General features: G+C 59.3%; 14 protein-coding genes and 1 long non-coding RNA gene across 45 annotated transcripts in view; 8 read left to right on the top strand and 7 right to left on the bottom strand.

The window, feature by feature from the left end:
• Positions 1 to 3,022, bottom strand: part of LOC140662128 (uncharacterized) — a 3,945-nt gene extending 923 nt beyond the window's left edge. Inside the window, exons 1-3 of the long non-coding RNA XR_012045983.1 lie at positions 2,495 to 3,022; positions 1,759 to 1,824; positions 1 to 199 (exon numbers count right to left, since the gene is read on the bottom strand). The exon at positions 1 to 199 is cut by the window's left edge and continues 923 nt beyond it. This is a non-coding gene — a long non-coding RNA (uncharacterized lncRNA). The remainder of the gene's footprint in view (positions 200 to 1,758; positions 1,825 to 2,494) is intronic.
• Positions 3,023 to 3,309: 287 nt separating this feature from the next.
• On the top strand, positions 3,310 to 28,623 carry WDTC1 (WD and tetratricopeptide repeats 1). The gene is made up of 16 exons (XM_072885174.1): positions 3,310 to 3,542; positions 10,955 to 11,102; positions 13,315 to 13,398; positions 14,323 to 14,369; positions 15,568 to 15,679; positions 16,131 to 16,318; positions 16,981 to 17,163; positions 17,475 to 17,569; positions 18,640 to 18,755; positions 19,898 to 19,973; positions 21,740 to 21,836; positions 23,053 to 23,226; positions 26,467 to 26,702; positions 27,070 to 27,238; positions 27,661 to 27,853; positions 28,007 to 28,623. The coding sequence occupies exons 2-16, from the start codon at positions 10,995 to 10,997 to the stop codon at positions 28,202 to 28,204; spliced, it is 2,076 nt and encodes a 691-aa protein (XP_072741275.1). The 5' UTR covers positions 3,310 to 3,542; positions 10,955 to 10,994; the 3' UTR covers positions 28,205 to 28,623.
• Positions 28,624 to 36,468: 7,845 nt separating this feature from the next.
• TMEM222 (transmembrane protein 222) lies at positions 36,469 to 45,423 on the top strand. 5 transcript variants are annotated; one of them, XM_072885176.1, is made up of 7 exons: positions 36,489 to 36,623; positions 37,719 to 37,994; positions 39,072 to 39,156; positions 39,927 to 39,958; positions 40,650 to 40,746; positions 40,914 to 41,044; positions 44,600 to 45,423. In XM_072885176.1, exons 3-7 carry the CDS (start codon positions 39,097 to 39,099, stop codon positions 44,943 to 44,945), a joined length of 666 nt encoding a protein of 221 aa, XP_072741277.1. In that variant the 5' UTR covers positions 36,489 to 36,623; positions 37,719 to 37,994; positions 39,072 to 39,096; the 3' UTR covers positions 44,946 to 45,423. The 5 variants fall into 5 exon arrangements, with proteins under 5 accessions (XP_072741276.1, XP_072741280.1, XP_072741277.1 ...); XM_072885178.1 differs by having other exon boundaries at positions 38,966 to 39,156; XM_072885175.1 differs by lacking the exon at positions 37,719 to 37,994 and having other exon boundaries at positions 36,469 to 36,623.
• Positions 45,424 to 50,507: 5,084 nt separating this feature from the next.
• Positions 50,508 to 57,160, top strand: SYTL1 (synaptotagmin like 1). Of its 5 annotated transcripts, none has more exons than XM_072885281.1 (15): positions 50,508 to 50,618; positions 52,615 to 52,862; positions 53,207 to 53,352; positions 53,427 to 53,535; positions 53,882 to 53,921; positions 54,281 to 54,380; positions 54,540 to 54,688; positions 55,333 to 55,455; positions 55,543 to 55,709; positions 55,794 to 55,896; positions 56,005 to 56,166; positions 56,241 to 56,319; positions 56,392 to 56,491; positions 56,576 to 56,781; positions 56,884 to 57,160. In XM_072885281.1, exons 2-15 carry the CDS (start codon positions 52,615 to 52,617, stop codon positions 57,021 to 57,023), a joined length of 1,872 nt encoding a protein of 623 aa, XP_072741382.1. In that variant the 5' UTR covers positions 50,508 to 50,618; the 3' UTR covers positions 57,024 to 57,160. The 5 variants fall into 5 exon arrangements, with proteins under 5 accessions (XP_072741382.1, XP_072741386.1, XP_072741385.1 ...); XM_072885285.1 differs by having other exon boundaries at positions 50,554 to 50,618; positions 52,566 to 52,862; positions 54,606 to 54,688; XM_072885284.1 differs by having other exon boundaries at positions 50,554 to 50,618; positions 52,566 to 52,862; positions 54,603 to 54,688.
• A 25-nt stretch (positions 57,161 to 57,185) lies between these two features.
• Positions 57,186 to 66,666, bottom strand: MAP3K6 (mitogen-activated protein kinase kinase kinase 6). 6 transcript variants are annotated; one of them, XM_072885274.1, is made up of 28 exons: positions 66,239 to 66,666; positions 65,604 to 65,743; positions 64,899 to 64,922; positions 64,284 to 64,471; positions 63,998 to 64,166; positions 63,697 to 63,803; positions 63,403 to 63,573; positions 62,976 to 63,088; positions 62,664 to 62,823; positions 62,379 to 62,529; positions 62,083 to 62,190; positions 61,963 to 62,012; positions 61,715 to 61,810; positions 61,316 to 61,403; positions 61,113 to 61,246; positions 60,907 to 61,034; positions 60,669 to 60,805; positions 60,374 to 60,479; positions 60,060 to 60,217; positions 59,772 to 59,952; positions 59,538 to 59,691; positions 59,086 to 59,251; positions 58,804 to 58,989; positions 58,611 to 58,716; positions 58,113 to 58,359; positions 57,770 to 58,025; positions 57,566 to 57,642; positions 57,186 to 57,444 (listed from the first exon to the last, which is right to left on the bottom strand). In XM_072885274.1, the coding sequence occupies exons 1-28, from the start codon at positions 66,516 to 66,518 to the stop codon at positions 57,348 to 57,350; spliced, it is 3,978 nt and encodes a 1,325-aa protein (XP_072741375.1). In that variant the 5' UTR covers positions 66,519 to 66,666; the 3' UTR covers positions 57,186 to 57,347. The 6 variants fall into 6 exon arrangements, with proteins under 6 accessions (XP_072741375.1, XP_072741377.1, XP_072741378.1 ...); XM_072885276.1 differs by having other exon boundaries at positions 60,917 to 61,034; positions 61,113 to 61,241; XM_072885277.1 differs by having other exon boundaries at positions 60,917 to 61,034; positions 61,113 to 61,199.
• Positions 66,667 to 68,342: 1,676 nt separating this feature from the next.
• On the bottom strand, positions 68,343 to 74,413 carry CD164L2 (CD164 molecule like 2). 2 transcript variants are annotated; one of them, XM_072885448.1, is made up of 6 exons: positions 74,185 to 74,413; positions 72,275 to 72,379; positions 71,596 to 71,673; positions 71,340 to 71,408; positions 70,474 to 70,639; positions 68,343 to 68,903 (listed from the first exon to the last, which is right to left on the bottom strand). In XM_072885448.1, the coding sequence occupies exons 1-6, from the start codon at positions 74,267 to 74,269 to the stop codon at positions 68,897 to 68,899; spliced, it is 510 nt and encodes a 169-aa protein (XP_072741549.1). In that variant the 5' UTR covers positions 74,270 to 74,413; the 3' UTR covers positions 68,343 to 68,896. The 2 variants fall into 2 exon arrangements, with proteins under 2 accessions (XP_072741549.1, XP_072741550.1); XM_072885449.1 differs by having other exon boundaries at positions 71,340 to 71,405.
• A 4,221-nt stretch (positions 74,414 to 78,634) lies between these two features.
• GPR3 (G protein-coupled receptor 3) lies at positions 78,635 to 80,469 on the top strand. The gene is made up of 2 exons (XM_072885447.1): positions 78,635 to 78,715; positions 79,407 to 80,469. Exon 2 carries the CDS (start codon positions 79,423 to 79,425, stop codon positions 80,407 to 80,409), a length of 987 nt encoding a protein of 328 aa, XP_072741548.1. The 5' UTR covers positions 78,635 to 78,715; positions 79,407 to 79,422; the 3' UTR covers positions 80,410 to 80,469.
• LOC140662227 (uncharacterized) lies at positions 79,843 to 86,933 on the bottom strand. 3 transcript variants are annotated; one of them, XR_012046019.1, is made up of 4 exons: positions 83,104 to 83,119; positions 81,906 to 82,648; positions 80,451 to 80,600; positions 79,843 to 80,051 (listed from the first exon to the last, which is right to left on the bottom strand). XR_012046019.1 is itself a non-coding variant. In XM_072885444.1 (4 exons), exons 2-3 carry the CDS (start codon positions 84,084 to 84,086, stop codon positions 82,079 to 82,081), a joined length of 1,524 nt encoding a protein of 507 aa, XP_072741545.1. In that variant the 5' UTR covers positions 84,087 to 85,383; positions 86,696 to 86,933; the 3' UTR covers positions 80,468 to 80,600; positions 81,906 to 82,078. The 3 variants fall into 3 exon arrangements, 2 of the variants coding, with proteins under 2 accessions (XP_072741545.1, XP_072741543.1); XM_072885444.1 differs by lacking the exon at positions 79,843 to 80,051 and adding an exon at positions 86,696 to 86,933 and having other exon boundaries at positions 80,468 to 80,600; positions 81,906 to 82,619; positions 83,104 to 85,383; XM_072885442.1 differs by lacking the exon at positions 79,843 to 80,051 and having other exon boundaries at positions 80,468 to 80,600; positions 81,906 to 82,619; positions 83,104 to 86,933.
• Positions 86,934 to 87,141: 208 nt separating this feature from the next.
• WASF2 (WASP family member 2) lies at positions 87,142 to 120,292 on the bottom strand. 2 transcript variants are annotated; one of them, XM_072885446.1, is made up of 9 exons: positions 116,894 to 117,010; positions 103,391 to 103,544; positions 99,325 to 99,459; positions 98,646 to 98,799; positions 97,407 to 97,524; positions 96,137 to 96,267; positions 94,434 to 94,589; positions 92,151 to 92,671; positions 87,142 to 91,664 (listed from the first exon to the last, which is right to left on the bottom strand). In XM_072885446.1, exons 2-9 carry the CDS (start codon positions 103,518 to 103,520, stop codon positions 91,507 to 91,509), a joined length of 1,503 nt encoding a protein of 500 aa, XP_072741547.1. In that variant the 5' UTR covers positions 103,521 to 103,544; positions 116,894 to 117,010; the 3' UTR covers positions 87,142 to 91,506. The 2 variants fall into 2 exon arrangements, with proteins under 2 accessions (XP_072741547.1, XP_072741546.1); XM_072885445.1 differs by lacking the exon at positions 116,894 to 117,010 and adding an exon at positions 120,183 to 120,292 and having other exon boundaries at positions 87,143 to 91,664.
• A 12,595-nt stretch (positions 120,293 to 132,887) lies between these two features.
• Positions 132,888 to 186,529, bottom strand: AHDC1 (AT-hook DNA binding motif containing 1). 6 transcript variants are annotated; one of them, XM_072885059.1, is made up of 7 exons: positions 186,339 to 186,529; positions 185,713 to 185,833; positions 141,727 to 141,889; positions 140,695 to 140,735; positions 135,179 to 140,260; positions 134,445 to 135,067; positions 132,888 to 133,184 (listed from the first exon to the last, which is right to left on the bottom strand). In XM_072885059.1, the coding sequence occupies exon 5, from the start codon at positions 140,181 to 140,183 to the stop codon at positions 135,222 to 135,224; it is 4,962 nt and encodes a 1,653-aa protein (XP_072741160.1). In that variant the 5' UTR covers positions 140,184 to 140,260; positions 140,695 to 140,735; positions 141,727 to 141,889; positions 185,713 to 185,833; positions 186,339 to 186,529; the 3' UTR covers positions 132,888 to 133,184; positions 134,445 to 135,067; positions 135,179 to 135,221. The 6 variants fall into 6 exon arrangements, with proteins under 6 accessions (XP_072741160.1, XP_072741163.1, XP_072741164.1 ...); XM_072885062.1 differs by lacking the exon at positions 186,339 to 186,529 and adding an exon at positions 186,141 to 186,223; XM_072885063.1 differs by lacking the exon at positions 186,339 to 186,529 and adding an exon at positions 186,103 to 186,177.
• A 7,565-nt stretch (positions 186,530 to 194,094) lies between these two features.
• Positions 194,095 to 205,948, bottom strand: FGR (FGR proto-oncogene, Src family tyrosine kinase). 2 transcript variants are annotated; one of them, XM_072885247.1, is made up of 13 exons: positions 205,741 to 205,948; positions 199,929 to 199,989; positions 199,352 to 199,604; positions 199,142 to 199,244; positions 198,753 to 198,851; positions 198,468 to 198,571; positions 198,238 to 198,387; positions 197,602 to 197,766; positions 196,405 to 196,584; positions 196,137 to 196,213; positions 195,903 to 196,056; positions 195,200 to 195,331; positions 194,095 to 194,944 (listed from the first exon to the last, which is right to left on the bottom strand). In XM_072885247.1, the coding sequence occupies exons 3-13, from the start codon at positions 199,590 to 199,592 to the stop codon at positions 194,736 to 194,738; spliced, it is 1,614 nt and encodes a 537-aa protein (XP_072741348.1). In that variant the 5' UTR covers positions 199,593 to 199,604; positions 199,929 to 199,989; positions 205,741 to 205,948; the 3' UTR covers positions 194,095 to 194,735. The 2 variants fall into 2 exon arrangements, with proteins under 2 accessions (XP_072741348.1, XP_072741349.1); XM_072885248.1 differs by lacking the exon at positions 197,602 to 197,766 and adding an exon at positions 197,065 to 197,220.
• Positions 205,949 to 207,237: 1,289 nt separating this feature from the next.
• LOC140662147 (digestive cysteine proteinase 1-like) lies at positions 207,238 to 214,890 on the top strand. Its single transcript, XM_072885246.1, has 12 exons — positions 207,238 to 207,353; positions 208,830 to 209,073; positions 210,321 to 210,410; positions 210,671 to 210,763; positions 210,885 to 211,057; positions 211,816 to 212,059; positions 212,131 to 212,326; positions 212,450 to 212,643; positions 213,195 to 213,286; positions 213,372 to 213,533; positions 214,163 to 214,352; positions 214,572 to 214,890. The coding sequence occupies exons 2-12, from the start codon at positions 209,022 to 209,024 to the stop codon at positions 214,757 to 214,759; spliced, it is 1,674 nt and encodes a 557-aa protein (XP_072741347.1). The 5' UTR covers positions 207,238 to 207,353; positions 208,830 to 209,021; the 3' UTR covers positions 214,760 to 214,890.
• Positions 214,891 to 216,553: 1,663 nt separating this feature from the next.
• Positions 216,554 to 220,826, top strand: LOC140662149 (digestive cysteine proteinase 1-like). Its single transcript, XM_072885249.1, has 11 exons — positions 216,554 to 216,602; positions 217,226 to 217,285; positions 217,624 to 217,716; positions 217,868 to 218,040; positions 218,362 to 218,602; positions 219,038 to 219,239; positions 219,336 to 219,529; positions 219,673 to 219,764; positions 219,850 to 220,011; positions 220,251 to 220,440; positions 220,639 to 220,826. The coding sequence occupies exons 1-11, from the start codon at positions 216,554 to 216,556 to the stop codon at positions 220,824 to 220,826; spliced, it is 1,644 nt and encodes a 547-aa protein (XP_072741350.1).
• A 6,201-nt stretch (positions 220,827 to 227,027) lies between these two features.
• Positions 227,028 to 245,373, top strand: FAM76A (family with sequence similarity 76 member A). 5 transcript variants are annotated; one of them, XM_072884936.1, is made up of 10 exons: positions 227,028 to 227,139; positions 228,330 to 228,394; positions 229,223 to 229,277; positions 229,850 to 230,002; positions 230,895 to 231,052; positions 231,602 to 231,688; positions 232,350 to 232,481; positions 237,490 to 237,625; positions 238,092 to 238,193; positions 245,190 to 245,373. In XM_072884936.1, exons 1-10 carry the CDS (start codon positions 227,059 to 227,061, stop codon positions 245,214 to 245,216), a joined length of 996 nt encoding a protein of 331 aa, XP_072741037.1. In that variant the 5' UTR covers positions 227,028 to 227,058; the 3' UTR covers positions 245,217 to 245,373. The 5 variants fall into 5 exon arrangements, with proteins under 5 accessions (XP_072741037.1, XP_072741034.1, XP_072741038.1 ...); XM_072884933.1 differs by lacking the exon at positions 245,190 to 245,373 and adding an exon at positions 240,796 to 242,887; XM_072884937.1 differs by lacking the exon at positions 245,190 to 245,373 and adding an exon at positions 238,514 to 240,781.
• Positions 245,374 to 249,166: 3,793 nt separating this feature from the next.
• SESN2 (sestrin 2) lies at positions 249,167 to 260,271 on the top strand. 4 transcript variants are annotated; one of them, XM_072884929.1, is made up of 10 exons: positions 249,167 to 249,386; positions 254,787 to 254,852; positions 255,746 to 255,943; positions 256,317 to 256,499; positions 256,867 to 257,076; positions 257,442 to 257,592; positions 257,762 to 257,877; positions 258,167 to 258,357; positions 258,584 to 258,728; positions 258,812 to 260,271. In XM_072884929.1, exons 1-10 carry the CDS (start codon positions 249,309 to 249,311, stop codon positions 258,896 to 258,898), a joined length of 1,425 nt encoding a protein of 474 aa, XP_072741030.1. In that variant the 5' UTR covers positions 249,167 to 249,308; the 3' UTR covers positions 258,899 to 260,271. The 4 variants fall into 4 exon arrangements, with proteins under 4 accessions (XP_072741030.1, XP_072741032.1, XP_072741029.1 ...); XM_072884931.1 differs by lacking the exon at positions 249,167 to 249,386 and adding an exon at positions 252,264 to 252,290; XM_072884928.1 differs by lacking the exon at positions 249,167 to 249,386 and adding an exon at positions 254,493 to 254,591.
• The last annotated feature ends 9,795 nt before the right edge of the window (positions 260,272 to 270,066 follow it).

Here is a 270,066-nt window from a genome sequence, read left to right as displayed (position 1 = left end):
CAGTGGCAAATATCCCCATCAGGGCCTTGGGGCTTGAGCTGCCTTGAGGCTTTTTTCAGCTATTTGTGTCTCCTGTGTTAGGAGAGTAGTTCAGTCACCTCCAGCTTTTCATGGCCCAGCCGAGATGCTCACCGTGATTCTTGGAACTTGCACCACCCTTGCACCGGGAGGGAGCGTAATTAGGATTAAGCTTCTTAGCCTGCAAAGGGAGAGCAATACAACCGCATGAACGGGCAGATGGAGCTTTAAAAATGTCCCATCAAGCAAATTACCTAAGTTATATTACACCAGAGCTTATCCTGTTGTATCTTGGAGAGCAAAATCAGACACCGTGTATATACCTAAGTTCGTAACTGTCTTCCTTGGCTCCTGGAAATACTTCACACCTCCTGCCTTTGAGCAGCCGTGCAGCTGGGCACCTTCTCTCACCCTGACACACGCGTTTCCCCTGCTCCTCCAGGCCATGCAAGCGCACGGAGCTTCATAACCCAGCACACGCTAATACAGTACCCAGCAAATGCCCGGAGTTGTGTTCACATGTAAATCATGCAGAACGCAGCCGTCGTATTGAGAGAATCCTCCGCAAAGCTTAGCTATTTCGTACTAGCTTTGATCAGAGGGTCTAAATATTTTCCAGCAGATGTTAATCATCAAAAGGTAAACATCATTTACATTGCACAGGGAGGTAAACCCCGGCAGACACCAAAATAGAAGTGTTTTCTGAAGTCGTGCAAGGAATCAGCAGTACCAGGAGTGCAGACCTTGCTGTACATACTGGCTGCAGCCCATGCTGGCTGCAAGAATGTTTCTATACGTTTATAGTCCATTTTTATATTAGACCCATCTCTTTCTTTCTCATCCTCTGTGCATTTATTTGATAAAGATGAACTCGGCACCACTACCTCTCTCTCTGTTTACACTTTGCCCCTGTTCCCCCATCCCCACTTGCAACTCACAATTGCCTGAGGAAAGTGGGTGCAGGTCAGGCTTTCTCTTTCAGTCAAGTAATTTTCTTTTTCTCTGGTCTGCCCCAATAAACACACGGGGAAGTGGAAAGTACAGGATGCATGACTCTTGAATTTTATTTCAGCTGCTCTAGCCTAACCATTCCAACCTGCAAACAAATACTAGTCCAGCTCCAGCGCTCACTGGCCAAGTGTCTGCAGGACAAACCGTGTTGCTTCTCTCTCACAGAGTAAGACCTATGTTGATGAACCTGTGTACATGTGCGCTGTGACTTCCTAGCTATGGCACGGGGTGTAAAATTTAACTTTTATGTGCATGTTGTGGGGTTTTTTACACTGAATTGTCTTTTTTTTCTGTGTATACCATAGATTGAGGACAGACTAGGAGACAGATATTTACTGAAAGCATTAAAAAATGCCTTCTGTATGGCTTGTTTTCCTTCAGATGTTGTAAGAAGGGCAAGTCCAGCTCCCAGGCAGTTTTATTCCTTGCTCCCTGTACCTTTCTTTGTACTGCAAACCCCACAGCCCTGTTTCACGAGGCTACTCTCCAAGGTGGAGTTTATCCTGCAGGGGGTCAGGTGCTGGGAGGAGAACACCTTGTTGACGTTCCCCAACGTGCCTCCAGTTCCCCTTGAGACTGCAGTGGGAAACTTCAGCTCCGACAGTCAGAACCAGCAAGTACCCCTGGTCCTCCTTGGCTTCAGACACTGTTATGTCTGTCTGTCACCAGCTCGGGAAAAAATCAAGCTCCTGTGCCCCAATTTTCTCTCTGTCAGCAAGTAAAACTTACATGTCAAGGGCATCTGAAGCCTGCCTGGTTTCTGTGTAGAGCTTTAGATCCCCATGAGGACGGCATCTGAGAAAAGAAGATAAAACCCTGTTGTAAGGATGATAGTGATGGATCCCGGTTATTGTTTAATTAAGAGTCTGGACAGATACAGAGGCAACAATTAACAATTATTTTCAGTAAAGAACTTTGACAACAGCTGAATAAGTTAATGGGTTATGAGATGAAGACAAATCATTACAGCTTATGGTTGGTCTGTCATTTATAAGTCTGAAGGTGTATGGGAGAGTCCCCACGCTTCCATGTAATGTCTGATTTAAGGGGCTTTTTGCTCCTTCTGTTAACACAGAATAGGCAAGTAGCAATTTTCTTCTGTTGTGCAGCTGGGATTATCTAGGAGCCATGGAATTAAGTTCTAAATGAAAATTTAAACTATTCATTACACTTTATTAATAGACTTTGGAATGTTTAATTGTGGAAATAAATTATAGAGAGATGAATTCGTAACTTTGAATTTACACCCCCCTCGCCCCTTGTCGGGAGGGTGCGTTAGGATAATTAGGACTAGCAGAGATCCCAGCCTTGCCTTCGCCCCGAGGCCTGGCAGAGCGTCCCCAGGGCCAGCAGCCGGGTGCGTGGGGCAGCTGGAAGGACAAGGCGAAGGGAAGGTTCTTGCCAACACTGCCACCCCCTGGCTCTTTCCACAGTTATTTTTTTTCCCCCCACAAAAAAAACTAACTTTCTGCTGCCTGGGGGAGCTGTGCGCTTCACATCTACGAATTGCTGGTGGAAAGACGAAACGTTGGCGGGCAGGGATTAGCCTTTGCGCTGGGGCTCGGTCACAACCCGCTGCCTGCGGAGAGTTCAGGCCATGAGCTGCTTGCAGAGGCACCGGCCTGGCGGCTGCCCCTGCCATGGGGCAAGCCGTGCGGGATGGCCCCCGGCCGCAGCGAGGGGAGGACCGCAGGGTCATGGAAAGGGGGCCGTGAAGCCCAAGCCCCCCCATCGAGGCCGTGCTTGAGGGCCGGTGCGGCGCGGCCCGGGCACCCTCTGGGGCGAGTGCGTGAGGCAGCTGCGGCCCAGGCCTCGCTGCGGCCTGCGAGCTGAGGGGATCCCGGCCCAGCGAGGCCTGGCTTTAAGCAGCCCCCGGGTTTGGTGAAGGAGGAAGGGAAGCCGCGGAGAGGCCTGGCGGGAGGGGCAGAGGGATGTGGCCGGGCCCTCAGGCTCCAGCGCCGCGGGCGGAGGCCCCCAGGACGGCGGCCATCCCTCCTTCCGCCGACTACAACTCCCAGCAGCCCCTTCGCGGCTCCGCGCTCCCGCCCCCCTCCGCGCCGATTGCCCGAGCCCGCACGAAGCCGCTCTGCCCTCTCCGTTGGCTCAGAGAGCTGTCAATCACGAGGTGGCGGCGGCCAGGAGGGCAGGACGGGGACGTATTCTCGAAAGCCACTTACGCCGTTTGCGCGGGTTTGGGGTTGCTGCGGGTGCGAAGGGGGTGGTGGCGCAGTTGGCGTGGCGCATGCGCAGAGCTGCGCGGGGAGAGCGGCGGCGGGGGGTGCTGCTGAGCCCCGGACAGCTGGAGGGGGTAAACAGGGGAGGGGGCGGGGGGGCACGGCCGGGGCCTAGGCCGGGCCGCGCCTGAGGGCCCTCCCCGCGCCCCGGGGACGGCGCCCGGCGCCTGCGGGGCCCTTCTGGGCTTCCCCCTCCGCTCGGTCCCGCTCTCCCCCCCGCATGGATGGAGCCTCGCAACTTCCAGTACCCGCTGCGCTCGCACCCGGGAGGCCTGACAGGTAACGGTCCCGCGGGCCGGCCGGGCCCCGCCTGCCCCCACAGCCCCTCCTCCCTGGCAGCTAACCCCCGTGCACCCCCTTCTCTGGCAGCTAACCCTCCCCGCCCCTTACCTCTCTTTCCTGACAGTTCCCACACACACCCCCTGCTATCCCCCTCTTTCCTGTCAGTTCCCCCCACCCCAGGCCCTGTCAGGTGACCCCCCGTGTCCCTGCCAGGCATTCCCCCCCACCTCTTTGCCAGGAGCCTGACCCCATCCCTCTTAAGAAGCCCTCCTTTATCCAGCCCCAGCCCCTCATCCCCCATTTTCCCCATCCCTTCTGCCTGCCCTCCCCCCTAACCAAGCACCTCTTTCCCCCCAGCCCTCTCCATACCTGCGTCCTCTGGCTGGTACCTACGCCCCTGCCAGGTTCAGCCCCTGCTTTTTGACTTCTCTTTCCCCCTCCCACAGCTGGCGCTGCCCTGTCCTCATTTTCTTCTCCCCTTTCCTAAGGGCTGACTCTGCCCTGCTCCCTCCCCTGCTCACTTTTCCCTTGCTAAAGCCTTCACGTGAAACTTTCCTCTGCTCTGGTGGGTGTCCTGCAGCCCCTTTCCTTGGAGAGGAGATCGGCCTTTCCTCCTCTGCCAGTGTCTGCTGCCTAAACTCCTTCCTGGAGCTACTGGGCCATGTGGGTCTTGGCATCAGGCTGTTACTTGTGCTGGGCTGAGGTGTTGTCTTGCATCTTCCCTTTCTTCCTGTGGATGGCCGTGTCAGCTGGAGGATGAAGGGTGGAGGTAGGATGCCAGCTTAGAGCGCTGCTACCTGAGCTACAACCACCGAGTGGGCCAGTGTCTCTGGGCATATCAAAGTTTCCCTGACGCTACCGTCCTCTTGTGCTGGGTCTGTCAGGTCTCAGATCCTACCTCTTCTCCTGTCCACCCCTGTTGTAAGCAACTCCTTCCTCTGTTATTGGGTGGCTCCGTGTTTTGAGCCATCTGTCCTGGGGAGCAACTGCCGCTCCTGGCAATTCCTTCAGCTGTAGCAAAACCTTCTTTTTACGAGGTGTCTGCTGCTAACCAGGTCATTTCCTCTTGTTTCTCTAGGTTTGTTAAAAAAATCTACCTATTTATATGTCTATATTTTAATTTAATCGGTGACCTCTTGGAAAGTCAAGGTAAAGAGGATAGGGAAAATAAGTTGTGAAGCTAAAGAAGCCTGCTGAGTTGGGTCCCAGGTGGTGTTTGGATGGGTGAAGTAATTTATAGAAGCTTAAGGGAAGGGTCATAGGAATCTTTCTTTGGGATGAGTCGCGTATCCGCGAGGCTTGCAGTGTGCTGCTTTTTTCAATGACCTTGAGTTTGGAGACTGAGAAACTTGGGCGCATCCAAACAGTTAGGAATTGTATTGCTCATTTAAGATTGCTAATTCGAGAATGAGTCCTGCTGCTTTGTGGGGTCTCTTAGTGTCAATGGAGCTTTTCCGAAGGGCAGTGGTCCCCAGGTTTGAACTTTGAAGCCCACATCTGCAGGGCACTTCTCTGTGTCAATGCATTGCTGTGTGTGTAGGTGAGGTAGGGGGATGTGCATAGGTAGTTCTGTGAGGGAAAATACATTCAAGCAAAGGAACAACCTCCCAAATCCTAGCTGCATTGGGACCGTTCGATATTCAAGCTGCTAAATTGTTTGCATTATCAATGTCGAGGCTTTGTTTCCCGACTTAGAGCAAGTGTTTCAGGAAAATTAGAAGAGCTAGTTGGGGAAAGCCAGAGAATTTTGTTACTCTTCTTCCTCCCCGTACCCTGAAGCACCCTTTGAAAGCATGCTTTTCCAGGAGCTTAAGAGGCTCTTAAGTTACTGTCAGTGTAAATACAGCCTAGTAGATTTTGAGCCTACAGCCTGCAGAAATCTGTGGCTTGTTAATTTTTGACTGCAGATTTAAAGGCCAAGTGTTGCGAAAGTGCTTTTTCTGCCTCTGGAGCTTTGCTTTGCAGGCGCAGAAGAGTCCAACGAGCGAACTACAGCTAACTGCAGGTGGGGTGGTCCTCTTTATGTGTCAGGTTGTAGTTTGAGAAGAGGCTGTTACTGTGGATGAGGTGACAGCTTTAACTGGATCCCAGGTTTTTAGTCCTGTCTGGGGTATTCCAGGCAGGTTTGGAACAGTGAGGGACAAGGGAAGGTTGTCTTTGCTTGGAATTTAGCACAGAGATGCTCTTGAAGGTTGATGGAGAACTGTGTTCCAGTGTCATCTAATAAATGACCAAAAAAAGGTCATGATGATCTCTTACGTGTAGCCAAAATGAAGCTACTTGTGGGGTCATCACTGGTAGCAATAGTGCAGATTTATCCTAAATTGTTCCTTGTCACTGGGACTTAATCCTCTCATTTAATCATGAGTTGGTTGTGCATGTTTAGTTAAAAGCCAGAGAACTACATCAATGGTTTAGGAAACAATATATCTAAAAGTGAACAGAATTTGTACAGTGGTTTTGCTGAAACAAAAAACCAGAAGTTTTGCTGAAAGAGGAACATCCTGTACCAATTTACGTGCCTTTAGCAGTAACAAATGGACAGACTCTTTGAAGGGGCTTCATGATTCGAAGCCTTTACATCTCTAAGAAATCAGAGGTGCAGTTTATTATTCTCTGATTATTGATTTTTTTTTTTTTTTTTTTCCAGGAGACCTACAAAGCTTAGGGATTTTATGCTTTATGCCAGGGTCAGTTTCTAATGTAATTGGAGGCTGTTGATCTACATGCGCAATGGTGCGGTCAATATAGTCTTTAGCGTTAAGAGCACTTAATGCTTCTTTCATAGTAGGAGCTCTACACATATTAACTTGAGAACTAGGCAACTATCCTATTCATGGTGAATGTGAGTCTGGGATTGTGACTAGTTGTGGCTAATGGACAAAGTCTGACCTGGAATGAGAATTTGGGACTTCTTAACTCTTCGTCTGTGATTCCACGATAATTTAAGGTTGCCAAAGCCTTTGCAGCTGTGGAATACCTGTTGAGCAACAAAAAATAGCATTGTGAAAGTAAGAAAGGCTCTTAGAGTCTTCTTGGCCGAGCATATACACATATTCTGGGAGACCTTTAAGCATTTTGCAACATTCAGTTGCCAAGCCAAGCCCTGTCTAGGCAAGAGAGACATCTTAGACTCGTGCATTCCCGTTTGACTGTTTTGTTTCTGGTTTGTTTTTTTTTTTTTCCCCAAGCCTGTCCTTTTTTTTAATGGTCAAAAGCTAAAAAGCATACATCAGCATCTCAGGCATACTAGACACTGAACAATTTGCTGGCATAGCCTTGGATGCTGGTATTAGTATGTTTAAAGTCAGTTTTGCATTGGGTGTTTTGTTTTAAACTCTGGCTTATTCTGCTTTGTCAACCAAAGGGATGATTTCATGATTTTCATGGATTATTTTCTTGACCTGTATCTTTTAAGAAATAAAGTTAAGATGTGTTGATCTCTTGTTGAGACCTGCTGAGCGACAATCTGTTGAGAACACCTCTGAGTTACCGCAGCTGACAATGATCTATCCAGAGAGTTGGGAAGCTCCACAACACATCTGTAATCCTAAAAACACTCGCAGAAATAGCAAGCTCCTGTGTATTGCTGCGCTCCCCCGGCCAGTGTGTGGTTCAGAGTTCCAGAAGGTATAAAATGCTGTGGCAGAGGAGACTTTGAAGAGCAAGGGAATTTGAGTCTCTCTTAAGCAGTGGTAGGTTTGGGGGGGTTTGGATGTTCGTTCCCTCTGAGCATCTTGTTCATACAGTCAAAGAGTGGATTTATACTGTATTAGTGGTTTTGCAGCAACTTATTTAGCAGTAAATTGGCTTTTTGCTACGGGTTATTTATGTCTGTAGAGTATGGGAGATCTGTATCTTTCCATGAACATGCATTTCTCTGTGTGTGTCCTTCAGGTCATTTGGTGCCATTTCTTGCTAGATAGGAGTGGAATAAAAAGGAGCTGTTTAGAAATTAGCCATGACTAGAGGTAGGAAATCTGACAAAAACACTTCCAGGGGTCTTAAGAGACCAGTGGGGCATTTGTCAGTTGGGAGGTGACTGCTTGCTTGGCTCTGGCATGGTGTTAGGCTTATTTGGGGTCCTAAGATCAAAAGAAAACTAGACTGCTCTTAAAGAGGAAGACAAGCGGTCCCTGCCTGGCAGGGAAGAGGAAGAGTTAGCCGGATGCCGCTTGGAGAGGGGGGACTGCGGACAGAGTCTGGGAATGTTGTAGGGAAGCACTAAGAAGAGTGGAAAGCTTCAGGCAAGACTGTGGCACTGAGATCTGCTGGGATATTGTCCCTCATGTCTCTTGACGATGTACTTTGGGTTAACGGATCATTCACTTCTCTGGAAAAAGTTGGTTAACTGTCATCAGTCACTGGTCACAGGTTCCTGCAGAACAGGGCTGTGTGAGGTCGGGTGGCTGGCGTGTTTAATAGGGCTACACGGAGGAGGAGGAGGAGGAGGGCAGCCTCGGGGTATAATTTTAGAGGTAAGGAGATCTTGGGTTTTGTACCGTGAGTACCAGAGTCCCTTGCCTGAGGGGTGAGCTGCTGAGGCGTCGCAGAACGATGGAGGGTCTCTCTGCCCTGTTGCAGCTATGGATGGAGAAAACACTTGCGTATCCTGGAGGGTTTGTTTAAGGAGGCCAGTCTGTGAGGGTCCAGCCTAGGAGAAGGGCAGGTGGAGTCTTGTTAGCTGTAAGGGGTGTCTGGAGGAACTGGAGGACAGAGATCACATATAACCATGCATCCCTGCACGTTCAGTCTATCCAAACTTGAAGCTGCTTTTTGAGTTAGCAGTCCTCTCGCTTGCAGAACTTAGCAGAAAAGTGTATCTGGAAACCACATCCTCGTGGATGTCTCCAGCCATGTAGCTTATTTAGCCCAGCTGGCACTGGGCTAAATAGAGCTGGCCTTGGGCACAAGTAGTGATGGGTCTGTCCTGGTTTCCCGTGTTTACCTCTGAGCTGCAGAGTCAGCATGATCCACCTGCCCTTGTGCCGAGACGCTTTCCTGCAGGTGCCTGCTTCTTCTCCTTCCCATGCTTGTGAGCTGTTCCTAAGGGCGGTGGTTGTTGTCCCCTTGTAGACACCATCTCCATAAACAGGCAAAACACCACCTATGCTAAGCTCATGTGGAAAGCCAGAGGATAGGTATCAAAATCTGATAGCTTAATCATCCTACTACAAGAATTAGTGTGAAATATTGATGATCAAATGCAGTCACAGTGCTGCCTGTTGCTATTAAGCCTGGGAGTGAAGCAACTATTACTTAACATGAAAGTGAGTGAGGTTAAGGATGCTCAAAACATGATGTGTCTTCCTGGGCGTGCTAGCTAGCTTTCCTGGTGCTACTTCTGGAGTAAAAGGGATGTGGATTAAATACATACATGACAGACGCATGCATGCATGCATGCTAGCTCAGTTGCAGGCTGGCCAGTGGATTCTAGGGGAGCCCCAGTTTATGCACAAAAACAGATGACGGGGTCCAAAAAATCTCAGCTGATTGCTCCAACGTCTGGGGGTGCGAGTTGAGGCGGCTTCTGCCATGGTGAACTTGAGACGTGTGGCAGAGGACGTTGGCTTACTGGACACATCTGCTGCAGAAACTAGGCTTGGGCTGTAGTGAGTTTGGGCTGCTGTGTTTTCATCTGGGCTTTGAATCGGTCCTGGTGAAAGCACGGCCTCGTTAGCCCTCGCTGGGCACGGGCTGGGAGCAGGCTTGCCGTGCAAAGTCCCCCCGTTGTCCTGACTTGCCTTGCATTCAAGGCCTGCGCTCTGGCTGTGGGAATTTTATCAATTTTGTTCTCACCATAAGTACAAAACAGGCCTGGAATACAACCGTGAGGGCTGCTTGTCTTTTGCCGTCTGCAGTAGGGATGTTCAACTTCAGACCTACAAACAGGTGTGCTTTTTCTGTGCGTGTTGTATTGGAGAGGTCCCGTGGCTACCCTAAAAATCCTGCTTAGGAGCACACTGCAAGAAAATCCGATTTTCAGTGTGTTTGTATGGCTTTTCTTGCTATCTAATAGCAAGGTCTAATGATGTTTCCGTGCTCACCATGGAGCTGCATAGAGGAGCCAGCTGTGTTAGGAAAGCGATCTGAACTTCCACTTTGGATGAACTCTGCTTTCTGTGAGGAAACATGAATTCTTGGTACTTCCTACCCATGGGGAAATACCTGCGTATGCATGCAAACAGTTTTTTTGAAAGCAAATTGAAGCTGAAGCCCAGGGCTTTGGGGATCCTGGGGTGCAGGAGCCTCGTGGTTTTGCTGTGCAGTACGGCTGCACGGCCCTGACGTTGCTAATGGTGGAAGACCTCGCTTTGCAGCAACCCGACAGATGAACCGGTAGAGAATCAGGCAGGGTTTGTCAAAACTTCTGCCTGACCTCAGCGGAGTTATTTGTTGCTGCGTTTCTGTGAAATGTTCTTGTTTCAATGAATCAGCATTTCCTCATTCAAAAGAGGACTAATTTGTAAATTTTGGCTTGTTCTGCTGGTGAATGCTTTTAAGGAGAATTTAAAACTATTGGGTTACATAGGACAAAATGGGTGTTTAAATTTTTATTTTAATTTTTTTAAAGAGAACTGTAGAAATATCAGAATGGGACAGAATGTGGTATGTAAATGAGGTGAATTACATCATTTCTCAGAGACTGACTGGCCCTTTGCTAGGCAGCCTGTCTGGAGCAGGATTGTGACAATCACTCTGCAATTTGAATGTTTTCTAGCAGGTGTAGCTAATTTTATGGGGTTTAAATTATTTAGGTTAGTGCATTAAATATGGAACTCCATTAAGAGTGTGGAAAACTAATTTCTCCTGGAAATACAACTTTAAGTGATCGCGCCTTTTCTGTTGCTGATGTAATTGCGTGTTCAGATGATAGTGTCACCTGATAGTTGGCTGTTGTGATTTCTAAGGCACGCTTATGCTCTTTTGGTTTTGGTTTTTTTTTGGCTGATAATCAAATGTAGTAAATGAGAGAGAAGAGGTGGCCAAAAATATCGATGCTTTGTTTATTCACAATATAGTAAGTCTTGCTGGTTGTAGAGTTTGGGAAAAGTGAAATTGGACATGAGTGGACATGTAACGGTGGGAGGCAAGCTGTGAAACAGGATGCTACCCTGGACTTGCAGGGTCTTTGCTGGCATAGAAACATGGCTTTTCTAGGCTGATTTAGTCCAGGAGTTCTGCTCGTTTTCAATTTCTCTGAAAACTGAGGATGGCCTCTTAAGTCAGGTGTTCTTCAGTCTTACGTTGTTCCTTGCCAGCCTTGAGTTTCTTCAAGGAGCCTTTATACAAAACTTTTCAGTTCTTAGCCACCACTATTTTTTGACAATAAAGTACTTGACATTGTATATGAATGGCCTAATATGTTTGTATGCCTGCCTTTGTTCCCTCCCTGTTCTGTCCTGCAGGTAATTAAATGCCCTTAGTGTGGATCTTTGCTCTGTTGGCATGCTTGGATGCACAGCAGCTCTTCCGATAGCTTCTTTTCGTCTGCCCCATTGCAAGAAGATGGCAAAAGCAAACATTACCAGAGACATCATCCACAGACAGATCAAGGTATGTGTTAGCCAAGTGTTCGCTTGTGTTGGGTGGAGAGCAGATAGAGAATCAGTGTTCACACTGGATTGGGAAATACTCATGTTGTTGCCTTGAAGGAGATCTGAAAAGGTCCCTGCTACTTACGTATTGATAAGCTGTATAAGAAGCTTAAGAGAACAAACACATAGGACCTATTGCTGTCCTTAATGAAGAGCTGGGATGAAGTATGGCATAACAGGAATACAGTTCTCCCTAGCAGGAGCGCACCATGCTAGTTTGACATCAGCAGGTCTGTTCCTTTTGAGTACAACATTGAAGAGAGAAATCTGGCTACTTGTGGTTGGGCACCAGAAAGAACCCTTAGCTAGCTTCCCTCATGAGTTTTCTCTCTGCTTCTTTATGTGTTCTCTTCGTGTGATCTTGCCATCAAAGGTATTTTCTGACTGTAGTAAAGCTAATGATCTCTATCTCAGTCTCTCTGTCTCTTTTTCTTTAAAGAGTGGTGTGTTGCTCCCTTTGTGTAGGGAAAACCTCTGTGGTGGTCAGATCAGACATCTGATGGCTGCATTTGTGAAATATCTCTTAACGTGAAAGGACTAGCTACAGCAGACACAATAGGCAATTATTACTTGGACTCAGAGGCCTTAAATCATTTGCAGCTTTGCTGGTAATCAGCATTCACAAAAGTGGTCTGTTAGTGGCCAGAATAAGGAACTGGGAGCTTGAATGCTCACTTCACTTTGCAGTTTGGTACCAAACTTTGTATTAGAAGCTTGTAATTTAATGCATGTGCAAAGATTTATTTTCCTCCTCTAACAAGGAAGGGATGGTTCTGTGGTTAGAGCATTAGCCTGGCACTTTTTCACACTGTCTGCTCTGTTAGACTTTCATGTGTGACCTTGGGAAGGTTGCTAAGTCTGACAGTTCCTTGTAGGAGAAGCAATATCCTACTGCACAGACCTCACAAAGCCACTGAGGTTGCAATAGCAAGGCAATTATAACTGCAGCACCTTGCACTGGGCCTAGGAGTGTTTTGGGAATGCTATCTGTAAAATATGTCAAGGGGTTTGAAGTTTGTAATGAAAAGTTACTACAAAAAGCCTGTCTTGTTTTGTTTTTCCTCCAATCCCCTTATATTTGTCTCCATTTTGTTTTCAAATAGCTTTTGTTGTGTGGAGTTCATTACTTAACATTGGTCTGCAGAGCTGTAACGTGGTACACTAGTTCTTTGTGTCTGCTCTGTGACTACTAACGTGTTCCTAGTACCATAAGTATAATTTTTGACATTAGTGTTCCCATTTATAAATGGTGATAACGAAGGCTTAAGTTGTCTTCGCCTGACTATAGCATGGCATGGGACGGGACCGAGGCTGGATCAGGTCCTATGAAGGAATCTCCTCGGACATTAGATGTTCCACCCAAAATATGACTTGCATTCCCTTTTCTTCATGCCTGCCTCTGCAGTTGGCCTTCTTTCATTGAAGCCATCTGCTAATGCATCTGTGAACCCTGTGAGATCACAGGGGAAACAACTGTCCTGCTTTTCTTCACCTTCATTTGTACTGACGCAGTTCTGTGGCAGCTGTTCTCTTCCCTGTAGAACAGGCTGTGCTGTGGTACTGCAGCTACATGCTCCTACTCCATTTCTGATGAAATAAGCCATCTCTAAAGGATGCTGTCCAGTTACATTCCCCAACACTTTGCCCCTTGGCGGTGGTCCTTCGGGACAGATTCATAGAATCATAGAATCATTTAGGTTGGAAAAGACCTGTAAGATCATTGAATCCGACCGATTCTGTGTCATGGCAGACTTTGGAGCAGCTGTAGTCTAGTACTGCAGTCCTTGGGAGCAAGTTGCTTCTGAAATCCTTGCCAAGGGATAATGGCAGGCATTCCCAAGCTCTTCTGTATCTTCTGTTTCTGGCCCAAAGTAGGCAACTTATTCTGTCTTAGTGTGGGCCTCTCAAACCTTGTCTTGGCTACCCAGCTGGAGCCTGGCAGTTAGGTAAACATCGTTTTAAACCAATTCAGGGGCAAGGATTACAAACTGCCTACCTGGAGATGATGTAAATGATGTCTCCCTACTACAGGACAGGTACCTGATGCTATGGACACCCCAATACCTGGCAAGGTCCCTGCTTGATTTCGAAAGTTCTTGAATCTTCCCTTAAAGGGAAAAAGGAGTGTTTTGTTTGCTGTAGTCAGTGTGGCGCTTGTTTGCTTCATGCAGGAGAGGGGTGCGCTGGGCTTCGAACGACACTATCATGTCATCGACCCATTCATTCGACGCCTGGGCCTAGAAGCGGAATTGCAGGTAAGTGGGCAGTGTTCAAAGAGCAAACTGAGCTACTTGTTGTACAACTTACTGCAGAAGGGACAGCCCGCGGGAGTGTATGGCATTCTCTCTCTTGTATGGGATGGATACTGATTACTTAGTTCCCTAAACTGCATTAGAGCCACGAATAGCTCAGTGAGATCTTGGGTGAGCTTTCTGCATTACCTAATGCACCTACAAGAGAGCCTTTAACGGGTGTGTATCGGCTCATCCTAACAGTGGTGCCTGAAGAAGGCGACCGTCAACTGTTCAAGATACTCAGCTCTAATGCTGAAGAGTGTAATGTGTTGCCTAAAAAATAGGTGGTTGTATTGCAGTCTGACACAGCTTAAAAAGATCTTAAGATTGTCTTGGTTTGGGGGAAGAAAAGATTCTTTTGTCCCCCTTTTCAATCACATCTCCCATATCAAACGCTACTCAATGCTCTCTTAGTCTTTCCTGGTACAGTTGTTAGTTAATTTGGGTGAAGATGTATGATATAGTCACCCAGCAGCAAGGTGCTTCTAAAAGACTTACCAAAAGTGCATTTTCCCTGTGTTCCTGGAGAACCTGTACATGTAATTTGTCAGCCTAGCCAAGAGCTTTAGAAGCAAAGTCACCTTTCCACGTGTACAGCAGGATTTCATCTGTAGCCTCTGAGACTAAACTGCCATTTTATTCAACACTACTTTTTTTTTTTATTTGTTTCATTTTGCCTTTTCTACCCCAACTGCTATAGCACGTCTGTCTTTTCTTGAGGTGCTTATCTGCCACGTGGGTGGTTTTTTGCAGGGTTGGAATAAAAAAACTTGTATTGGAACAAGTTGTTATGTGTGGGGAGCTCGCTGTGTCCTTGTCTTAGAACAGCTCTGTTTGAGAAGTCTGCAGTTTGTGTAATACCATCTTCCCTTTTTTTTTGCTCAGGGTCACTCTGGGTGTGTCAACTGTCTAGAATGGAATGAAAAAGGAGAGTAAGTATGTGCCTTGATTCAGGGGATCAGCAAACTGATAACCCCAGGTTCTCCCAAGAGTAGGATGTAGGTCATCTTATCATAAGCAGCTGCTTCCCATTCCTAGTAAAGTGGAGCTCAGGCTCAAAGTTTTGAACTGTAGTAGAGCTCATGCTTCAAAAGAAGCTTTATTTTGTTAAATATATCTGGATATTCTTAGAAATGCCCCTTTAGCGAGTTCAGAAGGGAAATGGTCAGGCTAAGAAGTGGAGATTGAAGGCTGCTTCTCTTCTCTTAAGTGGTATTATGGATTATAATGGATCTTTAGGATTTGCCCAGCTGGTAGTGACATTTCCCCACCCCCTTCACCATGCTGTTAAAAGCTTCTGCTGGGGGACAAATATATAAGGGAGGGAGGTGGAGCATTTACCCCTCTCTGCAATTTTAGAGGGAAACTAAACATAAGAGCATTTCCATTAACCAAGTGGAATAATCTGCATGAGAAATGACTGGATGGAAGGAAGAGTGTATATTTCTTGACATGCCTTTTACAAGATCCAAAGTCTGCTGTCTGATACTCTTCAAAATTATTTACCAGTGAAAATTTCAGGTATTTGAAAGAGATGTGGCTCAAGGAAGTAAGTTTAAAACAGCTGATGGTTGCAGATGTCCAATTCTTTTGCTTCAAATGAAGATAGATGTACAAGGCAAACAGCGCCTTGCAATACTGCTGCCACACCCTGCACTTTAAAAGCAGTCTGTGAATCACTAAATGAGCCCTGGCTTGGGACTGCTTGGGCACATCCGAAGTTCAGGAATGAATGCCTTGGCTTGGGTTTGGGGATGATGTGGAGCAGTTAATGCAGGCAGGCTAATGAGGAAAATGGAGGCCCTGCATTTTGTTGTTGAGCAAATGCTCCTATTGTTTTCCCCTGTGCGTCTGAATCTGTGGTGAGCTGGTTCAATGAGCTAAACCAACGAAAAACACTCGCTTTATTTTCTGTGGAGTTGATATTTGGCTGATTTAGCTCCCTGAACTGGCTGAATGGATTGGCGCATGGGGAGTAACAAGAACACATAGCTGAGAAAAGAGAGAGGAAGTGGGCTTCTTAGAGCTGAATTAACTTAATGGCTGTCTGTGGTCAAACCACTCTAAGAAATTGGTCACAGCTTAGAACAGAAGAATACATGATGCATACTTCTCTTCTGTTTCTTTTAGCTTGTTGGCCTCTGGCTCTGATGACCAGCATACCATTGTCTGGGATCCTCTGCACCACAAGAAACTCCTTTCTATGCACACAGGACATACTGCAAACATCTTTTCTGTCAAGGTATATGGTTAGAAGGAATGAACGGCTAACAAAATCAGCAATCTAAGCAGCAAGAGAATAGATCCTTGCTGGGAAACATTTTTCTGCAAGCAATTCCACCACCCCACCCCCCCAATAGTGTAATATTTCTAACGTTAGGAAAAAATTGCATTAAATCTAATACCTGCACTTCTTAGTTTATGCAGCTCCCAGGCTTATCTCATTCTCTCTTTAAATTCAAAGGAAATGGTTGTAGCAAATTGGGATGTGTGGCGAAGAGACTATTTTGTGTGCTACTGTAGCTGGTGGCTCTTGAGTGTGCACACTGGCACACGTGTAATGTAGGTAATAACATGGGTCATCCAGTGTTCCTAAAGCAGGCTGCTCTGTCACCTGCCAGGACAGCTCGGCGATGTCTATGTGAACAGCCTCAGCACTTCTCAAGCTTCAATGTCAAATCTGTCTCCCACAGTTTTTGCCGCATTCAGGGGATCGGATCCTCATCACAGGAGCTGCAGATTCCAAGGTGCATGTCCATGACTTGACTGTCAAGGAGACCATCCACATGTTTGGAGATCACACCAACAGAGTTAAGCGGATTGCGACGGCTCCCATGTGGCCTAACACCTTCTGGAGTGCAGCAGAAGACGGGCTAATCAGGTACAGAACTCTAGTTGTTCTGCCCAAAATTAATTGGATTAAGATCCATTGCAGTATGTACTATGCGCAGATCTGAAGAGAGACTGTCTCTATACTAAAGAGCTTAAGCTAATCTCTTCTTTCCTGAAACTGGAAGGATTCATCTTAGATTCATTAGAGGTAGCCTCCTCTGATAAATACTCTCCTCAGCTCCTGTTCTCCTCCACTGAAAAGGGAGGCCAAGAAAGGAACAGCCGTGTCAAATGGAAGGGAGATACAACGCTGAGCGACATTTCCCTCCAGAGTCATTGAGACTCTTAAATGACTCTGTTCCACTTTTCATACAAGCTACTGTTTGTGAGGTCATGACTTGGAGTTTAATTTGGAATTTGAATAAATCTGTGCACGTTATGGAGCTGGTTTTAATGGTTATCCTGATATTGAGGCCTAGTGTATATTGAACTGAGATGCTTCCAGTAACCTATGGCACAAACGACTGTTAATGTCGTTAGTGTCATCTCTTCATGCACAAGCCAGATAATTAAGTGTAGGTCACTACTGAGCAGTATAAATGTGCTGCTTTGAGTCGTCTTCAGTTTGGTCACCATGGGAAGCTACCCTCTCTTATTGCTGCTTCTGTTATCTAGTGACACGGGTTGCCTGACTCTCTCTTCCCTTTGCAGACAGTACGATCTGCGAGAGAACAGCAAACGTTCAGAAGTCCTGATAGACCTGACGGAGTACTGCGGGCAGCTGGTGGAGGCCAAATGCCTGACGGTCAACCCTCAAGATAACAACTATTTAGCAGTAGGGGCAAGTGGACCCTTTGTGCGACTCTACGATATACGCATGATACACAACCACAGGTAACGGCAACTGGCCTTTCTGGGCAGACATGCGTGGTACAGAAATCTGTTCAGGGCTCTGGTGCGAAGGGGGAGTTGCAATGATCTGGCACTCGCCTGTCCCACTGTGCAGTTTTACTCAGTCTTTTCTATCACCCACAGTCTTTTCGATCTGTGTGAGTACATTGGGGTGCTGTGAGGCAGGCTTGTGACTTCGTAGCTGTATAGGCATGAGGCCGTGCCCTCGTGTGTGTGAACAAGAAGTGTCAGCGTAGATCAGGCTTCAAGCAGTCGAATGCTGTGATTATAAGACTGCTCTTCTTTCTGGCTAGAAAAAGCATGAAGCAGAGTCCTTCAGCTGGAGTACACACATTCTGTGACCGACAGAAACCCCTCCCGGACGGTGCGGCACAGTACTACGTGGCAGGTATTGGGACCTGTGCTGGGGGTGACTGATGGGACATTAAGTTAATGCCTGACGAAGCAGAGTTCTACCCATCACACAAGAAACCACTGCTTGGAAGAGCTCTTCTCTAATATACAGGGATGTTGCATGGAATTGCAGTTTATTTCACTTCCATGTTGTGAATTCTTGTTTATGTTACCTGCTCACTTTCCCTGATTTTTGGCAGTGGTGTGTGTTGGTGAGCTGGCCTTGCTTCTTCTTGTCTAGCATAAATGTCTGTTTGTCACTTCATTGGAAAGTCAAGGATTGGATAACCTGGGCGCTATAGGCTTTCTCCTGGAACTGGTCCCAGTAAGGCTGCTGTTCAGAATCTTTTTGGCACAGAAGAGAAGCGGCTTGTCTTCATCCTGCAGATGAAGAATCAGCGATGCCGTATCGGGGCAATCTAGATAACATTCTTTTCCAGTGCTCATTATTTACTATCTTTTTTTCCCCCAAATGTTTGGTGTTTTTAAAGTATCTTGGACCAGCATGTTCAGCAGACCAATTTTGACAGTCTTGCTTCTGATGAGTCCCACTAGAGGATTTATTAGGTCCCCTGAATTGGTCATGCAACGCATCTGCTGTCTGAAGCAAAAGAACCTGTGTGTGAGCTGAATATTTAGGAGCCTTGGTTTGGTTGTGCTAAGAGCTTTACTAAGGAAACCTGATTAGAGGGTTGAAGATGGAGGTATTTGTTTGCAGATGGCCACAAGTCACAGACACCAAATCCATAGTGAATCCCTAAAACTGAGATTTGCTGGGTTCTGCAGGCTTCATTGTTAGCAAGCTAGTTATAATCCAGTCTTCTCCTCATACGGAGATGGCCTTGCAGAATTGATATTTGTGAAAAGGCAGCTATGCACATCTGCGCGTTTTGGTGGCTGATGGAAGGATTCAATAAACAGCAGAAGGAAATGGAAAATCACTTAGGTGCGTGCGCTTCGTGACATTGCTCTCCTAACAGCCTCTTGTAAAAGGGAGCAGCTGGGGTAGGACAAAGGCAACGGTTACTAGTTACGCTAATATGTATGGACCTCTCCTCTCCACAGGGCACCTTCCAGTGAAGCTTCCGGACTACAACAACCGGCTGAGAGTTCTGGTGGCCACATACGTCACCTTCAGTCCTGATGGCACTGAGCTCTTAGTCAACATGGGAGGGGAGCAGGTAAGAAGACGGCTAAAGTCTGGCAGAAAGCTTCATGTTCAGTTGCGTTTGGGTCACCATACGTTGTTGTGCATTCTTGAAAACGGGTATAGCAACTTCTCTGTGGGTAATATGATTGATTTTTAAACTGCTTTGTGATTCATTCAGACTAAATGCTTGGTATGAGGGATTTGTTTGTTATGCTACCACTGATCAAACTTGAACCATGTTCTGTTCTGGTCTTCCAATTCACACTTCACTCTCTGGAAGAGGGAAAAAATCAGAGTTCTGGAACTGACCTTTGCTGACCTAGAAAAGATTTCATAACTCATTCTTGAAACATCAGACTGCTTCTGTAATAGAATCTAGTGAATAAGGAACTTACAGAAGCAAAGGCCTTCACCTGGAATATTGATCGCTTTAATTTTAAGCGCTGGGTGATATTAATGGATCTTTTGTAAAGCCTATCAGTGAAATAAGAAAATCCTCCTGACAGCATTAATCAGCGTGGATTAAGCAGGAACTTTGCTTGTGGGCAGGTTACTCTGTGGTTGTCCTCTACAGATCTCTTTCTCACACGTGCACTCACTCCTCTAAGAGGAGGTTCTGAGTTAGATGAATTGTAGGTCTGATCTGGGCTGCCCATTCCTATACCAGTACAGTTTTAAATTAGGGCTTCACAGGGCTGCTTTCAAAGTTTCTCAGGAAATCCTGGTTTCATTTTAGAGAGACTTTTACCTTGGTTTAGTGTACCACCTCTTTTCTGTCAATAAATGTTTGATTTCTTCATGATCACTGTGTTAATCAAGTAGTTAAAATATCTTATTGGAGTTGAAGCTTTTTGAGCAGGTTTGTTTGTGGTCAGGTCGTCTTTTAAGTTCTGTAGATGTGGAGAGGGCTTTCTTACCTCTTGAGTAAGACAAGGCTCCTATTTCTCAGTATTATTCTTTCTGAGCCCAGTGCTGGAATGGAACATGCCACTGGTACTGCTGTCATCCTGTGTCTACCTGTCAATAAACAAGATTCCCAGTTAGAAAATTGGAAATAGCAAAACACAAATGTGGCACCGTATACCTTTCTAGCCCTGTTTTATTTCTGGGACTTAAGCATCTATGTTTCACTGACTTTTTTTTTTTGTCTCATTCTCTTTCTTCATTCCTTAGGTCTATTTGTTTGATCTAACATACAAACAGCGACCATACACTTTTCTCCTCCCAAAGAAGTGCCATACTTCAGGGGGTAAGTATGATGCCGTCATGAGAGTGAGTGGAAGGCAGAGTGAAATCACGTACTGCACAACTCTTTTTCAGGGTGCAGCCCAGTCTGGGCAGGAACTAGGAAAATGAAGTAGGGCATGGCTGTTGCTGGGCTGTTTCTGCAGTACAGTTCATACCCCAAGTTCTAAAACCCTTCTACAGTGACAAAACATGTGTCTTGAGGGGAGAAGTGAGCTGTGGAGAGATGTATGCCTGTGTGAGTGAAGGAGAATGCCTAAAGCTGTACATAAAGGATAAAATAGACTTTGTGGAGTGGTTGAGGTCCTCGTATCCTGCCTTCAACTAAGGGGGAAAACTTTGTGGACAGGTGTGGAAATGGTATATTGTTTTTATTTTTTAAAACTTATTAATAAAACGTAGAATACATCTGTTATCTCCTTATACACCCATCAGGAAGAGACAGAACAATCTCTCCCCTAGTCTAAGAATCTGGCCTGGCACTAATATCCCTCCTGGTGGTGAGATAATTGAATCAAAAAGTCATTTATTTGACGAGTAAGTAAATCCAAAAGCCTTTGTATTTCTGGCCCTGTTTCTTACAGGGCCTGTTCGTACACAGATATTGCAGGCAGTACGCAGTGAATGGCTACAGCGTTGTTCCCCGGGCAGAAGCTGACTCTTCTGAGGGAGTGTTCCCTGCTCAGCCCCTTCCCTGTTCTCAGAGCGCTCTGGCAGAGTTTGATCTGTGTACTCAGCTCACCTTAGGCTTTAATCTGACACTCCCATCCTGGTAGCAAATACATGCCCTGCCTGCCTTTCTCTTCTGTCTTGAATGCGTGTGGGTGATCTCTACTGTGGTATCTGGTGAGGTCATACTTTAAATGGCAGGACAGCGTTTGAACGGGCTCACAGTGGTGCGGCTGCAGCAAACGCTCCACCCTGTTGGGCACAGAAAGTTCAGGCAAAGGCTGTGAAAAGGCATTATCAGTACAAAGGCTGAACTTCATGTGCACACGTGTCTCTGCACACTGAAATCTCTGAGCAGTTTGGTAGACTGGTTGGACAGTGTCCCCAGTTTCCCAAGCTGTGAAATGGCCGCAGGAGCACTTCTAGCTGCAACATACGTGCAGTTTGTAAAGCCTGAAGCTGAATATTTTCTCTAGAAGTGGCAGATGATGTGGCTGCATGACCTTCAGAGAATTACTTCAGCTTGTAACTGCTCCTTGAGCAGTCGGGTAAGAAAAGAAAGAAAGGAAAAAAGCCTTTGGAATTCCTTTACTGGATTCCTCCAGTGGTTCCCCTCATCCTCCTTGTTCTATTAAATGTTCAACAACTTAGCTCTATGATTCTTTATCTGAATGAATCTAAACTACAAAGTTACTAATGTTACTAAATGCTTCTGCAGTTTTAAATGTCAGGATTCTGGTGATCAGTCGGGTACTCTGATTGTGGCCTAGACTCAGTCTGAAGGCAGTTCAATTCAAGCTGCCCTCTCTTTCTGTGTGTATACTTAGTTCTATGCGTGTCTAGTTTTCTGTTCTAGAGTCGTATTGCGAAGGATACTGCAGAGATTTTGTAGTAAATGTGAGAGGGCAGATCAAATCCGGGTGGCTGGAGGAGGGGGGCGTGTGGAATCATGGAAGTTTTATTTCTGCTCTGAATGGGGCTGTGGCATTGGTGTGGGTCTACTGTAAAATAAAACCCTGAAGCTTCAGATATAGTTTGTGTAATCTACGTTGATACTTAGCATGGCTGTATATACATATATATTTTTTTTCTAACCTTCAGAAGTGCAGAATGGAAAAACCTCTACCAATGGAGTGTCGAATGGCATCCATCTCCACAGCAATGGCTTCCGCTTGTCTGAAGGAAGAGCACATGTGAGGTAAGGGGACAGATCTACCTCCATGAAAGCCCTACGGCTTTGTTCATGTCCTCTTCCTCTTGCCAGGGTTAGGTGCTGCTGAACGAGGTGTGAAGTGCAAATCCACTTGGTGTGTTGACTTGATTGTCAAGTGGCCTCTGTCCTAGGAGCTCTATTTGCTTCTGACGAGTGCGCTATGAACAAGAGTCAGATCAGGCAAGAGCGTCCTGGGAGAAATGTTGTCCATGAGGATTTTTCCCCTCTTATGATGAATTACTGCAGACAAAACTAAGAAATTACTTTTCAGGCCTGGAAGCAAGGTGTTCTTAGTTGTCCTGGTGGTTGTTACTTCCTGGCCTGCAGGAACTGTGTCTTGGTAAATGGGAGAGGCTGCCAGGTCGAAAGAGCCTTGCTTCCCTTCGTCATTTTTTTTGGGCACCTGCCTGCTGCAAACTGAACTGAAGTGACCAAAATTGCTGTACGACAATAACACTAGAGTAATTACTCCTGCGGTCTGCCTGTGAGCTAGCAACGGATGGAGAGCCCTCTTCCATTGTTCCTGCTGCTTGCTTTCCTTAAGAACAAAATGCAGTTGGGGTGAAGCAGAAGCAGACTTGAAGCACATCTTGCTGACTGTTTTTCCTCCAGCTGATGAGACATGGTTAAAAGTCAAGACACAGTTGCTTAATACCATATATGGGTAGTCTAGGTTCCACCAAAGTCACTTTGTTGAATGTTTTCAGCTTGTTTCCTCTAGATGGCCCCTCCACCACGGCAGCAGAGATGCGGCTGGAATTTTGAGTTGCTGAGCATGGGCCTTGTGCAGCCCAGTGAACTCAGCTGCTTGGTTTCCTTCTGAATTTGCATTCTGTTGCACATTGCTAAAAGAGGATTGGAAATGTTGTTTATGCAGTCAAAGCGATGATGTATTGGTGAAGTCTGAGGGATTAGATGCTGAAAATACCCACTGTTCAATTTTGAGTGGATGTCTGTATATAAAGTCTGTATAAACAGTCAAATTATGGTCAAAAAGAAATCTTCCTCCTAAAGTCAGGTTATTCAGGTACATTGCCTCTTCTGCCTTTTTCTGAAACTTTTGGTATTATGCTTTTGGTATTATGGTATAATGCTTGCTGGGATTTGCTAAGCTAGAACAAAACACTGCCGACATTTAACTGGAGTTAAGAGAGCGTTAGCCTGTGAGACTTACCTGTGCTCCTTTCTTCTTTCCCTTCAGTCCCCAAGTGGAGTTACCTCCGTATCTGGAGAGAATCAAGCAGCAAGCCAACGAGGCCTTTGCTTGCCAGCTGTGGACTCAAGCCATCCAGCTATACAGCAAAGCAGTCCAGAAAGCCCCCAACAATGCCATGCTGTATGGAAACAGAGCTGCTGCCTACATGAAGCGCAAGTGGTAAGGAAGCAGAGAATATCAGAGAGTTTAGTGTCACAGGCAGTGCTGGCGTCTGACTTCCGAGTACCACGGATGCCTTGTTGTCCACTGCGAAGCAAGCACCTGGCTTCCCTATGTGCGGAGCAGGGTTGGGGTTACTGGATCAAGCCGTAAGTGGGTCACCTCTGGCACAGAACAAGGGGATTGCACAGCAGCATGTGTTGGAGAAATTACAGCCACAGATACTGCACGGGCAAGCACAGCTGGTAGTAGCTCATCATTTTGTCTACTGGCATGCTGAGTAATGTTCTGTTCCTTTCCCGTTCAAAAAGAAACCAAAATCCACTTCTGAGTAACAGCATTATGAGCGTCTCCAAGGGTGTTTGTGTTTCTTTGGATAGTTCTGATCTGCATTAGAGTATGGCTCTAAATCTGCTGTCAACAGATGAGGTAATGGTTACTATGCTTTATAACTTCCTATCTCATGATACAAGATTGTTGTAGGACTGCCTGGAATTGCTTTGGTTGCTGCTTTATCCAAGTAACTAGTACTGCAGATAGTCAGACGTGCCTTGGTGGCTCCCGTGCTGCCCCAGCTAACCCACACTCCCCTTGACGGGAAACAAACCTCTCTGAGGGATCTGGGGAGGTGGCAACTGGTGCCTCAGTCTGAGGGAGGTTCTCTCTTGATGGTTGCAAAATATGCTGTTAGCCTCTGCAGTAGGTAATGTCTTCTCTGACCAATAGCCAGAGCTGCATCTGCAAGATACAGCTGAGTTATTTTAGTATCTGTCCCCTTGAGCAGAGTAAGGCTGAGTAGCATGACTTGCCATTAACATATTTAAAATAGCTGTGGTCCTTCATCTACATTTGCTTTGTGAGGATACCCTTCTCCTCTCCCTGCTGAAATCCCCAGTATGAATTCTCCCATCTTCTTGCCAAGATAAAGAGCAGCCAGCAGTTGTTGTGACTGTTGGTAACTGGCCTACTGGCTGTTTTGCAATAGGAGAGATTTGGGAGCTGCCTCAAAAAGACCTCAGTGTTCAGAGGGAGAAGAACAATAGGTTGGGATTAAGGAATGGAAGGCAGAAGCTGACTGCTGATCTCATAAATGACATTTTTTCTTATAGGAATCGTTTTTCCCGAAGGATGTTGGCAGATCTGAACCTTCCTGTGTGTCAGCTAGTGCTTTGCTACAGTTTTCAGTAGCAGGAAGATGTGAAAATATATGCACAGTGGGTTTCTGTGGCATGCAATGATTAGAATTTAAATAGTACTGAGCTGATATCTTCTCAGGTGCAGAAAAGACAGGGCACTTTTCTGCTGGGAACAGCTACTGGTGTATGGCAGAAGGTGGCTGGGATGTCACTGAGAAGGAGGGTGAAGCAGTGGGACAGTGACCCACACTGAACCACCAATGTGTCTCGGAGGTGTCCTTCACGTTCAGAGCAGGAACAGCTATAGGCCACCGCGCAGAATACTGCAGGTCTTGCTTTGGCCTCGTTCTCTGAATAACAGAGAGCTCTAGAAAAAAGGAAGGTCTGTCATTTCCTAACCTCCCCTTGCTTATCTCCCTTAAGATGCTACTCATACTCTGAAGCACTTCTAAGGCTGTCCTTTTAAAATTTGCTCATAAGAGCCAACTGCATCACTCTCCAGATTGCTTTTAGCAGTCTATGTTGACAGTACTTAGCTGATTTCTAGTTAGAGCTTTTTTGCACAAGCTGAGTCAAACCTGTAACAATGGGAGAAGTCAGTGCCTGCTTTCCATCTCAGCGTGTACATTTTTGCACCAGTCTGTTGGGCTGTCTGATACTGGTAGTTGAGGTTGAAGGATTTTTGAGGGTGGCAAAGCAGCTAATAGCCCAATCGGCTCTGAAAATGCGAGTCACCCGTCTGTCACTATAACAGGTAACTTGCATTCCCTTTCTTTGAATAAAAGTGGCCTGATGCTGTGCATCCAGCCTCCTGGATTAACACAGACACAGTGCTGCAAAGACAGCCCTCGAGAGCCGTGTTTCTTCTGCTCTGCTGCAGATCTCATGGACAAGGCACTCCACCTTCTGTGCTAGCAAGCGGTACTATGTGGCCAATATCCACCTAGACGGGAGGGAGCAATAGGATGAATGGCTTGCAGAACATGCTTGTGGCACTGAATAAGTGCTGCATAGCGTGTAACCCAAAGATTTGGAGCTCCCTTTAATGAGTAGAGACACAGGAACACCTCTTCCCTGACAAAGGGTCCACATGATCTAAAATTGTTGCCCTGTGGGAGGTAGAGGGCAATTCACCCCCTTCTCCTTGGGACTGTTTCAGACTTTGATAGGTGCAGTGCACGTAGGTTGCAGGTGTGAAACATGATGATGATTATTATTATTAGCCATCATATGGAGACTTGGCACTCTCTTAAGACAGACTGTGGTGCCTCTGAGCAGTTTAGGCTCGATACTGGTACACCAGGTGTGTCAGCCCTGGCTGATTTCTCAGCCTCTGTCAGTCTGAACTGAATACCAGCATGCAAGGCTCATCCAGTCTCTCCTGTTTCCAAAGCACAAGCAGAGGCATTCGTGTTCCCGCAGCCATGGAGCTTAGGGAAATCAAGTGTAGTCTCCAGTAACTGTAAAGTGGATATAAATATCCATTATGATACCAGTCTGCTATAACGCTTATTTCTAAAACTTTCAGGTTTTTGCTATAAAGGTGGGAAAAGACTGCTGCTTTAGACGTGTCCATCAGGGCTATGAAGTGTGGTGGTTCTGTAGCTCCTTCTTGAGGGCTACAAGTGGCTCTGACTGTGGGCAGGGAAACATGCTGCCACGCTGTGCGTCCACAAAGGGGCACGCGTGAGCTGCCGTGCTCTGACGAGGCCCTGCTCGCCTTGCAGGAGAGGCCTTGTGTCTGCTTGGCCAGAGGGCTTGTGCATCCTCCATCTTCAAAGGACTTCCCTAAATGTGTTCTATCAGTGAGCTCTGCTCTGTCGGATTTAAAATGGCAGGTCAAGACTTGCTGGGCTTCCCTGTGTGGTCACATTACAGGGCTGCCTCTATACGTGTGGAGGTGCATTCAAGAAGCTGGGCTTGGTCAGATGGTGCCCCTGGGAAACAGCAAACACTATTAGTACGTGAGCTTGTGGGGTGTCTGCTTGCATAGGGAGAGCTGGAAACAACAAGGTTTGGAGTGAAACGAGGGCTGGGAGATGGCACTGGAAAATGTATGCTGTTTCTGTTTGGGCTATCTGATCCACCCCTCCCTTTTCTTCAGGGATGGGGACCATTATGATGCTTTAAGAGACTGCTTGAAGGCCATATCCTTGAATCCATGCCACCTGAAGGCCCATTTCCGTCTTGCCCGCTGTCTCTTTGAACTCAAGTATGTGGCAGAAGCCCTGGAGTGTCTGGATGACTTTAAAGGGAAGTTCCCAGAACAAGCACATAGCAGTGCCTGCGATGCACTGGACAGAGACATCAATGCAGCCCTCTTCTCCAAGAGTGATAATGGTGAGTGCCAGTCTTCAGTGTGGTTCTTCAAGGTCACACTAAAATCTAATGATTGGACAAGGAATTTTCTCCTTAAACTGCCCCTGTGAAGTAAAGTTCCAACTTCTGAGAGAGATTGATTGTTACTGTGCACAAAAACTGGCCTGAGCCTGTTCTTTCCTTGCGCCTGGTCCTGGTTTGCTCTCGAGCGAGAGTATGATAAAAGGGGTCTGATGTAGCCAGGAGATAATCTGGAAGGAAGCTTGTGCTCTAAGCCCTGTGCCCTGCTGGAACTCTTCTCTAAAGCTGTTGGGGTCTCCTAGAGTGCTGTTTGCTTAGAACATGTTTCTCCCCAAATTGTGACGAGGGAAATCTGTTGTCTTTCCAGCTGAAGACAAGAAAGGGGGTGGCCCCATCCGGCTGCGAGCCACAGGCCGCAAGGATTCCATCTCAGAGGATGAGATGGTGCTGAGGGAGCGCAGCTACGACTACAAATTCCGATATTGTGGCCACTGTAACACTACTACAGACATCAAAGAGGCCAATTTCTTTGGCAGGTATGTTGGCAGAGCGTAATAGGGATGCAGGACAGGAGCGTGAGCAGCAGCAGAATGCTCTCTTCCATCGGATAAAGCCTCATGCGTAGCCCCGTGTGACTGTTCATAAAATGACGCTGACACTGGTTTGCAGGGTTGAAAAAGATGACAGAAAACCTCCTCCTTGTGTGGCTGCATGAATAGCTGGTTCAGTAGCAGATCCACAGAGGACCCGGTTGGGCTAGCGTTTCAGAAAAGCCATTTGGGATTGAAAACATGAATCCTGGGGATGGAGGGAGCCAACACAGAAAGCTTTATCTGGATCCATAAGCGTGAGGGGTGGCAGCCTGCTGATTATAGAAGCCAACTGAGATTCTCATGTCTGCTAGAGACTAGCTTTGGCTCTGAGCTGTGATCTCCAGTCTCTGCTCCTCTCACCCTAGCAATGCACAGTACATAGTCAGTGGGTCAGATGACGGCTCCTTCTTCATCTGGGAGAAAGAAACCACCAACCTTGTTAGAGTGCTGCAGGGAGACGAGTCGATTGTGAATTGTCTCCAGCCTCATCCCAGTTACTGCTTCCTGGCTACCAGCGGCATTGACCCAGTTGTACGACTGTGGAACCCTAGGCCAGAGGTAAGAGCTGCAGTAAAAGACTGTCTTGTTGTCAGGAGATGTAACACATACTGGTCTTTCCTACTGGGATCTCTTGATAGTCGCAGCAGCAGAAACAGCCCCTCTTTGGTCCTAGCGCTGCCTTGCTGAGTTCTCTCCCTTCTTGTCTTGCAGAGTGAAACCCTTAATGGCCGCGTCGTAGTAGACATGGAAGGTGCTTCCCAAGCTAACCAGAGACGAATGAATGCAGACCCGCTGGAGGTGATGTTGCTGAACATGGGGTACCGGATTACAGGACTGACCAGTGGTGGGGCTGGAGGCTCAGATGATGAAGACAGCTCAGAGGGGCAAGTCCAGTGCCGGCCCAGCTAAAACAGAACTGCCTCTCCTTCCTCTAATTGTTTGGCTGAAAGGGAACCTAGTTTCCTTGGTCCTGAACTTTCTCTGATGAATGACTGCACTGTTTCGCACTATGCACAGAGTAGGACAAGCTGGCAGGGGCAGGAGCGGCCGTCTCTTTAAACCATCGCCACCACCTCCTCCTTCTCCCGTCACGCTACTGAGCAGCATGGCAGTGCAGTCCGGGGTTTGCCTTTAGTGGAATTTAGTCCCAACAGGGGTCTTTGAGTTGTCTGTAAGCAGTGTAAGCTGGTGATTTTTTTTCCAGAGCTGCTGTGTGATCTGGTACAGGGGGATGTTGCCTGCATTCATGCGTTTGCAGAGGGGATGTTAAATTCCTGAATAAAATACAAACCTAGGGCAGGGGGTATGGAATGAATTTACTGCAGTGATCTTGGTCTTGAAAGCTTGACTCTGCTTTTGTGCTACCAGCCTGTCTAGAGGCCCCTGGTTTAGGGTTGTTGGCCATGAAAGACCTGTTTTGTCCCATAACATCCTTCTTCTGGCTTCCATCTCTAACACGTTGTCACCAGATGTAGCTGTGTTGTATTAAGGACTGGATATTGCCTGTCTTGTCCCTGGGCATCCGTCTTAGTTGATGAATCAGTGAAGGCACTGAGTATGTGCAGCTCAACAGGGCAGGATGTGCTTGCCCAGCTCTGATACATTCTTCTGTGGTCTATGAACCCGTGGAGAAAGGTAACAGCAATGGGAGCAGGTTTGAACAGAGGCCTGCGACTCACGTAGCTAAAGCTACTGAGGAAAAGGGCTGGTAACAGCACTCTTCCAGAGCTTCTCTCTCCGTTGCCCAAAATGTGTGTAGCTGTATTCACCTTCTCCTCTCCACGTCCCCTGTGCTGGAGCTGAGAATGTTGCCACCGTGTATATGTTGCAACTAAAGTTTTGAGCTTTTAGACAGCAGCATTTTTGTGCAGTCAGCTGCTCTGTCTTGGCCAAGGTGGGCCTTCTCCACCTCATTGTTGGTGTAGCATCTCTGATGGATTAGTGGTCCTCTCAGGAACCCTCCTTCCTCTTCCTGCTCTCCACACACTGACTCTGGCTGCAAAGCCAGGAGTACACCTAGAAATGCAGCACTGTACTTCCATTCCTTCCCCTCTCATGCAACATGCAGCTCTGTTTTTCCCTTCTTGCAGTTGCCAAACACTAAATATCAAATAGATCTTACACAGCTGTGCTACAACCGAATCCGAAGAGGTTGTTTTTTCTAGGACTATCAACTAAGACCAAAGAGCCCCTGGAGATCTTAACTGCTCTGCGCTGTCTCGTATCTCTTACTGCTGAAGGTCTGAACATGCTAGCCTTGGTCCCAGGGGTGTGAGATGTGTGTCTGGGAGTGTGTGCGCATGTGTGTATGCTGCATTAGGGTTGTTCTTCCATGTGGTGCAATCCCTGGTCTTCCTGTTCCTGCTGTGGAGAGATGAGAGGCCTCCCTTTCCTTCTCTGGCTGCTTCTGGCTGCCAGGCGTTGATGAGAGAGACTGCACAGTGCTGGCTGATCAAGGTAACTGGCTTCCTCTCCCTTCCAGAACAGTCTTTACGAGATGAGTGAGCCTTGCGCAGGAGGGAGAGAGGTCACAGGGGCTCGTAGCTGGCAGCGTCTCTCCAAGGACACTGTTCCCTGCATAGAGAGATCCCCCGTGCCTCCCCTGTAATCGCAGTGGAGCTAACTGGGACCTGATCTCTGCCCCTCGGACAAAGACGTCCATCCGCTCTTTCACGTGTGGATGAAACCGAGCCTTAGCGAACCCCGGTCTTGTGGGAGCATGCCCCTCGCCACCCAGAAATGACTGGCTGCCCTTGTGCTCTGCTGAGCTGTGATGGCAGACTCGTCCTCCATCTTCTCGTGCTGAAGCAGAGCTCTCCTGGGACAGATTGTCACTTGGCTGCTGAGGGCATGTTTGCTTGTTTTCACGCAGTACCAGCGTGGTAGATGTGACTGCTTGCTCAGTTTACCTGTTTGGTTGTGTACAAGCTCCCCCGCCCCAAGTATACCCTGGCACTCAATGCTCTTCAAAACCCAGACGCAACAGAAAATTCTTCTCACTTGGGTGGCTTTTTGACATGATCTGGCCTTTTTTTGCTTAAGGCTTTCCTACTAGACGCATCCTCTTTTTTTTTTTCCCCCCTTTTCCTCCCACTCAAACTTTTTTTTTTCAGCTTTCAGTAGACAATGTCTGCAGACTTTGATTTTTAAACTGAGAGACTGAGATGGAAAGCTCTGAAGAGAACAGACCTCTCCCTCCCCATTCACCTTTTGCTGTGGCAGCTATTTTTTGTTGTTTTTACCCTTGTGAGACAGTGCAGCTCTTTGACCTGCCAGTTGCAGTGTGAAAGCTACAAGATTCCCTGCCTCTGCAGTGGATTGCTTTTTTTTAATGGCTGCTTTGGTTAAAAAAGATAAATAATAATGGGAGAGAAGGGGAGAGAAGAATCTTTCTGCCTCTAGCCCCTTTTCCCCTTGTCATGGGCAGATTACCTGCTTTGTCGCTTGTTAATGAGGAATTTGTATTTATTGGTGAAGGAAAAAACATGCTGGGGAAGTAGGGAGACGTTGCTTTATTGACCTCTGCCGTTTACTTCAACGCCCTCTTTGGGAAAGCTTCTTCCTGCTCTTTCTGGTTAATTCTTTCTAGCCTGGGATATGCAGGGATGCCTCCTTTATTTTTGTATTCTAGCAATGGGCTCTCCGTTAGGAGACTCTAGGATTCTCTTAGTGTTGCAATGACCATTGCTTCTCGCTTTTTCAAGTACTAAAGATGATCATCTCGTAAACTTTGCCCCTGCAGTTGTAGAGGTAACACACAAGCCTTACTGCCCTCATTAGAAGGGGCAGAAAACTTGTTTCTCTGGTCCCTGGAAGAGAAAGGGTTAAGCAATTAAACGATTCTTTGTTCTAGTTCTTTCTTGGTGTCATTTTGTTTGGAGGATTGTTCTGGCTTTGTTCTACCTTTCTCCTCTATGGAGGTGGACAAGGGTGGGTGGAGGGTGGCCTGGTTGGGCTGTATGTTGTCTGTTCATCAGCGCTGCTTTCTGGAGAATAGCAGCCCCAGGAAACTTGAGCGGGAAGGGGGCTGGGTAGCCCGAAACATGGCTTGTAAGCTGTGTTGGCTACTGAGTTAGTGGTGACGTTAGTTTATCCAGGTGTGGGAGCTCAGATCTGTCAGTGGAGCAAGGGCTGGGGCTCTGTTGGGGAGCAGAGCCCACCTTCGGCTTGGTTTAGAGCTAAAGCTGCAAACGTTGGGGTGAGGATGAGAACAGCTGCCTGGGGCTTGCTGGGGAAGAGAGAGGCGACGCACGTGTCTTATGGAAAGGTGAATGGTGCTGTGATGGAGTTAGTTTCTCTGAATCATGTTTTGTCAGGGTGGGGGGTAAAATTGATAAAATCCTCTTTGAGTCCCTGCTGAACCCAAGAGTTAGAGGTGAGCGGGCGGGGGGGGGACAAAAAGCTGAGTAGGGAAACCAGCCCATCCTTGCCTTTTAGCTCTTCTTAAATAGCCTCCTGCCCTGAGAAGCAGAGCCCTGGTGACTTAGGCTGCGGGGCAGACCCAAGGTCACCTGCCCAAGTCGCCATGTTACTGACTGATCTTCTGAGATGTTTCCTCTGTCAGAAACAACGCACTTACTGCCTTAAAGTGTCTTGCACTCAGCGTGGTGTGTAGGACATCAACATTTAGACCCAGAGATGATCCCTTGCTAGAGGATATCACAAACTCACTTTCTCCTCTGGGCTCCTGCTGCAAAACCTCCCAAATACTTTCCTGCCCTCCAAGCTGCAGAATGCCAGGCCTTAAGTAAGAGTTAGAAAACCAGTCTGCTATTTTCAGAATCCATTTGAACTCTTCTCTTAAAAATTCCTGTTGGACACCTTTCAGCTGAAGGCCTTTTGAGGCCTCTTCATTTTGAATCCTGTCTGATACAAATTATTGCTTTAAAAGACAGCTCTGCTCTAAGAAAACAATGTGCATCCACAGCTGGAATTGGCAATCAGCTAATTAGGTCAGATCTTGGACTGAATGGTTGGACAAACAGGAAGCGTGGAAGGGGACATGGAGTGGTTGAATCGTGGGTGGAAATGGCTAGAAGGACCCAGAAAATGAGTTTTATTTGTAATGTGGGTAAGGGATTTGGGTTGAGGAGGGAGAGGAGCGCTGTGCTCTGGGATGTGGGGAGGGGAACAATCGCAGCCCTACTGATGAGTTCACTTTTCTCTGATGTAACGGTTTGCAGTGCCAGGAACGAGTCTGCAAAAGGCTCAAGATGGCTCCTGTCTCTGAGCAAAATGGGAGCAGGATGTCAGAAAACTGCCGGCTGTTGTTGCAGTGAGGAATTCAGTCCTCTGCCTGTTATGCTCCTTGTAGCTTGTTCAGGCCTTGCTGCTGCAGGAGGTGGGACTGATCGGGAACCCCTCCGGGGCTGGTGAGGAGAGGTGGGCCTTTTTGTGGATTTCGTAGCTGAGAAATCATCGTGACCTGCGCTTGGCTCTTTGAGCTCTTCCACCTTGTGCCCCTTGTCCCTGAGAAACCGGTGGCTTCCCTTTAAACATAAAAGTTGCCCTGTGGATTGACTCTGTCAATTGTAGAGGGAGAGAGGAGGAAATGCAGCTTTCAAGTGACAGGGAAGCAGAAAATACCTGAAGGTTAAAGCTGAGGGGCGAGATGGCTTAGGGGCATTGCTTTTGAGGTGGGTGGCTGAGCCCTGCATATGTTCTTGCGCTTGTGAGTAGCACCATCATCAATACAGATGAGAGTGACGTTTCTGGTTCACGCTGAGCGATTAGAGGCTGTCAGATTGCAGCAGGCACAGACCACAGGAAGGGAACAACAAAAACGCAAAGCAACCCACCCCAGCATCACCTCCAGGGCGGGGGAAGGACGCCTTGGTGTCCTCCATCAGCCTGTGCCTCGGTGACATTTTAAATAGACTCCTGCACGCGGTGTTGCCTGCTGCTGCCTCGGTTGTCAATGTCAGAAGGGGGAGGGGATCTCTTCCTTGAGTGGTTTGGTTCTGGCAGTCCCTGTAATGTTTGAGCTGTCACAACAGGGAAGGTTCCCAAGGAAGCCGCTTACTGAACAAGAGCTGGCTGGGTGCCTGCTTCTTTCAGGCTCAGAGATGAGCCGGGGTAGAAAGGGGAGGTAACCGAATCCCTTCCAGGCTGAGGTCCAGCTATAGCCATGGTGGCGTGCGCTTGGACAAACCCAAACCGGTGTGCGGTCTGGGCTGTTTTTTCCCGGAGCAGACAGGCTCTCCTCTCGGAAGGGCTCCGTATCTCCGGGATGCAAGCGATGCGCTGGCACCTGCGGTGAGCAGGCAGAGATCGTTGTCCTGAGGACGATTTGGGCCGATGGGAGGTAGAGCTGCTTCCTTGCTGCCAAGGGGAGAGAGGAGCCGTCAGTGGCGAGGCGCTGGCAGAAGCGGGAGTGAAACCTTTTGTTTCTCGTCAAATGAGAGATTGCAAAAACAATGATGGCAGCATTCCTGCTCTGTACATCGATCCAGTATTGTCGTCAGGCAAGATAACTGCAATAAAAAGCCCGGCCTTTAATTTTATGCATGGAGAACTTCTTACCTGCTCTCCCCCCGCCCTGGCTCCCCCCCCCGCAGTTTCTTTTCCAACTGCAGCTATTTTTCCCTGCTGACTTCAGGTGTTTTGTATTCTGCTTAGATCAATAGCAGTAGAACAGCAGCAGCTTTCCAGTTGTCACTAGGAAGACCCTGCTGTCAGCTACAGCTCACCCGTTTTCTGCCAGTGCGGTACTGGGGATGGAGAGCCCTTCTGCTTGCCTGACAAACACAAAAGAAAGCTGTGCAGTACAGGAGTGCTGTATTGATTTTTTCTTTTTTCTTTTTTTTTTTTAAATCCAGCTGGGGGAAAATGGTGTTCTTCCCATGTTCCAGCAGCTGGGTTTGCCTTCCTGCACTTGGTTTAAGAGGGAATAAAGTGGGCTGTCTGAAATGCCCCCTGCCCACGCGGGAGGGGAGGGTGTGAGGTGGCACTGTGGGGAATCGCGTCCTGCTGAGGCTGTTGGCGTCGTCCTTGCTGCGTGGCTTTGCCAAGGGAGCTGGTCCCTGGTGATACGCTGCTTAGCAGCCTCCGAGACGCAAGCAGGAAGAGCAAATCCATTGCCTAATCCGACAGACGCGCCAGGACGACATTAGCTGATGTGAACATTGGCCCCTATTCATAGATTTTAACAATCTCTGATATTTATGTTAGCCTGGAGCAAATCAATGCAAGTATTTTTCTTCATCAAACAAAAAGTGTTCACTGAAACACATACAACCTTTGTGTGCATCTTCCATCCAAAGTGCCAAAATAGGAAGTGTCTGTTAGAAACCAAAGCACCGGGCACGGCTTTGCTCTCCAGGGTGTCTGCATTTCCTCAGCTTTCTCTCTTTTGGAACCAGACTATTTTGTGAATTCCCTCACCATCAGATCCCGAGGAGCACGGTCTCAGGCTCTTGATCAACTCTGACGCAGTGACAGGTCATGCTGAGACGATGCCCACGCTACAGCTCGACGTGAGCCGCTCTGCGTGAGCGCCTCGGTGGATGGCTCTGCTTCCATCCAGATGCCTCTGAAGCCACTCTCCCTCTTGGAGGGGCTGTCCTAAAACATGGTCTAGACTAGAAAATAAGGCGGGATGTTAGATGATCTCCTGAGGGCTCGGTAGAGGCGAGGAAGTGTGTAGTCTGCAGTGCGTTACTAAGCTAGTTGAGTTGAAGCCCGAGTACTTATGTGTCAAGTTAGCGTGTATCGAGGGCGAGTAGGCCACCTCTACACTAGACTGTTAGCCAACGTTTTCTACTGTCGTACCGGCAGCTCCAAATTGGTGTCCCCTCTGACGTGCCTCTGCTGTGGGTAGAGGTTACCGATCTTCTGGGCTTTCAAGCTGGAAGCTTCACTAGTCTAAAATTCAGTGGGCGTGTAAGTGCTGTTCTGTCCCCAGCACAGGGAATACCTTGGTAAATGTGGAAGGCTGGACTCAGCTTAATTGTTGAGCGAAGTCAGGTAATGGAAAGCAGAACGCATAAAGTAGAGATAAGTCTTTGATGAAGGAGAGAAATTTCAGTAAAAAGTGGGGGCGTTATGTGGAAGTTTGTGATGACTGTTGGGAACGTGGCTCTGGCAATTAACAGGGTTTGCTAATAACAAAAGCCAGCACCTTCTGTGAGCAGAGCGCGTGCTCTGCATTGCCTCCGCTCGGCGTGCTGGAGCCACGAGGGAGGAGGAACCCAACGACCTGCAGGAAGGGGCCAAGACTGTTTTATTCACAAAACCCCTTGGTATCGTGCTGTGTGACACCGCAAACTGGGCCTTGAAGGAAAATGCAGCTCAAGGTCTCTGTGTGAGGAGGAGATGAACGGCTTCCAAGGAAAGTGTGGAAGGATGCAAAGAGGAGAGTGGGGGCTGGACGCTGGGCAGCTCTCCTGCACCCGCTGGGCAGAACATCCCCGTCCTGGGTCTGCTGGGCTGGGACAAGCGATGTCCTCCCTGTTCTTCCCACTAGTTCAGTGAGTTGTCACTCTGTATTTTGCCGAGTGTGTTGTGGTGGGTGGAAATCTGGAATAAACATATTTCTTCTTCAGCTTTCTCGTGTAGTTTGAATTAAACTTCCTAATAAAGCAATTGTTATTTTTCTAAGCTGATTCTCCATTTGTAAATGCGGTTCCACCCCTTGCAGTACCTCGACCATCTCCTCCCTCGCAGGAGGCTTGGCGCGATGGTGGTTTCCCGAGGAGATCTTCTCCCTGGCAGCTCCCGGGGCTGACTCCTCCAGCTTCTGCTCTTCGGAAGGGCAACAGGGGGAAGTTTGCTGCCGAGGTTCCTGTGGCGGATCTGCGCAAGGTAGGTGCGAGGGGTGAAGGTACCTGCCTGGAGGACCTTCACCAGAGCAGAAGGCCCCGCTGGGAGCCAAACCCTGGCCCTTCTGCGCCAGGCGAAGCCGCTGGAGCCCTGGGGGGAAGCGCGGAGCTGGGCTCTCCGTGGGCCTGCAGAGCAGCGAGCCAACGCTGCACCAAGAAGCAGCCGCGGGGCTGCGGGCTCTCCGCCCGGGCTGCCCTGCCAGCGGGGCGAGCCCCGGGGCCCGGACCCCCCCTCCCCAAAGCGGGGAGGGCCCAGAGGAGGGGGCGCTGGGCCCGGCGGGCCGGGGGCCAGCCTGCGCGCCCGCTTCCTGGTTACCGGCCGTGCCCGGAAGCGGGCGCGGTCTCCAGGAAGTGACGCAAACGCGCCGGGTAGGGGGGCGGGCCCCGGTGATGGCGGAAGCGGAGGCCAAGATGAAGCAGTTCAATGGCGGCGGCGGCGGGGCCGGGCTGGACGCCGAGCGCGGCCGCTTCCCCTACTGCGTGGTGTGGACCCCCATCCCCGTCCTGACGTGAGTGCGGGCCCTGCGCTCCCGGCCGGCCCCGCGGGCGGGCGGCCCGGCTGAGGCCTGGGCCCGCGCCTCGCTACCGCGGAAGGGCCCGGGCCGTTCCCCGCCTCCCCTCTCCCGGGACCGACCGCCCGGCCCGCTTCGGGGTGCTGGGTGCTCAGCCTGCTCCGGAGCTGGCAGGGGGCCCGGCCTGCTTTTGGGGTAACTGGGTGCTGGCCGGCTTTGGGGCAGGCAGACCGGGGTGACTGGCTGCCTGGCCTGCTCCGGGGCAGGCAGGGCGCCCGGCCCGCTTTGGGGTGCTCGGCCTGCTTTGGGGTGACGGGGTGCCAGCCTGCTTCGGGGCCAGGGCCCGGGTAGGATTCTGTCCTCGGGGTAGGGCTCTCCTCTCCCCGCAGCAAGGGCGTGTGTGGGGAAAGCTTTGCGGCGAGCGGGCTTGTTGCTACAGGAGCGGGAGTGGAGGGGATCCAGTGAAATGTGGGAAGTCTTTCATGTTTTTGGAGCAAAGGTTTGGCTACGGGGATCTTAGACCACCTCATGCCTTGAGGAGAGCCTCTGCGCTTCACTTCTAATGAGTTAGAAGTCGATTTGCCTTCCCAGTCTTGTCAGCCAAGTGTGAGCAGGCTCCAGGGAAGACTTCTGAGTTTTTCTCCAGTCGTGGGAAAACGAAAAGCTGTAAAATGTGGCTTTGGGGGTAGTCTGGGAACGCAAAGCCTTATTTTTATGCCTTCCTCTTCTCCTCCGGTTCAAATCAGGTGATAATGTTTACTGAGCCAGAGCTGAAAGTCAGGTAGAAGACGTGGTGTGGTTGGTGCCAGGATTGGGAACGGCACCGTAACTCTCCTCGGCGAGGAGAAGCTGCAACTTCCCTGTTGCTGTCTCGCGTACAGCTACAAACCAGCTTTGTTTTTTACCTCTTTTGATTGCTTAAAATTTTCACCTTAGTCTTTTCCTGGAGGATTTTCCAAAGCTTTTAACCTTCTTATTTGCTGCTGGGGCTAATGAAGAGAGCTGTCCTGCTGCCAAAGTTGCTGGGCATCTGTATTTGTGGGTTCATTCCCCGATGAACAGTGTCGTCTTCCTGTTGATTTTGTTTTGCAGCAGAAATTTCGGTGTTGTTATTTGGCAAAATCTCTCCTTAGATTGCATAATAGCTCCGTTTTCTCCCTCTGATGTTTCCCGTCATCCTTGGATTTGGAGGCTTGAAAGCTAGTCAGTGCTGAGAGGAGAATTAAAAAAAGGAAGAAGTGTCTAGACCTTTGAAGGTGGCAACGCTGTGACAGCGTTATATTCAGCCGTACCTTCTGGCTGGTAAAACGTTGCACAGGTTAGCCAAACTGGCTGCTTTGCATCGCACCAGATAGCAACACGCAGAGGGTAAGTGATGCAAGCGCAGAACGTCAAACTTTGCAGAGTCCTTTCTCTACGTCCTAGGGTTATGTCATCGACAGGAGCTATCTGCTGTTTATAACCTCAGCTGCACTTATGGCTTGTCTTTCCTCGTGCCATCCAACCGCCTCAGTCCCTTTTTATTTTGATAGTTTTAGGATCTCTAATTGAGCTGTGGCTTGTGAGTCTGTTTCTGTTTAGCATTGCTGGAACCTCTTCCGAAATATTAGTCGCTGCGTGCAGGCCCTCGGGGAGAGAGGATTGAGAAATCGGAGAGAGGTCAGCAAACCTGAGAATGCCAGAGGATGTGGGAGAGAGCTGTAACTTGGCCTGAAGTATTTACTTCTAAGTGATGATGATGGGAGGGGGTCGGGATATAGATCTGCTGCTCCCTGGGGCTGTAAATATCCAGCGGGGAGGAGAAGGTCTTTGAAACAATGGGATCGTTTAGGGGAGGGAATGCTTTTCCTGGAGCCAGGAGCCCCGCTTTCTGTCTGGGGTGCTTAAATCTAGTTTGCCGTGAAAAGCTGCAGTGTGGATGGGAAGATGGACAGGGTGACCTTATTTTCAGTTGCTGAAGTGGAAAGTCTGCTTTTATCTCAAGGCAGTTTCTCCTGGATCTAACCTTTTTACTGGGATAGACAAATGGGTTTGTTCTGGGAGATGGGGGCTCGCCCCTCCCTGGCCGGGGACGTGTGTAGTGCAGGCCTTCAGAGTTTTGCGCTCTCCGTAACTGCAGCCGCTCACGGTAAAATCCCAGAGCCTGACTGCTCCACAGACGAGCTGACTCTAGACCTGCTTGTCAGGAGAGCACAGCTTTGGGTGTTCCCTGCGTGTTTTTCTTTTGCTTGTACCTCTACTGCGTCTTTACCGGTCTTTGCCTGGCTTTGGCTCACCTGCTTTCATCTCTCGGCTGCGTATAACACATTAACTGTGCCTGTCTATCCCATGCTATGCAGTTGGTTGTACGGCCGCTCCAGCAGTCTCCTGGCAGCACGTTGCACGCACTCGGTGTGATCGGGGGGCAAATATCTCAGCCTGACGGTTCACTTGTTGCCTCGGTAGATGGCTCTTCCCGATCATTGGCCACATGGGTATCTGCACATCGACTGGAGTCATTCGGGACTTCGCGGGGCCATACTTTGTCTCAGTAAGTAGACGATGGATCGGGGTGCTTAAGCAGAATCTGTGCTTGGCCTGCTTCTCACCTTCGTTGGTGACTTTTGAGCCGTCCCCTGTCTTTTGCAGTTCAAAGTTTTGCAAAGTAATGGCTTAGATGTTTCTGAAGATCGTGGGTCTTTGCTGTTACTCTGTGGGCTGCTGTCCAGTGGGGCTCATTTGGGGGATGTGATAGATGGTTGCTAGTTTGGTTTGGTGAGCAAGAGGGAAGAAATCTTGTAGTCCAGGCTCTTAATTGGGAATTCTAGACCTAAATTCTCTTAGTTCCGAGTAACAGAAGCTGCCTTCCAACTTCCTCAGCATGCCTGTTACTGTCATGCTGCTTAGCATCAGGTATGTGCCAGTCTTCTAAACTGCTTTACAGTCTGGTGGATTTTGAAAGCAAGGGAGTTTTAAGGTGGGGTAATTAATACTCTTAATAGATTGGAATACTTACAACTTTGAGTTAACAAGATATTAACAGTTAAAAAAAAAAAAGGCGGGGGGAACAAGGTACATATGCCATATAACTAGATGATGTCACCCTGTATAGAGCATAAATATACTCATGCCCAGAACAGGAGTACGAAAACAATTGAAATCTAAATCCAGACACACAAATAAGATTGGTGTCTTGAGACTGCTGAGGCAATGTGACAGTTTTATCACTAAGCGATCGCGGGCTGTGAGACCTTCCAGCAAGAGGCATGTCACGAATATTGCACAGGGTTGTCCTCTTGAGACGTTTTTCTTTTTTCGTAGGAAGACAACATGGCATTTGGGAAGCCAGTGAAGTAAGTGCTCTTGTTAGCTTTTATTAAACTAACCAACTGACCTGCAGATGTCCTTTAATTTATGGAGACAGACATGCTATAATATTGCTTTTCTTGTTGTTCAGATGCCCTAATTCAAGTGGATGGCTACTGTGTCTCTGCTTTTCAAGAAACCATGTTAAATTAAATCTTTTTAGAAGCATGACAGCAATGTATAATGAGAGCTGTATGGAGCCTTTATTAGAAGGGGGGGAAAAAAAAAAAGAAAAGGCTAAAGCATTTTAAGATAATGTTAACAACGTGCTCCAAGTAAATACTGCCTGTGCTGTACTAATGAACTGTCATCACTCGCATCCTGTTAATGATTTTTTTGGGGGAGGAGGAGAGGTGCCTGGGTTTTGCTTATCTGTCAGATCAGGTTTACGTTTTGAATGGCCTGAAGGTTTCACATCACGGGATGTGAAAGCAGTTCAGAGTTTTGTCTGTGCCCCTGAGGTCTGCAGTTTCTCTCTCCGGGGTGCTGTCGGGCTGAGGGTGCTGAGCTTTAGTTTCTGCTGCCCTCTGCAGCATACGCTTGTCTTGAAGAGCTCGGCTCCATGGACTCGAGAGGTAGTGGATTTCTCTAAGTCCTTTAAGCATCTTCCCGCTGGGAAGAGCAAGGAGTTGTGAAGATGCAGCAGTAATGTGAAGGGATCTGTTCTCATCCTTCTAGGTACTGGAAACTGGATCCCAGCAAAGTATACTCCACAGGTCCCAATGCTTGGGACACAGCCGTACACGATGCCTCGGAGGAGTACAAGCACCGAATGGTACGGCTTCAATGCTGATGTCCTGTCTTGTGTGTGGAGGAATACCTCCCCAGTGTTTGGGTGCTTGCTGCAGGAGTGGGACCTGTGGGTCTGCACCAGCGCAGGGTACAGAACTGGGGAGCCTCAAGGACAGGATTTCTGATCCCATGCCCATTTTTCTGTTCCAGCACAACCTTTGCTGTGATAACTGCCATTCTCACGTGGCTCTGGCCTTAAACTTGATGAGATACGATAACAGCACCTCCTGGAACATGGTGAAACTCTGCTTCTTCTCACTCCTGTATGGGAAGTATGTAAGGTGAGCTGAGGAGAACTCTAGATTCAGCAGGCAATAGGCCTCTGTTTCTTTCTTCCTAGCCCTCCAAAGCTTCAGACTGTCCCATGGAGAAGGGAGAAACATCTCTCCCCCGCAAGATGTGGGTGTATGTTGCTGGTAGGTGGTACTGTCACTGCCTGCTGCCTCTTCTTAGGAAAAGAACCAAGAGTGCTTGCTGGGCTGCACTAGATGCTGTTCCTGAAATGCTATATCTGGCAGCTAATTTAGGGTGCCTGGAATTTGGGAAATGCTAGCTAAAGCAAATCTCACTCTGTGTTGTCTTTTGGCTGGGTTAGGTCAGAACATAAGGTCACAAAATGGCTTGTCTCCGAGGATTACTGGTTTCTCTTCCCTCTCTCGAGTCTTGTTTACATTAAAAACTAGTCAGATTTCCAACTGGCGTGGAGCTTCCAACTTGAGCAGAGAGGGAAACCCCGAGCTTTCCTTACTAGAAAGGGTACTTAATCTCCACTGCAGCTCCTTGTGCCTGAAGAGGAGATTCTGCAAGGACTGCCCTGCATAAAGCTTTTGAGTTGTTCCACTTCTGTTGGGTCTTCCCTGTTCTGGAAAAGCTTCTCTATCACCAGCTTTTAGGCAAGTGTCGTCCCTGCTGTCTTGGTTAAATACGCCAGCAGTCTGAATAAGGAGGCCTGCGGTAACGGGGTTTCATTTTTTGTGGTCTCCTGTCACCACTCCTGTCTGTGCAGATATGAATGTGCTAGTCTTCGACCTGAATTTAAGCTGGGAGGAGAGCCCAGCCCTATTGTTCATGATACAGTTATTTGTGGACCTGATTTAGTCTCAATTTTTAACACGGACTGAATCTTCAGGACTTGTATGGCAGTGCCACCAATGGATAAGAAAGTCAGAAGGGCATCTGTCCCCCTCTGATTTCTCCAGTTATTCTCACATCCTTCTCTCCCTCTTGTCTTTCTCTGCTGATTTCTTATGTTTAAACCCTCCCCCTTTTTCCCATCTTGCAGCATAGGGGGATTTGTGAAGACCTGGCTTCCCTTTGTCCTCTTCTTGGGGGTGATCGTGACCATTGTCCTGACGCTTCATTTGCGGTGATGGCAGCTGTGAACTCCCTATTCCGTGGGCACACGAAGGAAGAAACCGTGACTGATCCAGTGAGATGGAGGCATGGGACTCTGGGAGGCGTTTTCTGGGGAAGGTGGCAACTCCACTCCATTGTAACAGCTCGTCTTTTGTTTCTTGGAACTGGCTTCTTTTCCTTCTGTTTTTTTTTTTTTTCTGTCGATGGTGTCTCCCAATGTCAGGGGCCCTGAAGCCTCCTGCTCTCTCCCTGAATATGCTCCCTTTCTGCAATTTGATAGGTAGAAACGCAATCAGGAAAGGAGAGGCGCGGGCACCTTTGCTTTCAGTGCCAAGTAAAAAGCCTCAAGGCAAACCCTGCCTCCTGGTTCAGGAGCACAAGCAGATACACCTTGTAAGGTTCTCTCTGATCACCTGGTTTCTTCCTCTTGGCAGACTTCATCAGATGCTTCCTCAGATTTCCTGAGTCTCCGAGAAGGGGTTGTTGTTTCCCTGTTGCATGACTCTCCTGTAGCACATGTTTCAAAGTGGAGGTGTGGGGTTCCTCCTGGGGATGTAGGGTGCCACAGCACTCACTGATGGTCTCCCCAGTAGGGACAGAAAGGTGTTGACGGCGGGACGCTCCTCTGAGGAGACGTGCAGAGGAACGCTCTGTGGCAGGGCAAATACATCTGGTCCTGCTGGTGAGCCCAGAAAGGCAGGAAAGTCGATCATCTGGCTTGGGTATGGCTCATGGCAGTCTGCACACTTTCAATAGCCTGTTGCAGAGTTGGGAGTCTACTGCTAAGACCCTTTTAGCTTGTGTCAGAGAAAATATCGCTTCCCTGCTTCTCCTTGTGCTCTGAATATCTAAAATTGTAGTTACACTTCTCATGAGCCACTTACTTTCCTTTGATCCCGAGTGCTTTGTGTGTCACAGCATACCTGAGCCTGCAGAGGTGGCAGCAGCAGCAGGTACGTGTTTCTGGGACAGAAGGCTTAGCATAGGGTTTTGGAAGCATCCATGAGAGCGGCACCTGGGACTTGAGCTTAGTGAGGCCATCAGAGATTAAGAGAAAAGGTGAAGGGACTGGAAAGCATCCACGTTCAGGTTGAACTTTGCAGCAGCAAACTGGGGCACTGGCTTTCTTGCCGCAGGTTCCAGGATGGTGAACAAGAAGGTCTGTTTAATTCCTTGGCGTGCTTTGCAGGGCATACCTGCAATAAAAGCAGGACTGACTTTGATGCGAGAAATGCTGGTCTGGCAGAATTGGGGTCTGATGGCCCTTTTGAGCCCTGGGTCGGGCAGGATGGGTAGTAGGGGGTAGGTTGTTCTTGAGTGCTAGGCAGGAAGTGAATTTGGACATGACCCAGAGCCTCTTCCAAGGCGAGAGGTCCAGGTCTGTGTTTGCTGAGGCTCTGGCCCGCAGATGCTGCTTTCTGTGGGGCTCTGAGCCAATGTGGCTTCTTAAAAAAAAGTGTGGCTTGAAGGGTTATGTGCAGTTGAGCAGATCCCCTCTGACTGCAGAGGAAGGAGAATAGCTTTTCCACTCATGCCTTGAAAGGCCAGCTCTTTACTCCACTACCTGATGGATTGCAACTGCAAGGAGTGCTTGTGGCCAGCAAGAAAGCTCTTCTCCACTGCTTGCTGTCCCTGTGGCTTCCTCTGATGGGGAAGCCCATTCACCGTCACCCTGCTGGCTCTCAGACCCGTCCCCGTGTGCCTTTCCATCCGTTTCCATCTCCCCGACTCCTCTAGCCATATGGGAGGGTTGGGGACTCCTCTTGGGCCTCTCGATTTCTTCATTTTCTCCTTTTCCTCAGTCACTTTTAAACCTCTCCCTTCTCCCTAGCATCCAGTTGTCTCTCTGTCATCTGGTGCTGGCTTTTCTGGGGTGGGTGGAGGAGATGTGCAGACCTTGGCGCCTTTCACTGTCTACCTGGAGCTGAAATAGTCGTCGGTGTCTGCCCTGTACAGTCATTTCAAGCCTGCATGGAGAGCGGGCTGGAGGGTGCTGGGCCTGGGGCTGATCAGAAAGCCAAGATCTTGATCAAAGAGAACCTTACAATGAAAGGATGGTGTCTTACCGAGCTACCCTGTGTCGCTGCGGTCTCCACCCGGCGAGCCTGCTGGCTAACGTGCCCTGGGACAAGCCAGTTGAACAGGAGAGATTAGTCCTTTGTCTCTGTTTTTAATTTAAGTATGATTTCTCAGAGTGACCTGCCAAGGATGCGCTCGGAGTCCCCGGCCCCAGGGCTGAAGCCAACCTGTCTTACGCAGTAGCAATAACCTAGAGACTCTTAGGCCTGTCTCACACGTTGATTCAGTGTTTTATCGATAAGCTATACAAGCATTGCCAAAGCTGAGACTTTGAGTTGTCGGGGGAGGCCGGGAGCGGGGCTGCTGGCCACAGTCCCTGCTCCTGGGACTTCTGAAAACATGTTGAGTGCCATTCCCCACCGTGAAAATCCTTGTTGTTTGCTCCTAACGCTTTGTACCAGATCTGGGTTTCGAATGGAGATTTACCGAGCAGCAGCAAATGAGCCTCGTGGTCGGTTGGAGCGCTGGCTGCCCAGGAGGGAAAGCGGTGCTTTGCCCAAGTCCTGGCTGAACAGCCGACCCGCTTCCTCTGCCGGAGACGGAGGATGGCTCCGGGCATCCGAAAGAAACACGGCTAACAGGAGAGCAAGGCCCAAAGCTGAGGGTACCGCAGAGCCAGCCCGCACATCCGTGCTGGACACGCAAAGCCGTCTGCACTCGCACAATGAAGGATGGTGCCCGTGCAGGTCGGGTGCTGGGAGAGGCGGGTGGGCTGGTGGGATTTACTGTTTTCCTGCGCTGCGGTAGCCTCAGCCCAGCGCTGCGGGAGTGCGGAGGAACCCCAGCGGTGCTCGGCATGGCTTCCCAGCAGCGCTGCAGCCAGCGGCTGCGGTTGTGTGGGGAGTGGGCTGCTTCCTCTTGGCGTGGGAGGCAGCAGACGAGGGGGGCGAGTAAGGAACGTCCTCTCCTTGCAGCTTCCGTCATCTTGCTACCGGCTTCTTTGCAGTGCCCGCTTTGACTAGCCACATTAAAGGTTCACCCTGTCCTTCACCTTCCGGATGCCAGTTTTATGCTCCTCTCCTTTCCCCTTTGCACGTGCTCGTGCTGCAGAGCTCGCTGGCGTTGCCGTTGCTCTTCGGCGAGGGCGAGCCCTCTGTACCCTCATCCTTTGTTCTCTTGATCTCTGTGGGGCGCTGGATTACTTTGTAAATATTTAAACTCTGCTTCTGTGGTTTCATAATCCTGACGGTAGGGGAAATAAACTTATTTCTGTGGATGTCTCCAAGTGCCGCATCTCTTCTTGTCGAGACTCTTTCCTCCTTCCAGCCGTCAGCCGGGGGTTGGTATTCCTCCCTGCCCCGCTGAGCTCCAGCCCCTCTCCTGCCCCAAGGCAGCGTGTCTGGCTGCAAGCAGGAGCCAGTCCCCGAAGCTCCCGTGCCTTTTACTTTATGAACTTGCCCTTTGCTCTGCTCCGAGGCAAAACTCACAGCCCTGTTTTCAGACCTGCTGTTGGGAAGGGGGGGTTTGGGGGCAGGGGGACCCAGTTGCTGCAGTGTGGGAAGCGTTTGCAGGCTTTAATGTCGGGTCTTGAAGCTGGGGACCTGCCAAGGGTCTTTGTAACGTGTGGGAGGAGACGGGGCTCTGCCTGCTCTTGCCCTTTGCTGATCCCTAAGCCTGTGCCTGGTCAGCAGAGCCCTGCGTGGCCCTGGGCAGCGGGGAACTGAGCGCTCTGCGGAGGAGGATGCTTTTTTAGAAGATAAGCCCCCTCTTGCAGGTTGATCCCGTTGAGCTGTTCCCTTTCCATAGTCCGAAGTCTCTGGCACCTCTCTCTTCTTGGAGGCTGGGGCTCCTTTCCCCTGCCAGTGCAGAGCCCCCCGTCTTCCATTTCCCTGCAAGCTGTTGGGGAGGGGGTGCGTATGCGGGGCCTGGGGCTGCCAGGAGCTACGGCGGAGCGGAGAGCAGAGTGGGATGCGAAGAGCCGGCCTCGTTTTCCCCTCTCCCAGCAGGATACCGCTGCCTGAACTGGGAGCGAGGGAAGCTGGGCCTCCGAGTGCTGTAACGATTGCTAATGCAGCAGCTGATTTTCCGTTACATCTGATATCCAGAGGCCAAAGCTGTGCGGTGGGGGAAGTAGATCAGGCTTAAAATTAGGTTGTGTACAAGGCTCAGGGATTTAACGGCACAGCCATCTTACAAAACACCACCTGGATCCTCTCCTGCTCAGCCCCTCGATCCAAACCACGCTGCTCCTGCGGCTGCGTTAACTCCAGCCCCTGCTTCGGCTCGGGGGCTGCGAAACAGCAGTGGCGGGGATGGCAGGCAGCCTCCGAGGGGTTTATCCTGCACGCGTCTGTCGCTGGAGCACGAGGTGAGGATACAAAACCCCCCAGGAACGTGCTCTGCCCAGCGTGCACGGCTCTGTACTGCTGTAACCGTCCTGCTGGGTCCCTGCTCGCCTCCCAAGCGTGGCAGGATTTTTCTAACCCACTTCTGCTGCCCGGGGAGCTGCAGGGAATGTGGCTGGAGGTGTGTGGGAGCTGAGCCGCACGGTTCGGGTCATGGTATTTGGGGATTATATGGAAGCAGCCAGTCTGAATGTGCCAAGATAGTCACACTCGGGTACCCGGGGTGCTCACAGCTCTCTGGCTGTGGCTGGAGGCTGGACTGTGCAAGCCCTGCTCCTCTTTTTTTTTCTCCCACCTCTCAGCCTGGCCAGCCCAGCCCTGGAAGGGAGGGAGGCTGCTGGAGGCCAGGGAGGCTGCAAAGCAGAGTGGCAAGATCCGTCCCAACCTGCCAAGTGGCCTGAACCGAATCATCGGAGCGACCTTGCTGCCTCCCACCCCTCTGCCCTCGCTCGGGATGGCCGAGCGTGACCGATCCGCCCCGGCAGCCGCGGCGCGGAGGCTTCTTCAGTGCAGGGAGCGGGGCTGGGGGTCCCTGACCTCCCCACGGGGACAGGGGAGCGGATGCCCCATCACCGGCCGTGCCACCGCCGCGGGGCTGGCACGGAGCCGCCTTTGAAGCGGGGTCACTTTGCCGCAGCTGGCCGGAGGCGAGGGGCCCTCCGTTCCTCATCCCCTTAGCAGGAGGGGCGGGGGGGAGCATCAAAGCGCTCTCTGGGGAGCAATATCAACTTGCACTTCAGCATTTGCACGGTGGAAGCTTTTGAAAACGCCAGCGGTGGTGGCTGGGCTGCCTGCGGCCGTGGTGCCTCCGAGGCTGCAGCTCCCTCCTCATCCTCGGCCACCCCATCATCCGCGTTGTTTCCCAGGCAGGGGAGGGAAAGGGTGTGCAAGACCCAACGGTGCGGCTCCGGACGCTCGCCGCGTCTTGCCGGGCAGGCCTTGCACATCGTCCCCAGCCAGAGCCAAAGGTGGAAAAGCTGCGAGGTCCCTGCTCTATTGCGGGGATTAAAAATGAAAAATGAAGAGGGGGCTGCAAGCAAACAGCCCCCCAGCCCGTGGGAGCTGGGCTGTGTTCACACGGGAGCTGGGCTCGTCCCGCATGCCCGGGGAGCGCTCGAGCAGCGCATCAAAGGCACCGGGAGGGCAGAGGACACGGGGACCCCAGTCCCTGGGAGGGGGACGGGGCCAGATGACCCCATCGCTGGGGGGAGCGGGCCGGGGTGGTGTAAAAGCAACGGCAGAAAGGGAAGGGGAGGTCTGGGGCTGGGGGAGGCTGCTGGGGATGTGTGTCTGTGGGGTGAACCCCCCTGGTTTGCAGACATGTTTGTGTCCTGCAGCTGGTGCCTGGGGGGGGATTTAGCATCTCCGGCATCCGCCGCCTGCCCGGGCTCCCTGCGTCAGGACGGAGCCCTGCCCTCCCCTGCAGGGTCCCCGGGGGAGGGACCCCCATCCCTCCCGGCCTTCTCCCCACCACCGTGCTCCCCTCAGCACCTCCTGGCCGGGGGGACGTGGGCTGGGGCCGCTCCAGGGCCCCTGTCCCTCTGGCGATGCTCTTGGCAGCTGGTGGCCGTGGAGCCCAGCTCCTGCAGCAGCCTTAAAAGCCTCTTTCTCTCAATGCCCCCCGGCGCTGCCGCCCACCCTGGGTGCCCTCAGCTGGCGGTCTCACGGGTGCTGCCCACCCAGCCAGGGTGCTAATGCCGTGGGTGCTGCCCCAACTCCCCCACCTGCAAACCTGCCGGCAGGCGAGATGCTGCCAATGCTCCGGCACACGCTCCCTGCCTCAGTTTCCCCCCGCCGGGAGAGCCGGGCTTGCCTGCACCCTGTAGACCTGAAGAACGAGTCTGGGGGGGGAAGCAGGGCTGGGGAGCGGGACAGGACTTGCTCCTCACCCCCGGCTTCCTCCCCACTGCCCAAACACCCAGCACAGAAATGAGGCAGAACCTGTTCTGCGCACCCGTGGGGATGCTGCCAGCACCCAGCACCTGGCACCCAGGGGACAGAAGGGGGGTTTTCTCCCTCAGATGCTGCTTCGGGAGGTGGCTGGAGCGGGGCCGCAGGCCATCGCGGCTGCCTGGCTCGCTCCAGGGTGTCTGCAAGGAAAACTGTCCCCGAGGGATGGCCCAGCGCCTTGCTCGCCTGGTGCTGGTGGCCAGGGTGTTCCTGGGTGTCACCGGGCTGACGCAGCCTCCGGCCATGGCCGCCCCGAGCGGAGGGAGGCACGGAGGGAGGCTCTGCTCCCCAGGCACTACGGTGCCACAGCGGCTATGGCCGAGACCCAGCAAACTCACTACCCCTCTGGGTCACCGGGGATGGGGTGGGGACACACGGCGGGATGTGACCCGCTGCTCCCCCACGCCTCCAGCCACGGGGTTTGGCTCTGTCTGCGCTGTGCCGTGCACAAGGCTGCCCCGAGCCGCCTGCCCGTGGCCCGAGGAGGGGCACTGCCCCAGTGAGCAAGCCCATCACCGAGGTGTCAGGTACCATCCGTCTGTCCATCCACCCGTCTGTCCATCCACCTCCAGAGATCCAGGAGCAGGGGACGGATCCTGCCACGTCCTTTCCTGTTCCAGCCTCAGCCGATAAACATTTCTTGCTCTGGACGTTGCTGGTATGAAGGGTCCCAGGCCGGGATGCACAGAAAGGACTCGGTGCCCACCTTGGGTGACTCGGAGCAGAGCCACCAGCCCACGAGCAGAGCCACCAGCCCACGAGCAGCCCCCGTGGGGACATGACGGTCCCCGAGCCATCGCCCCCCGCAGAGATCTGGCCACGCTCGCCGCATTTCCAGAGCATCTATAGCAGGGACCTCGTCCGCCTGAGGCCTCTCCCCATCGGAGCTGAGCAGCAAGCGCCCTGCAAGGGGAGGAAGGGGAGGGCAGCTGACAGACAGACAGACAGACAGAGCCGTTGCTAAAGTCTCATTTCCTTAGAAACCACGCTAAAAATAATCCCCTTTTCTTGCGGGCCTGTGCTCGGCATGTGCTGCCAGGCTGCTGCCGCTGCGCCCCACCGCAATGCCTTCCCCAGCAGTGCTGCCATCTCGCTGTAGAGCTGGCTGGGTGACGGCTGGAGCCTGGCAGGGAGCCCGACCCCTCCCCAGCCAGCCGCCCTCCCCAGGTGATCGAGGGAAACTGAGGCACAGGCCCCCGCTGTGCCAGGGAAGGATGCTCCTGCCCTGGGCGCCGGGGTTTACCCCGCCAGGCATTGCTGGCCTGATCCTGCGTGGGGCTGAGCACCCAGGTTTGTCCTGGGTGGTCGGGAGCCCTGGCCCTTCGGAGCAAGACGGGATTGTGCCGGGCGGGATGGGAGCTGTGGGGCTGGGGGTACCCACGGGATAGGGGATGTGGGGCTGGGAGTACCCGTGGGATGAGGCTGGGGGGCTGGGGCTGCCCCATAGCTGGGGGCTGTCCCGTGGGATGGGAGCTATGGGGCTGGGGATACCCTGTGGGCTGGGGGCCCTGCAAAGCCCCAGGGACCCCGCGCTGCTCCACGCTGGGCTTTCAGGGTGGGGTGGGGGCTGCAGGGGGCTGCAGGGAGGGCAGATTTGCTGCCCCCCCGCCATGCCCAGCAGAGACCAGTCTGCCCAGTCTCCCCCAGTGCAGCCCGGGAGCTCTCCCAGAGCTGCTCCACATAAGGCACCCCGAGGCCGCATCCTGCCCTGTGCGCTCCCCCAAACCCCTGGGTGAGGATGGGGTGGCGGGGGGGGCGGGGGGCGGTGTCTCCCACCCCCTCCCTGTGCCCACACCCTTGGCTTCGAGCCTCCACTGGGCTGGGGGGGGGGGTGTCCCCCTAGCCTGGGGTGCTTCCTCTCCGCACCACCCCTTCCCAGGGTGCCTGACACCTCCCAGTTCAGCCCAGTTCAGCCCAGTTCAGTCCCGTCCCGGCTCCAGTCCCTGCTTTCGTGCTGCCGGGGCGAGGAGGCGCTTGCTCGCCTGCGGTTGACTCCGCTCCAGCACCCGGCCGAGGGTGGGGACCGGGGGCCACCTCCCGCCACGAGGGTCCCCGTGGGGTGCTGGGGGGGGAGGGGGGACGCGCACACGAGCCACCGCGACCCCCCACGCACAGTGCTGGGCAGGTAAGGGTGGCCATGGGGCTGACCCCACTGCTTGCCCCGTGGCGGGGCTGTGCCGGCACCGTGGGGTGGGGGGTGGGGGTCTGGCTCCTGTTTGGGGGCTGCAGCCCCCCGGCCCCGTCCCCAGTCTGCTCCCTACCAAGGAGGGATGGGGGCTCTGGGACCCAAATTTCTGCCGTGCCTTTTGTCCTCCCCACCCTGTGCTGGAGGCTTGGCCTGGCCGGTGGGGCTGGCCGGGGTCTGAGGCCACGGTGATGGGCTGCAGGGCCCCTGGTGCAGTGAGGAGGGTGGGGGAGCACTGAGGGGTGCAGCCCTGGGCTGGGGGTGCGGCTGGGGCCTGCCAGTCCCAGGGGGCTGCGGGGGGCACCGGGGGCCTGACACCGGGTGCATTTGGGGGTGCTTGGGGGGAGTGTTTCGCGCCGTCCATCGCCCCCCCATCGCGGTGGGCTGCTTGCAAAGAAACAAGGGAGATGCGCTCCTCCCCCCCCACAAGTTGTGGTTTACTGGGGAGGTTTAACTGGTTTGACTGGTCTCCCGTGCAGGATGGGGGGGCTGGGTGCCCAGCACCCCTCTGCACCCAGCGGGAGCGGGACGTGGGTGCTTGTTTACGCCCCGGCTGCACCCACCCGCCGGGGTCCCCGCGGGGGCCGGGGAACCGCAGCAGCGCCTGGGCCAGACCTGGGTGACTTTTTTGGGTGCCGGCTCTGTTCCGGGGTGGGGGGGACACCCCCGTGCACCGCCAGTAAACAGGATACGAGCGGGCTGCGGCGGGGAGGCAGCGGCAGCGTCGTCCCAGCCCCAGTGACAGCCGGTACGTGTGTGCCCCCCCCGAGACCCCCACCCGGCCCTGGTGCAGCCTGGCTGGGTGCAGGGTGCTGGTGGGTGTTGCAGGTTCTCCTGCCTAGCGTGGGGTGCTGGGGGGGACCCAGGTGGTGTGGGGGGGCCCCGCTGAGTGATGTGGGGGGGTCTCTGATGCTCACTTGGGGGGGGTCCATGGTGGGGTTGGCACCCAGCCTGCCCACCGGCACCCGTGTGCTCAGAACCTGGGCTGGGTCCTGGGCTGGGGTCCCCAATGCTGGGGGGTGTCTGAGACCCCCCGGGGTTGGGACAGGGGCACCCGTGGGGCTGGGGACAGGGCTGGGACAGGGCCACCTGTGGAGTAGGGACAGGGCAACCCATAGGGCTGGGATAAGGGCACCCATGGGGCTGCGACAGGACCCTCTGTGGAGCTGGGGACAGGGCCACCTGTGGGGCAGGGACAGTCACCTTCGGGGCTGGTGACAGGGCCACTGGTGTCCGAGCCCCACGGTGGAGGCGGGAGCCCCACAGCCGTGCCGGGGTGCAGCCGTGCCGGGTGGCGGGGGGCCGGGGGGCCGGCAGGACCGATCCTGCCCCGTTGCTGCTGCAATTTCCTGCCCTCGGCATCCTGCGCCGGGCAGCGCTTTCCCAACGCCGGGGCCAGAAAGGGCAGTGGTGAGGCAATGCCGGGCAGTGGGGCAAGAGCCCCTGCCGCACCCTCTGCCCTGGGACCTGTGATGAGCTGAGTATGGTCTCAGCCTGGTTCGGTCTCAGCCCATCGTGAGGGTAGCCGAGCCCCCTTTTGCCACCCGTCTCGGTGCCGTGGCACCCGATGAAACCCGTGGGAAAGCAGGCAGGGGCAGAGCCAGCCCTGAGCAAACACCCTTTGCAAACATGGGCTGCGGGCAGGATCCCGGCAGCAGGCAGGGCTGGCTCTGGCACGGGGCCGGCAGCAGGGCCTGGCAGCAGGAGGAGTGGCAGGGTTCCCTGAGCCTGCCTGCAGCCTGCCCGTGGGATTGCCCGTGGTCCTTGGCACCCTCAGCATCCTCCCACCCTTAGGTTTGTCCCTGTTGGGGGTCCCGGGGTGTTTTGGGGTGCAGTGTGGGGGGAGTGTGTGTGTGCATGCTGGGCTTCCACTCCATCTCTTTGCAGAGGGTCAGGATGGTTCCCACCCCAAAGCAGCCCTGTGGTCCCTCTCCAGATGCTGGCATCGCTGGTCCATGCCCGGCACGCTGAGCCCCCACCGCCGCAGCCCCCCGTTTCTCGGCACCCGCCTAGGCCAGCGCCCCGGGGTGCCCCTGCTGTGCCCCCCCACCCAGCCATGGCGCTGGAGGTGGGGGCCGAGGCGCTGCTGGACCTGAGCTTCCTGACGGAGGAGGAGCAGCGTGCCATCGTCGAGGTGCTGCGCCGCGACTGGCAGCTCCGCCAGCGCGAGGAGGGCCGCATCAGGTGAGGCTGGAGACCCCCTGCTCAGCGTCACCCTTGGGGACAGCGTGAACCCCCCAAGAGCAGCCAGCCTGGGGTCCATCCCCCGTGGGGACAGAGCAGCCAGGCTGGGGGTCCCATTTTCCCCTGAGGATGGGGGCACCCACTGAGCCCAGCCAGGGTGAAACCCTGTGGTGGGTGACACCGGCATCGGGGGTCCCAAACCCCCTGGGAGACGGTGGCTGGTGTCCCCAGGGCCAGTCACGGTGGCTCCATCAGCCGCTTGGGAAGGGTGATGGGGACAGTGGTGCCGGGGTCGATGGCAGCACCGGGGTGGGGGGGAGCCAACACCACCCTCCCGCCACCAGCAAGCTCCGCAAGTCAGTGTCGGACCCGGCACGGCTGAAGACCCTCACCGGGGACTGGTTCTGCGATGCCCGCGCCCAGCGCCACTGGCACCACCTGGGCTCCGACCTCGTCCGTGCCTCCATCCGCCGCAGGAGACGGCCCCGGGGTAAGCGAGCGACGGGGACGCCGGGGGACACTGGGGGCCGGGGCTCAGCCCGCTGATGTCTCCGATGTCCCCAGGAGCGGGGGACCCAGATCGTGGCCCCAGCCTGGAGGAGCTGGAGGCCATCAGCGAGCCGCTGGCGGAGGAGAAGGAGGATGAGGATGGTGCGGCAGAGCCGGAGGAGAGGTGAGGGGGGTGGCGGGGGGCTCCTGCCCCATGGGTACCCACGGACGGTGGCTTCTCTTATTGGTACCCCGCTGGGGATGGCACGGCCCCGGGATGCCCGGGGGGAGCTAGAGGTGGGGAAGTGGGAGCAGAGCCCGTGGCGGAGGGGGTGGCATGGCCAGAGCTGCGCCGTCCGGGTGTCTGTCCACAGTCCTGGGGTGTCTGTCTGTCCGCCAACCGGGGGGTTTTCTGCAGCCCTGCCGGACCCCAGCTCTATAAATAGCTGCAGGGACACGGGGGGGGGGGAGAAAGTGCTCGTTAGCCTGATGCCTTGTCAAGAGAAACTAATTATCGTCTTTTCTCGCAGTCCCCCTACGGAGGAGGCGAAGGCAGCCGCAGAGCCCCAGGTCGGTGCCTGGTGTGGGGGTTGAGCCGGCCCAGCAGAGCCTGCAGCCAGTACCCGATGCCCTGGTGATGGGCTCGGTCAGTGGGGGAGCACCCAGCAGCCTGGACCCCCCCAGGTTGCCGTGGCCCCGGAGGGGGGGAGCTGCGGTGTCACCCCAGGAGGGTGCTGCCATCAGGGCCAGCCCTGTGCGTGGTCTTGCAAAGTATGATCCTGAACCCCGTGGCATGGGGGGTGTCCCATGGGATGTCCCCCACCCTGTCCCCAGGGACCCAGAGGGGCTGGACCGAGGGGAGCAGGCGGGGGAGAGGAGGGTGCTCGGGGCACCCATGTTCACCCCTTCCCATATGTGCCACCTCACAGCCCAGCCCCACGGCCCCAGCTCTGGAGGAGACCCCGGTGTCACAGCCCCTGCAGCAGGGTGACATCCCGCCAAGGGAGCAGGACGTCCCGGCCCAGCCAGGTAACCGTGATGGGGGACCGGTGCTGTTGAGATCTGGGGGGCTGGAGCCCCCCCAGCACTGCTTACCAGCCTCCTACCTCCTCCCAGCCCCCCATCATGGCCCCCCCATCATGGCTCCCCATCCCTCCCTTGCCTGCTTGCTCCTCTTGCCGAAAAAAGGGAGTCTCCCCCCAGTCCATCCCTCCTGCATCGGGACCCCCCACCCACCCCACGCCCTTGCAGTAGGTGGGAACCCCTTCGGCACGTCCAGCGCGGAGGAAGACGAGGAGGAGCCCGACTCCGCACACAGCGGCCCCGACGCTGGGCAGGTGGGGTGGTGGGGCTGTATGGGGCTGTATGGGGTTGGGGGGGCTGGAGGGGGCTATATAGGGCTGTATGGGGCTGGGAGGGGCTGTATGGGGCTGGGAGGGCTGTATGGGGCTGTATGGGGTTGGGGGGCTGGAGGGGGCTCTATAGGGCTGTATGGGGCTGGGAGGGGCTGTATGGGGCTGGGAGGGGCTGTATGGGGCTGGGAGGGCTGTATGGGGCTGTATGGGGTTGGGGGGCTGGAGGGGGCTCTATAGGGCTGTATGGGGCTGGGAGGAGCTGTATGGGGCTGGGAGGGCTGTATGGGGCTGTATGGGGTGGGGGGGCTGGAGGGGGCTCTATAGGGCTGTATGGGGCTGGGAGGGGCTGTATGGGGTTGGGGGGCTGGAGGGGGCGATATAGGGCTGTATGGGGCTGGGAGGGGCTGTATGGGGCTGGGAGGGGCTGGGAGGGGCTGTATGGGGCTGGGAGGGGCTGTATGGGGCTGGGAGGGCTCTATGGGGCTGTCTGGGGAGTGCAAAGCCAGCACGGCACAGGCTGTGCCCAAGCACCGGGCACTTGCTGGGAGCTGGGTGCCCTCAGGAGCCCGCACTGGGGATGGGGGTCCGGGGGGGGGAGCTGACCCCTCTTTGCTTTGCATTTCCAGGGGCCAGGGACCCCCCAGATGGATCAGGCATCCCCAGGCTGGGTGTCCCCGCAAAACGGCCACGTGCCCCCGAGCAGCCTCCTGACCACCAGCTCCTCCGTGTCCAGCCTCAGCTCCTCCACGGTACGGGGCTGGGGGCTGCTGGGGGGGGTGGTCACCTCTTCAACCCCCCCATCTCCAGGGGCCTGACCCTGTCCCCCCACCCCGCAGCTGAGCGGCAGCCTGATGAGCCTGTACAGCGAGGGCGAGCTGGGCAGCGTGGCCGTGCGGGGCTGCGTCCAGTTCTCCCTCCACTACGACCCGGCCAAGAAGGAGCTGCAGGTCCACGTGCTGCGGTGCCGCGAGCTGGCCGAGGCCAAGAAGCAGCGGTCGGACCCGTGAGTGCCCCGGCCCCGAGCGGCGATGCTCGGGCGATGCCCACGGCGGTACCCATTGCATCCACCTCATTTTTTTGGCTCCAGGTACATCAAGACGTACCTGCTGCCGGATAAGTCCAACCGCAGCAAGCGTAAGACCTCGGTGCGGAAGAGGAGCTTGGATCCCATCTTCAATGAGACCCTCAAGGTTTCTAACCCTGCTTTGGGGTGGTTTTGGGGGGGTCCCCCTGGTTCAAGGGGGGATGGCTGGGTGGGGGCGGATAGCCTCACGCTGTCTGTGTCCCCTCCCCGCCAGTACAAGCTGGAGAAGAGGGACCTGCAGGGTCGGACGCTGAACCTCTCGGTGTGGCACCACGACAGCCTGGGCAGGAACCTCTTCCTCGGGGAGGTGGAGATCGCGCTGGGCACCTGGGACTGGGCCAACACACGCCCCGAGTGGTTCAGCCTCCAGCCCCGGGTGAGTCCCCAGCCCACCCAGCCCACTCCACCCCCCCATCCACAGCCCCCCATAACCCCCCCCATCCTCCCCAGATGCCCATCTCCTCGGACGGCCTCGCCAGCCGGGGCAACCTCAACTTGGCATTGAAGTTCATCCCCGCTGGCTCGGAAGGTGAGAGGTGCCCGTGGGCACCGGGGGGGGGGTCTGGCATGGCAGGGTGCCCCTGACCCCTCTCGCCTGCAGGCGGGGGGCTGCCACCCACGGGCGAGCTGCACATCTGGGTGAAGGATGCTCAGAGCCTCATCCCCCTGCAGAGCGGCACCGTGGACGCCTTTGTGCAGTGGTAAGAGGGGGGGGATAGCACCCTGGGGGGCACCCAGAGGGGCTGGTGTGTGTTCCCCCACCCTCACCCTGCTGTCACCCCCAGCTACGTGCTGCCGGACGACAGCAAGGCCAGCCGGCAGAAGACGCGGGTGGTGAAGCGGAGCCTCAACCCCCTCTTTAACCACACCATGGTGTATGACGGCTTCCAGGCCAAGGACCTGGCCGAGGCGTGCGCCGAATTCACCCTCTGGCACCACGAAGCCTTTTCCAAGCGCCAGCTGGGCGGCATCCGGCTCAGCCTGGGCACAGGTCGGGGCGGGGGGGGGGGGGGAAGCCCTGGGCACCCTGGGGTGCCCCCCGCGGCTTGCGGGGGGTGCAGCGGGGTGGGTGACGGCGGTGGTCTCTCTGCAGGGAGCAGCTACGGGCTGCCGGTGGGCTGGATGGACTCGACGGCGGAGGAGCGGGGGGTGTGGGAGCGCCTGCTCCAGCAGCCCGGGCAGTGGGTGGAAGCGCTGCTGCCCCTGCGGACCAACCTCATCCCCCGGGCATAGCCCCCGGCCCCCCATGGACCACCCCGTGCCAGTGGGACTGTGGGACCTGGCGGGGGACAGAGCTGAGCCCGGAGAATCACTGTGCGGGGCTGGGGGTCTGTGCCCCCCCCACTCCTTTCAGCAGCAATGAAGCGGCACCAGAGGGCACATTTGGCAGCTGTTTATTGCCGTGGGCACCGTACCCCGACTTCTCCCTCCAGCGCGGGGCTGGAGCCACTGCGTCCACCTGCGCCCGGTATGGGGGTGTCCCCTCCGCCGCCATCCTGCCAGCCCCCCGTGGTGGCAGCCCCGGGGCTCCGGTGGCTGGGTCCCCCCGGGGCTGTGTCACAGGGCTGGGGCCAGGGCTCGCTCCCCTTCCTGCTGGGTGAGGGTCTGCCGGTGCTCCAGGATGGCTGCCCAGAGGCGATACGCCGGCCCGCGCCTGCTGGGACATGGGGGCTGCTGGCGGGAGGGGACCAAGCTGTGTCCCCCCACCCAGCACTGCCCCCCCCTGCTCTCCCCACCCCGGCCAGGCCAGGAGGGGCAACGCAGGCTGGGGGTACCTGATGCCCACGTAGAAGAGGTCGTCACGGGTGGCACAGCCCAGCAGGTCCCGCAGCGTGAAGCCGTGGGAGAGGAGCTGCGGGAGGTTGGGAGGGGGGTGTTGGGGGGCAATGCTGGGGGGGGGGGGCTGCCCTGCTCACACTGGCAGGGCCCGACCCCCAGCCCCCACGTAGCTCCGCGTGCCAAGTGACCACGGGCCTCACCGTGGCCGTGGTGGCCGGGTCCGTGCCGTGCTGCCGCAGCCACTCGAGGAGGAGGGGGTCAGCCCGTCCCTGGTGGAGCCGAGGGCTTGGGGGTGAGCAACCCTGCCCCAGGGCAAAGCATCCTGGGGGGGCCTCCCCGTGCTCCCCGCTGCGCTGGGGCCAGCTGGGGACCGCGGTGTCATTGTCCCCAGAGCGAAGCACCTGCTGCATCAGCCGCTGCCACTCCTGCTCCTTCTCTGCCAGCTCCTGGAGCAGCCTGCGGGAGAGGGGGGCACGGACTGGCACCCGGGGGGCACGGATGGCAGCCAGGGAGATGGAAGCATAAGGACCGGTGAAGCCCTACCTGCTCGTCTCCGTGCGGAGGTGGCAGAGCTGTGCCACCAGCCCCGAGGGTGCCCGCAGGGAGGGCAGGGAGTCCGCCTGGGTGCCGGGGCCAGTGGCGAGCTCTGAATTGGTGCTGAGCCCCGAATTGGTGCTGTCCTGCTGGGGCTGGCTCCTGGGGATGGACAGCCTCGGCGGCATGAGGTTGTCATCGTCACTCGTGTCCTTGGTGCCGTCTCCCCCGAGGCAGCCAGCCTTCGGTCCCAGGTCTGCAGGGGCAGAGGTGGTGGTGGGTACAGAGAGGTGCCCGATGGCCTCAGACCCCAGAGCATGGGGGGCAAAACGGGGAGCTGGGCCCAGCCAAGGCTGCCCCAGTGCTGGCCCCCTCCCTCATATCCCTTTCCCAGCACCCCAAAAGTCCCCCAGCCCACCCCGGGCCAGCTGCCCTCTTCCTCCACCCACCCAGCCATGGTGGTGGGACCTGCACCCGCATCCTGGCCGTCCCCCAGTTGCCACCCACCTCTCACCAGCACGGTGAAAGCCGCCTGCACCGCCTGACTCACGGCATCGTCCAGCGCAAACATCCAGTGGGGTTTGATGTGATGCCGGCGCAGCGCCCGTCTCACCTGGAAGGGGCAGAGCCGTGCCAGGGCATCGCTGTGCCGGGGCATCACCCACTCAGCACCCTACCGCTCCCCACCCCGGGCACTCACTGCTGCCTGGAAGCTAAAGAGGGGAGCCTGGAGGTGGGGGAGGCTCAGCCCCTCCACCCGCAGCTGGTTCTGCAGTGCCAGGAGGTCCTGGTGTAGCTGGTGCTGGCTGGGGCACTGGATGTAGCTCCGCAGGCAGCTCAGCAGCTGGGCGAGATGCTCCGAGCCCAATTTCGCACCCGCCGTGCTCTGGGTGGGCAAAGGAGATGCTCAGGGACTTCCACCGTGCCCACCCTCCGCCCAGCTGCTGTGCAGACCCCCCCACCCCTGGCACCCAGCACCCACCTGGCTCTCTTCCAAGGCAGCGATGATGCCTGGTGCCTCGGCGGTGAGGACGCGGTGCAGTGTGGCCCGGCGCTTGCTGTCCTTCCGCATGAGGAACCCGTCCCCGCTCTCCTCGGGGGAGGACGAGCGCAGGCTGCGGTCGGAGCCGGCCGAGTCCTGGGCAGTGCTGGGGGGAGGTGGGCAGGGTCGGCACTGCACCCCCCCCGGCCTCGGGCATTTAGGAGTGTGGCCCCAGGGTGGGCACGGCCATTGGGCTTGGCAGAGGGCACGGGGGACCTCCTGCAAGCCCCCCCAAGCTGTAACGGGGAGGGATACAATGCTCTGGTACAACAAGGGGGCATCGCAGGGTGCAGTGCTGGAACATGGCGGGGGGAGTGGGTGTCATGGGAGGCAGAAAGCCAAACACCCCCGCCCGGGGTCCCTCCATCGCCCCCGTGTCCGGGATGCCCTACCCCAAGTAGCTGCAGCTGGAGGCTGCCTCGCCAGGGAGCGGGGGGCTGCCCGCTGTGCCCCTCACCGGGGCATCCTGCCTGGCTGAGGAACAGCCCCTGGTCCCATCGCTGCCCTCCACATCCCCATCCTGCTGCTCAGAGCGGGGGGGATCACCTGCCAGGGAGATGATGGAGATGGAGATGGTTATTTAGCAGCTCATGCCAGGTCCCCCCATCCTGTCCCCCCAGACTCACTCCCCGCCGGGGGCACGGGCCGGCTCCGGGCCCTCCCGGCGCTGGCGAGGAAGGGCTCCTGCAGCAGCGCCGCAGCCGTCGCCCGCTCGGCCGGGTCGGCCTGGAAGCAGCGCAGGATGAACGTCTTGGCTTTGTCCGACATGGACTCGGGCACCTCCGGGTGCATCTTGAACATGCCCACCTGGAGGGAAGGCACTCGTGGGGCTGCAAAGGGACCGGCCGCCTGGGGGGGGGGGGGCATTTCAGGGCTGGGGAACCCCCCCATCGCCTGCCCAACCCCATGGGTACCTTGAACATCGCAGCCTGGGGGCTGCCCAGCTCATAGAAGGGGGGCTTGCCCGTGGCCATCTCAATGATGGTGCAGCCCAAGGACCAAATATCTGCTGGCTTCCCATAGCCCCACGGCCCCCGGTCGATGATTTCCGGGGCCATGTACTGCAGGGTGCCTGGGGAGAGGATGAGGAGGGTCAAGAGGAGCTTGTATCCACCACCCAAACCCCCCCCTGGGTGGGTCCTCCTTCTTCCCGTAGCGGGTGCAAAGGATGCAGACCCCATCATTTGGTCCTCAGCAGCCCGCTGCCCCAGCCCTGGGCTGCCCCTACCCGTGAAGGTCTCAGTGCTGGGGCTGATGCCCGCCAGCCTCTTGGAGGTACCGAAGTCGGAGATCTTCAGCACCCCGCTGTACGTGTTGATGAGGACGTTGTCTCCCTGGTGTGAGAAGGGCACCCCAAAATAAAACCAAGCCACAAAAAGCTCCTGGAGCTTGAGCAGGGCCATCAGGCACCACCCCAGGGGCTTTGGGCATGGAGGGGCAGCTCCTGGCTCCCTGGTGCCCCTCGAGATGGGGGGGGTCAGGCCTCGTGCCCCCAGGATGGGTGATGCCCCCCAACCCCTCACCTTGATGTCACGGTGCACGATGTGGTTATCATGGAGGTAGCTGAGCCCGTTGAGGATCTGGCGGGTGTAGAAGACGATGGTGGGTTCGTTGTCCTTCAGGGGTCCCCACTTGGAGCGCAGCAGGGACGAGAGGCTCCCTGGAGAGGGGGCACGGAGGGGGGCAGCAACCCACTTTAGACCCCACATATGGCCAGGTGTCCCCCTTTGACCCCCAAATCCCGTCCCCAGCGCTGCCCACCTCCCGGCACCTCCTCCATGAAGATCTTGATGAAGCCATCCTGGCTGATGGAGCCCAGGTACCGCACGATGTTCCTGTGCCGCAGGCGCTTGTGCAAGGCAATCTCCTCGTGCAAGGGCTGCGAGTACCTGCGCGGTGGGACACCGGGGTGAGGGGCTGCCCAGGGTCCCCTGGGACCCCCCGGGACCCCCCAACATGGCACCTACCGGCTGTCCCGCTCCGGGATCTCCTTGATAGCGATGCGCACTTGGTTGCTGAGGCAGCGCCCGGCGTAGACGACCCCGTACGTCCCCCTGCCCAGGACCACCCGTTCGCCTGCCTCCGAGTACTCGTAGCTGTACTGCGGGCAGAGGTGCAGGCTGGCAGCCTGTGCCACCCGGTGCCCCACGTCACCGTGTCCCCATCTCACCTCCAGGATGGGCTGCGTGGGGCTGGGCACCTCCTCGCCGCCCGCCACCTGCTTGGCCAGGAGGGACTGGATCTGGTCGCAGAACCTGCTGGCGGGAGGACGATGGTCCTGAGCCCCAGTGAGGATGCTGGTGACCCAGCCACCGACCCCCCGGCACAGAGGGGCTTCTGCTCCCCCTCCCAGTCTGTCCCCCACCCGTGGCACGGGGGGGGAGGGGGCTGTGCCACCCCGCTTTGTGGAACGCAGCTGCAGGGGTTGGGTCCCTAGGACACCCCTTCCCCCCCAGAATTAAGGTAGGGAAGAAATAGCATGCTCCCATCCCTCCCTGCTCACCAGGGCAGTGATCAGGGGTCCCCCATGCAATGTGGGGGTCCCTGTGCCCCCCAACCCTCTGCTCACCACTGGCAGTGCTGCTGAGAGGGGAAGTAGAGCTGGAAATCCTCCTCCACGTGCATCACGTAGAGGAAGCAGCCCCGTTCGTCGCACTTGCAGATGCTGGAGGGAGAGGCCCCCCCGCCCCGTCAGCGCTGGGGCTGATGCTGCTCACAGGGCGGGCAGAGGGGCTGTGGGCACACGGGGGGGCATCCTCGGTCCTGCCGGCAAGGGGACCAGGGACCGAGGGACCCAGTGACCAGGGACACACTCACCTGACGCCCCGGATGGCCGTGGCCACAAAGGTCCAGCTCGATGCCGCTTTCTGCAGGAGAAGGGGCAGGTGAGGAGGGGGTCGGTGGGGACCCCCCCAGCCTCCCCAGCCCCATCCCCACCTCCTCCGTGGGGCAGACAAGGGCAATGGTCAGGGCAGGCTCCTCTGTGCCACCGTGCAGTGCCAGCCGGGCCGGCCGCAGGACCTTGCTGAGCTCCAGGACCAGGACCTGTGGCAGCGGGGGGCTGTGGGGTGAGCCCCCCCACCCACCAGGTCCCCAGCCCGCATCCCTGCACACCCATCCTCCCACCTGGGTTGGCACTGGTGGGCTGCTCGGTGCCTCCCCAAACCCCCTTGAGCCCAGACCGCTGGGTGGTCCCCAGGGCCAACCACCCCGGGCTCCGTGGGGTCCCTCACCGGGCAGTGCGGTGCAGCGACGAAGGGCTGGCACGCCTTGAGGAGGAAGCCCAGCCAGAAATCAGCCAGCTCCTGCCGGGCGGAGGGGACCTGTGGGCTCCTCTGGAAGTGTTTGTAGAGCAGGAAGGTCTCCATGACCGAGACCAGGTACCTGCAGGGACGTGGGGGGAGAGAGAGATGTCCCCAGCACCCCCTAAAAGCCCCTAAACCCCCTCCTGGGGCGCAGCCACGGGGGGCTGGAGACGTAGTCTCGCCTGGGTGGGTACGTGCTGTGCCGTCCCATACCAGCCCGGCGCGTTAAGCTTGTAGAGCTTCTCAGAGGCTTGGATGACTTTGCTGAGGTCGTTGGCCAAGATGCCGGCTCCGAGGCAAAATCCCACATCCCAATAGTAGTGCAGCTCCTCCAGGCTGCCCTTGCGACCCTGCAGGCAGCTCAGCTTCACCCCTGGATGCGGGAGCCGGAGCCCCATCAAGCCTCTACCGGCAACCCCGCACCCGGGCACGGCCACTGCGGGGGTGCCCCGATGCCAATGGACCCCCGCGCCTGGTCCCCGTCCCTGGAGGATCCTCGTCCAGGACCTGCGGGTGGGCACCCACCGATTTGCTGCAGCTGCACGGAGGTTTCAAACTGGTGCCCAGCGGCCACGAGGAGGACGGCAGCGTTGATGCCCGCATGGAGGCTCGGCTCCACCTTGAAGGCTTTGCTGTACCTGGGCAGAGATGCCGGGTGGAGGGCACTGGCACTGCCACCCCCCCTGCCAGCCAAAACGCGGCTGCCTCGGCATCTTGGAGCTGCCCCCTATGATGGGGGAGTGCTTCCAAATCAGAAAAAACCAAAAAAGAAGTAAAAATCCAGAAGCCCAGCAGGAATTAGCATCACCTGCCTCTGCGTTGCTGCTGGTGGGGTTTAAACATGGAGCTGCGCTGCCCGGAAAGCCCCCAGAGCCCCTGCAAACCCCCTGGATGGGGACATGGGCGGGCAGGCGGCTCCCAGCCCTGTCCCCAGCTGTGTCCCCAGCCTCACCAGTCGAAAGCCTGGTCCCTCATTTTGGTGTCGGTGAGGCCGGAGCTGATGAACATGTCCTTGTAGATGCGGCCGCACAAGCAGAGGAGGTCGGGCGCAGCCCCCTCCCCGTGTTTCACCACGGGCAGCAGCACCGACAGGGCCTTCTCCCGGTCCCCGGCACGGTTACGCCTGTGCACACGCGACCGGCGCTTGGCAAACAGCACAGTCGGCGCGGCCCCTTGGTCCCCCGACCCCCCGGCTCCGTGCCATCTGGATGCCCGGGGTGCGTGTCACCCCCCTGCCGCCGCTCACCGGCTGAGGGCAAAGGCATAGTGGAAGCGGACGTTGTGCTGCTCGGCCACGGCGCAGGTTGGCAGCGCCTGGAGGGTCTCCACCAGCGAGATGATGGCATCGTAATCCTGCGGGGACAGCGGCGGCGCTGAGCCGGTGGCCGCCGTGCTGCCCATCCCCGGCTCTGCGGGGCAACGCTCTCCCTGGAGCAGCCAAGCCCTGAGGGTTGCAAGCTCCTCCGACCAAGAGGAGGCTGTGGAGCACCCCCCCAAGATGCTGATGTGGCCCCCGGGACCTCCCCGGGACCCCCCCCAGCCCTCACCTGCGCGTCACGGTAGCAGAGGAGGAGGTTCACCACGATGTCCAGGCTGAGCAGCTCCATGCTGTCCAGGCGCTGCTGGATGCGGGCCAGCTCCTGGCTCAGCTGCTCCCCTCGGTACATCTCCCGTGCCCTCCGGATATCCCGCCGGATCGTCTCCCGAAAATACCCGCTGGGGACGGGGGGCAGAGACGTGGGGCTTTTGGGATGGTGGCAATTCTCCGCCAAGCCCTGCCAGCTCTCATGGGCATGGGAGTTTGCCCGCAGCCGGAGGGGTGGGCAGCAGTACCAGGAGTTGGTGGGGACCCCCTCCAGCAGTTGGACGAGCCGGGCTGCCAGCGGGGTGAAGACGGTCTCTGTCTCAAAGCTGGGCAGGGAAAGCTCCGTCAGGCACTTCATGGCCCCGGCATCGCAGCAGACAACCTTGTTCTGGGGGGTCACTGCGTAGGGGATGAAGGTGTAGCTGCTGCAGAGGTCCTGAGGGAGGGGAGAAGGGGTGAGCGGCTGTGCCAGCACAGCTGAGAACCCCTCTACTCGTGTCATGGACCAGCCCCTTTTCCCGAAGCCTGCCCACGCAGCCCAGCCCACACAGGCCATGCTAACACAACCACCTTCCGTAAGTCATTAGCAGGGAAAGACAAAGCAGCTTTATCTCTGACTGCCATCATTACGCTCCAGAGTGAACACTCCTGTTTCTTTTCAAAACCAGGTACCCCTCTCCATGCTGCTGTTCCTGGCGCTTGCCCTGAGCGAGTGACACCCTCCCCAACTCAGATTTGGGGAGAGGTCTCGCTCCCTGTCTGCAATGTCCACCCTCCCAGGCTGGGGAGAGGCAGCTTAGGGGAAGAGAGGGGCTTAAACCCCCCCGGCACGGCAGCAGCGAGCACGGGGACAAGAGACGCACCGAGTTCTTCTGGCAGATGTCCTCCTGGGGAGAGAGGGAAGGAGGAGGGATTTAATGAGCGTCCCCAGCAAAAGAAATCAGCAGATTTCAGGCTCGGGGATTGGAGTTACCTGGAAAACAGCCAGGGACAGCAAGGGACACCAGGGCCGAGCCGTGAGGGTGGCCGGTCGCCCCCACGCCACGAGCATTGTGTGTGGACCCCCCCCAACCCCAGGCAGGGCTGCAAACGCAGCCGGCTTCTCATCCGAACCCGGCACAGGGAAGGGGTCTCTGAGCGGGTGCTCCCCCGAGTCAGGGAGACGTTTGGGGACGACTTGGATGTGCTCCCATCCAACATTTTTTCCCCCGAGCGGTGAGAATCCCTCCCACCGTCCCCTTCCGTGCGGAGGGTTTTGCTTCCAAGGAATCGGCTTTTCCCAGGGAAAAGCACGTGTTCCCGAATTCCCGGCCGGTTGGGGCCAGGGGAGAGCCCAGCACCCCGCACCCGGCTCCGGGACTCACCGGGGTCCCCAGCCACCCCCTCCTCATCCCATCCGGGCACAGGAAAATTCTGCCAGAGCAGGATGCGACCGTGGGAACTCGGCTGGGCTCCGGGGAGGGATGGAGATCCCCCTCCTGCCGGCACGGATGCTCCAGGCACTCGGGGCTATTCCCGCCCTGGAGAAGCAGCACCCAGGGCGCGGGGGGGTCCCTGTCCCCGCTGACCTGCAGGGCCTGGAGGGGGGGCAGGTCGGCCTGGCAGCACAGCAGGACGTTGTGGGACATGTTGAAGCTCTCGCGGACGCCCAGGTGGTAGAAGAGGGAGGGCTGGCAGACGGAGTCGCTCAGATCCACCACGGCCACGTCTGCGGGCAGGACGGCGGGGATGCTCACGGGACCGACGCCAGACCCCGAATTCACGGGGCAAGGGGAACCAGCCACACCCAGGCTTGGGGGGTCCACATCCCCTAAGAGAGGGGATGGCCCCGGCCATCACAGCACCTGAGGCCACAGTGAGGGGCACCCACTTGCCCCCCAGCACAGAGTGGAACCCTGAGCAAACCCTCCACAAAAAACACCCTTTCCAAAATCACACCGCGTGTTTAATGCCAGGGAGGAAGATGTCCCAGCAAATGTCCAGTCACCCAGGAAAGTAAACAGGAGGAAGGGAGAAAAGCAAACAGCAAACCACCCGAGCGCACAGCCGGCAGAGCTCCGCCGGGAGCTGCACAGGGGCTAGGGAAAAATCTCGGCCGAGTTATTCCCAGACAGCTGGGATAACCAGGCAGAAGAGCAGGAAAAGGAGGGTGACAGAAACCCCACGCCGGGGATGCCGCCGGCGGAGCGGGTCGCGTCCTCACCTGCGTTGTAGAAGCTGTTGAGGGTGGCGGTGTCACCCAGTGCCAGGGTGCCGAAGGCCAAGGTGTGCAGGCGTGCCCGCAGGTCGTGGCAGGCGGCCCACAGGCTGCGCAGCGCGGGGCAGGCGGCCGGCTCCCGGCCCAGCACGCAGACGACGCTCAGCACCCGTCGCTCGTCCGCCTGTCCCCGCGTCCCGCACACCGGCCGGCCCGTCGTGCCCGCCACAGCCAGCGGGTCCTGCCAGCAGCTCCCGGAGAGCGGGGGGGCCCCCGGCACCTCCATGGCCGGGGCAGCCAGACCCACACCGAGCACCGGGAGAGCCCGTACCCTGCACCGAGCTGCCCTGGTCCTTACCGGGAGAGCCTTTACCTTGCACCGGGCTGCCCTGCACCACGGTGCCCTATTCCCCCCCCCGGGAGAGCCCGTAGTCTGCAGCGGGCTGCCCTAATTCCCCCCCCCCGGGAGAGCCTGTACCCTGTACCGGGCTGCCCCGTTCCCGCCCCGGGAGACCCCGCACCCCGCACCGCGCTGCCCCGTTCCCCTCCCGGGAGAGCGGGAGGGTCCGCCCCGCTCACCGGGCTCCTTCCCGGGCTGCTCCGCACCGGGGGGGCTCCGCTCCGCCCCGCTCCGCCCCGCTCCGCCCCGGGCACCGGGCACCGCTTCCGCCTGTCCCGGCCGTGAATCAGCGGCGGCCCCGCCCGCCCCCCGCGACGGGACGGACCCCCCCCCCCTCCGGCCGGATCCTGCCCCTGGACGGGCACCGGTTGCGAAGGGCCGGTTGCGAAACGGGGAACGAGGGGAAGGGGAAGTTGAGGGGAGCCGGGGGGGGCCCGGGGCCGGTTCCCCCTCCCTGCACGTGTCGCAGCCGAAATAACGGCCCCGAAGTGGCCTGGGCGGCGGGGACGGCGGCGAAGCGAAGCCGGGGTGCTCCGGGGGGCGAAGGGCCGGGCAGCCCCCCCCGCCCCCTATCCCCACGGCATCCCCCTGGCCGGGGCGAGGGGGGCCGGGGAGGGTCCCCGGGGGATGGAGACGGGATGGAAGCAGCCGGCGGGGGCCTGGCTGGGGGTGGGAGCCGAGCGGGCAGAGCTGCGGGCAGAGCTGCGGGCAGATGGGGGACAGGCTGGCACAGCACCCTGGCCTGGGCTGCTGTGCAGGCAGACGACACCGTACAGGCAGATGACACCGCGCAGGCAGACAACCACTGCGCAGACAGACAACCACCACGCAGACAGACAACCACCATACAGGCACACAACCACCGCGCAGACAGACAACCACTGCGCAGACAGACAACCACCAGGCAGACAGACAACCACCATACAGGCACACAACACCGCACAGGCAGACGACACCGCACAGGCAGACACCCATCCCAGCCTTGTCCCCATGACAGGGCCGGGCCAGCCCGGGGCAGAGGGAGGAGCGGGGATGTCGGGTGCCCAGGGACGGCAGGACACGGAGCCCTGCCTGCCCAGGCCTGCTGCTCAGCCCCACCGCCATTTCGGGGAAGGCAGAGCCCAGGGTGCAGTGGCTGCGGCACACGCCGTGCCCGGCCTCCTCCCCTGCTGCCACGGGAAGGAACGCGTCCCTCCTGCCCATCGCCATCCCTGGGGTGCCCAGTGTTAGCGGGGCTGGATGCGGCCGCAGAGGCGCGTTCCCTCTCGAGCCCTGGCCCGTGCTCATCTGGAGCCAGGGAGCCCAGCCCAGCAGTTCCCCCAGTTCCTGGCCACCGCTGCCTGCCCCTGGCCACCCCTCAGCCACCCCTGGCCACGTCTCAGCCCCTGGCCACCCCTGCCTGCTGCAGCCCCCCGGGGCCAGGCAAGGGGACGTGTCCCACAGAGGGGGACACCACAGGCTGAGATCCCCAGGACAGGAAGGGATGATGTCCTGTTGCTCCAGCCTCCCCTGGTTCCCCTCCCCTGGTCACTGGGAGGACTGGAGTCGCTCGGGACCCCCCACCAACACCAACCTGTGGGCAGGACGCAGCCACATCCCCAACTGAAGGCACGGAGTTTGCAACCAAAATCTCCCAGGGCAGCACCCGCCACTGGGGCTCTGGGGGCGATGGGTGATGGACGACGACGACTCGGACACCAGGAATAGGAGGAAAATCCTTTATTGGGTCTCTGCCCCCCCTGCACCGGCTCAGGCTCTGCCCGGCGTGGGGCTGGGGGCTCGGCCGGCAAAGGGCCATGCGTCCTCTGATCCCCTGGGGTGCCCTGGGTCACCCGGGTTCCCGGCAAGCACAGGGCAGGGGGTGGGGGGGAGCCCAAGGCTGGGATTCAGGGCTGGATGGGACCCCCGTGCCCGGCTGCACCCCTCTGCTCTGCCCTGCCCGCGCCGGGGGGTGGCCGGAGGGTGCGACTGTGGCCACGCCGGGTGCAAATCCCCCCGGAGCATCCCCAGCCGCGCTGGGGACAGGGGTCAGGCCTGGGTGACGTGGCCCACCCTGGTCCCCCCGGGGCAAGAGAGGGCACCTGGGGCAGAGCCAGCTTTGCATAGTTGTGATGTGGGCAGGGGCCCTGCGGCCAGCGGGGAACGGTCCGGCAGCGGGCAGGGATGCCGGCAGCGGGCAGGGATGCCGGCAGCGCTGGCCTCTTCTCTGCCTGCCCTGGGGAGGACGAGGGCAGCATCTCCCCAGCCTGGGGCGCACCGTGGCCTCAGATCCTGGTGCAGCGGACAGAGAAGAGCACGTAGCAGAAAGGGCCTGGGCAGCTTTGCCCTGGGGGGAGTCCAGCCCCCCGCGGCCCCCAGGGAGTGGGGTGCAGGGAGGGGTGGCCCAGTGCCCACCCCGCTGCACCCATGCGGGTGGCAATACCACGGGGAGGGGTTGGCCCCGCGCTTGGGAATTGGGGTGCACGGATAGGAGCTACCGCAGCGGAGGAATGGGGGGCACAAGCTTTCTGCAGCCGTGCCCCTCCCTGCACCCCCACCCCAGCTACACGAACCCCCCCGGACATGAGACAGACACCACCTCGCAGAGTTTAATTGGGGCAGCCCGAGCTACAAGTCTCACCCCACGGCACACAGCACGCACCCCCCTCCCCAAAACAACACACAGAAAGGGGGGGGGCTAGGGACCCCCCCACAGCAACACAGAGGCACAGCAAAAGCACACAGCAAGGCCCTGGCTCTGCTCCTCCGGTGGGCACCGAGGGGCTGGGGGGGCCGGGGTCGGAGCAGGGAGCTGGGTGCTCCAGCCAAAATGCTGAAGGAAAAAGCACCCAAAAGCCCGCCGGGGAAAGAGGGGACCCCAAGCTCCCCCCCCCCGGCAAGCCCCAAGGCTGTGGGGAGGCAATAGGGCAGGGGGTGCAGCAGGGGCGATCAGGGGGTGCCCAGGGTGGGGAGTGGGGCTGCTGGGTGCTCTCTAACTGGGGCCAAACTGGGCCCTGCAGCTCCCGTCCTGCCAAGGGTGCTCGGGGCAGGGAGGGGGGCTGCACCCTGCTGCCGCAGGGCCGTTGGGGCCGGGGACACCTCGCCCGGGTGGCAGAAGGGGCACGGACGTGCCAAGCAGCCGTGCATCGGCTGCATCCCGCCAGGACCTCCGTGCATGAAAAGGGGGCGAGGGGGGGACACCCCCTTCCCTTCCACCGCTAACAACTCCCAGGAAAACAGCAAACCAGCTGGGAAACCCCCTTCATGCAAACCAGGAGAGAGGGACCACGCCATCCCCCCCCGGGGAGGGGCGAAGGAAGGGTCAAGCTCTGGGGGTGCAGGGGGGCAGCCCCCTCCCCATCGCCACCGGCACCCAGCACCTACTGGTTGTCCTCTCTGGCAGCGTGCAAGGAAAGAGAGACAGGGCACAGCCCCACATGTTAGACACGGCGAGCCCCATGGCACCAGGTGAGGGGGGAGAAGAGCAACAGGCCCCCACTTGGCTCAATCCAGCAGGATGGATTTGGGGGCCCCGTGCTCCCCACGGGACTCGGAGCCAGGATCCGGCCAGGCAGCAACAGACAGAGGAGGCGGCAGGACAGCCGGACGCCGGCGAGGGGACAGGCAGGGGAGGATGAGCCCCTCCATCTCCCAGATCCTCCCCCCACCGGGTGATGACGGACCGGCACAAACAGCCATGGGAGACAACACTCAGCTGTGAGACAGGACACGGCCAGACGGGCCACGGAGCCCCACGCGCCGGGGCCGACCCCCATTTTTGGCTTCAAGGGTGGGCTTGGCCCAGCCTTGAGCTGGCACGGGTCCCCCCCCACCATCCCGGCCAGGGGTGTGGGAGCCTTACAGCGTTTGGTAGGTGCTGTCCTTCGACTTGATGAACTTGATGATGAAGAAGACCACGGCTTGGACGCTCAGCACCAGCACGATGCCACCGATGAAGCTGGCCGTGTCAAAGCCGGGCGGGTGAAATTCGGGGCTGCCCGTCAACGGGGCGCTGGTGGTGGTGGTCCCTAATGGCAGGGGAAAACGGGGTGGGGGGGGTTATGGGTGCTGTTGGCATCCCTGGGGTACTGATGCCCCTGCCAAGGAGAGGGGATGTGGGGTCCGCACAGACCCCACGGGGGTGGGATGTCCCCATCGACACACAGATGCAGGGATGGGCTCGGCCCCTTCCCATGCCAGAGCAGCCTGCACCGTGCGGGAGAGGAGCCAGCAGTGAAAGGATCCCAGCGGGATCAATAATTCAGAGGGCTCCGGGCTCCAGTTACCCGCTGTAATTAGCCTGATGCTCTCCAGTTCCCGCTTCCTGGAAGAGGCTCCTTCCCCGCTCCCAGCCCCTGCTCCAGCCCGGCTGGAGATGGCACTTCCCGGCAAGGATGGCAGCAGGGCTGGTTCTTGGAGTGGCTGCAGGGTGTTACGACCCCCCCAGCCCCATCCTGGCATCGCTGCAGCCCACAGCAGCATTGCTCGGGGCAGAGAGGGGGGACAGGGACCGAGCTGTGACCCCAGGGATGGCACTGGCACCTCCTGGGGCACAGCCAGGGTTGAAGCTCCATGGATGCAACCCCGAGGGCAGCTCTGCTCATCCCTCCCAAGGGCATGCGAAACACGGAGGGAAGCGGCTTGTCACACCCCACTGGCCACTGTCCCCTGGGGTACCCGGACCCCCCACCCCATCCCACCACCTCCCGCCCCCCCAGACCCGCTCACTTGGGGAGTGTGTTGCCGGCTCCTTGCTATGGGACCGTGGAGGCTCTTCGGTGGGGGGCTTCAGCGCTGCTGGAGGCAGTGACACAGGGAAGGGGGGAAAAAGGGTTGTCAAGGGACATCGCCGTGCACCCCCACCCCATGTCCCTGTCCCAGGGGTGGGATTTCATCCCCACAGCCCCGGCACCCGCGGCAGCACCTCCGTCCCGAAGGCTGCTGGGGCCGGGGGGACCCGCTCTCGCAGTGGGAGCGGGGTTACCTCGACACAGGGTGCTGGTGTTGTAGAGCGCACAGGTCTCCCGTGCTGCCGCCCCTCTCTGCACACAGCTCCCCGTCTCTGCAGGAAGAAGGAGCAGGGTTTTCCCAAGGGACCCCCCCAGCAAACCAGCCCGTGGGGGCACCCAGTGCAGCCGATGGCATTTGGGCCCAGGGCTGCCCTGGGCTCCCGAGGGTTTGGGATGGCAAGGACTCATTCCCAGGGGTGGGCATCCATCCGAGGGGCTGCAAGCTGGGGCTCGCATCTGCACCCCCACAAGGAAGAGCCCCAAACAAGGGCTGTATGAACAGCTGGCTTTCTCCCACCTCCGTCGCTTGGTGCTGCTCCATCCACGCCTCCATGGAGGGGGAGGTGGAGGGTTCCCAGCATTACCCCAAGCCCAGCATGGCTGGGAGCAGCACACACCGAAATCCCGCACCCCTGCCCGCTGGGCTGGCACGGATCCCCTGCGTCCCCCCAGGATGAGTCGGGTGAGATGGACCTTGGCCACGGAAAGCAGCTGGGACCAGGCACCCAAGGGTGCTGAGCTGCCGGCACCATCCCGGCACAGCCCCAGCCCGACGGCGGGGGCTGGGGAAGGCTGGTTGCAGGTGGGAGGCCCGGAGTAAGCTCTGGCTGTGGGAGCCCCTCGCTGTCCCCTCACACGGCTGAGCCCCCTCACCTGGCTCCTCGGGGGTCCCGCAGCCCACCCAGACGCAGCCAGTGGTGTTGTGCGAGGCGGTGCCGGCTGTGCATGTCTCGCAGGACCTCAGCTCGCCGCACTCTCCTGCCAAAGCCGGGGGAAAGTGGTGAGGGCAGGGCCAGCATCTGTCCCCCCGTCAGCCGGGGTCGGGGCTGGACCCTCTGCTCCACAGAGGAGGATTTCTCATGATGCAGCGGGAAGGATGAAGGCACCACTTGCAGCACCAAACCCACTAACAGACCCATCCTGGCCGGCTGCAGGTGTGTTTGTAGCATCACCAGCTCTCTGGAGAGGGGACATCCCGCACCCCACAGCTCCCAGCACCCACGGCCACCCGGGACACACGGGGCTCACTTCATCACCCACAGCCACGGTGGGCCGCAGCGCAGGGCAAGCCCACCCCAGCCCTGGATCTTTTGGTGGAGATTTAAAAGAGAGGAGGCAGCAGCACCAGCCCGGCTGCTCCCAGCAGCCCGGTCAGGGTTAGTCAAGCAGCATTGCCCCCCTGCCCCCCCCAGACCGTCCCGCAGGACCCCCCACTCCCCATCGCCCCAGCAATGGCAGTGAGTCACTTGGGCGTTCACGGAGCTGCTCTGCCACCAGCTCTTCCCCCCACACACACATACTCATCATTAATTTACAGCGATGACTGTCAGCGAGGGAGGCTGCAACGGGGAGCCGTGGCCGGGCCCTGCCTGCACCTTACTGCGTCCCACGCCCACGACCACGTTTGCACCATCCCGGGAAGGAGCCGGGAGCCCTTCCCCACCCTGGACATATTTCCAGGCTCTTGGGGGACAAACAAGTCCCCCAGGCCGCACAGGAGGGTGCTGGGGGCTGGCACCCCCCTGGGCAGGCTCCCCCGGGGTCCCTGCCACGCAGGGACCGACCCAGCCTCGTGCTTGGCTTTGCCACGCTGGCTGCACCCCATCCCCGCCAGCAGCGCTTTGCAGAGGGCTTCCCACCACACCACCTCCCTTTGGGGTGGGCAGCTCCAGCTCCCCAAGCTTTTAGGGTCCTCCTGGCCATGACTGGCCAGTACATGCCTCTCCCAGTGCCCCCCCCCAGCAAAAGCAAAGGGGGCAACTGGTGGCGGAAGGCACGAAGTGGGATGCTGCAGACCCATTGCCATGGCTACGGCGTGGTGGGCACGCCGCCGGGCCCCCCCTTCCAGCATTTAGAGACCTGCCAGGAACCAATGGGAAAGTAGGACTTTGTTCGCAAGGGTTTCAGGCAGGTTTATAATTTAAGTTATTTTTATCGCGGCAGGCACAGGAACAGACGTTTGAGCCCAACGTTGTCAACTCCCGCTCCTGCCGTCAGGTGTGGGGAGGGAGAGGGAAATAAAGGGGGGCAGCGGGGCCGGCTGAGGGCAGCCCCATCGCGTTGGGTGCCCTGGGAACACACGTGGGTCCCGGTGGGACAAGTCAGGGTGGAAATGTCTCCTGTGAGCAGCGGGGGGATGGGAGAAGGGGAGCAGAAGCAAGCCTGGGGTTTGCATAATTAATGCCCAGAGTTGCAGGCACCCCGGGCAGGAGGGTGACGGCTCCGCTCCCCGTTCCCCCACGGGAACCGCCACGAATGACGAGATTCCCCCGCTCTTCGGAAAGGAGGCCGGACCCCGCACCCCGCAGCGGCCCAGGGCACCCCTCCTGACCCTGGGGGTCCCAGTCCCACGGGTGGGAGCAGGAGCCCCTCTCCCCCCAGACCGGGGCCAGCCGAGGGCATGGGGCTCTCCCGCTCCCATCACGGGCGAGGGGGGCCGGTGGGGGCCGGGGGCGAGGGGAACCCCCGAAAAAAAAAAAGACACCCCCCCCAAAAAAAAAGTTCGGCTGCTCCAAAGCTGCAAACTCCCCTCGCCAACCCCCCCCCGCGCTCCCCGGCCGTACCTGCGCGGGTGGGAGCGGGCCCCTGCGCGCAAAGCAGCGCGCAGAGCAGCGCGCAGCGCAGCGCCCCGGCGCACGGCGGGGCCATGGCCCGGCCCGGCTACGCTCGGCTTCGCCAGGCTCGGCTCAGCCCGGCCCGGCTCGGCTCGGCCCGGTCCCGGCGGGGGCCGTCGGCTGCGGCGCGGCGGAGCTCCCGGGAGAGCGGAGCGCAGCCCGGGCACATGCGCGCCCGCGGGAGGCGGCCCCGGCGGCGGCGGGGGGCGGGCAGGGGCGGCCCCGCCTCGGCCCGCCCCGCCCCGGGGGGCCCGGCCCACGGGGGGCCCCGCTCCGGAGGTGCGCACCCCCCCCACGCCCCCGCCTGCAGCCTGCCGTGCCCGTGGGAAAGCGGGGTGCCCCGGGCTCGGGGGGCTGCGGAGCGCCGGGCGCGGGACCCCAGCGCGCACTGCGCACCCTGTGCACCGCGCTGCGCACGCTGCGCTCACCGCGTTCACCGCGCCCACTGCAGACGCTGTGCTCACTGCACACCCTGCACACACTGTACTCACTGCACACACTGCACTCACTGCACACGCTGTGCTCACTGCGCTCGCTGCAGACACCGCACACACTGCGCTCACTGCACACACTGCGCTCACCGCGCTCACTGCACACACTGCGCTCACTGCAGACACTGCGCTCGCTGCGCACACTGCGCACACCGCACACACTGTGCTCACTGCGCTCACTGTGCACACTGCACACTCTGTACTCACTGCACACACTGCGCTCACTGCACACACTGCACTCACTGTGCTCACCGCACACACTGCGCTCGCTGTGCTCACTGCACACACTGTGCTCACCGCGCTCACTGCGCCCACTGCAGACGCTGTGCTCACTGCACACCCTGCACACACTGTACTCACTGCACACACTGCACTCACTGCACACGCTGTGCTCACTGCGCTCACTGCAGACACCTCACACACTGCGCTCACTGCACACACTGCGCTCACCGCGCTCACTGCACACACTGCGCTCACTGCGCACACCGCACACACTGTGATCACTGCGCTCACTGTGCACACTGCACACACTGTACTCACTGCACACACTGCGCTCGCTGTGCTCACTGCACACACCGCGCTCACTGCAGACACTGCGCTCGCTGCGCACACTGCGCACACCGCACACACTGTGCTCACTGCGCTCACTGTGCACACTGCACACTCTGTACTCACTGCACACACTGCGCTCGCTGCGCTCACTGCACACACCGCGCTCACTGCGCTCACCGCACACACTGCGCTCACTGTGCTCACTGCACACACTGCGCTCACTGCGCTCACCGCGCTCACTGCAGACGCTGTGCTCACTGCACACCCTGCACACACTGCACACACTGCGCTCACTGCACACACTGCGCTCACTGCACATGCTGTGCTCACTGTGCTCACTGCGCTCACTGCACACACCGCACACACTGCGCTCACTGCCCACACTGCGCTCACCGCGCTCACTGTGCTCACTGCACATGCTGCGCTCACTGCACACACTGCATTCACTGCACACACTGCGCACGCTGCGCTCACTGTGCACCCTGCACACACTGCACACACCACGCACACTGCGCTCACCGCACACACTGCGCTCACTGTGGTCACTGCACACACTGCGCTCACCGCGCTCACTGCGCTCACTGCAGACGCTGTGCTCACTGCACACCCTGCACACACTGCACACACTGCGCTCACTGCACACACTGCGCTCACTGCACATGCTGTGCTCACTGTGCTCACTGCGCTCACTGCACACACCGCACACACTGCGCTCACTGCCCACACTGCGCTCACCGTGCTCACTGTGCTCACTGCACATGCTGCGCTCACTGCACACACTGCATTCACTGCACACACTGCGCACGCTGCGCTCACTGTGCACCCTGCACACACTGCACACACCACGCACACTGCGCTCACCGCACACACTGCGCTCACTGTGGTCACTGCACACACTGCGCTCACCGCGCTCACTGCGCTCACTGCAGACGCTGTGCTCACTGCACACCCTGCACACACTGCACACACTGCGCTCACTGCACACACTGCGCTCACTACACATGCTGTGCTCACTGTGCTCACTGCGCTCACTGCACACACCGCACACACTGCGCTCACTGCCCACACTGCGCTCACCGTGCTCACTGTGCTCACTGCACATGCTGCGCTCACTGCACACACTGCGCACGCTGCGCTCACTGTGCACCCTGCACACACTGCACACACCACGCACACTGCGCTCACTGCACACACTGCGCTCACTGCACACACTGCACACCCTGTGCTCACTGCGCTCACTGCACACCCTGCACACACTGCATACACCGCACAACTGCGCTCACTGCGCTCACTGTGCTCACTGCACACGCTGCACACACCGCACACACTGCGCTCACTGCACACACTGCACACACTGTGCTTACTGCGCTCACTGCACACCCTGCACACTCTGTACTCACTGCACACACTGCGCTCATTGCACACACTGTACTCACTACACACACTGCACACACCGTACTCACTGCACACAATGCACTCACTGCATACACTGTACTCACTGCACGCACTGCACACACTGCACACCCTGCATACACTGTACTCACTGCATACACTGTACCCACTGTACTCACTGCACACACTGCACACCCTGCGCACTGCACACACTGCACACACTGCACACACTGTACTCACTGCACACACTGCACACCCTGTGCACTGCACACGCTGTACTCACTGCACACACTGTACACTGCCTGTGCAGTGCATATCCTGTGCAGTGCACACACTGCACACACTGCACGCTCCCCTGCACACTGCACACCCTGTGCACGGCACACACTGCACACACTGTACGCACTGCACACACTGCACTCACTGCACACTGCCTGCATACTGCACGCCCTGTGCACTGCATCCACTGCACACCCTGCACACACTGTACTCACTGCACACCCTGTGCATGGCACACCCTGCACACACTGTACTCATTGCATACACCGTACTCACTGCACACCCTGCACACAGCTGTACTCACTGCACACACTGCACACTGTCTGCGCACTGCACACCATGTGCACTGCACACACTACACACACTGTACTCACTGCACGCACTGCACTCACTGCATACACTGTCCTCACTGCATACACTGTACACTGCCTGCGCACTGCATATCCCGTGCACTGCACACACTGCACACGCTACACACCCTGTACTCACTGCCCACTGCCTGCGCACTGCTCTCCCTGCAGGCTGCATGCACACAGCCCGCTGAACACCCTGCCCACGCACTGCCCACGCACTGCCCACGCACTGCCCACGCTGCCCGCCCGCCCGACGCCACTGCACACGCACCGCACGGCCGCAGCCCCCCAGCCCCGCGCCCGGGACACCGCCCCCCGCCCCGGGGCTGCGGGAGGTCCCTCCGCCGGTCCCGCCGTCCCGTCCCCCCCCCCGGGACGCGGCCGCAGCCGTCGGGGATGCGGGGGAGCCCCGCCGGGACCCGGGGCCGCGCCGTCGCGGCGGCGTTCAGCACCGCGAACAGCTCCCGCCGGGCCGGGCCGGGCCGGGCCGAGCCGAACCGAGCCGAGCCGGGCCGGGCCGAGCCCTCCCTGGCCCCTGGCCGGGCTCCGAGGGGGCGGCTGCAGCCGTGCCCAGGAGCACCGGGGGCTCCCGGCCCCAGCGGCGCAGCCCGGCCCGGGCACCCCGGGACCCGCCGCGCTTCGGCAGCGGGGCCGGGACTGGCCAAACCCGCCCGCCCCCCCGGCGGGGGCAGGTTGCTGGGGAAGGCCTGAAATGCACCGGGCTTCGAGGAACCGGCGTGGGGGAGAGTCCCGGCAGGGTCCCGGGGGTGCGCACGCCTTCTCCACCCTCCTCCTCCTCCTGCCCCGGGAGGAGGGCTCCCTGCCAGCCGCCCTTCCCGCAGCACCCCCGGCGGGCCAGGCCTTCCCGGTTCTCTCGGCGATGAATTATTCAGGCCCGCGTGGGAAAGCGGGGACCCGCTGGGGAGGCGGAGGGGGGCTGCGCACCCCCGGCTGTGCGGGGGCGGGGGAGGACCCTGCTTCACACACCCCCTTTTTCCCCCCGGGCCGCCCCCTCCTCTCCCCACGCCCAGCCCGCACAGCGGAGCCCCCAAACCTCTGCAATGGTGGGGGGGCGACCCGGCGCCCCCTCCTCTGCAGCACGGCCCCGCAAGGCCGTGGCGGGGGGAACCGGGCTGGGGGTCCTGGGGCGGGGGGCGGGGGGCTGTTTTTATGAATGGGCTGCTCCATCCCCGGCGCGATTACTATGCGGCGCGCGCGCGCCCGCGCTGCCTCGCGGGGCGCTGATTGGCTCCGGCGCGCCATTGACGTCACAGAGGGGAGAACGGGGCTGGGGGGGGGGCGGCGGTGAGTCACCCCCCACCCCCCACCCCCCGGCGGGGCTCGGGCACTATAACTCGGCGGCGCCCATGGCAGCGGGCCCCCAGCCCGGGCCGCGGCCGAGCATCCCGGCAGGTGAGTGCCCCGCACCGGGGGGGACACGGACACCGGGGGGCGACACGGACACCGCGGGGGGGGAACGACACGGACACCGGGAGGGGGTGTGAGCCCGCTTGGGCAAAGCGCAGCGCTATGGGAAGGAGGGCGAGGGGCAGCCGTGCTCCCCCCCCGGGGCTGTGCTGCCTGCCCGGGTGCCCCGGGAGGGGCAGACCCCCAAGGCAAAGGGGGGTCCCCGGGGCCGGGAGGGCTCCTTTCCCCCCCCGCCGGTGCCGGGTAAGCGGGGCCGCCCCCTCCACTTGCTGCTTGGGAGCCCCCAAGTGTTGCCCCAAAGCCCCGGCGGGGGCGGGGGGCTGAGCCGGGGCCGGTCCCGCTCCCCTGTATTTATCCACCAAAATCGTGCAGTGCACAATCCCCCCAGCAGCTAACGCAGGCAGGAGCGGGCTGGGAGGGGGTTCCCTCCCCCCCACCCCTTTATTCACATATTTATTTCTCTTTGCTTCGAAAAGAATTAAACCCAAAACACCTTGTCCAGAAAAATCCCCTCTGAGCAAACAGCTCAACACACGCCGCTCCGCCCCGCTCCTGGAGACAACTTTTTGGGGGAGGCAGGACTGTCCCTGGGTGGGTGGCACAGGGACAGCTCGGGTGGGTCCCCGCTGCGGGCAGCGGGTGCTGAGGGGGCTGCTCTTGCTTTCGGCTGCGGCAGGTCAGCTTCCGCCAGCATGATGGAGGAAGGGCCCCCCAACTCCAGCGAAGGCCAGCAAGGCTGGTTCACGGCCAGGAACGGCAGCAGCAGCTCCTTGGACCTGGAGTCTGTGGTGCAGCCCCTCGCCTTGAACCCGTGGGACGTCGTCCTCTGCATCTCCGGGACCATTATCTCCTGCGAGAATGCCATCGTGGTGGTGGTCATCTTCTACACCCCAGCTTTCCGGGCTCCTATGTTCCTCCTCATCGGCAGCTTGGCCACAGCCGACCTCCTGGCCGGTTTGGGGTTGATCCTGCATTTTGCCTTTGTCTACTTCATCCCATCGGAGGCGGTCAGCCTGCTCACGGTGGGGCTCCTGGTCACCTCCTTCACGGCCAGCGTCAGCAGCTTGCTGACCATCACCATCGACCGCTACCTGTCCCTCTACAACGCCCTGACCTACTACTCGGAGAAGACGGTCACCAGGACTTATATCATGTTGATCCTCACCTGGGGAGCCTCCATCTGCTACGGGCTCCTGCCCATCATGGGCTGGAACTGCCTGAAGGAGCCCTCCGCCTGCAGCATTGTCAAGCCCCTGACGAAGAACCACCTCATCATCCTCTCCGTCTCCTTCTTCATGGTCTTTGCGGTGATGCTCCAGCTCTACGTGCAGATCTGTAAGATCGTCTGCCGGCACGCCCACCAGATCGCCGTCCAGAGACATTTCCTGGCCAGTTCCCACTACGTCACCACCCGAAAAGGCATCGCCACCTTGGCCGTCATCCTGGGCACCTTCGCTTCGTGCTGGCTGCCCTTCGCCATTTACTGTCTCCTGGGGGATTACAGCTACCCGGCCCTCTACACCTACGTCACTCTCCTCCCCGCCACCTACAACTCCATGATCAACCCCGTCATTTACGCCTTCAGGAACCAGGAGATCCAGAAAGTGCTGTGGACCGTGTGCTGCGGGTGCTTCTCCTCCACCATGCCTTTCCGGTCCCGCTCCCCCAGTGACGTCTGACGCGTCCCCCCCTCCCCAGCCTCTCTGCACCTTTCACTTACCGATTGCGGTTGGGGGATTTTATTTTTTTTTCCCCTTTTCTCTTCATTCCCAGAGACACATCGCAGAAGCTCTCAGAATCAAGCAGCTCTTCCCAGCCCCGTCCTTTTGGGCACAACCCCTTCTCTTCCTCTATTTTTCCACTGTTTGAACTTACAGGAGAGAAAAACATATTTTTTATCCATAATATAATCTATATTTATGCGTGCGCGCGTGAGAGAGAGGGGGGAGATCCTCATATTTTCTTTAAAACTATTTATGATGCTTTATTTTTTTAAGGGGGGGCGATACCGGGAACGTTCGCTCCCCGCTTGCTTTTTTTACAGCCTCGTTATTTACCTCAGATAGTTAAAATATATTTTGTACGTTTGGGGAGGGGGGGGGAGACTCGCTTGCCGGAGGAGGAGGGATTCAAAACCACCCCCTTCTCCCAGCTGTCCATCCATTTATTTATTATTTTTAAATTATTATTTAATATGATTTCCATGCCCCTCCCGCCCGCCCAGCGCTGGGGCTTGCTGCCCTCTAGTGCTCACTGCCTTCGGGCAGAGGGTGCTGCCGGAGGCTCTGCACCCCCAAACCCAGCAGCTTCGGGGTCCCCTGGGTGCTTCCCCCCCCTCTCATGGCACCCAGGGCTGCCCCCCCCTCCACCAAAGCCTTTTTTTGCACTGGGACTGGATTTGCACATTTTGCGGGGGGAGGATGGATGCGAAGAGGCCCCTTGGGAAGGGGACCCCTCGGTGGGGTGCTGCAGAGAGGGGGTTAGGGTGGGGGGGGGCTGCTTCTTGTTTACAACCATGGGGGGGGGAAATAAAAGTAATTTGTGATACGAGGTGCGGCTGTTTGATGCTGGGGAGGGGATGGATTGGGATGGCGTCTCCCATGGCGAGGTGGGGGAGAGCAGGTTGAGGTCCCCACGTCGTCGCCCCGAGTCCAGGCAGGGCCTTCTCCCCGCTCCGTTTCCCCGTGCTCGGTTAAGAAATCCCAAGCGACAGCACTTCCCCCACCCATCACATCCTGTTAGCAGGAGCTGGCCCCGGGGGAGCAGCACCGAGGGCCTTGGCCATCCTCATCCTCACAGCGGTCCAGTGCCCGGCAGGCAGAGGGGCTGCATCCAGCCTCGTGCCGTTATTGCCACCCTGATCAGAGCAAGATCCCGGGCAGCTGCCTGCACCCCGGCCCCTGTCCCGGCGAGGGTGGCACAGGAGGGCTCGGGGCTCTGCCCAGGACCCCTGCACCGAGGCGCACGTGCTGCAAGAGCCACCACTCAAATAAGCTCAGGGACGCCCATCATTGCTGCCCACGCTGTTTGCATGCAGTGCTCATCACAGGGAAGGCAGGGTTAATGATGGCAAAGCTAATTAGGGCAGCTTGTCCCCTCCGGTAGCAGGGCTCTGCGCCCCGAGAGCCCCCCCGTGCCCCTGCCCACCCCGGTCAGGCAGCAGCAGGTTTCTTACAGGCATTTGTGCATCCGCAGACACGCCGGGATGTGGCAGAGCCCAGGGCTGAAGAGCAGCCGGAGCCCAGCCGGGTGCTGCGGCGTGGGCGGTGCAGGATGCGTGCCGGCCCCCGAGGCTTCGCTTCACCTTGGACTCGGGGACCTGGTGGCAGCCCGGAGGGTTGGTGCTGTTTATTGCAAAGGAAATAAAGTTTTCCGTCCGCTTCTCGGCCGAGCTGAGCGCTGGAGAGGGGTTAGAGCAGCAAGCGTCGAGGGGAGGTGGGGCTGGGGAGAGGCTGAAGGACCCGCAGACCACGTCTCCTGCTCTCCAGGGGCTGGGCTCAGCGCTGAGGACAGGATTGGGGAATTTGGGGCTCCCCTTGTCCCCACTGAGGTTAAGCCAGGGGGGAAAGGAGCAAAGCTCAAGGGTTGGAGACACCCATCGTACCCCGGGGCTGAGCTGAGGACCCTCCGTCCCTCAGCCAGGGGATAGTTCCCAAGCCCACCTCCCCCGGCAGCGAAAAATCCTCTAATTCCCAGCCCCGCTTTATGCACGGGCAGTTTGTACCTGGTTGTTCTTATGTCAACATTGTACGGCAGCTTAAATAGCTTTCCTCTCCCTCGCGCTTCCCCCGCTGATGTCTTCAGAGGGAGCAGCCACAGCCCCTTGGCTTCTCCACGGTGGGCAAGCCCGGCCAGTCCCTCGTGCTCCCTGGGGTCCCTGTCACCTGCCCTGGGGACAGGGTGACACGCTGGGGTTTGCTGCAGGATGTGCAAGCACGTGACACGAAGGCAGCACCGTGCAGGGCTGCTGGGACCCCCTCAGGCTCCCACCCACTGTGGCTGGCGGTGGGGTGGGCACAGGGCTGCAGCCCCCAGCTCCTGGCAGGGCTGCGCCGGAGCCGATGGGCTTCCCAAATTCATCCAGGGGGGATTCACAGGGCTCAGGAGCTGGGGTGAGCCCACAGCCACCGCCCGGCATCAAAAGCCACCGCGACCCAGCCGCATCGCACCACGTCAGGCCAAGGGGCCGCCTGTGCCCGGCTCCCCCCACGGCCGGCAATTCGGGAGCCCTTGTACCCACCACCATGGGTCCCCTGAGAACGTCACCCCTCGCAGCCCTGTCCCCTGCTGCCACCAGACACGACGGTGGCCGTCGCACAGCGCGTGGCTGCCCTGTGTGCCGCTTCCCGGCTGGGAAACCCTTCGGCTCCTACCTGTGTCCGATTCCCTCCTGCCAGGACGGACGAGGAAAGCTGAGGCTGAGCAGGGGGCTGGAGGAAGCCGGGACCCCGACCCTGCCGCCGTGCTGGTTGGTCTCCCGGCACGCTAGCCAGTGAGTCCGGCGATGATCCGAAGGAGCGAGATCCTTCAGGGGACGGAGCAGGCAGCACTGAGCGGGGAGATAAACAGCCCGCAGCAGGGCCCAGCCTGCTCCCTTTTTCGGTGGAGAAAGATGCAGAAAGCGGAGGTATAAAAAATAGTCAAATCCATCCGAGAAGGCGCCTGAGTGCCGAGCAGCCACCCCCACGCCACCAATGTGCAGGAGAGGCTCGGGGGGAACCAACGGCCCAGCTTTGGGGTTAAAATACGAGCTAAGAGGCTGTGAGCAGGATAAAGGCGTGGGCACGCCATCACCCCAGCTGTGCACGCACATCTGGCAGGCCCAGCCCTCCCCAGGCACCCTCTGCCCAGCACCACGGCTCCCTGCAGATGCCGTGAGCCACAGGCAGCCTCTCGCCTCCAAACCCTGCCTGTGCTGCAGCGAGGGCACGGGGCTCCGGGCGGGTTTTGCTCCCCTTCCCTGCTGCAGGCAGTCCCTGCCCCGTTGGCAGCAGTGGGGCTCGGCTACAGCTCCAAGCGCCTGCCCTTTGCCACCTTGCCGGGAGCAGGGACACCGGGCAAGAGCGCTGGCAGTAACCACGGCAAAGCCAGGGCGGGTTCCTGCCAGGCAAGAGCCCTCCCTCCCCTCATCCTGGTGCCAAAACCAGGGAGGCTTTGCCAGCTTGGAGGATGGAGGGAGGTCAATGCTACCCCAAAAACCTCCCACCAGTGCCCTGAACCCCAACTGACCTGTCCGGGGCAGAGCCGAGAGCTGTCCATCGCCCACACCGCATCCTGGGGATGGGTCTCTGCTCCCGGTGATGTACCAGGGTGCCTGTGGTGGGTGCGTCCCGGTGGGGAGCATGAGCCCCGACATCCCCTCTGCACCACGGTGGGCGGCCGGGCTGGGAATGCTGGGCCATGGGGAGGGCTGAGCAGCTCTGGTTATTGGTCTGGGTTACATTTAAATGAGAAACCTCAGCCCTGGCTTGGGGGATTTTGTTTCCTTGGAAGCGGGAGCAGGCAGGAAATGAAGAAAACGCGGCCCTGCTCGTAAGCGTTTTACCAAATGCCGAAGGCAGCGGGGCAGCGGGAGGCATTTCCCAGTGCAGCTCGGGCTGCGGAGCATTGTCCCCGGCCACCACCGGAGCCACGGCTCCGGGAGGCATTGGCCAGCGCTTCCCAGGGAAGAGAGCCTGGCCCAAAGCACTGCTCGGGGCGGGAGACAGCAAACAGCAGGGTGGACAGCAGGTCTCTCTCTAGCACCCAGCAGCCTCCCATTTTATTCCTGCAGCAACATGCGATGCAGAAGGCGGCTTCGTGCCACCAGCCCTTGGCTGCCTGGCCCGGGGTGCAGGGACCCAGGGGTGGCAGCACCCTCTGCTCCCCATCAGCAGCTCAGGGAGGACCAGGCACCCACGCTGGCTCGGGGCTGGGGCTTTGTCTAAATCGCCCTGGCCTGGAGACGGCGATGGGGAGCGCGATTTGGCCCTGGCCGCAGCCCCAGCTCCACGGCGGCTGCCTTAAGCCCTCCACATGCAGGCGCTGGCCTTTGCGGGAGCGGATGAGCCCAGCGCAGAGCTGCTGCCCTGCCAGACTGCAGAAACTTGAGCTCCAAATACATAATTCCTCTGGCACCCTGTGGTTATTTGTGAGCTGCTGTGAGCAGATGGAAGAGTTACAGATAAAGCCATCCGCAGCACGGGAGCCGATTGCCTTCCCCCCACAACCGCGTAGGCAACAGCAAAGGCAGGGAGGAGGGAAAAGAGGGGGAAAAAAAAAAAAAAAAGGCAGAAAGAGAGCGAGAGAAGAAGGAGTCAGCCATTTCTACAGGGGCTGAGCTGCCATCTCAGCACACCTACGTGCAAGAAACGGGGACTCTCAGCTGGCAGCGGGCCCTTCCCGGGGAGTTGGAAGAGGGTAGTGCTCTCCCACCACCCATGGATGCTTGGCTAACGAAGGCAGCGCGAGTCGGGGGTGACATTGGCAAGGCAGAGCGCTGCCACACACTGGGAGAGCAGGCTGTTAACGCTGATCAGAGCTGGCAGCGCCTGCACTCGCTTTGGTCCCAGAGGGGGAATTAAGGGAGAGAAGCTGACGTCAGTCGTGGAAAGGACACGCAGCCCACTCATCCAAGGCAGCCGGCAGCATCTTCTGGGTGTTGCTAACACCACCTTGAAGGAGAAAATTAAATAGGACTTTGGAGACAGGGGCTCCTGTGAAGCCAGAGCCCGGCCAGCTGTGATCCGGTGCCGAGCCCCTTGGAAGAGACAGACAGGCAAACACATCAAAGGCTGGGGCCAAGGCCAGAGTGCCAAGGCACAGCAGAGCCTGAGAGACTCTCCCCCAGCTGCAAGCAGCTCCTCCATAAGAAACTGCTGCTCACAAAAAGGGCTCGGGCTCCGAGAGCACCAGCACACGATTAATCTCGCTGCTGGGCTTCTCCTCCCTGCACGGAGCTGAACCCCGAGCCGAGGAGCAGCAGCGGAGGGGAGGCTCCTCAGCCTCCAGGAGCTCTCCCCGGCTCCGTGGGTTGCTTGCAGAGGCGGAGGGTGAAGCGTGGGGCCCTGTGATCTCCTGGCTGGGGGCAGGTGGGCTACCGGGGAAGGCGGATCAGGCAGCGAGATTTCCCCATCTGTCTTTTAGGGGGGTAAACCAGCACAACGCTCACTGATACATACCCCCACTTCCCAAAGATGACTTTCAAAGGTTGGTACCCCAAAAACACAGGGCTGTGTGCTAGCATGTACCCCCAAAAAGCAGAGGCAGCGAATTAGCACTGGCCACAGCTGCACCCATCCAGATAAGGGAGCCGAGGACGCTGGCTGCTCCTCCCGGATTCGAGATGGAGCCAAGAGCCAGGACAGGCAGCACCAGGGAGCATGGATGCCCAAGAGATCCCTCCTTCCCCTGCCCTCCGCGCCCCAGCACGACTAAAGGGCTTGCTTGTTCAGAAGCTGGCAAGGCCAATTAATCTAATGAGGTTTTGCAGCCAGGGACTATTGTCAGCCAAGAAAGGCACAGCGCTGCAGAGCGAGTGCACGGGTGTCTCCTGGAAGCCAAGGGAATTTGGCAGAGCAAAGCTCGCGGTAAAAGCAGGGACGGGGAGCAGCAGGGACGGATCCTTTTGTTGCTCTCCACCGACCGGCGAGAAAATACACCCGCACAAGAGGCTCACGTACCAAGCCCAGACAAGGCACCTGAAAACAGGGCCAGGAGCCATGGCTGCTGCGGCTGGGGCCAGGCAGATTAACTGCAGAAGGGACCTTGAGCAGCTGAAAGGGAGGCAAAAAAAAAAAAAAAGCAGAAGCAGCCCCCTCCCACCCCAGCTGCAGCAGCTCCGCTCTTGCAAGATGGAGCACAGGCTCATTTCGTATGGCAGGGAGCACACACGGGAGGCTGGTAGCTCCTCCTGGATCGCGCTTCCTTGGCGCCTTACCCATCGCAGGCAGCACTAACTACCACCATCGATAATCCTCAACCCACCTTGGCATGGCTGCATTTTGGTACTGGAAGAGGCTCCTGCGCGGATGGTGTTTGCAAGACAGCTTGGGTCCCGCTGGCCTTCTTCATGCCCAGGCACCTGCGGACAGGACACAGCCCGGGCGCCCTCGATGAAACGTCGAATGCAGGCAGGCTCCCCACATTACACCCCAGCAGCCCTGTGAGATGCACTACGGGACACAAGTCGTACAGGCACGAGCCGCTCGCGTGGCCCAGCACCTCCCTGTGCTCCTGGGCAGGAGAAGTCACACGCAGACAAGTCGCAGCAGCCCCTCTGCCCTGGACCAGCCACTGTCCACGTGCGAAGGACCACGCCGCAGCTCCCCAACACATGCCCGGAGTAACACACGCAGGCACCGATTGGATAGAAAGGTTTTATCAAGTTTACAGTTTTAAAAAAGGATCAAAAAAATTATTTTTTTTTTTTTACATGTAAATTACAAAAAAATTTGCTATTGGGATCTTCATCCAGGCATTACTGAGCTGATTATAAAAAAAAAAAAAAAGGCAGCGGGAAAGCCTGGCTTACACAGCAACCGACAGGGAAAAGCACAGACAGACGTTACAGGGGAAGACAGAAGGCAGCGAGTCTGCGCCGGGATGCACAGGTACGGACACGGACCGGGCTCCGCTCCCGCAGCAGCTCTACGCCCGCTGCATCCGTGCACGTGAGGCGGCAGAGTCTGGCCATCAGTGTTTATTTTGCAGGGGTAAGAAAACCAAACACGTCTACAGTATTTTGCTCATGAGGTTGTGTTTTTTTTTCTTTTTTCTAAGCGGAGTTTCACTGCTGAAACTCCTTTGGTCTGAAGTGAGGAACCCCCTGCACCCTGAGAGTAGCCGTCAAACATCGCCCTTCCGACCCCTGGCCTGGCTGGGTCCTTCGAGGGCACTTCCCATCTCTCCTCCCACCATATCTTCTGCTCAGCAATAAACCCCTAAGATACAAGTGGAATAATTACTCTTATAAATATATTTATATCATGTAGGAAAATAAGGCACTTGAGGAGGGTTACAGCTCGTCTAATTCTATGACATTCTAATCAGGAAGAAAAACGGGTTAGTTTCTGAAATGAATTAAAATTAATGTTAATACAGCAATAAAAACATCCGATCCACTTCCCACTTCAAGGCTTTGTTTAAAAAGGAAGAGAAGAAAGCACCCCAAGAAATCCAACAGCAATGAAACCTGACCCGGGGCAGCTGCATCTGCCCCACGCGAGGCCCTGCCAGCCAGCTCCTCGCCGGAGCCCGTCAAGGGCAGGTACTTTCAGAAGAGGCACATTAAATAAGTTCACGGACTGAAAATATATATCCTTTCCCTGAAACGACACTCCGCACAGTTTCTCGGCCATCTGGGACCTCCAGGAGCCCCTTCCCTCGGTCTGGTCTGGTGCTTTGGGTCTGATAAGGAGAGGAGAAAGCAGTGAAGGTCACCGACTGCGGATGAGGCTCCAGGCTGAGCCCAGGGAGCCGGGACGAGGCTTTCCCTGCGAGCATGGGAAGGGGGGCGGCGGGGGAAAGGCTGCCGGGAGCAGCAGCCAAGCACTGCGGGCGAGGACACCGGGAGAATGTTTAACCAGGAGCACGGCGCCGGGAAGGGGAAGGCAGCGGCGGCCTGCCCGAACTCGCCGTGCGTGGGGAGGGAGCGAGCACGCCCCGAGCGAACGGCTCCCGTGACGGGCGAAATGGCTGCTCCGGCTCTGCGTCTCCATATGGACGCAGGTCGGGCTGAAATGGAAAGATGGGGAGGACCCCAGCTGCCAGCTCTCGCTTTTGGCTTTGTGAAATGCTTGAGGTTCGCCCGCCGCGCCGTTCAACCCAGCCTTACGTGGAAAAAGGGGAGGAAGGAGCAAGTTAACTCGAAATGACAGAGATGGCAGGGGAGGCCAGCACAGGCCCTCGGTCTACATGGGGCAGCAGCCCTGCAGTTACAGCACAGCTGCTCTGTCCTGCAAAGGTTGTTTTTGGCACCTCTCCTCTTCCCCTACTGGTTTAAGAAACATTAAGCTTACTTGGTGGCCCAGCGCTCTGCGATTTTGCAACGATACTCAAAAGACGGTCACTTTACACCAGTTGTTTCTCAGGGATCTCCACGCTAGGCTCATACCACTCCTTTTTGCAATCAAAGATTTAAAAAAAACAACCAACCAACCTTCCCTACCTGTCCACAGCCCTTCTGTTTAGGCTCCAGCAGTTTTGATTCTCACCTCAGGATGCGAGTTTGAAAGCAGAAGGTGGTTACAGCAGGCTTGCACGGACAAAGCAGCGTCCCTCCTGCTGCCAGGAGGGCCTTGCAAGCAGGCGAGGCAGTCGGAGGAGCCGACTCCACCCGCAGCCATGCCAGATCGCCCACACAGCATCCTTGTGCAACAGGCAGCGCATGGGGCAACCGTGTCCCTGACACCCCGAGGCACGGCCCTGCCTGACAGACCATCCATCTGGGTCACAGAGAATATGGCACTTTTCTGTATTTCACACGACAAGAATACTCGCTCCCCTTTCCCAACAGGGGCCAAGTCTAGTTAAGGCAATTTAAAATTAACCCACGTTTGGCATTTGCGAGCTCCTCGCTTCCCTGGGTGATAATGCTGTCAGCCTGGGTTAGCTTAAAGGTCCGTTTTCCCCAGGAACCTGTCTCCGAGAGAAGCCAGAGGAGGATGCTTACAGAAAGAGCAGAAAAACAAGAGGCAGTGATTCTCCTCTAGCTCCCCTTACCCAGCTTGCAGCAATAATCAGTTTGCATTTCCAAGTCCTTCCACTGCACGATGGCTCACTGGCACTCGAGGGGTTTGTTCCCTCTTCCAGAACCTGGAACTAGCGCTGCTCAGATGTTCCCAGCCCATTGGGATGCCCTTTGCATCCTGCCTAGCAGCTGATTTGCAGACAAAAAAATCTGATGGTGTAGCAGTCCAGTAAATCTCTCCTGATTATGCTCAGGGTCGCACTGGATCTCAGCTTGATCCGCACACCAGAAAAGCCCATCCTCCAGGCCCTTATCTGCTCTTTCAAAGATTAAAAATGCACGCGCACACACACAAGAAATCAGTAAGAACTCAATGGCACAAACTGAAGCCATCAATCAAACTCCAAGAAGGATTTTCAGCAACCTGGCAGCCTCGGGCTGGGCCCGGCGTTCCAGGTATCAGCAACATCATTAAACGAGGCAAGCCAGAGAAGAACGAACAGGCACAGGCTGGCAAAATACTTAACAATAGGAAAGGCAAAGAGGTTGGAGAGTCGCTCTTAATGGGACATGCAGCTGGTCCCACCCCACAACAGCTGGACCCATGACCTCCAAAAGGCTTTGGAATTGCTTTCTTGCATGACCCTGACAGAGAGTCATGTCCAAATTAAAATACACATCTGTAGCATGGGGAGTATTTGTTTCTAGATTTCCAAGATATGCTTATATTCTATGTAAAGTAATATAAAACGGCAATAAAACCTAGGTCAGCTAGTTCAAGTTCACCATTTTCTCCCCCTGCCAGTACTGTGTCTGTAGTGAGCAGCCTGGGAATTCATAGGGTTAGTGAGGAGAAGAAACGTTTTCTTAAAATTAACTAACGAATTACAGTAACAAAATTATGGGAAAAGGCACAGGTTAGGTCTGATGTAACTGATGGGCAACTCAGTTCACACACAAGATGTTTTTAGGCACACAAACTCCCCTCCTTAGGTGGAAGGGAAGAGGAAGCAAAGGTAATACCAGCATTTTCTGCTACTCAAGTCCCTGTGTAAAAAGCATGGTCACCCTGCTAGAAAAAGCACCTCTTCAAACCGACTGCAGCATTGTCCTGAACAGGCCAAAGAGACCAAAGTGCCTGGTGTTCAGAGAACCCCTCCCCACATCATCTCTCTGCTCTAGGCACTTTTTTTTTTTTCTTTTTTAAACACACTCTCAGCATGAATTGGAGAAATCAGCAAAGCAGAGTTTCGCCACTGCTCAGTGCTGACCACACAGATGTGTCTCAGTGGGGCAGTGGCTCTGCTCTCCCAGAAGCAGGAAGCCGAGCAACTGTTCTGCGCCGGCTTTGCATCCCTTTGTGCAAGTCTCCTTTGCCAGACTTGGGGAAGCAGTCCAGGAGATTTGAGGAAGGTAAAGGCAGCTTTTAAAATAATAATTAAAAAAAAAAGTCCCTCCTCACATTGCACCCAATGCACTCCACAGCCCTGGAGCCAGGAAGCACACCCCACACAGGGTAGTCTGGAAATAACACTAGGGGGGTCAGAGGGGAAAGAATTGTGCACTATTGCCAAAACCTGATTATTTGACAGCGGGATGCAGCAGAGAACTGACATTTAAAGCCCATTTTCTTGCAGCGCTACCAGTATTCACTGGAAAGGAAGAGCCATCAGATCAACTGTCTGCTGTTGCAATGAGAAAACTAGCTGAAAATGTCCTTCATCTGAAAGGCCACGCGGCCGCAACAGGATCATCCATCCTTACTTTAAAAATCCCTCAGGATGGAGGGTTTATATGTGCTCTGCCTGGTGGCACCAAGAATCTGGAGGTTTAGCTCTCTTAAATAAGCAACCGTTACACCCCCTCCAGCTAAATCCCAACACCGCATCCTCAGTGTCCGTGAGGAGACCTTTTGGAAAGGCAGAGCACAAAGTCCTGCCAAAGCTGGAGGGGGACAGAGAGGGGAGATATGCTGCTGGTTGTCTGAAAACCCTTGGCACATCTTTGGTTATGGGATGAAAGAGGAAGTGGTGGAAGGTTTGGCCACCTGATTCTTTAAGAAGATGTTAACCCAGGAGAGAAGGGGAAGAAGGGGACAGGACCATGGTTAATCCGACCATTCGTCCTCATCAAACTCCGAAGAGTCATCCTCAGAGTCGCTGTACTCCACAGCGATGCGGCGTGACAGGATCGTTGCCACATCGTTGCCCACAACGTCCCGCTTCTCCTGTTCCCGCTGCTCCTCCACCTTGCGGAGCTGGAAGCCTGTTGGGAAGAAGGCAATGGAGGGGATCATGCAAAGGCTTTGGTCACCCTGAAATCTCCAAAGCAGCCATCCCTTTGACACAATCCTCCGAGCAAGGCAGCCTGTCTTCTGCCAGCAAGTACTGGACACGCTGTGGGATAACACTGACGGTGAATGACAGCCAAGACAGGCTGGGTGGGCAGGAGGAATGGGAAGCGAATTGTTTCTGTGCTCCTCTGAGGGGTTACACCACTGCTGTTCAGTCCACTCGCAAACTTGGACCACACCAATTCCAGCACTGCCGTCTCCAAAGGTGCAGGCGGAGGCATAAAACCTTGTGAGGCTGTCATCAGGGTGGGCAGACAAGGAGGGACCACAAGGGACAGGTCTCAAGCAGCGAGGCAGTCACACCACTGCTCACGAGATGGCTCCCAAGTGCTCGCACTGGGATACTCTGGGGTTTTCCAGAGGCAAAGGAGAAAGTTGGTATTGAAACAAAACCTTACCTTGACGAATAGCTGAAAGCAGATCACTCCTGGCATCGCTAACCGCAGGCAAGGATGACTTGGGCTTGGAGGCAGAGGCGTCTGAGGGGGGAGGAGGGGGGGGGGGACCAGCCAGGCCACTGGAAGACAGAGGCGGGGGGCCAGGAGGAGGCGGTGGTGGAGGGGGAGGCGGCACGCTCCCGCTGCCCGGCTGCGGCAGCGGAGGTGGGAGCACGCTGGCATATTCGACTGCTGGAGGGGGCGGTGGTGGCGGCGGGGCAGCAAACTCGGGGTGAGGAGGGAAAGAAGGGGGCGAGGGTGGTGGTGGGGTTCCCGGGGACGGGAAGCCCATGGGAGGTGGTGGAGGGGGGGTGCTTCCCACCAGTGGTGGTGGTGGAGGTGGTGCCGGAGGGGGAGCAAAGCCCGGCCGGGCTGCTGAGGGGGATCCGATCGGAGGAGCTGGTGGCGGGTGACTCGGGCTAACCAGGCTGGATCGTTTGGTCCCTCCAGAACCAGAACCTCTTTGGTTGTCTACAGGATAGCTGTTGCAACAGAAGGAGAGAAATAAATAAGGCTATTAGCTGCGAGGCCAGATTAGGCTGTACAATCTCAATGCTAACGCAAATCATGTGTGTTTGTTGCAGTCCTGACAAAAATCTAAGTTCCAGCTTCAACTGGTGTTTCCATGAGACCTCACTCTTTGGTTTTAGTTCCCTCACAGTGTTTCTTTTGGCCTACACCACCAGAACAAAGGCAAGCTTCTGGGGACTGGCAGAAATGCTATCATCCGTCCCATCTCCCAGGCTGACAAGAACATGAGCCACCTCACCTCTCCGCCAGAGGCCAGGCGTCACGTCTGAGCTCAGAGCAGCCTCCTGGCTTAAGCGCTCCTGCAGCAATGCAAGCCACTACCCCTCCATGCTGAGGTCAGACTTATGACACGCCAAGCAGGGATGTCTACCGTGATAAATCGCACAAGGACTGGTGGGTGTGCCAGGAAAGCATATGCTCTGAACACCTGCTAGGAACAGATCTCTTCACTGGATTCCACGGCTCAGAGCTGGAGTGCAGCAGCCATGTCTCATAGCTCGCCGTGGGGAGTGAAGAGGAAGACATGGAAACCCAACATACTTTTAAGGAAAACACCAATTCTTGAGTGACTGAATCTCCCGTTTATGGAAGCTGTGTTATACCAGAAAACATTACTGCCCATAAGATACTCTAATACCCTATGTACGTGTAAAGGAAGCCCTAAATTGCCATCTCCCTCCACAGCAAAACAGAAAAATAAGGTACATTTGCCACAAAACCAGCACAGTTTTTAACAGTGCACCATGCTGATCCAAGACAGACTACTGGAGATCAAACCTAGCTCCCAGGGTTCTTTAAAAACAACCACCAAAACAAAACCAGAGAGGGGAGATCTCTGTGGTTAGGCAGAGATCTAAGCAACTGCATAAGGCAGTGTAAGCTTCATCTGAAAGCTCGTTTCTGCTCTACCCTAGAGGAACATGCTGCAGAGTGGAGTGCTTGGTCTCTGTGACACATCAGAAGAGCCTTTCCTGCAGCATTGCTGCCTTTGGATAAGATGGAGACAAGTTAACACAGTCCCGTCTATCAGACATACTTCCTCCTATTACTCTTGACTCTGTTTTACTGCCTTTAAAAAAAAGCTGCTCTCTTGTTTCACCCTTTGTGTCTTGAGCCACTGCTGGACCGTAATTCTCATCTCTACAGATGACTGGAAGTCACCATTTCATCCGATACAAAGCAGCTGCCCTGAACTTGCACTGAAGTCTCGGGGAAGAAGTCAGCTGGTGTGCTCAAGTCCTTTAAATTTAACTACATCTACATCTTCAGCGCCCACGTCGTGCATTTATCAAAGATCACAGGGTAAACGGTAACAAAAAACAGAGGCGAAAGAAGCCGTCCTTTGTACAGCTGTATCAGGAACATAAGTCTACGTGCCCTGGAACAACTGCACTGGAAAACTCATGCAAAGGAGCCAGACCATTAATTGGGACCCCACTCTTCTAGAAAGTGAAATAAGCCCGCTCTAGTTCTCACCCAAGCCCATTCTCCTCTTCTGTACAGGAACAACGACGGTGGTTGGGATTTTATGGAGAGCTGTGCTGCCTGCGCCTCTGTCCCTGCCTGCAGTTGCACTTCCCCTCCAGACAGGAGCATTCTGGTTCCCATACAACACCCGTTAGGAAGTTATGCTGAACTATCTCAGCCTGTCTCATGTCATCCTTTTACACCACCTACTACTCCTTGGTGACAGAAGGGATCCCGTAGGCTTACCTAAATTCCACCGGGGGTGGAGGCAGGCTGTCATCTGGGAATGAAGGAGGTGGTGGCACAATAGAGTCAGTCTGCGGCGGTGGCGGGTAGCAGTTCACGTCCATGCTTTCGTTTGAACCGATGCTGCCATTCTGATACACCACGTTAGAGGGGTACCTGAGTGAACGCAAGACAAGCAATTTATTTAAAGAGTTCAAGGCAACATCTAAAGCTCATTTTCCCCCTCACTCACAAGAGCTTTGCCTCCTGGAAGGGTTAAAACAAACAACTGTGCAGCAGTTCAACCACTGAACAGCAGTGATGTTAACCATGTGGATGGAGCAACCTGCAAGATTTACAAATGAGGTTTTCTAGCAGAAATGGCTTTTCCCAGCACAGTGGGACCTGCCTTTAGGTGGGACCTTATCAACCACAACAGGACACACAAAACAAAACCTTAAAGCAACATTTAAAAAAGAAGTCTCTATTTCTCAAAGCATCCTATATGAAGAACCATGTACAGCTGTATTAGTTTGCTCTGCATAATTCTTTGGCTAGAATTTGCCCAGATGCTCTCATGTTTGTTTATTGCTACCACACACCAGAACAGCATGAGTATATATTTTAGTGAACAAGAAAACAACAAAATAAAAAAATATTTTTCTTAACATTTGATTACAGAAAAAACACTTATAAGAGTGTTTTGACCAACTTGGGCTTGAAGGACTCCCAGTTACATTGGGTATCATCAGTGGCAAAAAAAGAGGAGGTACGCAAAGATGCCAAAAAAATAAGCTTGAGAATAGAATCTCAAGAAGAATCCAAGAAACAGACATGCCATTAAAAGCAAGTATCCAAAGCTGAAATAGTACTGAAGGAAGAGACCACTCTCACGCTCAACTTTCAATAAGCTCATTTCACCATGGGGTGGTGGAACCACCCCATTCTTGGGGGCTCTGGACCTCAAGTGAATTCAAATGCATGAACATGCTTACACGAGAAAAGAGAGGAGCAAGAAAATGGTGCTGTTGTGCTGCTCGATTCCTCTGCTAGAAACCAAACCTGTTCTCCTATTAAACTAAAAGCAAGTTTTATTTTTAGCTGGAGAGTGTGATTTAAAGAGAGATTTTTCTTATATGAAAGGAAGCTGCAAGGAGCGAGCAAGCGAGAAGTGCATTGTGGGGAATTCGGTCTGCTTCCAGCCTTGCTAGTGTCAAAAGTTAAATGAATTCCCAAGCCAGAAGCGCTAAAGAGAGATCTGTAGCTTGAAATACTTGGATGGGGACAGCCCCCGCTTCAACTTCAGGGTGTGAAGAGCCATTTGTGAAATGTAACAAAGCAATCACACAATACCACCGAGATGCCACCCCGCTCCTCAGCGTAAGGCCCAGAGGCTAGGTGTGATGGGAAGGGCATCGCGATGGGTAGGGAGCCAAAGCTCTCAACACTTCTGTGCCCACAAGACAGGCAGCCGAGAGCAGACTTGCTACCGAAGCTGTTCCTGCCACCTTGTTCAAACCGTGTGGCTCCCTGATTTATTTAGCAAATTTTAAATCAGCAGACGGATTTACTTTGGAGAATCTGATTAGTGGCAGTATCGATCCGCACTGTGCAGCAGATCTGGAGAAGCTGCAGAGCAGGGTGAACTGCATTACAATCAACAACGCCCGCCCGCCCGCTCCCCCTTGCTGGGGAGCTGAACAGAGAGCCCCAGACTTGCTTACCCAGCAGGACCGTGTTTGTCCTTTGACTCAACAAATTCTTGTCCCATTTTCAGCTTCTCCCACTCTTCTTTCCGGGTTTTAATTTTCCGTGGATTCACATTTCCTCGGTTCGGATTCTCCTTTTTCTCTTTCTAAGGGAGGAGGAATGAAACAGAAGCCTTATTTTGCTTTAAACTCACTGGGAATAGGGAGGGATAGGACAGACCCGTAGCAGTTTCAAGAAGATACAGTCTCAAAGAGGGCTAGGATTTTTAATTTACTTTCCTGATTGCTGCAAGCTCCAAAGATCTCCCATACCAAGAAGGTGGAGCACAGATAGCATAAAAAAAGACAGACAGCATCAGATTTCCCCAGTGCAGCCCAGGCATGATGCCACTGTTACTCCCTGGCATGACCACCTTGAGGGCAGAGTGAAAGCTCAGTTTCCCACATCAATTCATTTTTTGGCCTCTGTGTCAAGACTGCCAAATCTCACCATCACCTTGCTGGTGTTAAGTGCTTTGGGGTGCAATATGGACACTTGCCCACAAAGAACTGGGCTTTAGCTAGCCTCACTCTCTGTATTCTAACAAGCCCTAAATCTCTCCTTTGTTTTTTTTGATTGAAAAATCATGATCCATCTTGATATTTAATACTCCAGTTGCTCAAAAGCTAAATAAAGTATGCTCAAACTGAATCTTTCATGGTGTAAGTTTCAGTGTTGGTAAACATGGGTCCAAATCCCCAGGCAACCACACCACGAAGTCTACCTGGTGTTTTCACGTAAATAGTTTTGTTAAGCCTCCCACTTGCCCCTAATTTAACATTAGGGCCTGGTTTTGCACTCCTGAAGGGACATTTTCTCCTTCCTTTATTCTTCCACAGCAGAATTTATTACACCACTCACACTGTGGTGCTGGGCCAGTGGGATTTGCACTGCTTCAACACTGAACAGATCCCTCTGCAACATCAGAAGTGCAGAAAAGACTCCAACACAACTTTCTCCCCTGCTGACTGCACCAGCACTATGTTTGAGGACTACAAATTAAGCCATTATAACCAAAGACGATGGCATTTGGAAAACAGATTAAGGGTATCTTTGTTTTCTTTTTTTAATTAACAAGGATGAGAGTAAACCAGATTAAAACTTCACTGAATTGATCCCTAAAGGGTTTAAGAGAGCAAACCTGAATTTTGGATAGCAATTTTGGAGTCCAAGATTCATTAACACTTCCCACCTCCTATTCTTCCCTGACATGCCTCTGTTGGCAGAGATCTCCCATTTCCTCACCCTATGTTTCCGCTTCTCTTTCATAATATCCTTGGTGTCCTGAAGCATTTTCTCTTTCCAAAGGTCAAAGAAATATGAAGGATCTGTGTAGAATTTAAGCGCCTCTTTGCCATCATCCCTAGAATAGGGAGGGGGGGGCGGGGGGGGGGGAAACAAACACACAAACAAGGACCAAGTCACACATTTGTTTGAAACCCAAAGAAAACACAAGGCACAACCCCAGATGACAGTTTAAAAGTCTGCAGTGAGAAGGTCAAACACGCTGCTCTTGCCTCTGTCCTCCATTTCAGACCAGGCAGCAGACCCACAGCCTCACTTGCCCCGGCTCTCCCACTTGCCATTGCTTTTGCCCTCACACAAACTCTCCATTACTCAGCACCTGAAGAGCTCAACTGCTCTGAACAATCACCAAAAGAGCAGCAGGTCTCTCACTTCAACTCCCACTTGTTTGTGTTGTATTTTAAGTGTGAAAAAAAACCTTCTCCAGCCCAGGAACCCTAAATCAGACCAGCAGCATCCTTGAAACTCATGAGTGAGCACACACACACACACACTCTCTCCTCCTACTTTGCAGTGCAGCCGCGTCTGGCAGAAGACAGCTGCCTCCAGCTATCTGTAATTACTTTTTACCTGTTCAAAAGATATTTATGGATGTGGGCTAAGTCTCTGTATTCTGACCCCCTTTACTTCTACTACCTACAAGATGAAATCAGAGCAGGACTGCTCAGGAGAACTGGTTACACAGCCAGTGTAGGTCACATTAGATGTCTCAGACCAGGCACGGAAGGCCACAGAAAGCATCTCCAGATCTACAGGAGTCTGCTGCACCCACCTGGGTGAGAGCCATTTACAGATGTACGCTCTGCAGTTTGCACTGCGGCTTTCTGGAAAGGAGCCACAGGGCTACAGAGAAGCACAAGAAAAATGCATCATCTGCACAACACCTAGCATGTTTATGCAGTGCCAGCCAAGCCTTGCCCCAAGGCAGTCACAAAAGTGACAGCAGGTAACCAAATATATAATTTTCTAGCTATGCTCATTTGTACAGCCCCAAAAGCAATGTTTCACATAATCCAGAGGACAGAGATTTCCTGGTGGATCTCAGTTTAGCAACTTGATTTCCCATTGGAAACGGCTACTTCAATACAGCACGGGATGGGAAATGACCTCCTTGGCAGGCTGGGAGGAAGAGGTACTCTGCAAGGGAACAAGGGGCCAAGAAGGTGTTGCCAGCCATACCTGTAGGGTGAGAGAATGTTGAGAGGTGGAGGAGTATTGCAGGTCCTGTAGGTTTCAAGGACAGGCACGGGGAGAGAATCTCTGTCAAAGAGCTTCTGGTCCTGAGTAGTGGAGCTTTTGAAGGCCTTCCTGGTGTTAATGCCTTGCAGGGAGACTGTAAGAAAGAGGAGAGAGCAAGTGAAGAACAGCTTGACCCAGGCCAATGACACTGAAGATCAAGTAGCGAACATCTGATTTCAGTTGGAGTTCTTGGCATGCTTAGCACTTCTTAAGGTCAGGTTCCTTTTCCCACAGATCTCTTGGGATACCCAGCAAATCTCAGATCATGCCGTGCCAAGATCCGCTGCTGTATAGACACAGCTCTCCCGAGACTTGCCGATGTGGTTTCAAACCCCCATGACCAAGGCTCAAGAAGCACACTGCTATCAAACTGCTGAAAAGCGAGTTTCCACATGGAGACTTGCTAACGAGAAAACCTAGACTTGGCCTGAAAGGCTATCCACATGAGCAGCGTGGTGCTTTTTCAGGAGGGGAGGAAACAGTCCCTCTTAGTCCAAGAGAAGACATTCCAACACCCATCGCAGCATCGTGCTCATTTTATGGCCATGAACCAACCACGCTGACTCAATAAGAATCTTTACCACGCTTGGTCTGCAAGGACTGTGCTCCACTCCATTACCTTCTTCCTCTTTGGGATCCAGCTGAGTGACTTTGACTTGCAAGCGGTCAACTCTCTCGACTAGAACGCTCACCCGAGAGGCAAAGGTGTTGGCTTGGGTAAACAACTCTCCAAATATGTCTTCTGCAAATTTACCTGGAATATTAAAGTGTCCACATTACCCTTGTGAGCCACATCAGACCATATTCAGTCTCCCAGCTTGTTTTCTTGAAGAAAGAAGAACGAAAGAAAGAACGAACCATGCTTCTTTTCAAGTTTGTCAGGGTTGAGTTTAACATCCGGGAAGAAAACGCTCTGTTCCACCAAAACCTGACATTTCCAAGGGATCTTCAAGCAATAAAGAAACAATTGAGACATACTTTCAAGTCATTATTAAAGTAACGAAATAAAGAGGGCTGACAACACTATACTGGTCTGAATCTGGACGGGTCTGTAAGTCCTTTAAGATTCTCTGCTGTTCTGTTTATTAGACAAGCAAATACAGTTAGATTTTTATTGCTCTGGAGAATCTCAAAGTCTCCCAGTCTCCAGCAGGCCTGCCTCCAGGGTAGGCACATATTTACAAGCTCAAAGTACTCTGGAACTAGAGAGCAGACCCAGTCCTTGATCCCAAAGCCTGATCTATAACCACAGACGAAAGCACTGACCCTTTTGTTCCTTCAGGTGGCACTGTCTGAAAAATTGATGCATTCACGTTTATTCTAAATCAAAACCAAAGGGGAACTTCTCAAACAGGGATATTCCCTCTGTAACAGCTTGGACTGCCCAGTGGGCTGCTATGACAAACATCATCCAGCATTTGGACTGCGAGAGTGCCTAAGGGCTTGGATCAGGAGCTCGCTGCACCACTTACAAGCGTAACAAAAAGATGTCCCCTGTCCTTAAGAGCTTAAAATCTACAAATACAACAAGAGATGACCACAGGTAGACAGAGGTGGGAGAACCAAAAGAAAACCAAGAACTTAGAATAAGTACTGTCTTTTTGTTCTGCTCGCAGGCATAACCCGAGACAGGGAGCCCTAACCACGCCGAGGACAACACTGATCAGAACAGACTTGGCACTGACAGCAGACATAGGCCCGTGGAGTTCCCACTGATGGGAAACATTTCCAGCCACGGCTGTTGAGTACAAGGCTGCTCCCAATAAGCAGTCTGGTTTTGAAGTGCATCATCATATGGTCAACAGTTTGTTCTGGAATCTGTTACTCCTGAAGATCCTCTCCGACATTCAGGAAAGGATAACCAGTTGGAAGCCTAACTTTAACAGCAATTTTGGAAAATCTGGTTGTCTGCAATGAGTCACACCAGAAAGACAAGCGTCCCTTCCACAAGGCAATGCGAGGGCATCCCCCAAAGCCCAGCTGCACAAATACTTTCAGCTATCTAAACTGACATATCAGCTACTTGTTCATACTCCCATGCAGCTCTCCTTACACTGCCAAGCACGGGGAACCAGCCAGGTTAAAAATCAACCTCCTCCACCCCTTTTGGTGGCAATGCCAGACTGAAGTGTTTATAGAAAGCAAATGCTGGACGTTAACTTCAGCTGACCTCCTCCTTCCACTCTCCTAGACAATACAGTCTCCACATACGCTCCATTAACAAGCCCAACCAGCTTTCCTCAAATCATGAGAGGGATTTTATTTCTGGAGACCTAAGGGCCAGGTAGCTCTTGCTATAGCCAGGTGTCATGAAGCACTCTCCGTGTCCAACATCAGCACCAGACCAGCTCTCCTATTTGACCAAAGAGGGTGAACATTTATCTATGGGATAATTTGATACCTCCCAGTAACAGTTCAAAAAAGAAAAGCTGTAATTTGGTTTCTACTTTAATGAGAACTGAAAATAACTTCTGAATTTCACAAGGAACTGCAACAAGCACTAGGGGAAAAAATAAAGTCTTTGGTTTGCAATGCTGAGTAGTATGTTTCAAGCATAAAATAACATATAAACAGCACTGGTCTTGACCGGTCTTGACCCTGGAGGGAGAAGGGATGGTCCGTATTCCCTTGCCTGTGTAAATGCACCTGTACAGAGTTATCATCCAGTATCTCGCATACCATTCTGTGTTTCATGTACACTTTTAGATGAGGTAAGGCAGAGATTAATTTTTTGGTTTAGTTACTTTGACTGCAAAAGTGCAGCTTACAATCAGAATTATCTTTGTCATGCACTGGCAGGAAGACAGACGGCATGATTTAATAGGTCTTTCCATCTTTAGCTTGTGGATTCTATAAAATCACACAGAAACGCGCAGTCGACTTATACAAAGTGCTACCAGCTGTGATAGTAACGAAGGGTAAACTCACTGGAATATGAAAGTTTGACAAGATTTATGTTTGCATCTTTGTAAAGAGACTGTGGTGCACTAGGCATGGCTGATTATTCACTTGACAGGGCTGTCACAGCCTACTGAACCTGCTTTACGTTCCCCTAATATTCACGTATGAGGAAGGAGTGGATTTATTTTTCAGAAGAGAAAAGGAGGGGGGGCAGGAGTTTGGTCATTTGGGTGCAAGCGTTCTGTAGCAGTTAGTCTAAATATTGCTTCATTTAAAATACTGCTGACCCTAGGGAAGCGGGGAAGAGACGGTGCTCAGCATTTCCTCCCCACCTGCCTCGCTCCCCTCTTACACAGACAAGCACGCAAGTGTCAGCAAGAGCCACCTCTCCCGAGTTTTCCCTCCAGCGCTCTCCTCGAGGTATCTGCGATTGGTCCAGCAGCACGCACCTCCCTCCCCACATTGCCGAGCGAGGCTCCCAGGGTACCTTCCCGATAAAGAAACCGGGCTGCAGTTTGGCTGCCAGCACTTCACCCTCTCTGACAAGGTAGAAGCAGAGAAGCTTTGAATATCTGAGCTGCACAAAGACGGTCTAAACCTGAAGGATCTCACCACGGCTCTGTCACACTAACCCACTGCATGGCTTTGGACTGGGATTAGCTTTCTCTGCAGCTGAGATTTGCACAGCTTTACTGCTTTCTTCCTCATCATTTCACATGCACGAGATGGATTTTACTCACACTCCACAACCATCTTGGCTACAAGACCTAACAAATGAACAACAAGGGCCAGTTGAATGCCGGCAGAGAGACTGGTCTTGCCTGTGCAGTGACATTTCTACAACCCAACAGAATGCGATACCAACTGGCAGCAAACACAGGCCCAGATTTTAGCAACAGCCATGGTTTTCACTGCTGGAAAGAGACTGCACCCAAACTTTCCCTGACACATTCACGATATGGCGGAAGACAAGGGGCTTGCTTTGCAGAGCAAGCAGAAATGCTTGCAGACACCACGGAGAAGCTGAACAATACAATAACTTGATTATCAAAGTCTTGCTTCAAGGGCAGAGGTGGCTAACCAGAATCCAGAGCATTTCAACAGACTAAGGAGTCATCCTGGAGGGACCACAATTAACTCTTTGGTTCTCCTATGGCACATAAGGCCGCATTTTCCCTTCAGCCTTTACGAGGCTATTGGTCAGCCCACTGGAGAGCTGAGCTAGGCATCGCTACCATCGTGCTGCCATTTGAGCGAGCAGCCCCAAACCCCCAAAACTCCAGAGGCAACGCTTGGCTCAGACTCGGGACTGTGGGTCTTGCAACACAACAAACAGCAGGGGCAAACAGGCAGCTTCTGCGTGTGCGCTTTAATTATCTTTCATTAAAAATAAGACTACTGACACACTGTAGATTCAACACAGTCAAGCTCCATTTAGTAGCGCGTGCAATTACAGGCACATTCTCTGACACAAGATCCTGGCTGCTCGGAGAGCCTCCCATTTTACAAGCCTGAGTTGTGCTCCATCCTTCCATCTGCAGTTTCGCTGCAGCCTCTCACACACGCACGCACACATACACCCCCCCCTCCCCATTTTCTCTTAGATGGGAAAGGCAGTGGGACCAGGGATATGAAATTAGCATCAGATTTCTTTAGGAAAACATTTTAGCATTACCCAGGGAAGGCAGATGGGGGAGAAATAGGAACATGAGAGTAGAAAGGGAGCTAAATAAAGAGCACTAGCGACTCCTGAGGGCAACGCGCAAGCTCGCCATGGTACTCACTCAGGCTGCCCAGCTGTCGAATGACATTTGCCAGGGTGATGTTGGTCATGCATTCCAGCTCGCTTTGAACGCTAGGCAACGTCTGACGGCACAGGTGCCTTGGCTCAATGTTCCTCGTTACTAACGGCATGGTGGACCTGCTTCAGGCACTGTTCTGAAAGATGAAAAACAACCCAAAAAAGAAACAGGAAAGGATTACTCAACCGCAAATTCCAGGCACACCAGAGCCATGGTGTTCGTTTTTCCTGCTCTCAAATGGCTTTATTTATAAGCCTTCTTTCCCCCCTCCCCACCCTTATAAAACTGGTTCATCAGAAATAAAGATCCTGCTGTTCTATGACTTGCAGTGACAGCAAAGCCCCACCAGCTCAGGTACAGAGGCAGAGATGGAAAACTATACATCTTCGCCCACATGCAAGGTGCTGCTGGCATTACCGCAGCCGTTATTCCCTTCCTACCCATCCGCCGCCTCTGAGCAGTCTCCTTCCTCCCGTGCTCGCGCACAGCGTCTTTGGCGAGTCTTACAAGCTCTTCTTCAGAAATATTTTAAGCTTGCAAGCAATAGGTTTGCTTAAACTGAGAGGATGAAGATGGGAGATGTTAAAAAAAAAAAAAACACCAAACCAAACCCAAACCAAACCCAGCTTCTTCCAGCACACCAAAGCATGCGTGGTGCCTCTCTCCTGGAACGGCATAGACAGGGCACTCCTGAAACAACAGGAAGCGCTTGCAGCTGACCAGGAAACTTTCTGGTGACTGTTCCTTATCCTGCAGGCTGCACCCCTCTTCCCTTGGGAAATCGCCTGGGGCCAAGGTTTACACTGGACCATTGTTTTCGTGCTACAGCAGTTTGATGATGAGGGAGCTCTAATCAGGATGCGGGACTAGAGCGTGCTCAGAAAGAAGTCAAGATTGATTGTACAACAGTCAGGACAAACTTCCAGTTCTTTCTTTAAAAAAAATTAAAAAATTAAAAAAAAAAAAAAGAAGAAAACATAAGTGTCCGGAAGTTATGCTTTTGACAGAAAACGCTTTTATGTGCAGGTCAGTGTCTTGAACTAACAAAAATCTCCTTTGCTAACAGGCCGAAACGTTGAAGCAACAAACAGCTCCCTCTCAGATCGTCCACCTCCAAGAGAGAGGAGGAAACTTGGGTAAACAGCTCAGAACAAGGAGCATGACACATGCCCGAAATCTTTAAGACTAAGGGAAAGCAAATACATCCCAACTTCTTGATTAATTTAGAAGGGGAAAGAATCACTTTTCTAGGTCAGCTGAGGAACAACCCAGGAGAAGCAGCCAGCTCCCATGTGATAGGCATGCTGATCTGCTTGGGCTGGGTGTAAAAATAAAACAGGAAGCTAACAGCTTGGGGAACATGGCTTCCTGTCACCAACAGCAAAAACCCAAGAACCATAAAAAATCAGCTGTTTGCTCTTGACTTTGAGCCACCCTTTGATAGTCTCTGTGGCAGCTGGCAGCTTATCTTTGAGGTCCAGGAGTCCTTCCTGGATGCTTTTCTATCAGGGTGTTAAGAGGAAGAAGTGGGCATTATCCCTCCTAATTACCTCACAAGCCAGATTTTGAATTGCTAAATTTGACCCATTAAGGCAGAGGAGTTCAAGAGCCTCAGCATACCGGGCGCCCAGCTATCTCCCAGACAAACAGATGTAGGTTGCCATTTTGCAACGCCTCTACGCAAGGGATTTTGTGTGCTTGTCCCTGTGCAAGGAAAGCGTCCCCAAAACCATACACCTTATAGAAACGGGGAGCGAGATCTGCTTCCAAATAAATAAAAGCAGAGCCTCTCCAAGGACTGAAGCCCATGTTGTTCTTCACCGTGTCCAAGCACTGCAGCAGCCATCAGGAACCGCTGGGATATTTAAAGAACAGGGTGAATGAAGGAAGGACTCTGACCTTCGCTTCTAAATACCCCGTGTTTTATCAATTACAGCCCAAGCCCTACAATCTTTTGTCAGCTTTAGCGCTTTATGCCAGACAAACTTTCCCAGCTCCCCCCAGACTGCAGTCTGCACCAACAAGCAGCTCTCATAAACAAGGCAGCATTTGCAGGCTGCCTGCATCGAGCTTCTCCCCCGTGCTTCCCCAGGGCTCGGCCAGGGAGCACAGGCGGGGGGATCTGCAGAGCCAGAGTGGACAGCCCGTCCACCAAACCCAGCTGGAAACCTTCCAAGGTGCAGGACAGACAGAAGGAAAACAGCAAGAAGAAAAATAAGCCTGTAAGGGGGAAGAGATGTGAGCATGCATGTATAAAAAGAGACCAAAAAACCCTAAAGATGATAGGTATGCTGGGTCAGATAGACACAGGTAGCACTAATCTCTGCAAGTACGGGGAGAACAGGGCAGAAAATGGAGTAGTGCCCCAAATACCCAGGAATAAACAAAGGTTCAGAATATGTTGTCTATACACAGGCCCCCCCCCAAAGTGTTTGCCTTCAAAGCATGTCTTGAAACTAAAAGCAAGGAGTAGTGGTGAAAGTCCCTTTTTTTTTTTTTTAATAACAATGGCACAGCACACGTACATTATGAATTTGCACCGGTGCAAGACAGCAGAGATAAGGGCTAAGAAAAACACTCCCTTTATAGCCTGGCTCATCCTGCCAGCCACCCCCACCCTCCCAGCACAGCCTGCCACACTCCACTGCAGAATCAAGAGTTTCGCCCTCGTGATCGCTACGACAGCCCTCCTCGCAAAGAGTACGGCAGCACCGCTTCTTCCCAAGGCGACGGGACGGCTCTGCGGCTGCTCCTAACACCAGGCAGGATCCAGCAAGCAGCAGTCAAACTAAAAGACGAGATTAACCCCGTGGAGCACCAGAGACGAGCAAGGCTGGGAGGACAGGATGGGCTGTGGACAACCACCCTTCTGCTCTCGCAGCAGCCAGCGGCCTCTGGCAGAAGAGGCATTTTTAAAGCAAAATTTCCTCTCCTCTGAGCGGAAGGACAAGGAACTTCAAGGTTTCAGATGTTTTTGTAGGGTGGAGGCAGACAGATAGGAAATCTGGGACCTACAACCAGAGCCTGGTGCCAACATTAGCGAAAAGAGCAGTCGATGCCCCCACAAGACGACACTTCACTGTTAGACCTTGGTTTTCCCCATGAGTCTTTGGAGGATAGGTAGAGAGATAACAGCTAATGGGCTCCTGTAAAACCTTCATGCCTCATGAGTAGGTGGGACAAAGATTAATAGTCTGGATTGGAAAATAAGTGGTGTATTTCGAAAGCAGCAGTCAGGAGGGGCAGAAAATCAAGTGTGGAGAAGGGACAAGGTATGAGAGCAGAGGGAGAAGGAGGAAGCAAAACACTGGAGACAGCACAAGGCATACAGCTGGGGGCAGGGAAGAGACACAGTAAATGAAACAAGGAAGGGACAGGCCTAAAAAAGCTTTCCAGGAGGCTCTTGCTTTTATTCTCCAAGAGAGTCATTAAGAAACCGATTGACAGCACGCTACCAGCAAGGGCCATCCAGAACCACTTTACTTTCAGTGGTCAGGGCATGACAGCACAGCAGTCTTCCACCCCAGCTAGTCAGACTGGTCATCAGGCATTAGTCACTGTCACGTAACTACCGCAGACCATGTATTATAACTAAATCCTACCATTCAGAAGCAAGTTAAATGAATTGCGAGGCCAAAAATCCTTATCTTTCAGGCAAAGATAAGTGTTTCCACTTGCTTATTAATGTTGAAGATTAGATTTGTTTCGGTACTAGAGCTTGGGGTGCATATGCTGTTTTTAAGAAGCTGCAAGAATGGCATGCTGTGGGCACAGAGGACCTGCCCTGATCCCACTGGAGCGGGAGAGGAGATCAAATATATTAAAAGAAAACTGCCTCTAAGAAACAGAAAACTGTCTGCAACAGATTTCTAATGAATATGAAAAAAAAGGCAGGCATCAAATTGAAACACAGTGCTAGCTATGTGAGGAAAGAAGTTAAGCGATCTTTGCTGGTTGCAGAGCACGCTGGTTGGGAGAGCCGTAAGGAAATGGGCCGACACTGAAGTCAGTCGTGTGCCAAATCCACAAACACTGCTGCATCAGTCGACATTCAAAATACTCATCCTCCCAACTGCCGTGCTTCACACCTTTCTAAAAACAAGAAGTAAGGGCTTTTCTTACGGTAACAAATGATTTTTCTCTCCCACTTGAATCAGAACCTTCCTACCTGCTCACGGCAAGCATTTCCTCTGAAGTCTCCAAGTCACGGCTTGAATCAAAGAAGGCTCCAAGCCTTGTTATGACGGCAGTGACTAAAAGCCAAACCATCCGAAAAGCCCAGCTTCGCCCCGTAGCTCTTTTCCCCTCGCCTCCCCGCAGCTGTACACTGCCCCACCTCCAGCCGGGCATTGCCAGAATTCCTCATAATTTCCCCTCTCCCAAAATGCTTACGCGCGTGTTGTCGAGCCCTGGCCCGCTCCACAGCCCCGTGCCGGCCCAGAAAAAGTTTGCTGAGCACGACAAAAGCCCTGGAAGCTGAGCTCACCGCTCCTACATTCCTACCGATCTTCCAGCCACAACTGGCACCTCGTTTCCAGGATTCACCGGACTTTTGCTCCCCATCACCCTTCCTATCAACTCCTGTGCTTTCTCACCGCACGCACCGTGGTCTTGGACGCCTTGTATTTCTCCAAGAAAGCGGGATCCATGTGTAGTGTTTCTTCGCATGGCTGCCGATCTGACACCCCGCTCCCTCCACAATAAGCTCTCCCCTTGAATGCCTTGCTTACCAGTTTTTAAGTGGGTTCTGACTTTGGCAATTATTTCTGTAAATACTCTTGAGGCACTGGGGAACAAGCGTGGTGCAACAGGCCCGTAAAGGGGGGAAAAAAACACGACCTGCGATTTTTGCCTTTCCAAATACAGTACTTTGAGCAAAGCACGAGGTAAATTCAAGGTGAGCGTGCTGCTCTAAGATTTCTTATCAGCAAGTCATCGACTGCTCTCCCCATGAGCTCTGCTATAGCAGATCACTCAGGAATCCCAGTTCTGGATTAGAATCAAGTACAATTGGTTTGTTTCAAACAAGAACTGCCAGTCTATAAACCCCTCGCACAAAGCTGCGTCTTATTGACTATTTTTAATAAACAGGGCTGGCACAGTAAAATTGGACCATTGTTACGAACAATAAAGGAGACAGACTTTGATTAAAAGTATTGAGAAGCAATACAGGGACATTTTAGGATTGAGTATTTGCTTTCCAACGTGAGTTCTGTCAACTGAAAACAGCAACTCGGAGCAAATACTCCTTAACAAGCAGTTTGGAGCAGAGCAGAAAACAGCACTGCACAGCAACAGAGGAACCAGCCTTTTTTTTTTTTGTACAGCAGGCAGATAGCACAGTCAACACCATGGTGCAGAGGAGAAGGCAGGCAGGACTACAAGGTGAGACGTGTGTATGCAATGCACACAAAGAGGTGTAAATAACAGCCAAGTTGGAGGGAGAGATCTGGCAAGGTTCTTCTCACTGGTATTTGACCAGCTAGCATAGCATTACTGGGAGTCACCTGGGTAATTCCCCACTCAATGTGACACACAACCTCTTAGATCAGGGACCATCTGCAAATAAATCTGGACCCCAGCAGTGAGATCATCTGTCATAGTGTCTGGTGTAGCACAAAGCACCTAAGGAGGACAGAGCTCATTTTTGGGGAAGGGGAGGGAAATTAGGCTTGATTTTCAAGTACATCAGGGTGACCAGTCACCCTGCTCTCAGCAGGGCTTATAAAATCCTCTGCCTGGGCACAAACAAGCACCATAGTCAAGGAGACCAAGCCTTCAGCTAAGCGCCTTGGAGAGCAGCGTTTAGGAGTACCCATCGGGGGATTAGACACACCAGCAGGTTTGGGAATGAGGGAGGAAGGAGATAATCAGATCTGAAATTCCCATCAGTATGAAATGAGACTTAACTCAGTAGCTTGCCAACGCAGACTGACTGTTCTTTCTAATGTCTGTGACAACTCTGCTTCAAATTTCAAGCTTCTCTCAGCAGTAACTACTCCCCCATGTAGCTGTAATGGCCAGAAAGAGACTGGCTTTTATGTAACCCCAAAAGACTAGCAGAAAGGGAAGCAGCAGCCACACACACTGAGAACTGGAAAAAAAAAAAAACTCAGCAGAAGGCTCTGCTGAGTGCTCAGGGCTATATCCAAGCTCACAATGCAGCCACAGAGAAGTGGGATGCAGCAATCAGAAATGCTACAGTTCCACACTCGGAGAGAGACCTAGCAATCAGTGCTGCATCCGAGCAATAGGGAGTGAAATTATAGAGCAAACTGCCATGTGATGCCACAAACTACTCCATCCCGCCAGCTGTAACAAGTATTCATTCCCAAAAACGCGTCACAGGCTCATCTGTCATTAACAGCCCAGCCTGCCAGCAGCTGAGCAGGAGTCAGCAGCAAAGGGCAGCTGCAGGGCTGCTTCTTTTCACAGTGGTCTATTCTCCCCAAAAGCCACGGGGGAGATGCACGGGTAAAACGTTGCCCACCATCTCTTACCAGCCGCTAAGATGGAAAGCGCAGGCTGCATTTTCACCCACCATCGCACAAAAGCTTTCCTGAAGCAGGATCTACTGAAAACACGAGGCCTTCAGGAGAACACAGTTAGCCGATCGCAAAAAACCATACATAACCCCTCTGTATATTAATAACCCACTTCAATCACCAACTCAAGAACTTTGCAGATACGATCTGCTGGCGTTACGAAAGAGGTGTTTCAGCAATAGAGTGGGGCAAGAGCAGCGCTGCACATTTCCACAGCGATGTTCTGACACTCGGAAACGTCGGCCCTGATCTCGCAGAATAACGAAGCATTGTACAGCGCACTGTGGAGTCCTTGAGACAACAAACATCCAGCCCGCCCAGTTCCCGGAGTAAAAGTACTCTTTTTTTTTTTTCCCCCCTCTCCAGTCTGCTGGCTCTGAAAAATGCAAAAGAGGCTCAGAAAGCCATTTTCTGTGTTTTTTTTGTCTGGCTCATGCATTATCGTCATCATTTACTGCCCTCAAGGGGATTGCACAGGTGTGACTGAAAATTTGGCTCTTCCTTTTAAACTTTTGTTATCAGCTTTACTGAAGATGATCTTGCTGGAATAAATGCCAGCCTGCTCTCCTGGAGAGGGACTCGCTTGAAGCTGCTGGCAGAAATCAAGCTGGGGGTGGAAGGATGGGGGTGTCACTAACGGGGAACATACAGATCCTCCTAGCTTCTGTTGGAGTGCAAATACAGCCAGCAGTTTGACCTAGACTTTTTTTTTTAATTCCTAAAAAACACACCATTGCCCTAATTAATGTTTCCATTCATTTAGCTGAAAACAAATTAAACAAAGAGGGTCACCTGGTGTTCCTAGGTGATACAGGCAGAACAAATGCATTAAAATAAAACTCTAGAAGGGATGTGACAAGAGAAAGGCAGTTTAGCTCAATTAAAGAGAGCTGTCACAGGGATTTGATTCTCAGAATACAGAACTATTGATTAAACAGGAATTAAAGCTCCAAAACAGAAAGGTTTCAAGGTCTTTGCTGTGAGGATATACATCAGGAGAGAGGCAGGGCTCCTTCAGCTCCAGAAGAGCTCTGGCTTTGTTGCTTCCTAGGAAACAGAAGCAGCAAAGGGAGCAGAATGCTTTCTGTTAAACCTATGAATAATTTTGACAAGGATACAAGGTCAGTGACAATACAGAGTAGTATGACAAGCTTCAATCAACAGGTAGCTTTGGCATACTCAGGTACAGAAAACCCACTATAGGTTCTCAAGTATTTTAGGAGTATGCAGGGAGAGGCCTGGTCACTGGGCAGGTTTCAGTCCATTGGCAGGAGGTCTCCAATGACACCAAACCATGGTCCAGAGTCGATGAGACTATTCAAGGAATCAGTCTCAACCTGTCCCAGGAGATCAGACCCCTCAGCAGGAACAACCACCGAGGTGAGCAGCCACAGCAACCCAAGAGAGAGATGTCTACTAAAATGGGATTGCCACTCTGCCCCAAAAGCCAGTCCTCAAAGGTCAAGGTTGAGGAGCTTTCATTGGCAAAGTCATCCCTTTGTTTCTGTCCCAATGCAGGCAAAATCAGCTCTGGATAAAATCACAAGATTTCATTTTCCAAGCCTCAAAGTCTGTAACAGCACTGACTGGGCTTCAAAAGGTCTTGACTAGGAGAGATGCAATCTAGGTGGCAACACCAGCAGCTTCATTTGGAGGTACTGCAGGTACCCGAGCCTCACGCTGTCGCTGCGGGGATGCCCGCGCAGAACCACAGGCCAACTTCTGAAAATGGTGCGCGGCTGCTAAAGCAAACACCGCTGAATCGCTCGTTCCCAGGCTGAATTACTGCTAATGAGGATAGCGTGTTTTCTTCCTCTCCTTCACAGCAGCCTCCTCCAGCAGCAAGAGGAAAGGCTTGTGCCTGTTAGCACTAACAAAGCGCTTGGTGCAAAGCGCAACTCTCACAATACATCAGCACATTTTCATTCTAGGGCAGCGCTCGGTAATTAATACGGAAAGAGAGGGTGTGGTTTTTTTTCTAAATGACTTATTCCTGAAGTCTGAGCATATTTTAACCTTCCTTTTCAGCAGATAAACTCTGTCTCATTTGCAGCTAAGCTCAGCCTCCCCTCCTTTAGCACACACTAAACTATTTTGATTAATGAAAGAGTAGGAACAAACCAATTCCAAGTGTTTTCTATACAGCTCAACTGCTCTTTCAGTTTCAACTCACGCCTAGATAATTATATCACAGCTCTGAGTGCCCCCACCCTTCTGCTGCACTTGGGGAATACTGGAAAGATAAGTCTTTTCTTAATTATTAAATGTAAATAGCTCATTAAATATAATCCAATTACTTTAATTGTAAGAAAAAGGAAGTAATTACAATATGTACATGTATTCTTGCCTGAACAGTTTTAATATCTTAAATGAATCTTTGCAGCATTAATATTTTAAGTTAACCTTTGACACAAGGAAAAAAAAAGACACTGAATCCCTGATATTTTCCAGAAGTGTTAGATCTGCTGGGATTTCTGTCACAAAAAAACAAGAGAACAGCCTTGAGCATCTAAATTTAAGTGGTTTATGAACAGCGTCTTAATAAAGTCAAAATAAGACATGGGTTTTCTATTGCAGAGCTAAAAAAAAAAAGATACACATGATGCCACACTAAGACCCTGAATATGCATTTTGGATCTCAAGAGTCAAGTGAGATGGGCACTAGCATGAACTCAGGAGAACAGGCAGGGCCCCACCCCACCAGTACTGAAAGCCACCACGTATCGGGGTTTTCCAGGCAGTTCTCCTTCCCCGTGCCTACGGTTTGTCCCGTCCGAGGGTGGGAAGAGGAACCAGGGCTGGGGGAGAAGGGGCCTGCCCCATGTCTGGGGTTACCCAGTTCTTCCATAGCGGTGCCCAGCAAGGCGACCCCACAGAAACACCAAATGTGGCACAAAGCCATCTGTGCAACGTACGGGCACGGCACACGATCCCAGGCTGCCATTTGGGATTTGCAGGCAGAGCTGCAGGAAGCTGTGAGTAGCAGTCTTCTGGTTTTGCTCACCAGCATGACAATCCTTGGACTCACTTTCTCCATCCGTGCAGCCAGCGGGACCAAACAACCTTCCAGGCAGACTTCAGCAAGGCCCCACTGTTTCAATCACCCCCCTGGTCTGACAGAGCAGGGTCAAATTTCAGCTTGGACGTGGTGACAGATGCCTGTGTAATCTCCTTGGGACAGTCAGAAAAATATTCTTTTTAAGCTGTAGTTGTTTCCATTTTGCATGTTCTGAGCCCAGCAGTGATCTCACCTTATGTAATCTACAGTGCAAACTCCAGGCTCTGGACCATCCAAAACTATTTCAAGAGTGTTTGAAACCATCACTTTATTGAAGCGATCTTTTTGGGAGAAGAGAGATTAGACCGTATTAGGGATGCTAAAGATGCAAGTCTTTATCAAAGCTCACCGCAAGGTCTATAATAAGCTGCTTTATGGAAACCTCTCATGTGAAGCCAGACCCTAGATGTAACCTCCTTGATACAATATTGAATTCTCAATAGCAACCAAAAGGCTATTTTGTATAAGTTAATTACACACGTTTTTGATTTAGCCTCCAAAAGGGAAGCGGCCAGTTATTTCATGCTGCCCTAGACAGAAGGTAAAGGTTTTACACAAGCTGTGTTTATAGCTATATGCCTTCCTCCAGCAAAGGATCAGCTCAGCAGCTGTTGGTATTGAAAGAACAGGATCTGGGTGTGTGCACGGTTCTCTCTCGCCTTTTTTTTTTTTTTTTGCAGCTGCAAGGCCAAAACCATAAGAGCGTGTGCTTTTTCTTATGGTGCACAAAAGCAGGGTGCCTGAAAGGGAACTCGCTTCCGCTCTGGCAAGCACTCAACGAACTATTTGCTGGACTAAGGGGTGGTCGGGGAACTTTCACCCATCCATTCAGCCAGGGCTGCTATTCCCCCTCCCTCCCAATTAAATCCCATTTTTTGCACTCCATGCATGAACCGCAGCTACACCAATACATCAGATATTGTGGCTGATAGCCTTCTCTGAATGCCACTTAAAGCCCTCCAGTGCAAAGCTGCCTGAAAGCAAAGCATCATTCATTCTTTGAGCAACAGAAAAAGACTTTTGCTATACAGAGACTTGAAGTAAGACTCTAAGAAGTAGGAAAAGGACATCCAGTGAAAGAGGAAATGAGAAATTAAAACCACATTCAGTCTTATTAGCTGTAATACAATAGGTCAACAAAGTACTTCGCAAAACTCCACAGCATGTGAACAATTTATGCAGAAGTCGCTCCCATGCGATCAGTGACACCAGCCCGTTTGGCTATTACGGAAAAAAGCAAAGATTGTCAGCGGCTATTTTAAACAGCCCAGCTGGGAGGGGAGATGGCTGGAGATGTTACCTCCATGCCTTGCAGGAGAGTACACTTACAAGATGAGAACGGGAGGAATATTCCCCCTCCTCCTTTTCCATCTGAAACATTTTCTCTCTCTAGGGATTTCCAGCTTCTTATAAGTGAAGCCTCTTTGAAGTACCGCAAAGTGGCATTGCTCATCATTTCAGTAATGACAGTAAATAAGCTCCAGTATTTTGTTGATCCTTTTCCTTTTCCTTTACAAACAAAAGGTCAGAGTCATTAGCCCAGTTTTATGAGCGGGGAGAAATGGAGGCTCGGAAGAGGCAGGTTGTTCTGTAACAGCATTGGAAACATCAGCGAACAAACAAGACCAGAAACCCTAAGCCACAGGACTTAAGAATAGCCTATGCTAGGTCATCCAGCCTCCAGATAAACCAGCATCCTCTGTCCATCGGTGGCCAGACAACAGATGCGTAAAGAAAAGAGCATGAGAACAAGGCAAACACAGAGCAACAGTTCTCCCTGCTGTCCTTCTCCACGTTGCAGCATCCCACCGCACCTTAAGACCACGCGGAAACAAACCATTTAATTGTCCTGTATGGATTTCACTTCCATAAACTGCTCTCATCAGTTTCTGAACTCATCTAAACAGTTGGCATCCATGAAATCCCAGGGCAGCAAGCCCCACGTTTATCATGCGCTAGGTGAAAAGACGCTTCATTTCATGTCCTTCACTTTACAATTAGGAGATTTTAATCTCAAATCTATGTGTGTGGCTGCTTCATAAACGATTTGTTCAAATAAATGCATCACCATTCATATTAAACAAGCGCCTTCCGAGAAGAAGGTTATCTGGCTGCATCAGACAACACAAGAGAAGCTCTCAATTCTTATTGAGCACTTTCAGCACAAACCAAAATAGTAAACTCATGGTTTGGGTTTGATTTACAGCAGCAGTAAGAACAAATTATTTTTAGTGGACAGCTCTTTGTGTGTCATCCATCCCATTCTCGACTGTGCACCACTTCTGATGGTAACGCAGGAGAATCAAAACCTCCAAGACAACAGGTCACTAGTCATCTCAGAGCAGCTCCTCTAAAGTGGTGGCACAGCAACAGCCTCCCATGCAGAAATTTAAGCCCTCAAGAACAAATGCTAACTGCTGCTGCTTCACAGGCGTCTCCCTTCTTCCTCTCTTGGCATCACAGCATCCTCGAAACAACCACTTCTCCCCAAAACAGGTTGGGATACTGCTCTATAAGAGGGATGACACAGAAGGCGTCGAAGGAACAGAGCAGGTTGCCACTGACCCCCTTTGTGGGAGACCAATTGAGATTCCTGGTCCTTTAAATTTTCTTCATCAAAGCCCCTGGCAGATGCATACTTGAGATATGTCTGTGCTCCACCACTTCTCCAGTAGCAACATAATACCAGAAAGCTTTACTGCGATTTCAAGAATTAGGGTAGGATCTAGAGGAACTATTTCCCAGGCCCATTACTGCAGCGAAGGTGAGCTCGGGAGGGAGAACGTGATTAACGCTTTGCACTGCTGCTGCGCTGCTTGCTCAACAAAAGAACGTGGAAGTTCATGTTTCAGTTCGTCTCGGAGGGGACCTCCCCCCTACTGCCTTCCAGGCAGGGGAAAAAAAAAAATCCTGCAGACCTTCAGATGGAAAAACAAATCTTACATAAATCAGAACCAGGCCTGAATCCGATAACCTTCTGTAGAAGCTCCTGTTAGCAAACACACCCTTTGCAGTGAAGCCTGATCAGCAGCACCGGTAGCCTCCCCTCCTCAAAAAGTAAAAACACGGTCTTTTTATTAGACAGAGTTGCAAAAATACAAAGGAAGTAAATGTCACCGGGGTGGTTCTGTTCTGAGCAGCCATTTGCTTATTACCCAGAAGCCATTTCCACATGCCTTTTTTTAAATCCAGTGTTTATAAATACCTGAAATATTTAAATACATGTTAATCTGCAGTAACCGGGGGCCCCATCTCACAAATCTTTACCCTTGCACAGGGAGAATAAATACTCAAATACACAATTTCTTACTACAGATCCCATTAGAAGCAAGAGTGCTGCTGGAAACAGTAACACACCATAAGAGAGGCTGGGAAAATAGTTGCGTTTTGCTCTCCTAGATTTCCGCACAGTGAAAGTGTTACTTTTGGTTTGCCTCCTGTGCATTTTGCATAGCATTACTTTAGAAACTATATAAAGGAGCAAGCCCAGCGCCAAGCCATCAGAGTGGCCTGTTCTGGCTGTTTTAAGCCTCAGATGACGCTTTTGGCGGTGCGTGTTTTTGCCGGGTGCTGGTGTCCCATTCTGTATGGGGACAGCAGGAACTTTATACACAACACATGCAAACACAATTGCTATTCAATCCTTTTCCTGGTTTGTGACTGACTCGTGCAGCGCACGCAGCAATGTATTTTGCTCAGCTGAATGACCAAGGGCTAAGTATTATCATCAAACCTAGCGGAGACAAAACAGAAACCTTACATTTAAAGTTATTAAACATTTGAGTCCAGAAAGCCCACAGAGAGAAACGATCTAGAAGGATTAAAGCCAAATCTTACACTTGTTGAAATCTTCCTTATTACAGTCTGTCAAAGAAAACTAACCTGATTTTGTGGAAACATTAATCCCAACCACCTTCTTTGTTCTTCTATCATCACAAAAAAAAAAAAAAAAACAGGAGATGGATTTGCAGCTGTAACTATATGCATATGAGGCAATCACTGAAGTTTTAACCCCTCCACCCACACTACGTGATTATCTAAGCTTTGTGAATGAAATCAACTTTTCCTAGACCAGCCCTGAAGAATGAGATATATTCAAAGCATGCTGAGAAACTGGGTTGGTAGTTATCTTAAAGGTTGTATTCTTTTTAATGAATCACTGCTCACAAATACCTTCTGAGCTGTAACTTAAAAATACACCATTTCTGTTTGGTGTGTCACATTATTCATAGGGAAACCAGTTTCATACTCTGCTTAAAAGAACTTTACTATTAACTCATTACTTCAAACCCCAGCAGTGATATCTCTAAAGACATGAGGGCTGCAGGTCCAGCCTCTACCCTTCTTCAGTAAGACACTCACTTCACGACACCACATTTCAAGTAAGTCTTGTACAAAATAAAGTAGCCAGAAACACCGTATTTCTTTCCCCCCGCCAGCCTTAGCTTTCATCCTCCTCCCCACCCCCCAGCATAGTTCTGTAAAACCAGAGCTTGAAAGATTTGTTAGGAATGTAGACAGGACAGACGCTGCTGCACTGCTGGTTTTTTGCAGGGCTGGGGACAGGGATATGGGAATGGTGAAATGAAGCAGGGGTCTTGCTAACGTCACCGTGCAGCGGCTTGGAAAAACCCGATCAGCAGCAGACAGCTTGGAAAGGCTTTATCTTCATAGCTGTGAAGAGGAAGGAGTCTGACAGGCGTGAGCCATCAGAAGGCTGGGGTTTTGTTTTTTTTTTAATTACAAAAAGTCAAATCTGGGGCATTTACTTTTTGAACTTGTTACCAGACAGATAAAAAAATCACATTTCTTTTTAAAAGCAGTGAAAATATGCAGTTTAGGGAAAAGTTTACATTCAGCTCACCCCTGGAAGTTTATCCTCTTACAATCCATACTTATTGAGTACAGCAAGGTTTCACCCTGTTTCAACTGGGCTACACAGTGAGCTGATAAACCTGCTCCCCTCCCCAAACAGAACGAGGCTTTTAACCAAGCAGAAATCGATGCTTTGGAAGGCAGAAGTCCTGGGTGTGATCCCCACCATCACCAACCTGCCCAGGGACAATACTGACAACCGTAGCTTGACCAACGATCAGAATTAGGTGGGCCTCTAAAGCTTAGGTCAAGCTCTCTCATTCAAACTTTATGTTTTCAAGCACAATCCTAAAAAAAAAAAAAAAAAAGAAAAAAAAGCACAGAACTGGAGTGCCTGGCCTGCTCCACCCCACTTCCTGGATAAAGCTTGTCCTTGGCTGTGAATGCCAGTGGATTTTCAAAGTCACTCTATCAACGTGCTGTCTGTGTTTTCAGTGGGGAGATGTTAGCTTTGGTTTGATTTTAACTAAGTTTTGCATTAAACCCTGTATCGGTTTCTATGACAAACACCCACTCAAGGTCAATAAGGGGCAAATCGGAATGAAAAGTGTCACAACACAGCATTTTAAATTCCTGCAGCATTTAGTACCAACTGATTCTGCAGATGCTTAAAATGGATGGAAAACATAACTATTCCCCTTCCTCATGTGACCAAGCATACAGACTTTAGTACTTCCCATAAAGTAACATTTTCCATCAGGTGTGTCACAGGGGAGCACACGCACACACCCCCGGCTGGCTTCTCACATCTTTTACTTTCAACTTTGCCATCTCACAAGTCTTTGGGAGGGACATGCAAGTGTGAGGGTTACAGAGGGCTCTATCCATTATTGCCCTGTCTGCAGCAGATGTGCTTAATTAAAGGGCTTTTTACCATTATTAATATAATTTCACATCCACCAACTTCTGCAGTGCTGAAAGACTTTCAGTGTTTTCTAGTGTCTTATCGAACAGGCCTACTCCTGGCATTAACGCATCGTACAGTCCCACCAGCGGTCTGATCTATGTAAAGGTGCCCAATTCTGCTGTTGTTACTAATGGAAGTAAAACAGTAATGCCAAATGTGAAACTTTTGGCAGGAAAAAAACATATCCTACCATGGGAAGGTCCTTGAGGTCAAATAATAGCTAAGAGGGAGGAGCTGCAATCTCTTACCTTTCTCCAAAGGACACATGCTGTTTGTATCCCAAAGGAGTAACCCCAGCACACACCTAAATGCTGGTGAGATACAACCCCAAGGACATTCCCTAACAACTTACTTCTTCTCTGGAAGAAATATGGTCTGAGGTCACCAGCAGGTCAGTGCGTTTGACCAAACTACCCGACCATATCCTGTTACACCCTTCAAAGCTTCCTTTCAGAGAGTGCCTAGGGATTTAATATTGGGGAAAACATTTTCCAAAGCATGCTACAGCACCCACGCAGTCTCACCCCAAGTAGTTTTACATTTTGTGTGCCCATAATTAATAGTCAAGGGGCTTACACACATCCTTAAAGTGTAGCCAGACATACGGAAGGGTGCACCCACTTGCGGGGCAGGAAGACAGCCAGGAGGGAGAAGTCGCTTTCACAGCAACACTGCATGAGCGCAATCACCAGAACTTGCACCGACGAGGGCAGACAGCTCACACCCAGACAGACAGACTTCGTACACAGACACGCACACGTTTGCACAAGCACTGATGTCAAACCCAGACAGCAAAGGCTGCAACCAGCCTGGAAAGGGAGGGACCCCCCTCTCCCAGCACAGCACCACTGCCTCTCCCTTAGAGGGGACCCTGCAGCACCCCCCCTTCTCCCCAGCTCCCCCAAGCCATTCCCTGCTAAGTCAGACCTCTGTAACAGCCCCGGGACAGCAGATACCAGCAAGGCTTCGGGAGAGCCCAGCAGACCGGCATTTCCTTAACCCAACACAGGGCCCTGTCCCCTCCCCGGCAAGGCCAGCCCTCTCCCTACACCCCTGCCCCTCCGGCCAGCCGCGGCCCAGGGCACACACCCTGCACTGAGCCATGGCCCCTGGGAGGGGCTGGGCAAGTGTCAGCCCAGGGATTAAGCTATTTCCTTCTCCTCGTCCCCAGGCCGGGCCCAGGCCCGCCCCAAACCCCCCAGCCCGGGGGCACCAGGGCCCACACCAGCCGGGGACTCACTATGTGGCAGGAAACAGTGCCCGGCTCAGCCCCATAGCTCACTATTTGGCAAGGGCCTAGCGGCCCACCCCAGCGCCTCCGCCTTTCTCCCCCGGGAAGAGGCGACCCGGGAGGCCCGGGGAGTCGCCGCTCGCCCCTCTCGTACTCACCCCTCTCCGCAGCTGTCCCCTCCAGCCCCCTCGGCTCGTTACCACCAGGGCGGGCCAGCCCGGCCGTCCGCCATTCCACAGCTCCCCCTCCCTGCCCTGACTGAGCCTCGCCCCGCCTCCTCCCGGCCGCCGGTCCGCTGCGCCATTGGCTAGCCAGCCAATAATCCTGCCAGTCTATTGGCTGCGCCTGGATGTCTATCAAAGCCGCCCTACGCCACTAGCGTACGAAACTAGAGCAGCAGCAGAACCCCACCCAAGCGGGCCGCGCAAAGAGAGTAAACAGGGAGGAACGTACCATCGGGGGGATTAGACGGGGGGATCCTCGCACGGCTTTGGGACAGATTCCCGGGGCAGAGAGGAGAACCGCGACACCACGCACAGCCACGACATTTCCAAAATATGCGTCTGGGTCTGTGAGTGCCTGAGCTCGATATTCTTCCAGGTGGCTTTGGAGGAAAGGGATCTCTGTCTCTTCCACCCCCACCCCCCCTCCGGCGAGCCTCCCTTTGGTGTTGCCTTTCGCCTCTATGGTCTCACGCCCTGCGAGGAAAGTTCCACCTGGGGGAGCGGGGGTGTCACTCCAGGGCGGGGCGGGGGGCAGAGCTGGGTCGGGGGGCAAGGCCGTGGGGTCAGGGCCGGCAGCTATGGGGCAGGCTATGGGGCAGGGAGTGGGGGCCAGGACTGTGGGGTGGGGGTTAGGGGACAGGGCTGGGGGGGGACAGGACTGGAGGGTGGAGGAATGGGGGGGCTTTGGGGAGAGGTGGCAGTGGGACAGGGCGCTGCAGGTGACGGGGACAGTGCTGGGCTGGCGAGCGGGACCGGGGCCTGGCAGCTGCCTGTGCTCCTGCCACGAACCCAGAGGGACCCCATCTGCCCCCAGCCCCCAAACCAAGGCGGGGGGTCCCCAGCATGGAGCTGGGGGGCACGGGGACGGCCAGCCACCCTCCTCGCTGGCCGTGCAGGGGCGATGGCTGCTGGAAGCCGCCGCGTGACGCTGATTTTGGCTCCCGCTTGGGTTTCTCCCCACGGCCTGACGAGGCGGGGAGCGGAGTCAAGGCGTGAACGAGCCCGGTTTAAGGAGCGGGGCTGGCAGCGTGCGTACGGCACGGGGACGCAGGATGGGTCCTGCTGAGCGGACACCGCCATGCGTCCACCGTGGTTGTGGCAGGTGGGGGTCACGCCGGGACAGCACGGCCGAGCACGCCGGGGCTCGGAAAAGCCCCGCTCCCTGCCTGGCCTTGAGCCTGGGTATGCATCCTGCGGCTCAGCCGGTCCTCGGCAGAGCCGGGGTGATGCTAATGCCCCCCTCAGAAACTGCGGGAGCAAAGACTCGATCAAAAATTACCAGCACGTGGCACGCCGCGTTTCTGCCTGCGCACCTGGATATTAAATCTTTCCTCCCCTGCCTGATTATCAACATTAAGCGCCGGGTTCGTTTATGCCTACAGAAGGGGGAAGAGGGAGTGGGCGCGAGCAGGACGAAGGGCGCCGGGTGCAGCCATCTATCTCTTCGGTGCTCAGACTGCTCGTGCTTTAAACCGAACCGCAGGGAGTAAATCACCGGCACTCTCGACGGGAAGCAAACAAATCCATGTCTGCGCTGCCGGGAGCTGTGGCGGCAGCCGGGGAGGGCACCCCATTGCCAACGGGCAGAGCCGGCGGCCCCGGCCAGAGCAGCCTGGGGGTTGCTTTGGTGTGTTCTCTGCCTGCCTGTTTTGCCCGCAGCTCCTGCCCCGTGGCACAGCCTTTGCCCGCTCCTGGGGTCTCTCTGCCACCACCGCCATCGCCTTTGGCTCCTCCTGGGCGAGGTGGGCACACGCACATGTTGCAAACAGCCGTTTCTTGCCTGTTTTGCACCACTCCCCTCCACGCACGGCCACCTCGAGAGCGATGCTCAGCACCTCCCGGTGCCCCCAGCACCCACCAGCCCCCCGCACCCCTCCGTCCCCCCCTGCGGGTGCAAAGCAAGGGCCGAGGTGCTGCTGGAGGCCGCTCGGCTCCAGGTTTTCCAGGCTGCCAACAAGCCATTCCCTTGAAGAAGATCTGCTTCTATCTCAAGGTGTCACAGCCTCAAGGGAACCACCTAATCTGTATCTGCACTGCAACCTTTATCTCTACCCGGCTGTGTGAGAGGCTCTGTTTATAGCTGCCGAATAATACCTGCTAAATTGCAGGATCCACACGCACACCCCATCCCCATCCCCGGTACCCCCTGACACTTGTTTCTCTGCAAGAGGGATGCTCTCACTTGCCAGCTCCCTCCCTGCATTTTGTTGGACGTAAATGATGCTCCGGGGGACAGGGAAGGGCAGCTGGGCTGCTCCTGCCTCCCGGGTGAGCTCCAGCCACATCCAGGCCCCTGATAACCCCAGACAGACCCTGGCACAAATTGCTGTCGCCACCGGCTTCATTCCAGCCCCGCTTCCCTCAGCCTGGGCTTTGCTTCTGCTAAAAACGAGATGGGATCCAGCAGGTCCAGCCTCATCCTTCCTCTGTCTGACCCAGGGATGGAGGGGCGGACATCCTCCGTGGGAGGGAGGAGATGGCAGCTTATCGCAGCTTATCGCAGCTTATCGCAGCCCATGTGCCGCCCCAGCCTCGCACAAGGCCACGGCCACGTCCTCGCCCAGGGCCGGTGGCCATGTGGCTCTGGAGCCACCCACCCTCCACCAGGGACCCTTGGGTGCCCCTTCCCCGGCTGACTGCCCCTGTCCCGGCCCCGCTGTCCTGCTCACCCGGCACCTCATAAAATGGTCGAGGAGACCCCGCAGTGTGCGGCAGCGGGGCACGAGGGCAGAGCGGCTCCGGCTGCATCCCTGCTCCCTGTGGGAATGGAGACGGGGCTGTAGGCACCGGAGCTGCGAGGATGCTGCAGAAATGTGCGCCCAACGACGTGCTCTGGGCTTCTCCTGATTCCCATGGACCGTGACACCCTGGCATCAATTTGGGCCGCAGCCGTGAGCCTGGGTGGTGCATGGGGCAGGTGGGATGCCCGAGGGTGCCTGGAGCCCCTGGATGTGCCCGGGGCATGTGGGATGTGTGGGGCAGGTGGGATGCCCAGGGTGCATGGGGTGCATGGTGCACACAGGATGCAATGGGGCACGTGCGATGGATGGGGTGCACAGGGTGCCCAGGATGCGCAGGACCCACGGAGTGCCCAGGGTGTGTGGGGATGCATGGGGCATGTGGGGTGCTCAGGGTGCACAGGGTACAGGGGATGCATGGGGTACCCGGGGTGCATGGGGCACGTGGGACGGACAGGGAGCATGGGGTGCCCGGAACGCACAGGACACATGGGGTAGCCAGGGTCCGCGGGATGCACAGGGCACCCGAGATGCACAGGACGCATGGAGTGCCCGGGGTGCATGGGATGCACGGGGTACCCGGGATGCAACGGGGCACACGGGATGGATGGGGTGCAGAGGGTGCCTCGAATGCACGGTGCACACGAGGTGCCCGGGATGCGTGGGGTGCCTGGGGCGCCCGCTGCCCGCCGGGTCCCCAAGCCAGCGTGGCAGCGGGCAGTTGCTGCGCCGCTGACATTTACTAATCAGCTCTAACCTCAGCTGCACACCCGCTCCGTCTCGCTTGCTGTCTTGTCTCCATGGAGACTCCGCAACCTTTGCTCACTCGTTAATGGTATCTCAGCAAACGAAACTCCAACGCCACCCAGCCTTCCCCTCCCGGCCCCGGGAGAAATCCTCGCCTCTCACCTCCATCCCCATCCCCTCCCGCCGATGGGGATAAAAGGGACGAGTCCTTGTTAACGAAGGACCCAGCCACGCTGGGCCGAGCCAGGGGCAAGTTCTGACGGCGGCGCGGGGAGGAGGGAGAGCCGCCATCCTCCTCGCCGCCAAAAAAACAAGGCCATGGGATTTTATTGCTGCGGCAGCAAGGACGGGCTCCGGCCATGCGGGATGCCGGCCAGCAGCCCCTTCCCGGCTGATTTATTGAGCCGCAAGGCTCGGCACAAGCTGTTGTGCCCAGGATTGTGTGTGCCCCCATCCCAAACCCACCCCTGCCCGGCAGCCAGCACCCGCCAAAGCCACCAGCACCCAAAAATCATCCGGAGGCAGCGGCGGCTGCCAGGAGCATGCTCCGTCCCTGGTGTCCTGCTCTCACCGATTCTGTTTTCAAATTAATATGGGAAAGATGCCCATTACCTGCTTCCAGATAATGACTATGATTAGGCAGAGCTCTGCTGCCAGCCGAGATCTGAAGGATTTCTGTGCACTCCAGCAGCGCTTGCCGGTGCAAAACCAAGAGCAATAAAGTGTAAATAAAAGACTAAAGAAAATAGCGCGGTCCATCAGCGGAAAGAGTGCGCGGAAGCAGCTCTAATGACGGGCTTTCTGCAGCGGTGGTGGTGGCTTCAGCCTCGCTACAGGCAAGGCAAAATTGGAGAGGGGCTGCCCCGTGCCTGCACCCCACGTTTGAACCTGGCTTGGCCTCCACTTGCTGGAAACTGGGGGTTTTGAAAGAAAAATTCAAGAAGTGCGCTTGTAAGCTGCAGTGTAATGAGTGAGGCTGTCCTTGGGGGACTCCCGGCCCAGCAGACAGAGCCAGGGGCTTAAGGAGGGGGAAAAAAAATAGCCTGATCTCCTGAGATGGCTGCACCGGCTCCTGGAGCACCCAGCGTGGCCCCCACACCTCCTCTGCCCCGTGGTGCGACTACCCTGCGCTGGCATCCGTGGAGCCATCGGGGACCAGGGCACCAGGGGACCAGCCGTCGGGGACCGGGGACCTCTGTGCTGGGTGTCCCCGGGCATCTCCATCCCCAGCCCACCGGAGCCCACCAGGCAGGCAGTGGATTCCCGCAGCCCCGCGGGGCTCAGGGCAGGCAGGGAGCAGCACAGGACCCGCAGTGCCCACATGCAGCACGGCCCTGATGGGCACACGAGGGGATAGAATGGGGCACACGACCCCGCTGCGAGGGGGGAACCCCAAAACTTTGCTGTTCATGGGTACCTGGCTCAGCTGGACCCTTCTCATCCTCCTACTCCCCTGCCAGCCCTTACCGGGGGCCGGTGCGGGGCTGGCAGAGCCCATGCTGACTTGCAGGGTCTCCCCTGCATCCTTGCATGCCCTGAAGCACTCTGGCTCAGCCCAGCCTCCATCCCCTGCACCCCCAGGGATGCCCCGCGGCACATTGCCCCATGGCATGTCACCGCATGACACATCGCCCCATGGAACGTCGCCCCACCAAGCCACCCGTCTTCCCCAGCAGCCCCAGCCGGGGCGGCCCCCGCTGAGTCGGAGCCAGGCAGGGCTGAGCTGGCAGCGGCATCACTCACCGCCTGCCACGCAACGGCTGCAGGAGGAGGGTGAAGGCAGCAGACGAGGGGGAGGAAGGGTGGCCGACACGTCCCAGTGCCGCGATGGGGAGAGATTCGCCTGGCAGGAGCCCTGGGGCTGCTCGGGCACCAGTCTTGGCTCTCCTGGGAGCTCCATTTCTCACCCTGCGGCTCAGGGCTGGGAGCTGGTTGCCTGGTGGGGTGCAAGAGCAGGGGACCACAGACAAGTTTGTCCCCATCCTCCGGGGATGCTGGGGTGTCGCTGGGGGCACTCACCCCCGTCCCGATGCCAGGGGAGGCACAAACCCCCTGCCTGTGCTGCCAAGCTGAGCTCCTGCTCCCCCCGAACCTGCCGAGATCCGTGGGGGAGACAGAAAACCATGGCCACGGCCATGAGCTCGCCCTCGCCAGCAGCCTTCGAGGCAGCTCTCGCCATCCCTGGGGCAGAGCAACACTCCCAGCTTGCCCTGTGCACGGTCCCCTCATGGGGTCCCCACAGTCCCCTCACGGTCCCCACGGGGCCGGTTCCCCCAGGGCCAGCGTGCCACCGCGCCCGGCCGAGGGTGACGGTCCCCATGGTCCCGGGGGAGGCTGGAAGAAGAGCCACCATTTCCTCTGCCAACCGCTCCGGGCAGTAACCGTCGCCTCCAAAATCTGGTCCCACACGTGGCTGGCAGGCGAGGTGGCTCCCCAGGGACCCGGCGGCCTTGTGTCACCCCACTGGGCTCCTGCTGCCGGACCCCCAGACCCCCCGGACCCCCATCCTGGGCAGGGCCACCTGCAGCCCCAGTGCCCGCAGGAGCTGTCCCAGCCTGGCCGGGCAGAGGCAGGCAGCTAATCTCTGCTCCGATTAGGCAGAGTTCCCAGCAATGGAGGTTTCTTCTTTTTTCTCCCCCCTCAGTGATAACAAATAATAATATAATCCCCTTAATCCCTCCCCGAGGAGCCGGCGCGCACACCCGGCCGGGAAGCACCGCGCTTCTGCCGCTGCTGATAACTCGCACAGCCGGGGCCCCTGGGAAAACAAACTCCGGGGCTTTGGCTCACGCTTTGCCCCCCAAAACCCTGTGTGCTGCCCCTTGGGTGCCTCCACCCCAGCACCCCCAGACCCCCCCCCCCCCAAGCCCCACTGCCAGCCTGGGGGGAACCGGCATCGCTCCCAGCTCCTTCCTGCAAGGCAAGGCCACCACGACCCCACAGAGCCCCCAGCCCCAGCCGGGGGGGCCCAGCTGCCCCCTCCCCAGGGGGGTCCCATCCAGGACCCCCGCGGGGATTCTGCTCCCCCAGGCTCCTGCTCCCTCTGCAGCAGGGACGTGGCGAAGCCCCTGGAGGCTGAGCCCCCCTGGGGATCCCTCCCCTCGCACCCTTCTAGTCCCCAGGGGGTTAAGGGGGGGGTCCCCTGGGTGCCCCCACCCCAGGGGGTCCGGGCCCCCCCCTCGACACACCCCAGCTGTGCCCCAGAGCTTTGGTTTAGGAGCGTCAGCGTGGAGAGCATCGCCTCTCGCCCCAGCCGGGGCCCCGCCGGCAGCTGCGTGAGACCCAGGAGTGCTGGCATGGGTCCTGCACCCCCACCCCATCCCTGGGTGCCAGGAAGGAGCCCCGGCGTCCGGCTGCCAAATCCCCCTCCCTTCATAGGAAGCCCAGCCTGCCCTTTCCCCACGGGGCGGGCATGCAGCCCACCCCCCCAGTGCCAGCTCCCCCCCCGCCATCATCAGCCAGCAAATATTAATAACAACCCCTGCAATAGCCTTTGCTTTTATTCCCTCACTTTCCTGGCCCCCGCTCTGCTGATCTCAGCTCCTCCGGCTCCAAAACGCCTTTTAAAATTACTGGAGAGTGGAGACCTCTGCAAACGCTCTGCCCCCGGCCGCCCCTGCCTCCCCCTCCGCGCCGGCACCCGCCTGGGGACGGCAGCACCCATGTGCCATGCGGGGAGCCGGGTGCCATCCGCCCCAGTTATTTAAAAGGCGCCAGGCTGGGCTTGATTAAAACCAGGTAAAAGCCAGAGCCAGGGCAGAGAGGGGGATTAGATCGCTCGGGGGAATGTTAATGGACTCCAGAGCTTTCTGCCTGGCCGGCGGCTGGGCCGAATCCAGCCCCAGGGTGGCTGGGGATGGGCAGCCCTGCGGTGGGTGCAACGAATGCGCCGGGGCTCAGCTGGACCCCGGCGAGGGGAGCGCATGGGGAGCCTGGGCTGCTTCTGGCGGAGCGGAAGGAGGATGGGGGGGACACGGGCGGGGGGGGGTGGAAATATCTTCCAAGGGCCTGGCCCTTCCTCTGGGAAAAGCAGGGGTGGTCTGGTCCTCCAGCTGGGCTCTGCGCCGCCTCCGCTGCCGGCGCAGAAGGCCGTTCCTGCGGCGGGGACGTGGCACGGCACAGGCTGCCTGTGGCGGGATGGTTCTGGGGAGCATCGCCATCGCCCCGTGCCCCCTCCATGGCTGATCCGGGGGGCCAGCAGCCATTGGGGACATGGGGGGGCTTCGAAAGGGCTAAATGGGCTGTTTGCCGGGCTGCTCCTGGCAGGAAGGGCCGGTGTGGCGGCAGGGGTGCCTGCACCGGGGCAGGGGTGCCGGTGGCCCCCGGCACGAGATGCTCCCCCCCCCGGCTGCCAGATGCACTGGATTGCAGGTCTGACGTGGGAAATCGCCTCCCTTCCTCGTTAGCTTGTGATTAGCATGTCAAGTGGTTGAAGTTGGTGGGTATAAAGGATGCGAGCTAAGAATAATGGCTTCAATTTTCTTCACGGCACAGCCATTAATTTGAAGGAGAAGGGGGTGTCCAAACCTCCCGGGCAGCTCCAGGCAGCTCTGCTGTCCCCGGCCCTGTGGGGCGAAGGCAGGGTCCCGCCGCTGCCCCCCGGGGCCAGACCCCAGGCCTGGAGTGGGCGACGCGGCCGTCACCCTGCTCTGGTGCCGGCGGGCAGCGTCTGAGCCGAGTGCCGGTACTGGGGTGAGCTCAGCACCGGCATGGGCATCCCATGTGCTTGCCAGTGCCAGGGTGACGGTGCAGCCGGGACTGGGTGTGCAACACGTGTGCATCTGCGCACACCATCCTCTGCCCCGGCACGTTGCCCCTCACCTCCCTGGGAACGGGGCATTTCCCCAGCCTTGCCCCCCCGGATCTGTCCCCATGCGATGGGCAGGAGGGGAGGGCAGGGGGACGAGGGCAAATTCCTGCCTTGTTTCCAAGGGGATGCAAAAAGTCGAAATGGCGGCAAAGCTGCCTTCCCCCCTGGCACATGCCAGATCCCGGCAGCAGCGCAACGAGCCTCCTTACAGCCACGCTCCCCATGGCACGTGCGGGCAAAGCCCCAGCTCGCTGCGGCGCAGCGGCTCCGGGGTCAGCCCTGCACCCCTCTGCCGGTGCCCGGGACGTGGAGCATCCCTTGTCCCGCTGTCCTGCAGCATCCCCGGGCTCCGAGCACCTTCACCTGCACCGGCATCGTTAGCACGACGAGAGGCCAGAAACCTCCGCCCAGCAAAGCTGCTTAATTAAAATAATCATTTCCATCCCGAGGACGCGGCGTGGCCGGGCCGGTACAGCCAGGCGCCAGGGGACCAGGCTTTCCTCTCCCCGTTCATCCCATGTCACCCCGGGCACTGCGTGGCACCGTGCCGGCCTCGCCCCGGGTGTCCCCCACAAGCAGCTCCCAGAAACCTTTGATAAACACATGCCATGCAAATAAAGAAGTAGCAAAACAACCGTTTCCCCACCAAATTTTGAAGTCTTTTCTCCTTCTCCCCCCCCGCCCTCCCCAAGCAGCCTCTGCTTGGCAAAACCCAGGCAGGATCCGGGTGCGGCGGCGGCGATGCTGGGCTGTGCTGATAAACCCCCAGCAATCAGCCCAATCACGAGGCTTTTCAGCCTCAGAAACGGCGCACGCTGCTTGATAGATTTAATTGAGTCTTAAAAAAATAAATAAATAAAAAAATTAAATAAATAAAATCAAGCTGTGCTCCAAGCAGCCGGCCGTGCCCAGCGAGGCTGTGGCCGTGCCAGGCGATGCCTCCCGGCAGGGTTTACCTCCTGGGGGGATTTCTCTCCCAGCTCGCCCTGGTGCTGTCTTTGGTCTCGCGTTCGTTTGCACCCACCTTACCGGGGTGTTAATCAGGCCACAACGGATTTCGTCCTCCTTCGCTGCTGCTTTTTGCGACCTGAAATGAAAGAGAGGAAAAATAAGGGGGAAAAGAGCAAATTTGATGCTCTTGGGAAGCATCGTGTTGGAGCCAAGGTGGGAATGGTCACGCACCCCCAAAAGACCCCCAGGAGTGGCCGTGTGGGAGCCAGCCGGGGGGTCTGGTGCCTGCGGGATGGGTGCAGGATGCAGGCGCAGCCACGGTGTGGGCAAAGCAGCCGGGAAGTCTGTTGTCCCCGCTGCGTCCCCGTGCCTCAGTTTCCCCACTGAGCAATGATTAGGGCTGTTTGGTGAGAGCACAGCATTGGGGTGCCCCCCCGAGGGGTCCCCTTTCATCCCAGCCACAGCACCCTGCCTGCGCCACGTGCGGGGCCCGGGGGAAGGGGTGCTCCAACCGCTGTCCCCTCCCCACCAGCAGCCTCCCAGTGCTGCGGCCACCCTGGGGTGGGGGTGCCGGGGTGGGGGGCTGTGCCAGGCGTGACCAGCACCCCCAAGGTCAGCACCAGCGGTGGGGTTCCTGCAGCAGCTCAGCCTGGATGAGGCCAGTGGGTGCCCAGCAGGGACCAGCCCACGGGGAGCGGATGGAGCTCGCCAGGTGAAGCTCCAGTGTGCGGCATTAGGGGTGCAAGTGCCCCCCCCCCCCAAACCACTCAGCACCAGGGTGCTCACAGCGAGCGTGGCCGCTCCCCAGGCACCCATGGGACCCCAGGGTGGAGAGGCAGCATCCTCTGCAAGGTCCCCCGTGCCGGCAGAGCCCCCCAGCCCTCCCCATCACCTCCACCCGCAGCATCTCCCCCAGCTTACCTGCGGGCTCTGCCCGATCTGGGGGGCACTCAGGGGGGGCCGCAGAGGAGCAATGACCCCCCCCAGTTTGGCCCCAGCAGAGATGCGGTTGCATCGCGGGGCCCATCTCGTCCCCAGCGGGGACACCCCATGCGCACACACGGCCACGCTGCCGAAGGCCCCCAGCCAGATTTGGGGAGGGTCCGTGACCCACCAGCACCCGCAGCCCCCCGAGCCCCTACCCAGCAGCGCTCGGGGGGGCACTTGCAGGGCCCTGGGGTGGGGAGGGATGGAAACACAGTCCCCTCCAAATGCCCAACCACCTTCACCTAGGGCACAGGGACTGGCAACCCCCCCCTTCTCCCTCCCGGCACCCCTGGGACATGGGGCGGGGGGGGGTGTCCAGCTCCACGCCCGGCCGGGGGCTCAGGGTGCCCCTCGCACCCTGAAATGTGGGGGGGCTGCACTGAACCAGGCTCCCTCAGTGCCCACCCAGCTGCGCGTCCGAGGGGGGGGCTTTGCTTGGTCTCCCAGCCCACTAAGGAGGGGGGGATCCCCCAGCATCTCCCCCCCCCAGCACACACACACACACTCTCCCCGCACAGCACCGACATCTTCCCGGGCTGCGGCGGTGCCGGCAGCCCTGCTCCCCCCGCTCCCGCCGCCACCAGTATGCACCGGGTGTTCTTCTCCATAGCAACCTCCCGCCTCCCCCCGGCCCCCCCAGCGCTGCACAAGCACCGCGCTGCAGCAGCCCTGACCCCGCCGGGACCGCTCACCTCTCCCACCCACAGGTAGCTGGGCCCCCCCATCCCCCGACCCCCCCACCCCCTCTCCTCGCCCGGAGGATGCTGCAGCCTTCATCTTCCCAGTCCTGGAAGTTGGTGGATTTTTTTTTTTTTTTTTTGCTTATTTTTCTCCCTTTTGCGCCTTTATGGTGTTGGCGCTTTTCCCATCCATCACCGTGAAGTTCCCTCCGGCCCCTGCGTGTCGTGTGTGTCCCCCCCCCCCGCTCCCTGGGTACAACCCAGGGTGCCCCATGGGTGCCAGGGAAGGGTGGGCACCCATCCTGCCCAGCCAAGGGAAGCCCCCCAGCAACAACTCCTGCACCCACAGCCCCGAGCACGAGGCGATCGGGGAGGGCAGGGGGTCCCCGGCGTGCTCCAGGTGCCACCGAGACCCCCCTTGGCACCCCATCCTGGGGGGGAGCAGCAGTGGGACCCCTCGTGCCGTTCCGCACCCCGATTTGCACCAAAATTCAGCTTTCTCACTGCAATTCCCACCTTAGGCCGGATCCTGGCATCCCCCCCAAATCCAGGCGGGGGTCAGCCTCCCTCCAGCCCCCCCCCAGCACAGCCAGGCCGTGCCACCCCCAAAGAGAAGCAAGAAAGCAGCGGGCATGGCTCAATATATAGGGGTTTTTTTAATATAAAAAAAGTGCCTATTAAAAATTCCTTCCTAAATAACACAAAAAGACCAGTCGAGGGGAAGAGCGGGGGCCGGGGGGCTCGCCGGGGGGGCCGCTCCGGCCAGGGCAGCACAAGCACTGCGCAGGTCAGCTGGGGAGGGGCAGCACAGGAGGGGTGGGGAAGGGGGGGCTATTTTGACCAGGTGGGGAGTTTTTTCCCTTTTTTTTTTTCTTTTTTTTTTGCATTTTTCCTTTTTTTTTTCATTTCAGGGTGTTGTTCTTTTTTTGTGGGTTTTTTTTTGTTTTTTTTTTTGCACAATCCACAAAGCTGTACAGAAGTTGTCGAACCCTGGGGGACACACACACACACACAGGGGACACGGCCTGGGGAGGGGGGGGGAGAGGAGCCCAAAGCCCCCCCTGGCACCCACGTGTGCACCCACACCCTGAGCTCATCGCCACCGCCGCACCGGGGGCCACGGCAAAGCCGGTGGCCCCCTCTTTGCCCCAGCCCGCGCCCTGGCCCCCCCGGCTCCCCTCCCCACCAAGAGGGTGTGTGATTGATTTCTCCTTCTTCTTTTTTTTTTTTTTTTAATTTTTTTGTTGGTTTTTTTAAACTCCTTTTTTTTTTTTTAATACAAATTTGGATCTTTGGGTGTGTACTGCCAAAAAAACCCCGCCTCGTTCTTCTTAATAATAATAAAAATAAAACTCAAATCATCGTCATCGTCATTAAAAAAAGGCAACGGAAACCCAAGGAACCCATGCGGAAGTTGCACACCACAAAACCACAGCAGATGTACAGAATGCAATATACAAGACACGATTTATAATAAAACATTATATACAATAAATAGGTTATTGTTACTTTTTTTTTTTTTTTTTGTCGATTGATCTGTAAATAAATTTTTCTCAGTGCATACTGGTGGGTTTTTGCTCTTCTCTCCTGCATATTTGCCTCTCGGTCGCTTCAGTTCTCTGTTCTCGGTCACTTTTTGATTCTCCCTCCGGTGCGTGGCTCTCTCTTCTTTTTTTTTTTTTTTTGTGTGAATTTTCAGCTTTTTAAAATTTTTTTTTCCTTAAACTTTTTTTTTTTTTTTTTTTTTACTTCTTTTCTTCAAAAGTATTTACAATTGCTGGTTTTGTGCAGAAAATGAAAATTAATAAAATAAAAAATAAAAATTAAAGAGTCCCTCTGCTTCTGGCCGGGAGGAGAGAGAACGCGGCGCCGGCGCCACGGCCGAGGCGGGGGCCGGCGGGCGAAGCGGGGGGTGACAGGGCCGGGGTACCCCGCTGGCGGCAGCCCCCTCCTCTCCTCTCTGCTCCGGTGGCCGGGACGGGTGGGGGGCGCGGGGCCGAGGGTGCTGTGGCCGGCAGGCAGGCTGGGGGGGAGAGGCGAGAGAGGGGTGAGTGTCCCACCGTCGCGGCACCTCATCCCGGCCGGGGGTGCCGGGCGTGAGGTTGGGGCTCGGCACTGTGCCAGGGCACCCACTCGGTGGGACTTGCGGCAACTGGGTGGCAGGGAGCCCTCCCTGCCCCGGCTCCCTGCAGCGGAGGGATGGAGCCGTGCCCCAGCGTCTGGGGTCCTGCTCGCCCCCCCATTGGCACCCACGTACCCAGGGGTCTGGGGTCCTGCACACCCCCATCTGGCACCCACGCACCCAGGGGTCTGGCACCCACATACCCAGGGGTTTGGGGTCCTGCTCACCCCCTGTCTGGCACCCACGAACCCAGGGGTCTGGCACCCACATACCCAGGGGTTTGGGGTCCTGCACACCCCCCCATCTGGCACCCACATACCCAGGGGTTTGGGGTCCTGCTCACCCCCCATCTGGCACCCACATACCCAGGGGTTTGGGGTCCTGCTCACCCCCCATCTGGCACCCACATACCCAGGGGTTTGGGGTCCTGCTCACCCCCTGTCTGGCACCCACGTACCCAGGGGTTTGGGGTCCTGCACCACCCCCCCATCTGGCACCCACATACCCAGGGGTTTGGGGTCCTGCTCACCCCCCATCTGGCACCCACGTACCCAGGGGTTTGGGGTCCTGCTCACCCCCCGTCTGGCACCCACGTACCCAGGGGTTTGGGATCCTGCTCACCACCCATGCACCCATCTGGCACCCACGTACCCAGGGGTTTGGGATCCTGCACACCCCCGTCTGGCACCCACGCACCCAGGGGTCTGGCACCCACGTACCCAGGGGTTTGGGGTCCTGCACACCCCCCCATCTGGCACCCATGTACCCAGGGGTCTGGGCTCCTGTGCACCCCCAGTCTGGTACCCACATACCCAGGGCTCTGGGGCACCCCACACACCCCCCCCCCCCAGCTCTGGCACACCTGGGGTCCAACACCTGGCACCCCACCACCCTGGGGTCCAGCACCCCGCACCCCAGGCTCCAGCCACCCACAGATGCTTGGCCATGGGGCAACACCTGGGGCAAGCGCTTGTGGCCCAAAAGGGGCTGGGGGCACCCAGTGGGTGAACCTCACTGGGTGCATTTGGGTTAGAAACCCCACCGGAAAGCGCAGAGCATCCAGCGCACCCCCGCTGCCCCCCCGGGCTCCTGGCCCCCAGCCCCTCACCACCCTCCCAGGGGACGGGCATCGGGCAGCGAGGGGGCTCGGGTGGCACTTACCGGGTGACGGTGGCATCTCCGAGCCCCGCTGGCGAAGCTGCCAGAGCCTGGTGGGGGTCAGCTCTTCCAAACACCCGTCAGCATCCGTCCGGCAAGAAAAACACCCCCGGCAAGCGAGCGGACGGGAGGGAAAAGAAAAAAAAAAACCAACCCCCAACCAGACCCCCCGGGGCGGCCGAGGGGGCTGCCCTCGCCCCCCGGCCGGGCTGCGGGCAGGGGGCACCCAGCTGCTGACCCCCAGGCCCCACGGCCGCCTCCTGCCCAGCCTGCCTGCCCTCCTGCCCTGGGCTCGGCGGGGGCCGGCGCCGTCCATCCGTCCGTCCGTCCGTCCGTCCGATTGTCCTGCTGCGGGGTGGGAGGTGGGGGCGGCAGTCCGGAAAGCAGAGCCAGGCGGTTGGCAGGCGGAGCGGGTTTGAGTGCGGAGGGGGAAAAAACGGGGTTTTCTCTCTTCGTCCGTTATTATTTTTTTTTCCTTTTGTTTTTTAACTTTTTTTCCTTTTTTTCCTTTTTTTTTCCTTTTTTTTTTTTTTTTTTTTTTTTTAGAAAACAAACAAACGGTTCCAATCCCAGTTAAATAGAGAACTTGAAAAGTGTTCCAGAAAAAAGTGCTGGCTAAATTACCTCTGAAAGAGAAACACAACATGGAAGGGGGGGACACGATGAGAAGGGCCCGGGGGTGCCCCGTCCCCCCCCTGCCGCCCCCCGCCCTCGCCCCGAGGGGCTCCCCCACCTACCCTGTAACAAAACCTCGTTGTCCGGTTGGCACGTCAGCAGACACTACAATGAGGTGACCGTAAAAGTGTCCTCGGGGTGTTGTTGCTCTACCATGGGTCCCAAAAACCCGCTCTTCTGGGTGGGGGCCATGACGGGGTGCCCTTGGGGTGCAAAACTGGGGTACCTGTAGTTGTCCTGCAGCTGCAGCATTGAGTCTCTCGGTACGGGGGAGATGTTCAAGTCATTGATCAAGGGACAAGCGTAGGGTCCTCGGTGGTGAGCCCGCGACATCTCCAAGGGCTCCTTCTCGCCCTTGGAGGGGTGGGTGCCGCTCGGGCTGCTCAAGTGGGGGTTGAGACACGGGGGGTCCGTCCTGCCCATGAAGTCTACCAGCATACCGGCCCCCGCTTTGCCGTCGTACGAGGGGCTACGGGTGCTGGCGTTGGGGGAATACCAGTACGGGGGGTTTTTGCAACTGGGGGAGTCGTAGTGCGGTTGAGGCATGGGGAGATCACGGCAGGCCAGGTGGGGGGCGTGCGGCAGGGCCCCCCCCTGCATGCTGTGCTTGAGCGAGTCGCAGGCGGGCAGCTTGCGGATGTCACCCGCCCGTAGGTCCTCCTTGAAGGCCAAGGTCGGGGAGCAGTTGGGCGAGAAGGCTTTCTGCAAGCCAGCCTCGAAAACAGTCTGCTGGCCAGGGGCTGCCAGCTGGTGCGGGAGGGCAGGGAAGTGCTTGCTCTCCAAATCCGGCTGCCCCAAACCGGGGGAGTCGCTCTGAAAGCCCTGGACGAAGGTCCCGTCCGAGGGGGTGGAGGGGTTCATGGAGTAGGGGCCGGCGTAGTCGCAGGGGTCCCGCTCGCCCACCCCGAAGCCCCGGGACTGGGAGGGCAGGGGGGACATGCTGCTGTCCCCGCTGTAGTAGTCCAAGCCCAGGTCCGTGCTCTCCTGGAAAAGGGGGTTGACCGCCTGCGACTTGGTGGGGAACTTGGCCTTGCCCGTCCCCCTCTCCTTCTTGGAGGCACAAGCCCCCCGGGACCCCCGGGGCTGCCGGGGTCCCGTGCTCCTCTTGGAGGGGTACACAGAGGAGGAGGAGGAAGAGGAGGAGAAGTTCAGGTGGGAGGTGTCGAACATGTCCACCTTCTTCCGTCGGCCCCGACCGGGCTTGGAGTTGCTCTGGAAGAGGACGCTCTGGTTCCAGTTGTAGCCCGGGGCGGAGGACGCCTCGTTCCAGTCCATCATCAGCTTCTCCAGGCTGGAGAGGCTGGACTGGCCCTCGCTGGAGGAGGCCTCGCTGTTGGCACGCCGGTAGCCGGCCGGCTGGTTGAACTGGGTGCTGTCGGAGGAGGACTCGGAGAAGGTCTCCGAGACCGTCTGCTGCTTGGCTTTCTGCGGGGTGTAGTTGGAGATGTCCAGGATGACGTTGGGCTCGTTGAGGTGGCACTCGAAGCCCGGGTTGTAGAGCTGGCTGAAGGCCTCCGAGCTCCAGTCCAACCCACCGTAGCCTTGCCGGAAAGCCCACGGCGCGGCGCTGGGGAACTGCCGGCAATTTTCAGGCGAGGGCTGGAAGGAGGCTGAACCCTTGGGCACCATGTAGCCGCCGGGCGAGACGGTGCTGGCCCGGCTGTCGCAGCGCAAGGGGGTGTGTGCCGCGCTGGAGAACTGCCCCCCTTGCTCGGCACTGTTGAAGAAGGCGGCTTTGCCCAGCGGCAGGCTGGGACCGGCCGTCTGCGGCGCGTACCCGGCGCTGTGGGCGCTGCTGGGGGAGGACGGGAGGCTGCTGCCGCTGCCGTAGGCGAAGCTGCAGTCCTTGCTGTTGGGGCAGTCCTGGGCCGACGGGTACTGCTTCCCCGGTGGGAAAACGCTGGCGGGTGCCACGCTCTGCCCGGCGCCGTAGCTGCCGTACGGGGAGTAGCCAGGGGTGCCGCTGGCCGCCGGGTGAGCCGTGGGCGACCGGGAGACGGCCGAGGGCGGTGCCAGCTTGGGGAAGGCCTCGGCCCCCCGGCACTCCGACGACCCTTGGGCCACGCCGTAGCCGGCAGTGGCAGCGGCAGCGCGGCCGGGCGGGAAGGCCGGCCGGCCCTGCATCGCCGCGTGGAAGGCGGCCTCGGCGCCGGGGGTTGCCGCAGCCACCTTGCCACCCCGGGCTGGGTAGGCGGCCAGGCCCCGCTGGCCCGGCAGGGCAGCCGGAGGGGCCGTGTAGGCGGCCGCCGACTTGCGGGACTCGGAGCGGGAGGCCGAGAGGGCGAAGTCCAGCAGGTCAGAGGAGTCGTCCGAGTCCAGCAAGGAGCGGAAATAGCCGGTGAAGAGGCTGTGCCTCTCCCCGCCGGCCTCCGTCTGCGAGGACGGCGTGCTCCCGGTGTAGAAGCCGGCCCGGCCGGAGGAGCCCGACTCCAGCCCGGCGGTGTGGAAGGGCCTCGCCTCGGCCCCTTGGTAGCCGCCATTGCGGCCGGCCTGGCCGCCGGGGTGGCCGTGGTGGGGGGCCCAGGGGCTGCCCTTCTCCCCCCCGGCCCACTCGGCGGGGCCGTCACCAAAGCTCTGCCCGGGGTTGGGCTCGGGGAAGAGTGCCCCGTTCTTGCGGGCCCGTCGCTTTCGCTTGGGTTTGCCCACGGGGTCGGGCTCCGGCCGGCCCCGCTTGCGCGGGTGCATGGTGTCGGCGTGGAGGGTGGCAGGGGCTTTCTTCTTCTTCCCGATGCCCTCGAAGAAATCGCTGAAGGAGCAACGGGCGGCGCGGGCAGCGTGGCCCCCCCCACGCCCGCCAAAGCCCCCCGCCTTGCCGCCGCGCCGGCGGAAGCCCTGGACGCGGTGCAAGAAGTGGGAGATGCTCTGGGTGTCGGGGGCTTGGTGGATGGACTCGGGCTCGCTGGGGGTCCAGCAGCGGGGCGGCGAGCAGCGCCCCGAGCACTGGCTCTGCCGGTTGAGGAAGGCCAGCTTGGCCAGCACGTCCGAGTAGTCGGCCTTGCTGTCGTTGGTGTCGGCAATGTAGGAGGGCTGGGGCGAGGCCAGCTTCTGCTTCCTCCTCCTCCTCTTCTTCACCTCTGGGGCGGGCTCCTTGGGCTTGGCTTGGCCCAGCAGCAGGTTCTTGGGAGGCCTGCCCCGCTTACGCTTCAGAATGATGGGCATCTCGCCGGGGGGGAAGACCACCACCACATTGCGCCCGTTGTTCTTCATCTTGAGCAGCGGCGTGGGCTCCATGGAGCTGCTGGCCGCCAGCTCCTTGCCCTCCAGGTTCAGGTTGCTGCTGAGCGATGACACCTTGTAGGTGGTCTTGTTCCTCCTCCCCAGGGACACGGGGATCTTGGCCATCTTCACCACCATCTTCCTCACCCCCCGGCACTTGCTCTTCTTCCCTGTCGCGGGGGCCTTGGGCACCTCGTCGGGGTCCAGCGTGGCGGGGGGCGGCGGCGGGGGGGCCAGGAGCGGGGTGCCGGGCTCCTCAGGCCCGGAGGGCACCTCAGCAGGCAGGGCGAGGGGGGACAAGACGCGGCTCTCAGGGGTGACGTCCGCCCGGCGCCCTCGTCCTGCCCTCCTCCGGCGGCACAGCATCTTTGGCTTGTCTGTCCGGCGCAGGGCGTACTTGCGGTGGTCCTCACCGCACCGCCCGCCCCCTCGGCCCCCGCAGGGGCCCCGCTTCACCACGCTGCCCAGGGGACACCCCCCCAGCCGGGGCTGCAGCCCGTGGGGCCGCAGCGGGTCCCCGGCACCTGGCTGCGCCTCCAGCAGCTCCGACACGGGCCCCAGCGGCTGCGCCTCCAGCAGCGAGGGCTCGGCGGGCAGCAGCGGGGCCCGCGCGTCCAGCAGCGGCGGCTCCAGGGCCCCCGGCAGCGGCTCCAGCGTCTGCAGCCCCAGCGGCTCCGCCAGCGGCTCCAGCGACTGCAGCTCCAGCGACTCGGAGAGCGGCTCCAGCGACTGCAGCTCCAGCGACTCGGAGAGCGGCTCCAGCGACTGCAACCCCAACGGCTCCAGGTTTTGCAGCTCCAGTGACTCTGGCAGCGGCTCCAGGCTCTGCGAATCGAGCAGCTGGGGCTGCGACTCGAGGGACTGGGAATCCAGCAGCCGGGATTGGGAGTCCAGCTCTTGGGCTGGCAGCAACTGGGGCTGCGGCTCCATCGCCTGCGACTCCAGCAGCTGCGTCCCCGGGCACGCCAGGGAGGCCAGTTCGTTTAGGATGTCCGCCTCGGCCAGGTCCGAGTAATCGCCGGCGTCAGGCTGGGAGCAACCGGCTTCCTCCGCCGGGGCTTTGGAGGCCCCCCCCAAGCCCCCGCTGTGGCCGGGGGGCTGTGGGACGTTCCCTCCACCGCTGTCGGCTTCTCCATCGCGGGCCGGGGCCCGGGGATGCCGCGGCGGCTCGGTTTTGCAGAGCACCCCCCGTTCCTCGGGGCTGCGGATGCTGTTGGCCAGGGAGGGCGAGGAGAAGAAGCTGTACTGGAGGTCGCGGTCGGCGGGCAGGAGGCGGCTGTCCTCATGGCCACCGCCGCCGCCACCGCGGAGGCTGCCGCAGTCCAGGTGCACCCCGCTGCTCTTGAGGTCCTCGGAGAGACGGTTGAGGTCCTTCATGATGTCGATGAGCTGCACCACGGGGTGGAGGTTGATGTGCCCGTTGCCGCACTTGCTCCGGAGCAAGGCGAGGATGCTGTCGACGTTGCAGCGGCCCGAGGCCAGCGTCACGTTGGGGAAGGTTTTAGGCGCCCGATCGCGGGCGGTTGCCTCCTCCGCGCTGCCCCCCAGGATCCGGGGCTCGCCGGCACAGCCCAGCAAGTCCTCCGCCGCCTTGGTGCCCCCGTGCACGCTCTGGCACCGGTCGGCCGGGTCGCCGTGCAGCAGCGAGCCCGCCTGGTGCTCCCGGCTGAGCGCAGGGCACGAGCCCTCAGGAAAGCTCAGCACGCTGCAGGATAAGGCCTTTTCCGCCGGGCAGGCTGGGGGCCGCTGCGCCGGGTGCCCCGGTGGGTAGAACTTGGGCTCTCGGACGTAGTCGGGCGAGCCACGCACAACGCTGGTCGTTACCACTGGGCCCGGGGGCTTCACGCGCATCCTGACCTCCTCCTCCCCCGCGTGCCGCTTGGCCGAGCAGTTGCTGACATGGGGGTCGGGGAAGGTGAGACCGGGACCTGCGTGGGGCAGAGAGGGGGGACAGTGAGGCTCCGAGGGCACCGCCGGCCGAAAGCAGCCGGCAGCGCCTTGCTCCATCCCCGCCACCCGCGGAGAGGGGACGCCCGCGTCCGCCCGCCCGGCTCATCCCTGCCACGTCACCAGCGAGGACCCGGCTGGCAACGTGGGAACCTGAACCCACCACCCCCCAGTCTCCTCCCTCGCCCACCGTAGCGGTGGGGAAATGGGGTCTGGCCCCCTCCCCCTGCTCGGGGGGGGGCTGGACGCCCGCCCCACGGCAGATCCACCCGTGCTAGCCCCCCGGCTCGCCCCGGCGCAGAGCCACCTCCAAGGGGAAGCGGGGTGGCTGGTGCCCGCGGGGGTCTGGGCTGCCCCGTCCCCCTCCGTGGGGCAGGGCCGGGGGGTCCGGGGGCGTCGCGGGGCTGGGACTTACCCTCGGCTTTGCTGCTGCTCCTGCTATTGCACTTGAGGTCTCTGCAAAGGAAGGGGTGCGGAGGGTTAGCCCCGAGCCGGGGGGGGGAACCTGGGTGCCCACCACGCCCACGGCTTCTTCGCAGCACCAGTCCCTACAAGGGACATACCAGGGGCCGATCCTCCCGAGCTCCCACAGCCGAGAGGGCAGCGCCCGCCCATCACCCTGGCGTCGGGGCTGCCAGCGGGGCGGGGCCGGGGAAGGGGAGGGGAGGCTGCCTCCGATCTGGGGGACAGAGGGGACAGGTTTACCCCCCCCCCTGCCCCCACCAACCCCTCCAGGGGGACCGGGGGGGGGGGGGGCGCGGCGGGGGCCCTGCGGCCGCCCTGCCACTAGGTGTCCGCGGCGCGCCCCGCCCCCGCCCGCCGCCGGCCCGGCCCCGCCGCCCCCCCGCCCAGCGCCCCGGCCCGGACGGACGGACGGACAGACAGAGCGGGGGGGGTGGGTGTGTGGGCAGAGCGGGGAGTCCTTTGCCCGCGGAGGTGGCTCAGCATGTTCCGCACCCCCCCGCCCCACCTCCTCCCCACCCACCCGTGGACACCCCACGCACAGCTGCTGCCCCCACCCGAGGGGACACCCCCCCGGGCCGGCAGCCCCTGGGGACACCCCCCCCGCCCCCTGCATCGCGTCTGCCTCAGTTTCCCCTCGCTGGCAATGGGGGCACAAGCGAAGTCTGCGCGGGGGTGTGTTGCACAAGCACCCACGGGTGGGCAGGGGTGTCCGGCATCTGGCACAGCACCCATGCACCCACTGCACAGCCCACCCTGCACCCCACGGGGGGCTGCAGGCACCCCTCTTTGCCCCCCACGCCCCCAGCCAAAGGCTTTGCAAAGCCCCGGAGCCCCCCCCCCCCCCCTCCCCCGGATGCTTTGCAACCCCCCCCACTCCGGCCAAGGCAGGGACGGGCAGAGCAGAGGCAGCAAGATTTGCTTCCACCCCCTCCCGGTGCAGCCCCCGCTCCCCATTCCCGGGGCGAGGGCCCCCCCGGGGTACCTGGGCCGCGGGTGCTTGCAGTGCAGGTTCACTTTGAAGCTCCTGCCGTCGCCGTCGCTGCCGGGCTGGCGGGGGCCGGAGCCCTGGGTGCGCGGGAACCACTCGGCTGGCGGGCTGGCACCGTTCTCCAGTGCGACGGGCTGGCAGGCGACCGAGCTCCCATCTGCTCGAGCAAGCACAGAGACCCCCCGCGTGTCAGCCCGGCGGCCCCCTCCCCAGGGAGCACCCCCTGCCCTGGGCCGGCGTGGGTGCCCGCGGGGCTGGGCACGCTGGGTGCCTCCCGTTCGCGCCTCCCCCTCGAAGCCGCTGCCCACGGGGACACCCAAGGGACCCACGCCGTCCCCTCCACCCCACAGGATGGGGTCCGTCACGGGATGGCCGGGCACAGGGTGGCATTTCGGGGCAGGATGCCCCTTTCCTCCCTGCCATGGCCATGCCTTGAGCTGGGGGCTGCCCATCCGAGGCCGGGCATCTCCCCGCCAGGCTGCAGGCCCACGCGTGCGTGCCTACGCGTGCGCACGGCCACACGGATGTGCGCGTTGCACACGCGTGTGCATGCAGGGCCCCCTGCTCCCCCCTGTGACACCGGCGTGCTGGGGGTCCAGGCACCCAAGGCAGCTGCCCATCCGGCACAGGGGTGCACAGCAGAGCCCCCCGACTCGTCGCGGTCCCCCGTCCCTGCGTGTCCGCCTGTTTTGCCCCCACCCAGAGCCGCGTGTGAATCCCTGCCTGTTGGCTCCCTCCCCCAGCACACACCCGCAGACACACACACGCAGCCGCTCGGCGTGATCCAGGCTCTTCCCGGTGTCTGGATTAGCGTGACAACTTATCAACAAGGCAGGGAAAGAGAATTCAAACCTGTCAGTCCATCCGCATCCCCCCCTCCCCGTCTCCCCGTCAGCCTTTGGGTGCAGTGCTGGCACGAAGGCGATGCGGGCACCTCTCCGGCAAACGCTGCCGTGTTGCCTGCACGGTGTAGAGTTACACCAAGGGCAATGTGGAGCAGGAAAATATGTGCTAGAAAGACCGGTCTAGTCTCTGATGAAGCTGCTAATGTGCTCGGAGAGCTGTTGGAGGGGAGGCAGGCAGGAAGGAAGCAAACGGGAGGTTTTCCAGAACAGCCGCTGGGAGCCGGTCCCTGCCGCACACGCTGCGCACGGCTCGACGGGGAGGACCGGGGTGTCGTGGGGCACGGGGCGCGGCCCCCCCGTCTCTGTGCCGGTGTCCCCCCGCATGGCCACGGCGCACGGAGCTGCGGATGCGCTGGCAAACCCGGTGGGATGCCCGTGGGGTCCCCAACGGGGTGCATGGCACCCACCGGCGTGCACCCATGGGTGCCAGAGGTGCTGGGCACGTCCCCCCTGCCCTGCCCTGCCCGTCCAGCCGGCTCTTACCCCACACTGGCCGGCGTCAGGCTCCTGCCCTCGGACCCGCTGCCGCCCCCGGCGAGGCCACGTGTCCGGTGACAAGGAGGGGGACGCTCCCCGCGCCATGCCAGCGCTCCTCCCTCACCCAGGCCGAACCGCCGCCATCCGGCTGCCCCCCACGGCGGGGACCACCTGCGCCCCCCACCCGCCACCCGCCACGCCACGCCACGGGGACGGGCAGCACCCGCCATCCCCACACCACCACCCCGCCACGCCACGGGGCGCAGGGCGGGAGCCTGGCCCCGGGTGGTGGGGAGGGGGCTGTGGGGGGGAGACGGGCACGCCGGGATGCTCGCCACGCCGCCGCGCTCACTTTCACCTCCCTGCTCAGCCCCAGGCAGCCGCCACATGTTTCACATTAGGCTCTCCGGACTTCGCCATTCCTGGCTTGCTCGCCAGGGGTAGGGCCTTTTTCCTTCTTTTTTTTTTTTTTTTCTTTCCCCCTTTTTTTTTTTTTAATTTTTTTTTTTCTCCTCACTGGTTACAAAACACCAGCCGAGACCACACAAGCGAAGAGGGATGGAGGGAACGAAGCAAGAGGGAGAGATAGATGGGCGCCGCGGGCGGGGGAGAGGCAGCGAGGCCGGGTGCTGCGGCGGGGCCGGGGGGGCTGAGGAGGGGGGAAGCGGGCGAGATTGCAGTCACCTCCGCTTCCCACCTCCTGACCCCGCAGCCCTGCAAAGATAACAGCCCCCGAAGACTGCTGACTCGCCTCGGAGAAATCCAATATCCTCGCCTGGTGAACTAATCGACTACCTGGGGCTCGCCACCTCCCCTGCCCGGGCTTAATCCTGCTGCTGCAAAGCTTTAATTAGTTTAACGGTTTCAGGCTTGACAGAGGTTGGCGGCGAGTGGCATGGCCCCCCCCCCCCAGCCTGGACAGACTCCCAGGGGGCTCCCGCTTGGGTGGCAGGGGTGCTGCAGGGTGGGAGAGGTGGTACCATGAGGGGGCGGGGGGCTGCTCTGTGTGTGTGTGTGTCCCCCCGGGTCCCCTGAGGCTGCTGGCACCCAGCCCCGACCCCCAGCACTGGTGGCGGGGGGCACGGAAGGGCTCGCTTGGCACCGGCATGGCGGCAGCTTGCGGCAGAGGAATGGCCCCGCAAGACACGGACGTGGTTTGGTGCCCGGCTCCGAGGCCACCCAGACATCAGGGTGGGGCCGGAGATGCCACCGGGAGACAGGCAGGCGGCAGGGACCCAGCCGCCACACAGATGGGGACACGACGGCCTGACGCCTCCCACCCCGCCGGGGCACCGAGCCGAGCTGCCCGCGGCAGCAGCGCCAGGGACGGGGGGTCCTCCCCATCGTCCCGACGCCTCCCAGGTCCCCGGGCACCGCAGGGCGCTGGGAGGGGTCGGGGTGGCCCTAAATACCCCCACGTGGGTGTGGTGGGGTGTCTGGACACCCTGTCACCCGCGTTCTGCGTGCACAGCTGGCACAGCTGTCCCCTGCGTGTGCACACACGCATCTGGGGCACTGCAGGGGTGCCCCCCCCTTGCACGCACACATGATGTGGCATCAGGGGTGTCCCACTCCCGCGCCCGCCTTTGCACAAGCCCGGGGACGCTGTGGCAGTGCCTCTCCCTTGCACGCTCACACACACACTCGCGCACGGCCGGGGCATGGCGGGGGGTTTCCCTCCCTTGCACACGCACATCTGGGGGCACAGTGGAGGTGCAGCTCCCTTGCACGCACGCACACAGGCCCCGGGGCACCGGGGAGGTGCCTCCCTTGTACACCCCCACCCCGCTGCTGACCCCTCCACACCCCGTCCCTCGCACGCTCCCGCACCCCCCCTTGCTCGCTGACACACACCCGGCCCCCCCCAGCCCCTGAGTCCCCCCGGCCCCATCCTGCGCCTGCTGACACCAATGGAAAATCCCCTCCAGTGACAGCTTCCTGGCAGGCGCTTTCCGAGGGTTTCCGTGCGCCCCAGCCAGCCCCCCCCGGCCACCTCCTCCCTGCGCCGCACAGGGGGTCGGGCAGGCAGGAGGACCCCCCGCCTTCGCCCCCCACCACCCCGACCTCCGCATCCCCCTTGCCTCGGCATCGCAGCCCCCACCCCCGAGCACGCAGGTCCTGCTCCCTCCTCTTCCTCCCCATGCCTCGTCACCCTGCCTCCACCTCACGCATCGGGCATCCCCTGCCACCGCCCTGCCCGCCTCCAGAACGGGGGCACCCATCAGCACCAGGGGTGCTTTGGGATCCCACCTAGAAACCCTCCCGGGGCACCCACCCGCCTTGGGGACCCACCGCCCCACGATGCTGCGGGCGCATGGGTTGGGAGCAGGGCAAGAGCCGGGGGTCCAGAGGGGTGGGCACGGATGGGTGCTGGGGCACAGGGTGCTTGCCGGCAGGGGCGCGGGGTGCTTGCAGGCAGCCCCGACCGCTCCTTCGGTTGTCACCCCGCTCCCTCCGCGGTTTGAACCTGTCCGTTGCCACGTCCCCCCGCCGCCTGCCCTCTCTGCCGCGCTGGTAATTAGGAGATGGAGCAGATGGCGCCTGGGTTTCATCTTAGGTAACGGGTCCAGCCGAGCTGCTCGGCTGCTGGTTCCCTTCACGGGGCTGTCGGTCACCAGAGCAGAGGTTTTTTGGGGTCCCCCCCCGAGGAGGGAGCTGGTGGGGGAACACGTCCCACCAAGGCGGTGCTGGGATGCGGTGCTGCTGCGGGAGGAGATGGTGCTGCCGGGAAGGGCTTTGGCTGGCACGTGGGGCAAATGCACCTGGGAGTCGTGGCCCCGAGGGAGAGCTGGGGCTGGGAGCCACCCTCCCATGGCACCCCGGGGTGCCACGTCCCTGGGGCAGGCTCAGGCACCTGCCCTGGCACCGGGGAGGGGGCTCTGGGACCGCTGGGCTATAAGCAGGGGGTGCCTGCAGGTCCTGGCACCCCCCCAACCACCCAGCGCTGCAGCAAGGCAGGGTGGGAAACTCATTGCCAAAACAGTTCCGAAATCCCGGCTGGCCCTGGAAGCGGGGACGCTGGGGACACCGATGCCCCCATGCTGCTGGGGACGATGCTAAGTCGGGGGACACAGCCCTTCTCTCGGGCCTGGCCCCAGGTGTGCTGCTGCCACTGGGGTCTCCTACAGCACAGTCCCCAGCCTGGCTGGTGGCATCCTCCAGGCCTGGTGGTCCCGGAGCTGGTGGGACCCTTGATGGGTTCAGCCCTGAGCCCCGTAACACGTCACGGTGCCCTCGAGGTGGGCAGGGATGGGGATGCCTGGTCAGGCCCCTATTCCTGCTGTTGCAGGAAACCATCTCCCCTGCAACGACAATCTCCCCTGCGAGGACCATCTCCCCTGCAACGACCATCTCCCCTGCGAGGACCATCTCCCCTGCGATGATCATCTCCCCTGCCATGACCATCTCCCCTGCGATGACCATGTCCCCTGCAAGAAACCATCTCCCCTGCAATGACCATCTCCCTGGCAACAACCATCTCCCCTGCAGCGACCATCTCCCCTGCAATGACCATTCTCCCCTGCGATGACCATGTCCCCCGCAAGAAACCATCTCCCCTGCAATGACCATCTCCCCTGCAACAACCATCTCCCCTGCAGTGACCATCTCCCTTGCAACAACCATCTCCCCTGCAGCGACCATCTCCCCTGCAATGACCATTCTCCCCTGCGATGACCATGTCCCCCGCAAGAAACCACCTCCCCTGTGACAACCATCTCCCCTGCGATGACCACGTCCCCCGCAAGAAACCATGTCCCCTGCAACGACCATCACCCCTGCAACAACCACCTCCGCTACAACAACCGTCACCCCTGCAACAACCATTTTCCCCTGCAATCATCTCCCTCTGCAAGAAACCATTTCCCTGTGCAAGGACCCTCTCCCCCCCACGTCACAGGCCCGGGTGGGCGCAGCCACCCGGGGACACGGATGCGGGGGGCACGCTCCCCTCCATGCCCAGGTGCCCCCAGCCCCAGTGGCATCGTCCAGCGAGGACGCAGCCCCCTCTCCTGCCCCAAACCCCTTGGCCCCGGCGGGACCTGACCCCCCTCCTGGCGGGGGGGGGACAGGAGGCGGCGGTGGGGCCGGGGGAGGTGGGGCGGTGAAACCGCTCGACAGATGGACTGCAGAGACGGTGGCACCTCGGCCGGCTGGAGCCCAGAGCCGCAGTTCAGAGCTAGCAGGGAAACGGGCTAAATTTAGCTGCTTTCCTCGTTGCCAGCTTTGTTCCCCCGCCCCGTCGAGCCAGCGCGGGAGGCGAGCAGCCAGCCTGGCCCCCTCCTCTGCCCTCTCCCTGCCGGGGGGACACACGCACACCCCAGCACCCATCCCTCGGGGTGCCAGGTCGGGGTGCCAGGGGCTCCTTGGGGTGCCGGGTATTTTTGCATGCACGTCTCCGTGCCATGGCCGTTCCCGGCGGTGCCATGGGGTGCTTCGCCCCAGCGTGGTGAGCATGACCCGGGGCCCCCCCTCAATGCGCTGGCAGGCCTGAGGCTGCGCAGACGGCCACGGCCCCCCTCTCCGGGCTCCCTGTTATAGCCACAGCATGAGTCACAGCCCCGGTGTGTCCCTGCCCAGTGCCGGCCACGCCGGGTCATGTAACACCCGCAGCCGCGTCGGCGCGCAGAGGGGCTCCGTCCCCTGCCCACACTACCCCCCGCCTGCAGCTTGCGGCACCCAGGGTGGCTCTGCAGCCCCCCGACACCCTGCTGGGGGACTCCCGGGGGGGGGCAGAGAGGCGATGCTCAGCTCCCCCCCATCCCTAGCTGGCTGCGAGGCCGCGGTGCGCTGCGGGTTAACGCCAAGCGGGGCTGGGATCCTGCGAGGCCAGTAACATTTGGAAGGCGCCAGATGGACGCGTGCCCGTGCCGAAGGCTCGCTCGGCACAGCCATGCTCCCCCGGCGCTGGGGCTGGGGGGCTGCCCAGGGCAGCAAAGGGGCGCCCACCGGGACGCGGGGATGCTGACCACGTGCCCACCGGGGTCCTGGGCCACCCAGCACCCACCCACGCCCCCACGCCGGGCACCGCCGCCACCCCCCTCGCTTCCAGCCCCACCGCAGGGAATGGCGGCAGCGGGGTCCAGGTGCACCGGCCGAGCCCGCGGCATCACTGCTGCACCCCTTCGGTGCCGACACCACGCGGGGCGGCCAGGTGGGGACCCGGGGGTCCGGGCAGGGGGAGAGCAGCCAGTTGCCTCCCTTGGCCAATTTTAGAAACTGGCTAGACAAGAAAAGCAGAATGGGCCGGGCAGGATTTACGGCCGGGCTGGTGTCAGGGTGGTTTGTTTTTTTTTTTTCACCCTTTTTTTCTTTCTTTTTTCTTTTTTTTTTTTTTTTTTGTGGGAGGCACACACGAGTTGAGCGGAAACTCCTGGCTGCAGATCCTGTTTCCTGGGAGATGCGGCGTGGTGCAGGGCCGGCTGGGGCCGAGCTGGGGTGTGGGAGCCACTGGGGACGATGCCAGCGCCGGCGTGCCGGGGCAGGGGTGTGGGGAGGGGGACAGGGGCTGCCCCCCTCCTCACACCCCCGCCCCAGCATGCCAGCAGCCTGGCACCCCGCACACAGGTGGGCGCGGAGGGGATGCACCCACCGACAGGTACGGGTGCAGGTGTGCACGGGGCTGCAGGCGCACGAGGCAGTTGTGCACACGCAGGAGTGTGCGCAGGTACCTGCACGGGGGGAGGACTGTGCACACGTGGGCGCACCCACGGGAAGCATCGTGCACACACAGGTGCACCCACGGGGAGGACTGTGCACACGTGGGCGCACCCACGGGAAGCATCGTGCACACACAGGTGCACCCATGGGGGAGGATTGTGCACACGTGGCTGTACCCACAGGTGCACCCATGGAGAGAGGATTGTGTGCACGTGGGTGCACCCACGGGGTGAGGACTGTGCACACATGGGTGTACCCACGGGAAGCATTGTGCACACACATGCACCTACAGGGGAAGATTGTGCACACGAGGGTGCACCCACGGGAAGCATTGTGCACACACAGGTGCACCCATGGGGGGAGGACTGTGCACATGTGGGTGCACCCACAGGAAGCATTGTGCACACACAGGTGCACCCACGGGGGAAGATTGTGCACACGAGGGTGCACCCACAGGAAGCATTGTGCACACACAGGTGCACCCACGGGGGGAGGACCGTGCACACGTGGGTGCACCCACGGGAAGCATTGTGCACACACAGGTGCACCCACGGGGGAAGATTGTGCACATATGGGTGCACCCATGGGAAGCATTGTACACACACACGTGCACCCACGGGGGAAGATTCTGCACACATGGGTGCACCCACAGGAAGCATTGTGCACACACAGGTGCACCCACAGGGGGAGGACTGTGCACACGTGGGTGCACCCACGCAGACAAGTACAGGTGCAGGTGCACACGCACACCCACGTGGGTGCAGGTGCACACGCAGGTACGGGAACACGCGCAGGCAGCGGTGCACACGCAGATGGGTGCACACGTGGGTGCACACCGGTACGCACACAGAGGTGTGCCGGCACATGGATGTGCAGCACCCACCTCCCATGCACACGCAGGATGACACCCACTCGGGGGTACAATGCACCGACGAGCACCGCCGTGCCCCCGCACCCTCCCGGCCGTGCGGCGCTGGCAGCCCCAGCTGGGCACCCAGGCAGCACCCATGGGCTCCCGCAGTGCAGGGACCCCTCAGGTCCCCGAAATGGCCAGGCCAGCGGTGTGGACCCCCCATTCCACACCCCAGCAGCGGCAGAAGCAGGAGGCCATTGACAGCTCGTGCCAGGGGCCACACTGGGTTTTGCCCCCATCGGAGCGGGTGACCCCAAAACACAATTCACCCTTTTTGAGAGGCCGTGGTGGCCCCCGAGAAGCCAGGGGTGCGAGGAAGGTGCGAGCGCAGGGAAAGCACCCGGGGTCCGGCAGCGATACGCAGCAGGGGCACGGGTACACGCGGGGAAACTGAGGCAGGGAGCAGGGCGGGCTGTGCCCGGGGTGCGGATGGAAACGGGGAGCTGCAGCCAACTCTCCCAGAGCACCCGGGCATCCTGTGCCGCCCCAGCCCCCCGCTCCGCTCCCACCCAGCTGCCCTCCCGGCTCTGGTTACAGCCGTGGCTGGGCCAGGCTGTGGCACTGCGTGTCCCGGGGGGCCAGACTCCCCAGGGACGGGGGATCAGGGCACGCAGCCCTCCCCGCGTTTAGCCACAACCCACCGGCATCACTGCTCCAGCCACGTATGAGCCTCAGAGCGCACACACCTATAGATACGCCTATTCCCCCCCCCCCCCCCCCGCCGGGGAGCTTTCCATTAAAATTGGAAGAACGCAACTTGTCGGCAGAGCCCCGGCGCGGATCGTACACAGCCTGTCACTCACACATCACTTTGTAGATGCCCATAAATTGCTTCATTACCTCTTCTAATTGAGGAGAACGCAGCTGCTGTTGGGCGGTGACAGAGCGCCTTCCCTTTGAAGGATGCCTCGCTCTCCAAAGACGGGTCCGGCAGAGCCACAGAGCCCCACCAACATCCCAATAATAATAATAATAATAGTAATAATAACGATAATAACAGTATCCAAGCAAAATCCCTCAGCAAAGGGCAGCGGGGCTCACGTGCGCTGGAGCCCGCTTGCGGGAGGGGGATGAGGTGCTTAGCAGGCTCTGCGCCGGTGGGGAAACTGAGGCACGAGGGAGGTTGCACCACGCACAGGGAGAGGTTGGGGATGCAAACCCTTGCGTCGCACCGGGACCCTGGGGGGGGGACCATGGCGGTGACAGGGTTTAGGGACAACCCCACGCTCGGGGGGCAGAGGCCGGCGCATCTCCCAGGCCCGCGGCAGGGATCTGGAGGGCGAGGGGGATCCACGGGGCACGGCACTGCCAAAACTCCCTGGGGAACTTCCCACCCTGGTCAGGGGCTACATCCTCCCAGCTTCGCCGGCACGAAGCCAGGGGTGCCTGCCACCCTCCCGCGTCCCCGTCCCCTGCGCCCCGTCCCCGCGCGGGCCCCCCGGCTTTGTCTGGCAGGCGGCGAGTGGCTGCGGCTGGGCTCGGTCCCCTTGCAGGATACTGCAGAAGGATTTACTGTATTGCAGCTTGTGCTGGCTGCAGCCCAGCGCACAATAGATTAGCTGTAGCCCAGGGCAGCACGTTGCGGGGGAAGGAAGGTGGGATTCATTCGGATGCAGATTGCAGGGCATTTGCTGCAGTATACTGCAGGATCCGGCCACTCGCTCGGGACCCCCCATCATCCCGCTCCAGCCCTGGCAGAGGGGCTTTGAGGGGCGCATGCGTCCCCTCCCCGTCCCCGCGCCATCACCCCCGCCAAATTTTATGGCATGGATGTTCGCTATGGCTGTGGGTGCCCACGTGGGCTGGGGGACGCCCCGCTTGTCCCCTGTCCCAATCCCAGGGGGTCCAGAGGGGCTGCGGTCCCCAACAGCACCCAGGCGCTGCTGGGGACACCAGGGCCCCCCTCGCTGGGTGCGACGGCACAAAGCTGGTGCAGGGAGGAAGCCAGGGACTGCAAGCAGCACTAATTGATCGCGATTAATTCAGCTCCTACCTCCCCGGGTGGCAGGGAGAGATGCTGAGACACAAACCCAGCCCACAGAGCTCCCCAGACAGGCTCCGCTCTCCCCCGCGCCCATCCCTTCCCCCAGTACGGGCACCCAGGCCTGGGGGACCCGCGCTGCCTGTCCCCGGGGATGTGGGGGGCTCTGGTGGGTGCCTGGCTCCTGCGGGTGCCCCAGAGGTGTTGGGTGCCCATGGGCACAAGGTTTGGGGATGGGTCCTTGGGGTGGATCCAGCTCCCTGGGATGCTTTTGGCTGCTGGGGGGGCGGGGGGGGGGGAGTCCCACCAGTGCCCCACACCTCTCCCCACCCCTCCGGGATGCAGGGATGGAGGCACGCCGGGAGATGATGTGCAGGCAACGGCGCAGGTGCCGGGGGTCACCGACGGCCTCGTGGTGACACCGTGGCGCTTTTGGCAGCATCACTGGCCTGTGGGTGCAAAGCAGGGGACCCAGGGGTGCTGCTGCCACCTCCTCCAGCACCCAGCCTCCACCCCGGCAGGCACAGGCAGGCACAGGCAGGCACAGGCAGTGCCGCCGTGGGCACCGCGGGCAGGGGGGCTGGCGCGGCGTGCAGAGGGGGGGACCCCAGCGGCCGTCTGGATTTCGAGGGGAGTTTGGAGCCTGCGGATTCAGGCTCCGTAATCCTATGTGGGATGCAGTTTCCACAGCAACAGCGGGTCAGAGGGCAGCGAGGGGAGCCGGCTGCTCCGCTCGGGATTGCAATTGTGCCGCCGCTGCCGAAAAGCCACCGGGGCGAGGTGCCGCGGCGAGGTGCCGGGCCGGACGACGGGGCCACGGTGGTGAAGGCAGGCGGCGGTGCGGGGGCCGCGCGGGGCGCGGGGGCGGCCAGGCTGGTGCTGCCGGGGAGGCAGCGAGTGGCTCAGTGTGGCGTTGTCAGCAAAGATGTCACTAATTGTCTGCAGGAGCAGCAAACTCTCGTTAACCCTTGGGCAGCCGGCGGTGGGCGCGCCGCCGAGGACGGGGGCACCCAGGGACCTGCTGCCGAGCACCTTGAGTCAGTCCCACCTCTGCCACCGCCCCGCCTGCATGGCCCTGGGCAAGTCACCGCACTGTTCCCATACCCGCTTTCCCCCAGTGCGGCTACTGGGACCCCAGTGCATCCCAGTTGGTGACCACAGCCAGCAGGGTGACCCTGGGCAGCCCCTCTCCTTGCCCCATGGGCTCTGGCTTTGCCCCCGCTGCCTGCGGTTGAGATAGCACTTGGCCAAGCAGGAACATGGAGGCAAATGCTGGCAGCACCAGGGCCACTGGGGCACGGCCACCTCCATCCCCGGCCACTTCCATCCCCGGTCACCTCCATCCCTGGCCACCGGCCCTGTGGGCACCCCCAGCAAGCGCAGCAGGGTGCGGGCACAGGCGGAGGGGGACGCAGCACCCACGCCGTGGGCACCACCCAACCTGCGCCACGCTCCGCACCTCGCCACAGCTCCATCCCCATGGGAAAAGGGTGCGTGGCCCCGCAGGGACACTTGGGGATAAGGCACGAGCACCCACCCTGCCCCAGGAGGCTTTTGCCATGGCTGATGGAGGCGTAAGCACCAGGGCAGAGGCAGGAATGGCTTTTCCACCTCCCAGCCGGCTCCTTTACCTGGGAGCGCTGCCGGGAAGCGCTGACGTCGGCAGGAGCGAGCGGGGGTGGCGGGGGGAGGCCAGGGCTGGGGCAGCCGGAGCAGGGTCAGCAGAAAGCCTCCGGCTCCGCTCACCCCTGCCAGCCACCCCGCAGACCTTTTGTTTCCATTCAGCACCTTTCCCAGCTCCCACCGCCTCCCGTGGCTCCTCTCTGGGGGGGCCAGGGCAGGGGCCCCCCCCACGGTACCATGGTTTTCGGGAGCAGATGCCTCCTGAGCGAGGCAGGAGGTGCCCTGCGTGGCTCACGGCATGGGGGACCCATGCGGTGATGGGGATGCGGGCACATCCTGCCCCAAGGCGGGGTGACCACGGGGAGGTGGCGGCTGTTCTGCGTGGGGGATCTGAACCAGAACCCAAAAAAACGCCGCCCCCCCCCGCCCCGATAGCACTGGGATGCGGCGGAGGGAGGGCGCGAGGGGAGGAAGGCAGCAGGGCTCCCCACCACCACGTCCCTGAGCATCGCCCGGGTCCTCAACTGCTGCCCCAATGCACAGCCACCCCACTGAGCCCAGGGGAGGGGACAGATCCTGCACTACACTGGGGAATGGGTACAAAACCAGTGCTTCCCACTGCAGACAGCCACAAGGACTGGGAGGATGCAGGGCACAGCCCACTGCCCCCACCTCTGGCATCCCAGCACCCCAACAGCACGGTGGGGACACCGAACCGCCACCCATGACAAAGCCCACCCCGCAGGGTTACAGCACCAGGGACCCCCGGAAACCCATGGTGGGTGCAGCTCTCCCATCCCCACCGCAGCCACAGCCGCCACCGATGCCCGGGGAGGAGCCGGGGCTGGGCAGGTCTGTACAAGGCCGGGGACTCTCCCAGCCTCCAAGGACTTTCGGCTGGGATTTCCTGAGCGGGATGCGGGTTTGTGGATGTCGCAACGCTCTGCGATTTCTGCTCCACCAGCTCCTCGGACCCACGCATGCAGCCGGTGGCCTCACAGGCACCCATCGGCGAGGAGCCCCGGGGGTTGCGCCCGTGGCCGTCAAGCATCCTCCCTTTGCCGAACGCCTGGCCCGGCGTGCCGCCCGCGCTTGGCGAGCACCAGCCCCGAGCCGGCTGCTGGGTGCCTTGCAGAGCTCCCAGGGTGGCACTGCCAGACAGGGCTGTGGTAGCAACACCCTGCCCAGTATGGCTTACTGGTCATACTGGGCATCCTGCAGCTGGCACTGACCCTAAGCAGCTCCCTCAGTTTCAGCGTTGCCTGGGGACCTCCCGCACCCCGACATTCCGCCGTGTGCCCTCCAGCTGGGGTGCACACCCAGCCCTGGGTGCAAATTCAGCCCTTGGGTGCAAACCCAGCCCTGGGTGCAAATTCAGCCCTGGGTGCAAACCCACCTCTGGGTGCAAACGTGGCCACAGGGCGCTGCACCCCATTACATCGCCTTTCAGCCAGCCAAACCCCAGCACCCCTCTCCTTCCCCGGCTGCGCCAGCCCAGCCCAGTGCCACCCCGTCCCCCCGCAAAGTGCCGCAGGTCCCCCCGCTGCCAGCCTCGCCCTCTGGATACAGCAGACAGGTCTCTTCCCCCCAGGCTCCCTTACTCGGCGTCTGGCTGAGCTAAGCGTATTTAGCGCTTTTAATTGTTCTTAATAAATCAATCCCGCCAGCCCCTTAAATCATTTTTGTGGCTTCCCTCTCAGCCGTCCCCGTGGCTCTGCTGGTGTGGAGCCTGCTGTCTGCAGCGCTGCCGGGGGGGGCGGCTGGCCCGGGGGGGCCGGGACGCACCCTGCCCACCCAGCACCCACCTCGCTGCTCCTCACCCATGGGTGCAGCCCAGGAGTGGCTGCGAGGCCCCAGCAAGCAGAGCACCCACCCGGGAGCTGGGTGGCGGGGTGCTCTGCCTGCCTGGTGGGTGCCTGTGCCTCAGTTTCCCTCCCTGCATGGGCTGTTTTAGGGATGCACTGGCTGCTCGCCTTCTCCCTGCTCTGTGGGTTCAGTCACCCCAATATTGCCGCGTTTTGGGGGACGCCGAGGGAGCACAAGTCCCTTCTCTTGCTGTGGCTATGGCTCCGCACTCCACGCCCCTCAAGACCGGATGCAGCGGGAACAGCACCCTGTTGGCCCATGCACCGCGTGCCTCAGTTTCCCCAAAAGGCACAGCCCCGATAGGACAAGCACTGGGGCTGAGCAGGGGCTGTGGGGCGGGGGGGAACACAGTGTGGGGGGACCCCAGCGGGTCCCTCGCCGACGCTGAGCCTGTGCCCAGAGGCGGTGACAGTGGATGTCACCGACATGGCACTCCCGTCCCAAGCTGGCGCACGGTGGTGCCAGGCTTTGCCAGCACAGACGGACACGTGCCTTCCTCCTCCTCGCCCCCGGTGCGGCTGCAGAGCCCAGGCAGACATGCCATCCCCCTGCCCGTGCCTAACCGAGGGCGCAGGCTGAGGCTGGCCCCGCTCGTGACACCCCAGGCGGGATCAGCGCAGCCCCAACCACCTCCGGGTGACTTCCCGGGGCTCGGTGCTGCGCAGGGGCGACGGTGACACCCAGCCGGCTGACAGCACTCCTATTTTTGAGGCTGCACCATGCACCCACGCCATCACCAACACCCCGCAGCATCCCCCCCGGCGCACCCCGCATCCCCCTCCGTCCCACCACCCAACCCCGCACCCCATCCATCACCCCAGCACCCGCTCCAGCCCCACCAGCAATTTCCGTGGAAGGGCTGAACACCCAATACCCAAGACGGCTGCCGGGGGGATCTATCTCCAAACAGCCTGTGCTGGCTTTGGGCGAAAAACAAACCCGGCAGGGCTTGGAGGGAGAGAGCTAACCTTGACACAGTTGCAGCAGTCACTAATAGCAGGCAATATGCCTGTTCTTGGGGGACTGTTGCAGTTGCTAAGATACTGGCAGCCCTGTGAATGGAAATGGGTCAGTAAACCTGTGGAGAGATAGTGTGACACTGTAACCGGCACAGCTGTTGCAGCCTACATCGAAATCCCACCCTTTCAATATTTATCACTCTCCGCCTTCGGTTCTTTCCTCCCAGCAATTTTCCACATTGGTTTTTCCCGGGGTTGGCGAAAGCACCCCGAAGACTTTAATGGGAAGAGAGGTGGCGGAGATGGGAGAGGCGATGGGGTGCGAAAGGCGGGTTGGGGGTAGGTGGGGAGGGAACTTAAAGCCCCCCGCTTTGGGTGGGTGTCCCCCCCGCTCCGTGAGCAGGATGGAGCCAGTTCTTGGAGAGATTTAACAGGAAACAGGCTATAATCCCCCTGGTAGGAAAACGGGTTAAAAGGTCAATTTACTTCTGTCCCTCGTTTAGGCACTGTGGTGAAATTACACACTCGCAGGAGCCGCTGCGCATGGTTGGGAGAGGAGGCAGCGGGCGGTAGTGTCCGTCTCCGTCTGTCCATCCGTCCGTCCGTCCGTCCCGCCTGCCGCGCTCCCCGTGCCTTCCCGAGGTGCCCCGGGAGCGCGCGGCCGGGAAGGCGTTCCCGCTGGAGCGCGAGCGGCATCCAGTGCGGCCCCACAAGCGGCATCCATGCGGCCCAGCGTCTCGCCCCACGTGGCTCGGCACACGCGGTGCACATGCACACGCACCCGCGAGGGGCCCGCGTGCACACGCGCGCCCCGTCCCGACCCGTCTGCCCGCAGCACCGCCGGCGCGGGAATTCAGCTCTGCTGCCCGCCGCGGCGCTGGGGCAGGTGTAAACCGGCAAGGAGCACTGTGCATCCCCCAAATGCTCCAGCATCCCCCCCAGTGCTCCAACACCCCCACCCCAAATGTTCCAGCATCTCCCCAATGCTCCAGCACCCCCACCCCAGATGCTAAAACACCTCCCCAAATGCTCCAGCAGCCCCCCTAACGCTCCAGCACCTCCCCAAGTCCTCCAACAGCCCCCCTAATGCGCCAGCACCCCCACGCCAAATGCTCCAGCAAGCCCCCAAATATTCCAGCATCTCCCCCACTGCTCCAGCATCACCCCAAATACTCCAGCATCCCCCAAATACTCCAGCATCCCCCCACATACAGAGTCCTGGTGCTGTAATCCCGTCCCCGACGCACTGCCCCACGCACGCGTGGGACCGAGGAGCCCCGGCCGGGCTCCCCGCTGTGTTTGGGGTTGTCGCAGCCTGATTGGGATGGGACGAGTTGATACTGGGGAGCACTGGGAGCCAGCACACCGGTCCCCCGTCCCCGGCCACCGTCCAGGTGCAGGGCAGGAGGAGGGATGCTGGCAGGCAGTGTCCGTCCCGGCGCGGCCGTGGTGAGCTGGCTCTGGCCCGGACCCCATCGGGGGGAGGAGGGCGAGAACATCTGGTCGCAGGGAAGGGGGACAGTCCGGGGAAATGTGCAGAGCTGTTGGAAGAGGCCCTCGCCGCGGAGGCTGGGGTGGAGCGAGCCCCGGCATCCCTCCTGCGCCGCAGCTGCGCCGGGGCTCAGCGGGGAGCGGAGGCGCCCGGTGGGCGTGGGGGCACCGGCCCAGGTAGGGGTTCACCCAGGTAGGGTTTCCCCTCTGCTGCGGCGAGGGGAAACTGAGGCACGGCGGAGCCAGACGATGCAATTTGGGGTTGCACGAGCTGCCAGCGCCAGGGTCACCCCTTGTCTCCCAAGCGCATCCCAGGTGGCCGGAGGAGCATCGGTGTGCGCCTGCGCCACGATTTATAGTCCGGGGCCTCGCACCCCGGGGGCGAGCAGGGAGGGGAAAGGGAGGCTGCGGCGAGCAAGCGGCGTGGCGAGCTCCAGAGCTCTCCTCCTCCCCAAAGGCGCTCCCTGCCACCCCCCCGCAGGTGGCTGGAGCAGAACGGTTGATATGGAGACAGGGAAGCACAGACTGTCTGGGTAAGGTGACATTCGACAGATGCCAGGTTCAGACTCGCTCCAGCCAGTATCCCCCCCCACCCCCCCCGCCTTCGCCATCGCCTGCCTCCGGCCCCCACGGCCGGGCGGCCTCCCCACCGGCCAGCCCCCAAGCAAAGGCCTGTGCAGGTGGGGGGGCCAGGGTGGGCAAGGGCAGCCGGGGAGCCCGGGGCACCCTGTGATCTGCTGGTGGGGTTTTGCACGGTGAAATCCCACCCTGTCCCCATCCCAAGGGCAGGTACCGGCACCCTGCCTGTACCCTCCCGGCACGCTCCGGCCAAAGGGGTGGTGGAGGAGCGTGCCTGGGCCCCCGGGTGCAAGCGGAGGTGCCATGTCCCCTGTGGGCAGCCCACGGGGCGTTTCCGCTGGGCACCCACGCAAAATGATGGGGGACCCTGCCCCGTGCCAGGTAGGCACGAGCGGGATGGGGCAAATCTGGGGGAAGGGACCCCCCCTATTGCACAACTTTGCAGAGGGGCCAATTAGCAGCTGATGCCTAACAAGAAACACCCCAACTGTGGGGTGAGCACAGGCTTTGCGTCTCCTGCCCAGGCAGGGTGACCCAGGCATGTCCCTAGGTTCGTTAGCCGGGGGCAGGGGGGTCCTGGGGTGCCTGACCCCCCCCAGCCTGCAGCCCCGTCGTTCTGCACCCCAGCTGGCCCCCCTCTTGCCCCAGCAGTGCTGGAGATCAAAGGGCCGCTCGGCATGCGATGGTCCGGGAGCCACCCTGCTCCATGCCGGGCAGGGAGGAACAGGACACCGGCACGCCGCGGGGGCACAGGAACCCACCCACCCACCCTGCACCCAGATCGAGAGCTCATGGTCTGCGGTGAAAGACACTGGGTGCTTTGGTGGGGGGAGGAGAGGGAGGAAAAACCACATCGGGGTGCGGCGCTGGGTGGGGGGAGCCCCTGGGGACCCCCCGGGCACTGCATCCACCACGCCTGCTAGATCCCCATCCGATGCCGCCGTATCCCCAGCCTCGGGGACAAGCATCGCAGGAGCCGGGATGGTTCGCGGGGGCCAGCGAGCGGGACGGCGGGGGCCGCCAGCCCACACAAAGAGCCTCCAGCCGCGCTCCCCATGCCCCCCGCCCCGGGCTGCTGCTCTCTGACCCCCGTGCTGGGGAGGCTGGAGCCGGCTAATGAGCTCGGCCCCTTCGCAGCATCCCCGGCCCCGGCGGGGCCCCGGCAGGTGTGGGTCACCGCTCGCCCCGGGATGGCGGGGACGCCGCGGCCTGGAATCGGTGGAAACGGGAGGCACCTGGCAAGGGGGCTACAAAGCCTTCGGCATCGCCTGCCCGGGCTCCGGCGCTCGCTCAGGGTCTGCTGCCTCCTCTTCATCCCCCTTCAGTCCCCTCAAATGTCCCCGATCTGCTTCGCTGGGATGCTCGGCAGAGTCCCGGCCGGGGGGCACAGCATCTACCTGGGGACACCCAGCGCCCCAAGATGGGGGGGACGCATCTGCTCCTTTCACTGCATCTTTCTCCCTCCTCCTCCTCCTCCTCTCTGCCCTAAAGCAAGACGGATTTCACTGCTCTGCTGAGCTCCAAACTCCACTTCCAGATTTTCAGTGCGACCTTCTGGCTACCTGGATCCGGCACTGCAAGATGCCCCCTCTGATCTCCCCTCCCCTCTGGCCCCCCAGCATCCCCGGGGGAGCCGGGGCTGGATGCAGCCAGGAGCTGGATGCAGGGGGGAGCCGGGGGTGGCCGAGGAGGAGGGAGAGGTCGGGCTGCACCTGGATGCAACGCCGGCCTCGGGGGCTCGCAGCCTGCCTGGAGATTTGGGGTTTTTGTGTTTAACCCAGCCTGGCCCAGGGAGAAGTAGGAGCGTGGCCAAAGGGTGCCTGGCAAACTCATTGCATGTGTGGGAGGTGCTGCCATGGCTCCTCGGGGCTCCGCTCTGCCGGGCAGGCAGCGTTTGCCCGCGCTGCCTGCACGGCGGGTCCCCCCGAAGGGCCCCCGCTCTCCCGTGACACCGTCCTGCAGGGATGTGCCTGTTCTCCAGGCCGCTCCCGGCTCCCTGAGCCCGGATCCGGCCCCATGGGAGAGGCGTGGGAGATCTGCGGGACCCCACGCCCCGCCGTCACCGACCCCCGTATCCCCCGGCACCACGCCAGATCACTGGGGGAAAGAAGAGAGGAAAGACGTAAAACCCCCAAAATATACCAAACCTCCGCTCGGGCAGGAGGGAGAGGGGCCTGCGGGCGCAGGCAGCACCGCGGGGCACCTCCTTCAAAAAAGCAGCAAAAAAATAAAGGCAAAGAGATGGAAAAAGCCCCAAAGCACCAGGTTCCCCCCCCCGGTGCCCCCCACCCCGCCACCCCCTGCCCTCGCTGCTCTCCCCGCCGGTTATTTCAAGCCCTCTGCATCCCCCCCCGCCTCATTCCCTCCCCGGCACCCTGCTCTCCTCCGCTCGCTCTTGCATTCTGGTATTTGGTGTGTTCCTCAGCTGCAGGAAATTCCTGATGCTCTCCATCATGCAGCCTGCGCTCGCATCCCCCGCCCTGCCGCGGCTCCCCTCCAAAGGACAGCCATGTGCTGGACAGCCAGCACCGCCGCCGGCATCGCTCCCCTCCCCGCCGGGGATTTGCTTCTCCCTGTTTGCCTTCTCTTTCTCCTTCAGCCTTTTGATTTTAAACTCTAACCCTGCAAAACAAGCCCCCTCCTTCCCTGCCGGGGTCTGAAGCCGCCCAGCCCCGGCCGTTCCCCTGCCTGCCTTTCCCTCTTCGTCTTCCTCTCTTCGCGAGACCGCTCCTGATCTTATTTTAATTCGTCTCAGACGGTGTTGGAGTGTTATTTTAAGAGAGAGGATATGCACAGACATTGTGTTTTCTGCTTTTTCCTGGCCCCAAGCCAGGCTCTCTGGGCTGTCAGCTACCCACTGTGTTGCAGTCACGTGTGGGAAGAGGCAGCCAGAGCCAGCCTCACAACTCCTGGTAGCAACATGGAAATCAAGTGTGCACTTTCTTCCCTCTGTATGTGTCTGTATTATTAATAGCGTCTCTCTCTGTGAGTTATCCATAATGTATCTTAATACCTGTCCGTCTGTAAATGATGTATTACGGTGCGCGCACACAATGGCGGCAGTGCCCGCACCCACGGCTCCGCGTGCCACGGGGAGGAAGGCGTCGCAACGGTGCTGTCGTCGCCCCCGGGGCACGGTGCGGGGATGGGGATGGGAGCGAGGGATGGGTGCCGGGATCCGGTAGCCGTGAGCGGCTCCGGCTCTGCCCCAGCCCGCTGGGAGCGTGGTGAAATCGGCTAGCGGGGAGTGGCGGGATGCTGCGGGGAGGATGGGACCGGCCGGCGCTGGGACGGTGCCGAGCGATCCCCATCACCGGCTGGGATGTGCCAGGGGACACCGATGTCCCACCCCATGGATGCCGGCTCCTTCGAGCTCGTGGGAACGCAACATGCCACTGCAGCCCCAAGGCACCACGGGGCGAGGTTGCACGCACGTGTGCGAGGTGAGCACAGGCGTGCAGGAGGTCGGTGGGCAGCGGGTCAGGCGCAGGCTGGATGGACACGGCACGGCGCAGGGCTCGGCTTTGCGGGACGCAAACGTGGCCCGTGAGGCTCCGCTTTGGCTGGGAGGGCCGGGCTGCCCGGAGCAGTCTGGGGGGCTCCCAGTCCTGGGGGGCCCAGCAGGGCTTCCCCCCACAGCCACACGCCTGGGTTGGTGTGCAGCACCCGGCACCCACGTCCCCGTGGGCAGGGATGGCTGCTGCTGCCCCTCTCCAGGCTGCTGGGGTCCCCCGTCCCCTCCGCGTCCTGGGGACGGGGATGGCAGGGCAGGGACGGGACTGGGAAACACCGCGAGACTGGGGTCCTCCCAGTGCACACCAGTAACACTGAACATACAGACCATACATTATTGATGTCTTATACACATTGACTGTGCCTACACCCCCCCTTATACCTAGACAGTGCGTGTGTCCGTGCACGAGCGCGTAGACGTGTACATCACCCACCCACCCTTGCGCACCATCTAGACGCACAGATGTGTGCAGATGTTGTCTGAACTTGCCTGTGCACGGTGCTGCCTGCAATATCCCCTGCCCGCAGTACTCCCTGCCTGCGGTACCCCCTGCCCACTGCACGACGCTGCTGCGCACACCGCGCACGTACCCATACGCCGTGCACCACGCACGGGTGTTGCGGCGTGCAAGGACACAGGAGCACCCCAACCCCATGGGGTGCCCGGTCGGACCAACCCCACACCCTGACACGGTGGGAGCAGCACGGGTGCCCCGTGGCCAGCACCCAGCTGGCAACCCGGGGCCATGGGAAGCAGGAATCCAGGAAGGCGAACGGGAGCTCGAGGCTTCGCATTTCTGGATTCTGGTTCCCGTTTCTGCTCCCGGCTGTTTCCATGGAAACTGGCGTCGGACCTGGGAAAATAAGGTTAGGGTTTGCAGAGGAGGCCCTCCGCCAGCGCCTGCCCGCCTCTGCACCCCACCAGCCCCGCCGCCCCGCCGGGGGCACACGCCCAGGCCCCCCCCTGCTCCCTCGCCCAGCGACGATGCTTGGCTTCGGGGGCTGAGTGGCACCGGCACCCTCCGGCATCCTCCGTGCTTCCGCCCGGTGACCCCTGGGAGCCCGGCACAGGCTGGGTAATTTGGAAAAGGGCACTGACATGCTGCTCCCTGGCACCCTGGTGAGGGGCACCGCTCTCCCTGGGTGCAGCCGGCGGTGGCACCCACCGGACCCACGGCCCTTCCCCGCCATCCCGCTCTCCTCCGCGGCACTCCGAACGCGGCACAGCTCAGCCTCGATGGGAACTTTCCAATGATGCCCATGTGCCTGAGACATCCCATCGGCCCCGCCGGGACGAGGGACGCTGGGACGGTCTCCAAAAGCCCTGCTGCCACGTCCTCGGGTTTTACAAGGACCCAGCCTCTGCCAGCAGAGTCACCCTCCCCTTCCCTGGCTCAGGATCCCCAATCGCTCTGGGGAAGGTGGGGAGTCGGAGGGGGGAGAGAACCAGGACACGACACCTTGGGGAAGCCGTGAAGACTAATGAATGGAGGCTTTTAAAAAGCACTCTGAGTGAGAAGTGCTATAGTAGGAACTAATTATTCCTCCCGCCTGCACGCACACTCGTACGCACACGCGTGCACACGCGCGTCCCGCTCTCTCCCGGAGTCACGGCTGCAAAATCGCAGCCAACCCCAGCACCCAGCACCACGGCAGCCGCCACCTCACCAATCGGCACCACCTCAGCCGGAGAAGATTTCCTCCAAGGCTCTGGTTCTCCTCCTGCCCCCCGCGTTTCTGTCCCCGCCGGCGCGGCTGTGCACCCCCCCTTTGCTGCCGTCACCCCCCGGCAAAGCCAGCAGCCCCGGGCTGGGGTGCGGGGAGATGATCACCCTCCTCCTTGTGCTGGGGTTTTGGGGAGGGTTGCCTTTTTTATTAAAAACCTGCCATTTTACAGCGATGGAAGGCCAAGCAGCCGGTCCCTGGGGCTGCTCGGGGATGGACGGCACCCGGCGCGGTGGGGCGGGCGGCGGAGCCAGCGCCGTCCCCCCAGCCCCTCGCAGGTGCGACCCCGAGCTCCGGTGCAGCCCGGCCGCGCCAGGCCAGCGGGACCGGCCCTTCGCCGGTGCAATTAGGGGCTGGCTTGGAGCGCAGCCCAGCTCCCGGCAGCAGCCGTGGGCAGCAGGCAGGTGTGGGGGCTGAGCCCGCTCCCCACGCACCACCCCAAATCCTCGGCCCCCACCGAACGCGGATGGTCCCCACGCTGCTGACCCACGAAGCCCAGAGCTTTGGGGTGGCAGTGCCAGCACTCCCCATCCCTCTCCAGTCCTCGAGTGCGACCCGGCGCGAGCCCGTCCCGCCGTCCCGGCTCTGCCCGCTGCACCATTTTGCATTCTGGTGCTGGCCGGCCCCGCTGCCCTCCCACTCCCACCCCCACCCCGGGCTGCGTTTCAGCTGTTCTTGAAATCTGTCCAGGCTGGATTCATCACAAGAGCCCTCAAGCGGCTGCAAACAAACAGAAAAAAAAGCGAGCGGGAGCGAGCAGAGCGATCGATCGGTGCTGGGGGGGCCTGAGTCCCTTCGGCGACACCAAACCAGCCCCAGATGCACCGCCCCGAAGAGAAAAGGGGCTGGGGATGAGGGGCAGGGAGAGTGGGATGGAGAACACAACTGCCACCACCTCCTGGACCGTGCCAGCGAAGCCCCCGGTCGCGGTGCCGCGGTGATGGGCGGCAGCGTCGCGGCGGCTCTCCCTTCCCAGCGGAGCCAGGCTCGTACCGCTCCGAAACTTCCCTCTTGTGGTTACTGCAGTTAAAAAAGCAAACAGGAGGCTCGGGCACATTAAGAAAGAAATAGGAAATTGTGCAGGGCGGATCGGATCGGAGGGCGGAGGCGCCCGTGGGGATGGGGTTTGCCCAGCGCTGGCGGCACCGGGGCCGGGATGGGTGCGGGGTCAGGGTGCCCGTCCCCAGGGCTGGGGGAAGGAGCGAGCCCGCGCCCCAGCAGAGCAGAGGGGAAGGCGAGGGGGTCACCTCGGCCGGGACCAGGCGGTGGGGACGTGGTGGCACGTGAAGGGTGGCTGTGGCCCTTGTATCCCAGCCCGGGGATGGACGGTAACGGCAGGGAAAGGGAACGCCGACGCTGCTCCAGTGGGAATTGCTGCCACTGGAGCCTGCGGGGTCGGGTTGCTGTGCCTGGGTTTTTAAGAGGGGCTGGATAATTTTTACCAGCGCTAACAATCCCATCTGTGCCTGACACGCTCCAGCTCCGAGCCCGGCGCTCCACAGGGCTCCCCCACCTCCCTGCCCAGCCACGCCGATTCGCCTCTCCCCGCCTCCACCGCCGGCTCGGGCCATGGATACGGCCCGCGTGCGGTGCTGGTGCCTGGTCTGTGGCACTGATACGGCGATGTGCCGGGCGCCGGGCGGGAGGGCGGCCGCAAAGGTGCCTTCAAACAGCATCCTCCCCGCCGGCCATGCCAAGCCCAGCTCATGCTGATGAGCAGAGACGCACACGGAGATTTACTGCTAATTACCCGCACCGCGGCTATGCTCGCAGGCCTGGGCAGGATTGGGGCACGGCGGGGCTGGGGGAGGCACAAGGGGCGGCCGAGCCCCCGGCCAGGCACACCGTGCTCCTGGCATCTCCTGGTGTCACCGCCATACCCACCCGCGGCGCTCATGGGGACGGCGGGTGACAGCGGGACCCGTGGGGCGGCCGCAAGGTGTGCAGCACCCAGCGGGGATGGGGTGGCGGTGACAGGGGACGTTGCGCAGCTCGGGGATGCCGAGGGACCTCTCCGGGTTGCGGACGTGAGAAGCAGCTAATGCGGGTTTTTTTGGTGGTGGTCCCTCGCAGGGCTCTGCAACCCGCTCCCGTGAGCACGCAAGGGGCTGCTCAGGGACTGATCCTGCCTCCCGCCCACGGCCAGCCCTGCACCGCGGCTCTGCCTGCACCGGGTGCGGGGTGCCACGAGCCGTCCCCCCTGCCCAGGGATGAGGAGCCCGGGATGCGCTGGCACCGGCTGCCCTCCTCCCCGCTCCGAACAAAGACCTGCTGGAGTACGCTGCTTTTCGGGAAGGGGCTTTGCAGCATCCTGCAACCCATCCTCCCCCCAGGACCCCCCCAGCCCACCCAGGGAGGAGCAGAGGGGTGTGGGGCCAGTGCCTGCGGCGCAGGGCTCCTCTCCCTGCAATGTCAACCTGCTGCTCCGCATCCGCCAAGGCTGCCCTTGGAAAAGCTGTCGGCTGCGCCGGCTGGTTTGCCAAGCCCAGGACAAGCTCTTTAGCTCAACCCTGCCAGAACAGATGCCTGGGCGACTGTAATTCTTCCTAGCATGGACTGGGGGGGGGGTGGGAGGGGTGGAAAAAAACCCAACCTCATTTAAGCATTGCAGCGGCCGCTCCTCCCAACCCCACCCGCTGCAGCATCGCGGCCCCAGAGAGGGTCTCCCAAAAGCTGGGGGGTGAAGCAGGGTGGCGGGGGGAGGCTGGGTGATGCCGGGAGAGGAGGCGATGCGCGGCGGGAGGACGGCGTTGCACGGCACACGCCGGAGCCAAACGTGGCTGTGCCGCCAGCTGGGGAGGAGAGAGCGACCCGCTGCAAGGACAAGTGGGAACCGCAAGCTCCGTGTGCCACCGGTGTCCTTGCAGCCGCTTGCCTGCTTCGTGTCGATGCTCCCCACAAAACAACGATCCCGTTCTCATGGCAATGTCCTCTGCAAAGAGCACGGCGTGGGGAGGAGAGTGCTGGAGAAGCAGAGGCCAGCGCTGCACTCGGAAAGGTCCACGCTCCTTCTCACGCTCTCTGCAAGTTTCTCCTTACGCCAAAAGTCTCCCTCTGCACCCAAAATCCCCCAAAGCCACCCGGCCGCGGGGGCAGGAGCTCCCAGCCCGGCCGGCCTCGAAACAGCCATTGCACTGCGCGGAGGAGGCCAGCAGCATTTCCACACAGATATTTTCTTCCATTGGCTGCAGTTTGGGGCTGCCAAAAGCCAAAACAAGAATGGAAACATCCCATTTTTTTGGCAAAAATTCAACGCAGGGTTTTGTGTTTGGTTTTTTTGTTGTTGTTGTTGTTTTGGTTTTTTCTTTTTTTTTCTCTTGTCTTTGGTTAGGAACGGAAATTCCCTGCCATTGAAAACATGACGAAACCCCAAACCAAAACACAGCTTGGACCAAAACCTTCACCCGATTCCCTGGGGATCCTGTGCGGGGCAGGTCCCGGGGCTGGGGCTCACCCCCACACGGCCCCGGGACATGGGACCAAGCCCAGAGCCCCGTGCCAGCGCCGGCCACGTGTGAAGCGAGGGGACGTCGTGCTTTGGGGATCTCTCTCTGGTGACCCAATGCGCTTCCCATCTCGGGATGCACCACTTCCAGCCCTGCTCTGCACCGCCCGGCCTCGACGACGGCACGAAGGAGCCAGCAACGGCCCCAGCAAGGAGCCGGTTTGCCCATGGGGAAGCCGGTCCCTACGCGCGGTGCTATACAGGGACCGGGCTCGCGGTGCTGGCGGCTGCGAGTGCGGCGTTATGGCAGCGTTCGCCCGGGAAGGTGCCGGTGTCTGGCTGCCCTGAGCTCCCTGTGGGTCCTGGAGACATCTGGGCTCCTTTGCAAGAGCAGCCACTGGGAATGGGCTCATCCAGCCCATCCCAGGAGTCCGGATCCGGCCAAGCCCCAGGGCTCATCCCTGTGGCAGCCTCGCCATCCCCCCATCCCCAGCCCTGCTTTCCACCAGATGTTGGGGCCAGAGGATGAAATGGCTCTTCCCACCCCAGTCCCTGCCGCGTCTCTCTCCGGCTCCCGTTCCGGAGGCTGGATCCGACCACGCAGGCTGAATAAGGCTCTGCCTTTGTCCGGCTCCCCCCGTCGCGCTTCCCCTTATCTAGCCCGGCCGCCTTGCCAAGAGCAGGCAGAACGGCAGTGCCGAGCCGGCGAGGGAGAGGCCGTTAACTCTTCTCCTGCTCCAGCTCCGAAGCCTCCAAGGCTGCTGTTGCCCCTTGCAAAACACCACCAGCACCTCTCCTCCATCCCAGCCTGCTTCCCAAAACCGGGGGACACCGGGGGACACCGGGGGACACCCTCAGTGCTCAGCGCTGCACCCCAAACTGCCTGGCTGGGCACGGCAGCACCTCCTCTGCATCCCCCATCTGCTTCTCTACCCCGGGGGGGGTCTGAGAAACCCTGGGGGGGTCCGAGCATCCCCGGGGGGCTGCAGCCAACGCAGGGGCTGGGCGAGGCAGGTGTCCTGGGGGCAACGCGGAGCCGGGCTATCTGTCTGCAGAGCTCCGCGCGCAGCAATTAACCTCGAGAGAGCAGCCGCGGCTCCTGCCAAGAACCACATTAGGTGTGTGTGGCAGCGTCTAGACATGCGAGAGACCAGAGGCCTTGATCTGGAGGAAGGAGGCTCCATCCCTTCCCCCCCCTCGCCTGCCTCCCCCCAGGGACCCCCTCACAGGGGTCTGGCCAGCCCCAGGGATGGAGCATCGAGCACCGGAGGGATGTGGATACGGGAGCGTGAGGCTGAGCTCAGCCCCGCATCCCTCTTGCGTGGGTGTGGGTCAAAACAGCTCCGTGCTGGGCTTTTAAACTGGGGCTCTGCCGCTCGGCACGGAGCGGCGTGGCACAGCGTGGCATGGCACGGCCGCAGCACCGCAGGCTGCATCCCCACGGATGCCGGACCCCCAGTTCTGCAGCCATCGGTGGGAGGAGGAGGAGGAAGGTGGCTGCAAGCGGTACCCGAGCCATCTCCCAGCCAGGAGATGCAACGACCATCCCGAGGAGCCAGCGGCAAACCCCGGGATGAGCCCCGGAGCAGGGGAAGGAGCTGGGAAGAGACCCAGCTCGCCGCCTCCCCATGCCCATCCCGGCGAGCGGGCGGGTGCCGACAGCCCGTTCGCCCGGGCAGGTCGGCGCAGGTGTGGCAGAGCCGGGTGGGCACCGTGAGGGCCGGGCACCCTCCCCGCCAGTGCCCCTCGCGCCTGCGACACCCCCTGCTCACACCTCCTGGGTGCAGCCACCCCAGACGGCTGCAGGATGCTCGGGAGAAGAGATTTTCCCGACGTTAATTAATTAAAATAAACAGCAAATTAAATACAGCAAAATTAAAATAGCTCCGGAAATTAATTTTCAACAAAACCCACCTGGAAAGGCTGGATATTTAAAGAATTAATGGAGCCCTCTGAGACCATAAAGAACTGCCGAGCTCCCAGCATCCACCAGCGTCCTCCGAGCCCCCCCGGGAACCCGGGGCCGTGGGGAAGCCAGGACGGGACCCCCCATCAGAGCCTGTCCCTGAGCCCGGCTCCCTCATCCCCACGCCGGACACCTCCTCCGCACGCCGCCGCATGTCCCCGCTCGCAGCTGCCTCGCCTCGCCGCTGCCCGCACGTGCCTGCACGCTGCCACGCCAGCACACCGCAGGGAGGGAGGGAGGGATGCAGGTGAAGGATGCAGGCGCGCTCGCCGCGGTCCCGCCGAAGGGAAGCAACAGCCCCAGCCCCGGCACGGCTCGGCACGGGGCTGCCAGCCCCCTGCCTGCTGAGGCTCTGCAGAGACGCCGGGCTCCTGCCTGCTTTGCCCCCCGGCCGGGCAAGCCGGTGGCGAACACCGGCAGTCCCCAGTTGGTGGGACCCGCTCTGGCACGAGGATGTCCCCGTCACCCTCCTGGCCAAAACCCACAGCGACGAGGGAAAAGTCGTCCTCCAAAAGCCAGCTGCCCGCCGCTGGGCACTCCGGGCCCCCCACAGCTCTCCCCACGCATAATCCCCCTGGCCAAGGCGGGATTACCATGCCAACAGGCTGCCGGCAAAGCTCCTTACCAAGCACAACGGGCAGATCGACGGGCTCCTGAGGGGCCCGGCGGGGCACGGGCAGAGCACCAGGTGGGCAGCGGACCGGGCGAGGTGCCGGGGAGCATCCCCACGCCTGGCCGGGCTCCGGCCCGAGACCAGGCACAACTTGTTGCACGGTTGGGGCGCGCCGAACCGACCGCGGCAGGAAGTCCCGTCTGGCGTGCGCCAGCCCTCCCACGGCACCGGCGGCGTTTCCTCTCCCCGCACACGGGCGTGTGCACAGGCGCAGCGACAGAGACACCGGTGAGCGAAAAAAGGCTCCGGAAGGAAATGGAAAAAGCGAGAAGAAGCCGGCAGGTGGAGAGCAGGAGGGGCCGTGGCCACCCCCGCCCTGGCCGTGGGGTGCGAGGGGGCATCCGGGGCTCCCCACCTCGCTGGGGTGCCCATCCGTGCTGCCAGCACCGGGCTGCTCTGCAGGTGATTCTCCACCTGGGGAAACTGAGGCACGGCGGCAAGCCGGGAGCAGGTCCGCACCCCGTGGTCTGTGCAGAGCCCCCCCACCCTCCCGGTGAGGGAAACGCTCCCCGCTGTCACGGCCGGGATGACACCAGCTCCCCGGCCTCCTCCCGCTCCACCCTGTTCCTGCAGGAACCCAGGAGTCCGGGCTCCGGGCAGGCAGCCAGCGCCTCCCTCCTGCCTGCGCCTCCCGCCCTGCCTCCCTTGCCTGCACCGCGGGCGCCTGGGGCCGGCTCTGGCCCTTGGCACCCACATCCCCAGCCCGGCTCACGCCGGCCTCCCCGTCCCCGGGTGCGCACCTTCCCGCGGCGTGTCAGGGCGACCTTGGAGCGGTGCCGTAGCTGCTCCGCGCCAAACTTCCCAGCGCTCAGCGGCAATGCCCGCGGCAGAGCTGGGGGTGACAGAAAGGGTGGGCAGGGGGATTTTTTCCCCCATTTATTTATTTGTTGGGTGGGGTTTTTTTCCTTGCCGGAGACAAAGGCAGCCTGTGTGCCCGGCCACAGGGTTCGGAGGGTGCCGGCAGTGCCGGGACCCAGTGGCAATGCCGGGCCAGCCGCGCCGGGGGCTCTGGGTGGCCGGTTTCCTCTGCACACAGATGGCTGTTTCGACTCAGTCGAGCGCTTGACCTAAATCTCCTCCTGATCCACGGGAGCTGCAGTCCCTCAGCAGCACAGCTCAAGGCGAGGAGGAGGAGGATGAAGGGGGGGGGGACGGACCGGGGCCAGCTGCGGACCGACGGGAGGGTCGTGCTGAAGGGCCCCCCCACCCCGGGCTTGGCAGCGGGGCTGGCGGAGGCGGTGGTGGAGGGAAGGAGGGAGGGGGGGAAAAAAATCTCCCACGCTTCAACCTCCAGCGCCGGCTGCCCGCGCCTGCGTGCTGCACCCACTGGGGCCGGGGCAACCGCCCCGCCAGGCTCGACACCCCAGCAGACCACTTCCTCGGAGAGGGGCCCCGGCGGAGGAAGCTCCAACGGCTCGAAAGTTTCGGCTGTGACTCAACTGCTGGCTGGGGTGACCGAGCTGGCCTCGGCAAAGAGGGGCCCGCAGGACCCCGGGGGTTCGGGGCGCCGGGGTGGGGGATTTTTTTGGGTTCCCTAGACGAGGGTTGTCTGCGAGGCATCGCGCTCCACCCCCAGCGTCGGAGCAGCCCAAACCGGCTTCCCAGCGACAGCAGAAAGCTTTTAAAATCCCCTACGCGCGGCATGACTCACTCCAGAGCCAGTGCCCAAAACAAGCTCCGACACGGAGAGGAATGGCGAGAGCAGAGATGCTGGGGGCGGGCAGGAGGGGCTGGGGAGGGCCGGGGAGGGGGAAAGGGGGAGACAGAAGGAGGGAGAGAAAAGAGAAGAGGCAGAAATAACAGCATCTGAAACTCTGCCTGCTGGAGGCTAATTGGTTCCGGCACAGCCTGGTTTGTTTGGCAATGTTTCCTCTAATCCTTCAGGCTCCGCGCTCCCAGCCCCAGGGACATGGGGACATCGGCACCGACACCCGGCCAGCGCCTCTGCGGCACTCCCGGCTCGGGTCCCCCGCCACCCTGGGATGCAGAGGGGTGATGCTGAGACGGGCTCTGCCCGCCCCGGGGTCCCCCTGGGGCTGCACCCCGCCGCGGTGACGCGCGGAGGACGGTGTCCCCTTATGCGGCGCTGGGTGCGAGGATGCTCGGAGGACCGGGCAGGCGATGGGCCAGAGGACTGGGCAGGCGATGGTCAGGGCGGCGGAGGGAAGGGAGGGGAAGGGACGGGAAGGGAGGGGAAGGGAAGGGGGGGGCCCCATGGCCCAGCATGGCCGAGCCAGAGCACTAGCCAAGAGTCGGCAGCTTTGTTCCAGGTGCCGGCTCCCTTTTTTTCATTAGGCTAATGGGATGCGGATGCATTATTCCATTCCACATGCTGCTAATGAACCACTCAGGCCAGTGCATTTGCATTAATGTGCAAAGCACTGGAGGAGGGTGGAGTGGCTGCATCTGGCCAAGGCTGACCTTCTCCGCGCCGCCCAGCCTCCCCGGCGCGCAGCCCCGCAGCCCCCGAGCCACACCGCGCTCCCGCCGCTCCGCCGGACCCTTGATCTCCCCGGGACGGCTCCAACGCACATTCCAGGACACATTAACCAGCCCTGAGCGAGCCCCAGTCCGGCCACCCCAAGCTCGCCGCCTGCGCTGCCCTCTCGCCCGCACCGTGCCCCACCGGCTCCCCCACCCCTCCCCATATGGATCCCAACTGATGCCCCGCTGCCGGCACCCCCCTCCGCACCCCAGCCCCGACACCCCGTAAGCAGAGGGGACTGCAGCATCCCTCACCGCTCCCCAAAAAGCCATCACCCCCACATCCTGCCAGGACGCCTACTCGGCGTGTTCCCCCTCCCCAGTTATTTTTACTGGGACCTCCCAGCACCACCCCAAAGCTCCCCTCCGGCACCCCAGGGGAGCGGGGGGCCGTCTCCCAGGCCCCCCTCCCCGGTGCTGGCAGGCAGCGCCGGGCGCGGGCGTCATCAGAGCCCTTGGGTTGTTTGTTACGGCTCCCAACTGCCTCCGTCCCCGGAGAGGTTTCGAAGGCGAGTGACCCACGAACTGGAATGCACAAAGCCTCCAGCAAACAGAGCCAGCTGCCTGCGCCCGCACAGGGGGGGCGGCGAGGGGAGAGGAGCCGGCCCCGTGGTGCGGTACGGTACGGCACGGCACGGCACAGCATGGCTCCGTGCATGCGGCTGCGCAGCCCCGACACGGATGCACGGCCCCGACGCGCTCTCCCGGGGCAGGCGGCTGCTCAGTCAGGGTGAGATGAGAGCAGTCCACCGGCCTTGCCGTGTCCCCAGCACCACCAGCCGCCGCGACAGACCCTCCGAACCCCTGTGTCCGCCTTCCCACCTTCCTCCCAGCCCATTTTTTGGCAGCACGTGGCCTCCCAGCACAGTGCCGGGCTGCAGGGGAGCTGTACTGGGAAGATGCTTCACCGCTCGTCCGGCTGCAAGACCTGCATCCTCGGGTGGCCGAAGGAGCTTGAGGACAGGGGACAGCACGGTGGCAGTGTCAGGCCACTGCCTTGGCCGGTGCCACCCTCCCCAGGTGGCGGGAGGGCTCCCAACCGGTGGCAGTGGGGACGGGCACGGCCCTGCCTGCCCTGGGGGGCACGGCGGGGTCTCAGGCGGCTCCGTGCTGGGCAAGCGTGCGAAGCCCCCGCGCCCGAGCGCGTGCACGCGGGTGTCTGGGTCTGTCACAGCCTGGTGAGCAAGTTAATCTCAGGCTCCCTGACACGTGGAATAAAATCGCGATCCCGTAATGGAATTCATTCGTCTTCCTGTCCAGGCGGAGAACAAGCCCCCGCCGCCCACCGGGGCCGGGGCCGGGGCAAGGCAGCCGGTGGGCCAGCACCCAGCCAGGGGGGCCCTGCCTGCACCCACCCTCCTCCCTGCAATGGGACCCGACCAGCACGGGAGGGACTTTCCCGAGAGCTTCTGCCCAGGGATGTGCAAAATACCGGGTGCCGCAACGTGTCCCCTTCCCAGGGGACCTCAGCCATGTCCACGCAGGCAGCCGGGGTCACCGACGCGGGTTAAACCCCCCCCAGGGTGATCTGGGGTCCTGCCATACTGGACGGCAGCCATGGCACTCACAAGGGGGGAAAGGGAAACTGAGGCAGACGGCGGCGCTGGGGAAAAGGCAATCAGGGTGGCATGAAGAGGACAGGGGAAAACGTCCCTCCGTCCTCGTGACGTCCCCCTGTCCCCGCGGTTCCTTCTCCACTCCCAGAGCCTTGGCCAGCCCCGGCGGGGAGGACCCACCCCAGGGACCCTGCAGGGACGGCACCGCCTGGGGCACCCATGGGGGAGCCCAGCATGTCCCCAGGGACCGGCTCACCCCCAGCGCGTGGCTCCTGCCAATGCCACGGGTGTAAGCGACGGAAAAAAGCCCTTGCGGGAGCCCAAGCAGGACAGGAGGCCACAGGGCTGCCGTGCTGCCCTGTGCCTCAGTTTCCCTCCGGCACCCACAGTGAGGTCACTCCCAGGCGGGAAAGCGGCCCCACGGCCCGAGAGGAGGAGGAGGAGGAGAAAATGGAGGAGGGCTGCTCCTTCCCGGGCACACAAAGCCCCTTTCATAGGGGCCGAGTTTGGATTTCCTCCACCAGCCCAGCACCTCGCGGCCTCCTGCCCTGCCAGAAACGCTGCGGTCGGAGCGGGGGGCTGGCGGGTCGGACACCTGGGGGGGCACAGGGACCTTCGGGTGGCTTCATCCCTCACCCCAGCCCTCGCCCCGACCGTCCCCATGATTTTCCCCTCCTGTCAGCTTTTAATTATACCCCTAATAAAAGTCGCTTTGCAGGGAAACGGCAGCTTTGTTGCTCGGGAGCTCATCTGCTCCCGCTGCTCCTTCCCCGCTTTAAACCGTAATCCTCAGCTGGGGACACTGCAATTAGCCACCGCGGAGCCGGGCACTGTGTCACGGAGGATTAGGGCTCCCTTCGGCAGGGGAGCTGGGGGACCCAGCCCCGGAGCGGGTCGCTGGCTCTGTGCGGGATGGGCTGTGTCCCTTGCAGCCCCCAAAGGAGGGGGACGAGCCTAAGGGCACCCTCCAGCCAGGCAGCCCCCAGCCCACCTCCTCTGGGGTACCCACAGACCTGCACCCCTGCTCCACAGCAGTGCCACTGGGTTATTTTTGGGGTGCACAGGAGCCACGGACCCTCGACTGACCCCCCCGGAGTCCCTTGTGCAGACAGACCCAAGGAGGGCTTCCCAGGGGTCAGGTGGCTCTGTACGACGTGACCATGGGGACAAAAATGGGGCTGGGGGGACCGACACAAGCCTCAACCCACATTCCCGCATGCCCGCATGCCCGCCCAGCCCCCACGCCTGCCCCCAGGGCCCTGTGTCTCCGTGAGGGGAAACTGAGGCACGGGGCACCAGGTGCCCATGACGCACATCCCGCAGCAGCCCTGCGCCGAGGAGCCAGGGAGACACGCGGCGCTGCCACGTCCAGGGACACCTGGGAGGAAGGTGACAGCCCTCAGCCCTCTCCCCAGGTACCGCGCTCTGCTGCAAAATCAGGCAGGCTGCAGGCAGGCTGCAGGCAGGGAGCTGCCGTGCTGTTGGTCCCCACTCTCGGGTTGACAGACAACAGGGCCAAGAGGGCTGCAAGAGCCATCGGCGCTCCCCGACACCGAGCTGGTGGACCATCCGGCTCCGGCACCGGCACGGTGACGGTGACGTGGGACCCTCGTGCACGGTGCAAAGGCCACGTCCGCGGCACAGCGAAGTGGCAGCGGACGTGGGGTCACTCGACCCCTTAAAGCCCCCGAAAGGAGCCCGTGCATCGCTCCCGGGTGCCTGCTTGCCAATCAGCCTCTTCCCGGGGCTGGGGAGGCGAGTGAGGAGCGCAGGCGTTCGTTAGCAGCCGCTCATTAAGAGCCCTCCGGGAGGAGGAAGGTACCCGGGGCACCTGCACCTCTGTCTAATGAGCTGCAGCGCCATTAAACGCTGGAGGGGACCTTGGGCACGGCGGGGCTGCCGGTGCGGAGGGCTGACCCCCACCCAAACCCCGGTGTGGGTCCTCGTGCCGGCGTGGCCGGGGGAAAGGGAGGGACGCGGGGAGTTGAGTCATGGTGACAACTGCAGGCAGCGGCAGTGGCAGGGCCGAGCGCGGCAGCTGCTGCCAGGAACGCCCCGAGCTCCCCGCCAGCCCCGGGGGGCACCCGGTCATGGCTGCATCCTCCCTCCCGACGCCTGCACCCATGGGTGCTGCACGGAGAGGGCAGTGCTGGGTAGCGGTGCCATGGGCTGCACCGGTGCCCACGCGGAGGTGGGACAGGACCCCTGGGTCCTCGGGGTCGGGACCTTCCCACCGTGGGTGCCCCCGAGCTGGGAAGGGGACCCAGACGTCCTGCCCCCAGGGACCTTGCCCACCACCCAGAGCTCCCAGTCTGGCCATTAAAGCACAGCCTCATGCAGCGCCTAGAGGGGACCCAGGCGTCCGGGGCGATGCTCCCGGGTGCACCCTAAGACACGCGGACCCCCATGACCCCCACCCCAGCACCCAGTCCTGCAGGACGCCCGGGTCCTCAGGCCCGGGCGCCGCAGCCCCCCACCCTCCCACCCGCGTGGGGCTCTCCCTCGTTAATGTTTACTCGGGTTCGTTAGCGCCAGCACATCACCATGGCAACCGTGCAAGCTGCGCGCCACCATCGGCGCCACCGCCACGAGGCGCGGGGACGTCCCCGCGCGTGGGGTCACCGTGGGCACTCGCCACCGCCACCACCCACTCCGGGCATGTGGGGCTGGGGGATGGAGTGGGGAGCAAGGGGGTGCGGGGACACTGGGGTTCGCCTCCTCCCTGCTGGGGCGGCGTGGCCCGGTGTCACCCAGACGGGGTGACAGCACCCGCCGCTCGCCCCCGAAGCGCCTGCCGCCATGCCGGGGCTGCAGCCATGTGCGTGGCGCTGCCAACACGCCTCGGTGCTGCATTATTTATAAACCGGAGGAGCAGAGGGCTCGGCAGCAGCTGCAGAGCCCTCGCAGGCCACCCTGCCCAGCGTCACGCAGCCACCGAGCCCGCTGGCACGGTGGCACCGCAGCCCTGGCGGCCAGGAGGGACAATGGGGACGAGGCTGCCCGTGGGGCTGGCAGAGCCACGGGGCACCCAGATGCCACCCTGGCGTCCCCTTGGATGTGGCGTGCAGCTGGTGCAGCACGTGGGGACGTCCGGTGCGTCCCCGTGTCCCCTGCGCCAGCGCGGCACCCCAAGCTGCCTCCTGCCGCCGCATGAGCCCGTTGCAGATGGGTTTGGGTGATTGGCAGCAAAGGGGTGCCCCCCACCCAAGAGCCACCCAGGCCCCCTCCGCGGCACAGGGCAGAGCCCCGGCTGTACCACAGCACCGTTCACCAAGAGCAGGATGCGGCCCTGGCGTTTTCTCACACCACCGGCCTCCGTTTGCTACGGCAAACAGGTTTTCCTTAAGCTTTGCAGAATCCTCCCGCCTCCTCCCCGCTACGAGTCCCACCTCCAGGCTGGGTTGGGGGGGGGGAGGAAGGCTGAGTTGGGGCTTTTAATTTTTCATTATTAATTTCCCATCGATGCCGAGAGGCGCCGGGGCTCGCTCAGCCGCCCCCAGCATCGCCCCCCGCGCTCCCTCGCGCTCTCCTGGAGCTCTGCACCGGCTGAAGCCGAGCCAGGCTGCCGATAGGATTAATTCTGCATGACTGCCCATCTCCGCGGGGGGATCTAAGACCCTCAGGCCTGCAGCAATCTTTAAAATTCCTCCAGCCCAACTTAATTCCCTCTTCCTGCAGAGCTGGCGCATCTGCTGCAGTCAGGCACGGAGAGAGGGAGACAGAGGGAGAGGGGGGGACGCCGGCACCCAGGACCGCCGCGGCTCCGGCGCCAGGCGGTGGCCCTGCTATGGTGGTCGCGGTCCTGCGTTGTCACCGTGGGGTCTCCCAAAGCCACGCCGGTCACCCATCCCAGCCCCATGAGTGGTGGCACAAGGAGAGGGTTTGCGCTGGGGATGGGGGAAACTGAGTCACGCTGGGGCAGCCCTGGGGACGGGGGACGGACACAGCCCCCTGCACCACAGCCCTGACGTGTTGTCACCCGCCCCCGGCTGGGACTCCCCAAGCCAGGAGGGGTTTTTCAAACAACTATGGGCTCTGCCTCTCTGGGGGGGCCTTGTTCAGACCCCCCCACCCTGCTCTCACCCTCTGCAACCCCAAAGGACAGACCCCCGGGGCTGAACACCGTCCGGGGGCGCTCAGGGTCCGGGATCCCTGGATTTTGGGACGGCTCATGGAAACACAGCTGCTGCTGGGGAAACAGCCCCGCAAAGCCCCCTCCCCGGCCCCTCTCCCAGGGGACAAGGACCCCAGCGTCACCCGGGGGCTGCGCACACCCAGAGCCGGTACTGCGGGACACCCTGCCCATGTGAGCCACCGCCAAACAGCAGCAGGGCGAGGAGCCCGGCCAAGCCGGGGGTGCTCCCCCCCAAACCCCCGCCATGCACCGCGGCAGCCCGGGGACGGTGGCGTGTCCCCACGCTTTGAAGGCTCAGCCGCCACCACGCCGAGGCTGGCAGCCGGCGGGCAGAGCTAACCTTCAGGGGGGCGGCGAGGAGAGGCAACGGAGGGAGGGGGGGATGCAGCCACCAAATTCCAACCCCTGCCTGCACCCACCACCCAGCAGCACGGCCACCCGCCCGAGGTGTCGGCAGCTGCCGGACCCAGGAGAGCCATCCCTCTGCCTTCTTGCCTGCAACTTGCCCGGCTCGCCTGGCAGCCGGGAGGAAGGCGAGGAGCACAGCCCAGCCCAGCTGCCGGTGGAGCTGCGGATACATGCATTTAAATCACTTATATCTTTACTTTCTCCTGCGCTGGCTGTGAGATGGGCTTTTTTTGCATGCGTAATTAGGGGGTGGAACAGATGGCGGAGGGTTCGTTTAAAGTAATGCATCCATTAAAATAACCTTCGCTGTCGGGGACTGCGCTCCGACAGGGGCCTGTTTCACCGGAGGCGGGGAGGGGGGGGCTTTGTTCTGCAAGGAGGGGGATGTTGGACTTTGGGAAGGCGGCCGGGGGCCGGAGCGCACGCTCCCTCCGGGATGCATCATCCCGGATCGTGGGATGAAGGGGCGAAGCTGGTCCGGATACACCGACCTGTATTGCCACGGATGGATTGTGCATGAGAGCTGGGGCCAAACTGGGACCAAACTGGGGCCAAACTGGGGTTGAAGGGGTCCTCTCCGGGGCTCAGTTTCCATAGCAATACGATGGCAGTGAGATGGCGGGGACGCAAAGCCCAGCCAAGGGCCAGCGGCCAGCCCTCCAGCATCTCCCAGGCTGGGGAGGATGCCACGGGGCGGGCACGGTCCCTGCAGGGACCGCAGGGACCGTGCCCGCCTCTATCCCCCACCCACCCTAGAAACCGAAAATAGGCTGGAGGAGGACATTTCGCCTCGCCACGCAGCACCAGCCGCCTCTCCTGTTTCAAACCCCGGGTTCCCGGGAGAGGCAGGAGGGCTTTGTTCAGGCACCGGAGGAGCAGAGGCCAGAGAAAGCAGGAGTGCCCTGCCAGCTCTTGTGTTTCACTCCCGAGGAATGCCGGGGAGGGGAGAGGAACGCTGTTCCCCCCGCCCCGATGGGCGCCCGGCCCGGCTGCAGGGTGCTGAGGCTGGGAGGAAGAGGAGGGAAGGGCGCAGGGATGAAGGATGGGGAGGCGGGCGTCGCGCAGATGCCGTGGTACCACCACGTGTGGCTGGGGCTGGCAGCGGGTGGGCTGGGGGGGGACACACACGATGACACACACCCGGGGTGGCACGGCAATGGCGAGCACCGCGCTCGCTCGGTTGGAGCAGAGCAAATAATTCAGAGCGAGAGCAAATATGACACCCCTGTCCTGGAGGAGAGGAGAAGCCCCCGCGGGTACCCCCAGATTTGAGGTCTTCAGAGAGGCAGACGGTGGGGAAGGGGCTGGGGAAGGGCGAGAGCAGCAGCGAACCCAAAGCCATCCATGCGTGTTCAAATATTTAGTGTGCACTTGCTAAGGTGCTTCTGCTGCCTTTAGGGCATCTCTGCGTTTGAAGCATCAGAGAGGTGGGAACTGGGCGGGGATGGGGAGCAAATGCCAGGGCTGCACCGGAGGGCGGGGGGTTCTCTCCTTTCCAGCTGGGCTGGGGGGGCCCGAGGCTGGCCCCCCGCCCCAGCACAGGGAGCCCAGGGAGCGCTGGGACAAGCTCAGCTTCGCCCCGAGCCGTGCAAAGGCTGGCCCCTGCCTCGCCGCCTCCTCCAGGGCCACAGCCCCCAGACCCCGCGGGGCCGCACGTCTCTCCCTCCTCCTCCTTCTCTTCCTCCTCTTCCTCCTCCTCATCCAGCCCCTACGAGCCTCACCGGCACCCTGGGGTGTCCCCAAGCACCAGCGTGGCCCGGGGGACAGCCAGCAGCTGCGACAACGCGGCGGCTAATGCCAGCAGTGGGACGGGGCCGCTGCTCTTGCCAACGCCTCCATGTCCGGTGCTGGGGGCAGAAAGCGAGACGCCGACGGCAGCGGTGGTGTGCCAAGGGCAGCGACGGCAGGCGCTGGGGCAAGGGACCAAGGGGACACGCAGGATGGCGGCGATGGGCTGGGGGCTGCCGGGGAGACGCCAACAGCCAAGAGGGGATAGCAGCAGGACCCGGACCGTGGCGTGACGGGGGTCCCCAGGCCAGCAAGGGGAAAAGCCCCTCCGGTTCACCCTCCCTGGCCCCGAGCACGCGTCGAGGAGGAGCCGCCGCGCCTGCCAGCCGAGGGACACCGGGCTTTGCCCCGCCACCGCTCGCACAGCCCCATCCCCATGCCGTCCCCCGGCTGCCAAGCCCCTGCTCCGCCACCCCCACCATCCCGCTCGCTGATCCCAAACTCCCCCGTCTCATCCCCGTCCTCTCCCCGGCTCCTCTGCCATCACCCCCCTATCCCCCCGCCAGGCCCCCGGCACGCCGCCCCTTCGCCTCCTCCGGCGTTTCGGCCGGTCCCTTTGGTGCACCCCAACACTCCGACCTCTTCCCGCTCCCCAGCCGGCAATCCACCGGGAAGACCAGTCCCAAAAACCTTCCCCGCATCCGCGCCAGCTCTGCCAGCTCTGCGGATCTGGGGGGGCCGCGGGCCGGCCCCCCGCTCGCCAAGAACAATAGCGCCTTGTTCCAGCCCAGCTCCGTCCTCTCCTGCCGGGCTGCAAACACCTCCCTGGGCAATGCGCTGGCCACTCTCACCTCTACGTCTCTCTCGCTGTTTCCCAGCTCCCTCCTGACAAATCCCCGTTCCCGATCGCTTCTCCTCCCCGTGGGTCCATATTAAGCTACATTCTCCTTTCAGCTGGGTGGAAAACAGCAGTAATAACCATGTGGAGAGAGCCGTGCCCCCCACCTCCACTTCCCTCCCACTTTGGGGTTCAAATTTCATTTCAGCAAAAAAGCTTCCCCCGCCTCCAATTTCTTCCCCCAAACCGAGTCGCTGTCGTCTCGTCTGATCTCGGCAGGGGCCGTATGGATGCTCAGCTCCTCCTGGTTCAGGATCTGCTGCCAATCTGGACCTCGCAAACTGGTTCTCACACAGCTCCCGCCTAGCACCTCCCTCTCAGCATTTATTGTCCCTCCTCAGCCACCCAGCCCCAGCTTGCTCCCTGCCACCCTGCTCCCTGCCACCCTGCTCCCTGCCACCCTGCTCCCATGTCACCTGCTCCCTGCCACCCTGCTCCCCCTGCCACCCAGCCGGTGACGCACGGGGTGCCACTCTCCCTTCCTGCCCCTGCTTCTCCTTGGGTGCATCCATCCCAAACCGAGCCACCGAGTTTGCCGGGCGAGATTTATTCCCGGCAAATTCCCGGGGGGCCAGTGGGGCTGGCAGCCGGCGGGGAGTGGGGCGGCCCCATTGCCTCCAGCCGAGCAGCCTCCCTCTCTCCCGCAGCTGAAGAGCTCATCTCCCTCGCCCAAGGCACTCTGTCCTCCTCCAGATATTTTAGGCCCAGGTTTTGCAAGGAATGTACAGGCGCCGAGCCCAAGCCGATGCGCTGAAGTCAGCAGGAGGCGAAGAGCGTGCGCGGGGCTCGGGGCCCCGGGGGCGGCAGCGGCACAGGGATGGGATGGGATGGGATGGGATGCTGCTCCCTCCGCCTGGAGCTCGTTTAGCGGCGGGAAGGGCAGAGGTTGGAGCCGGTGGATGCCAGAACTGCTTCGCTCTCCCTGCGAGAGGATCAATACCACATTTCGCCGCTCCCCCGTCTCCCCGCATCGCGCCAGGCCAGGCTGCAGGGCGTGCACGCCCGCGCGGGGTGGGCTTTGGCGTGGGGAGGGGGGTCCCCACCACCGTCTGTCCCTGTCCCCTTCACTGAGGGGGTGTTTCCGCCACAGTGGCACGTCCCCTGCCAGCACCTGCCCAGACCCACCATCACCCCCCAGCTCCACAAGCCAGCCCCATCCCTGCGCACCAAACCCTGCCTGCAACACGTGCCGATGCCTCCCGCTAACACCCCCTCCTCCCTGCCCGCACCCCACTTGACCCCCCGCACCCTCATCCAAGCACCCCACCGCGGCCCATCCGCCGCAGCCCCCCTGCGCCATGGCAGCTCATCACACCTCCCAGCCCAGCTCGGCATCCCCGGGGGGGGCTTCGCCCGGCCGCAGAGGGAGTCCCCGTCATGGCGGCACACGCCCGCCTTGTCACGGCCCCGCTGGCACGCAGGCATCCTACGTGCTCCAACAGGTGAGCCCCCGGGGCAGCGTTCCTGCCTGGGCCAGGAACTGTCCCCACCGGGCAGCCGGTTTGCAGGCATGTTCCTTCCCAGCACGTCCCTCCCTCCTTCCCCTCCGTATCCAGCCTCCCTCGGCCGGCGAAAGGGGGGAGCCGACAGATTTTAATGAGCTCCCCGGAGGCATCGCTCTGCACCCCCCCTCCCGCCTCTTCCCGCGCCCGGGAACCGATGCTCTGAAACACAACCCTCGGTGGCAAGCCTGGAAAAAAACCACAGGGCACATTTCCCCCCCCCGCCTTTCCCTCCTCGCCTCCCCCAGCTTTTTGCTCTCCTGCCGATGCCAAAGACCCAGCCGGGCTCTTGTGCTTTCACTCGCAGCTGCAGCTGCCGATTTTCGCTGTAAGCCCTTGTGCCTAGAAGGCCCAGAGCGAGGGATTCTGGGACGCGGTGATTGAAGACAGCACCAGCGCGGAGACCATTGCTCAGACTTTCCCTGTCTGTCGCCCCAACGCTCAACCCACAGAGAGGGAGGGGAAAAAAAAAAAAAAAAAAAAGGGAAAAAAAAAAGGAAAGAAAGGGAAAAAAATAAAAAGATGGAGAGGGAAAAAAAAAAAACGGACTGGCGCTCGCCCCTTCCCACCCACGCAGAGCGGCACGCTCCGCTGCGCCGGCACCGAGCGCCCCAGCCTTCGCCCGGGTCAGCCAGCCCACGGGGCCAGGGTGAGCTCCCCAGCCCCGCGACACCCCGACGAACTCCCGGCTGCTTCACTTTGCAACGCTAAATCTCACCGCAAGCGCGCCGGATCCCTCTGACCGTGCAGCCCGCCGTAAAACTCATGGCGGGCACCTTAGCGGCACCCCATTTGTTTCCCCTCTGTGTTATTTTGAAGGAAAAATAATAATAACGCAGCTTTCGAGCCACCGTTCGCTGCACAGGGTAAATATCAGGGTGCGGGTGCAAGGGGAGGCGATGCCGCAAGCGACGCCGGGTCCTCGTGCGAAGCCAGAACGCTCACCCGCGGCGGTGGGACCGTCAGGATGCACCCCGGAGCCAAGCAAACACCCCGAGCACATGCCACCGCGTCCCCTCTGCATGCAAAGGTCCCCGAGGGAGGGGGTCCCCAGCGCCTGGGTGCGCCTGGGGAAGGTCCCACGGGACCAAATACCTGCCCTCCAGCACACGCGCTAGGCCAAGGCATCGCTCAGCGTGGGCCCCCAAGGTGGAGCAGGAACAGCTCCAGCCCAGACAGACGGACATGCAGCGGGGAGCGGGAGAACCAGGCTGCATCCCTGCAGACCCCCATGCCGGCGAGAGGAGGGGGCCTGCAGAGCATCTCCCGGCCAGCCGAGCCCTTGCGCCCCGAGAACTGCCCCCGGCATCGCCGGCTCCCTGAGGACCACAGCCGGACCGCACGGCGCATCCCAGCTCCGAAGTTCGGCGGGCAGCGGGGCTGGGGAGGGGACGGCGGGGGGGACATCTGCAACGCATTCAGGGGCCATCCCGCATCCGGGCAGCCCGGCCACAGCCCAGCATCCAGCCGGCCGGCCCCGGGGGCGAGCCCTGCCCTATCGCCAGGCAAAAATGCCCCCCCCCTCATCCCGTCCCTCCTGCTGCCCCCCCCCACGCTCCCGTTAACGAGCCCGGAAGAAGGAAACAGCCCTCCCCACTGCTGCCCTGTTTACCAAGAGCTGGTTCCAAGCACTCGGGAGAATAGCAGGAGCATTTCAAGGCCCTGTTTCCACTCGGCTGACACACACTATTTATAGAAGCCCACAATTCTCCCAGAGCTTTCCTCGGGATCTCAGCAGAAATAGCCTGCCCCGGGTCTCTGCTGCCTCCTCTAAGGAGGCCAGGGCAGCGCCGGCCCCCCCAGGCTTCCCGTAACCTTCCACGGGCTTCCATCGCTTCTCCTCCGCCAGCCACCCCACTCCCGGCATGTCCTTGGCTACCCCGTCCCCGCCACGGTGTCAACCAATCGCCTCTCCCCCCCCTCAAAACCCCGGCCATCTCCACCTCCTGCCGGATCGGTTCCCGGCGGGTGCGCGGTGGCTCCGGCGGGTGCGCGGTGGCTCTGGCCGGCGTCCGCTCGCCGGATGACGGAGGGAGGGAACTGGACTGTGGTTCACAGGGAGGGGGGAGGCTGGCGGCCAGGCGAAAGCCACCTCCCGCCTGACTGCATCGGAGCGCGGCGGAGCCCCGGGGGACTCGCACCGGGGATGGAGTTGGCCTATTCAGGTTACAGAGACATGGCAGAGCGGAATTTGGCGCCACGCCATCCCTTCTCCAGCCCCCCCCTCCCCGCCCTCCTCTTCCCCCCCTCCCCACCACCACCACCACCCTCCCCTGCAAATTCCTCAGCCCAGCAGGAGAAGCCAGTGTAAGGGGACACCTGGGGGGAGGCCTGGGGGGGCCCCGATTCGGACCACGCGCCCCCAGCGTCCGCCAGCGCCTTGGGTCGAAAGCGAGCAAGCAGGATCCGTGCCCGTCGCCCCGGGGGTTCGCTTCTGCTCTCTGTCACGCCAGGATAAATCTGGAGCGACTCCACCGCGCGTCGGGGCTCACGGCGGCACACAATGAGCTCAGCCCGTGGCTTTCGGTGGCTGTTCTGGCAGCCACGGGCCGAGGGGCTGGATGCACGAGGCCACCCGGTCGCAGCCAGGGCCACGTCCTCCCCGGCACGTAAACAAGCGGGGACCCAGGTGTCTCCACCTGCCCCGGCCTTGGGGACACCAAACGCGTCCTCGGGGTGGGCAGAGGGTCCGGCGTTAGCGTGACCCCGTGGGGTGACTCCAGTCCCTGCCAAAGCCGCCGGTCCCCCGTGGTCCCCACTGCCGTGCAAGCACCGAGGGGCCGCGCCGGGTGGGAGGGGGGATTTAAATCAGCTGATCGATAAAAACAAATCAGAGGGGGGATGACAGGCACCGAAGCGACAACCGCTCGCCGAGCCCCGCGCCGCGGACCACGCAACTTCGCCGGCGGGGCTGGGGCGAGCCCCCACCCCCCCCTCCCCACATCCCCCGCGTCCGGGGCTGCCCCCCGCGGGCCAGCCCGCCGCTCCCCGGGGCCCGGTTGCCAGGGGAAGGGGGGTAGGATGCTCTGGCCCGGGGGGGCCCCCCACGTCCCCCGGGAAGCCCGGCTAACCCCAAACGTTGTTGACACGCTCCGCTCCGGCGGCGGCCTGCCTTCTAGCGGACAGAGCCCGCTCTGACAGCTGTCACTCAGCGCTCGCAGCCGGGGGCGGGGGGAGACGGCGGGGAGGGGGGGGGGGGGGCCGGCCAGGGGGGGGAGGCGGCCGAACTCGTGGAGATCGCAGCCCCCCACCCCGTCGGGGGCTCGCCCCGGCCCCCCCTCCCCGCCCGCCCCTCCCCGCCCCAAGTGCCATTAAACTCCTGCAATTTGGCACCAACTCGCCGCGCAACTTCAGCGGAGGGGACGGCGGGGAAGGGTGGGGGGGGCCCACGCCGCCTCCTTCCCCCCCCGTTCTGCCCGGAGGGGGTGTCCCGTGTGTCCTCCCCCCTCCCCGCCTCCCAGCCCCACACAAAGGCGGGGGGTCCCCGGTACTCACCCGCCGGCTGCTGCGCTCCGAGCCCCTCGGAGCCCGCCCGCTTGGGGAGGCTCCTGCCGTCCGGCGGGGCTGCCTCCTGACCGGCCGCGGGGGTCCCGGAGCCCTCGGCACCGCTCGCCACCTTCAACGAGAGCATTTCCAGCGCCTCCTGCTCACATTCTCCCCAGGCAACTCCGCTCCTGCCAGCCCGCCCCCTCCTCCGTCCCCTGCCTGCTCTTTCCTCTCCGCTTTCCTCCTTCCCTCTTCCCCCCCTCCACCCCTCTATTTTATTTTTTTCCGGGCTTTTCTCTCCCCTCTGCCGCTTAGCTTTTTTTTTTTTTTTTTCCCTCCTCTCTTTTTTTTTTTTTTTCCTCCTCTCTTTCCCCCCCCCCCCCTTCGCCTCTCACACACACAAAAGGCAGCGGAGCGGGAGGCGGAGGGGAACCGACCTCCCCTCTGCGCCTCCGCCGCTCGCCGCCTGCGGAAAGCAAAGAAAGACACAGCGCAGCAGAGCCCTGGCTTGCCGCTGCCTCCCCCCTTCCTCCTCCTCCTCCTCCTCCTCCTCCTCCTCCTCCTCCTCCTCCCTCTCCCTCCTCCTCCTCCTCCTCCTCCTCCTCCTCCTCCACCTCCTCCCCCCTCGCTCTTGCCTTCTGCCGCTCCCGGCTTTGTGGGGGCTGGGATAAAAGGGGGGGAGCGGAGCCGGCGGCGAGGCGCGCCCTGCCCCTCTCTCCTCTCCGTTCGCGGCGGGGACCGCGGCTCCGCTTCGCTCCGCTGTCAGCGGCACGGCCAGCATCCGGCACCCCGGGGAGCCGTGCAGCACCGCCGGGGCATGCCGGGCCTTGTAGTCCTTCCTTTCTTCCCCCCCCCTTCTTTTTTTTTTTTCCCCTCCTTCCTTTCCTCCCCCCCCCCCTCCGCCCCTCTTTCTCCTCCCCGCCGCTGCGAAGCGCGCAGGGAGGGGCGCAAACGGGCGCGCCTCCGTTGCGCGCTGCTTGAGGACGGGGATACAGGGGGCACCCAGGGGGGGCAAACCACCCGAAGGTGGTTTGCCCCCCCCCGGGGTGCCCCCCCGAGGTCCCAATGCACGGGGCATTGCTGCCCTCTCCCGGGTTGCACCCGCACTGCGCACCCCCCTCCCTGAGGTTGAGGGGGACACACACACACAGACACGACAGCCCCTGCAGCCCCCACCACAATCCGGGGTGCACATCTTCATCACCTTTTCCATCTCAGCACCCCTGTGCCCTCACGCACCCCCAAAGAGCCGCCCGAGCACCCCCTCTCCCTCTTTGGGTTGTTGTTTGTTTTTTTTTTTACTTTTAATAAATTTGTTTTTAAGCAAAAGCTCTGTCTGGGGCCTGGAAACTTCCCCGCTGTTTGGTAACACCTTGCTCATCCATGTTCTTTGGGGTACGGCGCTGTGTCCCCTCTCGGCCAGGTCCCAGAGGGGATGCCAGGAGGGCAGGTGGTGACCAAGGCCCCTTGGGACAGCGGTGGCAGAGTGGGGAGCTGCCCCCCAGCTCTCTGAGCACCCCAGTGACCTCCCTCCCCGTGGCTCCATGGAGCATCTCTCCAGCTCCTTCCCTCCAAGTCTCCGCCAATGTTAATGTTCCTGGAGCCAGGTAGATACAATATAATTAAAGTAGATAATACCACTGATGTTTGTTATGACATTGTGTTTTTGTGAGTGACGAGTGAAGGGTTAACTCCAGGGAATTGGGAATATTGCTTGGCTGCTAATAACACGTGAGTCATCGATGAAATAACACATGGGTGCAGTGAGAGACACAGCACCTGGCTTTACAAGCAGCCCTCCGCCTCGCCTGCCTGGTGCAGGTTGGGGTTTGATGCGTGTCTCTGGATCAACAGGCAGCGAGGAGCGAATCTGCACTCAGGATATGCGCTGGGCACCCCAGCTTCGCCGCTGGACTGGGATGAACTGGTGAGCCGGGGTCAAGCTAAGAGTTGTCTTCCAGCAGGGACCTATTGCACCCAAAAAGCCAGCAGCTCCGTCCCCGGGCTCTGGGCACCCCAACGGGATTGACGGGGATGGATCGGGGACCGGCTGGGCTCTGCGCACCCCGGATAAGGATGGGGACCAGTCTGCATCGCTCCTGGAAGCGGTGCGGAGAGAAGGCCTGGGCTCCAGCCCGGTCAGCAGAGGAATCTGCACACGCAGACAGGATCACTGCAATTGCTGGTGGCTGAGTGAGCAACTTTGCAGGCTTCCTCGTCCCCTCGCCCTGAATGTCAGCTTTGAATTTTCTTGCTATTTTTAGGGACGATTCAAAAAAACGAGGAGGATCCCTCCCTTCTCGCCTTGCAGGGCTTTGCGCCCTACAAATATTGCAAGCCCGTGTATTGCTGTACCTGCGTGTGCACCGGGGGAGCGGGACGGAGGGACGGGGGCAGCTGTCTTGCACGGGCAGGGAGAGAAGGAGGTCGTGCAAAAAAACATTACATTGCAAGCAGAACGGGTTAGAATGTAAAAGATTTATTAATTTAATCTGAAGCATTAAAAGGTCATGTATTAATCAAAGAGATGCTTAAAACTGTCAAAGTCCTTTGTCAGGTTTGAAGTGCATCTCTATAGTTATCATAAAATATATATATCCGTCTGGCATGGAGCCCTCGGCAGGGCTGGGAGCAGGGATGAGGAGCAGAGCGAGGCACTTTGCAGCAGGGTCCCTGCGGAGGGGCACCCGCGCTCCGGCCCTGCCAGGCTCCCGTGTGTGCTCAGCACCCCCACGCAGAGCTGGGTGCCTTGTGGCTCACCCCGCTTGTCCCCAGGCCTGGGTTTGTCCCCCCCTCAAGTCAGGCTCGTGTCCCGCGGTTGCCCCCAGCTCGGCTGCATGGGGTGGTTTGGGTTTGGGGTGCAGGTGGGGAGATGGATGCGATGGGTTTGGGAGTGGGGTCCTCCCCTCGTCCCGGGTTCGGCGAGCCACCCACGGGTGCAGGCAGCTCCCGGCCGTGGCAGGGGACATCGGGGCGGGGGAGCCATCCCCACGCCACCCGCGTCACAACTCCGCAGGTGCTCAGCCCCGCCGGTATCTCCTTTTACAGGGGGAGGGGGGTGGCAGAGGCAAGTCCCCAGGGCCACCCGGGTCACCCGGGCACCCTGTCCCCTCTCCCAGCCAAGTGCTGTGTCAGCAGCGTTGGCGTGGACTTACGCTACCATCTAGTGGCTGCTTTACCGAGCCGGGGCCACCGCTGTCCCCGGCTCTCAGCCCGTGTCCCTGCGCCCCGAGGGCGGCTGCCCCGGGAGTCCAAACCCCTCCCCAGCCCCCCCAAACCCGGGGGGCGAAGGCCCCGCTCGCCATCACCCTTGCCAGGATCAGGCCAGCGGGTGACCCGCCTGGGTTCGTCCCCCGAAAGCTCGGGTTGGCTTGGCTGGGTGGTGGACGCAGTCGGCACCCCGAAAGCCACCAGCTCCCCAGGGTGGAAGCAGGGGGTTTGGAGGCAGCAGGGTGCAGTGGGGTGCTGCGGAGGAGAGCTGGGGTGCACGGGCACAGGGGGGGCGAGGGGGACGGCAAAAGATGTTTGATGCATTGCTGGGGTGCGGGAGCTGCCTTTGTGGAGAGCGTGGTCTGGAGACCCCCATTGGTTTTGGGGGGGATCCTGCCCCTCCGGTGTCTGCGGAGGGTTGGGACCATCCAGATTTTACCCCGATAGATGTAAGCGGCAGAAAAGACCCATCCATCCTTGAATCCAGCCCCCTGCTGCCCCAGAGCAGCAGCAAAACCATCCTGGATTTCTCCCTAATTGCAATCATTTCTGAGCAGCCCCGAGCAGCACCGTGCCCTGGGCAGGGCAAGGCTCCTGCCGCGCCTTCTCCCCATCCACGCGCCGTGACCCGACTGTCCCCACACCTCACTTCACCCAAGAAACCTCCGTCCCCACGTCCTGCTGCTCCCCGGTTGCTGTCAGGGATGCTGCTGTGGCTGCTGCATGGCTCTTCCCAAACCTCAGTTGTTTTTTCCATGGAAAAAGGTGTCCCCTCCCAGTGACTGGTGCTGAGCTGCTGGGTGACTGCAGATAAATCCCCCTGTGCCTCAGTTTCCCCTACGGTGACACAGTCCCTGCAGGCCTGGACCAGCAGTCCCAAGCCTGGTCGAGCCTAAAACCACATTTTTGGCCATCTTCCACTGTTGTCTGGCCATCGCCGCCGCGGGGATGCGGCTCCAAGCCACGACCCAGGAGCTCTGTGGCTCTGCCAGCCCCTGGGGAGCTTGGGCCAGGGGGGACAGGGACAGACCCAGTCCCCAGGCCTGTTTTGGGTGGGGATGGCTCCTTCCCGACCACGAGGGAGACATGGCTCCCAGCAGCAGCTCGGGGCAAGGGGACCCCCCCGGGGAGGGCGGCAGTGCCGCGGCTCCCTCGTGCCAGGGTCTGCAGCGCCGGCCATCTGCAGCGGTCTCACACCTGCGCCCACCGCACGCTTGGCACCGGGTGGGCATGCTCGCTCCAGAACCCCCCACCCGCGAGCTCCCGCCGCGCTCGTGCGGACCGAGGCTGGCACGGTGCAGGCAGAGCAGCCAGCCGGAGCGGGACCGCGTGGGCTGGGCAGGCTCGGGCAGGGTTTGCAGGCAGGAGCAGGGAAGGCAGGCCTGGGCACGATGGGGATGGGGGGTCCTGCCGAGCATTGGGGGGGAACCTGACGCCGCAGCCTCCTGCTGGATTCGGCTGCAGGCAGGGCGAGGGCAGGGGAGGTGATCCTGAGCTGCTTTTGCCTCCTCTCCAGAAGATGCTGCGGGCAGGGCTCGGCTCTGCGGCGCTGCCTGCGATGCTGCAGGGACCGGTCAGCTGGGAGGGGAAGGGGCCAGAGCCCCCGGGTCTGGATGCTGAGCTTCGCCCTCGCCAGCACCCACAGCTCTGTTCCCTTCGAGCACCCAGTGCAGGCTCTGCAGCAAAAATGAGCCCTGCAGCACTTTTGGGGGGGGTCCCAGTCTCCTTCCCCACCTCCCCATCGCTCCTGGTTGGCGGCACCCCAGGGTCGACCCTGCCCTGGGCTGCCAGAAGCCTGTCAGTCCCTCCGTGCCTGGTCGATGCAGCCCAGCATTAACATAAAATCGATGTCCCCTCCCCTGCCCAGCCTGCGGTCACCCCAGGACGAAACCCTTTAACCCCTTCGCCCCTGCCTCAGGGCACCTGTGGGGGAGAGGGGGGAAGGACAGAAGGACAGAGGCCAGGACGGGGGTCCCTCCCTTCAGCCCCTTCACACAAGTCCCTGCAACCTTGGGCCCCACTCTCTGTCCCCAAGAGCTTTCACACTCATGACACCACAGACTGGGGACAGACCACGGGGACACGACCACGGTCCCGCAGGGGGGGACCGCTGCGGCACAACTGTGTTTAAAAGCACGTGGCCAAATCCACGCGGGTCCCCAGGGCACGGCACGGCCAGCACAAACCCTCTGACTCGGCCCTGACCCACTCCTGCCACTGGCACCGCTGGGGACGGGAGTCCTTGGCTGGGGACACGGTGGCATTGTTTCCCATCGGGAGGTCAGGATCCGGCCCAGGCTGTGGAGAGGCGAAAGCAAAGCATTAGGAGGGCAGCAGCAGGGAGCCCACACCACCAGCCTGCCCTTCCGTGCCCGGCCAGGCCTTGGATTTACATTTTTATTCCTTTTTAAGTGAATTTTGCGCTGGAGAGAATTGCCACGTTGGCAGCCCGGTAGAGCGAGGGGCTGATCCTGCTCGCTGCTGCCCCGGTGTAACCCCGCTGGGCAGCCGGACCGTGGTGGGCTCAGCCCCTCCGAATGCCCAACCAGGCAGGAACAGGCAGGAACCAGGCAGGAACAGGGATCGAGTCGGGGCTTGGGGTGCTGGCACAGCCGGGGCCCGGCACACCGGGGTCCATCCGGCAGCGTCCATCAGTCCGTCACACCCCGGATGGAGGGGCTGCCTGCGAGCGCAGCGAAGGCGATGGCGAGCCTTCCTCCCCGTCGGTGCCTAGCTGCTCCCTCCTCCCACCCGCCTCCGCTTTCCAGCTCTCTTCTCTCCACAGGTGCCCGCCATGGCCGTGCAGCCGCATCCATCTCCTCCCCGAGCCAGCACCGAGCAGCCGCGGCTGGAGGCTGCTGCCTGGCCCCCCCCGCCACAGCCGGGGTGCGCAGGGTTGGGGTCCCCGTGGCATCCTCTATGAAACCTCCAGCTGCAATTAAGCGGGAGACTTTAATCACTGGGGCTGAGCCACAGATGGACCCTGCTCAGTGCCGCTGCTCGGGGGCACGGGGTGCCAGGGGGGCATGGGGGGCACGGGGGACACGGCTCTGCTTTGTTTCCCCAAGCGGGGCTATGCCTGGCTCGGAAAACAGGGGGTGAACCAGGGTGCTCCCCCCGGCTGGAGGGCTCTGCCCGCCACGCGGGGCTGGAGAGGGACAGCACACGTGTCCCCACAGGCCTGGGGACAAGGGACACATCCCACAGGCGAGATGCGTGCGCCTCACCCAAGGCGAGTGGGGTTTTGGGGTGCCGGGCGTGTGTCAGAGCCTGCGTGCCAAGTGCCGGGGGAGCGCGTGTGCGTGCACCGAGTACCGGGGGTGCGTGTGCGCGCGCACAGAGCTGCGGGCAGGGTTGCACCGAGCGCACGCGTGTGCACGCCCAGGACACGTGCGCACCGAACACACGGGTGCGCACACCAAGCACGGGGCGATACGAGGCAGGGGGGGTGGCACAGCCCCAGGCCCCAGAGCCGCCCGGGGGGGGTGACGGAGACGCTGCCGTGCCCGTGGGGTGCCCCTGGGTGCCCAGCCCCAGGCGTGGGGCGGCCGGAGCCGGTGGCTGCAATCTGGCACCGGGGCCTCTGCCCACCGTGGGCCGGTGCCAACCGCCTCCTCGCCTCGGCTGGCGGTGCCACGCAATCTGCTCTCCTCGCCTGGCCCCCCCAGCCCCGGGCACCGTGCCACGCTGCCCAGCCAAGCCTGGCCGGGGGCCTGGCCCTTCCCGCAGGGATTTTTCCGTGGGATGGGGAAGGCGGGCAGCCGCATCCAGCCCCGCTCCGCTGCACGCCCCCGTTCCCCCGGGGATTTGCAGCCCTTGTAGGAGCTGGGGTGAGGCAGGAGCTGGGGAGGTGCCCGGCGGTGCCCAGGGACAGTGGCATGTCCCCAAGCCCCCCGCATGTCCCCAGACCCGCTGGCATCGGCCCTGTGCTCCCCTCCCCACCTGCCCGGGGCCTCTTCCCCCCAGCCTGAGCCCCCCCTGGATGGGGCTGGGGCCAGTCCCCCCTTCCCACCAGTGCTGGGGAATTCATTAGCCGGCCACAGCTGGGCCCTGCTGGGGAGGCCAAGCTGCGAGGAAAATTAACCTCTTCCTCCCCAGCCTCCGAGCACAGGACCCCCCACCAGCACACAGAGGAGGGGGCCAGCAGCTCTTCCCGGCCAGACACTGCCCAGGGACCCCCCCCCGCTAATTAAACCCAGGCTGCTGCCTCATTAACGCACGTGTCGGGGAGGCAGCGGGAGGGGACGGTCCCCGCTGTGGGGGTGCTGGATGCGGAGAGGGGCTGCGGGGTGCCCTGTGTGGGGGCAGCTTTGCAAACCCAAATGCTTCCCAACCCCACTTTTCCAGGTTTTTATTTGCAAGGGGAAGCTGGTGGTGCAGCCCTCAATGGCCGGGGGGGGCAGGGGGGGGCCTTTCTCTGCTCTCCCTCATGGAGGGGGCCCCCCAGCCCGGGGTATGTCTGTGCCCTGGGGCTGGAGGGGGTGAGGATACGGCCCTCAGTCCTGCCTTGACCCAACCTGGGAGCCCCCCTGGGTGGCGATGGGTGCCCCCACCCCAAATCTTGCAAACCAGGGTTGTCCCCCCAGCTCTAGCACCCCCCTCAACCCCCCCCCGGATGGTGCCTATACCCCACTGGGGCAGCCCCACTTCCCGAGGGGGGGCAGAAGGACCCACGCTCCCCCCACTTGTTAGAAAGGTTTTATTTCTCTTTATTTACAGACTGGATTTAAAAAAAAATAAACAACAAATCCCTCCCTGTCCCTTTCCTCACCCCCCCAGGATGGCACTGCCCACCCACAGCCCTGCCCCATGGGTGCAGGGGAGCTTTTGGCCACGGGGAGCAGGGCTGGGGCCAAGCCTGGGACTACAGGCATCCCCCCCCAGGAAAGGGGGTGCCCGGGGGAGCAGCTGGCCCCCAGGAGCCAGCCAGCAGGGTGGCATCCCCCCCTCCAGTGCCATCACATTCACATTGCGCCCCAAGTCCCCCCACCAGCCCCTGATAATGCTTGCCGCAGGAGTTTCAGCCAAGCTGCAGCTGGGACCCCCCCAAGCACTGCAGGGTGACCCATCCTGTACCCCCTCCCGCCCCACACAGGGCAGCAGGAAACAGCCCCGGGGCAGAGCTGCCCCCTGTAGCCTGGACCCTGGGCCCCCCAGGACCCCTTGTCCCCCCCCCCAGTGCAAGCAGAGGCTTATGGCTTTCAGATTTGGCTCTACTATAAGGAGAGGAGATAAAAGGGGGGAGCAAGGCGATCCCCCAAATACAGGGATCCCTGGGGGTGAGGTGGCCTCTGGAGTAAGAGGTATAAAATCTTATAACTTAAAGATGATATAAAGGAGGGGGGGTTGAGGTGACCTTCCCCAGGTCAGTGCCAGGATTTGGGGGGCTGAACACCCCCCAGGTGCGCAGAGCTGAGCTGGGGGAGAGGAGATTGGGGTTGGCATGGGGAGGCACCCCCCCCCCCCGAGGCCTCTGCTGCTGCGGGGGGCTAGGGGTGGCTGGGGGGCACGGAGGGGTACCCCACCCTCCTCCCCCCAGCCAAAGCACTTCTCAGGTTCAAAGCTGGGTGTGAAGGCAACGAGAGCGGAGCCAGGGGGGAAGGGGGGCTGGGGTGGGGGGCACAGCTTTGCCCCTTCTCTGAGTCCAAAATCTTTGTGCAAAGCCCCCTGCCCTCCCCGGGGCATCCTGAGCACCCCCGACAGGCGTTTTGGGGTGGGGTGGGGGGGGCACAGGCAAAGGGAGCAACAACCACCCTGCAAAAAGGTGGGAGATTTGCCCAAAAGCCACCCCAGAGCCCGGCTGGGGGGGTGCCAGCGCTGGGTCACTGGTTGTCCCCCGGCTGGTACTGGGGCTCGGTGGCGGTGAAGTAGTCCTCGAGGAAGGACTGGAGGTACTCGAAGGTGGGGCGCTCCTCGGGCTCCCGCTTCCAGCACTGCACCATCACCTCGTGCAGGGACCCGGGGCAGTTGCCCGGGCACTGCATGCGGTAGCCCCGCTCCACCTGCTCCAGCACCTCCCGGTTGTTCATCCCTGTGTGATAAAGAGCTCTCCCTCAGCAACCAGCACCCCCATGGGACAAGTCAGTGGGGAAACTGAGGCACGCTGAGGAATGCAGCGGCATCGCCCCGTGGTTTGGATAGGGAGCCCAGCTTAGCGCTGGTCTCTCTGATGGGGAAACTGAGGCACGGGGCAAGCCTCGGGGGCGGCAGCGCTGGGGAGGGTCAGTCCCTGCCCTGCCTGCACCCCACTGCCCAGCCTGCCCCAAGGGTGCCCACTGCGCTGTACCTGGGTAGGGCACCCGGCCTTTGGTCACCAGCTCGGTCAGGAGGATGCCGAAGGACCAGACATCCGACTTGATGGTGAACTTCCCAAACAGCGCGGCCTCCGGGGCCGTCCACTTGATGGGGAACTTGGCACCTGCAAGGGGAGGCAGGTGAGCCATCGCTGGGGCACCCCGCTGCACCCGCACCCGGGGTACCCCCCACCTGGGGCACCCAGCACTGGGGACACCCGCACTCGAGGCACTCTGTACCTGGGGTACCCCACACGTGGGGCACCCAGCTCTAGGGGTACCCTAGAGGTATCCGAGGATACCCAATTCCCTGGGATACCCATCAATTGGGGTACCCCCCATCACCCAGGGTACACATCCCCTCAAGCACCCATCCCCTGGGGCACCTATCACCCAGGACACCTCTCCCCTGGGGTACCCATCAACTGGGGTACCCATCCTCTGGGGTAACCCCTATCACCCAGGGTACGCATCCTCTCGAGCACCCATCCCCTGGGGCAGCCAGCACCCAGGACACCCATCCCCTGGGGTACCCATCCTCTGGCGTACCCATTCTCTGGGGCACCCATCACCCGGGGCACCCATCACCCAGGACACCCAGCACTGGGGGTGACCAGCTCCAGGCCCAGGGTGGGACGCAGCACGGAGGGGACAGGGCAGCGGTCCCCGCAGCAGCGGGGCACCAAGCCGGCTCACCCTGGCGCGCCGTGTACTCATTGTCCTCGATGAGGCGAGCGAGGCCGAAGTCAGCGATCTTGCACACCAGGTTGTCTCCCACCAGGATGTTGGCAGCGCGGAGGTCCCGGTGGATGTAGTTCATCCGCTCAATGTAGGCCATGCCCGCCGCGATCTGGGTGGGGGGAAGCAGTGAGGACCCCCTGGATGCACCCGCTGGGGGGGTGCACCCCCCCGTGCCAGCCTCCCCGGTACCTGGGCAGCCATGTCCACCAGCTGGGGCAGCTTCAGATAGCGACCGTCCCCATCCTTTAGGAAATCCAGCAAGCTGCCTGCGGGCAGAGGGTGCCAGTCAAAGCACCTGAGAGCCAGCCATGCCCACCCAAGGGTGCCCTCCCCTGCAAGCCCCCAGCCCTGGGAGCAGCTCCCTGCCCGCCCCGGCCGTGCCTAGGCAGGGTGATGCTTGCAGAAGAGCGGGAGGAAGAAAAGCTGGGGTGTCCCCCGGGCAGTGCCCACCGCTCACCCTGGCTCATGAACTCGGTGACGATGTAGATGGGCTCCTCCGACACCACGGCGTAGAGCTGCACCAGCTTGTCGTGCCGCAGCCGCTTCATGATCTGAGCCTCCTCCAGGAAGGCCTCGGGCGACATGGTGCCCGGCTTCAGCGTCTTCACCGCCACCTTCGTGGTGCCATTCCACATGCCTGGGCCGGGGAGACGGTGTCACCGTGAGCCCAGGGGACAGCCGGCCTCAGCAGGGCCGGGATGGAGGGGTGCATGGATGGAGGGGCGTGTGGATGGCGGGGTGCATGGACGGCGGGGTGCATGGGTGCATGCGTGCATGGATGGCTGGATGGGGGGATGGATGGATGGATGCATGCATGCATGGATGGAGGAGCAAGGAAATCAGGGCAGGGCAAGGAAGGGGCATGACACCACCATACCCCACCGAGGACAAGGAGTCCCTCTCGCCCCGTGGCGTGGGGATAAGGCACCCGTGAGCTCATCTCCTAATGCCAGCCTTACCCCATTCCCCATCCCTCCACGGGGGAGCCTGTGCCAAGCTGCCATCTCCCCCACAGCACCGGGTACTGCCTGGCACCCCACGACGCTGCCTGCCGGGGCAGGACCGGACTGCTCCTGCCCCCCGCGCCCCCCGCCCTGGCCGGCTGGGCCAGCCTTACCCATCCACACGTCTCCGAAACATCCCATGCCGAGTTTCTTGTCGAGGGTGATGGATTCCCGCGCTATCTCCCAGGCGTCCTTAGCTAATCCCAGGGTCTGGGGCTTCATAGCGGGGCACGCGCGGGTTAGCAGATGGCACAACCCGTCGTTATACTCTGCAGGGGCAGGGGCAGGGAGGGGAGGAGGGAGGGAGGGGGTGCGATGGGATGAATGCAGCATGCACGCCGAGCGGAGGGAGCACGGGGCGCCGGAGGAAGAGGATGACGAAGAGGGAACCCCCCCCGGCCTGGTATCATCTCCTGTTCGTGGTCCCATCTGAAATGGGGGGGCTGCTTGCCCACGCAGGGACGTCATGGGGCATCCTGGGGTACCCGTTGTGACCCCAGAGCAGGACATGGGACATTTCCCCATGCCGGCAAACTGGTGTCACTCAGCCTGTCCCAGCAGGCAGGAGCCCTTCCCCGGGAGGGTGCCAGGCCTGGGGGTGCCCCCGCCGCCCCCCTGCCGCTCGCCCCGGCTTGTCCGCCGGGCCCTACCCATCCAGACTTCCCCGAACTGCCCGTTGCCCAGCTTCTTGAGGAGCTGGAGGGACTCGCGGGGGATCTCCCACACGTCTTTGGTTTTGACCGAGAGGTCGGCCAGCTTGGGCGTTCCCTTGTGGCACGGCACGGCCAGGCGGCAGCACAGCCCGGCTGCCCGCTCTGCGGCACCGGGGCCGGGGGGGGGACAGGCGTCAGCCCTGGGTGCCGACCCCCACCGGCCCTTTGCCCCCACCCGCTGCCCCGGGCATCGCCCGGGCTCCTGCGTGAGCCAGCCACCCCCCAACATGCACACACAGAAATGGGGTGTACCCCCCTCCATCCCCGCATCCCCTCGGGCTGGGCCGGACCCCCAATCCCCCCCGCTGTGCCTGGGGAGCGGCTGATGCCCACCCACACCCAGGGGCTATTTACCTTCTCCGGAGAGGCCGGGTGCTCCCTGCACCCAGGACATGGAAGAGGGGGGACCCCCAGGTGGTCCCCCTAATGCCACCACCAGAACAGCCCCCTCCTTCTCCAGTTAAACCCAGTTAGCCCAGCCGGCTATCTCTTGCCAAAGGGTCTCCTGGGCTTTTCCCACCCCTCCCCATCCCCACCGTGCTGCCCCCCGCCACGCCCCCCATCCCACCCTACCTATATAGTGCTGGACCAGCTGCTGGACGGTGTCGAACTGGGCGCGGGTGGTGATGTAGTAGCCCCCGTTGTCCAGTTTCCGAATCTTATAGTGCTTCACGTGGTCTCCCTTGGCCTCGTCCCAGTCCCGGATGGAGAGGGAGTAGGCACCTACATGGGGACATGAGTCAGGGTGGGTCAGGGAGGGACGCGGGGGGCAGCCCCCGCTGTCCCCGTCCCTGTCCCCGTACCTTTCGTCGTCTCGCTCTCCCGGATGAGGAAGGTGCCCCTGCAGTTGCCGTGGCACAGGAGCTGCCGCTCCGCATCCTTGCGCCCGATTTTCCCAAAGTACCACCTGCCACGGGGCCGGGATCAGTGCTGGGAGGGCACCGTCGAGGGGCACCCATGGGGACCCTGTGCCACGGCCCCTTGCCAGCACCGTGGCACTGCCAGGGCTCACCAGGGGTGCCAAGACACCCGGGCTCAAGGCAGACAGGGTCGGGGTCCCCCTCCTTCCCTGTCCCCCCCCAACTCACTCTTCTGCCTGGATAGAGTCCACGGGGGCCACGTAGTTGCTGGGGATGTAGCCCGTGGTGCCTGAGCTCAGCGACCTGGCCTCCCACCAGTCACCCTCCCTGGGGAAAGAGGAACCGAGAGTGAGGAGGAGGGACAGATGGATGGACCTGGCCACCCTCCCCACACACAGCACCCCCAGACCCTGCTCTCCCCCGCCATGGAGGGCGCCCATGCCTGGGTTGCTGCTGAGACCGCCCAACTCATGCCACAAGTGGCCCTGGTTCTCTTGGTATCCAGCAATGGAGCTGAGGCACAGCCTGGGTCCTGCGGGGGGTACCCGCGGCATGGAGGCACCTCCCCGGGGTGGCGTGTGGGGGCTGGGGGTGGCAGAGGGTCCGGGGGGGCTCACGTGTTGTTGATGATGTGGAATTTCTCCCCTTTCTGGAAGGTCAGGTCGTCCTCTGTCCTGGCCTCGTAGTCGTACAGGGCGACGAAGAGCGTCACGCCCCCGCCTGCGGCACACGGAGGGGACCGCGGTGAGCCCCCAGGTCCCCCCCGGTGCTGCAGGGGTGCAGCCAGACCTCCACCCCCCCCCCCCAGCACCCAGCTCCCCGCTAACCTGTGATGCCCCCGCTCCGCATTTGCAGCGTGTTGGAGGTGAAGATCCCCGGCCCCGTGAAGGACGGAGCCGAGGGCACCGCCGCGCCATGGAAGTTGTTGAAGTCAGGGATGCGGGTGAAGATGGCACCCGGCTGCGTGGGGTCGGGGTCGTACTGGGAGGCGGGGGGTGGGGGGGACCCCACCTCACCCCCCACCTGCCCTTTGCCAGACCCCTTCTCTTTGCAGTGCACACAGCCCATCCTGGGCACGGCCTGTGGGACAGAGGGACTGTGAGCCCCGCGCCGCCCCGGCAGGGCACACGCGTGTGCACATGTGTGTGCACACATGGTCCCCATTAGAGGCACCGGCGTGCATGCATGAGCCCCTGCCCACCCCACCCCAGCCCCGGGAGGAGTGGGGTCCCGCCATCCTCTGGGACAGCAAGCTGGGTGCCTGTGCTCTGACATGGGGACACCAGGGTCCCAATGGGCACTGCCACCGGCAGGGACCAGGCTGTGAGGAGGGCTGTGCTGCCCGGGGGACCCAGCGTCCCCCCGGCACCCATGGGTGCTCCCCTTCACGGCAACCCCACTCACTGTGACAGCTCCTCGGGTCACTTCAGCTGCTCCATGTCACCTCGGGGAGGAGAAGAGGCACCTGTGGACACCGGGGAGGGCATCAGGTGGAGGGCAAGAGTCCTGCCTGGGCCGCAACAGCCCTGCCATGGGCTGAAACACCCCTCCAAGGGCTGCAGCAGCCCTGCTTGGGCTGCAACACCCCTCCAAGGGCTGCAACACCTCTGCCATGGGCTGCAACAGCCCTGCACAGGCTGTAACACCCCTGCACGAGCTAAAACACCCCTGCATGGGCTGCAATACCCCTGCATGGGCTGCAACACCCCTGCCATGGACCTAGATACCCCTCCAAGGGCTGAAACACCTCTGCCATGGGCTGAAATACCCCTGCACGGGCTGCAACACCCCTGCACGAGCTAAAACACCCCTGCACAGGATGCAACACCCCTGCACAAGCTAAAACACCCCTGCACGGGCTGTAACACCCCTGCACAAGCTAAAACACCCCTGCACAGGCTGCAACACCCCTGCACAGGCTGCAACACCCCGGCACGGGATGCAATACCCCTGCATGGGCTGAAATACCCCTGCACAGGCTGCAACACCCCTGCACGAGCTAAAACACCCGCGCACGGAATGCAATACCCCTGCATGGGCTGCAACACCCCTGCCATGGACTTAGATACCCCTCCAAGGGCTGAAACACCTCTGCCATGGGCTGAAATACCCCTGCACGGGCTGCAACACCCCTGCACAAGCTAAAACACCCCTGCACGAGCTAAAACACCCCTGCATGGGCTGTAACACCCCTGCCATGGACTTAGATACCCCTCCAAGGGCTCAAACACCTCTGCCATGGGCTGAAATACCCCTGCACGGGCTGTAACACCCCTGCACAAGCTAAAACACCCCTGCATGGGCTGCAACACCCCTGCCATGGACCTAGATACTCCTCCAAGGGCTGAAACACCTCTGCCATGGGCTGAAATACCCCTGCACGGGCTGCAACACCCCTGCACGAGCTAAAACACCCCTGCACAGGATGCAACACCCCTGCACAAGCTAAAACACCCCTGCACGGGCTGTAACACCCCTGCACAAGCTAAAACACCCCTGCACAGGCTGCAACACCCCTGCACAGGCTGCAACACCCCTGCACGGGATGCAATACCCCTGCATGGGCTGAAATACCCCTGCACGGGCTGCAACACCCCTGCACGAGCTAAAACACCCGCGCACGGAATGCAATACCCCTGCATGGGCTGCAACACCCCTGCCATGGACTTAGATACCCCTCCAAGGGCTGAAACACCTCTGCCATGGGCTGAAATACCCCTGCTCGGGCTGCAACACCCCTGCACGAGCTGAAACAACCCTGCATGGGCTGCAACACCCCTGCACGGGCTGTAACACCCCTGCACAAGCTAAAACACCCCTGCATGAGCTAAAACACCCCTGCACGGGATGCAACACCTCTGCATGGGCTGTAATACCCCTGCACGAGCTAAAACACCCCTGCACGGGCTGTAACACCCCTGCCATGGACTTAGATACCCCTCCAAGGGCTCAAACACCTCTGCCATGGGCTGAAATACCCCTGCACGGGCTGCAACACCCCTGCACAAGCTAAAACACCCCTGCATGGGCTGCAATACCCCTGCACGGGCTGAAACCCCTCTGGCATCGGCTGAAATACCCCTGCACAGGCTGCAACACCCCTTCACGGGCTGCAACACCCCTGCACAAGCTAAAACACCCCTGCATGGGCTGTAACACCCCTGCACAAGCGAAAACACCCCTGCACGGGCTGCAACACCCCTGCACCGGCTGAAACCACATCCTTCAGTGGGTTTTTCTCCTGCCGTGTCCTCAATACACCGATCACCTCCCTCCAAGGGGAGACAAATCCCCTGGCTGCCCCAAGGCTGGAGGGAGCCAGGCTGGGTGGAAAGGGGCCCTCAAAGTGTCCCCGTCCCTGTCCCCTCCGCTGAGCAGGGGAACTGGTGTCTTGGGGGAGGAAGGGCCCTGCTCGCCTTGCTGCGGTTGGGGCTACGCTCAGCAGCGAAGGTGTCGCGGAGGAGGAGGAGGAAATCGGACATCTCCCGTTGTGGTTGCAGAGACATTTCTATCCCCAGCCCTGTCACCTCCCCTGGGTGCTAGCCACCCACTTACACCAGTCTGCCCAGTTTGGACTGGACAGAGCTTTCCGGTGGAGGGCTCTGCAGCGATTCGGCAGAGCTCGCCCTGTCTCCAGCCTGAGAGCGGAGGGAAGGTGCCGTGAAGCCGTGCTTTGCCTGGCAGCCATGTCCTGTCCCCTGCGCTCCAGAGAGCATGAGGAGACAGAGGTTTTGGGGCGGATGAGACGTTTCAGGCAGTTTTCCCCCGTCACGATCTTTGATTCACTTTCCTCTCTCTCGGTGGGGGGTGGAAAGGGCCTGGCTCTCCCCCTCCTACCTTCGCTTTCGACACCAGCAGTGTGGCAAGGCCGCGGCCGTTGCAGATGGGACAGCGTTGCCAAATCCGAGAGGGCTTGCCCGGTTGAGTTTTTTATTTTTGCTGACAATAAGCGGCTATTTCAGCTGACAAACATCCCCAGCTCTTGCAAACCCTGTCCCCTCTGAGTAGGAATCACCCGCCCCGTTGCTGGCATCGCGCTCAGAAACTTCCCATTTTGCTGAATTTCGGTGCCGAGGGCAGCGGCATTGCTGCCACAGCTGCCGGCAGGGATCGGGCAAGCAAGGATCATCTTCTAGGCAAGCACGAGCCTGAAATATCGCAGCACCGTGGGGTTCAGCCACTGCTCGTGCCGTGCCCAGCCACCGCGCAGCAGCCTTGCACCCACGCTTCCCCTTCTCCGGGCACCCACAAAACGCCCGAGCTGGTCCCTGCCACCTCCCAAGGGGGCAGGGTGGCACGAAAACAGTCCCCTTGCTGCATCCTTGGGGAGGGGGTGCAGCCAGCCCCGTGTCCGATGGCTGCGTGCTGGCGTCCGGCCCCGGCTCTCCCGAAAAGGAGCTGCTTGGAGCCTGGGAGCAGATGGCAACCAAGCCTTTCCCGCACCACTTCCACCGGCACTGGTCCCGGCTGAGCTGCCAGCTCCCGCCCTGCGCTGAGACCCAGCCAACTTGTCACCCCCGCCACTGCCCCCGCCCCGCCGGGCATGGCTGGGTGTGATGCAGCCGCGTCCCCGGCCGCCCGTCCATCTGCTCCCCGGCCCCCCCGGGACATGGGGCAGCTCAGCCCCATCCCCGGCTCCAAGCCGGAGCGCGATGTCCCGGCGCACGCTGGTGTCACCCTGCATGTCACCCCCAGTGCTGAGGCACCCCGTGGGGATCCCCCCCATCCCCTGCCTCCGTTTCCCTCTGGGGAATAACGGCGATGGAGGGGTCAGGCTCTGGGGGGACGCAGCCGCGCGGAGAGATACGGGGGCTGCGGGAAATGTCACGCACCTGGTGCCATGGGGACAAGCCAGGGTGGCATTTGCCAGGCTGAGGGGGGGTCCCTGGCACCTGGGCATGTCACGGCTCCCCAGGGAGCACGCAGGCAGCAGAGGGGCAGCTGCTGGAGGAACCCAGCCAGCACCTACGCAGCGGGAAGAGGAATCAGCAGGAGCACGGCATGGGGGAGGAGGGGGAGGAAGAGGGTAGTGCTGCGGCCGCCAAGGGGAACCTCAGGGCTGGCAGGATCCCAGGCCCTGGGGACGGTGGCAGCTGGGGAGACCAGGCAGGGACCACAGCAGGGCGAAGCGGTGGCTGCAGCCCCTTGGGTACCCCGTGCCCCTGCCGTGCCTTGTCCCACCCCCCTCACCCTGCATGTGTGTGTGGCCCTGCACCCTGGTGGCTCTGGCCACCCTGCCACAGCCTCCCTGGGGGAAGAGGAACCGAGATTGCTGCACAGCCCAGCCCAGAGCCCGCCCGGGCTCCTCCACCGCCCCCTGGCTCTGGAGCTCCCTGGTCCCAGGGGGGAAACTGAGGCACGAGCAGCTGCAGTGCAGGAGGGGAAGGTGCCTCATTTTAGGTGGCTCATGAGGACACACAACGCTGAGCCGTGAGCCCATCCCATGCCCAGGACCCCACAGACCTGGGGAGGGGACGAGAGGACACATCCTGCCTCACCACCGCCCGGCGCGGTGGCAGACGGTGGCACGTCCCTGCTCCTCCCCTGCTGCCGCCAGCCCTGAGTCCAGCCCTGCGACCCAGAGTCAGGGCCCTGGGGCAGAGCCCTGCTCCTGCTCCAGTCCCCCCAGTTCACCCAGTGCCTGGCAAGTCCCCTGCAGCTCCCAGCAGAGCATGGCAGCCCCTGGCCCGGCTCGGCCCCGGTGGGAGCGGGTTTCCCGAGGACGGGGGTTGCGAGGAGGGATGGGGAGGGTCCTGCTGCGGCCGGAGACACCCCCATCACGACCATACGGCTCCAGACCACCGCGAGACGCGGGGACACCGGCAGAGGCGGCGGGATGGGATGCAATGCTCCGCTGGGGACATGCAGATGGGGTGACAGCCACAAGAGGATCCCCCAAGCGTGGGTTTCCCGGTGGGGCGTCCCACACTGGTTGGGGCACGTAGGGGGCTGGAAGCGCCAGCCGTGCCCGTCGGCAACGCGGCGGTGGCACGGCGCTGTTCCCGGGCACACGCCAGCAGTGATGCCCACAGGGACACCCCTTCCCCAGCCTGCCCGTGAGCAGGACAGGGTCCAAAGGGGGCTGCTGGACCCCAAAACCAGCTGTGCTCTGCCTGGGCATGGCCAGCGCTCAGCCGGCATTGTCTGTGTGCCAGCCCCAGGAGGTGGCAGGGCACTGCCCCCCCGCCAATATCCCAGGGAAGAAGAGGAAGGACTCGCCAGCCCCCCAAAAGTGATCTGCCCCCACAAGCCCACCCGCCAGCGACCGGGCCCATGGCAGGGGGTGTCCCCTTGCCCCCCGCCCTAGGAAGAGATGCTGTGGCAGAGGCACACCCCCCCCCCCCCGGCCTCCCAGCCCCATCGCTGGCTGGGAAAGCAGGATTTCCGCTGGAAGAAGAGCAATTCCCGGATCCGAGGGGCTGCAGGGGCGGAGGGAGGGAGCCGGCCAGGGCTCCAAATACAATGTCCCGGGAGGAGCGGGGCGGGGAGGGAATTGTGCAGGGCAGGAAGCGGCGAGTTCCTGTCCCTCCTTGGGACACACCAAGGACCTGGAACGAGGCAGAGCTGCAGGGAGCGGGGGGAGCACCCGCTCCAGCCAGGGCCTGAGCCCCCCGCAGCTGCCCCCAGCCCTGGCTGGGGAGAGCTCAGCCCCCGGCATCCCCCCGCGAGTGCTTGCTGGGCTGGCACGCCGTGGGCACCTGCAGGGCCGGGGGGAGCAGGTGTGTCCCCCCCCACGCCGGCGTCCCCAAGGTCCGGCACCATTTGTCTCCGCAGCCTCCCCGCTGCGGCGTCGTCACCGATTAGTGCCAGGAGGGCGAGCTGGAGCTGGCGGCTGCCCACAGCTTTCCACGCACCACGGCCCCGGGTGTGCTGCCCCCCCACTGACCTGCTGCCCCCCAGGACAGGGAGCACGGGGGTCTCCTGCTTCCCCCCCCCAGGCTCATTGCAGAGGCTGGCGTTGCCCAAGGGGGAGCGGTGAGGGCAGGGCTCGGTGGCAGCCCCCCGGCAGCCCCCCGCTGGGGACACGGGCCCCTCTGTCCCCATGGCTCAGTGCCCCGTCCCACCCTGGACCCAGAGCCACCCCCCGCATGGGGGGGGGAGCTCTCAGCACCACCCCAGCACACAGCAAGGGGATTAAGGGACACCCCCCATTGCAGGGGGCAGAGCCCCCCAGCCGTGCACCCACGCCCCACGCAGCCCCGTGCATCCCTCCTACCGTCAGCCCTCCTGCTCTGGCTCGCATGGACCCTCACTCCCACGCTGCCCCCGGCTCCCGGCAGGACCGCAGGCTGGGGTGCCACCGCAGCACCCCGAACCACCTGGCGCTGGGGGCCGGGGTGTCGAGGCGGGTGGCAGGGCAGGGCAGGGCGAGGTGGGTGCCGTGGGGAGAGCGGGAGCGCCTGTGCGCACGTTTCCCCTGTCTCTTCGGCAGCTCTCGCAACCGAGCAAGAGCTTCCCCTCCCCTCGCCCCCCCTTCCTCCCCGCGCTCCCAGCAATGGTTCATTGTACCAGCCAGCCCAGCCGGGGCGGCCGCCGGCTCACCCTCCAGCATCGCTCACCGGGGCCCACCGCCTGCCCGTGGAGGTGGCGTGGGGGGGGGACAGGCTGGCATCAAGGGGACCCTGGTCCCCAGGCAGCACAGGGGGCACTGCTGCGGCTCCCCGGGGGAGCCTGCTGGGATTTACAGGGTGCGCGTGGGGATACCCGGCCCTGTGGGATCCAGCTCCGCTCCCCGAGGCAGCCTGTGCCAGGCTGGGGTGCTGCCTGCACCCATCCCGAGACAGAGCCCGGCATCGCCCCATCGCCCCCGTGACTCCCCCCGAGCCAGCATCCTCGGGCAGGGGACGGCACGGGGACAGCATATCGCAAACGGGGGGCTGTGACCCTGCGAGGGGCAGGAATAAGGCGACCCTCTGATGGCAGAGCACACGCAGCAGCTGCCTGTCCTCCTGGCACGGGGTCCCTGCCGCGGCGGCTCTGCTGGGACGGGGTGGACTTGGGGCAGGGCAGAACTGTGGAGGGGTGGCAAGCAGCCCACCTTGCCCGGCGGATGGCAGATAGCTTGGGACCATGTTCTGGGAGGCTCCCACGTGTCCCCCCAGGATGGGGTGCAGCTCCTGGCCAGCTCAAGCAGTTGCTGGGGCCATCGATAGCCCACCAGATACTGGACCCCTTATTTACTCCTTGACCAGATAAAGTTGCTGGTGGGACGACCTCAAGATTTGGCATCGGTCACACTGACCCACAAACTTTGGCGAGGTCTGGGAGGGGGGCTGAGCCCCCAGCACCCTGCCTGGGCTCCCGGTCCAGGCCACTGAGGCACCCACCCTGCAGAGAGCATCTCAAGCTTTTGGCACCCCGACCGCCAGATCGAGGGGGTCTCGGTGGGGGTCACTCGCTGCGGGACCCCCATGCCGATCCAGGGTGCGGGGCAGCCGCCCCTCCAAGGCAAAACCTCCCCAGCTGGAAATACCCTCCGCAGCTCCACCCAGGCCCGATCCTGCATGGTTCCCTGGCCCCCAGCCACCCTCCCGCCGCAGGGGACAGTGACAGCGAGGGGCTGGTGATATTTTTATGCCCTCCCCACTGCAGTTTCCGGCATGGAGCCGTGCTCCCGAGTGGGGACGAGGGTGTGCGGGGAGGGCAGAGAGCTGTGGTCGTGCTCCAGCCCGGAGCTGGCTGCATCCCGGCTCGGCCAGCCCCGCAGAGCAGTGCTGGATTGCAGCTGGTGGATGGAGGGTCCTTCCCCATCTTTCCCAGGCCTTCCTCCTCCTCCTCCTCCTCGCCCTGTGGTTAGCCTTCGCAGGCTGACCTCTTTCCTGTGTGACGGTGAGTCCGGCCCCAGCGTTTCCTGTTCTCACGGCGGGGGGGAGGGGGGCCAGGGCTGGTGGAGGTCCCAGGTCCCCACCGGGATGGGGACGTGCCCCCTGGGCTGATGCCACGGTCGCCATGTCACCCCCCGACTTGTTCTGGGGATGGTGCGGATCACAGCTCCGCTTCTGTTCCGGCTTTCGGGGCTCTCTGGGACTTGCTGGGGGGGGGGGGGGGGGTTCAGCCCCTGCTGGGGATGGAGCCAGCCCTGCCAGGGTCCCTGGGAGGGGACAGGGCACAGCAGGGACACGGGGTGCTCATCAGCGGTCACCTGCAGAGCGCTGAGCCCCTCCGGGCTCCACCTGGGCTCCCAGGACCCTCCCCAAATCGTGGCCCCAGGTGTTTCTGGCTGGCTTCAGCCCCAGGGAGGGCACTCGCCCTCCGCCTTGAAGAGAGCTGCCTGAGCCCTGCCTGCCCCCCCGGCTGCCTGCACAGCGGCAGGGTGCTCTGGCACAAGGCAGGGCGGGTGCTGCCACCATGGAGGGGACAGGGCAGATCCTGGGGTGTCAGAGATGCTGAACACCCGTCCCCTGGGAGCAGGCACCGTGGGGGGGGTCAGCATGTGGCTCATGAGAGGGGCTGCCATGGGCTCCCCCATCCCTGGGGGTCACAGCCTGGCATGGGGGGGGCCCCCCTCGGGACGAGGCAGCCTGGCCAAGAGGGCTCCCAGCCTGCTCCCTGCGTGCAGGATGGAAATGGGGGTGGTGGCACATAAATCCCCCCCAGGAGTGTCCCCATCTCTGCCCCACCATTTGGGGAGGCTAGAGCCCCGGCAGCGAGGGGCAGGGGAGCCCCCAAAGCCCTCAGAAGCAGGTAAGGGCACAGGGGAAGGTGGTGGCTTCCCTGTGCTGCTGGGGGAAATGTTCCCTCCCCTCGCTGGATGAGGCTCTGCCATTCATCCCAGCTGCCCCCTCCGTGCCTCAGTTTCCCCTCTTGCAGTTGGAGGGGCTGAGCAGCGAGCGGGGGCTGACGTACGCTGTTTCCAACCCTCTGGGCTGGCTCAGCCTGTCCCCTCAGGGCTGGCTGCGGGGTGCCCACGTTTCCCTCTGCCCCACGGCCAGCTCAGCCCTCCTTCCCTTCAAGCCCCCCCAGCAAAGGGTTCCCAGTGCTCCCAGCCTTGGGTCCTGGTTCGTTAATGGTGAGCTGCTTGCAGCCCTGACCCTCTGCTATGGGCACTGCCTCCTGCCCATCACCCCGGCGTCAGGGCTGCCTGGCAAAGAGCTCCCCAGTCCTAGGGAGGCTCCGCCCTTGCACCCCTACACAAGGAGGGACACACAGCCCCAAGCACCCCATTGCCCCCCCCCCGGTTGGGGGAGCCCCCCCATAGATCCAGCCAGTCTGCACCCCACCACCACACTGCTCACGGCTTTTGGGGCTCATCCTGCACCTCCCATCCCCCTGCAGCACCCAGCCGTTCTCCGTCTCCTTCTGCAGGGACCCTGCTGAGACACGCTCCGAGCACCCCAGGGTGCCCGGCCCCCCGTGCACCCCGCCAGGCACCACATGATGCCGGTTCCTTCCCTCCTCCGGGGAGGGCCTCGGCTTCTGCATTGGCTCTGCCGGGTTCCGCCGCTGGCTCCGGCTTAAAGGCGAGAGCTGGGTGCTGGGCGAGCCGGCACGGCGAGGATGGGTGTTCTCCGCTGGCTCGCAGCCGCAGCACTCTGCACCGCCATCCAGGGTGAGTCTGTCCCCCCGTGGCACTGTCCCCACTGGGGACACCCCGGGGATGGGAACTGGAGGCACCCAGGCGGCTCTCGTCTCCCCGCCACCGCATTGCTGGGAACGCAGGGCAGGCAGGCTGGGGAAGTGGTTTGGGTTTTTTTTTGCTTGTTGGGTCCCCAAATTTGCAGTTCCCCCAAGAGAGAGGAGAGTTGGGGTGGGGTGGCAAAGGCGGGGGGAGACGTGCCTCGAGGGCTTGGCGGGGCTGGGGAGGTGAAAATAGAGCTAAAGCGAGCCAGATGGGCTTTAACAAGCACACAAGCCCAAGCCATTCCCTGGCTTTGCTGCCTGCAAAGAGCAGGCAGGGAAGCCAGGCAGGCTGTTTTCGGAAGCAGCAGGAGGGGACGGGGGTGGCAGGGGGACCGTGGCCCCATGGGACCCCTTCCTGGACGGGTGTAAAGCCGAGCGGGGCTGTGGGGTTGCCGGATCCATCGCCGCTCCTCCCGCCCCGGGCACTGTCTGTGGGTGCCCAGACCCAGGGTGCGACCGGCACCCATGGGACAGCCTGGGGTGCAGGCAGCAGGGGCTGCCGGTCCCTGCCTGCCCCAGATTTCGGGTGCAGAAGCAGAGCTGGGTCCAGTCCCGGCTGCCCCGGACTGGGCACGGGGCAGGCGCTGCCGGATCGCTCCCGGCGAGGAGGAAGATGCTGACGGTGGGAAAGGCCCGTTCCCGGCGGCAGGTGTGTTGGCGTGGGGTTGCACAAGCTGGGAGCCCCGAGGGAGGTTGGGGAGGTCACCGGGAGATGCCAGGCGGGACCAGCCGCCTCCCTGGCACCCCTCAACCATGCCCCGCTTGTCAGGGGACAGCTTGGCTGCATCCCACCTTGGAGACATCATCCAAAGCCACGGCCACCAGCCCTGGGGGTGACACTGCCTCCCAGGGGGACATCACCCGACAGCCACCCCAGCAGCTGGGTTTCCCTGGGGATGCAATATTGCAGGGCTCGCTCCAGCGTGGCGGCAGGTCGTGGCATGGTGCTGGCCCTGGAGCTGGCCCTGGGAGGGTGTCAGTGCGTCGGTGTCCTTTGTATGTGCCACCGGTGGGCTCGTGGAGCTGCTTTCGGCCAAGCCCCCCCTGCTCCGCACAGGAGGGGCTGCAGGGAAGGGGAGCACTGGCTCGGGCAGCCTCCTGCCCCGACTGCCCCGTCCCCTGCTCGGCTGTGGGGGGGGACAGCCCCCCACTCATCCCTGCCCCTCTGCTTTTCAGGACAGGACGATGGACTGGACAGGACTTTTCAGGAGAGGACAGGACTCTCCCGCCCACCCCCTCATTTCGGCTCCATCTACCACGTCCGAGGTAATGGGACCCCGCAGTGCCCTTTGCCGCAGCGGGGGGAAGCAGAGGATGCTCAGCACTGGGCAGGACCAGGCTGTCCCAGTGCCAAACTGGGGCAGCTTCCCACAGCCGGGTGCCTCTCCCTGCCTCAGCACCCATGGGGACAGCAGCTTGGTCGGCTGCGAGTCTGCATGCTCTGCGGGTGCCGGGGGGCTCAGGGAGGGCTGTCAGGGTGCTGAGGCCTCAGGGCTGACCCGTGTCCCATGCCGGGGGCCTCGCAGGCATCATTAACCTGCCCTACGCTGAGATCGAGGAGCCCTTCGAAGCCTGGTACAACCTGACGGGAAACAGAAGCCGGATCCAGTATTACGGGGGTAAGCGGGCGGGCATCCATCTGCTCCGGGCTGTGCCCGTCCCGCACCGGTCCCATCCCTGTGCAAAGGGAGCACGTGGGCAGGACCACCGTGCCTCAGTTTCCCCTTCCCACTGGCACAGGGCAGGTGATAACCTACCAGCTGGCAGCAGTGAAGCCCTACGGGATGCAGTACAAGATCACGCCGGAGACCACCGAGAAGGAGGTGAACACCAGGAAATGCTTCCAGCTGCCCGGCTCCAAGGAGGACATGGTCAAGGCTCAGAGCGTCTTCCCCAGCATTGATGGCTTCAAGGTGAGGGAGCCGGAGCCTGGATCCGACCCGCTGCTCAGAGCATCCTGGGGCTCTGGGTGGGGGTGCTGGGCAGCTGGAGATGCTCCTCTCTGTCCCAGGGGGTGCAGGGTGCTGAGACAGGCCAGGACATGCTCCCGCACCCCGGGGCACAGGGAGGGTCACTTCCCCACCTGGATCGGGGCCGGACTCCCAGCTCCTTTCCCAAGCCCGGCAGCCGTGTTGGGACACGTCACAGCCCACACAAACGCCAGCGTTTCGGGATGGCTCGGGCAAGTCGCTGCACGGCGGCTCAGCTCCCGCCGGCCCCAGCCTCCGGCAGGGCTGGGCGCAGCAGGAGGGGTGCAGCGCATGAGTGGCGGGGACAGCACGCTGTCACCGAGCCGGACATGTGTCTGCAGGGCGAGAGCTTGGAAACACGCAGGAAAAACCCAGAGCCTTTTGGAGGGGGGGTGCAGCCAGGTCCCCCCCCGCCGCTGTGGGTGCACACACAGCACCCTGCACAGCGGGGTGTCCCCAGGGCACTGCTGAGCTGGACGGGGGGGTCTGTCCTGTGTCCCACCCCGAATCCTTGCCCTGCTTTCCGCCCCACGCGCGGCTGTGTGCTGATGGCCACGCAGCCGATGGATCTGGCCCGAGAGCCCGGTGCAGGCTGGTGCAAGGTGCTGTACATGCACCGGGAGCAACGGGCTCCTGCAAAGGGGCTGGGTGGGAAGGGGTCCCCACTCAGAGCCCCCCTCCCTGATGCCTCGTCCCCCCAGTTCCTGCGAGAGGAGTACTACCGGGGCCGGTACTGCGCTGTCTGGCAGAACGTCACCCGCTGGGCACAGAAAAAGAATGTGTACACCCTGTGGGTGACCAACTCCAGCTGCGGGGTGGCCCCCGTCCACTACGAGATGCGGGGCTACAACAGCCTGCTGGGCTCCCACTACGACAAGTACGAGATCTCCTACACCGACTTTGACAACAGCTTCCCCCCCTCCATCTTCGACCTCCCCGTCAATGGTGAGCCGGGTTGGGCCCCCCCATTCTGCCTGTGGGGCTCGGGCTGATGGCATCCCCTCCTTGCTCCCCAGAGACAAAGAAGTGCGGGGTCCTGCCGGGGAGTGTGGCAGAGCACCGGGTGCTGGTGAACCCCATGGAGGACCTGGTGGGACGGCACCAGCCCTGGGCCCACGAGGTCTTCCACCACTACCGCAGGCGGTTGGGGCGGCGGTACGGCTCGGCACAGGAGCTCGAGCACAGGCAGAGCGTCTTCGTGCACAACATGAGGTACAGGCAAACGGGGGGACGCCGACCCCACTGGGGTGCTCCCCATCCCTGGGGGGGTCGCACCGCTGCTGCGGTGGGAGGCGGCGTCGGTGCCGGCTGATGCCATCCCCGCCGCGACGGCAGGTTCGTGCACTCGAGGAACCGCGCTGCGCTCTCCTACACGCTGGCGCTGAACCACCTGGCAGACCGCACGCCCCAGGAGCTGGCCGCCCTGCGGGGCCGCCGCCGGAGCGGGGCTCCCAACAACGGGCAGCCCTTCCCCACCGAGCTCTACGCCGGCCTCATCCTGCCCGAGAGCCTCGACTGGCGCATGTACGGTAGGTGCGGGGTCGGGGGGACGGGGTCTCGCCGTCGGGGTGCTGCGGGGTGGTGTGAGGCTGCGATGCGGAGGGCGTGAGCGCTCCTCATCCAGCGCAAAGTCCAGCCGAGCCGTCCCACTCTGTCACCGTGCTGGGGAGCCCATAGGGCTGTGCTGTCCCTTGGGACCCACATCTCCCTGTGGCCCCCACTCTGCTCCGCAACTGGAAGATGGAAGCAGGGCTTATCTGGCAAAAGGCAGCTCGGTCAGCAGGTGGCCCTCATTCAGTCTGGTGCCCCAGGGACAGATGTGACATCTGAAGCCACATCTGGCTTCCCCCATGTCCGCATCATCTGGGAGCGACACCCCCAGAGCTTGTCCCAGCCCAAGGGCAGGGGTCCCACAGGTTTGCTGGTGCATTTCCCCCCCCCCCCCCGATTAGCACCAAGCCCTGGCTGAGCTGCCTCTGGGAGCACAGCGAGTCCTCGACTCCTGCCTCAGTTTCCCTTCCACTTGCCCTCATCCCCCAGTGCCACCCCAGCCTCTCACCACCCATCCCGCTGTCCCCAGGCGCCGTGACCCCCGTGAAAGACCAGGCCGTCTGTGGGTCCTGCTGGAGCTTCGCTACGACGGGTGCGATGGAGGGTGCCCTCTTCCTCAAGGTGAGAGCGGGGCCGTGCCCCACGGGGATGGCCGGGGCACCTGGAGGGTGCCCGTCCCCATCCCTACAGCCTGTCCCCCCCTCAGACCGGCGTGCTGACCCCCCTGTCCCAACAAGTCCTCATCGACTGCTCCTGGGGCTTCGGGAACTACGCCTGCGATGGGGGCGAGGAGTGGCGAGCCTACGAGTGGATCAAGAAACATGGTGGCATCGCCAGCACCGAGTCCTACGGCACCTACCTGGGGCAGGTGAGGGTGGCCCCATGTCCCTGCCGTGGTCCCCCAGGTCTCGGTATGTGCCCCCTGGGACTTTAAAGCCATGGTGGGGCCAATCAGGGTGGGTCAGAGGTGCTAACAGGCTCTGGAGATGAGGATGTCACCTTGTCACCTTCAAGGCACCAGGCTCCCTGCGGTTCAAAGCACAGTCCACAGCCAAGGCCCAGGGCTCAGCCAGGCGGTTTCATCACCGCGTGCCTCAGTTTCTCTTCTTGCAAAACAGGGATGAGGCTCCTCCACCCATGGGTGGTGCCATGGGTCCCTCCGTACCCTGGGGTGCAGGGATGGAGCAGGGCTGCCAGGGGACAGGGACGTGGCTGCAAGACGCAGGCAACAGCCGCCCCAGGGCTTCGGGTGCAGGGCCAGCTCCCCGTGCTGCACGTGGGCAATGCCATGTCCCTGCAGCAACCAGGAAAACGTCCCCACCGCGGTGGGCAGGGGAGGACAGAGGGGTCAGAGCCAGGATGCTGTCGTAGCCCGAGTCCCAGATCACTCCCTGCATCAGAGCAGAGCTGCATGGGGACAGCTAGGGTGGGCAGGGACCCAGTGAGGGGACCTGGGGTCTCCTGATGACACAGTGTCCCCCCCCTCGGGTGCCGCAGAACGGCTTGTGCCACTACAACCAGTCTGAGATGCTGGCCAAGATCACGGGCTACGTCAACGTCACCTCGGGCAACATCACGGCGGTCAAAGCTGCCATCTACAAGCACGGCCCCGTGGCTGTCAGCATCGACGCCTCGCACAAGACCTTCTCCTTCTACTCCAACGGCATCTACTATGAGCCCAAGTGCGGTGAGTTGGGTGGCACACGGGGCACGGGAGGACCTGGGTGCCCAGGGAGATGCCAGGACACCCAGGATCCCCTCCTCATCTTTGAGCATCTTGGGCATGGGTGGAAGAGGGAACCGATCCTGCAGCCCTCCCCAGTGCCGCTGGCAGCCCCGGGAGCAGGGATGCTCTCCGGACAGGGATGCTCTCTGGACAAGCCGTCTCCTGTATCATCCCCTGCAGAGAACAAGCCAGGAACGCTGGACCACGCGGTGCTGGCCGTGGGCTACGGGGTCCTGCAGGGAGAGACCTACTGGCTCATCAAGAACTCCTGGTCCACGTACTGGGGCAACGACGGCTACATCCTCATGGCCATGAAGGACAACAACTGTGGCGTGGCCACCGAAGCCACCTACCCCATCCTGGCCTGAGCCACCTTGGCTCTGTGGGGAGAGGCCTCGGCGATGCTCTCAGCACCCACCCCTGGATCAGCCCCTTGGGTGTGACATATCACGCAGGAGGAAGCTGGGGACACGGTGGGACAGGGCCATGGGGTGCTGGACTAGGGGGCTGGATGGGGACCCAGCTGTGGGCTTGCCAATAAAGACCCTGGAAAAATACTGGTTTGCTTCTACAGGAGGGATTCAATTGCTGCCCACCCGGCTCTGCCCCCTTCGCAGACCCCAGTGCCCCCAGCATGTGGCTGCTCTGTCCCCTACGCAGGTCCCTGTCCCCACAGGGGACCACAGGGGCCTCCCGGGGAGGGGACAGGGGACGGTCCCTGCCTGGCAGAGCCAGCTGGCTCTCGCAGACAGTCCCAGACACCCAGGGCGAGGGGAGCGGCTTTTCCAGCCCTATCTCTCAAGACGGAGCACAAACAACCCCAGGGATTTCTGCTGAGACGAGAAATTCCTGGCGTGGGGTGTTGGGGAGGGGGGAAGGCATCCACCCTCTGCCCCACTGCTCGGGTCCCTGTTGTGGCTACGGGTGGGGATGTCCCCGGCAGTGTTTGCCGATGCCACGAGCCAGGCTCCCCCTTCGCCCCACGGGGCTGCTCCGCTCCAGGGAAAGGCATTTTACGCTGCGGCCGTGGCTTACCTGGGTGCTCCTAGTTGGGACTCGAGCCCTCCTAGGAGAGCAGGGTCAGCGCACGAGGATCCTGCAAACAGGGTGGGGAGGTCTCTGGGCCCCGACCCTGGTGGTCTCCTATCTCTGCTGGTACATCCCTGGGGCAGGACGCACCTCCGCACCGGTGTGCTGCGATGGCAGCGGCGGTGGTCCCTGGGGAGCTGCTGTGGCACAGGGGGCATCAGCCCAGCCCCGCACCCAGGGGTGCAGCCGAATCTGGGCCAGCTCGTCCCCGGTGGCGCGTGCAGCTGGCCCACGCTGAGCCCTTATCGGCTTTGTTTTGGGCTCGGGCGGCCCTGCGGGCGCTCGCCGTCGCCTTGGGCTGGGGGCCAGCTGGACACGCAGCAAACGGGAGGGGTGAAGGCCACTCTGCGGTGGTGACAGCGCTGCTCTCCTCCCCGAGTCTGTTTTTCCATGTAGCTCCTGACATCTCATCTGCATCTTTCCCCTTTTTTTCCAATTAAAACCCCCTAATTGCAGTCCTGGGCTTGCCCTGATAGTCTATCCAGGAGGATGCAGGGATGCAAACAGCCTCCATCTCCCCACGACTGCCCAGCGCTGCCTTCGCTGGGGACACCTTGGTTCCTGTCCCAGGAGGGCAGGGAGCACCCAGAGGGGCTTTGGGGTGCCTGGCAGGGTCTCACCGCACCTCCTTGCCCCAGGGTTTTGCAGATGCTCCCCCTGCTTGCAGCCCACTGTGTGCAGCAAAGCCTGGCTGCAAACTGCCCCGCAGGGGGGGTGGGAGCACAGGGACACCCCCAGCACCCACCACCGAGCACCCAGTCCGTGGCCCCAGGGGATGGCCCTGCCATGGGGCCCAGACCCACAGGGGTCTGGGTCCCACCCTGGTCCCCCCGCCCTGAGCCCCACGAGCACGCGACATCGGCACCCAGCCTGCTGCGGGTGGGAAAGGCACCCATGGGTGCCCATGGTGGGGCAGGGGGGCAACACAAAGCCACGCCTCCCCCTTGCTCTAGCCCCAGCCAAGGGAAGGATGGGGCTTTGCCCGTTGGCTGCCGGCAGCTCCCTGCCCGCCCACCAGTGGTATTTAAGCCACCCGTGGGTGCAGGGCAGCAGCGTGGGCTGGGGTGTGCAGGATGGAGGGGCTGGGGTGGCTGCTGGTGCTGGGGGCTGCTGTGCTGCTGGGTGAGCACCCGCCCCGGCCGAGCTCGGTGGGAAGGATGGGATGGGACGGGATGGGATGGGATGGGATGGGATGGGATGGGATGGGATGGGACGGGACGGGATGGGACGGGAGGGGATGGATGCTGTGCCCCATTGCGGGGTGATGCCATCATTCCCCTTAGCCTGGGCACTGCGGTGGTCCTGGGCTGCTGTGGGGTCCTCGCCCCGGGAGGGGGCTGCTCTGTCCCTGTCCCCATGCCCGGAGCAGCGCAGGGGCAGCAGGAATGCTCTGCGTGTGGCATATGGGGGTGCATATGGTTGCCCCTCACGCCCTGGGGTGTGCATGGGGGCTTTGGGGTGCCCCTGAGCTGGCTGCACCCCAGGGAGAGCAGGGATGCATGTGGGAGCTCTGAGTCAGGCTGGCAGAGGAGCAGGGACCCCCGGCTTGGTGACCCCTGGTCTCTGCCTGGCCCGGGCAGGTGGGAGGCCTCCCAGCCCTACCCCCCATATGGGCTCCGCTGGGTCTGTCCCCCTCTCCTAGGGGACAGCGAGCCAGGGACCAGCACCGCTGTCTCCCCCCGCCATGGAGAGGTGGGTAATCAGCAGTGCAAAAGGGTTTGGGTTTACTTTTGTTTTTCTTCCAGGAGCAGAGTGCAAAGCTGCTCTGGAGACACCCACATTTGGGGACATCTACCATGTCACAGGTACTGCTTGGGGACGGGGCACCCCGCTGGGACGGTGCCACCGCCACGCTGCCCGAGGGGGTCCTGCACCTCCAGCCACCGGCTCCCACCCAACATGCCTGAGCCGAGGAGGCTCCCGTTCCCCCGTGAAACCTGGGGGCTGGGGCACATCGCTGCCGTGGGGTGCCGCCGGCGGTGGCCATGGGTGGGAGCAGGGGGTGATGCCATGGGGCCCCAGGCTGCTCCCTGCCTTCCCTGCGCTCCCCTCCTGGCTGCAGGCTGGGGGCAGGAGGACAGGGGATGTCCCCAGGGCTCGGTCCCCTGCAGCCCCCCCGAGCCCAGCCCCTCTGTGCCCGCAGGAGTCATCAGCTTGCCCTACGCAGAGATCAGGGAGCCCTTCGAAGCCTGGTACAACCTCACCGGGGGGAAGAGCCGCATCGAGTACTACGGCGGTGGGTGCAGAAAGGGGTCCATCCCTCCGACCCCTCGCCATCCCCCTCCTTCTGCCCCAGCACCTTCGGGTGCCCCAGCAAAGCCCTGGGAGCCATCACCATGCCAGGACCCAGGGGCTTGGCTCGACCTTAGCACTGTCCCCGTCCCCAGGCCAAGTGGTCACCTACCAGTTTGGCTCCATCGAGCCCTTCGGCGCCAGCTTCAAGGTGACTCCCGAGACCACGGAGACAGAGGTCAATGTCCGCAAGTGCTTCCGCATCAACGGCACCGACGGGGACCTCATCGCCCCGCAGAGCGTCTTCCCCAGCCTGGAGAACTTCAAGGTGAGCTCCAGGCATGGTCCCCCAGGATGTGGGATGGAGCAAGGGAGGGGACAAGGGACCCCTATGGGTGCAGGGTGTCTGATGGCTACCTCCCTCTGAGGGCAGAGCAGCCCTCCCTGGCCTGGAATGGGTAAATACAGGGTTGGATGCGGCCACGGGTGATGGAGGTGGAGGGGTTGCATCCAGCTTAGCATGGTGCAGGATGGGTGCGTGGCTGGAGCGCCATCACTGTGGGGTGCCCCAGCTCACCAGGGGTGCAGTGCCGGTGCCGGTGCTGGTACCGGCACGGCACCCCGTCGCCGACGCGTGCACTGTGCGCAGCGGGTGCGGGAGGAGCGCTTCCGCGGGCAGCGCTGCGCCGTCTGGCAGAACGTCTCCTACTGGGGCCACAAGAAGAACGTCTACACGCTGCGGGTGGGCAGCTCTGCCCGTGGCCCCGTGCCCCTGCACTACGAGGTCCGCGGCTTCAACAGCCTCCTGGGCTCCCACTACGACAAGTACGAGATCGACTACTCCTCCTTCAGCCACCGCTTCCCCCCCAGCGTCTTCCATCTCCCCGAGGGTGAGTGTCCCCGGCCACCCGCAGCCCAGCCTGTGGCTGGTGCTGCCACTGAAATGGCCTTCCACCTTTTTAATTTGGTTTTTTTGGGGTGTTTTTGTTGTTTTTTTGCAAGAGCCTGATAATTTGGGTGAATTGGTTTGGCTGGGAAAAAAGCAGGGGAGAAACGTAATTAATGTTGATAGCTGGGGCGATGCGGGTGCTTTCCTGGTGCTGGCTCCTCCGTGCTGGAGTGCAGGGTGCTGGGTGGGGTGGTGGGTGCTCAGGAGCTGGCTCTGGAAGTGGGTGTGGGTGCAGAGCCCCCCTGCATGCACGTGTCTATATGGGATGGACAGGCCCATGGTTTTGGGGGTGACTGTGCCATGCAACCCAGCTGGGGGGCCCGGAGAGCCTCTCCCCGCTCGGGAAGCATCAGCCGCCATCCGTCTCTCGTGGCAGGGGTGCAGTGCAAGCAGTGGCCCGCGGCCGGCCCCGAGCACCGCATCGTGGCCAACCCCATGCAGGAGTTTGTGGGGAGGACACCAGAGACGGACCATGTCCACCACCGCCTCTTCCACCGCTACAAGAAGCGGTTCGGGAAGAGCTACGGCAGCGAGGAGGAGCACGAGCATCGCAAGCGCACCTTCATCCATAACATGCGGTACTGGATGCCAGGGGGATGGGCTGGGAGGCTCAGGGATGGGGTGGCCAGCGTGGTCTCCCGCTCCCCTCTCGCAGCATCTCCGCTCTGCTGCAGGTTCGTGCACTCGAGGAACCGCGCTGCGCTCTCCTACACGCTGGCGCTGAACCACCTGGCCGACCGCACGCCCCAGGAGCTGGCCGCCCTGCGGGGCCGCCGCCGGAGCGGGGCTCCCAACAACGGGCAGCCCTTCCCCACCGAGCTCTACGCCGGCCTCCTCCTGCCCGAGAGCCTCGACTGGCGGCTGTACGGTGAGGAGGGAGCCGGTGCCACCAGCGCGCAAGCCCGGAGCGTGCATGAGGCTGGGGGTCAGCTGTGCACAGCGGGGTTTGCGTGGGGACAGTCGGCATCCTCCGCTGCTCTGTTAAACGTGTCCCCATCCCGCTGTCCCCAGGCGCCGTGACCCCCGTGAAGGACCAGGCCGTCTGTGGGTCCTGCTGGAGCTTCGCTACGACGGGTGCGATGGAGGGTGCCCTCTTCCTCAAGGTGAGAGCGGGGCCGTGCCCCACGGGGATGGCCGGGGCACCTGGAGGGTGCCCGTCCCCATCCCTACAGCCTGTCCCCCCCTCAGACCGGCGTGCTGACCCCCCTGTCCCAACAAGTCCTCATCGACTGCTCCTGGGGCTTCGGGAACCAGGCGTGCGATGGGGGTGAGGAGTGGCGAGCCTACGAGTGGATCATGAAGCACGGTGGCATCGCCAGCACCGAGTCCTACGGGCCCTACCTGGGGCAGGTGAGGGTGGCAGCGCCGCTCAGTGGGGGGATGCGGTGCCACCCCCTCCCCAATCCTTCCCCCCAGGCTCTCCCAAATCAGCCATCAGCCCTTTGGCAGCGGATGGAGGCTCTACTTTGGTTTATGGATGCTCCATCTGAGCTGCCCCCCTCCTCCTTCCCCTTTGCCGGGGGGTGGGGAGGTCAGACCCCCCCCACCTGCCCCAGGACCCCATTGTCACCTCAGCCTCCCCCCCCTAGAATGGCTACTGCCACTGCAACCAGTCAGAGCTGGTGGCCCAACTCGCCGGCTACGCCAGCGTGGAGCCGGGCAGCGACACGGCACTGAAGGCTGCGCTGGTCAAGCACGGCCCCGTGGCCGTCAACATCGATGCCTCGCACAAGTCCTTCGCCTTCTACGCCAATGGTGTCTACGAGGAGCCCCACTGCGGTGAGTCCGGTCAGCCCAGGAGGCTCCGTGTCCTGCTCATTGGGGCTGGGACAGACAAAAATATTTGCAGGGTGGGATTTACCTCCCCGCTAAGCTCCCGGCCAGGGGATACAGGGCCTCTCCCTGCATCGGAAATGACCTCCAGCTCCAAGGGATGGGGACTGAGATGTCTCTGTTTTCTTCTTTCCTCCCGGCCAGGAAACGAGACGTCGGCGCTGGACCACGCGGTGCTGGCCGTGGGCTACGGGGTCCTGCACGGCAAGAGCTACTGGCTCATCAAGAACTCCTGGTCCACGTACTGGGGCAACGACGGCTACATCCTCATGGCCATGAAGGACAACAACTGCGGCGTGGCCACCGCCGCCTCCTTCCCCATCCTGGCCTGATGGGACACGACCCCACATGTGCCCTGTCCCCTCCGTGTCCCCCTGGACAGCTCCAGATGGATGGGGGGCTGGCAGAGGGATGCAGGGCCCCAGGAAGTGGTTGTGGGGCAGAGGGAGGCAGCTCAGCCGGGAGGTCGGAGGATGCTCCCAGCCCTCTGGAGAGGTATTTTACCATTTTGGCAATAAAAGCCTGTAGAAGTGATCCTGTCTGTCATGCTGGGGCGTCTTCTGCCAGCCGCAGCCCACGCCCTGCTGTGACTGCCTTCTGCAGCCCTCTTGTGTGATGAGTTTCACCCAGTGCTCAGCCCAGGCTCACCCCTGTTTGGGTTACGTGTGCCCTAACCCCAGAGTTTTCAGTGCCACTCCCAGAAGTGCCAGCACTCCCTTCCCCAGCAGCAGGAGGGAGCCTGAATCCACTCTCGGAAGCTGGGCTGGGCTCAGGGCCCTCCTGTTCCCAGCCAGACTCTGCCCCGTCACGGCAGCCGGCATCATGCTGGGAACAAGGGAGCTGCCCCTCACCAGAGAGAGCGGTCCCCAGCGCCCGGTGCCTCTCGGAACACTTGGGTCCTCTGCTCAGCCTCTCTCCAAGCTCCTATGTGGGTCAGTGCTTGGTGACTCAGTTTCCCCACCCGTCTGGGGGGAAAGCAGAGCTTCTGGGGATTTCCATGCTGCTGCCAGCAGCCCTCGAGATGGAGGGAGCCCAAAGAAGACCCAGCTCATTTCATCCAGGACACTTCAGGGGGGTTTTGTCTCAACCTCTTGTCCAACCTCCTGGGGAGCAGCCAGGCTCGGAGCTGCTGCCCCAGAGCTGTCATTCTCCTTTCATCTCCCCTTGCTCCAGTGCTTTACCCCAAAACTGCACAGCCACAAGGAAGCCTGACCGAGAGCCGAGGGGTTGGCGAGGCCAGTGCTGCTCTTGGGGTGTCCAGGCTGGATATCAGCACAGCGTGAAGGTTCATTCTTGGGGCTCTGGTGCCCTGCTTGCATTCACCCTGGGGATGGAGCCAGGCAGGCAGCACCAGTGGGCAGCCCAGAGCTCCCAGGTGAGAGCTGCTGGCACTGCCAGGCTCTGCCTTCCCAATTTGAGAGCCCAATTAGCAGCTGGGCAGCTGGGGAGAGGAGCCTACAAAATGGGAGAAGTCAGCCCTGGCTTGTATCAGCATGTGCATGGGCTGCATCTTCCCCCAAAACGGGTTTCTGGTAGCTGAGAAGCGACGTTCCCCATGGCTACAGCCCTATTTTGTATAGCAGACGGCCAGGGTCAGCCACCGTGCTTCCTCGCTGCAAGTGCTGGCCGGCGGCACCCAGGGAGCAGCGCTTCCTTCCAGGCGATGTGACTGCTCCCGAGCGAGGGTGGCAGGTCATAATATTTTCTTGTTTTCTTTCACTTGTTCACCTGCTTATTTTACAATTTGCTGCACTGATTTCTGAAGTGGTCTTTAATCATTCTCAGCAGGGGTGCTGACTCGAATTCACGTCTGGGAGAGAAATGATCACTGCGCAGGAATAATGTGGTTTATTCTGTGGGAGTCCAGGTCTCCAGATCTTTGATTCTCTTGACTGCAGTCAATAAAACATGCTTTGACTTTCAGGGAACCGTGACTTTCAGGCTCCCTTTGGATAGGTGATGTTCTGAATTTGCTGCTGAACACGCAGGTGGCTTTGAGAGCTGGAGGTTTTGCACCCCCAGGAAGCATTTAGCAGGAGCCTGAAATTTTGCATTTGTGGCATTAGGGATAGCAGTTCTGAGCGTGGGTAGTTAAGGATGGCTGGGAACTTAAAAAAGATCCATTTATTACATTCGAAAAAAGAGAAAGGACATACCTGAAGAGAGGTTTGCTGTTTCCAGAGCCAGCCTTGGGTTCTGGCTCCCAGCCCAAGCGAGCTGCGACCTCCAGACTTCCCTTGACACCCGAACCTCGGAGACGCTCCAGGTTTTGCAGACCGTAGCAAAGAACAACCACCCTGAACCCTGCTTTTTATTGAAAGCAAAGCTGGCCTAAAAGTACACATTTAAGGTTTCCTTTGGAAGAGGCACGTTGCCCGCATACCCTGCATTTCCAGCTTGCCAGCTATGCAGGAAACTCCCCAAATTTGATACCTTGATGGTGAAATATCAGCTGAGGCTGGTGCTTTACAGGAAGCGAGCACTGCCCAGAGAGCGGAAGCTGAGAGGATTTGGCACCTACCTCCCATATGCCCCCTTGAGAATCCCATCTTCTTCTTGGTCTGCAGGGTGAAGTAGTTCAAGATGTCTCCAGAGGTCAGCTTCATACTGAAAGCACAGGACCAGAGGTAGTCCTTGGTGGCCAGCTTCCAGTCCTGCGCCCTGTCCTCTACTCGGTATTTCTCATGGTCTTCTGCCACCTTCAGTGTCTCCTCCTCGTTCAGCCACCCCTTCTTGGCCAAACAAGAGGTTGGTGCTCAGGTGCTTACACTGGGCATGCAGAGTGTCTGCCTGCAGGCTGGTCCACTTAGAGGCAGCCCAAGCTGATGGTGGCTTCCATGCTGGAGGCAGGAGCCTGTTTGGCCACCTCACAGGCTTTCCTGAGCCTCCAAACAGGTCGTCCATCCTGCCTGATGCTCTCTTGATGCTTCTTTAAGAATTCATCCATGAAGATGCCCACCAACTGGTTGTCGAAGTCATCACCTCCCAGGTGAGTGTCTCCAGCCGCGACTTTCACCTCAACAATGTCTCTGTCTATGCTGGAGATGGAGCTGCTGATGCCCTTCCTGGCCCATATCAAAGACGAGGACATTGCGCTCTCCATCAGGGTGATGGAGGCTGTAGGCCAAGGCTGCTGATGTTGTCTCATCGAAGCCCCTCAGAACAGTGACGCCAGCAATTACCCAACATCTTTGGTGGCTTGGCTCTGGGAGTCACTGAGATAAACCGGCACAGCAATGATCACTCCTCCTGCCTGCCTCGGAGCAACTCATCCCCTGGGATGGGAACCTTGGGGCAATCCCAGCTCCGTGCCGGGCTCCGACCCACTCAGTCTCGCAGGGCCCAGCGACAGCCAGGACACGGGGAGCGAGCTGAGACAGAGCACACCGCCGCAAAGAGCTCCCAAGAGGTGTTTTGTTTCCAGTGAAACGGCCTTTCTGTGGGTGAGAGCATCCAGATCTGTGGGATCAATCTGTCCACACATCCAGAAATTCGGGGTGGGCTGCATTTGCCAAGCTAAATTATTCTCCGAGGAAGGGCGGTTGGGATTTCAGCTGGGTTTGGTTTTTCGCCCTGCCCTCGGCTGTCCTGGATACGGCGCTTCCCTCCGGAGGCAGCTGTGCTCCAGCGCAGACCTCTGTGCAGCAATGCCAGGTGGCCAGAAAATGTGCTCCAGCCCAAAAGCTGGCTGCCTTTCAGTGCTGGATGAATTATCTGTGAAAACCTCTTACAGCTCGCACAAAACAAGGTAATTATTCAGAAAGCAGGGGACTTGGAGAGAGCCAGAATATGAAAATATTATCTGTTAGTGATTTACAGAGAACCACAGACGGTGTCAAAGAACAGCAGCTGAATCAAAACTTGCTTTGGCAACTTCTTGGCTCCCAAATGCTCCAGACAACCCGGGGGGGCTGATCACAAGCTCCCAGCAACACTCCTACGTCCTGGGGAAGGGGGTCCTGGGGGTCTGGGTCTCCGGAGCTGGGTCAGGACAGAGCCAGGTGGTTCACGGAGGGAAAGGACACATGTTGCAGAGCCCTGAGGTTTTAGGAGGGAAAAGACTATGAACCAGGGGGAGGACATCTCGCTTTTGTTATCTGATAACTGGAGCTTTTTTGGGGTACAAATGGTTGCATTCAACGTGATCTGAACGGTCTTCCAAGCTCTGCAAAGCTAGAAACTGCTTTACTGCTAGTGAGGCTATCCTGGAAAATCACCGAGGCAGTGGCTTTTTAAACATTTCTTATTACACTTCCTTCGGTAGCAGCTTTACAAATGCTCTTCCTTAGCCAAATGTTTTTTCCCTTGGCGACCGTGACTGCTCTGGCAGGTTGGTTGTTCACGTTCTGAAACGAAACCGTTCCTTTTTCCTTCAGCTCATGAGATTTGCAACCCCCTCCCATGACTTTTAGGAGCTTTTATTTCTTGTAACAAATCGCTGACGGCGTTTACTTTTTCCAGGTGCACTGTCAAGCCCCAGAAAGCTGGGCAGCCCCAGCCCTCCACCTCTGCCTGATTTCCCCCAGAACCTCTCCTCGGAGCATCGCAGCCCCTGAGCAGCGAGAAGGGTTTTGTTTAAAGCCATCCGCCGCCTCTGCCAAGCTCTGCCTTCTGCTTTCACCAACTGATATTTCCCAATCACAATCTAGCATCCAGCACAATGCAACGAATTTCATGAAATTAAGTATTTCTCCTACACACAGCATATTTGCCCGGTGATTATAACTAGTCCCCGAGGTAGCCAAGCACAGCAGAATTTCAGTTTAATATGCACACCCACGCAGTCTTACTAAAAACCCAAGACACTCCCCCGGTCCTTCTTGGGAAAGACTGAGCACTGCAGTGAGCATCTCATATTTCAGCTTCACCACTTGCACAAGCTCGGACTGGGAATACTCTGTCATCTGGTGTAAAGAAAGGTGGGGAAAGAAGTTTCCCAAAGATTTCAAGGTATCCCTGACAGCCTGAGAGAGAGCAGGGTGTGAGAACACAGGAATGTCAGGCAACACAGGCACAAAAGGGACCAGATCACACTGCTGTGGGTTTATTAACACAACCATGAGTAGTTACTGCCTTTTGTTCACTCGATCTGGGATCTAGAGAGTGAACTTTTAACTCCAAAATGCTTCAATTGCCCCATTTGTTCGGGCAGGCAGCATATACGTAAGCTCACAGCACCTGCTCTGTGTCACACTGTAAAAAATGACCACAACTCGATTACTAAAAACGAGCAATTATTCAGCGTGTGTGCAGCGTACGATTTGCCCTTGCTGCAGCGACCGGAGTCCAACCTCCTACCTGAAATGAAACGGGGGAAAATCTTCCCAGCGTCTGGAGCTGCAAACTCCAGTACCCGAGCTGTGGTGTAAACACAGCGAGCTGCAATTCGCAACGCTGACCCTGCCCCAAACCGGAGGCAGATCCACCCATGCAAATCACAGTCTTGGCTGTGCCTGGGACTTGCAGATGAGCAGCTGCCCTAGCAGCGGGCCAGCAGCTGCTGGAGTCGGAGCAGAGAGGGAAACAAGTTCATGCGAAGGTTTTCCTTTCGCTGCAGACGCTACCTCCTACCTCATTCTCCCTTCCTTTTCCTCCAATTCTCTTTCCCTCAACCTTTCAGGCACAGATTTCCCTCTGCCCCTGCCCTGCCTGTCTCCAGCCCTTGCGGCTCTGCTCCCCCTCAGCTCCACTCTGAAGGCGGAGACACCCAGCCCTCCCCACAGCCTTCTGCTCCCTTTTTTCCTCCAGAGCTGCCCCTCCTTCACCCACCTCCGCAGAAGCCTTCCCTTCCCTGCCGCGGCTCCTCACCTCCCCAGCCCCGCTGGGCCCCCTCCTTCCAGCCCAGCCCCCGAGCCCTGCCCTAACCCAGCCTCCCTTCCTCCTCCGGGCCTGCACGGCCGCCTCACCCTGCCCTCCCCTCACACACCAGCTACGGATCTCCCTTTCGCCTTGCCCTGGCTTAGCCCTGGCAGCCCCCTCCTTTGCCCTTCCCTCGGCCCTGGCCCAGCCCAGCTCAGCCCCCTCCCTTCCCTTGGCTTGGCTTGGCTTGGCTTGACCTGACCTGACCTGACCTGACCTGACCCGGCCCGGCCCGGCCCGGCCGCTTCCCCCGGCCTGGCCTGGCCTGGCCTGGCCTACCCTAGCCTAGCCCGGCCCGGCCCGGCCCGGCCCGACCCCACTTCCGGGTCCCCTCCCGCAAGGCCTTGTGGGCCAGCCCCCACCCTGCGCGATCTCGCGCGACCTCCCCAGAGCCGCGCGCGCCCCCAGGACGCGTCACGCCGGGGGTGGGAGACGGGGACGAGCGATTGCATCACCGCGGTGCGCGCAGCGCTCCCTGCGTGACGTCAACGCTTCCCCTTCCCCAACGCCCGCGGAGAGAAAGGGTGGGGGGAGGAGGCGGCCCCGCTCCGCCCTCTCCCGGGATTGACGGCTGACTTGACCAATGAGAAGCGGAGCAGGCGTGAGTGATGCGGCGGGAGGCCAATGGCAGGGGCGGAGCGGCGGGAGGGGGCGGGAACGGGCGGCCGGGGCGGGCTGGGCTGCGCCTGTCAGCGGGGCGGCGGGATGGCGGCGCTCTACGCCTGCACTAAGTGCCACCAGCGCTTCCCCTTCGAGGCGCTCAGCCAGGGCCAGCAGCTCTGCAAGGTCCGGGGCGGCCGGCGGGGCCCGGGGCGGCTGGCAGGGACGCCTAGGGGAAGGAGACTGGGGGCCTGTCTGTGAGGGAGCTGGTGGGGGGGCAAGGGCCGACTGGAGGGCTGTTGGTGAGGGAGGGTGGGCAGGGGGTGTTTTGGAGGGGGCTGGGGGCTTTTAGAGGGACCGGGGATAATTGGGGGCTGTTTGTGGGGAGGCCCTGGGGAGGCTAGGGCCTCGAGGTGGTTATTTGGGGCCTGAGGGTACGGGGTGGGCAGTTGAGGGCTGTGTGGGTGCGGCCCTGGGAGCCTTTGGGAGGTTTTGAGGGGCTGGAGGTGTGGGGGCAGCTGGTAGAGCCTGGGGGCTGTTGGGGGGGTATGGTATTGAGGGGGTAATAAGCGAGCTGTTTGTCAGGGGGACCTGAGGGCACTGAAGGCTGTTTGAGGGGTATTTGGAGGGCGTCGGAGAGGGAGTCATGGGGCCGTTGGGGGGGAGGTGGATGCTATTCATGAGGGAAGGCCTGGGGACAAGGGAAGGGCTGTTTGTGAGGGAGGCTGTTAGCAAGGGGAGAGGCCTGGGGCATTTGGGAGGTGCCGAGGTGTTTGGGAGGGTCTGGGGACATTTGGGGGAGGTCTTATGGTACCTTGGAGGAGGGAGGTGGGTCTTGGGGGACAGTTGGAGTGGGTGGGGCAGTTTGGGTGGGGAAGAATGAGATCAAGGATGAGACAGGGAATGAGGGGCAGGAAATGGAGTAGCCTGGGATTGCTGAGGCAGATGGGGCAAAACAGGCAGGCGCAGGGGAACCTCCGAGGCATGGGGTGAGAGGAGAGCGGAGCCGGAGGCACTCCGGGCACAGGAAGCTTGTGGAGGGCAGAGGCGTGAATAACTGTTGCAGGACTCTGTGTTCCTGCCCTGGGATGTGAGGCCAACCACTGTGACCCTTGTCTGTGGGCGTTGCGCACAAATAAGCCCTCGTTACGAATCTCAATTTACTTCTGGCTCACCTGTGACACATGCCATTCCTGTCGCCCTTCCTCTGCTCTCAGCCCTTGTAAGAGCAGCATGACTGTACAGGCAGGAAATGTTTTGAGTTTGACGGATGTGTGTGCGTGTGGTGGGAGCGGAGGTCAGCAGGTGATCTGGGATTTCGGGAAACGGTGTGCGGGAGGAGCATTGCATCTCACCGAACGCTTCTGTTGTTGCAGGAGTGCCGGATTGCGCATCCCATTGTTAAATGCACTTACTGCAGGACTGAATTCCAGCAGGAAAGGTAAACACTTGCTGAGCTGGGGAGACCGAGGTTTTCTTTAGAACAGACGCACCCAGGGAACCGTAATGTTTCCACACCTTTGATGACTGAGCCTTAACCTGTAGATTGTTGCTGTGGAAGACTTGGGGGGACCTTTGGTCTTCTTCAAAGGTCTGCTGGGCGAGTTGGTGTGCCTCTGCAGGGTCCTTAGATTTGCACCTTTTGCTTGGCTTTTATTTTTGGTCAGTGCTCAGATGCATCTTCCAGTGAAGGATCTGGGCGCATCTTCCCACAAGTTTTCTTCTTATCTGATTTCTAGTATCTAAAAATTATTTCCTAATGTGTTTCCTTTAGCTGTGCTTTTGCCTTTTTGCATTTCTGTAAGTTCCGTAGCTTACAGAGGAAGGATTGGTAAACCCAGTAGATGCGTGCGGGCCATTGTGTGGGGTGTTCTTTCCTGTGTTTGATGGGCAAATACACCTCTGTCCTGACCTCCCTTAACCTTGTCATCCAGAGCAGACCTCCTCCAGAACTGAGGCCGTCACCAGTGCTGAATCACGCCTGCTGCCAATTAGCTGGTGACCAGACTCCTGTATTTGTAAGGACAAAAAACTGGTGTCATCTGGGGATGCCTTAATTAAAAGATACCTCCTACTAATACCACTTTTGGGCAAATTATCCTCAAGCAGATGAGGATAGGGAATGCACTTTGATATCAGAGTCCGTAGTGAAGATGAATACACTCTTGCCACTAGAGATGGAGCCTAGGGGAGACAAGGATCCTAACCACAGAGGTTTAATTTTCTTTGAGGAAGTGCTAATAGAATGATCTGTCCTTCTTTTTAACAGCAAAACCAACACAATATGCAAGAAGTGTGCTCAGAACGTGAAGCTCTATGGAACAGTAAGTGAGCAGGGCTCGTTGTCACCAGCCTCTTTTCCTTTCATCTTTCTTGTCTTTATCCTGCCGAATCCCAGAGCAGTTTATGGGCTGGCTCTGTTGTAATAGCATGACTGATCAATAATACGTGGGTCCCTCAAGCATGAAGCTTTTACTTTTTTCTCTTTTAGTACAGAAAAGAGCAGCTCTGCATCATTTTAGGCCAGGAAATGAACTGTTCGATATCCAATAGAAACAAGAGCATGCTTACACAAACTGAGATTGCTGCAGGAAGCAGTGATAAATCTTTCTTTCCTGCTTGTCTGAAATCTGAAAAAGCAATTTTGATTGTTTCTATTTTGGTGATATGTATTTTCTAAAGATTTCATAGCACTTGATAAATTGTCTGGGTGCCACAGCTAAATACACTTAGCTAGAGACCAGGGGTCCAAATGTAGTTATGTCTCCTGGATCAGCATTAAGATTAGCTTGGAACGGGGAAATAAAAGTTTTGAAGTGATGGGGAGAAGGGGAAAGAACAATGTATTAATGTGATTAGAAGGCACTGCTCTATCAGTTGTTCTTGTTTCTTAAAGCCAAAACCCTGCCAGTACTGCAACATTATAGCAGCATTTATTGGAAACAAGTGCCAGCGTTGCACAAACTCTGAAAAGAAGTATGGACCTCCGCACTCCTGCGAGCAGTGCAAGCAGCAGTGCGCGTTTGACCGGAAGGATGATAGAAAGAAGGTCAGTATCTCTGCAAAAAGAGGCTGAAAAGGTAAAAGGGCTGATCACAGTGATCGTCTGTCCATATCCTTCACGTATTCTCTAGCATTTCAAAAAGGGGTGTCTCTTGGTTGTGAAGTATTTTTCTGGAGTTGAGCTTTGCTGTGGGAGCTGTGTTTTGGAGCTGTTTAATCTTTGAGCCCCTCTGCTTCTTTGGCAGATCTACTGAGAAAGATTTATTGAATTTGGCCTAAGGGTAGGTGGGCTGGCAAGGGAGAAGGGCCCTCTGAGTGAAATATGAGGTACCTGCTTGGGGAGAGGGACGGGGAACAATATTTGTGCTGTAGCCTGAGGAGCTGGAAGTGTCATACCTCCACCAGGAAACCCATTTCATGGCTTCTGCATACCCTTTGCTTAAACAACATAGTGCTCCTTGGGAGGTGTGTGCTTCTAAGGCCTGCTTCCTGCAGGCTATGAACATCTATTGTTCGTTTGGGACGCTGCGCTGATAATCCCTGTCCTCCTGCTGATCCTCCTCGAGCAGAGACCCTTGCTGTTTTGGTCTCCAGTGACTACCCTGTCATGTACCACTCCTTGGCGTTGCTTTGACAGAAATCCCACTAGAGTTAGTGTTTCCTGGTGAATGGGTGCTATAAGATGGTCTGTAAGCAAAGCTTGGCAGAGACTGTAGTTACGATAGATTAGCTGCTGTTAATGAGTACTGCCTGCATTGCACCAGCCACGCCAGATGCATTTCTTACCCTTTCCAGGCACTCGAGGGATCCTTTTTGAGTCGCCGCTTATTCATATGTGAACTTAAGCCTGAAGGTGCTTCTTGTCTTCTCTGTGTTTGGTTTGTGGGCAGGAAGCAAGACCAAAACTTCTCCCTCTCTCTTTCTCTCTCATCTTCCAGGTGGATGGAAAGCTGCTATGCTGGTTATGCACGCTATCCTATAAACGGGTCCTACAGAAGACCAAAGAGCAGTGCAAACACCTGAGCAGCTCTTCCCGGGCAAGCCTGCAAGAGAAGGAACAGTACAGTAGGCTCAGCAGTGGCAGCCACTATAACAGGTAACCTGCACAAGCTTTTTTGTTGTGCGGGGTGAGCTTGCCTCTGGGGTGAGCAAACAGGGTGCCTGGCTGCTCCACGCTCCTTAGGTGCGCTTCCTAAAGTAACTGGGAGAAGTGCCTGGGGGCTCGGTACCCTGGTGATAGGTTTTGGCAGCTGTCTGTTGTTGAGGAGAATCTGGCTAAGTCAGGCTTTGCTAGTTTGCAAACCCCACTGTGCTGGAGTAGACTTGTAGTCCGACAGTGCTTCGTAGCAATTCAGCTTACTGAACTTGTACACAATTAAAGCTAAATTGCATTTGTAAAATTTAATGATTGAAATGTAGATTTTAAGCATGAATTCTTCACCTACGTACTGATCTGACTGACACATTGTTTTCTGTTTATTTTTAGTCTCCAGCTACTCTTCAAGGAATGAATTTTTTATCATTCTTTCTTCCGCTAGGAAATATTGTTTTAATAGGTTCAAAGCGTGTGGGAATATTTATCTGCTTCTCTGTCTTAGACTGCAAGTCACTCAGGTTCTGACATAGAGTTTCCTTGTTTTTCTAGCCAGAAAACCTTATCCACCTCTTCTATTCAGAACGAAATCCCAAAGAAGAAAGCCAAGTTTGATGCCATATCTGCCAATGGTGACAGGTGAGCCTGTTACATGGGGAAATTGTGGGTGGGGGGTCTTGTTTGCTAAGTTTATATAAGACAGAGTTCTATGCGAATAGCAGGAAGCTCTTATGCTAGAGCAGGGATCTCGGGCTTTGGGACCTCGAGGGGCTGCATTAGCAGCTTTCCAGAACCTGGCAGGCCAGTGGTACTTGGCATTTAGACATAGGTTTGAAGAGGAAAAGAATACCTAGTGCCTGTACCTGCTAGGATAGAAGCTGCTTGTCGGCTGAGCTCCCCAATAGTTAGAAACACTGCAGCCAGACCAGCTTTATCCTCTCCCTGCAGTTACAGGGGGAGGAGGGCTGTTGGCTGCGCTGTAGAGTTGAGGTCTGCAGGTTTTGTGCTTTTGGGGCTATCGGACTGATCTGCAGGGAAATGACCTCAGAGGAGAGGATCAAGACCCACCTCCCATTTCCCCTCCTGCCTTCTGGGGGAGGGACAAGCAATCAAAGAGCTTTGCTTCAAAGCATCCAATCCCATTCTGCTGTCACAGTTTGTGGTGGATTATGTTGATGCCGGCTGCATGCGCAGCAGAATGGGAGTCACTAGCAGAAACAGGAAATTGAGGTGGATTTTTATTTTTTTACAGTCTTGTACATGCATATTTTCATTCCTGCCTTTCCTCTCTGATTCTCAGCGTTCCTTCCTCTCCCGAGATGCTTTGTCCCCCTATCCAGAGTGCCCCGTCCACGTTGGCGCAGTGGGCTGCTTCCCAACAGAGTCTCGGTGCCCACCATTGTCCTGTTTCTCAAGGCACTGACATCCTGAAGTGAGATCACCTGTTGTTTTCTCCCCTGTTGCCCTCCCTCCCTGGGAACTGCCTCATACATGGAAACTGTCCCTCTCGATGGATCTCTTTCCAAACAGCAGTGAATTGGAGGCACGGACTGGAGTATAGGCTCGTTAGTGCCAAAGGGTCTGTTAAAGCCACTGGTAATTAATTGCTCGCTACCTACCTTGAATGTCTTTTCTTCAAGATCAGAGATCGCATCTCTCCTGTAGATACTATTGACACCTTGTCAATCTTTGTGAAGTACTACAATGGGAAATAGAACTTAAATAATTTTGTGAGGCAGTGGTCTAAAAGACCATTTATCATCTGAATGGTGTTTTCAGTTAAAAGTTGGAAAAATGTAAGGATTAACTGTGGCTTGGGAGCCGCGGCTGAGCATGGAGTGCTCAGAGAATTCATCTACTGCCTTCAGTGCTGGTGGAGCCAGAGGAGAGACTGGAGACAGGTCCTGGTAGAACCAGGGCAGCCCATCAGTGTTGCTGCAGCTTTCCCCCTAGAGCCCTGTTAAGGCTCCTGCTCACCTACTGAGGCTGCTCTCTGGGCTATAGGACAGTACCAGGTATTTTTATCTTCTCACTAAAGCCTGGGCTGAGACCTAACAACTCATTTTAGTGGCTTGAAAAAATCTGAGAAGCGAAAGGTCCCATGCTCTGGCATCAATTGCTCAGCCATTCGTTTGCAAATCAGGAGTACGTATTAGAGGAATCAAATGCCTTCATTTCTGTTTGCTCTTGATTCAGATGTTGTCAGTCTGGCTCCTGCCAAGGCTGTGGTCCTTGCCACACTTTTTTTGATGAATCCCAGTAACAAACTGTGTGTAATTTTAGCAACTACTGAAGAGCTCCAGCAATGTGCTGTAGAAAAGGCGAGCTGCAGCTGCCTTAAATAGACATATGGCTGTGTTTCTTGAGTGGAATAATAATGGTGGTTCATTAAGTGTGTTTTTGGAGTTGCTGGAGGGTTTTTTTGTGAGGCTGAAGCCTCCACAACCCTCCCCTCTTGCACCATTTTCTATCAGATTGTCCCCCCCAGAGTCAGCCTGGAGTCTGGGTCACAGCCTGAGTGTGGAGTTAGGGTCTGCTGCAGTGCAAGGCTTGTTTTCATCAGTGGTGTGGTCTGGAGCGGGGTGATACACAACCAGCACCTCTTCGCTGCTGAGATCAGCCACAACTTTCTGTACAGTGTGTCTTGGCTCCAGCCAATCTTCATGCAGCCTTCACCTGGGCAAAATTTGGGCACACTTGAGCTCAGTTAACTTTGGCAACACCCCCAACAGGGTCCAGCTTATCTGAAATTGTTGCTCCTTTGTGGATACAATAGGAATTCTTTTATTGTGTCTTACTGAATTCCCTCTGTATGTTTTTGTTTACATATCTCGGAGTGGATGTTGCTCCCAATGGCTGTGATGTGGGGACTGATGTGGGGACTGGTCATTTAATGGGTGGCGTTGAATGGTTCATTCTGGGTGAGCTCTGTGAGGAGGTAACAGCACTGGCCCTGCTGTGCACGGAGTAGCTTTCCCCCGCAGTGACTCTCAGCACAGCCTGTAGCAGACCTTGCCCTACTAATCCCGCTGTCCTGGGCTGCCCCTGCGTGTGTCAGCACCCCGGCTTCACCTTCAGCCTCTGGTGCTGTGCCTGTCCTGATTCGGGCAGTGCTTGGTGTCCCCATCCTCTTGTGCAAACGCTGCCAGAAGTGTTTTTATGTTACAGACTCTGCGGATGAACACACTGCAGTCCCTTTTCCCGTGACTATAGACAAGGTGCTAAATTATGCTTTTAACACCAGGCAATGATGAGCGCTACAGACTGAGCTGGCTGGGGGAAGGCAGTGATGCCGGAGGATGCTGAGCAGCAAAGTTCATTTAGTAAAAAGATTCTCATTTGCCTAGGAAAGTCCTGGCATATGCTTAAAGCACTGGGACTTGTGCTGAACTGCGCCTGCTTTTGGTGGTGTTAGAGGACGTGTAAGTTCAGATGCTGGTTCTTATTGGTCTGGGTGGATTTTTGCGCATGGGGGATATTTTTGTCTAAGGTAAAACTTGGATGCTGGTTCGGTCAGCCTGGTCTGTGCCTCTCTATGCTAGCCTGACTTGAATAACAAAATCTTTAAGCTTGGCATTTGTGCTGCCTAATTTCAGCCATTTAACAGGTGTGGAATTTAAGGCAGTCATTTTGGTTTCTTTTTTGCTCAATGGAGAAGGCAGGTGTCTTTGGAAGAGCTCCATTTTTTCCTCTGTCTCCACTGAAAGCAAGGGGAGCTCATCAATTCACTTTAATTAGAGGCGTGTATTTTAGACTGTTCAAACATGAAGAGCACACGTCCCTCTGACCTATCCCAAGGGGCTGGGATTCTGGGTATGGAGGTTAATTGTAGGGGAAATGGCTTTTTTGTGTTTGGTTGGTTGTTTTAATTCTTAATCTGTTTGTTAAGGGAATGGAGCAACTTGTATTTGGCAGTTTTCCTTCTAATTTTGGAGTCTCAGGCTGCTTCCTTAACATGGGGTTAAAGACAGAGGAACCTTTCATTACTAACTTGTCAGTCTTTCAAAAAAAAAAAAAGTGGGAAAAAAAAAGGCTACTTCTTTAATTAGCATCTTGACACAATTGAGGGTGCATTTTGCAGCAACTGGACAGGAAAATACCTGCCTGTGCTCACGTACTTGACAGGAGGGGATGCCTGGGCACTCTGAGCCCACCGTTACCCACTTGTGGAGGCAGGAGGAGGCCCTGGGGTCGGGTACCGGGTCTGCTGGGTGCGAGAGTGGCTCTGTGGAAGGCTGGTGGCCCTCCTGTCCCTTCTCCCCGCTGGGTGGCAGGGCCGGCTCTCACCTTCCCGGCTCCACAGTGTGCTCTGCAACAGGAGCTGCCGAGGAGGGAATTTTTCCTGCCAGAGGAGCTGCTCAGAGAAATGCTCGCATCTCACAGCACTCTTTATCACCCCAGGATATGGCAGGAGGGAAGCTTGCCTGGGCAAAGGAGTGGTGTAAGCAAGAGTTTGTTTTTAGCTAGAGGGAATCAGTGAGGAAGCCTTTTTTTCTCTGTGGAGGCTGCTTTTCTTTCTCTTTTTTTTTTTTTTTTTCCCCTCTCCTCCCCAGCATATTTGCACTGAGTGGGAAATTAAAGCTACTGTTAGTAACATGCTTGCACACAGAAAGGTGCTGGAGCACCCACCATCATCTTGCACAGCCTCCACTTGGGGAAACTGTACTCAGGAACAGTTTTAAGATGGAGGTATTCCCTGCTAGTCTGCATGTATGAACCTCTTCTGCACTCGAGAGCTGCCCAGCATGACAAGCACAGTGCTAGATCCAGTGTACCCAGAGACCTGCTGCATCTTATGGTGTGGGCTCTGCTGTCAGCATGTTTTAACCATGCAAGACTCTTCCACCATGGGCTGTCTCCTACAGACCCTCAATTCTGAGTTTTCCTTTGCCAAGCTTTCTCTCCCAGTGCCACAGGGCTATCCTGTGACTTTCAGATCTGTGAAGCTGCCCCTGCTTAGTTTCCCTTTGTAGATCCCCAGCACAGTGGTGGAAAGAGCCTTTTCTTCTGCCCACATCCTTGCTAATCAGTCCAATCAATGCAGACTGTGCTTTTAATTAGAAAATGGATTATTTCCAGGCACTAGAGGAGACCCCTGTGTGAGGTGAGCAGCCGGTACTCTGCCTCGGTGTACGGATAGGGGTCTGGAAGCATGGAAGTGGCAGCATACTTGGGAGAGGCAGTGATTTGGGTTCAGACCATGCCATCCCCAGTCCGCTGCAGCTCCTAGCCTTAGAGCTGAATGCAGGCTTTAGGGCGTGTGGTGATCTACTCTGGAGGCTTTAAAAAAATATAACCCTGGCTTCAGGTAACCCTGGCTATTTATCTTTATAGCAGCAATGCTGTCTGGTAACAGCCAGACTTGAAGTAATCTTCTAGGTGAAGCTTTGTTGCCTTATTACTGTTAAATTTTTATTCAGCAATTTCAGGTGTGTGCAGCTGGGAGTGTGCTGCCCTTTTAGCACCAAGAGATAAAAATCAGGCTTACCATTACAGCAGTAAGGAGCAGAAGGCAGGCAAAGATCAGGCGAGCTCCTTGGGCCTGTGGCTGCAGCTCATTGTATCTTACAATCTGAAGTATTCCTGTAGTGTAAGACTGTGCTGCCCAGATCACTGAGTATCTCATAGGGAGAGTTGTGAATTACCAGTGCAGGGGAGTGACTCATGTCCAGATAGATTTTTTTTTTATTATTATTATTTTTTTTTAAGCTGGTTGCTTAGGTTTAGAGTACCTGGTGGTGTACAAGTGGTGTGCTCAGCTGTTTCTCTGTCTTCCTGGAGAGAGTTTTTCCTGCTCTGAAGTGGTAATGAAGCTTCTTCCTAAATTGCTGTATCATGGTGGAATCAAAATGCAAAAGTCCAGCATGTCTTTTTACCCCTTTTCCCTGCTGAGGACAGTGCTGACTTTAATCTAGGTATCTCCCTTTGCTTTGTTTGTTTAACTTGAGGTTATTTGTTTCTCTTTCATGTTCCCTCCTTGCCAGAATGTTTGTTTATATTTAGTGAAAAGTTTTGCTGTACATCCAAGGACTGCCTGCGAGCAAAGAGGGTTCCTAGGTGGTTGCATAAAGTTTCATTAGCTCTCCGATTGCTGTCCTCAACTCTTTGGTTTGAAAAGAGGTCCTTGCTGTTTGAATGGTTGCTGCAGTCACTGGCTGATGGTCACCCGTAGGAGTCCCGTGTCCGTGCTGATCATGCAATAACACAACTCGATATATCACACGTAATCCCAGCTGCCTGTCATACCATGTATTTCCCAAATTCCATGTGGCATCCAGGGCAGGGATACAGGTAACACCTGCATTCAAGGAGTCTTTGGAGGACACGATGTGTGTCATGAAGTGATTCCCATTCTCCTCCGAGTGCCACCTGTGGGAGTTTCCTTGCCTCAGTGAAGAGAAGGGGTCATGATGAGAGTCTTTCCCTCTTCTTTGTTGCAGTTTTTCTCCAGACCTTGCCCTGGACTCTCCTGGCACTGACCACTTTGTTATCATTGCCCAGCTGAAGGAGGAAGTGGCTACTTTAAAAAAGATGCTGCATCAGAAAGATCAGATGATTTTGGAGAAGGAGAAGAAGGTACAGCCCTTGGCTTGCTTCCCCCCACAGCATGCTGACATGTTCACGCAGATCACACTCCAGCAGAGTCTCGCTTTTTATCTTGGAGCAAGCAAGAGAGTTTCTGGCTGTTTCCAGGCTGCCTCCTTTCCAAAGTTAAAGAGGCTTTCTGGACCCACCCAGGAGTTCTCATTTCATAAAGGGTCATTTTCTGACCACTGTCTCTGAGACCTCCATGTGGGGGCAAGACTGAGAAAAAGCATGCTGCTCTGTGCAGAAAGACAGCCCTGGCTGCTCCTGCTTCTCTGTGCCACTCAGAGATACGGTTCTGGTCTCATTCCACTCCCTCTGCCCACCCCAGCACATTTCTGAACTCATCCAGTCTCATGCAACTTCTGCAGAGGCATTTGCTGTGGCAAGGTGCGTCTGGGGTTAAGGCATTCGTTTCTTCTTCCAGCTCACTTGCTCCTTACTGGTTTATCTGCAGATCACAGAGCTGAAAGCCGACCTGCAATACCAGGAGTCGCAGATGAGGGCAAAGATGAACCAAATGGAGAAGACGCACAAGGAGGTCATGGAGCAGTTACAGGTGACAGCATTTTTGTTTTAATTTGCTGAGTTGTGCTGTACCCAGGAGTGCCTGAGGACACTCCTGATCAGAACACCCCGTGAGCTTCTGCACACACAGCTCTACTAACGCTTCTCAGCCCTGTCCTACAGCCTCTCTGCTCTGCCAGGCAAGCCCCTCCCCAGCTCTGTACCAGGCTGCAGTGCATCATAACCCCTATTTATATCCTCCTTGCTGCTCTCTATTCAGGCTCAGACTTACTGTATTGTAAAGTGCTGTGTTGTGTCCCCTGTGGACTAGACGGGAACCATCAAACTCATTTTACCTATTGCCAAAATCAGGTTTGAACCTGTTTCTCCAGACTGCAGAACCTTTGACAGCTCCCTGCACCATGTAGCTCTTAATGTGATTTATGTGACCAGTAACCAGAGAGAACAAAGCTCAAGAAACAATTGGCAGTTCCTTTAGCACTGTATCTCTGTCGTCGAAATAAAGAAGTCCCTGAGCTCGAGGGAACAGGGAGAGCAGGATTCTTGTCATGGCCATGGAAACACTGGGCAGACTATCAGCATGAATATGCTCTGAGCCACTGAAGAGATCAGGTCAAAGGGGAGCTGGTTACAGGGAAGAAATCAGACACAGAGGTGAACTTTGCACCCTTTAATTACTCTGGGGTGTATAATGATCTAAAGCCCTAGCGATGAGAAATGGGAGGGGATAAGACAAAAGGCTTACATTCCCGCTGAGAAAACAGCCCCTCCTCCATTAGCACATGCCCAAGTTACTTATTGGAGTGGAAGACAGGTTTGGGAGACTACAGCTGCTGTCAGAAAGCTGGTGCCTGTGAGATCCCCTTCACAATGCACATTCTTAAGCACTGTAAAGCCTGTCTGAAGGTTGGAATATCTGTGTGTGGTATGCTGAGGGCTGGATGTGCTTCCCGCTCCTCGTGAGCTGGGCGGCACTGGTGGTTTGTGTTTGAGGGACTGCTGACAGCCAGAGCCTTCTGTCTCTGTACTGCTTTATTGATCCTGCACTGCCTGTGTCAGCCCAGAGCTGTTTGTGTCTCATAGCTTTGGGAGGCCTGCAAAGAATGAGTTGGTGTTTACTCCAGTTCTGAATAGACAATTTTCCATTAGCACAAACCACCACGTTTTGGTTGCCTTGACAGCCCTGGCTGTGAGGTCAAGGGCTAACTGGGAGATGACCCCCCTCCTCGCAGTGGTTTCCCAAGGCAGGGTACGCTGGTTGCTTGGTGTGTGTGGGAACAGCATACCCTGCTGCTGCCTCTGCTGTAGCTCAAAGAGGACGTCTGCCTTGAAAGCTGTCGGACACCTTCCAACAGCCTTAAACTCGCTCAATTCTGAAAGGAAAGAGGAAGCATCAGATCCACGAGCAGGTTTGCCTGCAGTCACCTGCCTCTCCGGGGTGGAGAGGGGTTTGCATGTCTGTCGCCCGCTGTGCTGTTCTGTACTTAGCTCGGACTGGGACTGCCCTGAACTCGTTCTCTCTGGTGTCCGAATGTTTTACTTCGGCTGGTATTGACTGAGGCTCTGGAAACTTTCTTTGCTGATTCCAAAATAAAAGTTCAAATCCTCTCGGTGTATTGTAGGTGCCTTGAAGTGTTCATATGATCCACTTTTTGAACGTGGTCTTGGTTTTCGTTATTTTGTCTTGTCTTTTCATGGGGGGGGAAGCAGGGGTGCCTGTATTCTTCCAGTCTGCAGGAGGTAAAAGAAGCTGCTTTACCACATGCAGCACTGGAGCAGAGGGTTTAATTCCTCTAATAACCCTTTGCATATTCGTTCGTTCGCTGGAAACCAAGGCAGAAGACCTGTATCTGGCTTCACATGGGTTCTACCCCTTATCCTACTGCTATAGCATAATTTACTACCTAGGCTAGAGGAGAGCGAGCTCAGAAGTTTGGTAAAGGGCTAGAGAGCCCTGTTCATAAGGTTCCATGATTTTCAATTCAGTGCAAACCAGAGAGACTATAAGTTGTTACGTGTTAGTGCTCTGATGGGCTTGGAAAACTCTTAGTAGAGCTGCAGGGTCAGTACAGCGCTGAATCCTGATAAAATGTTGGTGGCATGTGAAGAAACCGAGCATGAAGCAAAGGTGGAGAGCAGTGAGCTGCTCCACCCTACTTTTTTGATATAAGTGAGAATGGGGGCTAGGGGAAGCTGGCCTTCAACTCACTAAAACAAGTCAGGATGGGGGCTTGAGTCACCAGAGTTTCACTCCACCACTTTCCACGCTGTCAAAGCACGGTGGCTGGTGAAAGGGGAAGGAAGGAAACCCAGTCCCGGTGACCTTGGCGAGTGTCCTTGGCTGGTTTAATGCGAGTTGTGCATTTGTCACCTTTCACCATGGAAGCTGTTAACTTTCAGCCCGCTTCTCAGTTACAGCGGGGGGACGCGAGGGGGAAGGGATGGGAAGAGCCCCTCTAGGTGGTAGAGATGAGATGCTGGACTTGAGCTCGTGCTGTGACGCCGCGCAGCAACATCTACCTCCCTTTTCATCTGCGCGCAGGATGCCGGCAGCTTCTGTCCAGGCAGTTCTAGGATCCCGAGAACTAATGATGATCCGTGCCATTAAATACCCATTTTCACTGTGTTTCCAGGCCAAGAACAGAGAACTCCTGAAGCAAGCAGCTGCCCTATCGAAGGGCAAAAAGCCTGAGAAGTCGGGAGCAATAACCTCCCCTTAAAACCAAAACCCCCAATCTGGGAGCTTTCCCCAGCATTAGCCAAGGAGTCTAGGAGGCCTGCCTGATCGCTGGAAGCCAAAACCTCAGTGTTGTCACTATCCCACTGCCGTGGACTCGATGGAAACGCCTGGTGTGTGTTGCCTTTCGACAGCATGCTTGAGCGTGTCTGGTTTCGATCTCTGTTGAATACCAGTCTGGATCACGGCGATCCACGGGGAGAGGTCCCAGCCATCCTAAATCCCCCCCCGAAGTACTGCTTTCTGGAAGAAGTCTTTTCCTAACCAGTTACTACCACTGCCAACCCTTTTCATTAGCAAACAGGAACCTGCTGCATTAGAGACTTCTTGCTGGTTCCAAACCTGCTGCTGTGAGGCAATAGCCGTGGCCAGTTGTTACGCAGATAAGACGGGAGCTGCGTGTGGTGGGAGCTTGGTTTTTCTTGAACTGTTCCCTCTTCAAAAGGAAGCCGATAAATCACCAGCCCAACAGATGTTACTGGAAGGTTGTGCCACTGCTGAGAACGGTTGATCCAGCTTTTTGAAGATGCTTCCAAAATGGGGGCTATGTATTTATCTTGGAAGTTTTTTGTTTTGGGGTTTGTTTGTTTTGGTTTTTTTTCTTCTTTTCTATGTCATCTTGGCAAACCGAACTGCCTGGTTTTGTGTTTTCTTGTTTTGTTATGATAGCTTGTGGGTTGGGAGCCAGACTGTAACGATACAGACCCAAACCCACACCCCCTGTCCCCCCCAGTGCCCTAGTTACTTAGTGACCTTCAGGGCTTTGATGACTTCTGCAGCTTGGTGTGATCAAGCATCTCTTATTCCATTTCTTTACACGAGGAGAGTTCAAGGCTTGGATGTTCCCTCTGCTCCCCTCAGTCCCTGGACTGAACTCGCCCTCTTCTCCTTTCCCTGCCCCGTTGCTCCCTTCCAGATGCAGAAGTAGGGGCCAGGTTGGCTCCAGGAAAGCGCTTACTCAGACAGCGACCCAAGCCAGGGAGTGTTTCTCGGGGCTCTCCAGGGACATTTCTCACTGCTGATTAAAAGCCAGCAGAATAAAAGGGCTATGAAAGTTCCCTGTAACAGGGATGTGCTTCTCAGAAACAGCACAGAGACCACAGACCCTTCCAGCAAGGCCAGCTGGGGTGGGTGCTCCCCAGGCTCTGTCTGCAGTGCGTCTCTTGGGGCAGGAGGGGATAAAAAGCACTTGGCCACTGCGGGGGGGGGGGGCAAAGCACCTCACGGCTCTCGGCTGGCAGGAGCGCTCCTCGGCATCCCGGAGCCAAGCTCCGTTCAGGGTGTGAAGAAACATCTCAGGGTTTGGAGACCCTCGGGGCGGAGGAGTAGGGGGTGAAACCTTAGTCTGGAGCAGCGCTGCGGGTAGGTAGGTGACGAGGAGACATCGTCCTTGATGCAGGGCCGGCTGCTCTGTCAGGGTCTTTATTAAGGTTTTAACTAGAGATTGTGATTTTTTTTTTTCATCCTTTTTCTTGTTACTAAAGATGACTTTACTCAAAGGCACTTTTTTTTTAACGATGTTGGCTTCCGGCATGGAAGGAGCACGCTGCAGCATCAGACACTCTGCCATGTGGGTTTTTGTTCTTTTTTTTTTTTTTTTAAGAGACTCCTGATGTGAAAACAAGAAAAAAGAAAAAGTTGTTACACTTTGCCAGAGTGTGACAGCAGGAAAATACTCACCTAATTTTATACTTCACATGTTTTTAGAAAATGAGGTGCATTGGTGGGATTTTTTTTAAATGGGGGCTTTGCTTTTTTGCTTCCCTCAAGATACAGAAATAAGTAGAGGGAGGAAGGCCCTGTATATACTATTATGGGTTTTTTTTAATTGTGATAAATTGATCATGCAGTTGAGTAGCCGATGATTTGTAGTAATAACATTGTTTCTTTGTATGTTTGTAATAATGGAGATTTTAAAAGGGATGCTTTGATTTGTACAAAACTCTGACAACTGTAAAAGTGTTTTAAAAAATCCTCATCTGTGTCTGATACTTTCTATTTGCCTTAAGGGGAAAAAAAAAAAAAAAAGGGAACCAAAGCATCCTTCCCTGCCTGGAACTGATTTATCTCCTGCTGGCGGCTGCCTGGTCGAAGCATCAGCCGTGCTGCTCCGGGGTCTGGTGCGTATGGGAAGGAGACGGCATTTTTCTATTGTTCGGTTCGCTTCTACTTTTGTTCCTATCTTTAAATCCTCCCAATCAAGCCTGTTGCTAGGATCCTCGTTACTTGGTTACATCCAGCTTCCCAGGACCCATCCGGCTGTATCCGATGAGATCTGTTCTCTATTTTCTTCCCCAACCACATGAAGGAAGAAACAATATGGTCTTGGTAGGAAACAAAAAGACAAGAGGATAAGGGGGGGGCTTTCTTTTAAGATACAGATGCAAACGAGGTGAGTAAACACCGCTTATGTCTCTGAAGTCTTCCCCTTATCTCAGCCATGAGTCTGGAAGGAAAACAGGTTTGGTTGTTTGGGATTTTTTTTTTTTTTTTTTAAAGCTTCTAATTTTCCAGCAGAAATTCTGTAGCCAAAAACTCTCCCAAGATTTCCATCTGGAAATGCCCCCGTCCTTGCGGGAGCCGCAGTTCAGCGTGTTGTGCTTTCCTCGTCTGCTGTCGGTGCAGCTTCCCGACGAGACGAGCCGCGCTGTGGCACGCCGTGCTTTCCTCTCGCGGGGCAGAGGAGCTGCCGTGTCCTTGAACATCTGTTCCCAGAGCGCTGCCTGCAGCGCAGGGTGGGAAAAGGCAAACCCCAGCTCTGTTGAAACGCCACAACAGCTTTTCTAGCTCAAAAGAGTCTTTCTATATTATATTTTTCAAAGCCTGGAGTTGCACACAGAAAATAGCCATTTTTCTGGGAATCATTAGTTGTGACGAATACCCAAATTCATAGTTAAATGAGGGGAAGAAAAATAGTTTCTATGAAATCTTTCTTGTCGGTGCTATTCTTCCAATCTCTTTGTCCTTCTTCCAATCTCTTTGGCTCCTCGTGCCTATGAAAGCAGAGCCTGATGTGCACTGGTCAGAGTTTTCATCCCGGCTTTGCCGGATTTCAGCCCCCTGACCTAGCTGAGAGCCCTGGCGAGGGAGGGATGTCCTGCTCGAAGCGCTGAAGCTACCGCAGCCTCGCCGAGCTACTGCGGCTCAGGGTGACGCCTCGTACAAGTGCCTGTGCTGGGTCAGACCAGAAATCAGGGCCAGTACCCTCCACCAAAAAAAACAGCGTGGTTTGTTCGGTGTGTCCTGCACACCGGGTGGCTTGGAGGCTTCCCGAGCTGGGCCCAGCATCCGTGGCCTTTAGCAGCTCCTCGTCCCTCCTCCTTAGGCTGGTTTTCAGATGAAGGTGCCTAAATCGCAAGCTCGCAGCCTGCCACGACTGCCAAGCGAAAGGCTCGCCCAGTGCGAGGTGAGCTTGGCACCTCTTTCCCGGTCGGTGCTGCCGAAGCGTGCCAGTGCTGCTTAGCGTTTACGGGGCGCTTTATCTCTGCTGAGCACAGCGCAAACCTTGCCGTACCCTGGAGTGTGCCCAATTATCCTCGTTTACAGCAGGTCAGGAGACAGATGAGAGCTGATCTGCCAAAGGCTGGGTTCCCCGTCAGCGGGTAGAGCTGGGGCCAGCCGAAGATCCTCACGCTCCACCTCCCGTGCCGTGTCTCCGAGGGGCCGCTCTGTCTCTGCCCTGGCAGAGCTGCCGGGAGGATTTCAAACGGGTTGTGGGTAATTTTTGCAATTCCCAGCCAGACCTTGGGTAAGAAATGGCTGGCTCCTGCCTTTATCTCCTAGCACATGCTTCCTTCTCTCTGTGGTTTATCCACTGCTTCTAAAGCAGTTTGAATGTTTGCAGAAGGGTATATCTTCTATTTATTTAGTTCAGGTCGTGATTGCTTTATTTCTGTTTCAAAGCTTGAGGAAAACATGGTTTTGACAGTAACTGAACACACCTGAATATTACATACTGATCTCAGCCACCTGCTAGTAATGAAATCAAGGTCGAAAATGAGACTTCCAGATTTTTGGTCAGTTTTTTTTCCCCATTCCACTCATTTCAGGTGTGTTGATGTTTGGCTGCCCCTTGCCTGCATCCAGCAGAAATCTCTTCTGAAGATGCAGACGCTCAAAGTTCCCAGAGCGCTGACCTGGGGAGCTGGAGGCGGTTGGGTTTTCAGGGCGCAATGAAAACCTCTTGCGAAGCATTTCTTGAGATCTACTAACCCAGAGGATTAGATTTTTTGTTTTCTTTTTTTTTTTTAAGTAATTACTTGAATAAATATCTCCTTTCCAAACTTGCAGGCCCCCTGGCAAGGACCTGAAACTTGAGTACGCAAATGAATAGAAGCTGTTTTGCAGCCTGACAGCCTGTATCTGCAGCAGAAGTAAACTGACTTAACCAGCCGGTAATTACCCACAAACATGCTCCCTTCCATTCCTCCCTAATTGCTGGGGCTTTCTGGGAGCTGGCTTAGGCAGCACGCCCCGGGGGCAACAGCCTTTAAAATTGTCTTTGTAAAAAAAACCCACTAAGGATCTTAAAATCCTTTAAAGCTTCAGGAACGTGTGTTTTGTAGCTGGGCCAGGAGAGGTAAGCCCAAGCCTTGTTCTGAAGGTGAGAGAAGCAAGGGCAGAAAGAAGAGCTGGGCAGAGAAGTGAACCGAGCTGTCCAAGGAAACTGGGCTCCTTGCAAAGCCCGTGGAGAGAGCGGAGGGTGCTTCAGAGGCAGTTGGGAAAAAAGCAGAAAGCAAGCGGGGTTTTAGGGGTGGAAAACCTACAGCGTTGCCTGCTGGCCTCAGTCACCTGCTAAGGGGGTAAAACTGGCACGGGGAATGAGACCTCCTCCTGTGGGATGGAGCGTTTGCCTGAGATTTCCATGAAGAAAACTCAGCTGCCCTTTGCCTTCTTCCAAAGGAAAGCTCTAGAGGTCCAGGGGTCCAAAGGTGTTTTGGCTGTAAGCCCCGTCCTTACCAGTGCCGGACCAGCGGTCCCTAGCATTCCGTCCCTGTTCCTGGAGCACGTTGGGGATAGCAGCTCCCTCCTGCTGATATTCCCAGAGGCTCCAGAGAAACGAGGATCACTCGCCAATATAAACCAGTACAAACCATTGTTTCTAATGTGTTTATGCTGCTGAAGCCACATCCAGCTGCTTGTAGCGCAGAAACCCTGATGGAGCGAGGTCCTGAGCGTTTGCAGCTCCTCTTGTCCCCGAGGTGCTGCGGCGCTGAGGACCACGTTGGGGTTACCTTCCCTCCACGGCTCCAGGCGAGGCAGCTGCCGAGGAATTCCCTTCTCTACCCCACAAATGCTCTGGGCTTCCTTATTCCAGCCCACCAAAGCCAGGTGCCGGTGGGTTTTCCCACCGGAGGCTGTTAATGGGGAGGTGTGGGGTGACCAGCCGTGCTGGCAATCCAGCTCCCCAGTCTTCGGACAGGAGCAGAGCATGAAGGAAAGGAAATACTTAAACAATGGTGCGTGTCTTATCTGCTCCAGATGCCCCAGTAGCTCCCTGCAGAGAGTCCCTGTGAGGTCTCTGCTGCTTCCCTTTGTCCTCGGGGTTTGGCTTGGCCAAAAACACCCGGCTGGTGAAGCACCAGAAGGCCAGACAAGGCAACGGCTGTCCCCAGCCAACCTTGCTCTAAGGTGACTTATCTTAAGCAATTGGTCTGGCCTTCCTGTTTAGCTTTCTTGCAGCGTGCTGTTAAACTACAGCAACAGACTTGTACAGTCAGCACCTTGATAACTAGGGCACCGTCGATCCCTAAATAATTACTGAGCTGTTGCGTGTTTCCCATGATTGGTGTTTCTGGAAACAGGGTGTTTGGGTTCAGCTCTCGGTTTCCTCTCTCGAGGAAATTTTGCCTCTCCTTTGCCACCCTTTTTCCGATGAATATTGTAAGGAGCCTAGCTGCAACGCTGCTGTGTGCCCAAGTAAACCCCTGTGAGTGAGCCAGCACGGAGAAACCCTCCTGCCGTTGTATCTCCTTGAAGAACGAGCACTGCTGAGCTCAAATTGGGACAAAAAGTGAGACCTCAAGCGCTCTTGGGTGAGGATGGTGGGGCAAAAGGACTTGAGATGCTGAAGCTGCTTTGGCACTGCCCGGTGTCACCCGTTTCTGGCAGACAGCATGGGAGGGTGCGAGCCCCTGGCAGCTCTGAGGTGGTGGCAGCTCATCTCCTTTTGCCAGGCTGCTGTCAATGGCGGGGGGGAGATGCTGCTGACAGCCTGAGCCGGCTGCTACGTGGGCAGGAGCGTTGCAAACGGGCCAGGAAAAGTGCTGAGGCTGCAGGTAACATGCCGGCTGTCTCTAATCGGCCGGGGCGGGCTGAGCCGGGGCTGGGGAGCAGATGGGGGATTGCGTGCTGCTCCTTACTGCCGAGCGAGTGCCCTGCCCGGCTCTGCGACCACCCGGCCGTGCTCTGCACGCAGGGGCCGTGGCGCTGGCCAGCCCTGCCGGCTCCGGGGCACGTGTCCTTCTGGCACAGCCCTCGGTGTCTTCTGATGGGATATTTTTATATAAAATATTTGGCAGCATCTCCAGCCCACCTCTCCAGCTGGACCACCACCTGATGCACACCCACAGCCCTGGGGTCCCCGGGTCCATCTCAGCCTGTCCCTGTCATGTCCGGAGCTTTCTGGGGGGCAGAAAGGAGAGAACAGAGGCAGCCCCCGCCTTTGCTTTGCTTACACCGTGTTGCCTTCACTGCTGCAAAGCAAGAGATGGTTTTTCGTCTCCAGGCTGACGTGTTCAGCCAGAACAAACGCAGAGCTCGTGGCCTCAGGTAGCTGCAGCGCCGGTGCCGGCCGGGGACCGGGCAGCGTCTTGGCTCTTGCCCCATGTAAGGCAGCTCTGGGCATCTCTGCGGGGTGTGGCGGGGCGAAAGGAGCAGGCGATGGAGCTGGACCGGGGTGACAGGGGCTGAAACAGCATCTCTGGCCCCAGGGGAGCATGGGGCCAGGTTCCCCTCGGAGCAGGCACGACCTGGACCTCGGACCAGAGGCAATTAAAAACCCCAATTGTTCCTCTCAAATGCCACAAGTGCAAAATACAGAAGCAGACCCCTCGGGGTGGCCAGAGCCGCCCAGACCACACACCTTGGGTGCAGAACCGCGTTTGCAAAACACCCCTAAAAATAGCACAGGGTGTTTGCAGGCTGCGGTGCACCGAGAAGGGGACAAGGACAAGGAGCAGCTGAGCGAGGCTCTCGCTCTGTCCTCTCTCCCCACAGAGGCTGGTGCAGCAGCGAGCGTGCCACGGCACGCCGGCCGTGCCGCCGGCACCATGCCGCTGAGGTGCGCTGCCACGTTCGCTGAAGTGGCAGAGCTCAGGACCGGAGCCGGAGGAGGCTGTTGCCAGGCAAAACCCGAGTTGTTTGTGCAGCGACTCCTGTTCGCTGGACTTTGCCATGTGCAGGCCGTCAAGCAGCAGCAGATTGTTATCAGCGCTGCTGTCTGGGGCTGCCTGCGGTTGTGGGGTGGGTTGGTTTGGTTTTTTTTTTATCCTTCTTTCACCTTCTTTTATTGGGTTTGGTGTTTATTATTCAAATGGACAGGAGCTGGCCCCGGGCTGTACGTCTTGTAGAGGATGGGAGGGGAAAGCTGCTCTGCAACTCTTGGGGCTCTTCTTCACCGGGTTAAATCAAACTGCTCCGTGCAAGGCTGGGGGGAGCCTCGGGGTGCGCTGGGGTGGCAGGAGGGGGGACGCAGCCGTTGCCCATGGCCGCACGGAGCCACGGGACAGGCTCTGCGCACAAGGTAAGACCAGAGCGGCTGAGCGATTTTGGGCAAATACCACTGCACGTAAACGCGCGCAGGCTCCTCGCCTGCCGTTTCCATCAGGTTCCTTTTCCCTTGGGCCCCAGGAGATCTTTTCCGTGCCACCACCGTCAAAGGGTCGGGACAGCGCCGAGGCAGGGCTGTGCAGGGGGATCCCGCCCTTCCTCTCGGCGCGGAGAGGACGCACGGAGTGCGAGACCCCCCCCGTGGCGCTCCCCTCAGCCGGCCCCGTCCGCCGGGCTGCCGGGCCGGTGTCCGCCGGGCTGCCGGGCCGCGGGCTCACGTCGCTGCAGGCCCGGGGCCCCGCGGGGTCCGCACCCGGCGGCCTCAAGCCGCGGCACCGGCCGGGACGGGCGGCGAACTACAACCCCCAGCACCCCCTGCGCGGCCGCTTCCTATTGGCTGACGGTTGCGTGTGGGCCCCGCCCGCACATTGCCATTGGTCGAAACGGGCCGGGGGCGTGGCTTCCTCCCGGCCCCTCCCTCCCGCCGCCGCTCTATGAAAGCGGGGCGGGCGCGGGGCGCCGGGGAGCCCGGGAACGTTCTAGAGCTGGGGGGTGTCCGGGGACCCCCGCCCCGCCCGGGGCCGCTCCACAGCCCGGGGGGTCCCGGGGCCATGCCCGCCGCCTAGGCCCCGCGCTGCCATGCTGGTTGCCGGCTCGCCGTGCTCCCCCGCGGGGCTGGAGGAGTACCGGGGCTGCGGGGCCCGGCGGGGCGGCGAGGTAAGGGCTCGGCTCGGTGCTCGCCTGCCCGAGGCGCTCCCGATTTGCACCCCCCGGCATGGGACGGGGTGCTGCCGCCGTGCAGCCCCCCCCGGGGGGTCCTTCGGGGAGAGGCTGGGGGTGTCCCCACGCCCCGGGACCGCTGTCCCCCCCCGCCCGCGGGCCATCCCCCCGCCTTGGCCGGCTGCAGGGAGGGGAGAAGCAGGGACACGTCGGGCTGGGTGGAGGAGCAGGGGCCCGGCTGCAAAAATAACCTTGCTCATCTGCTTTGCAGCGAGCCTAAAAATAAGGGTGCTGGGGTGCTGGGAGCCCACCCAGGGCTCCTGGGGGTGGGGCGGCCCTGTGCTGGCAGGGGGACATTGGGATGGCTGCGTGGGGAGATCTTGGGTTCTCCCAAACTCTCCGGGAGCTGCGGTGTGTGTGGGAGCTGAGCAGAGGTCCTGCCTGCAGGCACGGGCCGGGAGGCGAAGGGAAACTGAGGCAGGGGCTGGCAACGGGGCATTCCCACCGGGGTAGGTGGTGCGGAGCTGGCGGGAGGCTGGGGGGCTCCGGGGTCTCTGTCCGGTCATTTGGCTCGTGTGGCCGTTCCCGGGCCGGGCATGGGATCTCTCCGATGTCCCCGTTAAGCCAGAGGTCTGGGTAACCTCTCACGTCGCCCAGGGCTTTTGCATTTGGAGTCCAGTGTGCAAAACTGGAGTCCTGAGGTGTCCGTGGAGCTTTGCAGGACATCCCCGTCCCTCCCAGTTGATTGGACCCGTCTACAACTTCAGTGCACCAACCTGCTGAGTTTCCCAAAAAGTTGGGAATTGCCTCTCTTTGTAGGGCTTATTTTCCCCTCCGAAAAAAACATTAGCAGTTTTTCCTCTCGTTGCTGCATTCCCCTTCCCTTAGGTTTCCCCAGGGGCAGCGGGATTGCGCTGCAGCTTGGGGCTTTGCTTGCAGGGAATTGGTGGCTCCCCAGATAGCCGTGCCACCTCGGCGTAGCTGCAGGGACGGTTACTGCTGACACGGGCTGGAAGCTGGAAACCCCAGGACAGTGGGTGGGAAAGAACCCAGACCGCGGTGCTGCTCCGGCCCTTGTCCTGGCATGAGCTGAAGCCTGAAATCGGCGCTTTGGAGCAGGCTGAGGGCAGGACGGCAGTGGTGGAGATGCCTTAGACCTTGGCCACCGATGTCTAGCAGGTACCGCTGACGTTCTGTGGGCTGGGACGCTTACGCCTGCCGTGAAAGCGCCTCGGCTTTGTTCCTGCGTGCTGTGGCAGTGGGCTTTGCGCCGCTGCAGGGCTGTCTGTTCAGCGGCAGCTCCACTCTTCCCCATGAAACCTCTTTGGGTTTTCAGGACGAGGCAGGGTGGGATTTGGGGATCCCGTTGCCCTCCTTGCTGGTGCCAGCTGGGTTCGCTTTCTGGGAGCGGGTCAGGCCGGGGCGTCTTGTGCCAAGGGGGTTGCACTCATGCGTCGGCTCTGCGTCAGCGGGGCCGAGCCCCGGCGCTGCTCTCGCCCCCTGGTACGGCCCAGGGACGGCCTCCTGGCTGGTTTTTGGCAGGAGCACAGTTACGAGGGGCAAACCCGCTCTGCTGGGTGGCTGCAATGGTGTTTGTTTAACCTCGCCTTATCGGGAATGATTTTCCAACACCTGACTAAGCACTGGCACCAGTGCAGGGGGAGCTCGCTGCTCTGCACACCCATCTTCCCGCTCCCGGGGGATTAACTCCTTCCCTGGTGCCTCTGTCCAGACCCTCCGCCTGCCCTGTGCTGGCTGGAGCCTGGGAGCAGGTTGCACGGCTGGTGCGGGTCGGAGCGTTGCCTCCGTGCCTCAGTTTCCCCATCAGTGGAAGAAGGAGGTGAGGCGCTACGCAGAGGTTGGCACAGCGGGGGTTAACCGCAGTGCCCCTGAGGATTGCTTAATGCAGCAAAACACAACAAGCCTCTGCGTAGGGAAGATTAAAATGCACCTTCAAAGGTCACCCTGAGCTGTCACCGAAAAGCGGCAGGGCGGGCTGGGCTGAGCTCCCCAGCTCCTCGCTGCCTTCGGGGTCGGAATTCCTGCCGTCTGCGTCCCGTGGATTTGCCTGCTGGGGTCTCTCCGTTGCTGTCCCCTCCTGGGGAGCCTCTTGGAGCACCGAAGAAGCTCTCTCTCCCCAAACCATGAGTCAGCGTGGAGCCAACTCAGCAGCGATGGCATGAACCTGCTCCCACTGTCACCCCAGGTGACTCAGGGCAGGAGCATCCCGCACACTTGGAGCTGTCGGAGCGTGCGGATGCGGGCGCTGCTGGCTTTGCTGGGGTGGCTGCAGCCCAGCGCTGGCAAGAGCCCACGGCGTGCCGTTACCCACTGCCTGGCACGTGGGGAGCGCGTGGCCGTGCTGACAGCTGCTGCGTGGTCGCCTTGTGCCATCCCACACCCCTTCCCCACCCGGGAGAGGGTGCCAGGCTGTGCCTGCCACCTCGGTGTAGTGGTTTGGAGGCAGCCGGCAGGAGAAGACGCCCGCCATCACCTGGGCCGTGCCTGGCTCCAGCTCTCGGCTATTTCTCCCGGTGAAGCCGGGTGGCAGCCCCGGGGCTCATCCCTTCCCAGGGCACGGTGGAAAAGACCCCTGGGAGAAGCAGCTCCCTGCCCCGTTGCTCCACGGCTGGAGAGTGGGACGTGCCGTCCTGCCGCCGGCACCTCCGGTTCGTGTGTCCGGGCACCCTCCTCCTGCTGCCGCCATCCCCCCGTGACATGTCCCATCTCCCACAGGTGAATCCTGGCAGCGGGACCCTCGCTGCCACCTCGCCACAGCCTCTTCTGCGCGGTTGCAGGAGGCCGGGAGCTGGGTGTGATGCTGGATGCTGAGCGCAGGGGGAGAGCAGGTTTGGGGGCAGAGCTGCCCTTTGAGCTTCCCTGTCATGGATGGGCTGGAAGGTGTGTGCCCGATTGTGCTGTTGGTTTTGGAAGGCTGCTTTGTTTTGGAAAACGCCGCTGGGTGCTGTGCTTGCTTTTCCCTGCATTGATGCTGTGGGTTTCCCGTGCCTCCCCCAGCTGCGGGACGGGCGTGTGGGGGTGGCCGTCACCTGCCCACCCCTGGGAGCCTTCGGCGGCCGTGGGTGGAGGGAGGTGATGTGGGGAAGGGAGAAAGCGGGTCGCTGGGAATTGCCTTGGTGCAGTGTGGCTGACGGGATGGGGGGAGCATCTGCCTGGCTGAGCCACGGGAGGGAGGAGTGCGATAAAATGAGGGTCGTGCCTTTGTCCCCCCCAGGACAGCGAGAGCTGCGGGTCCCGTGGGAGCAGCAGCCTTGCACGTGGTCCCCAGTGCAGCTCCTGCTTCCGTCGGTTCACCCGGTAACTGGGTGCTGCGGGAGCAAGGCTACCCGCTTCCAGTCGTGAAGAGCGTGCGGGCAGCACCCCGCTCTCCCTGCTGGGGATGAGCCGTTTCTTTTAGGTCCTGGGGCTGGCAGGGGCCGGGCATGCCTTGCGGCTTTGGCTGGGCTGGCGCTGCCTTCGCCCGCAGTCGTTGGGACGGGGTGCCTGGCTCCCTCTGTGTCCCCAGCAGTGCCAGCGGGGGTGACCGGTAGCCGTTGCGTGCCCTGCGTGTGTCTCCCTGCACCCGGAGCAAAGCAGGGCGCGGGTCTTTGCCGGCCGAGGCATCCCTCCGCATGGGCCGTGGGAGCTTGGCCGTGTCCCACACCATGGGCACGGCTACTGCTGCCTCTGGTTCTTCATGGCACCGCTGCTCCCCACCGGGCTCGCACTGGGGATGGGTGCCAGGGGATGGAGCAGGGTGGTCGTGGGCGTCCTGGAGGGCTGAGACCCTGGGCGGGCAGATCCGGACCCTGGGCTCGCATCCTGCCTGCACGGCCGGTGCTGGGCTCCCGTTCAAAAGTCCCGGCGGAGGTGACCGAGCGCAGCCTGTGCTCGGGGACGGGTCCCAGCCCCACGGTGCCACCCTGGCCCCTGCTGGCGGAGGGACCCGGGGGGTTTCAGCGGGGAATGGGAAGAGGAGGCTGGTGCTTCCCCACCTGGAGCGGGGGCCCTGAGCAGCTCCTCCGTGGCGGGCAGCGGGTGCCGCCACCGGAACCTGTATCCGGAGCGTGGGTTGGAGGAAGCGATGCTGCGGGCGTTCGTCTGCCAAATGCTCTTTCTGCTGCCTCTGCCCTGTCTCCGTCCTGGTTCCAAGCAAGCGCCGTGTCCCCCCTGTATTTGAGGGGACCACACACCAGCCCCCCTTCCCCCTCACCTCCCTCCCAAGGCTGGGAGCACTTGAACCCTTTTCCACCCTCTTTTTTTCCCAGCCCCGGTTCTGGGTTCTCTGTAGGTGTTTTGAGGGGATTATTTTAGCGCTCAGGGCTGGGTGCTGTGTCCCCCCTGTCTGCGGTTGGCACCTGTGGGTGTTGCTGTGATGCAGGCAGAGAAATTTCCCCTACACCACTGCAAACTTGCAAGCTGGTGGGACGCTGCGGTGCAAAAGTGCGATGGGGGTGGATCCAGACTCTGCTGCATCCCTGCGTTTCGGCTCCAGGGCTGGTGGGGGGGGACCCCGTGGGCACCCAGCCACCCCTGCAGCAGGAGGGGCCGGGAGGGTCCTTGGCCCTGTTGTGCTCCGGACGGGGGCTCCTGCTTGCGGCATCCCCGTCACTGCCCCTGTGTGCACCCTGGTTGGGTGCAGCCAGCCCCCACCCGCCAGCAGAGAGGACAAAAATATCTGCTTGGAGAAAATATAGCGTGGAAACTCTTGCTCTTGGGGAACTGGGGGGGGGGATGGAGCATGGGGGGGGTCAGAAAGGAGCCAAACCCCGTGCCTCGAGTGCAGAGAGCAGCAGCTAACCTGTAACCAGGTGGCTCGTTTCTCTCTTAACTGCGTTAACGGATTTGGGGAGTTAAAAAACCCAAAAACTGGTGGAGATGTTTATCGGCATTTTGTGCCCGGGGAGGTTAGCGGGAACCCCGTGTGCTGTATTTGTGCTGGTGACTGCAGACCGCAGCGCCCGGCTGCAGCCAGGGCCGTGGCCGGAGCTGTGCTGCTCCCGGGCCCCCCCGCCATCCCACGGGACCCCCAGGCTCCGGTTTTCCCTGTGTTTTCCCGCCGAGGTGGTAAACCGAGACCTGGGAGCGAGGGGCGTCTCGGCTCTCCTGGCCTGCGCGATGCTGCGGCCCCGGTGTCCCGGCACGGTCCCCGTGTGTCACCCCTCCCGCGTGCAGAGCAACGCTCCTGCCCGATTTCATCAGGTGCTGCTCAGCCTGACGCAAGGGCGTGGGGGCGATGGCCGCGTGTCCCCGTGGCCCGTGTGGGGTGGCTGCCTGAGTCACCCCTTCCGGTGCCGCTGTGCTTGTCCCGCCGCTGGCGGCTGCTGGTCCCGGGGACACTCGGTAGCTCCCGGCTGCCTCGGTGCCGGGCTGAAGCCATTGCTTTTGCCTTCCTAGGACAGAGGGGTCAAGGTTCCCCGGCAGCTGGGGAAGGGCCCCAGCGCCTTCATCCCCCCGGGAGAGGTAAGAGCGGTGGGGACGGTCTTGGGTGGGTGCGTCCCTCCCTGCTGGGGGGCTCCTCCACCCCTCCCTGCCCTGGGTGGGGGGCTGTTAAGGAAGGATTCCCACCCTCCCACCCCAATTGCTCGTGCCCAGCTGGGGTGGGGGTAGGCTGCTGGGGAGGGAGGGTTGGGATGGGGAAGGGTCACCCAGCCAGGGGATATCCCTGGTGCGGGGGGGGGGGGGTGTCTTGTTTTGGAGGACAGGGGGAGCAGTTGTGTTGTTTCACCCTGGTGTTTTGCTGCCCTGAGTCCCTGCCCGTGCCTCAGTTTCCCCACTCATCCAAACACAGCTGGCTTTCCCCTGTGCTGCAAAGGCAGCCCCAGTCCTGCCCTGCCCTGCCCCCTCAAAAACTGCACCCTGAAATCCCCAGGGCACCCTCAGCCCTATCTCGGCACCCAGCGTCGGTGTCCCAGATGGTTCCTCCTTCGGCAGAGATAGCGCCATAGTTTCGTCACCTCGGCAGGGGTGGAGAGGCTGGGAGCGGGGGGGCTGAGCCCCATCTCCTCCCCACTGCACACCAGCGCTCAAATAAACAACCCAGCCCGCAGGCTGAGCCGGCCGGGCTGCGCAGGGTCCGGCATGGAGACACCCCGTCACCCCCTGCCCCCCGGGGCCGGGAGGGGGGAGACGGGCAGCGGGGGCTGCCGGCGGTGTCCGTACAGGGCAGCAGGGCTGGGCACCTCTGACGGGGTGAGCATCCGATGCGGTGGGATGGGGACTCCTGGATGCCTGGGTCCTGTTGGCCCCCGGTGCTTGATGGGGAGGGGCGTCCCTCTAGGTTAGGGGGGCTGTTGGGAAGAGCGGGGGGCTGCAGCACACAGCCCTTCACCGCCCTCCTCTCCCCATCCCGGCAGATCCTGCAGGAAGGTGCGGAGAACAGCCGGCGCCAGCTCCTCATCGAGGCCTTCGTCTCGGCGGGCAGGGTGGACAACATCACCATGGTCATGGGGCTGCACCCCCAGTATCTCAGCAGCTTCTGGAAGACCCAGTACCTCCTGCTGCGCATGGACGGGCCCCTGCCCTACCACAAGCGCCACTACATCGCCATCATGGTGAGGATGGGGGTCCCTTGGGGGGGGGTGTGGTCCCAGCACCTCTCCTGGAGGCAGGAAGGCATTTGGGACCCCAGAGACAGCCCCCCCCTCTGATCTGTGGTCCCAGAGGCTTGGAAGCCCCTTTGGGCTTGGTCCTGTGGTGCCCACCCAGGGTGCCCACCCCAGCACCCCTCCCCTCCAGGGCCCCTGGGGACCGGCATCGACGGTGGGGAGGGCAGAGACCCCTGTCTGGACTCTCCTCCCCAGGGAAAACCCTCCAAGGGCGATGCGGGGGGGTGGCTCCCTGCCTTGGCTTCTCTAAGGGCTTGTAGCAGGGTTGTGGGGGGCCCCTGGCCGGTGCCGGGGGCTGACTGCCCAACTCTCCCCACAGGCAGCAGCCCGGCACCAGTGCTCCTACCTGGTGGGCTTGCACATGGGGGAGTTCCTGCAGGTGGGGGGCAACCCGGCGTGGCTGCAGGGGCTGCACTGTGCCCCCCAAAAACTCAGGAACCTCAATGAGATCAACAAACTGCTGGCGCACCGGCCCTGGCTCATCACCAAGGAGCACATTGAGGTGAGAGCTGATGCTGCCGGCGCAGATCCCCCTCCAAAACACGCTCTGGTTTTGGGGGGGCTTGACCCCAGGGGCCACATCCCTGTTTGCACAAAGCCCCCCCAGGTTTAACCCTTTCAGGGCTGAGGGAGTCTCTCAGCTGGAGGGCAGGGTCTGTGCTTCTCCCCATGGATGGGGAGGGGGTGACTTGTCCCCCGTGGCTGGGGACCGTCCTGCCACCGGCGGCTGGATTATAGGGGAGGCACGTCCCAAAGACCCTCCTGTCTCCCTGCCCTTGGCTTGCCCCGGCTCTGGGGTGTGTGTGGGGGGTACGGCGCAGCGTGCCGGGGGGCTGGAGGGGTCTCTGCAACCCCGCGTTGCCTTGCAGGCTCTGCTGAAGACGGGGGAGAACAGCTGGTCGCTGGCGGAGCTGGTGCAGGCCCTGGTGCTCCTCACCCACTACCACTCGCTCGCCTCCTTCGTCTTCGGCTGCGGCATCAACCCCGAGGAGGACCAGGATGGGGAGCACGGCTGCGGGCCCCCCTCGCCCCACAGTGACAGCAGCCCTGCCTCTGACGACAGCGTGGGGGGCTCTGGGGTAAGGGGGGGGCTTTGCCTTGCAGGGGTGGGGGTGTGGGGTGGGAAGGGAGGGCATTGGGGGGTGCTGGACTGCTTTGTGGTGCTTCCCCTGGGAATTGCCCCGAGGCCTTTTATTGGGAACAGCAGATGCTTTAGGGCTGTGTGGTAGCATCCTCTGCAGGGCTTCCGTCCCTGGGATGAGGCGCTGGAGCAGCTGGGGTCTGGGCAGGGACAAACCCGGAGGCAAATGCTCTTTAGAGCAGCCCTGGGGCTGCTGCAAGTGACGGCAGAGCCGAGAGCAGCTCCGTGCTGCTCTGGGCTTGCAACCCCTCTGCAACCTCGCTCGACCTGGGGCAGGGTTGACTCTGCCCTCTGCTCTGCCAGGGCAAAGACGCCATGCAGGAGGTGGAGGTGCTGATGGAGAGGATGAAGCTTCTGCAGGAAAGCCAGCTGGAGGAGGAGGGCGTCACGCAGGAGGAGATGGCGACGCGCTTTGAGCTGGAGAAGACGGAGAGTTTGCTGGTCGCTCCCTCGGGTGAGGAGGTGCAGGGGTGCAGCTGGCTGTGGGCCAGGGAAGTCACAGGGGAGGGGGGAAGGAGCCAGCATCTGCCCAGGGAGGAGCAGGATCAGGCCCCCAGCTGCAGGGCTGGCTCTGTCCGGGGTCACGCCGCGTCGCTCACGGCCGCTGCGGTGGTGCCTTGTAGATATTGCGGATCACTCCCTGCAGTCCAACGTCCTCTGCTTCGTGGAGGACCCCGAGTTCGGCTACAAGGACTTCACGCGGAGGGGCGAGCAGGCACCCCCCACTTTCCGTGCGCAGGTGGGTGCTCACGATCCCGCGCCAGCCGGAGGGGAAGGGGTGGCAGGGTGCTGGGTGGCAGGTCCTGCTCGTCTTGGCGGGGGGACAGCGGGGCTGTTCCCAGGGTCGTGGACAGCGTGGGTGCAGAGGGCTGGGGCCAGGCTGGAGCTGTCTGAGCGGTGCAACCAGATGCTAATAGTTGGGGGGGGGTCAGCACGGGGCGGGGGGAGACCCCAGCTTGTGTCCCTGGCTTTGAAGGGACCCCACGTTTCCCTGTTGAGCCCCTATCCCAGCATCCTTTCTCTGGCAGGATTACACCTGGGAGGACCACGGCTACTCGCTGATCAACCGCCTCTACCCCGACGTGGGGCAGCTCCTGGACGAGAAGTTCCAGGTTGTCTACAACCTGACCTACAACACCATCGCCATGCACTGCGGCGTGGACACGTCCATGCTGCGCAGAGCCATCTGGAACTACGTCCACTGCGTCTTCGGCATCCGGTAGGTCCCTGAGCCGTGGCCGGAGCCTGTTCTCCGCCTTGGGTAGAGCCCATGAGTGGGTCTACCCTGGGAGCCTGCGACCCGGTCTTGGTGAGACTGTTGCTGCTGCTTAGACTAAGGCAAAGCGATGCTGTTGGAGGGCACAGCTTAGGTCTGGAGAGACCCCGGGGGGTGCGAATGGGCAGGGGTTGTGCCTGGAGTAACTCGCCCTCCTCTCTTCCCCCAGCTACGACGACTATGACTATGGGGAGGTGAACCAGCTCCTGGAGCGCAGCTTGAAGGTCTACATCAAGACAGTGGCTTGCTACCCGGAGAAGACAACCAAGCGGATGTATACACAGTTCTGGAGACACTTCAAGCACTCGGAGAAGGTGCTGCCCCATCCCTTCCCCTCCTGGCAGGGTGCGGGGGGGTGCTGAGCCCCCCATGCTCTGACCCCTCTCTCCTTGCATAGGTGCACATCAACCTGCTCCTGCTGGAGGCTCGGATGCAGGCGGCTCTGCTCTACGCCCTGCGAGCTGTCACCCGCTACATGACCTGACCAACCTCTGCTCCCTCCTCCTCCTCCTCCTGCCCCAGGTTTGGGGGAAAGGCCAGGGGGGAGCTGGTACCCTAAAGACTCTGCTGGAATGTTGTCTCCCCCCTTAAGGGGCCTGGAGCTGTGGAAGGAAAGGGGGGGGCTTCCCTGCCCCTCATCCCAGGAGAGGGGATCCCCAAGAAGCCGTCAGTGCCAAGAAGACCCCAGAGCGCTGCCCTGGGCTTGGCAGAGCTGGGGGTGCTCGACTGCTCTGTGCCCTTTTTTTGGGGTGAGCCTGAATGAAGCCAAACGGGGGTGCCTGTGGGTGCTGCCTTTGCCATGCAGTGCTGGTGTTACACCTCTGTGCCATGTCCTGGCACCAAGGCTGCCGCCGCGGAGGACTGTCCTTGTGCCAAAGATCACCAGAGGGTATCGTGGGCTTTGTCCCTGCTTCTTGGGGTCTCGTCGTGCTGGAGGAGGTGCAGCTGCTGGTGGGGATGCTGCCCTGGCACCCCCTCCCCACCTCTCTGGCTCGCACCCAAGGAAGGCACCGCAGGAGCGGTGGGAAGGATCTGGCCACCCCGTCGCCCAATCGGGCAGCCCTGGATGCCACTTGCCTCCGAGCTGAGTCCCCCCACGTCAGGGTCCGAATGGCTGGGGGAGGCTGTGGCTCCTCCCTGCCCTGGCTTGGGTGTTTCTGCTGCCTTCAGTGCCTGCTGTGACATGGGAACGTCCCCTCCATGACTGGGGGTGCACGCAGCCCCTCGCTGCTCCTCCCCATGGACCCCGGCATGGCTGGACCCCAACCCAGCCCTTGGATGGGGGCTGGCAGGGCTGCAGGAGGGGTTAAGCTCTGCCCCGTTCTGTCCGCCCGAACCCCCTGCAATTGGGGATGTGAAGTGCCTCTTAACCGGGGTCCCGGGGCAGGAGCAGGGTGAGGGTAGGAGTGCCTGCAGCGTGCTTTACACCTTTTTTCCATCATTTTTCAGCCACTGGCGTACCTCTGCTGCCTCTGCCTTCGTGGCTGAGGCGGGGACCTGTGCTGGGGTGTGGGGCTGCCCGGGGCTGCCCTCCTGCCTGCTGTGAGGGTGACGAGGTGGGACGTGGGCTGGCCATAGCTTTACCCAGATGGGCCAGGGCATTTTGCAGCGGCGCGGGTTGCTGGGGAGGTTTCTGTTCCGGAGAGCCCCCGGTCCTGGCCCTGCTGGAGCGTGGGTCCGGGTCCAGCAGCATTGCCTGCTGCTCGGCCCCTCTTGGTTTGTCTCTGCTGAACTGTAGCTCCAGTTAAGTTATTTCTATATTTTTTGGGTGTATTTACTCCTGACTGGGCATGGTAATGCCACTGTGACTTTGCTACAGATCTTGTTTGAAAAAATAAAATTGTTCTTTTTTTTTTTTTCTTTCCTTATTTTTTTCTTTTTCCGAATGCCTCTGCAGGGCAGCGCTGCCAAGCAAGTGGGGGTGAGGTGCAGTTTCCTTTCCCCTTGCTCAGCCCCAGGGGCTGGTCCTGCATAGTGCAGTGTCCCACTGCTCTGGGGAGCAGCCCTGGGTTGTCCAAGGGGGCAAATGGGGGGCCTGCGCACTCCCCGTTAGCCTGAGGGGGGTGGGCTTGGCTCCAGTACCCCCTCCTTGCAGTGACCGTTCCCAGACTCTCCTGGGTGTAGCATCCTCCCGGAAAGCCAGGATTTGGGGCACCGACACTCGTCCCAACATGGGTGTCCCCGTGGGATGCTCCGGTCCCACTGCTGGGATGGAGCTGAGTGGGCTGCAGCGGAGCCGGGGGGGTGAAGCAGCCTTGGGGGCACCCCAGCCCTGTGATGTGGAGCCCAGCACTTATCAGGGTGCGGGCAGGAGCCCCTGGCAGCTGCTGATAAGATCCCCGAGGAGGGGCCGGCCCGGCCCCCTGCTCCAGTCCTGTCCCTGCAGACTGAGGTGCATCCCCGTGCCCGAGAAGCAGCGAGGAGCCGGGTCCTGGCTCTGGGGCTGTCCAGACCCTCCAGCCCCTGCAGACAGGTAGGACCCCTGTGCCGCCCATCGGAGCGGGGATGTGGGGCTGGGGACAGCAAGGCTGGATGGGGCTTGGGCATGGTAAAGGTTTGCTGGGGATTCACAGAGCTGTTACCACCACCTCTATTTGCACCGTGCACGGGGGGAAAAGTGTTCTTGGGGCAGCTCAAGGGCACTGGGGAAACTGAGGCAGGAGGGCAGGTCTCCATTGGCTTTGTTGGTTGTGCCAAAGTCCCCAGGCTGGAGTCCCCATCCAGGCGTCTGTCTGGGTCCCCTTTGCCTGGCTGGTGACCGCAGGTGGGTTAGCAAACGTCTCGCAAAGGAGCTTACGCTTAGCTTAACGCTTACGAGACACCGGAGAACCCCCTGGGGTGCAGAGGGGGGCCCTGCCTGCGCTGGCCGGGCTCGTGCGAGGCGTCAGCCAGGGCCGAGCAGTTTTCCTGCGCTGAGTCACAGCCTCCAAATATTTCCCAGTGTTTTTCCAGCCCTGGCCGAGGAGGCTGAGCCACCAACGGTGCCTTCGGGCTGCAGAGAGAAGAGCAAAGCCCCCCCCTCCAAGTGCTGTATTTCCAGGGTGTCACCCTGTAACACCCAGCCAGCGAGGGGATGACACCGTGCAGGGGACCTGGGGGTGCTTGGGGACCCCCGGCGTCCCCAGGACAGCCCCCAGCCCCTGCAAGGGTGGCAGCTCCCCGCTCTGTGGGTTTATTCCCCAAATAGACTGGGAAAAGCAACAGCGAGGTTATTTTTAAGTGAGTTTAGCATGATTTTAGGGAGGGTGCTTTGAGATTTTTAATGCTAGTGGCTTTTCTACCATATATACGGAGGGGTCTGGCTGCGGGGGCTCGCGGACCTGGTGCAGCTCGAGGTCCTGGTAGGATGGCACCAGCGCTTCAGCTGTAAAGAGAAGAAAATTGTGTTTGTCTGTTGGTTTTTCAAAAGAAGTGAGAAAATGTCATCTTTCAGGGAACTGAAACAGTTCAGAAAATCAGACAATCATTAGAAAAGGGTCAAGTCGACAGGGAGATTCTGTCCGAGGAGGGATTTTTCCTGCTGCCTTCTGGCTCTCTGAGGCATCCAAAATATTTTGTTCAAATGGAATAAATCCTCCAAGTAAAGGCAACGTTTCTGGTCATAAAGCCACACTGGGAGGGGCTGAGCCTTTGGGAAAAAAAACAAAAAAGAAAAAAACCCTTCTTTGCTGCAGTTTCGCCCTGGCGCATCTGGCAAAATCAGCACCCGTGACTTGTGCGGTCGCTGCTCTGCGTCCCCACTCCCTCTCGCTTTTCCCAGCAATATCAAATAACCGGGATGAGACCAAGTCCAGTCAGGGGCACCCAGGGAGCAGCAATGCCACCCCAGCACCCAACCTACGGCCCTGCAAATCCAGGCCAGGCTCACGTTTAAACCTCGGTGCTCGGGTGATGCATCAGCAATTGCAAACCCATCGGGGATGGCGACCGCTTTGCAACACCCGAGCAAGCGGTGCCTGGCGTGAATCAGAGCCTTGCGACGGCTTTCTCAGCTCTCGGTGCCATGGGGCAGGCGGAAGGAGGGCTGCGAGGGCCAGGCTGTGCTGCGGCAGCGGCTGGGTGAGGTTTTGGCTTGGAGAGGGCTCCCAGCAGCCGGCTGGAGCTGGGCGCGTTGCTCGCCTGCGAGGTGCACGCCTGCGTGGTGGTTTGGCTTGGGGAGCAGAGGGCACGAGCTCAGGTCACCTCCTCCAGTGCTTAAATATATATATATTTATATATATGTGTGTGTGTACCTGTATTTTTAATTTTTTATATATATATATAAATAATATATATATATATACACAGCGATCTATCTGTGCTTCCAGGGTGGCTGGCAGCAGCCCGAGCTCCAGCACCCCTCTGTACCCGTCCGGCATCCCTGGTGCAGCAAGGTTTTCTCCCCAGGAGAGGTTTGCAGCCTGGTGCCCGTGGCATTGCCCACCCCACGGCAAGGAAGGGAAAATATCTTTTTTGCATTACTTTCTATTGTTTCTGCCCGTCCCCTGCTGTGTTTGCAAGATGCGGAGTGACCCGCTCTGGGTGGGACGACTGCTCCGTGCCCCTCATCCACCCCATCTTTGCTGCTCCTCTGCCCCCCTGCTCCGGAGAGGCCCTAGTTCGGTACCTCCCTGCAGGTATCTGTGGGTGTTATATCCTCATGGAAAAGCAGAGAGAAAAGGGTGCTCAGAGACCCAAGGGTTGCCCAGGACGTGGCAGCTCTCCCCTCCCCAGGGTGCAGCCTGGGAGGGAGCTGGTGCCCGGAGCCAGCGCTGCCCTGAGCCTCGCTCGGCGAGCTGCAAAGCAAGAAGGCTCTTGAAAGTGTTATTTTTAATCCTTTGGGTTTTTTTCCCCTATAGTCTTGCAAAGCTTGGCCTTAGCAGCAAGTCCTGGTTTGGGCTCCAAATTTTCCTCCCCAGTTGACCTAGATTTATTTTAAATCCACAAAGGATTTACCATGGGCACCCAATGCCTCCTGTGCTTCTCCCGATGGACAGCCGCCAGCAGCAAGGATGCCCAGGAAGGACCAGTCCCTTGCTTTATTTTTCCCCCGTTTTTTTCTGCTACAGCATCAAATAACTCAGGGGTGAGCCGGTGCTGTGGGCCTCCTTTAACTCATCGTCTGGGTCATTGTATCAGTTTAACCCCCTTCCTTTTTTCAGGTGGTCACAATTATAAACCAATAAATTCCTCACCCTGCGTTTAACCAAGGCCTGCAATTTGTATGCATATATATAATTTATCAGCAGCTTTCATTGTCTATCTTGCAGGGCAGAAGGCGCGTTAATAATCAGTCTCCCTACCTGCAGCTGATAGTTATGATCCCAATGTATGTGATTTTTTTGCACTACAATTGCCCTCAATTTAAAAACATAACGTGTTAGCGGTGGTTAAAATGCAGTAATGCAATGGGAAAATAATAATAATAATTGCGGGCTGTGCTGAATGAGTGGTTTAAGGCTGATGGAGTCCAAAGTGCTTTGCAAAATGGGCATTACCAGAGCTGAGCTGCCATGCCGTAATACGGGGAGGGTGCAGCGGCATCGTGCCGTGCCGACGGTTGTCTCTTGCCGAGCCCAGCGCCCGGCCGAGCTGCAGGAGGGGTTTGAGCACCTGGGGAAACGCTCACCCTGGAAGTCAGCCAGGATGGGGCTCAGCCCACCCAGGGGTTTGTCTGGGGCTGGAGACATGAGATTCCCCCTCATGGGGGAATATCTGTGCCCTGAGCATTGGCAGCTCGTCGCCCTGTGGCTGCGAGCAGACACCCGGACCCACTGCATGGGCTGGAGATGGATAAATTCAGGCTGGAAACAAAGCAGCTCTTCCAGGGTGAGGTGGACGTGGAGGTTCAGCTCGAGCGAGCGGTGGCGGTGGGGGCAGGTCTCTGCCCCGGCTTTGCCCAGTTCCCGTGTCCGCACAGCCATGGGCAATCCCGCGTGTCTGCCGTGGGATCTCCCATTTCCCAGCGGTGAGCAGCTCCCTTGGCAGAGCCTCTGCCGTGGTCACCCCGCACTGCGATGGAGTTGAGCCCCGCAGCCCCAGTGCTCCCAGTCCCTCCCAGCCCCTTTCCAGCAGCGGAGCCACCCAGGGACCCCGGTGAGGGGTTTGTGGGGCGGTGGGTGGGTGGGAAGGGGTCGGCCCCCGCTTGCTGCCTTAGCTCATGGGAACAGAATGTGTCCTGCCCCTGGAGCCCAAAATATCCCCTGGCACCATCTGCGCCCGGCGCCAGCCCTGCTTCCGCACGTAACCCACACCGTGCCCAGCCCTGCTGGGGCTGCCAGCCCGTGGCCGTGCCACCGGGTCACTGCTGTGGGACGGACACCATCATAAGGCCACACACGTGGCGTTGCAGTTTCAGGGCGCTGAGCACTGCTTTTGCAGCTGTGTTTTACCCAGAAATGCACCTTTGCACCCAGCCAGCACCCAGCCTGTGCACCGAGGTGGGCACCTTTGGGTCCCTGGAGTGGCAGGAGCCATCCCGCCGGCGACTGGGAGCCAGAGTCCCTCCACAAGCCCCTCCAAAATCAGCTTGATCCTTGCAGGAACAGAGGGAGAGCTTCACAGGGTAGGGGCAGATCAGCCCCCAGCCCTCTGCTCCTTTGCAGCAGGTAATACGCTGTTTGCTTTGGATTTAGGAGTGGCAATTCGGCTGTCACTGGGAAGCCGACTTGCTGTCCTCGCTGGGGACAAACCGGGCTTATCCCGGGGGAACTGCGGGCTCTGGGCACCGTGGGCTGTAAATCCCAACTGGCTGCCGGAGCATTTTAAGTCCTTGAAAAGCAGCCAGGCAGCAGCAATGGCACGGTGGCGTGCGGGGAGGGCTGGCACCGGAGGCAGCTGTAATTCGTCATGTGTCCCTGAGCTGCTGTCACCTCCCTCGCCCGGGCTCGGGGGTGCCATCCTGCACCCCCAGCTCTGCGCCAGCCGGAGGACGAAGCACCCCGATGGGTGCAAAGGGTGCACCCACCGCAAGCCCGTGCCCTAGAGGGGAACACATCGGCCCCACGGCCGCTCGCCCCTCAGCCCTCTAGTCCTTCGCCTGGCATCAGATTTTTTCAGCCCAAACGACCTCCGGCCGAGCGGCGGTTCCCAGCCCCGGCCCCGGGGGACCTTTCCACGGCCGGGCGGGGCTGGCGGAGCCCGGGCTGGCGGAGCCGGGGCTGGCCGGTCCCCGCCGCTCCGGCTGCTCCGCCCGCCGCTCCCGGCTTTCCTGGGGCGGCAGCGCCGCTCGCTGGGGGCCGGCAGCAGCGCTGCCAACCGGCCCCATCGCAGACCTGCCCTGCTGCAAACCAGCCCCATCGCAAACCTGCCGGGCGTCCCTGCTGCAAACCTGCTGCTGCCAACCGGCCCCATCGCAGACCCGCCCTGCTGCAAACCTGCCCTGCGTCCCTGCTGCAAACCGCCCGCTGCAAACCAGCCCCATTGCAAACCCACCCCGCGTCCCTGCTGCAAACCTGCTGCTGCAAACCAGCCTCATCGCAAGCCTGCCCTGTGTCCCTGCTGCAAACCTCCCTGCTGCGAACCAGCCCCATCGCAGACCTGCTCTGCATTCTCACTGCCAACCAGCCCCGCTGCAAACCTCCCTGCTGCAAACCTGCCCTGTGTCCCTGCTGCGAACCGCCCGCTGCAAACCAGCCCCATCGCAAACCTGCCCTGCATTCTCGCTGCCAATCAGCCCCACTGCAAACCTCCCTGCTGCAAACCTGCCCTGCGTCCCCGCTGCAAACCGCCCACTGCAAACCAGCCCCATCGCAAACCTGCCCTGCAGCCCTGCTGCAAACCTTCCCCAGTGCAAACCAGCCCTGCATTCCCATTGCAAACCTTCCCCGCTGTAAACCTTCCCCACTGCAAACCATCTCCCCATATCCCTGATGCAAACCTTGCCCACAGCCCCACTGTCAGCCCTCCCTGTGTCCCTGCTGCCACCCCACTGCAAACTGTCCCCATGTCCCTGCTGCCAGCCCCACTGCCAACCCTGCCCCTCTTGCTGCCAGCTCCTCTGGGAAAGGCCACCCTCATCCCGTTTTCTTGCTGAGTTGTTCACAGGATGGCAGGGGACGCAGCCCACCCCAGAAAAGAGAAAATGTGAGTTGCATTCTTCCCTCTCCCACGAAGGATTTGGAGCATCCCCGTCCCTCCCGAGAGATCAGCAAGAGCTGGCTGCCCACCCTCGGTGAGGTGGGTCTCCGACCCCGTCCCCAGCGCTCTCCCTGTGCCGCAGTCATTGCACAGAGCAGGGAGCAGAGCCAGGACCGTGGCCGGGACCCGAATCTGCTCCTGCCGCTGCCCAGCGGCTGCTCTGAGCGCCGGGCAGCGGCTCTGCCCACAGCCTGCCCAGATGGCAGCAGGGGGAAATGCCCTGTCTTCCTGCCTTCCCACCAGGCAGAGAGGTTGGGGTACTCCTGGGGAAAGCTGAATGCATAAAATGGATGCTCTTATCTAAAAACACCTGGAAGGGGAGGGGGGCTGGAAAGCAAAGGTGCTGGGCAGTGCAGAGCCCCGGCTGGGCTTCACTGCTCCCCGCGGGGCCGGTTGCCTCCGAGCAAGCTCTGCAGCATACAGCACTTTACAGGAGCAAAGCCTTTTTTTCTCATTATTTTCCTGACACCTTGAAGAGGTCCCTCTAACCTCCGGGGGCTTTGGGGACGAGGGTTTGACATCCAGAGCTGGGGTTTTTAGCAGCTCCTGCGGGCTGGAGGTGGGCTGTCACAGCAGCCTGTGCCTTGCTGGAGCCAGGACACAGCCCTTCAGCTCAGATTTTGCTCCTGCAAGGATGCTGCTCTGCATCCGGGAGCTGTTGCAGGGGTTTGTGCCACGGTGCCCTGACCCCCTCGCAGGATAACGCCTCTGCTGTTTCATCACCCACCGGGTGGGCTCCGAGCACGACTCATAAAACACGGATGGTCTTGAGCTGCTAATGCCAGCCAGCCCTGAGGGAGGGGAGGGGAGTCGGTGGCTCCGAGCACAGCACCCCGGGGTGGGCTCATCGCCTCCCCACCGCACCTTTGCAGCGGCGGGTGGCTCACCCACGAGTCGCAGGGGGACGAGGACACAAGGATTTTTTCCCCATGTGACAGACCAGTTTGGCATCGTTGCCATCCACGTGCGCATGGGATGCTGCTTGTGCCGGTGCTGGGCAGGGTGCATCGTCCGGTGGTGGCTTCTCTGGCTGATAAAAATCGCTGTTCCTGCCTGAGATGTTGGAGGAAGCTCCCTGTGAGCGCTGGCTTTGCCTTGCTAGCTCTCTAAGATGGCTTCTCCAGGGTTTAGAGGCCCAGGAGCAGGAGCTGTCGGAGGAGGAAAGACAGGCGTGGGGGAGCTGATGGATGTCCCTGGCTGTTCCTGCTGGGATGGAGGGCGAGGTGGCGAGCATCTCACCTCAGTCCTGGCTCGGCTGAAACCAGTAGGACTCCACCATGAGCTGCTTTATCATCTTACGTGTTTAATAAGGGTGGTTACGGCTTGACCCTCACTCCCGGTTCCATCCCAGGCAAGGCTGCCCTTGGGTTTTGCTCCCCTGGGGCGAGCGGTGCGGTTGTGAGCATCCTCACCCCATGCCATGAAGCCGGGCCGGTGCAGACGCACGACAGCCATTTCCAGCCGCCCTGGTGGCTTCTCGCTCCGTGGCTGAAACGGGATCCCCAACTGTGACTGAAGCATGACTCACATTTCCCAGAACTAGCTACGGAGGAAGGGAATTAAATACATATATTCATGCTGAAAAAGGGGAGAGCGAGCTCTGAGTCGCCAGCACGCGCTTGGTGTGTTTCCAGAGGGGCTTAGCCAAAGCCGTGACACCGAAAGTCTGGGGTTTCTCATGGAGGAAGGTGATCTGTGTATCACGAGGGGATGGTGGGAGCTGGGGTGGTGCAGTGACCCCCACCCAGATGATGCAGCCCGACGGGGAGAAGCTGCTGAGCATCAGCAACGCACCCGCACGCACCATGGGAGACCGGGCACCGTGCCGGAGCCGTGCCGGGAGCTGCAGGAGTGATTTCGATCGTGGCTCCTGCCATTGCCTGCTTTCTCCTGGCATCCCGGCAGCGCATGATGCCAGCACGCTGCCTGCCCGGCTCCTCCAGCTCTGCAGGCAGCACCAGGATGCTCCTTGGCTCGCTGGTCAGGGAGAGGCCACGTAAATCAGGCGGCAGGGTGCTGCGGCCCCGGGGTCTCCTTGTCAGCATCCCACAGCTGCCGGGAGCACTGGCATGACTTGAAAACAGTATCAGCATCACCAGGAGAGTAAAGACTGTGGTTTCCCAGCTTGGGAGGCAGCCCCGGCGCAGCTTTCCCTGCAGAAATCCCTCACAGAGCCTCGAACATCCCAGGATTTATTTGCTGGAGAGCTGGAGGCCACCAGTTAATGAGGCTGCGATGGAAACGTGGCACAGAGGAGCCCGAAGGTGGGCGAGAGGGCACCCGGGAAAAGCAGGGGGTGTCGTAGGAGATCAGGGATCCCTCGAACAGACGTGCCCTGTCTGGGTAATGTCTCTCTGCTCCCGCCCCGGCTGAGCTCCGCAGTGCGATCGATCGAGCAGGCGGCTGCAGCCCTGCCAGCACCGCGTCGCCTGTGCGTGTGGTCGTGCCAGCAGCCCCCCAGGGATGCCGGGGTTTTGGGGGTGAGCTTTCACTTGGCGGGGTGCTAAGGGCTAAATCCACCTCCCAGGTAACCCAGGGAACATCATCGCAGGCTTCTGCAGGCAAACCCCATCCCTCTCACCGGGGCGTGGGAAGGTGAATTCGGTGCCGGCTGAGGCAGAGGTGCTGCGGGGACGGGAGATTTCAGGTGGTTTTGCAACGATTTGGGGTTTGCAGCGCGGTGCTGGGAGGTGCTCAGTGGCCGGGGATGACGGCTGGGTGCTGCCGCAGACCCACGGGGCAAGGGGTGCCCACCCCGGGAGGGGCCTTAATGCCAACGGGAATAAATGAGCTTTGACATGTGTCCCTGCTTCAAGCTCAGGAAACACGGCAGCGAATAAAAATAACCTGCGTTTTATTATTTGAAGGTGATGTTTTGTCTTAAGGGGATCTGACGCACGAGCCTCGCCTCCGGATGGACATCGGGATCCACTAACGGGGGGAAGCTGAGCGAGACCAGCCCCACCGGGGCTCCCCGGAAAGGATTTAGGGCCGGGGTTTGGTGTGGGAGGGCTCAGGGATGCAGGGTGGATGCCAGCGTGTGGAGATGCTGCACTGGGAGGGAATGGTGCGGCCAGACAAACGTGGCCAGACAAACAACCGTCCGCCGGGAACTGGACACGTGAGCACATGGCCGGGCTCCCCGGGCACCGGGGTCTCGCTCATGTCGCAGTGCAGCCGGTTGTTAAAAAGTCGGTGTTAAGCTGTTGGTGAGGATGAGGTGTTTTTTTGTTTTTTTGTTTTGTTTTGTTTTGGTTTTGTTTTTTTTTTCTGGTGTAGCAAGTGTTTGTTTCTGTAATTTGATGTATTACAGGGATTTAAAACTGTAATATAAAAATTAATCCAGGGGTTTGTTGATGTTTGAGCTTTCACTGGAGAGAATGGAAATTTAAAAATAAAATAAAATAAAAATAAAAATATATTCTCTCGTTTTGCTCAAGGACATTAAATACTCCCTCCCTCCAGCAGGTCAGATCTGAAGCCCCATGTGTGCCCCAGGAGCATTTTAATCCTGATTTTCTGTCCCTGGGCCAG

Source organism: Ciconia boyciana, chromosome 21 (assembly GCF_034638445.1).
Source record: "Ciconia boyciana chromosome 21, ASM3463844v1, whole genome shotgun sequence".
Lineage (NCBI taxonomy): Eukaryota > Metazoa > Chordata > Aves > Ciconiiformes > Ciconiidae > Ciconia > Ciconia boyciana.
Note: the sequence above shows the minus strand (reverse complement) of the source record. Positions and strands in the feature narration are given on the sequence as shown.

Bases quoted from the DNA above. Each gene is read 5' to 3' on its own strand.
- WDTC1 (XM_072885174.1), top strand. From the start codon at position 10,995: ATGCTTGGATGCACAGCAGCTCTTCCGATAGCTTCTTTTCGTCTGCCC. The intron at 14,370-15,567 runs GTAAGTATGTGC...TGTTTCTTTTAG, and splicing joins GAATGGAATGAAAAAGGAGA to CTTGTTGGCCTCTGGCTCTG. The intron at 21,837-23,052 runs GTAAGGGGACAG...CTTTCCCTTCAG, and splicing joins GAAGGAAGAGCACATGTGAG to TCCCCAAGTGGAGTTACCTC.
- TMEM222 (XM_072885175.1), top strand. From the start codon at position 36,505: ATGGCGGAAGCGGAGGCCAAGATGAAGCAGTTCAATGGCGGCGGCGGC. The intron at 39,157-39,926 runs GTAAGTAGACGA...CTTTTTTCGTAG, and splicing joins CGGGGCCATACTTTGTCTCA to GAAGACAACATGGCATTTGG. The intron at 39,959-40,649 runs GTAAGTGCTCTT...TCATCCTTCTAG, and splicing joins GCATTTGGGAAGCCAGTGAA to GTACTGGAAACTGGATCCCA.
- SYTL1 (XM_072885281.1), top strand. From the start codon at position 52,615: ATGCTGGCATCGCTGGTCCATGCCCGGCACGCTGAGCCCCCACCGCCG. The intron at 53,353-53,426 runs GTAAGCGAGCGA...CGATGTCCCCAG, and splicing joins CCGCAGGAGACGGCCCCGGG to GAGCGGGGGACCCAGATCGT. The intron at 55,897-56,004 runs GTTTCTAACCCT...CCTCCCCGCCAG, and splicing joins TCTTCAATGAGACCCTCAAG to TACAAGCTGGAGAAGAGGGA.
- MAP3K6 (XM_072885274.1), bottom strand. From the start codon at position 66,518: ATGGAGGTGCCGGGGGCCCCCCCGCTCTCCGGGAGCTGCTGGCAGGAC. The intron at 62,530-62,663 runs GTATGGGACGGC...ACGTCCCTGCAG, and splicing joins AAGCTTAACGCGCCGGGCTG to GTACCTGGTCTCGGTCATGG. The intron at 61,035-61,112 runs GTAGGTGCCATG...CCCACCGCGCAG, and splicing joins ATCCCGGAGCGGGACAGCCG to GTACTCGCAGCCCTTGCACG.
- CD164L2 (XM_072885448.1), bottom strand. From the start codon at position 74,269: ATGGCCCCGCCGTGCGCCGGGGCGCTGCGCTGCGCGCTGCTCTGCGCG. The intron at 71,674-72,274 runs GTGAGGGGGCTC...TTCTTCCTGCAG, and splicing joins CGGGACCCCCGAGGAGCCAG to AGACGGGGAGCTGTGTGCAG. The intron at 70,640-71,339 runs GTGAGCGGGTCT...CCCTGCCATTAG, and splicing joins GCCGGCAACACACTCCCCAA to GGACCACCACCACCAGCGCC.
- GPR3 (XM_072885447.1), top strand. From the start codon at position 79,423: ATGATGGAGGAAGGGCCCCCCAACTCCAGCGAAGGCCAGCAAGGCTGG.
- LOC140662227 (XM_072885442.1), bottom strand. From the start codon at position 84,086: ATGTCGGGGCTCATGCTCCCCACCGGGACGCACCCACCACAGGCACCC. The intron at 82,620-83,103 runs GTAGGAGCCGAA...CCCTGTCCCCAG, and splicing joins CAGGAGGGAATCGGACACAG to GGCAGGTGACAGGGACCCCA.
- WASF2 (XM_072885445.1), bottom strand. From the start codon at position 103,520: ATGCCGTTAGTAACGAGGAACATTGAGCCAAGGCACCTGTGCCGTCAG. The intron at 98,800-99,324 runs GTAATGGAGTGG...TCTTTCTTACAG, and splicing joins GGATCCCAAAGAGGAAGAAG to TCTCCCTGCAAGGCATTAAC. The intron at 91,665-92,150 runs GTAAGGTTTTGT...TCTTCCCAACAG, and splicing joins GCTTTCAGCTATTCGTCAAG to GCTTCCAGCTCCGCAAGGTG.
- AHDC1 (XM_072885058.1), bottom strand. From the start codon at position 185,848: ATGCTCTCGTTGAAGGTGGCGAGCGGTGCCGAGGGCTCCGGGACCCCC. The intron at 141,890-185,712 runs GTGAGTACCGGG...TTGCTCGAGCAG, and splicing joins CGGAGCGCAGCAGCCGGCGG to ATGGGAGCTCGGTCGCCTGC. The intron at 140,261-140,694 runs GTAAGTCCCAGC...TGCCCCACGCAG, and splicing joins GAGCAGCAGCAAAGCCGAGG to GTCCCGGTCTCACCTTCCCC.
- FGR (XM_072885247.1), bottom strand. From the start codon at position 199,592: ATGGGCTGTGTGCACTGCAAAGAGAAGGGGTCTGGCAAAGGGCAGGTG. The intron at 196,057-196,136 runs GTACCGGGGAGG...CCCCCCACCCAG, and splicing joins TGGTGGACATGGCTGCCCAG to ATCGCGGCGGGCATGGCCTA. The intron at 195,332-195,902 runs GTGAGCCGGCTT...CTCCCCTTGCAG, and splicing joins TGAGTACACGGCGCGCCAGG to GTGCCAAGTTCCCCATCAAG.
- LOC140662147 (XM_072885246.1), top strand. From the start codon at position 209,022: ATGGGTGTTCTCCGCTGGCTCGCAGCCGCAGCACTCTGCACCGCCATC. The intron at 209,074-210,320 runs GTGAGTCTGTCC...TCTGCTTTTCAG, and splicing joins ACTCTGCACCGCCATCCAGG to GACAGGACGATGGACTGGAC. The intron at 212,060-212,130 runs GTGAGCCGGGTT...CTTGCTCCCCAG, and splicing joins CTTCGACCTCCCCGTCAATG to AGACAAAGAAGTGCGGGGTC.
- LOC140662149 (XM_072885249.1), top strand. From the start codon at position 216,554: ATGGAGGGGCTGGGGTGGCTGCTGGTGCTGGGGGCTGCTGTGCTGCTG. The intron at 217,286-217,623 runs GTACTGCTTGGG...CTGTGCCCGCAG, and splicing joins GGACATCTACCATGTCACAG to GAGTCATCAGCTTGCCCTAC. The intron at 219,530-219,672 runs GTGAGGAGGGAG...CGCTGTCCCCAG, and splicing joins CCTCGACTGGCGGCTGTACG to GCGCCGTGACCCCCGTGAAG.
- FAM76A (XM_072884933.1), top strand. From the start codon at position 227,059: ATGGCGGCGCTCTACGCCTGCACTAAGTGCCACCAGCGCTTCCCCTTC. The intron at 230,003-230,894 runs GTCAGTATCTCT...CTCATCTTCCAG, and splicing joins GGAAGGATGATAGAAAGAAG to GTGGATGGAAAGCTGCTATG. The intron at 237,626-238,091 runs GTACAGCCCTTG...GTTTATCTGCAG, and splicing joins TTTTGGAGAAGGAGAAGAAG to ATCACAGAGCTGAAAGCCGA.
- SESN2 (XM_072884928.1), top strand. From the start codon at position 254,508: ATGCTGCGGCCCCGGTGTCCCGGCACGGTCCCCGTGTGTCACCCCTCC. The intron at 254,853-255,745 runs GTAAGAGCGGTG...CCATCCCGGCAG, and splicing joins CCTTCATCCCCCCGGGAGAG to ATCCTGCAGGAAGGTGCGGA. The intron at 258,358-258,583 runs GTAGGTCCCTGA...CTCTTCCCCCAG, and splicing joins CACTGCGTCTTCGGCATCCG to CTACGACGACTATGACTATG.